The sequence below is a fragment of the Anser brachyrhynchus genome (genome assembly GCF_964034855.1).
Source record: "Anser brachyrhynchus genome assembly, chromosome: Z".
Taxonomy (NCBI): domain Eukaryota; kingdom Metazoa; phylum Chordata; class Aves; order Anseriformes; family Anatidae; genus Anser; species Anser brachyrhynchus.
Genome location: NC_137697.1, coordinates 34,827,282 through 35,074,781, shown reverse-complemented (window position 1 = coordinate 35,074,781; position 247,500 = coordinate 34,827,282). Strand labels below are relative to the sequence as shown.

At 37.0% G+C, this 247,500-nt stretch overlaps 1 protein-coding gene across 1 annotated transcript; it reads right to left on the bottom strand.

The window, feature by feature from the left end:
- Positions 1–37,784: 37,784 nt before the first annotated feature.
- Positions 37,785–225,804, bottom strand: LOC308185765 (transient receptor potential cation channel subfamily M member 3-like; the record flags this gene model as incomplete). The annotated part of the gene is made up of 8 exons (XM_080574311.1): positions 224,056–225,804; positions 217,702–218,207; positions 79,792–79,871; positions 78,869–79,073; positions 69,427–69,640; positions 66,307–66,431; positions 57,590–57,761; positions 37,785–37,963 (listed from the first exon to the last, which is right to left on the bottom strand). The coding sequence occupies exons 2-8, from the start codon at positions 217,978–217,980 to the stop codon at positions 37,785–37,787; spliced, it is 1,254 nt and encodes a 417-aa protein (XP_080430437.1). The 5' UTR covers positions 217,981–218,207; positions 224,056–225,804.
- Positions 225,805–247,500: the final 21,696 nt, after the last annotated feature.

The following is a 247,500-nucleotide window of genomic DNA, read 5'->3' as shown; positions in this document are numbered from 1 at the left end:
CATCTCTATGCACGTGTAGTCAGTGATCTATACAATACATAAGCTTTGAGGTGGTGAGGTTACATATACAATTCATAAAGAATAAGAATGAATATTGTGGGGCTGTTCTTTCAAGGCAGTTTAACTCTTGGTTGAGACAACACTGAAACATATAGAAGTGTAAATCCCCTTGCTCTTTTTGTTACTGTGGCAATAGATGCTCTTGGAACTCTGTTTCTTGAAAGGCAACCAACACTGCAGTCTTTTTTTTTTTCTTTTAACCCTGTGTTAACATTTTTGTCTGAATAAATTGCAACTGTTTTTTTTTTTTTCCTTTTGCCACTACTGACTGCCCCCATAAAATTTGAAATAAGCGATAAATTTAATTAACAATTTTGTAAACATATTTTACACTCATATTCAGGAGCACACATAGTCCCTAAAGTCCTACTTGTACAGCACCACTGAATTACAGCAGCATCTGGAACAGAAGTCAGCAAACATCAGTGTTCAGAATACAGTACAAGGAGATGGGAAAAGGAAATATATAAAGTGGTTAAGTCTAACCTTCAGTGTACCAGCTGAAATAGCCCTACAGGTTATATCCCAAGAAATTCGCTGCAGACCTCCTGTAGCACCTATTCTAACTTAACATGACCCTGGGAGCACTAGGGAGTTCAAACAGATGTTAGAGATTTTGCCCCATAGTGCAACATTATAGACACTGAGAAGGCAAACTGGATTAAGCCATATGGAAACTGGTTTAGCTTACTTAATCAACTGAGTTAAATTCTGCCTAACACAACGCGAAGAAGTATTTACATTAGCATTACATTAGGTGTCTTCCCCAGTTTAACTAGATAGTTCTCAAATTAGACTTGGTTTGACCCTTGAAGGTGTTCCTGATACAAACCATGAATACTACAAATGATACTTTAATGATTTATTTTCCTCCCTCATCCAGAGTCTACAGATGTTTCTGGCAAGCCACTTGATGTCTATCTTCATATCACAACCTTTTTTTTTTAATCTCTACAGCAACTGTCAAGTAAGTTTTCCCTGCAGTGCAGTCAGTCTGGTTCTTTGACCTGTGGAGCATAGCTACTATGGACACAAACATATTTATATCTAAGTATCATCTCAGAACACAATAAAAACATAAGTTGATGGGATCAGGTCTTCTCCTGTTTAAGTGCATGATGAACTATGCCACAGAGGTTAGTAGACAGGTTGAGGGAGGAAGGGAAGGGTGGATCAGAAAGCAGAGGAGAGAGAAAATCTTTCTCCCTTACCAAGAAGGAAAGAGGAACAACTTCCCTCTTGTGAGTAGGTCTGCAGCTGATGAAAAATTGCAAGTGAATACAGTGTTCCCACATTTGTTTGAGCATGATATCCTTGTAAAGATTTGCATTTTCCTGCATTATTTTTGAATCAAGAGGCACTTCCTTAACACAAAATGGATGCGTGTCTGCCTGGCAAGCACCTCAGATGGTTCTGGAAATGTGCTGTTTGCAGCTCTGGACTTGGTGGTACCAACACATGGCAAAATGCCCTTCTTGTTCTTTAAGGCCAGGTAAAGCAATCAGCTCATGGGAGCCTGAAAATACTCAACTAAGGTAGTTCAGAATCTACAGTGGAAGAATGAAGAACATCTTAAGCCAAAATTTTGCTCAGTGAACTCCCAGCTTAATTAAAACGTGTCACATAAATTGCAAACACTGAACAGCTTATCATCACAGGAAAACTAAGTGAAGAACTTTGCATGTATTGGACCACATATAACCTTAAATTCCAACTTCTCTTTCCTGCCTTTTCACTTCATCCTTTTCTCCCTCAGAAAAATCAACCCATTCCAACAGAATAAATTGCTACTGTATAAAAAATAAAGTAGAAATATAAAATTTAGTTGCATCTGAATAAAAAGGTTACCTTTAGATGGTAACTGTTAGTTTATTATAATGTGCAAGAGGTCAAGCCATAACCCAAGCACTAAAATAAAGAAAAAGAAGATAACCAAATTAGAGACAGGAATAGAAAAATCATTTGGACTCAAAACAGATTTACAATCATCTGGGGGCTCATACCCAAGACTGAACTAGAATTTTAGACAGACCAAGGCAAAATCTCATGGTTATCCCTTTCAAAATGCTACAAAGTTGGTAGCTCAAAGATTTGCCTGTGGACTTTTACCTGTTCTGAATGCACAATTTATTTATTTATTTATTTATTTATTTATTTATTTTTATTTTTTTAAGGACAGAAAACAGGCATGCTCATCGTGGTTTAGGCTAACTCTGACTGTCCATAGATGCTCTCTTTATGGTTACAGGTCATGAAGAAGATTTTGGACAACATGCAGCACCTTAGCACTCTTATTCATGAACCTTTTTTTAGGAGAAACTTCTCACAGCTAGTTATCCTTTGAACTGATTTTTCACACAATTCTGTAGATGAAATTTTAGTCCTGACCTGCAGCATTTTTCAACCATAGTCTTGTTCCCCTTGTATCTTTGCCAGAAATATTGGTTATTTCCACTACTGGACATCTTCAGAGATGATAGAATCATAGAACATCCGAGTTGGAAGGGACCCATAAGGATCATCTAGTCCAACTCCTGGGTCCCCAAAGGACCACCTCAAAAAAAAAAAAAAAAAAAAAATCAGATCATGTGTCTGAGAGCATTGTCCAAATGATTCTTGAACTCCAGCAGGCTCAGTGCCATGACAACATCCCTTGGGAGCCTGTTCCAGGGCCCAACCACCCTCATGGTGAAAAATATTTTCTTGATACCCAGCCTCCTGAACCTCCCCTGTCGCAGCTTCAAGCTGTTCCCTCAGGTCCTATTGCTGGTCATCAGAGAGAAGAGATCAGTGCCTGTCTCTGCTCCCCATTGTGAGGAAGTTGTAGACCACGATGAGGTCTCTCCTCAGTCTCCTCTTCTCCAGGCTGAACAAACCAAGTGACTTCAGCTGCTCCTCATATGTCTTTCCCTCTAGGCCCTTCACCGTCTTTGTAGACCTCCTTTGGATACTGTCAAATAGTTTTATATCTTTCTCATACTGTGGTGCCCCAAACTACACACAATACTGAAGGTGAGGCTGCACCAGCACAGAATACAGTGGGACAATCACTTCTCTTGACTGGCTAGCAATGCCATGCTTGATGCACCCCAGGATATTGTTGGCTCTGCTGGATGCCAAGGCAAACTGCTGGCTCATGTTCAGCTTACGGTCAATCAAAATGCCCAGATCCCTTTCTGAGGGGCTGATCTCCAGCATCTTATCCCCCAGTCAGCACTTATAACCAAAGTTTCCCAGGTGCAGAATCTGGTACTTGCTCTTGTTAAACTTCATATTGTTGGTGATAGCCAAGCTCTATAATTTGTCCAGATCTCTCTGCAAGGACTCACCACCTTTAAAGGTGTCAACAGATCCACCCAGTCTTAGGGTTGTCCATGAACTTGATCAAAAAACCTTCAAGTCCTGCATCCGAATCTTTTATGAAAACATTGAAGAGGACTGGTCCTCAAATGCAGCCCTGGGGAATCCCACTAGTGACAGATCACCAGCCTGATATAACCCCATCTATAAGAACCCTCTGGGCCAGATCCATAAGACAGTTGTTCACCCATCTTATTATGCTTTTATATAACTATATTCTGGTCATTTTGTCCAGTAGGATACTGTGAGAGACAGTATCAAAAGCTTTACTGAAATCCAGAAAGATTACATTGCGTGGCTTCCTTTGGTCAACTAGCTGGGTGATCTTGTCATGAAGGAAATTAAGTTTGTTAGACATGACATTCCTCTAGTGAACCCATGTTGGCTGTAACCAATGACTGTATTGTCCTTAAGGTGTTTTCCAATAACTCCCAAAATAATCTTCTCCATAATTTTACCAGTCACTGAAATGAGACTGACAGGCCAGTAATTTTAAGGATCTTCTTTCTTGCCCTTCTTGAAAATTGGGACCACATTTACCAGCTTCCAGTCAACTGGGACCCCTCTGGACTCCCAAGACCATTGAAAACAATTGAGAGAGGTCCTGTGAGGACATCAGGACATCAGAAAGACATCGAGGCCCTGAAGCGTGTCCAGAGAAGGGCTACAAAGCTGGTGAAAGGGATGGTACACAAGTCTTATGAAGAGTGGCTCAGGGTACTGGCGTTGTTTAGTCTGGAGAAGAGGAGGCTCAGGGGAGACCTTATTGCTCTCTATAACTACCCGAAAGGAAGTTGTGGGAGCTGGGGGTCAGCCTCTTCTCGCAGATAACTAGTGAGAGGACTAGAAGGAATGGCCTCAAGTTGTGCCAGGTGAGGTTTAGGTTAGAAATCAGGAGACCTTTCTTCTCACAAAGAGCAGTCAGGCATTGGAATGGGTTGTCCAGGGAGGTGGTGGCATCACCTTCCCTGGGGTGTTTAAGGAGAGGTTGGACTTGGTGCTTAAGGACATGGTTTACTGGGTGACATTGTTAGTAGGGTGATGGTTGGACCAGAAGATCTTGGAGGTCTTTTCCAACCTTAATGCTTCTATGATTCTATGATCAGCCAGCTCTCTTGAGTATTCTGGGATCAATCTGATTGGTCCTCATTGACATATGCATCCAGGAGGAGAAGCAAATCCCACGCAAGTTTGGGGTTAACTGGGAGTTTATCATTCCCATAGTAATGGTCCTCCAACTCAGGGCAGCTGGGGTCCTATAGCCCATCACTGGTGTTGAAGACAGAGGCAAAAAATGCATTAAATGCCTCTGCTTTGTCTGTGTCCCTGTTTCTTAGGTGACTGTCCTCATCAAGTATCAGAACAATGTTTGCTCTCATCCTCCTTTTCCTGTTAACAAAGTTAGAAAAGCCTTTTTATGCTGCTGGCCAGCTTCAGCTCTAATTAAGCCTTGGCCACACAAATTCTCTCCCTACAAAGGTGAGCAGTATCTCTGCAATCCTCCCAGGTAACCTGACCTTACTTCCACTGGCCACACCCTTCCATTTTCCGCCTTAGCTCTTGAAGAAGATTTGTGCCAGACCAAAAGACTGTGAGGAATCATCAGCATCTTGAACAGACCTGGAATGTTACTCCAGTTGCAGCTTTACATCAGGGTTCCATAATCATGCTTGAATACTTCATTAATGAAGAGGGTTGCATATGCCCCCTGTCTATTCTCACAATTTCTATTAGAAATGCAGACACAGGTGTTGCCCCTTTGTCTTTTTCTCTGTCACTTTAAAACATGAATAACCAGAGAAAATAAACAAGCTTCATAAAACATTGAGAGAAACAGAAAATTGTTACACGGTTCATTGTTGGATCAGATTGTATAGCCTTATGCTAGACACTCTTCTGACATAAAGAAAGCACTAATTTTATTTCTGAATTTTATAACTACAAGTATAAGGAGACAAATATTTTTCCAAAAATACAGATTAATTTCTCTGCTTATGTACTCTTTGTAGTTTTTTAGCATTCTTTAATTCATGTAGTTGGAGGACTAAGGACACGTGGACATATGTTATAGTATTTATGCAGACTTTAGACTCAGAAATGTTCAATATCTCTGTGTCTCAAAATAAACAAACAAACAAACAAACAAACAAACAAACAAATAAATCTGTCCATTTTGCTGGAGGTCTACCCATCTGATGATTTCTTTTCCTTTAAATAACGAGTAAGAATTTTGTGTTTGTAATTTACTCATCTAGTTTCAAGAATCATAAATGTATTTGACATCTTACCGGGTGCTATTTCCCAGTATGTTGGTAGATAAATCGTTGTAGACAACTGATAAACAACACATTGATGTTGTTAAAGCAGGACATTGACCAGAGCCTTGTTAAAATGGCTTACAGATGCTACTGCACCAACATACATAAAACTTCAGTGCTAGAGGAAAACATCTGGGTCAGTAAACTCTGTTCCCAGCTACCTTTTACTGGATGAACATCTGCCTCTGAGAAGTGAAAACAGCTACTAACAAAAACTTAGAAACCCACTTGATAACCGACACGCAAAAAAAGAAAGCTTTACTTCTTTAAAGAAAAAGAAGTGACATAGTTCCTCAGAGCCATTCATCTTGAAAAAGACCAGCCTCCTGATTAAACCTAGTGTAGTCCTGCTTAAACCTTCTATACAGCTGTAGCCTCTGTACAGCCTCAGTGAAAAACTAAAAGGAGAAATAAGTTAATAAGGCATTGAGATCCAGACCATTTAATTATATACATAATATATACATATATAAAATTATATATATATAACAACACAAAAGCAAACAAACAAAAAACAAAACAAGCAAACAAACAAAATAACAAAAGCAAGCAAGCAAAAAAAATATCAAGCAAACAAAAAAACAAAGTTAAAATAGTAATGCATACTTAAGACTTGTTTGCCCTGGAAAAATAAAAGTAGTGGCAAGAGTTGCAGTAGCAGTCAGACTAACCCGAGGCATTCTTTGGAACTGCTGTGAAAGAGATTAGCTTAAACTGAGAAATTTTCTTTATGCTGATCTGATTCAAACTATATCTATAAAATAGTTTACTATATTTTCATAATAACCTTATATTACAAAGAAAACTACCATTTAACTTACTCAGCTATTTTTTTTTGGAACAAACAAAAAAAAACAATTTATGTTCAGAGAAGAAAAAAAAAGTACTCCTTTTTGCCCAGATGTTTTGGGCCATGTTATTACGTCCATGTAGCCAGTAGTTTCAACTGTTGATGTTAACCTCAATTACTTTAAAAGAACTCTTTTTTTTTTTTTTTTTTCTTTTCTGTTCCTCACCGACTACCTTGGGTATTTTGGGATTGGTCTTTTTTTTTGATTTCCTCTTTTCCTTCCTCAGTGTTCACCCAATTTATTGGCTTGAAATGGTTCTTTTGGGTAATTGCCTGAGGCATCTCAGTGTACAAGTGTGAATTCGAACAACAGCACAAGTTTTTTTCTTTTTAATCTATTTTTCTTCTCTTTACAAATATATAAAAGCTGATGTTAACACTCCTTACAAATACAAAAATGTATTGCATTGCACTGAAGGAGTTAAATCTTCAGATGAAAACACAATTGAAACAGACATGCAAGAATAGCTCTAAGACACCAATAAAAGCTGCACCAACGAGCTGCATGGGCATTCTGATTCTTTTCTTACTAAATGTAGCTATAAATTTTGACTTCTTTTTGATATGCCCACAGTGATCTACATGTAAAGTACAGTAGATAACAGCTCAGGTTGTTCACTTTTAAATGTTTTTGTGTTTGTGAGAGGCTGAATTTAATATTTACAGGTGAAACAGGGGACCTTCCTAGTCCCTTGATAAGCTTGTTGTAGGAGGAAGATGAAGAGCGGGGAGGAAGAGGGGACAGAGTAGAGATCACCATCTCTGCTGGGCTCCTCACAGGAGGAGGAGATTGAGAGACACCTGGAAAAATGCTGTCTTAGTTTTATAGTGAAAGGAAAGAATGAGGGTACCACAGCACAGAAGACTACTTCTCATTTACATCTACAAATTCTGCCTGAGTGAAATGGATGAGGTTTGTTCTTAAAAGCAGGAAAAGAAAAACAGCACAAAACAAAACAAAACAAAACGAAGCTGGAGTGGTCTTCTCTCTATCTCACTGTAGATTTTCTTGAAACATCTTAACCTGAACAGCAGTAACTTCCAGGAAAAATAAAAATGAAAACAACAACAACAACAACAAAACCCTAGCTGTGTCCTATCTCTTACTAGGAAAATGCGCTAGGAAATCACTGAGCCAAAACAAACCTCTGCAAGCACAATGATTGCAGCACATTGTGGTCCTTGCCAGCAATAATTACAGTCCAGCAGGGTAGAAAACTACTTTTCAGGCAAGGCATGTAGAAAGCAAGTGAAAAACAAAGGGATGAAGAAGAAAAATTAGCAGGATAGAAATAAATCTGGAGGGTGGGGTAGTTGCAGAGCTGAGCAAGAGGAAGAGATTATCTGACCTTAGACTCTTTATTAAAAGCAGTTATATTAAAACAGCTCTTTGTTGTTGTTGTTATTGTTTGTTAGTTTGTTTGTGTGTTTTGTTTAGCACCAGCTTCATTCTTGTTTGTCAGATTTCATTTTATTTCAGTTTTCCTTTGCCTCTTCTGGCTCAGTAGGGTCAGTTTAACCTGATATGATGAATCCGGTTATTCATTTATCTTCATGCTGGTACTGCATTGCACTTCTATAGGCACAGTCAAGCAATACTGTTTTACCTGAGAGCAATAAATATGAGCCATACTTTCAGAACTAAGTGACATACTGGCACACACAGCTATTACATTGGCATTTAGGATTTCCCAAGTTTTGTGTGCATATAAATTAGAAATACAGATTAGAGCTGTGAGTATGCAGATGAGTATAAGTAGTTTCCTTAATGGGAGCTGCCAAATCAAAGGACCAACTAGGAAGAAAATACATAAAATAGATGCTGAAGAGGGAAGATGTGGTCAAACAGAAGGCAGACGAAGTCATAGGTGATTCAACCCCTGAAGTTGCACGGGCATTGAGACACTTCAAAGCACATAAGTATTATAGATTCCAGTATTCTAATCACAAAACTTCTGAATTATTAGTACTGGTTCCCCTGCCCAGTTCCTTTACAATGGTTCGTATTTATGTCCCTTACTAATCTGGGTGAAGCAGGGGTATTGGAGAAGGCAGGAGAGGGTGCAGCAGACAGACACAATTCAAGTTATTTGATCAGCAAGTCATACACACCCATGGGAAAATCCTTGGCACAAAAATTGTTTTGCTTTATCGATTCCTCTTTAAAGGAAGTATAAAGCAAGAGACAGAATAGGTCTGTCAGTGTTTTCTGTTTTCAGGCCTCGTTGGATATATGAATGATAAACTTTCCTTAGAATGGACTGCGGCATGGTGAACAGGTTAATATTCTAAATGGATGAAGCTGATTGTACCACTAGAAGGAGAAGCAAGAGCAATAGGTAGAGATATCAGCCATTGCCAGCACTAACTGCAGATTCTCCAGGTCATGCTATGGGAATTCATTTCATACAAATATTTTGCAATAGTTCAAAATAACATTTGGTGAAATTAATCACAGGATGAAAAGGTTATTTCCAACTATCAGAATATTTGGTTCTTCTGATGCCTTTTCTAACCAAAAGTAAATCCTTCCTTCCTTCATTCCCAACACTTTTTTTTTTTTTTTCAGTGAGCTTAATGTCAGCCCCTTCAGAGTAAGAAAAAAAGCTGAAATATATTCAGATTTTTAGCTGGTATTTGTTTGAAGAAAGAGGATACAACATCATATCAGCAGGAAGAATGTACAACTGCACTGAAAAGCATTTTACCCACTGTCATGGAGGCAAGAGAAAAAAAAGAAATATCATTCTCTATACCTCAGATTGACAGTGCCTGCTGACTACATAATGGATAACTGTAGAGAGAGAAAAAAGCAGGGTAGAAATGATGGCAGCAGAGAAAGCAACCAACAGTACTCTCTTACTCTCTTTACATACTGTATTCTTAGCGTCTTAAGAATGCTCCAAATTATTCATGCTTTTAGAGATGGGATTGTTTTTCACTGCCATTTCACTGTCACATCAGGAGAAAACACAGTGATTTCAAATTACTCTAAAAGATTTTTTTTTTTGCTATCTCCATACAATCTTTTGAATGTCCTTAAATCTCACCTATGGCAAATTCACTAGTTGATGTTTGTTTGCGTCTTGGTCAGAAAAACAACACACCTCCTTTTCTACAAAAAAAAAAAAAGAAAAAAGAAAACACACACACACACACAAAAAAACACAGATACAATTATGAATAGAGCCTGAAACTCACCTGTTTGAGAGGACAGGTTCAGAAACATAGGCAGTTCCTTTTAGAGTGCATGTTAACATTTATAATTTAGCTAGGCCTACCTGAATATTTCAGAGGAAAATTCCTCTGAAAAGAAAAAGGAGACTTTAATAAAACAAGGAGGTCTGTTATGCAAAGTCTCAAAATGGCTCAGATAATAGGGAAAAGCATTTTCTTTTTTCCTTGCAATAAATAATCCTGTTTAGCTCAGAGGAAAAGCTGCTTATTGTGGAGGCATAACAAAGATCAAAGTGAGCAGGTAAGTAGATGGATAATACTGCAGAAGAAAGAGGGTGGCCAAATAAGAGGAAATTCAGGAACAGAAAGTTTAGAGAGAATTATGTTTAGGGAAAGAAAACCTAAATTAAGTGGTGTGCTATTCTGAGGAATAAAAAAGGGAATTCCAAATGAGGAAACAAGAGGGGGCATACACATGAGGGGAGAAGTTTGAATGTTGGTTGCAAAGTTTCAAAATTAGTTACATTTTCTTTTGCTTTGTGGCAGCACTGCAACACACAATTGCTTGATCCAACAATTTGTCACAGACTCATTTTCTGGTAACAAGCAGAGAACAAACAAAAAAATCAGTGCTTACAAGAAAGGCAGCAATTCTGCAAATGAGGAGCCATCTAGATGCACAGAAAATCATGTTACAGAAATTACTGTCAGTGTTTGGTTTCTCCAGTAATTGGTAGCTTTTGTTTGAGACTGAGACAGCTGTGTCAACCTCTTAATGACTGGTGAGAGAATGCTATGGAAATGTCACAGCTCTGTCCCATGTAAAAAACTTACAGTGTACACATACTTTTTAAGCCTTACAGCACTGCCAACAGTTTGAAATGTAATAAGGTTGCATGTGGTGCTTAGGGACACGGTTTAGCGGGTGATATTGGTGGTGGGGGGATGGTTGGACCAGATGATCTTGGAGATCTGTTCCAACCCTTGTGATTCTATGATTCTATACATATTTGCAGTAGAATAAATGACCCCAAATAAGTTTTGGAGGTAAAAACATTGAAAACAATCCTTTTCCCTTGTGTTTTCATACTGTTACATTAGGCAATTTATCACTCTATACAGGCAGTGTACCAGCTCTTGATTTTAATGTTGAGGAAACAGGAATAAATATAAATTGTAACTCACAAAAAATATAAGCAGAGAAACAGAATTTAGATATTGTTCTTTAATTTACTGTGCATCAGCATATTCTGATGCTAAACACAGATGTGTTTCCACACACATATGTACTGCCTCTGACAAATGAATACAGAGAACAGGTAACAACAGATGAGGAGAAGGTAGAGGTACTTAACAACTTATTTGTCTCAGTCTTCACTGGGGTCAGGCTTCCCACACCTCTTGAGTCCTCAAACATCTAGGCAGGGGCTGGGGGAGCAGAGTCCCTCCCACTGTAAGTAAAGAGCAAATTTGTGACCTCCTGACACAACTACAAGTCTATATGATGATGACATGCATCCCAGGGTCCTGAGGGAATTGGCTGATGTAGTTGCCAAGCCACTCTCCGTCGTATTTGAAAAATCATGGCTGCCAGGTGAAGTATCCAGTGACAGGAAAAAGAGAACATCACACCCAGTTTTAAAAAGGGTAGAATGTAAGACCTTGGGAAATACAGACCAGTGAGACTCACCTCTGTGCCTGGCAAGATCATGGAACAGATCTCCCTTGGCAATGTTAAAGCACATGCAAGACAAAGATGTGAGCCAGCATGGCTTCGCCAAGGGCAAATTGTGCTTGACCAATCTGCTGGACTTCATCACTCGACAAGAGAAGACCAATCGATTTCATCTACTTGGACTTCTGTAAGGCTTTTGACATGGTCAAACACAACATCCTAATCATTAATTTGGAAAATCTCAATGGATTTGAAGAGTGGACCATCTGGAAGATAAGGAATTGTCTGGATGGTCGTACCCAGAGAGGTGTGATCAATGGTTCTGTGTCCAGGTGGAGGCTGGTGATGAGCTGTGTCCCTTAGGGGTCTGTCTTGGGACTGCTGCTTTTCAATATCTTCATCAGTGACATAGACTATGGGACTGAGTGCACCCTCAGCAAGTTTGCAAATGACACCAAGCTGAGTGGTACAGCTGCCAGCAAAAGAAGAGGTGCCATTCAAAGGTCCCTGGACAGGCTGGAAAAGTGGGCCCATGTGAACCTAATGAGGTTCAACAAGTCAAAGTGCAAGGTACTGCACCTGGGTTGGGGCAATCCTGGACATGAGGACAGACTAGGAGAAGAACCCACAGAACGCAGCCCTGCAGAGAGTGACTTCTGGTGGATGAAAGTCTTGACATGAGCTGGCAGTGTGTGCCTACAGCCTGGAAGGCCAACAGTGTCCTGGGCTGTATCAAAAGAGGAGTGGCCAGCAGGCTGAGAGAGGTGACTGTCCCCTTCTGCTCTGCCTTTGTGAGGCCCCACCTAGAGTACTACACTCAGGTTTTGGTCTCCCAGCACAATGAAGATATGGACCTGTTAAAGTGGGTCCAGAGGATGGCCACAAAGTTGATCAGAGGGCTGGAGCACCTCTCCTATGAAGAAAGGCTGAGAAAAGTGGGGCTGTTCAGCCTAAAGAAGAGAAGGCTCTGGGGAGACTTCATTGCGGCCTTTCAATACTTAAAGGAGTCTTATAAAAAGGATGGGGAGGAACTCTTTGCTTGGGTAGATAATGATTGAACAAAAGGGAATGGTCTTAAACTAAAAGAGAATAGATTTAAATTAGACATTAGGAAGAAATTCTTCACTGTAAGGGTAGTGAGGCACTGGAAAGAGGTTCCCCAAAGAACTTGTAGATGTCCCATCCCTGGAGGAGTTCAAGTCCAAGCTGGATGGGACCTTGGCCAACCTGATTTAGTGGCAGGGTGGTTGGAGTTAGATGATCTTTATAGTCCCTTCTAACCCAAGCCATTCTATGATTCTACGATTCTGTAATTCCATGAAGGCTTGCAGTACAGGAGCTGGTTGAGAACAACTAGGAAGAGAAATGGCTTGGGGTAACAAGATGATAGGCATCAGCCATTTAGCTATTTAACCCCATCAAACTAGTGTTTACTCCAGAATGTACTCTTCTGACAAACAAACAGGCACCCATGCCATGGACCGAGGAGGTCAGAGTTAACTGAGGAGGTCATAGTTAACAGAGTTAACTGCCTGCGTGTGTCTGGCCTGCTGAGAGACACCCATGTGCATGCCATTTGAACTTTACTTTACATTTACAGTCTCATGCATCTCAGGTCATCTTATAAGTGTGTGTCCCCGTACAAGTCCCTTTAAATCATTCTGGGAAATTAGGAACTGGCAGCAACTCACAGCCTTAGCCAGTGTTACAGTTGAATAAATACATCCCTTTTGGCACTTGTCCTTGTACCTGCAGTGTCTTTGCTCTCCTGCTAAGCTAACAATCTTGGTAGAGTACTATTTCTGTAAAAACCAGCCAAGAAAGCTAATGTTATTCTAGGGTTTTATTTAGATAATTTAACCCATAACCTTTATCTTGCTCAAGGATACTAACCACTGAAAAACTAAATAATGTTTCAAAGCAAATTTTAATAAAAAAGAGATTAATGATGTAAAAAGCTCACCACTGAGATGGATAAACCTAATATTCTCTTATTTTAAGAGACCAAAAGTCCAATTTGTTCATTCTCACTGCTGTATATACTGAAAAATTATGTCTTGCAAACTACTGCCTTAAACAATGCTGTCTGTAGGACTTACATGCTCAGATACATCTTCAAATGTTGGTTTTAGAGGGAAGTGTGGTGAGCTGATTGGATAACAACAATATTAAGACTGGGGACTCTTGCTCTATTTTAAACCCAAATTTCACCCTTTTTTTTTTTTTTTTCTGTGCAACATCTGTACAAATAGTCTGACAGAATATGGGTGCCCAGGTTGCTTTGTTATAGATGATACAGGTGTGTGTCTATTCTGGATTTAGGTTGTCAATAATGTTGTGATGAAGCACAGAAAACAAGCAGCAAAATTAGTCACGAACCTTTAGTGTCATAACTGTCTTGGTACTGATATTAAGCAGGTAATACTTGGAAAAAGAAGCTCAGTTGATCTACATGAGCTTCTCTAAATATTTCTACAGGATGGCAAATTGGCAGATGCTGCTGTATCTATCTCATGTAGTGAGCTCCTCATCAATGAATAATATATTATAGTATTAATGAATGGGTCTACATGACTCACCTGAAGCCATGGAAAGAGAAATTATATTTTCTAAGAATGGCAAAAAAAAAAATTACAACTTGTCATACATGACTGGGATGGGTAGTGAGAAAGGTTTTTTACACTCCATTATGTGGAGTGTACACGCTGCATTGAATCCTTCCAACTTCCTGACTGGAAATATTGGTTTGTATTATATTGTGTATTATATTGTTGCCTGTATTATCTTGCTGGCCACATGCTACAGTTCTGCCTTAACTTTCATTACTGAGACAATTGACAGAGCTGTATAATGGCTTGGTGTGCATTTTGCATAATTACTTGTTGGGGTGGTTTAACACTGGTGAGCAGTGTCAGTACCACACAGCTGCTCTCTTACTCCCCTTCCTCAACTGGATGAGGATGTAAAGGGGTAGGTAGGGGGAGAAAATGAAAAATGAAATGGAGGAAAAATGAAAAAAGGCTTGCACTTTTGATATAGGAACAGTTTAAGGAAAGGAAAAAAAGAAGGTCATACAGAAGCAAAAGGAGAAAAAATATTTTCTACTTCCTATCCTCAAGTGATGTTCAACCACTTCCTGGAAAGCAGGACCTGTATGTATACACAGTAGTTGCTTGGGAAGACCAGTGTTTTCATGAGAGTACCCCCTTCTTCTTCTTCCCATTCCAGAGGTTTTATTGGTGTGTGTGACACCACGTGACACGCAATATTGCTTTGGTTTGTTTAGGTCAGCTGCCCTGGCTGTGTTCCCTCCCCATCTCTTGCCACTCTCAGCCCAGTGGCTTTATGGAGTGTTGGAGTGATGGCCTTGGTGCTGTGCCAGCTCTGCTCAGCAATAGACAAGGCATTACTGCAAAATAAATTCTGTTCTAGCTAAAAGTGCAGAGCACAGCACTGTGTGGGCTGCTGTGGGGAACGCGAACTCCATCCCAGCCAGACCAAGTACACTTGTTAATAGTGTAAATGGTTTAATGGAAGTTCCTACCAACATATTTTTAAAGGAAAAGAAACAATCTAAATCTAAATCTGCAAAAAAGATGCAAATTTAATCATGCAATACATAGAAAAATGAGAGATTTGTAGTAATTATCTAATAGGTGACTACACCTGTGATAATTGTGGATGCAGAATGCATCAAATAAACCTAAAACTGTCCACTTAGTGACTGTAAATAACATACCAGATATTTGCTATAGCCCTCTAGGTGGCTGGTGTCACAAAAGAATAGCACCAGACTTGTGCTGAACATGGCATCACAGTGGTTTAAGACGAACCAAATAACTGACTAAATCACAGAATCACAGAATCATTTAAGTTGAAAGAGACCTCCAAGATCACCTAGTCCAACCTCTGACCTAACACTAACAAGTCCTCCACTAAACCATATCACTAAGCTGTACATCTAAATGTCTTTTAAAGACCTCCAGGGATGGTGATTCAACCACTTCCCTGGGCAGCCCATTCCAATGCCTAACAACCCTTTCAGTAAAGAAGTTTTTCCTAATATCCAACCTAAACCTCCCCTGCTGCAACTTTAGCTCATTCCCCCTAATCCTGTCACCAGGTATGTGGGAGAATAGACCGACACCCACCTCGCTACAGCTTCCTTTAAGGTACCTGTAGAGTGTGATAAGGCCACCCCTGAGCCTCCTCTTCTCCAGGCTGTACAACCCCAGCTCCCTCAGCTGCTCCTTTTAAGACTTTTTCTCCAGAATTCTCATCACAAGTTGCACACTTTTGCTTTGACATTTGATTTCACATTTTTGGGCTTTTTGTCAGCAGAAGCCCTACTTCATTTGCCAGCAGTTGAAAAGCAGCTGCTAGGATCAAAAGCTGTTCAAGGCTTTGGTGTAATACAACTTTTTTTTTTTTTCTTTTTGTTAAGTAACTGTTTGGCTTGTTGAACTTGTTCACTGGATTTCTGAAATAATAATAATAGTAAACAAACAAACACAAAAAAAAACAAAACAAAACAAAAACAAAACAAGAGCAACAAGAAAAAAGCAGACTTGTCCTTGCACAGACTTTGTTCTCTGTGGTGTCAATGGCAAAGCCCAGTTGACTTCTTGGTGGAAGAAGAAAAAAAACATGATATTGTCTTCTTAGCAAAAAGGAATCAAATAAAGCTTATAGAATGCAGAACTACTGGGTAGAACCCTAAGACTTACTTACAGAAGTAGGGCCTACATACTAGACTAAAGCTTTTGATCTGCATTGACTGCAAAGGAGACTTAACCATCATCAAAATTAGGAGATTTGCTACAGTCACTACTGAAGGTGACTGGCCCCTCCATTTGGACACAGAGGACTAATTAACGTCAGTACGCTTTATGCTGGAAATCTCATGGAATGTTTCCATGGGCGAGAGGAGAATTCCAGCAACCAGCAGACCATTAGCGACATGATGTTCCTTTGCTACAGATCTTTACTGCCAAGTTACATGGTGTTCACAGCAACTATACTCCTGCAGGAACCACAATTTTTACTGTTTGAGAAGTCACCACTCCCTCTTCTGCCTCTATGAAAAATACTCCACTAGCATTACAAAATCTTAGCTGAAATGATTTGTTTATGAAGCCCAATTTATTTAAAAAAATTGGATTAGAATGAAATTTCTAGCCTTTGGGAAGGGCCAAAGAAATAAATAATAATTAATTAATAGAAAATTTGAAAATTCATTGGAAAATTCTTAAAAGTCCATTTGATTTAGCTAATATTTAATTCAAACATGTCTATATGTACATTAATAAACACATCCAGATGATGGGTAATTAGCATATTAATTCTCTGAACCTCTACATCCAGCTTAAAAACACACTGTGTTTTCTGTGTTTTGAAGCTAGTATATAGAATCATAGAATCATCTAGGCTGGAAAACACCTTCAAGATAATCAAACCCAACCATTATTATAGTAGTTTTTTTTTTTTTTTTTCGCTCCCCTTGTAATCCATTATTTTCAAAATACTTAGCAAAGAAATTAAACATACTACCCATTTTTTACAATTACAATGTTTGATATATAAGCTTTTTTCAGAACTGTTCCAGAAATGTGGACAGGCTCGCTCCAGCCTTTTCAGTCAGATGGATTAGAAACCACCGGAGATGAATAAGTCTTACTGGTAGTCCAGATAGGATAGAAACTGCTAGATCACTCAGCAGCTTCTCAGTACTTTGGGCAAATAACCAATATAACGAGTAAAAGCTGGGGTAGTACTGGGGTAAAATGTTAGCCTTACAATACAGGTTGCTTATAAACTGCATCTTTGCGTTTCTGGACAATTTGGATCTGCCTCTGAAGGAAAAAGGCAATAAATATTAAGCATCTTCACTATACAGGCTCTCCAGGTCTCTTCCCAATGCAGCCAGCTACCTCAGAGTGACACCTGAATTGTTTAATTGGACAGTACCTGAGTTGCAAGTTAACCATGAAGACAACTGGAATGACCAGTTATATGTTCAGGAAAAACAAACAAACAAACCAGAAACAAAACCAAAACAGCTATAAGGTCACACTTGTCCTCAGGTAGCCATTATGTTCATCACAATGACCATGCACCAAGCCACAGGAATAGCTGAGAATAGGAGAGGCAAGGAAAAATATCTGTTTTTTGCTGACATGAAATAGCAATGGGATTTTCTTGTTTCTCTTGTAGCAAGAAACAAATTAAATTTTATCTGTGGCATCTATGTGGAAATGAGCTCCAGGCACATACAAACCTATGCCCACTACCAATAATCTCTTTTCCACAAACCCTTCTTGTACAATAAGAAAACAAGCAATAAGAAAACAAATTTAACCATCAGGCAGTACAGAGTTAATGTACTATTTTTTAATTACTAAGGTACCAAGACTGGACCTATCCTGTTTCATGGCAAAAGCCTCTTCTATGAAATGGATATAAGATTATGTCTGTTAACTCTCAAATGACTATTTGGGAAACATCATTTTATGACAAACCTACCTAGTTGCACTATTTTTTTTTTTTTCCAGGACATGTACTTCTCTGGCTTGCCAGAGTGGCCTTTCCCAGACCCTGCCCAAACAAGTTTCCTTTTGCTTCTGTCTGCTCCACTGATTTAGGAACAAATCACTCCAGCAATATGCCAGTCTAAGCTTCAAAATTATTCAGTACTCCTAAAAAAGTAGACCAGCCTGTTTTTGTCAGATAACTCAAACACCAGAATTATTGTTCTAAGGACAAATAATAAGTACTGACACACAGATACAAGAAACAAGAATTCTGAACTATAACCCAACACAACGTATTTCTAGAGTCTATCTGAAGTGAATTATCTGCTATCCAGTTATTTGAGGGAATCCCTTTGCAGCTGCTAGGGCAGAACTGGGCCACTACCAGGCCTTGACAGGCTGAGTCCTCAGGCAGTGAATTGCAATGACCTGCTCTTTGAATTCTGAGAAGAAATTCCACAAAATAATAATAGTAATAATAATAATAATAATAATAATAATAATAATAATAATAACAACAATAACAACAACAACAATAACAATAACAATAATTAATTATTATAACAATTATTGTGCTAATTTCTGGAATTCCAGTTCCATTTTATTGTGCCTTTGGACTAATCAATATGGGTGCAAATATTCTAAGTGGAAAAATTCTACTTTCAGTTCTTAAAAACCTCCTAAAACCTCCTTCTTTCTCCTCCCCCCCCCCCCCCCCTTTATTTTTTGGTTTGTTTTTGTTTTTGTTTTTCAGTGTCAGGCAAGATATAAAATGGGCTCTTTTAGCTTCTCATGAGCTTCATGTATGAGATGGGAAAATATATTCACAGTACTTTTTAAAAAAGAGGTTTTTTTGGACTTTACAATACTGCTTCTTCTACAGTTAGTTTTTGGTGAGCCTTCATGCCATTATTCGAGGAAATTTTTAGGGTAAATATTTTTTTAAGAATTCTAAGAGTAACAGCAGAGAATCTCCATAAATTACATTAGAAAAACATTCTATGCCCTTGTAACCTACAGTCATACATTCATAGTCTTCTTAATTTTGAATAGAATTTTATGCTCTATACTTTATTAATCACCTTGGTCCAAATAAGTTTCTGAATGTAAGTGCAGACGCATGCAACAGTATCATAACTAAGTTTACAATTGAATCAAACCTACTCATTAAATAGACAAGTAAAATTTGTTCTGTGCTGCAAACCTTACAGACTTAGTTCTCTCATCTGCAATGGCCTCACCTTATTATCTAGCTCATGTACTCAGATTGAATTCATCTAATAAACTTACAGTTCAGCAAACAAATGGAATATTACACATCTAATAATGACAATCCCTGTGCACAAAATTCATTCTTTAAGAGTGAAGCTCGAAATGTCAGAACTCGAAAAGTCTGATATCTTATCATTTTTTTTCCCTTCGATCACCACATTCAAATCAGTTTTATAAAAGAGGCGACAGTCTTTTTATACATTCTAAGTAGGCAGAGTAGGAAAACTTGCTTTCCAAGACAGCTTTTTGTTCCTTTCCAAAGATTAAATTGTGTTCTATTTTCTCTTTTCACATTTCCTTTTCACATTTGTGACTCATCTGTATTTACCATTTTCCTACCTATATGTGTTTGCACTTATCTGTTTAGGATGCATACTGTAATACTGCCAGTCTCTCTTCCACTGTCGTCTTTGCTTTCTATGAGTTCAGCAGTACCAAAGTTAGGCAGTCAGGTACACTGTACCCATGAACTTAACGAAAATAGTCACGATCAGTTTGGCTGATGCTGAGTTCTCATAAGAGACAATTATCTACATCTTCCTTTTGCTAAGGGAAAAAAGTGTTTTCCCTTATTTTGTTTGTTTCTTTTGAGAGAGAGATCAGGGTGATGATGAAGTCTGTTCACCAAGCAGTATTTTGTATTATTTACAAACCAAATTAGAAGGTCAAAGCTGAGGAAGGACAAGAGCTGGGACAGATGTGGAAATATGAAACATCGGGCTATGTAGAACCAGTGAAGTCTCCACTCACTCCTGGGAATACTTCACATCTCTAAGGCCATCCATCTACTCTGGCAATGATTACAAAATGATTACTTCATCATTATGAAAATGGGCATCACAGTACAAAAAGTTTGTGAAACTGTTGGAGAGTGTACAGAGGAGGGATACGAAGATGGTGAAAGGCCTAGAGGGATATGAGGAGCAGCTGAGGTCACTTGGCCTGTTCAGCCTGGAATGAGGAGGCTGAGGGGAGACCTCATTGCGGTCTACAGCTTCCTCACGAGGGGGAGTGGAGGGGCAGGTGCCGACCTATTCTCTTTAGTCACCAGTGGTAGGACCCACGGGAATGGTGTCAAGCTGAGGCAGGGGAGGTTTAGGCTAGACATCAGGAAGAGGTTCTTCACTGAGAGGGTGGTTGCACACTGGAACAGGCTCCCCAGGGTAGTAGTCACTGCACCAAGCCTGTTGGAGTTTAAGAAGTGTTTGGACTGTGCACTTAGTCACATGGTTTAAAATTTTGGGTAGACCTGTGTGGTGCCAGGAGTTGGACTTGATGATCCTTATGGGTCACTTCCAACTTGGGGTATTCTATGATTCTATGAAAATCATCATTCTTCTACATTCATATAAAACAGTATGAGTCTTAAAGGAACCATTAGGCCAGCAACCATACCTCAGACATAAAATCTTTCTGTCATACCGGTGTTAAAAATATCAGTGAGTACAACTAAGATACCAGAGAGAAACACTTGTGTTCGTGCGTACGCTTTACATTTGGTTGGGTAAGTGTTATAAATTCAGGTTCAGAACACCTAATTATGGGCCAATCATCTCCTGGCTGATGGCTCTTCACAAGACACATAGGTAAAGAATGTAAGTGGTGACAGGTTACATGGCTGTAAAGAAACTTGTAACAAAGGTACAGTCTTGCACAGAATAAAAATCCTGATGTGAACTCTGTGGACAAAAACTTCACAGTTAACTTTACAGGAGTAAAGGTTGTTCAAAGCCTGACAACATATTCTGTTTTAGATGTCTGGAACAATCCAGAATTGCATTCTTCCCATCCAGTTAATTCCATCTCTCTCTGTTACATTCTCTCCTTCCTGCTTTCCTGCCGCCCTTGTTCTTTCTCTTTTACATTCCCTCCCTTATTCCTTTCTGCCATCTTCTAAATAGGATTTATATATGTGCATGCAGAACACTGCTTCTGCATATACATATGCATTTTATTATTATTTTCGTTCTTTATTAGTATTATTAAGATGTTGACAGAAATGTCTAACAAGTAATATAGAGTGAAGATTTTATTTATTATATGTATCTACTGATGGCACCTCATTTGATACAGTAGCTACATTACTGCATAAAGAAATATTTTCAAAAGCTTAGACTTGCATGAAAACAGTGTGTTCAGAACTACTAAGGTGTCTAGGCCTTGCAGCGAGACTAAATGTCTAGGCCATTCAGTGAGAGTACCTCAGGAGTGGAGCCTATCTCCAGCACCTTCTTCCTTCACATTTCTCCTGTGGACAATATTATATGCATGTCCAAATTTTTAAGAATGTCTTTCACTGTGGGTATCTGGTGTTTGGAGACAGACTGCATGTGTGGGCATAAAAAAAATGGTTAATTTCCTGTGCCTTCTGCAGTAAGGCAGCCTTTTCAGAAAAGAGCTACGTTTGGTTTTTACTCTTTTATGTGGTAGCCATATCTGCTGTGATGAAAAGAAAGTAAGAGCAACTCAACATTAAAAAGGTCTGGCTTGGATTTGGAGAGTAATTTATTAAGGAATTCTCTTTATTCACTCAGTTTATAAAGCTCTTCTACTCTCTGCATATAGCTACTACAAAAATCATTGCATGTGAAGCAGACTTGAGTGCCATGGAGGTCACGGTATATCTTGACAGTAACAATTGGACAAGAAAAGAATTTCTGTAGCATGATCACATTTTTTTTTTCCTGAGAGTTTTAATGTAAAGAGAATGTTGCTAGAATAATACAAAAAGAAAAATAACTCTATTTTTATGGAGTTCATCTGTGAAAGGGATGACCAGTCTATAGCTCATGGGCTGCACAGACTGCTTGTGAATAATTTAGAGTCTGTTATACAGTATGAATTCTGACAGTATGAGTAAGAACCCAGCAGAGGTTGCTGATGGTCATGTGCCCAGCTCACCTTCACCAACCATCTACCTTGCAATGGCACAGAAGAACTGCATGCTGCTCTCAGCTCTTCCCAGCAATGTTGTCTTTGGAATTCTCTCCTACCATTGCCTAGGTTACATGTTCTGGTGATTGTGATACATGTAAACGGTTAATTATGCATGAGGAAGACCGACCACTTCTTGACGGATGCATGAACTGCTTGTTTGTGAAAACTTGGTGAGGTAAACCATATAAAGAATAACTTCTATTCTGAAAACTCTGACTAGAAGGGAGATTTTTACTAACACTTCCTAATCATCATTTCCCATCAAGTTTCCGTGGTATTATTCATTATATGCCATATTTTCAACTGAAGTTAAAAGGCATTGCAGAGGATGAAGTCACAGAAAACTCCAATAGTTTCAGGAAACAAAAAATCTGTAAAACATCTGAGTCAATATTTCTTCTTGGTTTTTACCCTACACAAAATGCTACAGCATGCCTTCAGTCTGGAATTTCAGGAAGCTGCAATATGAACTAAAAACAAAGCTAAGAAGGATTATATTACAAAATGGAAGGATGTCTGCTCAGTCAGTTTTTAAGAAATAAAAGTAAAAATAAAAATAAAAGACTCAGTTTAGTCCCAAGTGCTTTAAAGTGTGATTTTGCTTCTGCAAAAGTACTTTCATAGAGCTCCTAGAAATTATTGAAAGATCTTATGATATGTATGAAAGAATAAGTATGAGTAAAGGGTGACAGATAAACATTTTTTTTTTGTATTTGAAAGGAGTAGAATTTTAATCACAATATACCTGAGGATGACTGAAAACTAATGATATACATATACTATTAGCTATATTTTGACATGTAAAAGCAAATGCAGAGGAACTTACAAAAGTTGGAATAAATCATTTCAAATAAGAAAACAGATCAAAACAAACAAAAGTCACCATAATATAGAATAATATCCTTTTAGAATGTAGATCACAGTCAACAGCTTTGTGAAATACTTCAACAGGTGCCTGAAAAGCTCAATCAAAACAATGCATTGAGCTTTGTCTTTGTCCCTAAGGAATGTGTAAACATACCAGCTCCTTCTTCTTCATGCACTCCATGAGAATAATGAAGAGGTGTTGTGCCTGGGTTCGAGTGTATGTGAAAGTCTTCTGGATGGTAACTAGCAGCTGGTCCCTCAAAGACTCATTGATAAGTCTGAAATTCAAAAAGGAAAAAAAAATAGAGAAAAAGTAAATTTCTGTTACTGAGACATAAGGGAATATGGTAACTTCAGGCAAGGGTCAAAGAAATAAAAGTTAGATAATAAAGCAGGGCCGTCTGTTCTGGACTGGCTTGAAGGAAAGGAATTGAAGGAAGGAAAGAAAAGGAATTCTGAGAGCATCAGAACAAAATTGGAAAACACTGTTCTAGAAAAACATATTGATCATGCTGGGGTCCCTCATCTCCAAAGTTTTTCTTTCAGTTCACATGTACTGCATGACAGAAGGTCAGCTCTGTGCGATTTCCTAACAAAAACAGGTGCCAGACTGACAGTCTGGATTTGAGGAAGACCAACATGTGAATTGAGGACCTCTTTCTATCAATGAGTTAGCAGAATTCAACTCACAGTTCATTTTGTGAAATTGGGAACATTTCTGCTGTCAGTGTCTTTGATTTTAGCTTGAGTATCTCAACAGCTTCAACCAAATAAGGAAGGCATAAAAAACTTACTCTGATCCTGAATCCACTCAAAGAAGCCATTTTGATTTACTGATCTTCCAGAATTTTAAACCATTTTTATGTTCCTCCTAGTTACTAATGTTATTGCTTGCAAAAAATGGCTCAAGAGCAGAAAGAAAAGATATAAGATGGAATATTACTACTTGAACCACAGTCCTTTATATCAGAAAGTCTATTCCTCAAGTCTGTTTTGGGTGAAACACTGAAGTCCTCAATGTCTTACAAATTAGTGGGCTCTAATTTAGAATATTTTCCTTTTATGTACAAAAGTTCTACGCTATAGCAGTTTTCTCACTAAAAAAAAAAAAAGAAACTTTAAAATTAGCAGAGGCAAAATGTTTAAGAATCACGTCACAAGTCAATGTTGATCGCAGAGTCACAAGTCACTGTTGATCATCTGGGGCAATGAAAATCAAAGAATCTTCATGACTCACATTTTATGATAGAAGATAAACAAAGATATAGTTCTGCAGCAACCAAAAAGAATTATCAGAAGCAGCACAATATGTCAGTGTTGGCTTATGCCAACTGTTCCGGGAGAACAAAGACCAAACCTTCTTTCATTTCACGCTGTTGGTAAATGTTACCTGTACTCTGGACTGCAGGAAATTCACTATACAATTGAATTTCAAAAGGGATTTAAATATCTAGTCTTCCTGTCTACAGCAAACATGTTCTTAGAGGGGACAAATGGGAATTGTGAATGGCAATGAGACCTAGCAGCACAGGATTTTCTGTGTGGAGTTATAGGAAAAAACAACCTGAAAAAACAACTCCTGTATAGAAGAAGATATATTACAAGCAAGTGGGGACATGAAATTAGATGTCTGAGCACAGGCAAAAATATATGTTCACTTCATGTTAAAGAGAATCAACTGGGAAAGGCTGACACCCTGAAGAGTACACTTTAATTACAGTAAGTTAGGTCTCCTTAGTCTAGTGTATTTCAAGTTGCAGATTAGTAGGTCACATGCAAAATAAATTTTGAAGCCCTCTTTTTAGGGCTCTTTAAAAAATTTGGAAAGTTGTTTTTGTTAAGAATTCTGATCTTAAAGAGATAGTGGAGGTAAAAGTTATCATTCTAAGTATAAATTGTTAGACATGTTAAATGTTCCACATTTCAAACTAGGAAAGAAATAACGGATTAACCAGAAGAACAAATTTCCTGAAAACATGAAGTGGAGACTAAACAGAAATTTAAATAAAGCTCTAATTTCCATTGGAAATGATGTGAAATGTATGAAAAAAAACCCCACACATTAGGAAACATCTGAAATCAGAGACCTGAAACAGGAAAGAATTTCACAAAACATTTCTGAAGATTCAGTGATGAAAGATATCCTATTTTCTCATGGATTTTTTTTTTTTTTTTAAATATGGAACCTCAAGTTTGGAATTCTCTTGGGATAAAGTAAGGGAAATTTTCTTTCATAAACACTGAGTAAAAGCACAATCTTTTTCTTTTTCTTTTTCTTTTTCTTTTTCTTTTTCTTTTTCTTTTTCTTTTTCTTTTTCTTTTTCTTTTTCTTTTTCTTTTTCTTTTTCTTTTTCTTTTTCTTTTTCTTTTTCTTTTTCTTTTTCTTTTTCTTTTTCTTTTTCTTTTTCTTTTTCTTTTTCTTTTTTTCTTTTTCTTTTTCTTTTTCTTTTTCTTTTTCTTTTTCTTTTTCTTTTTTTTTCTTTTTCTTTTTCTTTTTCTTTTTTTTTTCTTTTTCTTTCTTTTTCTTTTTCTTTTTCTTTTTCTTTTTCTTTTTCTTTTTCTTTTTCTTTTTCTTTTTCTTTTTCTTTTTCTTTTTCTTTTTCTTTTTCTTTTTCTTTTTCTTTTTCTTTTTCTTTTTCTTTTTCTTCTTTTTCTTTTTCTTCTTTTTCTTTTTCTTTTTCTTTTTCTTTTTCTTTTTCTTTTTCTTTTTCTTTTTCTTTTTCTTTTTCTTTTTCTTTTTCTTTTTCTTTTTCTTTTTCTTTTTCTTTTTCTTTTTCTTTCTTTTTTTTCTTTTTCTTTTTCTTTTTATTCCTTTTATTCCTTTTTCTTTTTCTCTTCCTTTTATTTTCTTTTTCTATTTCTCTTTTTCTTTCTTTCTTCTCCTTCTTCTTCTTCTTCTTCTTCTTCTTCTTCTTCTTCTTCTTCTTCTTCTTCTTCTTCTTCTTTCTTCTTCTTCTTCTTCTCCTTTCTTTTTCTTTTTCTCTTATACACCTACATTTAGTTACAGGAAAAATAAATAATTCTTCTCATAAAGTTTCCTAAGAGTGTTTTTTTTTTTTTTTTTTCACTTTTCCTAAGGAATATCTAATTAATATTAGTTTTGGTGCAAAGTTGATCTTTATGATCTTACCATGAAAAAAAGGGAGAAAGATGTTTTGGATCCATTAAAAATGTTGAAGTAGCAAATTGAATAAGGTGACATTCTAGTTTTGTTCAAGATATGCTGGAAGATTAAACAGCAAAGCAGAACTTTCTTCATTGCTTTGGCTGATCCTGTAGAGATAGATGATAGCATTCTGGCATCTTCCCTCTTCATAAATAATTTTTTTTGATGTCTTGCCTAATATGTGAGGAGATAATACACACTCCCCTCAATAACATCACAGTCTTTCAGCCTCATGGCACATGATTTTGTAGTGAACACTGAGAGGATTTGAAAGATCTGGTCCATAGCCAGCTTCTTAAATTATTTAGTCACTTTTCTCCAGAGCTTTTTAGTATTTAAGTTGTACAACGTACTAGAGATTGATAATGATTATGGTATAACCCAATTTCAAAATGTAAGTTCATTATAGATTTTTTAACTTACAGTTATCAAAATGCTTTGAAATTCTCTAAATGATACACTTCCATTCAATGAACTGCACATAATCTATTTCTAACTTTTCCTTCATGAATTCTTTCTTTCTTTCTTTTTTTTTTTTTTTTTAAATTATTATTATACTTTTATTTGAGATAAAATATATCCATAAAATATCAGTGTGATGTGAAAACAATTCCCTACCATCCTTAATGGGAAGCTTAAGGGATTTTCTGTTTTAATTATGGTTTTCACTGTAGACAATCGCACCATATGTCAGAAATATGACGAGGGTCTCTGTTGACTTTTTTTTTTTTTTTTCCATTAGAATTGCAAATAAGACACAGTGGTGCAACTCCATGGGACTGAATGAATTTCTACTACCTTTGAGTCCACATATTTTACACAACATTTTAATGAGAAGAGACAGAAAATAAATGTAATTATTCCTTCATTCTATTCAAATAATGATAATTTCTCTGTGCTTCATAGAAGGAATCCTAGAAAGGATTGGAAGTGAGCTTAAAGATCATCTAATTCCCACCCCCTCCCACCCATTTTTTTTTTTTTTTTAATTGAAACCTTTACTCCTTATCCTATCACTACATCATGCCCTGGCAAAAAGTCTCTCTCCTGTATGTCCCCTTTAGGTACTGGAAGGCTGCTCTAAGGTCTCCCTAGAGCCTTCTCTTCTCCAGGCTGAACAATCCCATCCATACGCAGTACAGTACACCTGCAGTACCAGATGATCTTGAAGGTCTCTTCCAATCTTAATGATTCCATGATTCTATGTTTCTATGATTCTATAACTCCAGGTGAGGTTTCATTAGAGCCGAGTAGAGGGGAAGAATCACCTCTCTTGACCTGCGTACCATGCTGGTTTTGATACAGGTCAGATATGTTTGGCTTTCTGAGCTGCAAATACACATTGCTGGCTCATGTTGAGCTTATCATCAACAAGCAGCATGACGTCCTTCTCATCAGGGCTGTTCTCAATCCATTCTCTGCTCAGACTGTATCTGTACTTGGAATTGCTCTGACCCTGATGCAGGACCTTGCACTTGGCGTTGTTGAACCTAATGAGGTTTGCACAGGCCCGTATTTCAAGCCTGTCAAGGTCTCTCTGGATGGCATCCCTTCCCTCCAGCATGTCAACAGCACCACACAGCTTGGTGTTGGAAAACTTGCTGAGGGTGCACTAGATCCCACCTTCCATGTCATTGACAAAGGTGTTAAATAGTGCCAGTCCCAATACCAATCTCTGAGATATACCACTCGTTACTGAACGCCACCTGGACATTGAGTGGTTGACTGCAGCTCTTTTAGTGAGACCATCCAGCCAATTCCTTACCCACCAACTGGTCCATCCATCAAATCCATGTCTCTTCAATTTAGAGACAAGGGTGTCATGGGATACAGTGTCAAATGCTTTGCACAGGTCTAGATAGATGATGGCAGTTGCTCTTCCCCTTTTCAATAATGCTGTAACCCTATCGTAGAAGGCCACCAGATTTGTCAGGCATGACTTGGCCTCAGTGAAGTTGTGTTGGCTGTCACCAATCACCTCCTTATTATGTATGTGCCTTATAGCATTGTTTCCAGGAGGATCTGCTCAAAGATCTTGCTGGGCACAGAGGTGAAACTGACTGGCCTGTAGCTCCCTGAGTCCTCCTTTTTTCTCTTTTTAAAAATGGGGGTTATGTTTCCCCTCTTCCCATCAGTGGGAACTTCACTGGACTGCCACGAGCTCTCAAATATGATGGACAGTGGCTTAACAACTACATCTGCCAGTTCCCTCATGTCCTGCAGGTGTATTTCATCAAGTCCCATGGACTCACACACCTTTATGATCCTTAGATAGTCTTGAACATGATCTCCTACAGTGGGTTGTTCATCATTCTCCCAGTCACTACCTTTGCTTGCTGGAGCTTGCACTATGTGCCTGGAGATCTTGCTGGTGAAGACTGAGGCAAAAAACTCGAGTACCTCAGGCTTCTCCATATCCTGGGTGGCCTGGTCTCCTGTTTCCTTCAGAAGAGGGCCCACAATTTCCCTAGTCTTCTTTTTATCATTGATGCACCTTTCTTGTGGATCTTAATGCCCCTGGCCAAATTTAATTCTAAACAGGCTTTAGGTTTCTTAACCTGATCCCTGGCTGTTCGGACAATTTCTCTGTATTCCTCCCAGGCTACCCGACCTTCCTTCCACCCTCTGTAGGCCTCCTTTTTCTGTTCAAGTTTGGCCAGGAACTTCTTGTTTATCTGTGCAGGCCTCCTGGTGTTTTTGCCCAACTTCCTCTTTGTTGGGAGGTGTCATTCCTGAGTTTGGAGGAGGTGATCCTTGAATATTAGCCAGCTTCCTTGGGCCCCTTTTCCCGCCAGGACTTTGTCCCATGGTACTCTACCAAGCAGGTCCCTGAAGTCTGCTCTCCCAAAGACAAGGGTAGTGAGATTGCTGTGTTCCCTCCTTGATGCCCTCTGAATGCAAAACTCCACCATTTCATGGTCACTGCAGACAAGGCTGCCTCTGAGTTTCCCCTTCCCCACCAGTCCCTCCTTGCTGATGAGAATGAGGTCCAGCATTGCACCTCTCCTCATTGGCTCCTCTGTCACTTAGAGAAGGAAGTGTATCAATGCATTCCAGGAGCCATCCCACCACAACTCAATAAAGCTGATGAGATCATTGCCCTGCAGGCATGAATACATCTCTAACTTCTCAAGTCTATTCCCCATGCTACGTGTGTTAGCATAAGGACAATTGATATGGGCTCCTGATGAAGCTGACTCACTGGTTGCAGTGGCTGGAGTTTCATTGTCCTACTCTTCCGGTGCTCTCCTATTGACCCATGACACTTCTCCAGGCTCTGGGCACCTGTTGACCCATGACACCTCTCCAGGCTCTGGGCACCTGTCACTGACACTGGCGTCAAACTGGGAGGAGCAGGATGGATTGAGGTTCTCTTCCTCTGGCAACTCTAGTTTCATGAGAGTTGCCAAGCTGGTGCCCCTCTTCACCGGCTTGGCAAGCCTGTGACTGAAGATACTCTTCCCTTTCTCTGACAGATGGACCCCATCAGCCCATAGCAGAACAGGTTTCTCAAAGTGAGTCCCATAGTCTAAGTAGCCAAACCCCTGTCTGTGGCACCAGTCCTGTAACCATCTGTTGATTTGCCAGACTTGACTTGCCCTTTCAATCCCCTTCCCTTTGACAGGGACTGATAAAAAAAAACAAACCAAACCAAACAAAAAAAACAAATTGGATTCCTGAGTCCCTTACTGCTGCTCCCAGGGATCAGTATTACTTGCAGCTCTTCACTGGTGGTTGTTCTTCTACACTATTTTTCCCTGATTATGTTTATTGAATGGCTGTCCCTTGGTGAAAGAGGTGGTTGCGCTTTAACATAGAAATGAGCTGCTTCTATCCAGCTTTTGGTCTGCAGAGTGCTTTGGTGCAAGAGAACAGTAATGATATAAAGGTATACAATGTGAAAGCAATCTTGCAATCTTGCATAAGATGCAAAAGAAACACCACAGGGGTCAGAGAAGAGCCAAACTGCACGCACATTATCATCCTTTTTGCTCAAAGCAAAATATCCCAATATTTTCCCTATTAGAAACAAAGATACTTAAGTCTCATACATAGCCTAAAAGCTCTGCCACAGTGGATGCAGAGACAAATCAATCCAAAGGCAATCTTTAACAATTCTCATGTGAGGCTGCTCAGTTAAAGAAGAAAGAATGTTTTATATGTTTCCTTATGAACGTTAGGCAAGAAATACGTTTTTATGGCATTGAACTGAATTCCTTAAGGGTTTCATACTTGCAGGAGTAGATCTGATGGAGTAGTTAATACACTATAAACTCAGCTGGGAGACTGTAGTTGAATATTGCAAGTCCGTTTCCATTAAGTAAGGAAATATTTGCCTAAGAAGTGACATAGTTTTAACTTAGTATTTCATTTTTCTCTTAAATTCAACATTTAATTAAAAAATTCTCTGAGGATTAAAAACTACTATTGAATGATTCTATAAATAGTTGCACTTTGCAGTTGTACTTCCAGTTTGTGCAAGAAAGTGAAATGAGAAGACATCCTTGATAATACAGTCAAACATATTTTGGCCTTATGTGGAGAAGAGTTATTAACTACTACAATATTCACTTCAATAGTTTGGGGACTACATAGAGGATAACTTTGGGTGCTTATGATTAATCCTATTTTTTCACCTCTCAAAGCACTTCAACACATTTGCAGCTTTTGAGAAAACGAGAAATTAAGTGTTTCAGAGACTTAGATATTTAAATCAGGGAAAATAGCAATAAGCAGCTAAAAAAATCTTCAAAGTCAGAACACAGGGAAGCCTATATTTCAGCCTGCTTCTCATTTAGGTTATCTCCAGTACATAGCTTGTTTGTCATTAAGATGTCAAAGCTATTAGGAGCTCAGTGGGTTTACAACTAAGACTTATTTGTTTGTAGTGAAATGTAGCCACCTTGTACATTCTTAAATGTTGCATTCAACATTTTTCAGACTGAAGCGATATGTAGTCCTTGAAACTATAGCTATGGTAAGCTTTAAAAAAAACAAAAAACCAAAACCAAACAAAACAGAAAAACAAACAGTAACACTGCATTAATACTGTATATCTGATATTCATAATGCTCAAGCCTCAGCTCTGTGGAAACTGTCTATCTGCGTTGCCTTTCCCCTGAAATTTCAATGGACTTTTTGAGACGTGGTAATGAGGCCTCAAAACTAATTTACACCCAAAGACACCTTTACTTTATGGTGTGCATCACAGTTCTTTCTGACCTGTTGTTAGCACATCATGCCATTGTAGAAACACCTCCTGCAAGGCAGGATGTACACAGCATTCTGTGCTCACAGTCTTGTTCCACTGCAGTACAATAAAGTCTGCTTGTAGTTAGAATTTGCACTGAAAGTCAGACTTAGGTTAGTGACATGTCCAATTTTTCATGAGGTAAGACTATCACTAGGCTTTAAAACAAGGCAGATCCACCTTCCTACCTTTTGTCTGCTCAAGGATGTGCAAATATTGACATTGCAAAAGGTTATTGCAACATGATTTATATATATATATTATATATATATATATAATCTGTTTCTGCTATGTGAAATCAATTAGAAATGATAAACAATGAGGATAGAAGGCAGGCACACCACAATTTTTTGAAGCCCAATACAAAAGGACCTTTGGGGCAGATGAGCAATTGCCCAACATGTAAGGACCTCTCTGAGATGATGGATTGGTGCCACACTAATTAAAACTCAAGAAAACAGAACAATATTTTGTCCTCCTTCACCTCCAGACATAGTTCTGTGACCCCTGGAAACAAGCTTTCAAATAAACTTGAAAACTTACAGCTATGCTAAGTACACACATACACACATTCTTATTCTACTCATAGAGATTGAATCCATTCCTTGTCTTCAGTGAGTGGGATTTTAAAATACCGGAGAAAAAGAAGTGTGATAATACCAGCATTCAAGTGCTGAGTCTGTTTTTCCCATGAATTAGGTGTTTTTTGAAAGATTTAGATCAGACACCCAGTGGAAAGCAGTGAGAAGATATGTTTTGTCTTGAAGAAGTCCATAATTAATTAAAATAGACTTTTGACTTTATAGTTTGATTGCAGGGCGGACTGCACAATTAAATTTTGGTCACACTTTGGATATTCTACATTGATTTAGTGTCTAACAGACACAGTTCTGTGTAACCTACTTAGATTCCATCTGAAAGAAAAAGCTATTAGTAATACACAATTAATGTCCCAATTATTCAGTATTCTCCTCATATTGCTAATCATTATTCAAAACTAGGTTAATGTAATCAGAGGGGAGGGAGTACCCAATTTACATATGAACTGCAGTATATTTGGGTAAAATTTTTAAGCATATATATATAATATTGGTGTTTCACTTTGAGTATTCTTAAGAATGTAATTGCATGTTAGACTGATTTTTCAGACATGAGGCAATCACGTAGAAATTGTCACTAGACAGCTTTACAGATTTCTTAGTTTCCTGTGGTTTATTTAGTGCAGGGTGAACAGAAACAAACACTACCACAGAAAGAAGACTTATTGTAAAAAAACCACTTTCATGAAGAAAGAATTGAGCATCTCAGTTGCTCAGCTGAGCAATTCTCTAGCAACTAGTGTTTCATTCACCTGCTTTTCTTAAAAGTAAGAGTTTGTGATGATGACATAAATTGCATTCATTCTGTTCTTGCTATATTATTTGTCATGATATCAGAATGCAAACAAGATAGATGGAAACTGTATAGGTACATAGCATACGAAGGAATAAGAGATGTTTGAATAGGGTTATGGTAAATATATTAACAATTAGACTACTGAGAACAGAGAACTTTTCACAGTTTACGAGGAAACCTGACACAGTCAAATCTATCTCAGATGCAGCACTGGATTATGTGAACCTGAATATAAATCTGATTCTAGTATTTGTGGAAAACTATCTCACTCTCATTAGGAGCTCTAAGATGAAGAAGTTCATGATGACATTTATTTTTAAACAATACAGTACTGTTTGGTCTAGAGTTCAGTGTTTATTTATTCATGTTTTATTATTTGCATAACTACTGTGGGTGTGAATACATACCTTTAAATATTCTAAAGTACCCCTTCCCACTAAATCCTGATCAGATTACTGCAGCTAATCAGAGAAAAAGTATGAAATAATTCTTAGTAATTAGAATCTGAGGGGGCCTTGATGCCCCTTTCATGCTTTGATCTAAAATTCTAAATGATCTAAATCATCCTTTATTTGCTCTTTCTTACTGTAAAAAGCAATCTCTGTGTTCTGCTTTGGGGACTTCTGGGTACAAGGTTCATGCTCTTAGGTGACTGCCTGGAAACCCTCTGAGGGTGTCTACTGTTATCAGGTAAAGACCAGGTAGTGGGATCTACAAGGGTGTGGGCCTGAGGAAGCTCTAGAAGCTTCTAACCAGTGTGATCAGCTGCCTTTGACCCAAGGTGCCTGAAGCTTTTGTTGCAGCTACCTCCTATTTAGGGAGGGTCTAACACCCTTTTGGCTAGTGCCCTGCAGAAGCCTATATTACAGCAAGGACAAAAGCACAGATCCAAGAATACTACCAACAGACGCAGCAGTGTGTACAGCAGGATGCAAATAAGGGACCTTAGCTGAATTTGTACCAGCACAGTCTCTGGTATGGTGGTGACAAACCACAGGGCAGCTTCCCCAGCAGGTGTTGAAGCAACTGTCCCTGTTAAGGTAGAGGCTTTGATGCAGATAGAGCTTAAGACAGTTGTTGCAGCCTTCTTCATATTGGTGATATGGTTTTGGGTTCTAGGACCGTAGGACCCTGTTTGCAGGTCAATGTCTACCTGGGGAAGATGGCTTAAAGGTAACTTGCCAAAGTGGCTGACCTGTTAATGAGGGCTTTAAAGTACAAATGATGGGAGCAGAAGAGAGTAACCTGCAGGCAGGTGAGGCAGTGATGGATGACATTGATGGACAAAGGGCCTGGAGTCATTTGACCGGAAAGGATCATAAAGTTAGCAAAACAATGTTTAAACAGGGTCATCTCTAGCAGTTCTATTTAAGCAATGAAGTTCCTTCAGGGCACCAATGAAGAAATCCCCAAAGTATTTATTGGGAAATCAGCATGCTAGGATGCCTCTCTGAAGTGCCTGTACACTAATGCATGTTGCACATGAAATAAACACAATGAGCTAGATCTGTGTGCAGTTGCAAGCCTATGATGTTGGGATCACGGAGAAGTGATAGGATGGCTCCCATGACTGGAATGCTGCAGTGAGGGGATACAATCTCTTTAGGGAAGACAGGCTGGGAAGATGAGCAGGTGAATTTGCCATTTCTGTGAGAGAGCAGCTGGAACACATAGAACTTTACCTGGAAGTGGATGATGAGCCAGATGAGAGCTAATGTGTAAGGACTGAAGAGAACACAGGTAAGGGTGGCATTGTAGTAGGTATCCACTACAGGCTGTGTGACCTGGAAAAACAAGCAGATGAGGCCGTCTACAGACGACTAGGAGCAGACTCACATTTGCAGACCCTGGACCTCATGGAGATCTTCAACCACCCTGATATCTGCTGGGGGGACGACACAGAAGGGCATAAGTAATCCAGGGGGTTCCTGGAGAGAATTGACAACAAATTTCTGAGAGCAGAACCAATGAGAACAGGTGCTCTGACAGACCTCATGCTCACCAGCAAGGTGGTACTCATTGAGAAGGTGAAGGCCAAAGGCAGCCTTAGCTCTAGTGACTACGACATGGTGAAATTCAGGACTCTGAGAAGACAGAGCAAGGCAAAAACAAGATCAAAACCCTGACTTAAGGCTAGCTGATTCTCTTCAGTAATCTGCCTAAATGAGTCCCACAGGATAAAGCCTGGAGGGAAGAGAAAGCTGGTTAATACTCAAAGATCATCTCCTCCAAGCTCAAGAGTGGTCCATCTTATGATCAGGATGTCAGGGAAAGATGCTAGGAGACCTGCATGGATAACAAGGATCTACTCGAAAAATTCAAACATGAAAAGAAGTATAAAGAAGGTAGAAGTAGACAGAAATGCAGAAACACTCCCAAAGTGTACATAGATGCAGTTAGCAAAGCCAAAGCCCAGCTGAAATTGAATGTGGCAAGGGGTGTCAAAGTCAACAAGAAGGGTTCTGCAACTACCCTGCTGACAGAAAGAAGTCTAGAAAAATGTGGGCTCATTGTTGAATTGGTAGGGGGGCCCTGGTGACACAGGATCTGGAAAAGTCTGAGGTACTGTTTGTCTTCTCTGCTTCAATTTTTATTAGCAAAACTAGTCTTGAAGAATCCCAGGGACAACAGGCCAGTGGGTAAAAACCTGGATCAAGGAAGATATATTCTTGGTGGGATACTTAAGCAAATTGAGTAAGTCCACGGACACTAATGGAGTGTACCCATGAGTACTGTAGGAGTTGGCTGATGTCATTATGAGGACACTCTTAATAATCTCTGGATGATTATGGTGACTAAGAAAAGTGCCTGAGTGCTGGAGGAAGGCAAATGTCACTCCTATCTCCAAACAATACAAGAAGAAGGACCCAGGGACCTATAGCCCTGTCAGCCTCACTTCAGCCCCTGAGGAGGTTATAGAGCAGCTCATCTTGGAAACAATTTCCAGGCACATGAAGGACAAGAAAGTCCTCAGGAATAGTCATCATGGATTCAGTAAGGGGAAGTCATGTTTGATCAACTTGATAAGCTTCTACAGATAAATGAACAGCCTGATGAATGAGAGAAAGAAGATGATATTGTCTACCTAGATTTCAGCAACACCTTTGAAGCTGTTTCCCTGAAGGTTCTCATGGACCAGTTGAAGTATGGACTGGGTAATCATTCAGTGAGGCGGATTGAAAACTGAATGGCCAGGCTCAGTGGGTATGAACAGTGTCTCAAAGTCCATCGAGAGTCCAGTAACTAGTGGTGTACCCCAGGGGTCAGTACTGGGTCTGGTCCTGTTTAATGTCTTAATTAATGATCTGGATGATGAGGCTCAGCAAGTTCGCTTATGACACAATACTGAGAGAAGTAGCTGATATGCCATGCAGTTGTGCTGCCATCCTGAGGGACCTGGACGGGCTGGAGAAATTGGCTGATAGGAACCCCTCTCTGCAAGAGTAAGTGAAAGGTCCTGTAGATGGAGAGAAACAGCCCCAGGTACATGTTAAGGGTCCCCCAGCTGGAAAGCAGTCCGGCAGAAAATGTTCTGGGAGTTCTGGTTGTCACCAAGCTGATCATGAGCCAGAAATGTGTCTTTGCAGCAAATAAGATCAATGCTATTCCCAGCTGCATTAGGAAGAATACTTCCAGCATGTCAAGGGAAGTGATCCTTCCCTCTACTCCGCACTGGTGAGACCACACCCAGAGTACTGTGTCCATCTCTGGGCTCCCCAGAACAGATAAGATATGGATGTACTAGAGAGAGTCCAGGAAAGGACCACGAAGAGGATGAAGGGACTGGAGTATCTCTCCTATGAGAAAAGGCTAAGAGAGCTGGGACTGCTTAGCCTAGAGAAGAGAAGGCAGCTTGAGGGGGATCTAATGAATGTATATAAATATGTGAAAAGAGGGTGCAAAGAATATGGAGCTAGGCTCTTTCAAATGGTACCCAGTGACAGGAGAAGAGGCAATGGACATAAATACTGGAGGCTCCACCTGAATATCACAGAAAAGCTTTGAGGGTGGTGGAACACTGACACATATTGCTCAGACAATTGTGGAGCCATCATCCTTGGAGATGCTCTAAGGCTGTCTGGACATGGTCATTGGCAGCATGCTGTAGCCAACTGCCTGAGCAGGGCAGTTGGACCAGATGACCTCCAAAGATTGCTTCCAACCTCAATCATTCCATGATTCTATGGTTGCATACATATTTTTGTGGTAGAGGGAAAAAAACCACACACAACCAACCAACCAAACAAAAAACATGGTTTAGGCATGCAGTATTAACATGTACTTTAGAAATTGGAAAGAATACTTACAGCCTGATTCAACAAAAACACACTTGAATTTTCTATAATATAAGCTAAATATTAACCTTGCTGCACCTTGAGTCTGCAAAGAAAGGTGGGACAGCACAAATGCAGATCAGTGCACAAGCAGTTGTGTAAATATAGGCAGGTGTGCAGAGTCATGCCCAAAGTGCAAGGCAAATACAACCGAGATTGTGAACATTTGGGATTCATGTGATGGTTTATGTAGGAATGAAACCAGAGGATGGCAGTACACTGTTACAATGACATAACTTGTCTGAGACAGTTTTGAATACAATGAAAATAATTTTGCATATCTTTTGAGTGAATCCCTTGAGTTGTGACTTCAAGGACCATGTGCTTTACCTGTCCACATGCTGCATTTCACAGCACTATAATATTCTAACTACATGATAGAGTCTCTAAATCTCTGATTGTTTTATTCTGTAGATTTTCCTTAGTGGTACTTTAGCTTTTTTTGGACTGGGTACATTCAATACTTTACTCACGTCAATGACAGAAAAAGCCATGTGAGGACCGGATTAGTTTCAGAACTATATTTCTAATAGTTTTTTTGGCTCTATGTTATCACCAAATCGGTAGAAAATAGCTCTCATGAGGAAATGACTCACCCTCCTTCTTCAGAATATTTGTGACCAAAGGCAAGGATGTCAGATGCCCGACCGCTGCCATCACATATCACAACAGGAACAGGAGGTGTGTCTCGCAGGTACTCCAGAACGATAGAGATAACATTGGGACCTCCTTCCACAATGAGGGCCACCACTGGAACCCCCTGACCAATTCCTGGAGTAAAAGAAAGAAAGAAAAAAAACCAACCAACCAAACAAAAGAAACAACAAGAAGAACCAATAAAAACAACAACAAACAACAACAACAACAAACAAAGCCAGCAAAGCAAACAAAACGTAACAGAAGACAGAAAAAAAAATCAAACTTAAATTAGATTGCGACTCTACAGTGTCATGTTAGAGAAAAAGAGAAAATGCCATTCATAAAATCATAGCTTTTAAGGACAGGAGAGACCAGTGTAGTCACCTGGTCAGTTTCATCACATAAATAAATAAAAAAAGAAAAAAAAGAAAAAAAAAGAAAAGGATTTTATAGATTTATTTTCTGTTTTAAGTGCCATATTCATGGCTGAAAGAGACCACAATTTTATTTACTTATTTATTTTTTAAAAGATCATATCTTGTTTTGAAAGAATAGAGAAGCTACCGCAACTATTTCTAACATGTTCTGATTCAGAACAGAGCAGTTTTCTTGTAATCTAGATTTTGCATGGTGTCATTTTTCAATCATTGGTTCTTCCAGTAGCTTTGCTTGGAGCTTCAAAATCATCTCTACCATGGTATTTTTGTTTCCTTACTGCATATTTTAAGGGTGCAGCTGGATGGTCCTATAACCTTCTCCTTGACAAAATGATAATACATGTTACAAGCCAATGCAACACTTGTTTTCTAATTCTAGTTGGTCTCACAGTCGTTCTCCAAAATCACTTCAAATTTTCCGGCATATTACTTGTGCTGCAGACCCCACACTGAACAGTGCTACTGAGAGAGCTGAACTTGTGCTGAACCAGAGGAGCAAAATTTTATTTTTATTTTTTTGTTCCCCCCAAATTTGTTATATAGTTAGATGGGAGAGCTCTACAAAATTGATAGTACAGACTTTGACATGAAAGCCTTGTGAATTTAGAGAAAAACAGTTTGATACCAGGCTTGTGTTTATATGACTGAGAAAACTTTTATGCTTGTCACTTCTTGACCAGCTGAGACAGGGGAATCCAAAGGACTCAATCAGGAGAACAAGTTGACTGTTTTCTATTAACTTTTCTTGAAAACACAAAGGCTCAAAGTCTTTTTTTTTTTTTAAATTTAAATTTAAATTTAAATTTTAGGCTAGATTTTCTTAAGTAAAACTATATGTATATACTATATGTATCATGCACAGAAATGTGATGCTTCATTGAAAAATAGAAAGATTCACCCAACCTGTTAATAGTTAGGTTGGGAAATGTTGCAAGAAGCCAAGCAACCATGGGTCTGACTGTCTGCAGTTTCCATTTAGAGAGAGTTCTAGTTCGTAAGAACAAAGATAAGACTATGGGAGTGGAACACTAAGTCTCGTTAGACCCTGTGGAAACATTAACAAATCAAGCCTTTTTTTTAGCCACCAAATTTTTTCAGGATTTGAGTCACTGTCAAAAGACGAAGTGAAATGTTCTTTAAAATAGAAACCAAACAATTCTCATACAAAAGTGCAAAATATTGTAAGCACATTCTGAAACACTTTACAAACTGATACTGTTCCCTGGAGAGATTATCGGTGACTTCATTATGGCTGTATCTACTGTCTGCTTGTTCTTTTTTTTTTTTCTTTTTTTCTTTTTATTTTTTTTATAAGTTAAGTGGTGTGTTTTTACAGTATGAAAACTGTAATCAGAGTTATAAAATCCCAGCTAATAAAAGAGAAGTAAAAGGGTAGAACATAACAAGGCATTTAGCAGAGTGATTACCACAGAACTCACTGTTATTATTTTATTTTTTTTTATTTTTATCAATATTAGGACTTGCCATGATTGCTGCTCTACCTAATCATTTATAGGTTGTTGAATTATTTTCAAAGGCATTAGTGAAGAAGCAGCTTATAAGAGTGGAATTAAATGAGAAATGGAAATTAGAAATGTTGATTAAAAGGAGTAAATTATAAGCGTGAGGGGTTAGACTAACCTTGTGTACTTCCTTTAACTTTGAAGTATTTAAGTTAAGGATGATTTTAGATGGGCAAATTTGGGTTACTTATTTATTTGACTTACTCATAAATTTTTATCATTTATAAAATCACACCTCTTAAGAGAGCATTCTAAATATTAAAAATAATAAAAAATCCTAAGAATCTTACAGATATTATGATTTTATTCCACATCATATCAATACAATTAATATAATACATCTGTTTGCACTGGAGTTTTCATCAGAGAACCTCAATTCACAAATCTGCCTAGGTTTTCCTTTGCCACTAGATGATAAAAGAAATGCTGTTTATATTTATATCTAGTGCAAGAAAACTTTGTAGTATGGCAATTGCTAACAGATGATGAGTGAAAATTAAATTAACTGACTTAAATACTTTTATTTAAGAAATATCCCAGTGTAATCACATAGTGGCTGATGAGACACTCTTCAGTTAAGATTTTAATGTAAGATAAGGAGTTGTTTTATTTCTGGTCGTCTGGCTAGAATGTCAAAGTCACCAAATTTTATGAATTTTCTATCAATACTTACGAAACTTTTCTTTATATACATTATATCATATAGCTGATGCTTTTAGTATTTTTTCTTCTGTTGATTATAATAATTATTATTTTTTAAGATACACATTTGTGGTACTAGAATAAATATCTCCCTTCACTGTTCTTGGTTCATCCCTCCTTTCTCTAAAGACTGATCTACTGTGAGATCTGTCTAGTATGCACAGAATTCACTGAAATTTTACATCAACATTCTCTTCAGAAGTGTAGTATTTTCCTTTGGAATATAACTAGAACGACCCATTTTATTTCATTACGGATAAATAAAAAAAAGTTTTTTTTTTTTTAGAAGCCTAACTCTAACAAAGGTTGCATTTTGTAAAGTATTTGCTATTATGTCTCTCTCTCTATATATATATAAACAAACTGAATAAAAATGGAAAAAATGTGAAAGTATATAATTTACTAAGGAGTAGCATTGTATGAGAAAGTCTAGCACCAACAGTTTCATAAAGAATTTGCACTCATCCTCTCATCATTATTAATGACTTTAGAACAGGAGGTAGAAGTGATTTGGCAGCCTCTGATAAGGTAAAATTAAGAAGTAATCTTTGTAAAGAAGGTGGCTGAATGACATAATGGATTGAGTGATAGAAATGTAGGAAGTTCATAGTGCAAGATGCAAAGTACCTATTATCTGGGGATTAATAAAATCTACTGTAAACTGGGAAGTCATTAGGAGGGAATACTGGAAAAGAGAAAGGTGTGATAAAGCTGACCACAGGAGATCTATCATTGGTGTTGCATGTCTTTGAAGAAGGTAGCTTAGGTCCTGAAATACAGAAATACAGAAGGAAATTTGGGTACATCATTGCCAACATGTAAGCCACTGTACTGGGTCTGTCTGGGATGTTAACTTTCCCTGCAGCAGCCCATACAGTGCTGTGCTCTGCATGTGTAGATAGAACAGCAGTGGTACCACACCTGTGTTGAGTCTGCTGCTGAGCAGTGCTGGCACAGCATCAGGACTCTCTCTAACCCTCAGTGGCTGAAATATCACTCTGTCTGGATGAGGAGAGATATGCTTGTTCTACGAGGTCATGAAGCCTTTGGGACAGTTTCTCCACAGCCAAGACACAGGCCCATAGCAGGGGTGGGCAAAAAGTGAGAAAGGAACATCACCAGGGCAGCTGACCTAAACCAACCAAAAGGATATTCCATACCATATGATGTCACACTCAGCAATAAAAGGTGGAAAAAGGAAGAAGAGGGGAGGGGTGGGCTCTCGTTGCGAAAACGTCTGTCCTCCCGAACAAAGGCTACATACATTGAGGCCCTGCTTCAAGGACGTAGTCAAGCATCACTCATTTGTGGGAAGTAGAGGGTAAATTCTTTCCTCTGCACTTCCACACAGCCTTTACTTGTTTTGATTTTTTTTTCCCCTTTTCCCCTCCCTTTTCCTCTTTACCTTTTTTTTTCCATTTAGTTAAATTGTTTAATTAGTAATAATCTTTCTTTAATAATTATTTTTCCCTTTAATTAAATTACCCTTATCACAACCCATGAGTTGTTCTTTCCTTTACTTCTTCCCCTCCTCTTCTGAGGAGGGGGAGTGAGAGAGTGGTTGTGGTGGAGTTCAGCTGCCTAGCACGGTTCATGCAGAATTATGTGTGTAGCTAAGATCCATTCATCTTAAGACAACTTTATAAGTGAGCTTGGTTCATTTTCTTTAGTGCGCTGAAGAGTGAATGAATATGTATGAATATCACCATGACATCAAGCTCATTAGTAAAGATAAGAAATATTAAAAAAAAAATTATGCACAAGAATAGACAGATATTGACCATTAATTGTTTTAGACTGAGTTCAGAATGAGATTTCTGGCTGTCAAAGAAGTGAAGTCTAACAGGCCTAAAAGGTAAAAACTTTGAAATGAAGTTTGGAATGATGCTCAGTAATCATTATAGATACAGTCACATTAGCTACGTCAAACTTTCCTAAACCAGGTCCTTTCAGATTACTAGAAATTTGTTCACTCTTGGTGGTATCTGCTGGATATTTACCAGTTAGGTAATTCTAATGATGTAAATGATGACAGCTACCTTTTACAGATGGGATAATTTTGTCTTTTTTTTTTTTTTCTTGTCTAAAGAATGGGAAGTTTGAAAGCATTTCTAAAACTACTCTTCCTTTTTTTTCTTCTATTTTATTTTTATTTTTTATTTTTATTTCTTTTTATTTTTTTTGTAAATTATTTTTAACCTCTGTAGTCACAGCATTTCTATTGTAGTCCACTGAAACACTTCTGTGCAAGTGCTACAGTTGTGTTTCACTGTTGTAAATCAGATGGTATTATTTCTGTTTCCTGATCCTGTAGAAACACACCTAACATGAAGACAATCTTTTAATTTGAGGCTAATAACACAACAGAATCATAGAATCATAGAATGGTTTGAGTTGGGAGGGAGCTTACAAATCATCTAATTCCATCCCCCCCTGCCATGGGTAGGGACACCTCCCACTAGACCAGGTTGCTCAAAGCCCCATCCAGCCTGGCCCTGAACACTTGCAAGGATGGAGCATCCGCAGTTTCTCTGGGCAACCTGTTCCTGTGCTTCACCACCATCATAGTAAAGATTTTTTTTCCCCTCATATCTGATCTAAACCTACCCTTTTTAGGTTTAAAGTCATTCCTCCTTGTCCTATCACTACAATCCCTGACAAAGTCCCTCCACAGCTTTCCTGTAGGCCCCCTTTAGGTACTGCAAAGCTGCAATGAGGTCTCCCCAGAGCCTTCTCTTCTTCAAGCTGAATGACTTCCTTAGTCTGTCTTTGTAGGAGAGGTGCTCCAGCCCTCTTATCATCTTCATGGCCTTCCTCTGGATTCATACTAATAAGGCCATGTCCTGTCCTTCTTGTGCTGGGGGCTCTGGAGCTAAACACAGTATTCCAGGTGGGGTTTCACGATAGTGGGGTAAAGTGGGAGAATCACCTCCCTTGACCTGCTGGCCACGCTGCTTTTGATGCAGCCCAGGGTATGGTTGGCTTTCTGGGCTGCAAGCACACATGGATGGCTCATGTCAAACTTCTTATCAATCTACACCACCAGGTCCTTGTCATCAGGGCTGTTATCAATCCATTCTCTGCCCAGCTTGTATTTGTGCTTGGGATTGCCCCAAGCCAGATGCAGGACCTTGCACTTGGCGTTGTTGAACCTCATGAGGTTCTCACAGGCCCACCTCTCCTCTCAAGCCTGTCGAGGTCCCTCTGAATGGCAACTTCTCTCCAAATCCACTTTTCAGTGAAACTCTAGCTTTGAGTTTAAAGAAATAAAAGTTAAACAATTTACTCTGTGTGATTACATTTCAGATTGAAATACAACTCTTTCAATTATTACTGCGGATTTCTTTGTGAATCAGAAAAGATTTAAACATGAAATTGATTTCTATATCTTATTTTTTAATTCCTTTTGGAAATTCTCCCTTGGTTTTAGTGAATAGATTTTTTTTTCCTTTGTAATTTTCACCATTCTTCACTAATCATTTGGGTTTGGAAAAATAAAAATATATCTTTTCTTTAGTAAGGAGACAAAATTAGAAAGTACATATTAGGAGTTTGGAAACAAATTTAGAGGGTCTACAGAAAGCATTTCAATGTGTAGGAAGAGATCGACTGACTATTACTAATTACTAATATTAGTGCCATGTTTGTTAACAATTTTGTATTAATGTAATTGTGAACTGATCATGTTTTACCTTACTATAACACTGGACCAATTTGAAAAATGTTGGAATATGATGCTAGATAAGGCAGAACATCTGATATTGGGATAAAGGTAGCTGATGAAGACTTCTCTTTAATTGATGCTTGGAAATTTTTTTTTGTTTTATTTCTCTATATCTCTCTAAAAAACACGTAAGTTAGAAATTCTCTGCAAATAACTATTTCAGCTTATTCTCTAACACATGCACAATATACGGTAGCTCACAAAGGATTGGTGGGAAGTGCCTGATATATTCACAAGAAGCCTCTTGTTTCAGCCACACCAACCATTAAGGGAATTACTGAGATTTGAGATGCTAAATCTGATGGTAATACATTCTTTTTAAAGCAAAGAATATCATGATTATAGATAGAGTTTCTTGCTTGAGTAGAGATTGTCAGAAAGGAGTCAATGCAGAGATAAAGCCAAGCTGAGGAAAAGCTGGACTAAAATACTAAAGTTGCTTTTTCCTAGCACACAATCAGAAAGTAGCAACTTTGTGCCCAGTGTTAAAACGGACAGTCTAATATATCAACAAGCAATAAGTTTTTCTTTCTTTCTTTCTTTCTTTTTTTTTTTTAAATGGAATTTACCTATTGGTTTGGGCAAAACTAAGGATAACACTCGTCTTAGAATTATAGAATCATTCAGGTTGGAAAAGCCCCTTAAGATCATCAAGTCCAGCCATCACCTAACACTACCAAGTCTATCACTAAACCATGTTCCTAAGTGCCACATCCACACATCTTTTAAATACCTCCAGGGATGCAGCCTCAACCAATTCCCTGGGCAGCCTGTTTCAACGTTACACAACTCTTTCCATGAAGAAATTCCTCCTGACTTCTAGTCTAAAGCTCCTTTTGTGCAACTTGAGGCCGTTTCCTCATCTCCTATCCCTTGTCGCCTTAGAAAAGATGCTGATACCCTCACTACACTGAGACTGACCACCTCACTACAACCTCTTTTCAGGTAGTTGTAGAGTGATGAGGTCTCCCCTCAGCTTCCTTTTCTCCAGACTAAATAGCCTCCATTTCCTCCTCATATGTCTTGCATTCTAGTCCTTTCACCAGCGTTATTGCTCTTCTCTGAACGTGTTCCATCTTTATCAATATCTTGTGGGGCTATCTCTGATATCATTGCTGTTTTCAGTAGGCAATTGAAAATTATGTACTGTTAGAAATTTTGTTCCACATTTTGATAACTGGAAACATGTACATACCATGGAGGTATGTACACACATGTCTCTGGGCAATCTGGTCTGTGTCCCTGCTTGTGCAGGGTGATTGGATTTGATGACCTCCAAAGTTCCCTTCCAAAATCAATTTTGTGATTCTGTTATTTTATAATTTTGTGGTTCTGTCAAATATAATAGCAATGATATCCTCCATTGAAATATTGTGCATTCTGAAATCACAGATTACCCTTCTCTGGAAAGGATAACATGCTATAACTGTCACCAATGACTTGACCACTGGCATTGGACCAATTAAGTTTCAAAGATCTATATGTTTCTCTATTTCTTAGAAAGCAATAAAGAAGATACTACTGAGCTTTTTTTTTTTTGCTTTTTTTTTTCTTTTAATATATATCCTTTGTAGAAAAAGCCTCATCTTCTTTTAAATGTTCTAAATGTCTTCTTTTAAATGTCTTTTAAAATGTTATGGTATTTTCCAGTCATCTGGTAGTTACATGGAGAATTTGTTTTTAAGTTTTTATATTTATTATTTTTTATTCAGCATTTCTTGGATGAGCTTTGGTTTCAGCAAATTCTTTGCCCTGGTCTATTGAAATATAGAAAAACTTTCTTGTCTAGCAAGGTATCTACAGACTTGAGAATGATGACTATTGTATAATCACTGCAAGGTTTATTGCTAGGTTAACACACTTGTTTCAAGACAACAAAGACCTGACGAATATCAAAGATTTGCCTACTCAAGAACAGCCTCACTTTTCTTTTTGTATGTTATTGAAAATAGCCTGAGAGCCAGAAAGGAGATTTTTCTCAAACTTTCAAAGGAAATATTCAACATGTATTCAAGTGTGAAACATCTTGCACAAACTTGCATATTAATATTTCTCATTTACTAAGGTCTTCATGTCACATACTGAAGTCCTAGCTTCCCTGCTCTAAATACAAAAAAGAAAGGTAGTTTCTCATGACCTAACTAACAGAAAACAGACAAAACACTATTTTAATTTCCATTTTGTGTAGCCATTCATCTAAAAAGAAGAAATAGAACAGAAGACCTGTGAGTACTCTGAGGCTCATCCCTGTCTTAATTTCTAAAATAATAACTTTTATTTAGTGCACTTAAGTCTGTAAGCATAGCTTTTTGTAGGGTAGACAAGACTGGTAAGTTTCACAGAGTCAGTTATTGTGGATATGGTTGGTGTAATATTGTAAAGCAGACTGCAATATAATGCAGAATTTTTATACAATCAACCTGAAGCTTTATTACTGTGTTATTACTTTTGTGGCCAGCAACACAGCCATTGAGAGACTTTCTGGCAACTGTGATTCCACACAGGTATGTACATACCAGAACGTTCATTCTGATATGCACAAGTGGCAACTTGTAGGACTTAATGTTATTATATAGAAAAATAATCCCATTTTCCCTTTGACAGAGAGGTACTGCATAAATATCTAAGTTAAAACAATAACCTAGGAGAAATGAATGAATATAGAAATGGAAGCAAAGAAATACTTTGCTTAACACTCAGTGCAGTGTGAAAAGAGATTTAAAAAAAACTATCATGTTTTGCAGAAGCCTTACTTTGTTTTCCATTTCTCAGAAAAACATTAATATTTTAGAATATGAGCATATTTATAAATAATCTATAGCAGCCCTATAAATTATTACTAATTCTTTTAATGAAGAGCTAAACATGGGTTATCCATTGCTTTGTAGACCAACAAATGAATAAAATGACTTATTTACTACTAAATAAATTTACTACTCATGTATGTGTGTTTAAAAATAACTGGAATATACCAGTAAGTTATATATAACTTCTAAGTTCACCCCTGAGATCAGTGAAAAAAAACACACACAAAAACAACACAAAATCAGCAGCACCACAACCACCAACAAAAAAAACCACCCAACAACATCCTGAGATGTTCAATATCCCTGACAGAAATGTGTCTAATTTCTGCTTATTAACACTGGGTAGTGGCAGATATAGTGCTAATTTCATTTAGGTCACCCTTGCTCCACTATTAGGCAAGAAATGCTGGTCTAGGTTTCCCATAGACCTACTTGCTGTTTCTACTTGTAAATTTTAGCTGGAGAATTTAGTAATTATTTGGATTTGCCTGGGGTGTTGTGGCCTATGACTATTCTACTGGTGTAGATGATCATTAAGATCCCTTCCAACCCAAGCCATTCTATGATTCAATTATTCTATAGTGTATTAGTCTCTCTCTCTCCAGTCATTTTCTGGATGCCTACAGCTACAGTGTCTCGGTTGCTAAAGAGCAACCTCAAGATCAGACTGACAGCTGAATGGAAATATTAAAGGTTTGCCTACTGATAACTCTTCCCAATACAGTTACACACAAGTAAGCAAAACTCATTTTGTAGATGCACCTACCCCAAAATGAAGAATTTTTTTCTGGGGACAAGTATTTGCAGAAAATATGTTATTCTATGTTCTCCAGCTTTTTGTGCAACCAATCTGGATTTCAGAAAACTATAGGATAATACACCCGTAGGTCTCCTCCTCTTAATTTTCAGAGTTCACAAATTGTGGGAAACACGTTCTTCATGCCATATTAGACATTAGGGAGTGGTAAACAACCTGGTGTGGAGCAAAACTGGTGGTCACTGACATCAGTACACCTACCAGATGTGGCATTGACAGACAAGTTTGTGGATCCAACACCTGGACCATATCTTTATTTAATATGGACTTGATCTTAAAAACTGGCAACAAGAAAAAATGATGGAAAAATGTATGAAACCCTCTTTCACTTTTCATTCCTGTCATTGGAAAAGGACAGAAAACTTAGATAGTCCTCAAAAGAGGCAAGACTCTAAAAAAACACCTAAATCTTGGAAACTAAAAAACTAAATCTGAAGCTAAACCTTGGGATTTCTGAGTCTCACAACCCAGTAATAACCCATTTGATTACTTCCTGCAGGATGGCAATATTTAGTTCAAAACTTGAACTATATTCAAAGTAGAAGAACCTTAACAGATTTCAGTTAAAACATACCCTATGTTTTCAAATTCCACTTATTTATTTTGCCAGTACCACAGAACTTGTTTTGCTTTTCTCAGAGTTCACCAGCTGTAGTTAATGACCTAAGAGACTCAAGAACAATTACAGTTTAGGAATTTTCACAGTCTTCTCTTCCTTCACACCTTCTCTGGTTCCTTTGGGTATGAGCACCACCACATATCACAGTAATCACTTTATAAAAGTTATTACAGTAACATAACCAAATTTTACACTGCCTCAGATTACATATTGGGGAGTTTTTCCTTGTTATATTTTGCGTATTTGTCAACATATTGGATGCTATGTCTAAAAATTATCTCTCCTTTCACACCTGTTCTGGAAAATGAAGAGCAGAAGAACTTCTACAGAGTATTCACCCCAAATAATTTCCATTTCTTAGATTTATGTCTTCATTCTGATTTTTGCAGTGAATTCAGTAAATCTAAAATTTCTGACAATAGACTTAAAATGACCAATTTATTTTTGCCTGTATATCAGTCATATGAGAACAAATAAGTTTTCAACAAACACATCTGATGAAAATCAGGTTTATTAGAGGAATATATAGATCCTTTTGTACTCTATCAATTACTTATTTATCTGTTCCTCAGGAACAATTTTTAACCTGTATGTGCTTTCTCAGAACTTTCTGAGATATTTATAACTCCAGTGCCTGATCCACCAGCATCACAAAGCTTCCAATGAAAAAGGCTTATGTTTCTGATCTCTAACAAACCCTGACACCAGTCAAGCTTCAAACAGTTCTGAGGTTTCCTCAGGTTTCACTGAAGTCCAATTTACAACAGATTCCTACCCCTAGAAGGAAATCTGTACCCACATCTCCCTAGCTATGTAGTTATGAAAATGCACCTAGGGGTGCACAGAATATGAAGGAAAAATCTGAAGCAAATGAGAATTCCAATGCATTTGATGATGGTGCAATGGTCAGAGAAGATGCCAGTGATGACAGTTGAACGTCCCTTTGCCTTCCCAGCCCCCTTCATATATTCTCAGGCATAGGATGACAAAGGGAAGTCCACGGGTCACATGAACAGACATTGTCGACATATTACCTGTCCAAATTGCCTCATTTATCCAATCAAATCACCCAACTTTTCCATCTATTCTTTACTCAGGAATAAATTCTTTTCACAGGCCTACCAGAACTCATCTACGTTCACCAACATTATAAAGAATGGCAGACCAAATACAAGGACACAGATACCAATGCCTGTCTGTTTTCGAAAAGTATACTCTAAAGGCAGGCCAGATCTTCAACACTCAACAGCATGTTTAAAATGAGAACAATTGCAGGTTGATAACGAGTAGTAATATTCAACATGAAGCCTTATATGGTCTAGGAGACAATTCTTCCAGAAACATACCAATTAAAAGAATAATAACATCACAAGGTGGACCTACATAACCTAAGGATTTTTTTTTTTTGTGGTAATCTTTCCAAAAAATGCAAAGTGCATTGAATGCTTCAGTGCCTGGAATTGATTCAGAAGTGCAGAATGGTTCTAGGTCAAACTGCACAGAGGTTTGTGCTTATTTTCATTGAGGGAAATGAAACCAAAACACTGAGAACTTTAGTGTTTGTGGGAAAGACACCAGACCTAAAACAAATGCAGTAAAGAATGTATATATTTTTTTCTGTTATTTTTACATGGTTCAGAGAAGATGAAGCATAATGAAGGTAACACTTAAGGTGTTAATGTTACAACATAAGAGTAGGATATGAAAAGTAGTATTGAAGATCACTATATATATATTTATTGTGGCAATTTTAATGTGGACATTTGGCTTTAACAAAAATATACATCTTGTTCTTCAAAATCTTCTGTTACAGTTCACCTCTTCCAGAACGCTGGTACACAGATAAAATTCTTCTGATCTATAAACCACTATGGTTTTGAAGACTATACACCAGTATGTCCACTTTCTGTTTGTGAACGCTTCATACATGTTAAAAGAGTGTTCTGATTAAAGGAGTTTATGAAAGATATAGAATAAACTAGTCTACTTAAAATATTCTGACTTTAGAAGGAGTCTGCTTACAATTAAACACACTTCACCTTTATTCCACTGGCTTAACATTCTTGTTTCAAATGTACCTTTGGCATACATTTTAATATTTACCATACTTTGGAGTCTCACGGAAAAGAGAACTCCTCCCCACCCACCCCCAAATCTTCCTTAAGAAGAAGCTAGAAGGTCACTAATTTTAAGAAGAATAAAGAATTTCCATAGTGGAAAATGCCACCTTCTCTACCACTCCCCTCCTCCCCCAACTAAAGGCTAGTCTAAACTATACTATCTATCCTTGTTATCTTAATTCCTCATAATGGTAAAGTCTTTTTGCCTTTTCACTTCTCTGCCCTTCCCAAGGTTGTGTTTTATGCAATAAAATGTCATAAATCTAAATAGTCCAGCCTGACAAGTAAATGAGCCTCTTTAATATTATTAGAGGAATCATTAAATCTTTTTACTTTTTAATCTCTGCGGGTAACTGTTAACCCTAATTTGAACATAGTTGAGTCAGCAATGTGTCCTTGTGGCCAAGAAGGCCAATGGTATCCTGGGTGCATTCAGAAGTGTTGCCAGAAGGTCAAGGGAGGTGATCACCCCCCTCTACTCAGTCCTGGTGAAGCCAGAGTTGGAGTATTGTGACCAGTTCTGGGCTCCCCAGTACAAGAGGGACATAGAGCTACTGTAGTAAGTTCAGAGGAGGGCTACTGAGATGATGAGGGGACTGGAGCACCTGTTGTATGAAGACAGGCTGAGAGAACTGGGCCTGTTTTTAGGGTGGTGATTGGCAGCACAGAGTCTGGCTGGAGACCTGTGACTAGCGGTGTTCCCCAGGGGTCGGTGCTGGGTCTGGTCTTGTTCAACATCTTCATCGACGACCTTGATGAGGGAATAGTGTCTGCCCTCAACAAGTAAGCTGATGACACAAAGCTGGGAGGAGAGGCTGATATGCCAGAAGGCTGTGCTGCCATTCAGTGAGACCTGGACCGGCTGGAGAGATGGGCAGGAAGAAACCAAATGAGGTTTAATAAGAGCAAGTGTAGAGTCCTACACCTGGGAAGGAACAACCGGATGTATCAGTACAGGCTGGGGGATGACCTGTTGGAGAGGAGCTCTGAGGAGAAGGACCTGGGGGTCCTGGTGCACGACAGGTTGACCATGAGCCAGCAGTGTGCCCTGGTGGCCAAGAGGGCCAGTGGGATCCTGGCGTGCATTAAAAGGAGCGTGGCCAGCAGGTCAAGGGAGGTGATCCTCCCCCTCTACTCTGCCCTGGTCAGGCCTCACCTGGAGTGCAGTGTCCAGTTCTGGGCTCCCTTGTACAAAAAAGACAGGGATCTCCTGGAAAGAGTCCAGCGGAGGGCAACAAAGATGATACAGGACCTGGAGCATCTTCCCTACGAAGAAAGGCTGAGAGACCTGGGTCTGTTCAGCCTGGAGAAAAGAAAACTGAGAGGGGATCTCATCAATGTGTATAAATACCTGAGGTGGGGGAGACAGAGGGATTTGGCCAACCTCTTTTCAATGGTTTGTGGGGACAGGACAAGGGGTAATGGCCACAAGATGGAGCACAGGAAGTTCCACACCAACATGAGAAAGAACTTCTTCACGGTGAGGGTGATGGAGCACTGGAACAGGCTGCCCAGGGAGGTTGTGGAATCTCCTTCTCTGGAGATATTCAAGGCCCGTCTGGACGCCTACCTGGGCAGCCTGCTCTAAGGAACCCTCTTTGGCAGGGGGGTTGGACCCAATGATCTTTCGAGGTCCCTTCCAACCCCTACAATTCTGTGATTCTGTGTGATTCTGTGATTCTGTTCAGCCTGGAAAAGAGAAGACCGAGGGGAGACCACATCATTGTATATAAATATCTGAGGGGAGGGTGTCTAGATGATGGAGCTGGTCTCTTTTCAATTGTTCCAAGCAACAGAACAAGAGGCAATGGGCACAGGAGGTTCCGGCTGAATATGAGGGGGCACTTCTTTACTGTGAGGGTGACAGAGCACTGGAACATGTTGCCCAGAGAGGTTATAGAGTCTCCTTCTCTGGAGATATTCAAAACCCGCCTGGATGCCATCCTGGACAATGTGCTCTAGGTGATCCTGCTTGACAGGGGGGTTAGACTAGACAATCTTCAGAGGTCCCTTCCAACCTTGGCCATTCAATGATTCTGTGATTGCTTCACTGGTTGGACTTCAAGAATTTCCAAAATAAATTTAAAAAATGTAAAATCTCTGTTGCATAAATACAGAAAACAGAAAATTCTGGCCAAGATTTAAATCTTTTGATAGATGAAGTTTGCAACATAAGAAAGATATTTGGATATAAAAGAAAAATGTCACTAATACTTGATGAATATACATTCAAGACTGTTTGTCAGATCTGCAGACATCACACAAACCTCTTATTCTGCCCTCTGAATCACTACTCTGAGCACATTACTGCTTCATAACACATGCCAAACACAAATTTTATTATTGGTGTGTAGGTACTGATATGTCCTAGACAAAGATTCTTATTCTGCTGAAAGACATATATTCTTCTTAAGAAAGACTGAAAACATTCTTAATTAATTTACATTCTTTTTCATTCAATTTCTTTTATTTATTTATTTATTTATTTTTTGGCATAGACTATGTGTGATCATTTTTTTTCTTTTTTTTCTTTTTTTTTCTTTTTTTTTCCTTTTTTTTTAAAATATATATGTATTTTTTAATAAATCACTTGTGTCCTTGCCTTTCTCTACAGCTCCAAAAAGTTCACTCACATGAAGGAAAGTAGTGTGTTCATGTTAGAAGTGCTTGGTAACCATGCTGAAAGCACTTCAAAAATTTGAGAATATTTCAGTTAGTAGTAACTGACTGAGTATTCAGTTAATAGTAGAAATTATACCACAAGAACTGAAGGTCTTAATGCAAACAACAGGAATGAATGGTGAATATGCAAACTTTAATATTTTTCAATGAATGGAAATGTGCAAACACGAATGCAAAGCCAAAAGAGTGAAACTTTTGGTAGGATTTTGGAAGAAAGAATCTGTAAGCATTGGTAAAGGATCTTCTTATGTAATATGAAGTATTTCTAGATCCCACTTGATAAGGAAAAAACATTATTCTACATATTTACAAAATATACAAAAAACATGTCACATCAACCTACTGTAGTGACTTTTTGCCTGAAAAAAAAATATATATATATTTCCTAATCAGATAACTAAATCCTTATGAAAGAAACCTGGGGTTACAGCAGATGGCAATCTGAAAGTGATCCAACTGCATGCTCTCAGTTCATACAATACAAACTATGCACTGTGCTATATTAGAGAATTCAGTCAAGTGTAAGAGATTTTAACCTTCTTATCATGTTCACTGTTAGGTCTGTATTTGGAAAACAGGATTTAAATTTGGGCCATCTACTTCAAGAGGCATGAGACACTGCAAAGTATCCAGAGAAAAAGTGTTAAACTATATAGTGGCCTAGAAAATATATCTGGCAGAGAGAATTTAAGAAAGCAAGGACTGTTTAAATTTTTGAAAATGTTTTTGAAAAGGTATCCATTATCTGCCTACAATTACCTGAAGGGGTATTAAAAAAGTGGTAGCACCAGACTCAGATCACTTTCAATATTTACTTTTGAACTTGAAACAGTGTTAGACAAGTTCATCTCACTTTTAACATTTTTTAATGCAAAATGACTCATTTCAAAACTTTGTAATTTTGAGAAAACTAGAGGCTCACCTCAGGGAACTGTTACTGAACTGTGGTAAAATCCTTTTTACTTGTGACAGCATGAAGGACCTGTCCTGAGCACTGAAGTGTCAAACTGACTTTTTTTTTTTTTTTTTAATACTTGTTTTGGACAAAACAATGGCTAGGGAAGTGGTAAAAGTTGAAAAAGGTGCAAGGGAAACAGTATTCAATAAAATCTTTATTTTTCTCTAGTTATATTCTATAAATTCATATGTGTTTAAGGCAAGCTTTTTATTATTATTATTATTCTATAACAGTGACATTCATTCAGGAAATTAGATATTGTTGTATGACTTGGAGTGATGTCATATTAGGAAGAAAAAGGGTTTTAGAACTATCTGGCATACTTACTGGCCTGCTTTAATCTTAGGTTTTATAAGAAGAGAGACTGCTACTTTCTTAATGTATTTGAGAGGAATACAGTTTTCTGTGTCTTTAATAGGTGAGCAGAAGCTTGAAGTTTCTCTTTGTGAATAGCATATGATCCCAAACATCTAGAAGAGCTATCACTGCTCTGAAAAAAGATACAGTTAAAGCAAAGTAAAGAAAATAAGAAGAAGTGACAAGGCTGGTTTGTAAAAGTCAGATAGGCTTAAAAATAAGAATAAAATCTGCTTTCAGTACTATTGTCCAGGGACAGGCTGTGAAATAAGAAGTTACAATCTGTCTATTTGTTCCCGTACCTGTCCCGGTTTTCAGTGCCCTATTTTTTTTGTTGTTATTTGTTTTGTTTCGTTTTGTTTTTCTGTGATTAACTAAAAACTGTATTTTCACAGCTCTTCAGTGAACAGAATTTTAACTCTGCCATATTTTTTTCCCCCAATCCACGTTTACTACTGGAAAATGGTAAACAAGGACACTCATGCACAACCCCATTCCTGTTCAGATAAAGATCCCTTTGCAGCAGTTCCCCTGCGCACAGAGGGCCAAAGACCTTCACTACTCTGCTAGGACTGAGGCATCAAAAAAAGGGCATCAAAAAGTGGCCATCTGTTTGGCTGACCCAGTAGGGCAGGTGGTCCTTCTCTCATCCATATGGTCACCTTCCTATTAACTACAGGCATGGCAGGACTAAGTCACCTTCTTTTAAAGCAGAAGAAAGCAAAACAAGTCTTAAAAAAAAAAATCCAGATCCTTACAGTGTTAGGTATTTTGTTTGCTGAAGTTATAGTGTTACTCAGATCTGGAAACCATGGAAATTCTGGATGTCACTGGACGTAGGTGTAGAAATCTCACCAGCAACCTTCCCTCTCAGCAGTTCTATCACATTTCTGTCTTTGAAAGTGTTGTGAGAACCAAGTATTTTTGTATTTGTCAAGGACACTGATTTGGGAGAAAGAAGTTAAATGATAGAGTGATTCTGTCACATGAGAAAAGGGGAAAGAAAATGATGATACATACTCCTGGGCACAGAAAGGCTGCAGAGAGAAACCAGAAAAGAGAAAAAATATATATATATATATATTTTTTTGGTAGGTTTTTGATGAGGTCAGGCAAGCATATGACTTGAACTGCCAAAGTTCAAAGTTTCTTCCATCAGTCACATTTCAGCAGATAAAAGCTTTATATAAATCTGAATTAAGTAAAAACTCCAAAGAGATTTATTTTTTTTAATGTAAGGTTTTTCCTAAAACAAAATTTTGCTGTAAACTGCACATGCTGACATTTTTCTTTCGAGCATCCTCAAAATAATTACTATTTATGGCACAGTTTTCTATGGCTTTATCATATCATATATGCTATTTCATATATGATAGTCCATTTTCAAATATGACTTTGTGCTGGTCAGCCTAGGCTTAGAACACACTATCTACATCTGCTAAGGATACACATGAACACACCACTTAGAAGGCATACACACTTGTGTGTACAATACACACTATCTGAGAAAAAAACAATGTATACACTGATATCATAAAACATAAAAGCCTGGATTGCTCTCGTTTTGAGAGTAACTTGCAATCAACTGATTCACACACTGGTGTTGAAAGATCTAAGTATCAAAATATTTCAGTTTAAGCACAGACTATACTCACGATACAGAAAGATACAGATCATCTGATGCCTGAGTGAGTAGATGTATTTCCTAATCTCATCCCAATTTCAAGTGCCCAAATCACAAAAATATCAACCTTTCTGGTCTCAAAATTACATGCTTACAGAGCATCAGAAAGACTGTCTATGATTACTTTGTAAAATAAGTTCTGTTTTTATTCTTAAAGGTAGCTTATGGAGGTACAACGCTGAGGTTTTCTCAGTCGGGTTGGTGGTTGGACTTGATCTTGAAGGTCTTTACCAAACCAAATGGTTCCATGATTCTAAGACTGAAAAAACTCCTACCTGGCAACTTCCCAGTGGCAGATTTTTTCCCCCGAGTAGGTCTTAGGCTCAGTTTACAGAACAGATCTTTTTCTCTTTTGATAGCACTAAGTTTCTAAAAACTAAATGATTGTAAATAGAAGCAAATACTACTAATAAAAAAAAATATATTCAAAATATCAAAAAAGGTAATAAACTCCCCACCTAGGTTAATCATCTGTAATAGTACAGAAATAATAATACCAATATTGAAATTTAATCTTTTATGCAAATGATATATTTTTTCTCATTTTATGTAGAAAAGTGGGATATGCTTATAAAAGAAAAGATACAACTGTGAGAGAAGACATGAGGCTTCAGTCTGATCATGATATGGAATGTGGTATCTCAAATTGGTCATAAAAGAAGAAACCAAAGGACCACCTGGCCTTATATTCTGTTTCTGAATGTGGTTAATGACAGCTGCCTAGGACTAAGAAACATAGTGCAAACACAGAGTAATGTTTATGTGGAAACACTCTCTGCCTCTAAATATTGCTGGCTCTGGGACTGTTTGAGTTGTGCAGTCATTTCTCCTGCAACTTTTCAATGTCGTACACATTTGTCATTTCATATACCTCTGTACATCCACAAATATTAGAACTTGCAAAGGCCTTGTCATGAAAAGCTCTCCGTTACTTTTGGTCACCCTTTTCTCTGCCCTTATTGATTCTACTGTCTTCATAATGAAATGAAGGGGACTGGAACTATATATAGCTTTAAGGAGATGGGGTACCAAAGATCTAAGTTGAACCACAAGAGCCTTGACAAAAATATAATTTGAAACTTGCCAGAAGAAAGTTCATATATCTTTTCATGCTTCATTCTCACCCACAGTACTCTGAAATCAAATTTTATTCACTTTGTTCACTATTATTTGCTTCTATTATCTCATGCTCATCACTTTAGATAGTAGAATTACTCCCCAGAATATACAGACCTTATTGCCTATTTAAAATTAGTTACTTTGATAGAATTGTAATTATAAAATAAAACGAGAAAAAAGAAAGAAAGAAAAAAGAAAATGTTACTCACTTGTATTTATCTTCTGAAGTGAAATGTGCTTTTCCAGCTGCCTACGGAGTTTCACTTCTGCTCCATATTTGCCAGTAGTGCCATTGTCAGCCAAAATGAAATGAGAATGCATACTGTTGAGCACTGTCAACTTACTCATGGGATTGGACATCGTCTGGTATGGTCGGACCACCTGCATTTTAGAGACAGAAGAAAAAATAGTACTAAACAGAAAAGACCATCTGAACTAAATCAGTTAAAGATAACATTTGACAATACAATAAAAATAGTCTGTAAATGACTATTGAAATATTGCATTTGAGCACTGCTTGCTTCCTTGTGCAAAATAAAAAATAACCTTAGCACTTAAACCAGTGTGGCGACCTTTTACAAACACTGACTCTTTAAATGCAGACATTGCTTGAAGATTCTTCCAGAGTTACATCAATGGCCATTGTTTCAATGACAAGTCCAGCTAATAATCTCCAAAGGTCTATGACACTACACACATGCAGTCTGTCTGTTGCTGTCTTTCAATAGTTTTGTCCTAACCCCTGTTCTCTTCTGATTTAACTCTTTGATTCTTCTTTGATAGCCTCCACAAGGACCAGGCCCCTGTTTTATCTCATTGAGAGCCACCAGCTCAGGAGGACCCCTATAGACACCCCAGCACAGGTGAATGCCACTCTTGGAGAGGTATAAACATGGTATAACACCACATTTGCAATTTTCATGGAAAAAAAACTATTGGGTTATTCTTATTGCAGTACGAAGACAGTTACTTACATTGACAATAGCTTCAGAAAGTTTCCATTCACTGAAGAACTTGCTACACTCCTTTTGATTTGTTTTCATCAAGAGAAACTCTTTTGTAGACAAGCAGATTAAATTGCTGCAGAGCTGTTCCACTCATAGCCTCCACTCAGACCAAGCAAAGCACTGTGTCATATCTGGCTGTCAGCTACTTCAGTGGGTCTACATAAATAAGGCTGCACTGATGTGACAAAGGAATTGGTGTTGTGTTGGGGGATTCTGGCTGATAGTTCAAATACATATGATAGAAATATAGTTCCCTGCAGTGTTTACATATACATTTTCTTTTTGGAAAGACAAAACTGACAGTTTGTAAGATGAAGTCCTGGCTGAAGAAATGCTGAAGTGACTTGTTACAAAACAGCTGTGTTATGCTTCCTCTGCAAGAAATTTCCTTCACAGCTCTGGCATTGTACTTTTTGGAAATCTAACAAAAACTTGTCCTTTTTAATGCACAAAAATGTTTACTCTTACATTTTGGCAGGACTGCTTGCACACAGAAATATGGTTACTAATTTGTTTCTAAAATTCTGTCCCTTTCTGTTATTCAAAAGAGTTCTTTAATTGATAAACATTATTTTTAATAAAAAAATAAATATATTTATAAATATTATGTGTTAGAATTTTTTTGGCCAGAGATCCCTATCTATTTATTTCACTTATGAATTCTTGCAGCACTTTGGTCAACCCATCAATGGCAAGGAGAAACCCATGGACATCTGCTGCTGTTCTAAACTGTCCCACAAAGGGTACTCTGCAAGCTCTCTGTCCTGGAAAAGCGAGGAAATAGCTCTGAGAATGTGAGAGGGCAGATGGCCAACAGCAAGGCCATGCATTACACTGCAGGAACAGGTGATAGCTTTGGCTCATGTTTCTTTTTATACTATTTCTTTTCGAGTCCCATTCATAAAACATTTATTCTACAAGAGTATAGCTTAAAAGCTATCAGCATGCTGCTGGAACATGCTCATTAACTAGCTTCTACAGACACAGAACCATGTCTCTCTTGCTACCATCAGAAGGAGGTTCTTTCTCACACAATAAAATTCAAGCTAAAACAGTTACAATCTTGGCAACTGATACCTGTCTTCTCAGTATGGAAGGCACAGGACAGCAAGATCTGCAAGAAGAGGAATGACTTGAGTTGCCCATTCATTGTTCAATTACAAGAAAGAAAATCTGTTGCTGTGAATGTAGTTTTACAGAAGGGATGTGGTTTATCCCCAAGAGCCATATCTCAGGATTTTCTAAGGGTGACAGGTTGACCTACATTTCTAATAAGATGCAACACAAAAGACTCCACATATTGACATAGTAATTGGCATAGTAATGCTGCTTAAGAGCAGATTAGAAGGCTATGCTTTGGTTCCATGTCTGATGATTAACTACAAGGTGAACTATATTAATAAAATTTATAGACGTAAAAACAAGGATACAATTATTTTCCATCAAACTGCTCACAGCATGCACAGTTCAACAACAGAAAATCTTTTTTTCTTTTTTGTAATAAAGTTCACAAACTCCTATTGTGTATAAAAGATAAAAAAAATCTTCAGGAAGGCAACAAAATCTTAGGTTTTGAGGCTATTTCCTTGAGGCATATTGCTTTACAACATCGCTCAGCAGATTTCAGGTTCTCACTCTTGCAGTTCCCATTCCTTTGTTCTTTTTAATCCTTTACATTTTAAAGGCAATTTAAAAGGTTGGAAAAAGTTTGACTTTAATTTCTTCTCATCCTCTTTCTGCACTGAGAAGAGCGAATAATTTTGACCCACTTTCTGAATTGAGAGAAGGAAATAATGTTCCCGACAGCTTCCTTTACAGAGTCGAAATGAAGTATTTATGCACAATATAGCCCTTCTAAATAGGGGTTAATGAATGTGAAAGCAGAATGCTGTAGGGCAATATACATGCTGCACAGGGTGAGGGCTGGGTCCCTTGGGCTGTCAACAGGTGAGGAACTAGGCCAACTGCAATGGTTGCCCTTGAATTAAAAACACTGTTATGCTTGGTTTTCATTCCCCATTGTCGCATGAGATTCAGGATAGGGACAATACCTGAAAAATCACTTGGGATATCTCAACATGGACAATAAGCAAAATTTAACGAGATAGGTGACAGAAGGAAGAACAGGTGCTGGATGCCCCGGGACAGGGGCATATCATCCATTGGCATTGACTGTCAAACTGATGCAGTGAGAGAGAGCCCAGATTGGGTGCTGTCCAGTACCACACCAACTAGCACATGCCTCCATCTCTCCCTATGTATGCTATCCAACACAAATCTGTGCAGTCTAGAAGGCAAGGTATTTACAACTAACAACTAACTCAGTGCGTTCACTGCTACAGTGCAAAGAGAAAGAAAGATGTGTGCTTTTCTTCACAAAGACCTAGCTGCTGTTGTTCAAATTATACCTTATCTGAAGCCTCACTGTTCTGGGCAACACCAGGGAATAGATTAGTTCTTGGTTTAATTTAAAGGATCCTGGAAGCATCACGGTCTAACGCCTCTATAACATGCCTGTGCCCAGCTTTGCCTCAGGCATGGTTCTCAGATTGTAGTTTACAATGAGAGCTGAATTTCTCTTCCTTACAATTTTTCTCAGAGTAATTATTTCCTGGCCCAGACTAGGCATGGAAAAGGGGCTCCATTGCTTTGACACTGGAAAAAAATCATACTGAAATGAACTTGTGAATCATTTATGGCTATCTGTAATCTTCTTTTTCAGCAATTCAATTTAACTTCAAGCCATAATATATTTCTTTAAAGATAATTGCAAAATGTCTATCAAACGTAATTCAAAACTTGTAACAGCAAATCCTATGGCATAATGAATAATTAGTTGCCTGAGATTTGTAACTTCTCTTGCCATTCTGAAACTTTCAGAAAGCAGTTAAAGGAAAACATAATCTCTCACAATGTTAAACAAAGACATATGAAGGAGAAAAGGAAGTTGTCTCATGCTCTAAGCTAACATTATTATTCAGATGAACTAAGAAACAATGAAAAGAAAATATGGAGCCGATTTTGACAGTCTGAGGTATGTGTTGTTTGGTATGCACATACAACCAGGCAATATGAATGCTATACTTATACTAAGACTCACTGGTATGTATTTTAAAGAGTGTGGTTTAAAATGGTGAGCTCTGGCTACATGTCTATTATGCTTGACAGCTGTGTGATTTTTTTTTTCATATATGTAAGGAAATAAAAATTCTTAAGGAGACAGCAATTCTTAAATTAACACTTTTAACACTTTTTTTTTTTTCTGGTTTAGATAACCTTTGATGATCTCAAGGATGTTGGTGGTATTCTGAAAACAAAGGGCAGTTAGTTCTGACAGAGTGGTACTCAGATGAAGTTATTTATAATGAAGGGTTTACAGATAAGATCAGTGAGAAAGGAATAGAACTTGCTGTGTTGGTGAAAAAAAGCCTCCGTCAATCTGACTGTAATAAATAGTAAACAATCCCAGGGCTGTAAGCTTTTCTCATTAGACATGTTTTCTACACCTCCAGTTTACTTGTTCTATAACTAGAGATGTATCTGACCCATGCCCAATGTTATAGAAATAAATTACTCTCTATGTTGTATATCAGGCCTGACACCAAATTTCAGCATAATGTTCATCTTACTGAAAAAGTATTGTTTCATAAAGTAATCAAGTTGTTAATTATTAAAAAAAATAAATTGTACTACAATATGGAAGGACCCAACCTTCCCTGAATAAGTTGGCTAGTCAGTTATTGTGCCAGTGATTTTGAGAGGTTCATACTAGTGCTTGTTCCATGAAAGTCTGACTTAAAACAACTTCACTTGTGACCCTGACACCCCAGGCGCATACAACCTTCCAGTGTCTAAATATCCTCCCTCTTCCACTATACAAATCAATACTGAAAAAATGGAAGATATAACTAAGAAAATAGAACAGGTCTGCAGTGTTCTGCTCTGAGTACTATTTGAACATCCTAGACAAAACTTTGGTGATGACATACTTTAACATCCAACTACAGTTATGAAATCCAGCAACTGCACCGAGATAAAAAAATGGTTACTCTGAAACTGCAGTTTCTAATAAATCAAAAGTATTTTTCTAGACACAGACTACGAAAACCAGCTTTTTGTTGTTGTTGTTTTCAACAAAACAAATATTTAAATTTTTATTCAACTTTTGTTTAATCTAATGTAAATCTAGGGTTTATATTAAAAGAAACAACTTTTTCTCCTCATTTTTGTGATTTTAGCTCTATGGGAGAGTAGGTTTCAAGTAGCAGTATACTCACCTCTTAAATATTATTATTATTATTTTTTTCTTCTTCTGAATGTTCTGAACAGTACAAAAGAGAAAGAGAAAAAGAGCAGGCATCTGTTCTTGAACATTAGTGAAGTCCGTAAAGAACATTTACAATTGGAAATGGTTTTGTCTCAAGTATTTGAACGCTAAAGCGTAAAAAAGATAATTCTGGGACACAGAGTACATGCAAAGGGTTAGTGTATACTATATACACACACAGTAGTAATTATTAGGTTGATATATATATATATATAGGTTGATATATAGGTTGATATATATATATATGTAGCAGTATTTTTCTTTCTGATAGTACTTTTTGCTTACGTACTTTTTGCTTACATGCAGTACGTCTGTTTAGTTATGTTACAAGTCTGCAGAGAAGACTTTTATTTTCTATGTGTGTTCTGCTGTACTAAGTGATTTAAGCTGACCTCTGTTGCTTCCCCTTCACTGGTTAGAGCTTTTGATAAAATAGAAAGTATTCCACTTTCTCCAAAATTTCAGTTGAGCTTCATTTTTTCTATACGCTAGCTGCTGAATGTAAGTCAGAGATTAATGAAGTAATATGGGGAAACAGTGTAACCCATGACTGTAATCGTACTCTAAGTAAGACAAATAAAAAACAAGAAATTATTAGAGAATTTAGGAATTTCTTCTTACGTCAATCTGCTGGATCCACATGTTATTTTTATAGTGGGCATGGAAAAGTGTGCGACATATTTTGCAGTGCACAGGATTTTTGGAGTGGAACAACACAGGAGGTCACTTTTAGTTTCAATGAATTTAATAAGAAAAAGTGTTTTGGCTATTGTTTTTAAAACTTTACTAAACCAATGCTTTCTACTTAAGTTAGTAGGTCACATAATACAGCATTACTACTGATCAGTGACACACCATGCTGAAGATGTCCATTTCTTCATTATGTCACACAATAAAAGGATATTTTGATTTAACTCTAAAACACCCACTTCTGTGGACTGAAAATGAGATATCTTTTGGTGATTTCACTGAGCATAGGCAAAGCACTAAAATCAGTGCTCTACTTCTAATCCAGACACTGTTTCTCTGTGTATAAGGAGAAACATGGCTGTGATATAAATATTCTACAAGACTGAGCAAGCCACCTTTCTCAGTTTTTCTAACAGAAAACTGGAAATAAGACAACTGACTACCTTTCCCTCATGTGCTTTGGTTTTAAATTAAAATTTAAGTTTGTTAAGATCAGCACTATTTTCTACTGTATTGCTTTTACCATACTGGAGTAAGACTAGTCTCCTCAGGGACCTTTAACCATCACAACAACAAACAGCCGAACAACAGTAATATGTTGCTTAATTTACTTGGACACTTCTGTTCAAGGGTCTGAGGAAAGCCCTTGGGCTTCCCAAGCTGATTTGATTGGTAGATGTAATAAAACTTCTCAGCTATGACTTCAAAGATGACAAGAGCTGGAATGCTAGCAGAGGTATAGCTCTGCTGAGCAAGCCCAGTATGCCATGAAGCGAAAAGAGGAAGCATGCACTGGGTGATGTGAAAAGGCTATAATAATGTCCTCCCCGCCCCCACAAATATTCCATGACTAAGAAAACTTTCTATATCTGATGCTGCTCTAAGCTGTGAGGGGATGTTTTGACAACTCTTCAGTTTTGATTATAATTTAACTAGACATAGTGCATAGAAACATAAAACCATGTTGATGCTGGATTTCAACAGGCCTTTTACTATTGGTTGACATTTCTTTCCCTACATAATCCTTTGTGCCTTGTGTTTCTTGCTTAATGGCAGTTCATTTTACATTCATATGGTTTTATTTATATTTCCTCTTCTTGGTTCATTTCACAGCATTCACCTCTAATGAGCCAGTCAATATAGTGCACTTAGATGTTCACAGAATCATAGAATCATTCAGGTTGGAAAAGACCTCTAAGATCATCTAGTTCAACCTTTAACATAACACTAAACTCTACCACTAAACCATCTACCAAGTTCTAATTTAGTTAGGCTGCCCTCGGCAGCCAATTCCAATGCCACACAACTCTTTCCGTAAAGAAATTTCTCCTAATATCCAACATAATATTTCAGAAACCTTCCTCACCAAATGTTTCAAAAGAAACTGCATGCACTGGACAAAAGGGAAAGTCCTTTTATGGTAAGAAGGTTATTTTTTTACAACAATCAGAGTACTGTTCCATTTGGCTGGAACAGCTGGGAAGTCAACTTCTTTCTTCAACTTTTTCATAAAAGAAGGCTACAGAACACCCTTAAAAGTGGTTACTTTTGGGAACTGAGGTATGTAGCTTCCCAAAAGTGGAAATATCTAATGGAGGAATAAAAATGTCCTAGAATTCAGGACCAATCTGATGTTCTTATTTGACTAATTCCTTCTTGCAATGCTTCCAGAAGAACTCCATTCATAGTCAGTAAATTGCTTACTTGAAATCGATGTGTACATTAACCTTATATTTCTTTAACAAGATGCAGCTTATCTTTTTGATTAACAATTTCTGCCTTTTGCATTATACCTCAGAAGAATTTATAAGTGACTCTATATTACTTCTGCAGAACCCTATTCTGCTTGCATTTGTATATATTGATAGCCTTATTATACAAGCACTGGTGGTACTGGAGAATATAAACCTATGTTAATAAAAATTCCCCTTAATAACCGTGCTTTGATAGTGAACTGCAATGAAACCCAACTGGATCAATTTCTTCACATTCATTGTAGTTCCTTTGGACGTAACCAGTAATTGAATCTTCTTCCCCTCCCCAACTTGTTAATGGACAAATATACCAAGAAGAATGAGTTATATTGATTTAGAAAAGAAAATTATCATTATGAAGAACATTGTGAAGAATATGTGCATGCACTGTATTACTTCTTCACTCATACTTATTTCCAGGTACAAAGTTTTAGAGTGAACCAGAGGTGAGGCAGAAAGAAACTCAGAAAATCTTCAACTAGCCAGTGTAAAACAAATAAAAAAAAAATAAAAAATATAAAATCATCTATTTCAAATCAAGTGGGTTAAAGTTTCTGAGTGAGAGTATGGATTTAAAAGAGAAGGATGATGTGAAGGACTGTAAGAAATACCAGCTCTGCCTATTAGAAGATGACTGGCATAATGACTCTGTGAGGTCTGATCTCATGGCCTATATTTATAAGTCTTTTCCCAGTTGCACTAATAAGAAGGAATAGGATGGAATATGCTATACAGGGAACTGTCTATAATTATGAATTTAATCAATCCATCATAGTGTTGTTGCAAAGTGTATCAGAATTCAAGCTTTCCAATCAGATTTTGCTTAGGCAATCTTCAGAGTGCATAATGATGTAAGGATGGCGCTTTAGTATATTTGTTAGAATAACATTTAATGAAATTATATATATTTTTTAGAATATATATATATATTCTAGAAGGTAATGCAAATTCCCATTTCTTGACTTGCTTCTGTTCTTGTTGCTATATCAAAACTGTTATCAACTATAATGGCAACTCTATGTATGCATTGATTTTTTGCTGCAGACAATAATTCTGCAAGGAATTGTTAAGTGCAGGATGAAGAGAAAAAGAAAATAACTGGAATATTTATATACATTGGAGGTAATCTATGTCCATATAGGGCTTACATCTTTGCCAATCAGGTCCTCCTGATTTTCAACAATCCCCCAGGGAGCTATGCCAATGGTGCATATCTTCCCTCGAGATTTTGAGGCATGATCTTTCAGTGCATCTCCAACGTGGCGAATGACCCCTGAAAAAAAAAAAAAAAAAAAAGAAGCATAAAATACACATTTAAAATTACCTTACCTTTTATTGTTATTGTTATTATTATTATTACTATTATTATTATTACTATTATTATTATTATTATGGTATGGATGCAATATAGATTCCCTTTTTTAGGGAACTCCTATACAATTAATGCAAGCAACTTAACACTTGCAATTAAGTAAAGATATGAATATTTTCCTGATCTACAAAATTATTAAATGAAGTAGCAGGAAAACAAACAAACAAAAAAAAACCAACACAGGCCATAATAATAATAATAATCAAATAAATATTGATAGCTTACTGCAACATCAATCACACAACAATCTGTGCTTGTGTTCACACATGCACACAAGTAGACATATGGTATATGTATCCTTCCTAAGCATAGGAACAAGTACAGGAAAGAGAAAAATAAGTTTCTTTGTATCTGAATGAAGGATGGAAATATGAAAAAAATAATTTCACTACTCTGTGCTGAACTATTCAGTCATTCTTTCCAACCAAACTGCCACCTGAGGATCAGCATGAAAATAGAAATTAGTATAGAGAGAATGAGTGCTTCCCAGCTCTCTTCCCTGTACTTTCTGGTATTGCTGCTTATATGCTTTAGACCAGTTTTGTCAGTGTTTCAGAGGTGCAGAGGACGTGTCATTCCTCTTTCTTTTCAGAAAATAATTTTTGATCTGGGCATCAATAATATATATTTCTTTATGTGACTGCACTGAAGCAGACCTGTGGATTTGCTGTGGATGTTTTCTGTTATTTGGTTTCTCTGTTTGCCTCTTGTTCTGATTCCACAAATTTCAAAATGACTGGATAGGCATTGTAACAGTCACATAACAGGTACAATTTTAGCCATATATTACCCTCACTTTAAATCAGCCATGTAAGAATGAAAGAAAGCTTTTAAGTTCTTGTGTCTAATTTCCTTCCTGTGGCACAAAAGGAAAAATAAACACCCTATACCCATGTAAAAATCAGGTATTATTTTTTAAATTGTAACCAATCAATCCACATGATTTGGAAAAGAAAATTTAGCTAGACTACAAAAAAAAAAAAATCCAGATAATTAGGATAATCAACTTTCAGTATAGCTTAAATATTCAGAAAAAAACTTGTTTATTCAACTGTTATGCTTATAATTAAGTATGTACCATGCCTGTCACATCACTGCTTCACAATTCCACAGAAGCATTTCAGGATTTTTCAATTATACATTTTTTTAAGAGAAATATTATGTAAAAATTCATCATGAACAGAACTAACTAGACACAGAAATTCTAAGTTTTTACAAGTTCACATAGAGATTAAACACTGAATTTTCACCTAAACAATTTGAAAACCTAGCTTTGAGGCAACGAGATGTTTTGTTACACAATTCAAAAGGAGCAATGAAAGGTAGCTGATAATGCAGAACAGCTTCTGAAGTTACACGTGTTTATAATAACACACAGCAACATGAATTCAATTGTTTAGACTAGGTCACTTTTGATTACAGGAAAAAAAAATCCTTTTCAACAATAATTATATTCATTTTTCTGCTTTGTTCATTCTGTTTTGGCATTCACAACTATGATGTTTTGAAAAATCGTATGATGTAGTCATCCATTTGCCAAATGCAAATATTATATTTGGTTGTCATCTACAAAATGTCTGTAGTCTGATTTCCAGAGCCTTTGTGGTGTTTACACTGTAGCGAGTGTACAACATCTACAGTTTTCTAATATGTTTTTATCTTAATTTTTATTTGTCTTTACCTTTGTCATTACAACAGTATCTGCCAACAAGTCCAATTATTATCACCACAGAACAGAGGTCAATATTTAACCTAATTTTCTTCCTTATTCATGGGGAACATGATACATGTGTGTATCTACTTATTTATCTAACAGTCCAGAATTTATGTCTCTTCTTTGCTATTTATATTGCTTCTGTGAATATTGTTTTAAATTTGATATGTCCTGGAAACTAAAAAGCCCAAGACTCCTGTTAAGCATTCATATTTAAATACATACGAGTTGATCCACAGCACACTAAAGTTAATGTATGACAGAGTGATTATAATATTTTCCACAGACAGTAAGAGGATGCACTCTTTGAAATTATTAAAGCAATAAGTTATAGTGTTGTTACTGCCATAAATGGGAATGACAAGAATTGACAAGTATGTGTCCTGTCTCAAAACTTTTTACATTTATCTTTAGCAGAACTCTTTGATTTTCCCTTGACTCTTTCCTTCTTTCTGCCTCCTTCAGCGAAGGTAATTGGGAAGCTTATTCCCATTTTTTTTTTTCATCTAGGGAATTACATTTTATAGTTTATTCCCAAAACCTACATGCTGTCTCCCAGCAGAGCAGGGCCAGCTGCTGTATTGGGTTCATAGACGGCCCAGATGGTATGTTACAGATGTTCTTAACTTTGAATACAAATGGCAATATTATCTCTCTTGCTCCAGGGGTAATAGGAAAAAGTAGGTCAAGCTGTCTGCCAGAAAGGAAAAAGTGATACTTATTCACCATAATGTTTTCTATCACATCCATAAAACAGAACTTTTTTCCTTTCACACTTCAGATGGTCTTATAAGAGAAAATAAAAGGTCTTTTCTGAATGAAAGTGTTTTCCATTTTATGCAATAAGTGCTTGGCTTCTTGGGTTTCTGGTTAGTAGTCCTTCCCTGTAGCTGACTGTTGATTTTATAAAGTCTTCACTGGCAATGTACTAATATAATTGCCTCACAGGAGGCCTTATTTTCAGCTTCCCAGTGTACTTTTCATGCTTTAGTGAACCTTTTATTCCCTGGTAGCTGCCAGAGTGGTATGAACTTGCCATTTTCTTGTTTACACTTAGTACAGCTAGCAGTAATAAAATAAAACATGCAATATTTTCCTGATCTGATCAGGCCTAAATTTTTTCTGTCAAAATGATGAAATCTCCTAGTCACCACTGTGCTTTCATTTCAATGTTGCTGTTACCTGTGTTTACTCCTCCAGTGAATATCCATGCTCCGGTTGTCATAGCAGCCTTAATGAGGCCTTTCCCAAAGACTTGCTTGAGTTTTGGCTGAAGTTCAAAATTCTGAAGGCCCCCATGCACAGAGATGAGAAGTTTAGGGAGCTCAAGCTGCCACTCTTTGGTCATCAGGTGCAGAAGAAGGTCAGGCTTTGTGTCAAAAGACACACGTACATACTGCAGAAATAGGGGCAACAGTAAAGAAAAAAGGATTGGTTATACTCAGAGATGTCTAATGCATATCACCTACGCCCAACAGATTACAGAAAAAAGGCAACTTTCATAACAAAAACATTAATTAACTGGTAAGTTGGTGATTTCTAAAAATGTAGAAAACTAGGCAACTATGTTTAGTGGAACACTTGCAGTTTAGAGACTGGATGATTTTCCTGCATAAATACAAAATTAAGAAATTAAGTCATTGTTTCAATATTCACAGCAATGTTTGATAGGTATTTTTCTTTAATTTAAGGATGCAGAATCTTGAGTAAAAGTTTAAAGGGTCCACCAAAAACAACCCAGGTAGTCAGAGTCACAATTGTGCATTTGCTTGTCTTATATTAAAATTAACAAAACCAAACACTCCAAAGGTAGTTAAGAACAGAAACATGTTTAGTTCTTCAAACACGCATGTGTTTAAACCGAGCAAGACTACTAAAGAGGTACTTTTCAAATGAAAGAATGAATGAATTAGACTTACAGACTAATTTGTACAGAATCATGAATTTGCATAATAAAGTGCAGGCACCTAAAATGATTTTGAAACACATTGATACGTTTCCAGTTCTCAGCTCTTCTCTGGTATGTCTGCAGCATTTTGTCTCAGGGGAGAACCTGTCCACCTGTGTGCATTCTCCAAGGTAGGAACTGCCTTCAAATTTTCTACAGCCCCACTATATCACACACATGCCTGTCTCTTCCTGATAAGCCATTCTGTATGGACCTTTTCTCAGTCTTTCTATTGATGGTATTTGAATTGTTTCACAGTACCAGTGCCAGGGCAGATGCTTTTTTTTTGAATTCCAGCTGCACAGTATAAAAGGGTCAAAAAGAGGATAAAAATCCTCTCTATAGCTTGTCAAATATGGAAGGACCACCGTAATCAAATAAAATGGGTTATTGAAAGCTACCCATCTACCAAATTTATGACTGAACCAATGCATATAGTGTTATTTTAAGTTGTCAGCATAGCCATCAGTTATATAACACTGGCACCTTTGCTTTCAGCTAGAAGAATGACCAGTTCTACCTTATTCATTGCAACATGACAGGTAATATAATATCCACATACATAATGTAATCATTTTGTCCCTTGTTAACGTCTAATCAGTATTTATCACCGTAAGATTGTTCTGCTTTAGTAAATAATATGACTGTTAGATGGACTCCTTTATAGTTGACTAAGAAATAAGGCATTGAGTTTTTCCAGAAAAAATTGCTAATAGCTAGGTTTCTTTGCAGGAATGAGTTGTCAAAAACAGGACAACCATTCTCAGCATTTCTGGAAATAGAAGACTATTCTGGCAACCCATCAGAGGAAAGCAAGATGAACATAGACAAATAGAGATGAGCAAGAACTTGTGAATCTTCCTTTGCTCCAGTACATCAGTATTGTTCCCTTTATCTGCCATGCAAATTCTTAACAACTAACGGATGAAGAGAATACAGTACTCATATGTGGCAATAGTGTACGGTACCTTTGAGCTTCTATACATAAACTATGTTATCAGCAGCTACCCATTCAATTACTTGCATGAGAGTTAAGAAAAACCTTTCTTGGTACCCGATTCCACTGACCAGATGGTGAAGTTAATAATTTTTATTAGGATTCAAGGGCTGTTGAATTTTTAACAGACCAGTGTTAGAAGAATAATTCTTATTCCCTTTGCTCTGGACCTAGGGAGAACTGAGGCTACAAAGTGCTACTGCTTGTTACACTTTGTTAATATAGAGACATCATCCTTTAGGGACCTACACAAATGCTATGCTGGTCTAAGTATGGAGATTATGTTTTAGTATCCTTGCCACCTTACACTGTTTGTAGCAAAGAGAGACTATGAGCTTTAAGCAGATTACAGAAAGTGAATTCATATCAGTAATGGCCATACAAATTTTTCTAAAGCAGGATACACAACATCATTCTGGCTTGTACTAAAATGAAGGCACGAATAGCTTCAGATATGTATTGTATAATCTTTAGTATCTTTTTATACACCAGAATATGTGACTCTGTTGTCCGTCTTTAGTCTATGTATTAATTGGTAAAAAAATCTCTTTCATTCCTTATGCACAAAGACCTCTGAGTTTCAATAAACATAAACCTATGTTGAATCATATATTAGAAATATTTTCTTGTATTTATTTGAAATTTAGACATATTTTATTACAAGTGACTGCTTGTTCTTTGTAATGCAGGTAAAACTCAATATTGGTGATAATAATTTATTTATTTATAAAGAGGAAATTTAAGCAAAAGTGAATCGGAACGTTTTTTCATGTAAATTTAAATTTACATCATCATTGATGAACTTTACTGTTTTAGAATCTTTTGAGAAGGGTGATGGCACCTAAAATGATGATTTTACATCTGTGCAGAGACCTTAGTTTTAGCTTTTACAGAGGGCATTTTCATTTTGGCATGATTTGGATTGATCTTTTGCTATTTACATAACATGTTAACTAGTAAGAACAAGAATTTTATTTATTTATTTATTTCTGCCATCATTTTCAAAGCATTGATTAAATTATTAATGAACATTTTTAAAGTAATTTTGTCCAAATTAAAAATTCGGTCTTGTAGCAGAATATTCAACTTTTGCAGTTTGTGTTTAGAAACTTAATAAGTATTTCTGCCATTCTTTAATTCTTTTGCTATAGCCTCCAGAGGCAGATTTAAAACTTAAATGTAAACATAAGCTGAGCCTGGTGTATCCATCTATCAGCTGTAGAAATGACCACTTCTAATGGCAAATAATTTAATCTCTCCTTTATGGGAATGGTGTATGGACAGGATGCAATAATTCAGTTGTAGCCAGCAAGACAGGAAAAAGAAGTACAGTTTTAAACCAGAAAACATGCTGGCAGATTTGACTGACTTCAGCATAAGACCGTAAGATGAAAGATCATCAAATTTATCATGCCCACTTGATCCCTAAACTAGTACAAAGGCTATCAGCAAGGGTGCCATTTGATGCCAATACTTATTTCAATGTTTTTATCAAATGTTTTCCTAAAACATAACTGTGTTTATCACCAGTCAAACAGCCAGATATTGCAGGCTGGACTCCCATGCCCTAGGGGAGAAGTCAAAGTTACTGAGTGGTAAAAATACTGCTCTGTTGGTCAAGCACAGCTATCTTACGAAAGATATGGTGTATGACAGCAGATGACAGCATAAATATATAAAGGAGAAAGATTCAGAATAGAGGTCCATTTTGTTGTATTTCTTCAAATAAAATCTCTTCGGATAATATTTTGTGATCTGGAAGACATTTTAACATTGCTCCTTCAGTTCTCTTTGATGCAAGCAAAGACTGGGTGAATATTTAACCTACCTCAAATAAGAATTCAGAGCTGCAGATAGTCCTTCAAGCTAAAGATTCGTCCCTCAAAGTGTGATCTTCATATAAAACAGGCTTGATCTAATTCCCACTATATTCAAGAGTAAAATTGTAACTTAGACTGAAACAAGACTGGTTCCTTAAAAGTTAATATTCTCAACAGCTGAAGGCTCCATCTAAGTTCTGCTTAAGCAGCCAGTGGAAAAGCTGTCATTGACTTACAGGTTCTTTAACTAGATGTCTTTCTGTGTTATTTTCCCTTTTTCTTCATGTAGGACACCATATTTGAGCCTTGTAAAAATCCTTTGAATATTAATTTATTATAACAAAAACAATGCTTGCTGCCATTTCCATGATTTATGTGAGTTAAAGTATTACCTCTACATTTTCTCTCTCAGAAACACTAATGGATTTTAAAAAGTTTTTAACACAGTTTTGACAGAAATGAATAAATTTTAAAAGCAAAAATATACATTTGTGTGCTTGACTTCAATATCATGAGTAATTATAATATTTAAAAAAAACAAATATTGGGAAGTCTATGTAAGAAACAGTATATGTACTTTGGAATTCTATTGATGTGTTTTTATGATTCCATGCCACAGAAGAAACATTAAGCCAAAAATACTGTAATAAATGTTATTTCTCCTACATCTTCCTAAAGATATGTTAGCTTCTTATTGTGCACATTAAATGTATTGTTAGAATGTATTTGATTAGGAAGAAGTTATTAAAAAATAGAACAAAAGTGTTTAATTCATTAAAGTTCCTAAAAAAGCCTGGCTAACCTTGAAAAACCATGATCAAAGTATATTTCAGTTCAGTGAAAAGTAGTCCTTAAAAAGAGACTGATAGGGAATCTAAACACACCAATTAATGAAATAACATTATGTCATTTATTTTATTTTATATTTTATTTTATATATTATTTTATTTTATTTTATATTTTATTTTATTTTTACTACCATCTGTTATGGAGAAGCAGATGTTAAATTTTAAAAATTGGTTTAGTTTGGTCATAAATTTGGTGCAAAATACATCACAGCAAGATTGCCTTAAGCAGTGTACTAATCCCTCTGTTTTGAAATCATTCAGATTATTGCTTGTAATTAGAATGGAATCCGTCACATTAGTTTAGTAATTGCTCTCAGAGTCAGGGTAATAAATTCCCAGTATATAGTTAGATGAATTCATGCATATCATTTCTTCAATACTAAACATGAAATGATATAAGTAGATTGTTTTATTAATCCTTTTTTTTTTTTTAATTCACTGATTGATTGCAAAAACTATTGAAGAAGTTTCTGTATCTTCACATCTTTCTCTGTTCTCAGCTGTAAATAAAGAGAATTTCTTTCAGATGCCAAAACTGACAATCTATCATAAAAACAAACAAACAAACAAAAACAAAACAAAAATGCAATGTAAACATGAATAGCAAACTTGTTAAATGTGTTTCTTACACATGAGATGACACAATAGGATGAGCCACTTGTAAAGAAAATATGAGATTGATAGAGATCTAAAAAAACACAAAGTTGTTGCAGGATCAACTGTGGTTTCACAAAGACTGAAAGAAAGAGCTCTTTAGTAACTGACGTCATTTACAAATCTAATCTCTGCTATATGTTTCTGCATAATCTGTTGTACAATCTGATCAAATTATTAAGTACCTTAGAGTAGTCTCACTGAAGAAAATTTAACAACTCAATTGTATTGGCAAAATTCATACCACTTGAGAACTGTTATTCTATTTGACTGCAGAATTCAAATTAATGGCACAGATAATTCTACTGGCAATATATATACCTAAATGTTCTTTACTTTACTGTTTTGTTCCAATCCCCGTTTACTGTTAAATTTCTTTCTCTCCCCTTCTCCCCCTCCCCCCTCCCCCCACCCCCCCCCCTTCCCCCCAACTAAACCATTTTTAATATTCTGGTGGCAACAGATGTAATATTATATCACTGCATTTGTAACTTGCAAGTAATGCAAGGTATATGTATATTTACCATCAAATTAATATATGTATTAATAAAATCCAGTTCTGTTACTATCAGTGGACAAAATCATTATCTGTCAGTCTTATACATACTAATCTGTTCCATGATTTTACAGGTACTAGTTTCCCCATTATAAATCTGAGGTTTAAGTTGTTTCTGTTAATAAATATCATCTCTTGACACGCAAATTCATGAAGCATTCCATATTATTTTGAGCAGCCCTGCCGAGAGGAGTTTTGGTTGATAGCAGGCTGAATATGAGCCTGTAGTGTGCCCTGGCAGCCAGGAGGGCCAACTGTATTCAATTGGGTTCATCAAGCACGGCATTGCTAATTGGTTGAGGGAAGTGATTGTCCCACTCTACTCTGTGCTGGTGTGGCCTCACCTCAACTACTGTGTGCAATTCTGGGCACCACAGTACAAAAAGGATGTGAAACTGTTGGAGAGTGTCCAAAGGACGGCTACGAAGATGGTGAAGGGCCTAGAGGGGAAGACGTATGAGGAGCGGCTGAGGTCACTGGGCGTGTTCAGCCTGGAGAAGAGGAGGCTGAGGGGCGACGTCTACAGCTTCCTAATGAGAAGGAGTGGAGGGAATCAGTCACATATCTTAATAATTGCTCTCAGAGTCAGGGTAATCTGACAGAGTCAGAGAGGGGCAGGCACTGATCTATTCTCTTTATTGACCAGCGATAGAAATGTGTCAGGTTGTGATAGGGGAGGTTCAGGCTGGATATCAGGAAGAAATTCTTCACCAAGAGGGTTGTCATGCACTGGAACAGACTCCCCAGGGATGTCATCATGGCATCAAGCCTGTTGGAGTTTAAGAAGCATTTGGACTCTGCTCTTAGTTATATGGTCTGAATTTTTGGGTAAACCTGTGTGGAGCCAGGAGCTGGACTCAATGATCCTTATGGGTCCCTTCCAACTCAGGATATTCTATGATTCTCATTCCTTGTAGCCTTGATTCAGATTACTAAATTTGCTGTTTACATATAACAAGATAATGCTTTTGTGTTTACCATGCTTAAAAAATTTCAAGTACAGGCATCCATTTCAGGAAACAGAGTAAAGTATAGGTGATAAATTTTATACCAAATTCTTCCCCCAAGTCTTTGTTTGATTTCTGTTATCTCGCCAAATTTTACACATTTATAAGATTATTCTTTTAGGCAATAGGAATAACATTAATTTACCATAAGTGTCAGGAAAAAGTCAGGTTGTATGCTATAGTTGTATTTGATATCTAGTAGTTAGAAAATAAATATGTAGTTCATTTTTAGAAAAGAACAAACATCTACAGTATTGCCCCCTGCAGTCCATTTTTATGTTCCAGTTTCACTTCTTTTGGTTTTGAAAATGTGGTATCCAGGTATTACTTGAATAAGACTGTTTTCCATGGTTTTTATGCACTTATTCCTTTTTCTGAGCCTTATTTTTCAATATACTATAACTGTTTTTTATTCCCCTTCTCTCCTGGCAAAATTGGTTCATTGTTTTCAGTGAGCAAAGGCTAAGTTTTCACATAAAATTTTTGATTTGGTAAAGTTAGTTGGTTATTATGAGAAAGACCTTGTATCCAGTAAATTCAGAGACAGGAGTTTCAGTTTTTTTTTTTTTTTTTAATAAAACTGCAATGACTATTTAGTCCCCTAACCTCCTTGACTATAATAATGTTTGGTACTGGAAATAAGACCATTAAGACACCTTCACACTCTTTTCAGTGACAAACACATAACAGTATAGCAAATTTCTTTATTATTATTACTATTTTCATTAAAATTTTGTCATTAAGGTTTTGCAAACCTCCTTATTTGTGCCTTGATCATATGGAAGGTGTTTTTCCTCACTGATGGTAACCAAGTGGAACACCCTTTCAGAGATTTTTAGTGAACAGTTTATTTTGAAACACTTTTCTCACTAGCAGGATGATTGAATTTCTGAAGGTTTTATGGACATATCTAATTCATGAAGACTTTTTTTGTTTGCATGTTTCAGCTGAGATTTAATGAATATGACTAGATGACAGATGCAGCTATCTTCCTGTTTCTAGTATTGTCAAAATAAATCCAGAGATTTTCTAGAAATGTTTCATCTATATTTGACTTGTCACTTATTTATATATTTGAGATTCTTAACCCTTTCTTGTCTTCTCTTTTTTAAATTCTTCAGGGCTTAGTTTTGTTTGTTTCAAGTCCTGACTGTGCTCTGTGACAAGATTTTTCTTTTAATGTTGACTTTGACTTTTATCTCTACAGTTTCACTTCTATATTACTTTGAACACATAGCATATACTTTGGAACATCTCCTATTCTCTTATGGCATTGTTCCCAAGACACCAGAATCCCAACAGAGGCCAGAAATCCTGTAGCACAATTAATATCATCTGCTTCTTTAAACTCTTAAACAGTTCAGAACTCTCCAAGATGACTTTTGCCTGGGCAGGGCAGTTTATTGCATTAAAGAACTCTTCAAGGACGTCACTCAAAATATTTAAAGCAAAGTAACCATATATAGGTAATAGCATGATGGTTACTACATCTCTGAATCTTTCTCTGTTTTGGTGAAAATCAATCTGTTTTGTTCTCACCCCTTGTGAAGTTATCAACAGCATGGTTTACTTCATTTGTGTTCTGAGGGAGGTGTCAATTTATTCACACTAAACAAACTTTATTTACTGAATCAGATTCTCTCACTAGCAATGGCCTTGCAGATTTTTAGGTGATTGGTTATTAACTGAACATAAGGCATCTGTTATGTTTGGAGAGAAATGACCTATTTTGAATGACACTGTTTCTGGGGGCAATGGTGTCTTCTAGTTTCTACCATCAGAATCCATCTATCTGGGTGAACAGTACCAACCACTCAAGTAATATTTCCATCTCCACCCCCCCAACATATGCATCTGAGGAAAATATCTGGCTCTTGGTAGAGCAGTATTGAGCTCTTCATCATCGCTAATCCATCTAGTGCTGCAATACCTCTGAGAATCCTGCAGGGAAGTATTCAGGCAAAAGAAGATTGCACTGGGTTGCTGGGCAGGTTATTCTGCAGAGCATCTGGGGGTTCTGTGTCTGCCCTCACTCACAGCTGCCCAGAGCAGTCTCTTGGCCACAGTATACTAGGTATATATTCATCTTTCATTTTCCTACTGCCAGGTTCTGCAGTTTAGATATAGCCAGAGATTCTTCCCTTCCTACAATGCTGTGTAGAAATATACCCATGGGTTAGTGTAGGCACTGGAAATCTCTGAGTTAGTGGAGAAATGCATTCAGATTAATATACTTTGGTATCTCTCCATAACATTGCATTATGACTAAGTGACTTGCTCAAGGAAATCTGTGGCAGAACAGGGATTTCCCAGTTCTTAACTTAGTGTGGCACACTTAGTGTGCCTCTTATTTCAGTGAAAGATAAACAAGTAAGTCTAACTGGTCTATCCTCCAACATATATCTAGAGGAATATTAAAAAAAAAAAATAAAAATTGAAAAGTCTATCTCAAATTTGTCAGCCTTACAGACACACGCCAGCAATGGGAAACCATAGCTGAATTCTGAAGTTATTCAGAAAAAGATAGATGGATTATCATTGGTAGAAAATCAAGATAGTGGTACATTGGCATATTTTTGGTCATAAAGGTCGCCCCTTTCATGTTCTCTAGCTTTTACAGTTCCTTCTCTTCACCAGTTCATTGGCACGTAATACATAAAAACAGATAGCGTGGTTTTATGCTAAATAATACATAAAAATGATATTAAGAACTCTATTATTTGTGTTTTTTGTTTGTTTGTTTGTTTGTTTTTAAGCTAGCAGCATTATTTATCTAAGAGAAAAACATGGTTACCATGGCTTTATTGGAGTGGCCTCCTCCTTGGAACTCAATAGTTCCAAAAGCGTCCGTCGGGCTGAGCTGTGTGTGCTTGCTGATGGACCACTTCTCTGACTGGATGTCATTGCGAGTAAGCCTGCTTTCATTTTTCTCATTCTGGATAACGGAGATACTTGGAGTCAGTCCAACATGTTGACCTATTAGACGCCCACAGCAACACCTATGACATTAAACAAGCAGAAAAATTGTGTAACATTCATTTACAAAACAAATAGAAAAACAAGCTATAATAAACAGCCTACAAGTCTTCCCCATTCCCTTCCCCCCTCCCCTCACTGCCAAAACCTTTCAATTCTGCTGAGGATGTTTCTGCTAACCAAAGCCTTTATTTTTGGAAGAAACATAGTATAGCTATTACCTTTCCTTTCTATGATTTTGTTTTCTTTGGGCTATATTTTAATAAAATCAATGCTTTGCTTTAAATATGTACAACATGAAATTAAAAATAATTTTTTACGTTTTCAGATAACATCAGATCAATAGTCAGCTATTGAATTGACCATAAGACATTCTAAATTGGTAGTTTACTGCTATTGTTTTCTTGTTTTTTGTTTGGTAGGTTTTGGTTTTGAGAGTATTGTGTAGCATGCATCTAATTAATTTAGGCAAATATTTGAAAATCCAAAACTTTCACTAAGATGAGAAAATTAAAGATAGACACTATGGACCTTTAATGCCACTTTTTTAATGGAATACGTTTTCAAATGTAAATAAACGGTGCTCATGGGAAGCCAGCTCTCCATATGCAATTCAACCACCTCCTGATTAAACGTACAGCTTTACAAATTATTTTGGTCTCTATACATACATATAAACACACATATATAAGATATTTACTTGTAATTGACTTCATTTTCATACAAGTTACATGCAGTTACCTATGGGGGTCTTTGGTGCTGGGTATGATATGAACACATTCCCTCTTGTAAAAAGCTCTTTCTATCCATGATTTCTGTGCCTAAAAAAAAGAGAGAGGAAATACCTTAAGCTCTGTTTTCTTATTAAACACAACTTACAGTACATCTGAAGGCAAACTTCAAACACAAAAGAAAACTTCACTGACTCTGCAGCTATGCAGTGCCCATGCTGCATAAAGTAAACATTTTCCAAAGGAACTGAGGTTCTCTTCTAGGGCTAAGCATCCAAGAGAAGGTCTTAAAATTGTTTTCATATTCACTAGTCAGTTGACTTTGATGCTGTGAACTATGTTCTCATAACAGCACATTGGAGAAAAATTATTTCAAACTTTAAATTACCATAGTTCTTTTACACAGTAGAGGAAAAACTCACTTGTTAAAAATACTTTAAAAAAGTAACAGTGATACAATTTAATCATTTCAAATTAAAAAATGAAATGAAATCATTTCAAATTAAAAAACAAAACAAAAAACTCAAAAACTAGAAAAATATAGAAGGAAAATTCATAACACCGTGATTCCTCTGCAGTTTTTAGTATAGACACTGATAATTATGTTTAACATGGAGCTAGAAAATACACTTTCGTACAAGAACAACCTAATAAAAAAAAAAATCTTTGTTACATTAAGACCAGTCGATGTAAACTCTGAATTTGAGTTCAATGAAATTATGCCAATGATTATCACTTGTCATGATCTTGTCCCAGATATTCTCAGGAAATCATGTAATTTCTCAGTTTTCCCTCGGCACAGTCTACATTATTGGGCAGAAAATAGATTTTTTCTTTTGTTTTTTCTTTTATTTTTTTTCTTTTATTTTTAATGTGGGTTGGGAAAAAACAAACTTACAAAAAACAAACTAAACCAGCCAAAAAACAACAACCACAAAAATCCACAAAAAAAAACCCAAACACCAGACAAAAAAGAAACACCCACAAAACAACAACAACTACAACAACAACAGAGAAAACTTCAGAATCCAGAAAAATTTAAAATAATATTTAAAATAATCTAGACAGTGCTCACTCCATGCAATATGAATACTGGGAAAGTATCTAAAACACTCCCCCAGATAGAATTAAATTGTTCCATTTACTAAGGAGTTGAAATTTTCCTTTAAAAATGTAGTACAAACAGATAAAATAAAAAAATATATATCTGTTTGATTGCACACCATAAATAGAAGTATAAGAACTATTAAAAGCTACTTAACTGTTAAGTAGTGTGAAATGGACTTTAGGTAATTTAAGTGAAATCTGAGCACCTTGCATCTACAGAAAGATAAAACAGGAAATTACCTTTGTATAATTCCCTATCTACTATCTAATGTCAACTTTTGTCAGCTAAATCAACATCCTACTATTATTTTCAAAGACAGAAGCATGTGTTTTGGGACTTTTGGAAATCATTGTGAACTTTGAAAAGTTATTGAGTCAACGTCACTAGAATAAAGTACCAAAATAACAATTTCCAACTACATTTCTTACACCTTACTCACAAAGCGTAAAAAGTTGATCTTTCACCTTTTTTCACAGAACATAATTCCTTATGGGAATTAGTGGTCAGTCATGTTGCATAACAATATTTTCTCTTTGCTCTACTTGCATTTTTATTTGTAAAAGCCTGGTAGAGTTCATATTCTGCAGACACCCTGACAAGACTTTTACAGTCAGAGAAACAAGCCTATTAAAAATATTAAATAGATCTGTATTTGACAGTTGTTCCTTACTATATAGCAAATAGAAAGTTAATCTATTACAGAATGTGGGACATTTATTTTATTTTATTATTTATTTTATTATTTATTTTATTTTATTTTATTATTTATTTTATTTTATTATTTATTTTATTTTATTTTCATGTTTAAGCTAAGGAAATTTATATAGGGATTCTGAAAAAGCTAAATAAGGTGTAATATGCATAGAGGAGATTACATTGAACTTCTAACTTTTTAATGTTTAAAGCCTTGTATGCAGGCATTAATAATCATAACCATCATCACAGCATTACATAATAAAGAATGAAATCAGCTTAAAATCCAGTGTACCATTGAGTAATTTCTCAATTTGTCAAAGAAAGCCTTTTTAAAATCTATCTAGATTTCTCAGGGCATTCTGAGTGGGCATTATGAACTTCACTTGACCCTCTTACTGCAGACATTAGAAGCAAAAATATGTGGGAAAATTAGGGCTTTCCTTCTTGTGGAGCATTGTAGAGAAAGAAAAGGAGTTACAGTTATTATTCAAGTACTGCAATACTAACATTTGAAATTACATACTTTACTGTATAGATTAACAGATAGAATAGAACAAATTACAATAGAATCTTCACCATACCCCTCCAAATGCAAAAATGAAAAGTAATAACCTGTTTTAAAAAGCTTTTTATTCAAATTGGGGAAAAAAAAAAAAGAAAAATATTTTCTGGATTTTAGGTCTTAAGCAATACACCATCCTACCTGACCCATATATAGCACCAATGATTTATAGCACTATGATTTGGTCATTTCATAGTTCATACAGAGTAAAAAGAAAGCATCTGTTTTCTGCCTCATGCTAGTTATAGAGATCATTTGCAATAAAATACAAGGTTCAGAGGTAAAGTAATTATAATTACAATTACGTTACTTGCAGTAGCGTCTTCATAGCAGAATTAGAATAACTTGTAGAAATTATCACTATTAAACTCTTGTTTATCACATGAATTTATAAAGCAGTAAATAGTTTGGAAAAATATTTTCAAAAATAGCAGAGCAAGAAGGTTGTTTTCTCTTTTAGTTGTCTCACAAATTCTCCTTCAATGTTAATTCATAAAACAATTTAACATCCATAGTGACCTCCTAAAGTACATTCTATTATTGATGCTTGAATTTAGTTTACTTTAGATTGGATCTCAGTTAAATACCTCTGTTAGCTGCATGCAAAATCCCGCCAGGACCATTTTTGCCCCCTCTTCTTTACCTGAGCATTAAACTTGGTGTTTAAGTCTATCCTGGAGCAAACTCTGCTGTCCACATTACGCTGCTGCCGGTCATTGCTAACAACACATTTGTGACCACTCCCTGAAAAAGGCGTTCAGCCCGTCTGCAGTGCAGGGATAGGAGCATGAGCAGAGTCCTTGTGCCCATGAGTTGCTTGGAATGTGCTGCCACAGGATTAGCCTCATTAAGGGTCCAGTGGACATGCTTCCATAGCCCCTGAATGCCCCTTGATTTGAGCATCTGATCTGACACCAAAAGAAAAACAAATCCCCTGAGAGCTTGGTTTTGACTGACACAAGCAGTGACAGGCTTTTTTCCCCCTCTTCATTCCCCCTCAGAAAGCAAGCTTGCGAAAGTGTGATAAGGTGCTCCGAGTCCTTAAAGTTCAATCCATGAAAACAAATCCTTCAAAAGAAACAGTGTATTAAGCTAGAAAGAACCTAAGCACACTAGAGAGATTGTTAATCTCCAAAGAATGAAACCAGTGTGTTTATTGGATAACTGTGAGAAATCTATACACAGCTGAAATATATTGCAATTAATCAACAATGGCATTTTTCCAGAGAGGCTGGGGTTTGTCACTGTTTCTCACCACAGTTGCTGAATTGTAATGAATGTAAGTTTTCAAAAAATTATAAGCATAACTTTTTGTCTTTCTGAGAAAAGTAACTGCATTATTTTCAGCTTAATTAAAAGTTAGTAATTTGAAATACACCTAGAATGTTTACAAAGTCAGAGATTAATTCTTTAGTGTACACATCTGATATCAACTCCAAGGATCATTTTCATATGAACAACAACTAGTTTTTTAGTACATACCGATTATATCTTTTGAATCAATGACTTATTTCAGGCTTCAAACAAAAGTTAATATTTTTTACTCTCTTTTCCCCCCTAAGTTTGGATTAATTCCTCTCAAATCCTACATATGCATACTCCTTTTCTTTTCAATGAGGTTGCCATCTAACAGCTGAAAAATATGCTGTCTGCCTATTGCATTGATAGACACAAGCATTAAACAATCCCACATGTCCAGATCTGCTGGACACAGGATCTACCAGAATGAGCACATGCATCAAATTCTAAACTTCTTATATTGTCAGGCATGTTGAGAAGCTTCTACAAGCCTGAATAATCTTTGAGATTTTTGGATATATATACATAGATGTATATACACATGCTGTTCCAACAAAACTATCATCTGTGAGATCTGTTAACCACACAGTTTAAACCAACAGAGAATGAAATGTTTCCAAGCACATCCTGGAAGATTAGCACAGATTCAGATGGTATGTGCAGGATGCAAAGAGACAAAGTTGCAGTGTCAAGAAGAGAGCTAGTAAGCAGCTCAGCAAGGTAAAGAATGCATCTGGGAATTCAGCAGAAAAAGACCGCTTGCTTTTTAACACAAGAGAGTTTGGGTTGATTGGGACAGTAGACAAAACATTAGGGGAGGAAAGAAAAAGGGTAAAATTGAGTAAAAACAAAAATCTGACTTTGAAGTGAAATATCCATACTTGGACTTGACAAGATTCTGGAAGTCATTTCGGGATTTAGGTTTCAGCTTGCAATGTAGCTGGGGCAAAAGCCACATCTTTATTCCTTTTTAGAAATTAACACAAGCAACAATGGCTATACTCACTTGCATATATCACACAGTGGCACTCTTAGCACTCTTAGAGTTATGTTTTTGGGACTTAGTATAAACAATTGAAGCCATGGGAAACTACAGCTGTCTTCATTGTAGTATATTCAAAGGTGCTTTAAATTTATAATCCTCTTTGGTGATGAAAATATCAATAGCATAGATAAACCTGTATTTTGTTGAGTAGTAAGGATACAAACAATAAGCAAAGATTTTTTTTTTGTTAAGCAAAAATATATTCTTTTTTTTCCCCTCTACAGCATAATCTGCAAGTGCTTTTAGAGAGGTGGTTGCTGCACATTTGATCCTACAAACTTACACTTTATTAACATTTTCAACCCAGATCACTATTAATGAAACAAACTCTGAAGCAGTAGTTAGCAATGAAATCAGTACTGATACAGGAGAAGAACAAATATTAAAAATGAATCAAGAAAAAAAAATCAGGAAAATAAATTCTGGTAGATTTTAACATGTAATATAGCTGAAGTGCTTAACAGCTGACCTCAGAATTAAAGACATTTTAAAAAAGAGCACCAAGAATGACAATTTTAGAATCCTTCAATTTTTGTGGTAGGCCAGAGATGGAGCAAGTTCTAATCCTCTGATTCCCAAGTTTCTTAAACTCCAACAAGTGACCAGATTATAAAACAGGTTCATCACAAGAGAGGTGTTACAAGCTTTTCTCTACCTTTCAGTGGCGCAGAGCAGCTGGTCAGGCAATGGAATATTACTGAAGAAAATTACAGATAGGATTTGCAGGAACATCTGGTGACTGAATAACATCAGTGCTACTGCAATTTGAGTGGATTAGTTTACTTCAATCAAATGGGCACTTTTGGAAATCCAACTGCCTCTGAGTAAGGACCTTGTATTAGTAAACTTTTATAGTTAAGTTAGTACAAAGGATAGCAATGCTTCAACATAATGTTGTTACTAGTTGTGCTTGAGGAAAATTTCTATCCCCCATTTCAGTGTTGTCCAGTTATAAGCATTATAAGAAGTTTTACGCCTAGCTTGAAGAATTAGGATTTTACCTTTTTGGGTATTAAGCTACATGGATCATGAGACCAGCCAAAAATGTTTCAGTTTCTAAAAGATTTTTATTACCAGTGGCAGCTTAGAGGCTGGCCATCAGGCTTTTACCCACTATAGCTTCATTTCTGTACATTTTTTCTTCTGATTCCATAAACGTTTTATCACCAGAATTGTTTTAAGAACATTGTTGAATAGTCTTGAAAATCAAGCTGTCTCAAGGACAGACTAGGAGGTCATAGAATACAGTCATTCATTAATACAAGACTTTATAGAATTTCTCTATTGTCATTATTTACCAGATGTAAATCCTAATACTGTACTTAGATGAAACAGAGTAATTTTAAAACAATCAGGAACTATTTTTTTTCTCAATAATATATAATTTTAAGCATTCCATCTGACATTCTTATTTAAATAAATTAATGGAAAAGAAAATTGTACATCTCTGCTAGTGCCACATGCAAATATTTATTTGTGCTTTATATATTTTCAAAATATTTTATACACTGAGCATATGTAGCCACCACTACTATCATGGTATTGCTAAATACCATGATACCAATACCAATACTGGAAAGATTAATAGATGTTTCAAAAAGAATCAGAGAGAAGGATTAGGTCCAAGAATTGGTGTAAACATAAAGGCTCCCACAGACTTCCTCAAAATCAGTAGCAATTCAAGGAGGAGATTTTAGAGAAAAGCTGATTAAAATGAAAGGTATGTTGTAAAGAGTACTTTTTAAAAGTTCCTTTATTTCCGTCTTATGGGTACTGGCACATGGGCAGAAGAATTAAGCCTAATGACTTCATTTATGATGTTTCTTTGGTGAACTATTGCTGTGGTTTAACCCAGCCGGCAGCTCAGCAACGCACAGCTGTTCGCTTACCCTCCCCCCTCCCTCTCTGGGATGGGGGAGAGAATCAGAAAAATGAGGCCTGTGGGTTGAAATAGAGACAGTTTATTAGGACAGAAAAGAAAAGAAAAAAATAATTATAATACTACTACTACTAACAATGTGTACAAACCAGTGATGCACAATGCAATTGCTCACCACCCGCTGACCGATGACCAGCCTATCCCTGAGCAGACGGACCCCCCATCCTGGCTAGCCACCCCTATATATTGTTTAGCATGACGTCAGATGGTATGGAACACTCCTTTGGCCAGTTTGGGTCAGCTGTCCTGGGTCTGATCCCTCCCAGCTCCTGCTGCACCCCCAGCCTGCCCACTTGCAGGAGAACGTGAGAAGCTGAAAAGTCCTTGGCTTAGTGTAAGCACTGCTCTGCAGCAATTAAAACATCAGTGTGTTATCAACATTATTTTCATCCTAAATCCCAAACACAGCACCCTACCAGCTACTAGGAGGAAAATTAACTCTATCCTAGTTGAAACCAGGACAACTATTTAAGTTTTTACTAAATTTATCATCAGGCTATAATTATTTAAAGAAGAAAATGCTTTTTTTTTTGAGCATTAACAACCCTACTTGATCAAATGATGGGTTCATCTATTGTGTCACTTGTGAGTGCCATAAACAAGTACTAGGGAAAAGGAAAATGAGGCAAATGTACATGATACATTTGTTTTTGTAATAATCTTTCAGCTTGCAACTATTTTTTTTTTTTTTTGCTTATGGACTTCCTGCATTGTTGTGATTTCTGTGTTCTGTGTTGCTTTGTGGGCTTTTTTCCACAAAATTATCTTCTGATTTCATGTAGATTTTCAACATCCATAACATCCTTCTCCCTGCTGCAGGTGGAACTATTTCCTTCATTTTGCTTTGAATGTGACTCACACTTTCTCATGGTGTTCCTGTATTGAGAGAGGTATTGCAGAGTCAATGTCCATCCAGCCTGATGATGGAGTTCAGGATCTTACAAGAAGTAAGCAAGGCAAAAAATACGATCACAATCCGGTACTTCAGGAGAGCAAATTTTGGCCTCTTCTTTGACCTACTTGGAGTAATCTCATGGGTTAAGGTTCTAGAAAGAAGAGGGGTCAGGGAGAGCTGGTCAATATTCAAGCATCACTTCCTCCTAGCTCAAGATCAGAGTAATCCCCACGAGCAAGAAGGCAAGCAAAAGAGGAAGGACACTTGCATGGATGAGCAAAGAGTTCCTGGCAAAACTCAAACAGAGTAAGGAGGTATACAGAATGTGGAAAAAAGGATGGGCCACTTGGGAGGAATAGAGGGACATTAACAGAGTATTCAGAGATGTGACAAGGGAGATCAAAGGCCATTTGGAATTAAATCTGTGAAGGGATGTCAAGGACAAGAAGAAGGTCGTCTTCAAATATAACAATGCTAAAAGCAAGACAAGGGGAAATTTGGGCCCGCTGCTGAATGGGGTGAGTGCCCTGGTAACAAAGGATACAGAGAAGGCAACATTACTGAATGCCTTCTTTGCGTCAGTCTTCACCGCTAAGGCCAGTCCTCAGGAATCTCAGACCCTAGAGACAACAGAGGATGTCTGGAGAAAGAAGGACTTTTCTTCGGTCGAAGAGGACCAGGTTAGAGATCATTTAGGCAAACCTGACACCCACAAATCATAGAATCATAGAATCATTAAGGTTGGAAAAGACCTTCAAGATCATCTGGTCCAACCATACCCCTACCACCAATATCACCCACTAGACAATGTCCTTAAGCATCTTATCCAACCTTTCCTTAAACACCCCCAGGGACGGTGATGCCACCACTTCTCTAGGCAACTCATTCCAATGCCTGACTACTCCCTTTGAGAAGAAATGTCTTCTAATTTCTAACCTAAACCTCCCCTAGTTCAACTTGAGATCGTTCCCTCTGGTCCTATCAATGGTTATCTGCAAGAAGAGGCTGATGCCCAGCTCCCCACAACTTCCTTTCAGGTATCTGTAGAGAGCAATAAGGTCTCCCCTGAGCCTTCTCTTCTCCAGACTAAACAACCCCAGTTACCTCAGCTGCTCCTCATAAGACTTGTGTTCCAAGCCTTTCACCAGCTTTGTAGATAGGATGCACCTATGAGTACTGAGGGACCTGGTGAATTATTATTGCGAGGCCACTCTCCACCATCTTTGAAAGGTCATGGAGAACAGAAGAGGTGCCTGAGGACTGGAAGAAAGCCAATATTGTGCCAGTCCTCAAAAAGGGCAAGAAGGAGGACCCAGGCAACTACAGACCAGTCGGCCTCACCTCCATCCCTGGAAAGGTGATGGAACAGCTCATCCTGGAGGTCACCTCCAAGTACGCGGAGGATAAGAAGGTGATCAGGAGTAGTCAGCATGGATTCACCAAGGGGAAAACATATTTAAGAAATCTTATAGCCTTCTATGATGAAATGACTGGCTAGGTAGATGAGGGGAGAGCTGAGTGGATCAGTGAATGTTGTCTACCTTGACTTCAGCAAGGCTTCTACATTCATAGTCTCCCATAACATCCTCACAGGCAAGCTCACGAAGTATGGGGTAGATGAGCGGACAGCGGTGTCGACTTAAAACTGGATGGATGGCAGAGCTCAGACGGTTGTGTTCAGTGGCACTGTCTAGTTGGAGGCCTCTAACTAGAGGTGTCCCCCAAGGGTCAGTACTGCGTCGAGTCTTGTTCAACTTATTCATCAATGACCTGGAGGATGGAATACAGTGCACCCTCAGCAAGTTTGCTGATGACAAAACTAGGATGAGTGGCCACAGGACTGTTGTCATTCAGAGGGACCTGGACAGGCTGGAGAGTTGGGCGGTGAAGAGCTGCATGAAATTCAACAAAGGCAAATGCAGACTCCTGCACCTAGGGAGGAATAACCCCAAGCACAAGCAGAGGCTTGGGGCTGACCTGCTGGAAAGCACCTTTGTGGAGAAGGACCTGTGAGTCCTGGTGGCCAACAGGTTAACCATAAGTCAGCAATGTGCCCTTGTGGGCAATGAAAAACACCAATGGTATCCTGGGTTGCATTTGGAAGAATGTTGCCAGCAGATTGAGGGAGGCGATACTCCCCCTCTACTCAGTCCTGGTGAGACCACACATGAAGTGCTGCGTCCAGTTCTGGGCTCCCCAGTACAAGAAGGACATGGAGATACTGGAGTAAGTCTAGCAGAGGTCTTTGAAGATGATGGTGGGACTGGAGCATCTGTCATATGATGAGAGGCTGAGAGAGCCAGGCCTGTTAAGCTTGAAGAAGAGAAGGCTGAGAGAGGATCTTATAAATGTCTATAAAATCTGAAGGGAGGGTGTCAAGAGGATTGGGCCAGACTCTTTTCAGTGGTGCCCAGTAATAAGACATGAGGCAATGGGCACAAACTGAAATACAGGAAGCTCCATCTGAATATGAAGAAACACTTCTTTGCCATGAGGGTGACAGAGCTGGAAAAAAATGCCCAGAGAGGCTGTGAAGTCTCCTTCTCTGGAAATATTCAAAACCCACCTGGATGCAATCCTGTGAAATGTGCTGTAAGTGTCCCTGATTGGCAAGGGGTCTGGAACAAATTATCTCCAGCGGTCCCTCCCAAGCTCAACCATTCTGTGATTCTGTGATCTTCACGTCTACATGCCAGTCATGGTTTTCAAGATACCTTATTATTATTATTATTATTATTATTATTATTATTATTATTATTATTATTATTATTATTATTATTATTATTATTATTATTAATTTTCCCCAGATTAAGTATTTGCCAAATTCTCCTTTCACTGAAACTATTTGTTTCAGCCCCTTTTGTTTATTGTCCTTGCTGCCATTTTCCAACCCTTTTACTCTTCACTTTATTCTTCTGAGAGGAACCTTCAGGAACCTTGTGCAATGTTGAACTACAGACTGGTAATGTGGCATTCACTGTTTTGTTATCCACTTTTTTCCAAATAATTTAAATAAGTCCTATTAAAAAATATATGTTTTTCTTGACCACTACTGTAAGCACTGAGTTAACTCTTTCACAAAAGTACCTAGCATAACCCCAGTATTTCACTCCAGTGCACAAAGCATTTATAATACTAATTATAAAGAACTACTATAAAAATCAAGTAATTTTAATCAAAATCCAACAGAACAGAAGTATACCTATATGCAACTCTAATTTATGTCAAACACAGCCTAAAAAATCATAATGGAACGTGGTATCACAGAAATGTGTAGGTGTACATACGTAACTGGAAAGTGAACAGAAAATACAGAAAATATTTTTCTGCCATTCAACACTGCCAGACTATTTATCTCTTAAATCACTAAGCTTGATTTTATCTTCTAAAAAAAGTGTAACACTATTCCTTCTCAAATTAAGGAAAGAAACTAAATACATTAAGACAAATCTCATTGCTTTCTAATGAAAAATCAAATTAAAATGTACATGTAAGTATTTTGTGCTGAATCTAATTTTCATCTGAACTACTTGATTTCTGAACTGCTCATTCTACATCACAAATGCCTGAAAGCTATAACATTGTTTGTTCTTTCAGATTTAAAGATTGTTATGGTTTTGGTAGCCACTGTGTGGGTGCTGACATAAAGAAGCAATTAAAATTAAATTACACATAATTGTATAAAACGACCTGACAGAATGGGGATTGCAGATGTTCTACAAGCCTAAATATTTAAATGGACCAAATATATGCTACTGTTCACAATTCATCTAATTTTCCTTCCCTACAACTATTTGAAATCCCTCCTGAGCTCCTGCATAATGTGGCCCTACAGGAACCCTTTGCTAAGAGTGTCTTGGTGCAGTTACTGGTTTCACCATACTCCAGCCTTCCTTCAGACACCATTTTGGAGAAATGGAACAGGAGAAGAGCAAATTATGTAAGACAAGAGATGAGACAAATTGCTGATTAGCTTTTCTGTCTGTCTCTTGCTCTGCTGGGTGGAACTCCTAATCTTCTCAGATGTTAACAAGGGGAAGCTCCCTTTAGTTCAAGAGGTGAAAAATTCAGTCTGAAACACCCAGAAGGCAAAACATCCAGAAAGTAAAACACCCTTCTAGGCCAGGCAACATCCTTTTCTCCCTCTATGGCTTTTTGTGCCTCCTCACCGGCCTCCCTTCTCTTCTGGAGACTGCATACAGGTATCCCCTACAGCTCATCATTTTTGAAAACACCTTCATTCACCAAACCAAGGGCAAATGTGTTACTGCCTCCCCTGTTTATTAACTTTCCTTGGCACATCATGAATGGATAGAGAGAATCCCCATGTAGAAAGACCTGGGACTACTGGTGAATGAAAAGCTCAACATGAGTCAGCAACGTGCACTTGCAGCCCAGAAAGCCAACTATATCCTGGGCAATGTTAAAAAAAGTGTGGCCTGCAGGTTGAGGGAGGTGATTGTCCCCCTCTACTCTGTTCTTGTGAGAGAGCAACCTGGTCTAGAAGAAGGTGTCCCTGTCCGTGACAGGGGGGTTGGAATTAGATGATGTTTAAATTCCCTTCTAACCCAAAACATTCAATGATTCTATGATGTTGGACTAAGAAGTAGGATCCTGGCAGGAGGAACAGACACCTTTCCCAAGTTCTGTCAGAAAAAAAAAGAGGACACAGATGAAAAGTTCAAGTAGTGACTCTCACCCTGGCAACACAGACTAATGTAGCAGTGATGTTTCTTAATCTTTCTGAGTAATGTGTGGTAGTTCTTAATTCTATTTTTAATTGGCATTTTGGATCTGTGTGAAACTTCAGGCTAATTTTTAATTATATATGCATTTACTATTCAGATATGATAATGTCAATGGTCTGATATAGAATAAACTATATTGTGCTTTCTTCTCCTGACAATCATACAGCCCAAGCTGCAATTACTGGAATGAAACACTTTATGATTTCTGATTATCACTAGGCAAATGGAGTAAAGCAGAATTTATATTATTAGCTTAGAAAAAATTGAACCAGTTTTAAATCATATAGGAAGATTTAACAACACGGTCTAAATCCTATTATCTCTTTGTACTAATGTGGACTTTAACTAAGAGAGATGTGGAAGCAGGCATTCTTTCTGTTGAATTCACACCAGCAGCTCTTCACAGACACAGAGAAAAATGCAAAGTCACATACTCTTTGTATGTAGCACAATCTGATATATGAACATCTCATATGAAGGTGGGATAAAATATTACTGAAATATTTCTGCTTGATACTTTTGGATTTTTTTTTTCAGTTTCCAATGGAAACTTAATTATATGATCTTCATTTTTAAAGAAAAATCAAGCCTAGACCTGTAAGTTTGCTCTGAGACCTACTAGACTAGTGTGTCACTTTCTGAGCTATTCTAGCTTCTTATAGGACTGTCTGCCTAGGGACTTTTGCATATTTTTTGTACATCTACACACAGTGGTGGACTTTCACTATAGATGTAGCAGGACAGATTTCTGCAAGAAAAGAAATTACAAAAGTTACATTTCAGAAAATGCAGGGTCAGATCAAGTGGATGAATATTTAACATATTAAGAAATAATTAGAAATTGCTGAAATACAAAATTACATTAGAATTCCAAAGCATAAAATGAAAGAAACATGCTCATAGTAAATTACTCCCACAAGCAAGCATGTTTTTTATCTTTCCTTTTAGTTTTTGCTTACAATGAAAGACCCATGCTTATTTTTCCAAACGTCTTCATTAACAGCTTTATAAAGAGACCATTTATGAAGGTTTTATTAATTCACTATGTAAAATTTCAAAGTGCTGTTGAATTGAATGAATGTTATTGAGAAAGAGGGGAGCAGAATTACGTGGGAGAAATAATTATAGATGACTGGTTTACAAAATAGGGTATAGTAACTCTCCAATGATAGCACAGAGCCTTGCATCAATCACCTACACTATGGGAGGAAAAAGGGCCAAAATTTTCATAAGTTAAAAGGCTAATTAATGTGTCTTATTTTTTATGGGAAATCTGGTAAGATGAACTTGCCAAGGTGAAAACAATATTATTCCTTGTTTACCATTGATTTCCAGTCCTTATTAAAAAAACAAAAAAAAGTCTCCAGGAATATGAACTGATATCAGAACTGGGCAACTGGGCATGGGAAAGAGACTGGGAAGGCGATGCTTGAATCACCTTCAGGTTCCAAAATGCTGGGGCACAGCAGACAACCCCAGAGGCCATAAATGACTACAAAGCTCAGCACAGATTTTCAGCAAGGCCCTTATTGTGGGACAGCTGTCACCAACAATTGTGGTTTATTCTGATTCACTGAACTTTGGTGCCAACTTAATCTTGTCTGGAGAACAACATGGCAGAACCTATGGAGTTTATCTTCACAAATATGAAGATGGTCCTCCATTGTGATGAGGTTGTAATGCATTATGAATCGTGGTCATTCACTTCCTAAATTTTCCTGTATATCAAATCAGATATTATACAGACAGAGAATGATCACTGTATCCTGTATGCATGGTAATCCACAATCAGCACTGATATTAGAAACCATTTAGAGCACCAACTACAGCAAATTTCGGCAATAACAGTAATAGGTTGGGAACTAAAACATGGATTCCAAGCCATAAACGCAGCATGGCAGATGGAGAATTTGGTCCCCAGAGTTTGTTAAAACTTCAGCCAGGGTCTCTAAGCTATACTTGTAACTATCTTTGTGTCAGATTCACCAGTGCATACACAGACAGGGTGCTGCTCCAAGTTAGGGTCTGTTCCCCAACCTCTCTTTTTTTGACCTTGCAAAATTTATTACACAGATCATGGAGATTAAAGAGTACAGATCTTAGATGTATATAGCTATTTAATTTAGTGTTTTATAGTCTTCATTTCTCACTCCTGTTTTCCCAGCACTTCAAGCACCAAACTTTCCTGGTTTCTGCCCTAAGAAACATCAAAGAAAAGAGAGATACATTGTAGGCATGTGTCAACCTAATGCATCATTTAGAATCTAATAACAAAATAATGGCATTGACAACAAAAATGAAAGCCAATTTTCTGCATTAGCTCGCTTACTTATGTTCTTGTGAAGACATATTCTTGTGGACATATTCTGAATGAAGTTACCACAATATCACTCTCTCTAATTTGCTATTCAATTTGCTATTCAAACGAGAGTATACACAACAGATTCTGTTGTAACTTTTATTTCAGTGATACGTTGAACTGAAATCAAATATATTACCTTAGCTAACAGTTAAATAAAAGGAAAAGTTTAATAATTGATGCCAGTCATGTACCTCTTTAAATCAAACTGACTGAAATTCTAGAAAGTTTTGAATCTGATGTCAAACAGAGCTAACAAAAATATGTCTCAGCAGGTCAAAATGGATATTTAGACTGGAGATCACAGCTGACTTTCACCAAACATGTACGTTGATGGGGAAACTAGACACCTGAAACTTCTTTACTTCAGGTGTGAGAGTTTACATCTAAGTCACAGAAGTTACTCTGAGGCTTGTACTAAGTGGGAAGGAGAAAGAATTCAGACACATAATGTATTACAGAAGTGAATAATATATATATATATATATATTTTTTTTTTCTGTTTGTACCTGCCCATGTCTGACTAGAACAAAGGGAGAAGATGCACTTCCATGGAGAAGTTAGAAGCACCACTCACCCTGATGTTGCAGTTACTACTGCAGCCACAAGGCAATTCTTTCCTCCCAAGCCCTGTTTTGGAGGGTTTGGATCATTCCAGACTACTGCACAAATAGCTATTTCTCTCTTCCCCATGCAGATCCTTCTTCTCTGCCTCATCTGAGATAGTGCAGTAGAAAATATCTGAGAAAGTCCTGTGCTGCAAGACAGATCTTCATCCATGCAACTCTTAGATACATTTTTTTTTTTTGAGGGGGGGAGTTAATAACAAAAATAAACTTTTATTTATCAAAAATATCCTTTAGCAGACATCTAACAAATATCTATTTCTAAAATGTCTGTTTACAAGTTTGTTTCTGAAAATGAAAACTTATTCTCTGAAGTATCAGTTACTTTTCTTTTAAAAACATTTCTGAGAAAATTTGGTATTACAATATTTAATTTCCTAAGGATGTAGGCATTATAATATTTTGGCATTGTTAGAATCTAGGAGTACATGTCTTAAGAGTATAGACAGCAGATTTTATTTATTTATTTTTTTCCATCAAGAGCCTAGAGATTTTTGACAACTGTTTTTTTTTTTTCCTGAAAAATAGTATCCACATTTCAGATGTCAACCTAGTGTAGTATTTCATACCAGAATTAAGAAAGAAATGATGTAAGAAAGAAAAAAAATGCAGACAAAGTATAATTTAATAATTAAATTCCTGAATTCCTCAGGAATGTTCTAATATCTTATAGGTACATTTTCCTTATAAAAATACCTATAGAGTATTCGCATAACTGTGAATGAAATATTTGAAACTATTCTGAGAATGTAAGCATTTATGTACACATGAGTGAATCATGAATTTGAAACATTGTCAGATAAACTCTGATTCTGAGAGCAGTACAAGAAACTGTGCTTTTGTGCACTTTCCCTATGCTTTGAACACATAATGTTGTCATGGGTGAAGCATGTGTAATGCTTTAATGTAGGCAGCATATTTAAAATCTCACAGTTCAGCAAATCTGAAACAGTTAGATGGTCCCTCATAGAGCTACAATTAATTTTGCTTCTGTTTTTAGATATATTTCTACTCCAGATGTTTATAGCATTATGTAATTCAAATTGTTTTTTCCAGAAAATATTCAGATCAGATATTTTGCAAACTATGTTGCTTCATTAGTGCAGAAATAAGTCATGCAAGTATCCATGGCATATTTATAGTTTCTGACATTATTTAGACCATAAGATTTCCATGCCATAAACATACGCGTAAAGGTCAACAGACAAGCCACTATTATTTTTATGCCAAAGAATTTTCATTATTTTTCTAATACTTTTGAGTCAGAATCATAACTACACATGGTTTAGTGGGTGATATTAGAAGGGTGATGGTCAGACCAGATGATCTTGAAGGTCTTTCCCAACCTTAATGATTCTATGATTCTATACACTTCAGAACTCAAAGTTTGTTGTTGTGCTATAATATTTTTCATCTGGGTTGTATGCTCCAATTGATGCTCACTGCTCATTTACTTCTTCTGCAATGAAGTATTATTATTTTTTTTTTCTGTTAACAGTTTATACTAACTTAGATTCAATTAAAAAATAAAAATGATTGTGACTAGCGCTATCAGCTCTTCCTTCCTTTCAGATGAAGGGAATCATCCTACCTGAACCAAGAACACTGCAGTGTTCCAAAAAAGGGAAAATTTCACACAAATAAAATTTACAAGTGGATAACTCTGTCACTTTTAAATCTTGAACCCCGTTGTATATAAATACACGATGCAGGACATCTTTTTTTTTTTTTTTTAAATCATACAGTTCTATGAATACCACAAGTACCTGTCTGTCCTTGTGACACGTAAAATTTCACATTGTAACTCAACATGCATTTTCTTAATAGGCAAAAGAAGTAAAATGTATTCAATCATATCTAGATGTAAATGCAATCATTATCCCTTCTGTTCTGTGACTCAAGTATGACTCTAAAAACACACACCTTTTCTTTTCAAAGAGGCGTGTGTAATAAAGATCTTAGCACCTTTTTTTTAATTTTATTTCATTTTTTTATTTTTCTCCTTTTGGTGGACAGGATTCAATTACTCCTTTTTCTTCCTGAAGTTTGGTCCTGAATATGCATTTATAGTAAACACATAATATTCTCTAATAACAAAAACCAACCACCAAATATGAAGTTATAAGTAAAATTTCATGATATTCAGGGTCAAACCAGAAAGCAAATGATACCTTTGAGAAACAATTTCTTATTAAAACACAGAGAAGAAAAAGAAAATCACAGAAAATATAATTTAAGTAGGTGCTTTCATGGTTTCCTGTTTGATCTGAACAGAGTGTCTTACTTTAATGGTTTGTTGAAGAAAAGACATGATAATATAAAAACTTGGGCAGGATTTTATTTTTAGTTTCTTGTGTAATAAACAACTTTAAATATGATCTATATCAGAATTTAATTGTACTAACCATGATGTGTATTAACACACAGTTATTACCTACAGTATATAAAACAGCAAATATTTCACCAGCTTTTCCTGTTTTAATTTATGTTTAAATTATGTTTATGTTTAATTTATTTAATCCTGTTTTAATTTATGGATTTAGCTTCGCTTAATGTTTGAAAGCTTAACTGAAAGGTGTTCTTTCAGCTTATTCTGACTTTGACTTAAAAAGACTATTAAGCCAGTTCTACAATTCCATTTCTAATCCTTGGATTAATATCAGGCTTGCTATTTTAAAGTGAACATGGGTGGGCCTCATTAAATCCCAAATCCTTGCAAATTTCTCTATCTGGGCAACCCACTGTGCTATGACTTTGGAAAATCTGAAGGACTGGAGCCTAACACTGAGGAAAACAAGCCCCATGCTTTCACATGGTTACCATAATTGAGTGCTTCCTTATACACCATAATCCTTGCAAAGGTGTATATACAAAACAAAAATATGGTGGGGGGTCTGCTTTACATCAATCTAGGAGTAAACTGCAAAGATGAATAAACTAAGTAAAACATTGGGAAGAAACTCTGTCCCCTGGGCAAAGTGTTGGAAACCTTCATTGCACTATAAGCCCACCACCTGGGATTGAACCTGCTCTCTTTCTCCCCACAAATTTGAAAACAGTTGCGGTAAAGGCAGCTGACAGATGAGCCATTTGAAGAAGTCTGAGAAATATTTTAGTAAGCTTACAATTATTGCACCATTACAAGAAGTGGCCTGGCACAGTGCTGTGCAGGCATTTGAACATGAAAACAAGAACAGAGAGATCTCTACATTTTTTTTTTCCTCCCCTGCAGTATCAAGTAAAATATCTTATGTGAACAGAAACACACATTCTGGGGAACAACTTTCTATGAAGTGTTGAAACTGTTTCTAATGGTTAGTCAGTCCTTCCTTCTCCCTCTGAAAGCCTGGATGACTTCCTCAAGGTGGACCTAACGTCAGCTGTAAGCTACTGGCTCAAGGAAATAAGTGTTGCTGTGGCCTGTTTTATGCAGCTGTTCAGACTGGGTATTCAGAGCTGAATCTTTTTACTTGAAAAGATATATGAGAGAAAGCAGAGCTGTGATGTAGGATATAGTTTAGACTATGTAGTATACCACATTAATACTGCTGGTATGGGAATTACTATTTCAGCCTTATCAAAGGCTAAGGTAGAGCTCAGTGTCATTGAAGGATAAAACAGTATTGGTAAAATAGACAATTTTTTTATCCGCTGATTGAAGTTCAACTTTGAGTCTATAGACACAGTGATACGGACTTTCCTAGTAAGTAGTTTACTGTGTTTTATTCTTAACTTTAGTCTGTTATAAGACCTATGCAAAGGTCTGGAATGACAGAAATCAGATCATATCCGTGTATGAAGTTCCTTATATTTCATGCTGAAAGTACTTGAGAAAACAAGGCGGCATGGGCCATTTATTAAATATAAACAAACCAAATATCATCTGTTAAATGACAACATAGTGCTAATATTAATCATTCTGAACTTCACAAGGTTCTACATACAGTCAAATATACATATAGGATATGTACTTAGGGTAAAAAATACTACCACGCTCCAGCACTGTAAGTTGAGTACAGCTTGTGGTGTTACAGACGGTTCTGGAAAGAATTAAAAAATACAAATTGAAGCTAATTAGAGATCCTTAATTTAGTGAATACTCATAGTACAGAGACAGAAAACACCCAGTCCAGGAGCTTAGTCTTACTTTCTGCAAAGATCTATAATGAAGGTCAGTCACAGAGAGGGCAAATAAGTAGAAGTAAGTAGTTTTAAATTACTTTCTTGTTTTGACTTAGTAATAAGAGTTTTAATGCTTTTGTTTTGTTATGTTTTTTAGAATATTCAGTTCTGAATATGCTGGATATTAAAATCTAGTGATGGAAAAAATCCACAACTTAAAAACATAGTCTATTTCCTTCTTTCTCTCTCTCTTTTTATTTTTATTTTTATTTTTTTTTTTTTGCTAAGGTGTAAATCTCCTGAATCTCCTGGAATTTGATTACACAGCACATTCCAGCTACCTGTCCTAGCAGGCCCCCCAGTCAGGACTTGCTGATTACTACTTACTCTTTGTTTCAGTTTGAGCCCTTGAAGGACTTAATTTAATACAGATTAGTACCTTTATTAAACTGTGGCTAATTGAAACCTCTAAGCTCTGCTAACTATTGTTCAGTGAAGTGGATTAATTATTTTAATTTGTTGCTCTCTCCCTCTCTCCCTTCAAAACCAAAATAAACAAATAATAAATAAATAAAAACAAAACAGCAAAAACAACAAAAGCCCGCCTAAAACACTGAATGAAATAATTATCTATTCACACTGGGCTACTGTGACAGTATGACAGGGCTTGTAGTTTAAATATTTTTAGAGAAGTAATTTTCTTATATACAGAGAAGCCTATGGTTCAACAAACTATGTCAGTCTCTTGAACTGATTTAATTTTAAAACAGAATAAATTAATGCCAGCATCAAAAATGTCTTACCAAATGTCTAGATAAAATCCATCACTGCTTCCTTTGATCCTACCCCCCGAAGAAAAAAAAAGATACATGCTGCAACATTTTAAGTTGTTATTTTATGTGCATTTATTTTCCCAAGAGTTTCTGTTTTTTTTTTTTTAATTTATTATTATTATTATTATTATTATTTTATTTATTTATTTTTATCTGACAACTACTCTGTTGAAACACAATATTGGGAAAGATTATGAAAACTTAGGGAATAATCTTGTAAATCTTGTACTCACTACAGTCAGTGACTCATTAAATAGTAATTTATTAAAAGTTTATTTTAAAAAGTTTTAGTTTCTAAAATAAGATATCATTCTTGTTACTTTTGAATGTTGACTTGTTAGGAAATGATAATTCAAGATTTAACGGAAAATAATAGATCATGTAAATGCTAATATACTGTATGTTCTAGTATGCCATCTGTTTTAGGAAAAAAAATCATTCTTAGCAAATCTTGGATATGAAGGTTTAAGGGAAGAAAATAACTGACCGAAAGCAACCGTCTAAATCACCTTGAAAAATCTCTCTGCTTCTATGATAGAGAAGATGTGACAACAAAATGGCTCTTGATTTTAGCCAGAAGTTCTGGTTAAACTAGGGGAAGTGTGAAGAAAGGCACAGTGCAGAGTCATACAGAGATAGCTCCAATTACTCATTTAATGCATGACTCTGGCTATGTTTGCAGACTGGTAACTGTGGAAAAAGGTTGCTCTAGTAGCTGCACACAACAGGTATGGTCTATATAACTATGTTTGCACTAGTTCTGCATTATTGTAGAGTGAAACCTGTTTATTACTGGCTTGGTGAAAGAATGAATAAGTACACTTTATTCGCTGCTATTACTGTTGATAAACTTTGCTACCTTTCCTATAAACAAAATTATTCATAATAGCTTGCCTTATTATAGAAAGGTAAGTTTACCAGCACAAAGGTTTGTTACTTATGCTAGGAACAACTTAGTCTACATTCTATAAATAAGATATGTCACACCAAATATAATAAAAATAATTAAAAATATGTATTAGAAATTCCTGATATTTTCTGCTATTTTTAGGTAGACAGTAGAATAGAAAAAAATATTTTAGTAGAGGTGAATTTCAGAGATAAAATAAGGAGAGTATCCAAAATTTACTTTCATCTTCTGAAACAACATAAGGTGAGGACTATATTTGGCCAAACCTTTCTCTTAGTTTCTGACAGGTAAAGCCACTAAAATTAGTGGTGTGCATCAGTGACACAGAGGTTAATTCCACCCTGAATATGTCTGTTTTTATTTCAGTGCTGGAAATACTTGTATGTATCAGGCTTCAGTGATTGAATTTAGTGATCTTTAATGGAGTTTCCTAAGTTCTCTTCAGGTAACAAGAATCTGCAATAAAGTGAAGCTAAGAGTGTTAATATTTCCCCTACTTCATCTCCAGGGAGAAGAGACGCAATAGGACATATTACAACTAGAAATGAGTGAACTGGTTCATCTTATGCAATCCAGTGAAAATCAGAGATCACAGCATGAATGAAGGTCAAGTCTGCAACATCTGCTTGAAAAGTCTGCAGGCAGGAATGACAGCTCAAGGTAGAGTGGCTGCTGCTATGTAGGGAAGTCTGATTTCTTGGCAACCCAAAGTAGTGCACTGTAACACAACTGGGAATACTCCTCTCTTCCTTTTCCCTTTTATGTTTTCCCAGTAATTTTACACCTTAAAATAAAATAAAATAAAATAATAAAATAAATAAAATAAAAATAAAATAATAAAATAAAATAAAATAAAATAAAATAAAATAAAATAAAATAAAATAAAAGAAGAAAATGGATAAGAAAAAGATAAAGAAACACTCAATCTCTGAGGTTTTAAAGTGCTCTTGGCACTTCTTAATCATGCATGGAGAAAACACAAGTACTCCTTTAGAGTGCAGGAAGGTCACTGCTCCAAAAGCATGGACTTTTGCACTAGACTGGTACCTCAGCAGCCCTAAAGGAACACTGATAGTAAAGGAAAAGAGATGTGAGGGAGGAGGATAATTGCATCTGCTTTTCTCTACTCCTATGGTGTTGGAGATGTTGGAAGCTGGCCACAGAGACAATGCTAATTACAGCAGCCCATGCTTCTCCGGCAGACTTGCCCCCAAGCTATTACCTGGGTGCAGGTGAAGTATTTTTTTTTTAAGTGAACATTTCAAATTAATCTCTGAAAGTTAGATTCTTCATCAAAAGGAAGAAGTCTAAATGCTTCCTTCACAAGGGTTCTTCACTGATTGCCACAAGTACCAGTATTTTATCAGTCCATGCCTGCAAGAGTCTCAGCTGAGAATCAGAAAATTACATCTATGAAAATTAGACTCTAAACCTCAGAAGCTTAAACCTGTTTATGAAAAATGCTTGTGTCTGGATTACCCTCTTGTGAAGTCACTTCACAAGACTGTGGAATTTTATGTGCCTCTTTTCACTAAATTGCAATTTTAAAGAATCTGAATACAGGTATAATTTGCTTGTCAAAGTGAAGAGTATGTAAAACAGCAACAATGATGCTCTGAAAAAAATAGTTCTCAATATTCTTCATTTTAGACTTTCTGCATAGATAGATGGATTCTATGATATAAACTTGGACTTCTCAACTGTACATTATAGAAACTAAAATGTTAAGATACCTCTAAGAACTTGATATCCATAGGACTTCTGTAAGTTTAAAACCCATAAACTACAGGCTCAGAGCAGAGATGTTCTTTGCTTTAAATGTGTTTATTCTCAGAATAATGTGAGTATGACGACATTCTGCATTGCAGTGTACACATATCTATGACTATAAAATTACCTCTTTCAGTTACAATGTCATGATCTGAAAAACAGTCAAATCTATAAAAGCTCAAAGTGATCTTCCAGGGACAAAATCATTTGGTTCAAAGCACAAAACCAGAGCATTCCTCAGAATTTGTTTCTGCTGATATGGAATGGAGCTCATCTTTGGAGGAAAAAGCAAATAAATCCTGTATTTGCCTTTAAACATTTCTTTTCATCAGAAAATCCTGGCTCACCATTTCCCATCCACTCCATAGCTGCTGTTTCAGTAGGAATTGTGTACTTCAGGGGACAATGAACATCACAACCCTGAAACCTCATTCCATCTTCTCTTTGGCAGCTTGCTTTGGAAATCATTGTCTAAATGACACCTTTACTTCTCACAGTTGCAACTGGAGAGTTACAAAAAGCTGACTACTTCTTGCCACTCTTGTGAGCTTTCCAAAGTGAGTCACGGAAGTAATCTAGAAGCTCATTTATGGTTTTGTTACACATTTTCACTGTGTCAATATTGTAGAAAAAGAAGATAAGCTAAGAGTTTTAATAACAAACCTTGTGTCCCATGGTACACTTTTAAACAACATTTATACAGATTTTTCTCTCATTATTATCCATATATTCTACCTGTCTCTTACTGCAACAATACAAAAAGAAAAATTCCCACAGTGGTGTGATGAAGTTTTATGTAATCTGAGTTTTTCAAAGGCAAGAAATTTTTAAATGTACGTGCCCACACTCCATAAGTACAAATACCAAGTCAGCTATTCATTTAAAATTTATCACTTCTAAGTTTTATCTGTAGTTACACTGTACTTAAAATCAGTAACTAGCAGATTTTAAAGTACTTAGTTTCATACCTTAACCCATCTCTATACAAAACATAAACTTACTAGAGTTCAATACTAGCCTTAGATACCAGGATGCTTGAGTCTTAAAATGAAGCAGTTCATCTACCTGATTTTCCTTAATAGAAATGAACACAAAAAACATACCATTAGTAGCAACTATCACAGATTTGGAGAAGAAAGTCACTACCTATACTTGTTTAGCTTTGTCAGGACTGAACGGCATGATGTTGTTATTTTGACACAGGGATATTTATTCTCTTAGGAAAGAAAAATCTTGTTATTAAAAGAAAAGGGGGGGGTTGGAGGGAGGGAGGATATTAGAAGAAAAGTCAACTGTTGTCAAAAGATCTTGAATCTGATGTAAATTTGAAAATCTCTGTTGTGACTAGCTGAGCTTGCTAATAGGAATTATGTTTCACCCTGAAATATTTTGTAATATTCAAAATCAGAACACACATTTGTATAAATCTTTAAGGGCTGTGGCCATTTAATAAAATCCTAAAACCACTTTTATGCAATTGATTGTCACCAAAGAGAATAGATATTGAATTGAACAGGCTGAGAACCTGTAGGTTTTTTTTTTTTTTTTTTTTTTTGGTGTTTAGGGCACGTAGAAGAGGAAGATCAAGGCTGTGACTGCTGTCTGAAGGTGCTGACACACATATACCTATACATTACAGAGTAGAGTTGTCAGAAAAAAAAAGGTAGCTATCTGTTCCCTAGCTATTACGTATATTTATAGCCAATAATGTTGCCTTATATTACTGCCCTTGGAGAAGCTCAATGGGAGCTAGCCATAAATCAACATATAAGTTAACCAATTTTATATCTAAAATGCATTTATTAATATTTCTCATTTTAGACCAGTATGGTGTCTCCACAATTTTTTGAGACACTTTTTTGTAATCCACAGCTTTATGAGCACTACTTTAAGTAAACTACTACTGTCCTGAAATTGTGAAGGATTTTAAAATGTTACAAGCAACAGTACAGGTTTGAGTGGCAAGGAAGGATCTCCTAGAACAAAATAATTGCCATAGCATTATCTATATGGCAGCATGAAGTATACTTGCACACAAGTCATGAAGGTTTTTGGGCTTTGCATATTTATTTAAACCCAGGTGGCTTAAGTCTGGATTTCCAAAACAATAATGCAAAAGGAAGGCGGGATTTTACTATCTCTCAATTGCAAACATATTTCCATTTCTTTAAGCTTGAAACTAAAATTGAAATTTATATTTTACTAAATAATTCAGCATCAGGCTATCACTTCACCTATATTAATGAGTTACCCATTTCACTGCATTTTAAACATTTTTCATAGAGTGACTTGAATCTAAGCCATGTAAGAAAAAACACACACACAAAAAAACCTTAGATATCAATACAGTGGTAATTAGAAAACATGGAGGGGCTGGATATTGCTAACTCATTTCCAAAATGAATGCAATTTTGAAATTGGAATCACTCAAAAGACTGAAAAAACTATCCTCTACCTTTAAATATAGTTTTTTCTTTGTGACTAAATGTATAAATGACTGACATTTAAATTTAAACATAGTGAGTAAAATTCAGTTTCAATCTCTGTTGACTGAAGTGAGAAGTGTGTGCTTACACTCGAGGAGAATTTGATCCAAAATACACAGGAGACAACTGGTTTCCCAGGCAGGTTTAATGTCTTGCAAAATTTAATTTGATTTTCATTGTAAGCAAATCTACAATTTTCTTCTTGCTATATTAAACCTCTTGGGCCATGGCTACAACATGAATGCTTTAGGCAGACTTTATTCAGGGCTTTTCAGGCAATCAGCTTGGAAAAAAAAAAAGTCGTACTTGTTTATTTTAACTGCAGTCAGTAATTAATGATCTTGTGTTCATGGCAAGGGAGAAAAATGAAGGTTATTTTTGAAACTTTTACTGTTTACTTAACAATGGAGTAGATTTCTCTTTCCCCATGGACTCTACTTGTGTCAAGGCTGTCCCTATTTTCCAGAATTACTGGGATCTCACTTCCATAATGTGCAATAAACACATTAGCACCCTTTCACAAAGTGTTTCGTGGTGCTTCTTTGCCACAAAATCTAAAGGGAATAGCAGAAAACCCTGCAAGAGAGCAACTTGAACACCATATGTCTGTAACATTTTTGGAACAGACTTTGATTTTTTTGATTTAGGATGACGAAAAATAAAAGTGAATCCTCAACTGAACCTGGTTAAATGTTTCAAGCAGCCAAATATTTGGGATGTTTTAGCTCTGAAGTTTTAGTAAGCTTATTTTATATATGTGTGTGTGTGTAGGTGTGGGTATACATACATACATACATACACACACACGTTTCTGCTCCAATTCTGAAACCTAAATCTAATTCCAAGGAGTTTTCTGGAAATCACATCACTTAGATTAGCTTCCTTTCAGTTAATATTTTAAAAGCAACATATTAAAATGCACCCAACAAAAATAAAAGCTATTCAATGCCTTTCTTACATAGTGGTCCTTCAAAAAGTCACAGACTTCAGGTAGAAAATCATGTGGAATTAGTGGAGAACCAGGATGTTGCAGCAGGGATTCTGCAGCCATTATAACTAATTCAATGTGCTGCTAGGATTAAAGGAGAGGAAAGAAGAGGATTTTTTTCAGTTATGCAGGGTGTTTTGCATCCTGTTTCTCACTTCTAAATTCTGTCCAACATGTAGGAGCACGTCAGACCTGTGCACTCCTGAGCTATTGTGCTGTGCTCAGCAGGGAACACAGGAGGCTTGGAGTCCTCCCATCCCCCAGGACACCAAGTGAGGAGGAGCGAAAGCTGAGCATTTTGCTCTATCACCTCCCCTGCCCCAACTCCCCCTCCAAAACAAAACAAAGCAAACAAACAAACAAACAATAACAACAACAACAACAAAAAAACACCACAGGTGAGCAGGGTTAGATGCTGAACTCTTACTTTTGACAGGCTGAAGTGCTACCTCATGAAGGGAGGATGTCTTATGTCTTGTGAAAACAGAGTACTATATTCCGACCTCATAGAGTATACCTCTGTCTAGCAGATATAGTGAAAACATTATGTTTTGACCATAACTGAAATTTCTGCTCAGAGATACATATTTAGACAAATGGGTTCAGTTGTCTTATTCTGTGCATTAAGATTAATTCAATAGAATGTAAGACTTTAATAGATACCAAGTCCTTTCCGCTTCCTTCCATTTCCCTCACCAGTGTCCTCCATCCTACAATAATGTACCATATATGCCACAGCCCACATCAATTTCTTTTACTGCAAATGAACTGTACTGCAAATCATTTTTTTTCCTGAAAACACTAATGCAGTAACAGTGACATGATCTGTTACTTTAAGGTCTCATGTGAAATCATAACAAAAACCTCTCTTACAGGAAAAGTCTTCTTAGTGATGTTTTTAGAGTTATGTACAAACAAACAAACAAAAAAACAAACTAATGCATTGTAATTAACTCATCTCTGTTTTAATCATCAGTTCCTCATGGACTCACTGCAGGTTGTAGAACGCAGTCCTGCTATTTATCTTATTTTAGCAATCTCACAAAACTACAAGAAAGTTGTATGGCTCTTCTCAGATCACTCTACTTATAGTTGAAATTGCTTGAAAGCTTGAAAACTTATTATAGATGGGAACACAATCTTTTTGAGGAAAGGAAGTGAGTTAGAATATAAGCTGAGAAATAATATTAGCAATTTTGCTTAAAATTCATTGGCAGTAGGATGCTATATGTGATGTATTTAGTCCCAACTTCAGTCCTGTGAAATGGCCAAGAGAGCAAAACCTCATGTTTGCTGTTTTTCTGGCTTGAGTGAAGATGTGGATTACAATTTACCATTACCAAACCTGTGAACATAAGCCTCCAGTTTGAACTGCATCGGAAATAAAAGCACTAGGTAACTTTGGCAAATAGTGGAGATCATGCTGTAACCACTTCTGTCTGTCACAGTTCTCTCCCTATATCACAAGATTATTTTAAATTAACTCTGCCATAAATTAAGCAAATTATGGTGAGGCATAGAAATTATGTTAGAGTTCAAGAAAAATTAAGAGAAAGTGAAGAGATCAGATAGCAACTGAAAGAGTCTAGTGCAGATATGAGATTTTCTTTCTGAAAGCTGCAAAATATAAGAAACAGTGGATGGTACAGAGCAGAGTGTATTTTAGAAAACCTAAATGGATTATGAAAGATATGGTGTCAACAGATGTATTAACTAGTCTGTAAGTACTGGATTGCTCAGCTTTGGAAAGATAGCATTGTTACTGGACATGCAGATATAAGATGCCAGAAGCTTTAATTTTTTAAACCAAAACTATGATAGCTAAAATAAGCATGCGGAAGTTCTGAGCATGGGTCTATTTTAAATGTTTAAATATCTTAGCAGACCATCAAGATGCCTTAAAACTTTCAGCTAAGAGAAGGAAAAGCCCTTAATCAGCAAAATGCAAATCAACAGTCATTCCAGAAGATTTTAGACATCTAAGTAACGCTCATTAAGGTAAACTGAAATCAAGACCACTAGAAACCAGTAATTTTGTTTTTATTGCTGATCTCTTTTCCACCAGCTGCAAATTTTCCCTTAACTTGATTGCACTAAGCAGAATGTTGCAATTATTATTATTATTATTTTTTAAATAGTTGGTCAAAAACCATCCCTTAGCTTATGCTTCTCACTCTGAAGTCAGCTTCTGTTTTCAGAGGCTTTTTCCTTGTGAAACACAGATATTAAAATATTCACATGACATTATAGGTCTTCCACAAAGATACTGTAAGGGGAGAAGTGATGATAACAATGGTGCAATCATGGGTTACAAAATGTGAATACCTCAATTGGTCTTCTGGAGCAGAAAGATGAGCCTGTTTTAAGTAATGTCACTTCTAATATTTTATGGAAGTGAAGAACAACTGAACAGCTTATTTCCCACAGGTATTTTCAAAGCTTTAGACACTGCCATTTGAACCATTCTTTAATTATTCCCGGCACAGACTTCAGAAAGCTCTGTGCAATCAAAAGTGAGAATTCTAGCTGAATTTTGACTTAGTCCTATAGTAGTAAATATAATGCTCATAAAATGCAAGGGTCAACTTTATGCCATATGTAATGAATATGCAGATACTAAATATTACTAGAGTTCACTGCTTTTGCCATTGTGAAGATCCTGCACAGTGAAGTGCTGAATGATCTCTCTTCTCATTGAAATAGATGGGTGTTGTAGCTGCTCCATGCCTTGTGAAATCAGGATTTCAGCTCTGGCTTGGTCTGGTATGACAGAGCTAGGCCAGCCCACAAATGTTGGGTTGGGGTCTCTCTTTCGAGACAAGTTTTTATCTCCAGTGAAAATCTAGAGAACATGTATGGGGGCTGCTATTCCACATATAAGATGTGCGAATTAGTTTTTCATCTCATCTTTTGCAGAGCACAAAGGCTTGCAGTTTTTCCTTTGAAGAGTAAAGAAACATTTCTGGTGAATAAAAGACAATTCTCAATATGCATTTCTTAGGTTTTGAGTTGGCAGAGCATTTATACATACAAAAGTCACATCTTTAATATAAACCTCAATGATTTAATGAATTTAATGTAAATACTTTTCTAAATACAGATGTTTTCTTGAATTAATATCTCAATTGGCCAAAGTAATTAAACAATACTGTAAATACGGTCTTGGATTCTGGAAATTCTTTCAGCTTTTACAATGCACTAACTAATTACAACAACAGATATATGTATCATTTTAAAGGAGGGAAATTAGTGTTTTTTCTAAACAGCAGAATAATGTAATATAATAGAAAAAATTCTTTTATTTCTGTTGAACAAATAAACCATAATAAAAAGTAAAATGTAAGTCACATAAGGAAACAAACAAACATCTTTACTCGACCTAATCCTTACGTTTTCTAGAACAGCTCTGGCAAAGCATTGCTACAGAATCTAAACCTGACCCCAAATCAACTTGCCTGGCAACAAGCTTGAAAAACATCAGTGATATGGGAAATCACTGGAGGAGCTGTAGTGGGATGCTTCTTAATAATAACGTAACATTCTCAAGTTAGCCTTCTCTTTAATGCATTTCTTGTTGACATTTTTCCTTCCTCCTGGTTTTCATTCATTCCCTTCCTTATAATAGGAAGATCATGCTTCATCTCTACATGGAAAATTTTCAGCATCTCTCTCAAATCCCCTTTATTTGCCTTTGTTAGGTTGTACTACCTATATCCTCCATTGACCCTTGTCTCACTGCACCCGTTCTGCCCTTTTCTAATGTGCTCCGTCAGCCTCTAAGTTGACAGCACAGGTAGCCCTCAACTTCCTGAGCACTGCCTCCAGCCAGTGGTCCCTAGTCATAATTTGCATCAGCTGCTGGCAGATTAGGAGGCTTCACTGTACAACTAATGAGCCAGAAAATGAGGCTTTAGCTAAAGCTAAGTCCAGCATTCTTAGCTGGCACTAAGAATAGCAGTATGGTGTGACCAGTGAGAAAGACTACTGCTTGGTCAGTAAGGAAACTATACCTCATCCCTAAAGCACAAGGATTACATTGTCTCCAAGCTTCCTGTCAGGATTCTCAATTTTCATATCAACCTCTTTGCTCTTCCACATTGAAATTATCAGGCCAAAGATATTTATACAGGCTGTGATTCTGTCATGCATGAAGGGCTGTGGAGAATGAATATCATGTGCCAAAAATGTTGCCTTAACTGTCAACAGCTTCCAGTGCATCCCATGGAAAACAAGCATAAACAGAAACACCGCTGTGCTGGCCTGGGTTGGAAGCCCATAATAATGTCAGACCAGTACTGGCAATACAAAATGAAAGGACAGACAAACTGGAAGAAAGAACAGTGTTCATATATGACAGTAATAGAATTTTACTCTGGAAAGCAGTGTAGACACCTATAACTCTATCTGTCTCCCTACATATATTTGCATGGAGAAGACACCTTCCTTAAAACAGACTGGTGATGGTGTGATGTTAGTAACTAACTTGTTAGTAACTACTAGTTTTTAGTAACATATATTTATTCTATGAATTGATAAAATTTAGTCTTTGGTAGTTTTAAGCCCAGCCTAACACAGGCAAAACTCTTACTAGAGACTGTGGGAATGTGTAACTAAAACACAAACCAGGATTTCAGGATAAGCAAACAAAATAAATCATATGACACATATGCAAACTGTCTCTTGTAACAGGTATATGAAAATGAGTAAGTACATTACCTTAAGTAAGTACATTAAGTAAGTACCTTAAGTAAGTACATTAATTCAGCATTACCAGTGCTGAATCATCTGCCTTAAACAACAGTCTAATTGCCTTTCTTGGCCTCTGATGGCCACATGACAGCTTTTTTCTTTGCACACAGGAAAATGAATAGCACAACAAAGGTCTGTTTTCCTCAGGAAAAAGCTAAAGGACTAAACATAGCTTGTGCTCTAGTTTGCATTGTTTCTCTTTTACATTCTGTTGGTGAGAGATTTGTATGTCAAATTAATTTAAAATCCGTGGCTGGAGTAGCTTGGTGCATGAGAGCTTTTGCTTAGTGTTTCAGTCAGAAGCCAAGATTCATGAACAATCTTTAAAGGCTCCCATTAGGTCAGTCTAGTTCTCCTGTGTGAAAGGACCATCTCTTCAGGCAAGGGCATTTCTAAATAGGATAAAGCATTCTCTGAAGAATGTGTCTGTGCTTTTTATGATTAAATTTTCAGCTATTTTAAAAACTATTTTCTATCTTTAAACAGAAAAGGGACATCTTTAAAGGTACCCTTAAAGAAAATTTATGTTCAACTGATATTTTCCATCAGTGTTTTATATAACATTTGTCCTGTCACTTTCCTTTTTTTGTTCTATAAAATTTAAAATAAATCAGACTGTGCTGTCTGTTCCATTACAGTATATAAGCAATATATTCAGAATTGCATATTAGATATTTGCACTGGATATTTACATTTAACCTTTGTTATACCCCATAATTTTTATGCATTTTAGTAATATTGGATGTGCTGATTATTTCCTCTGAGACTGTTTCAGGCTCCCTGGTTATTTGGAAAGGATACAAGCTGAAAACTATTTTGATAGATTTATTTGATGCAATCATCTACTACAACTTATTCATCTTGGTTTGTCTTTAATTGCTGCCAGGTTTATAATCTGACAAACAGTAGGTTTGTTCTGCTTCTGCTGACAAGTTAACCTTTTTCTTCTGCAGTATTTGACTGTTCCATTGTGCAGATAGAACCTGAATAGTATATTTCCATGGCAAAACTACTGTGATCATTGGTGTACTTTTTTTTTTTTTTTTTTTACCAGGGATGGTGTTTCAGTTAGAGTAGGGGGGGGTTAATTTTATTGATCCATTTTAGGAAAAAATAAAAAAAAGTATTTTCTTTTGATTATTACAATTTTTAATAACAAACAATAATTGGATCTAAACTCAGTACTCATATAAGTCTTACAGTGATCCAGAATTATGCAAGTGAACTGAATTCATCCCTCAAAGCATACATATCACCCACACAAACAAAACACCACAGGTACTGGTCCTACACTTGAGGATAGAAACCAACCATTCGGTTTCCAACCCAAGCAAATGATCAGCATGTAAAATGAATAGCTCCAAACAAACTGAGGATTGTAAGCATGAAAATGAGCAGAAATGAGGGATTAAATGAAATTTTTACAGAACACCAATCCAAATGGATTATCATAGCTCTATGGCTCTACTTCATGAATTGCAATATGTTCTCCTACCAAGTGAACGTGGTAGGTACACTTTCCTGGCAGCACACTGTTAATGAGAACAACGCTGTTGCTCCTTCTAACTCATGTTTGTAAAGAGAACAACTAATGGTCTTTCTGATATGCAGAGGAGAGTGAGGAATCCACTCCTGATGTTTTCTCTCCAGCTTATCTACAATGGTGCAGCTGTGTTCAGAATCTTACATGGCCACCTAACTTCACAGGACAGGCAAACACTGTTTTGTTCTGTATGCAGGATGGTTTCTATTGCAATGCAGAAGTATATTACTGCATTAAAAAAGATCACCAATTAAAAAAAAAAAGTCTTCATATAAAAAGTAACTGTCCCTTGTTTGTGACACAGATAAGCAGTCCTTTGTGCATGTCTCTTAAGGGGCATGCACAAAGATAACTATCACATTTAATGTAATCCAGCAAATATACCACACCATGAAGTAGGTATACTGCATAAATGAAGATGGAATGGGACTGTAAAGGCATCTTACTTTTGAGAATATCTTGTAGAATTCATCATTTGAAGAATAAAACTGTAATACAACAGGCTAACTTTCAAGTAGTTTGGAAACGTTTTGTAAAGACAAATTGTGGCACCACCTGTATTGTGCTGTGCTGAGTTCTTAACATATGCTGTGATTATTAGACTGCATCCATCACTCAAACTTTAGAATTTCCTCCTTAGTTCCAGTCTATTTATAGTATTGATGCAATTAGTCTGATATCCAGCTGCGCCTTAGGCAGGTTAGTTCCATCTGAGAAATTAGATGATGAAAATAACCCCCAGGCAGCTCTGCTCCCACGGCTACTATTTCTTATCTGGGAAGTCTAACTTCCCTGCTCAGCTCAGCACAACACCAGCTCCCTTTCCTGCTTGGGCAGGTGCCTCAGAGCTGCTGGTCTCAATGGCTGTTTACCTGTTTCACTGAGGCAGGGACTGTCTTGCCCCAGTCTCCAGACTTGGTCAGTACTGGTCTGTCAGAACTGCAGCCAGAAGCTTCACAAGGAAAGTTTGGTCCCCTGTCTAGACTGACTGAAGACTGATCTGTCCTCATCACTTTATGTTTTGTAGTAGGTTCTTGATCTAAAGAATGTAAAAGATGCTGCATGCTCTTTCAATAGCAAAAAGTGATTTCTTAGTTATTAAGAACCACTTGAGAAATTTTCATCCTTTGTAGCAACAGGAATCCTTATATGTTCAGCAATCTGATTATTTAAATGGCTAAAATTTTGATTTTTCTGGAAGTTCTTTGGCTTGATGCCTCAAACCCTGTAATTTCTAACTCCCTGTTAGCTTGAAACACGTTTTAACAGTAGCAAATACAAAGACAAACACTGAATAGTGTTGTTTTTATCCTATTGGTAAGTCCTACTCTACATATGTGCTTAACAGTAGCTTGGATTTCTTTCCTTACCATGACCTAGTTCTTACCCACAGATAAGTACACACAACTAGAACAATATAAATGTCACTTTTTACAGATAATAAGATCAATTATTGTCAACCCTTTCTCCAATTTCAACTAATTTCTGGAAGGTATCAAAAGCTATCTGGAGGATATATTTGACATAAGGTGATGATGGCAGTTTAGTGGACTATCTTCAAACAAAAGCTTTCTCTCTGGATTTCTGTAAGCGAAGAGAAAAAGAACCAAGAACCCAGGATATTCAAAAAAGAATCAAGAATTATTTGTAGGATGTATTAAATAAAAATGCTAAGAAAGTCCAGTAGCTTTCTACAAGAATTTTCATGTCTGTTCAGTGACAATTTCACTACCTACCTCACAGGTATTTTACTTTACAACATTAATGTGTCATTAGCTCTTCTGCAAAGCATTCCTGATCTGACAGTTCACAAATGTTGTCAGGTCTGTAAATACTTTCACCCTTACAACTAGCCTCTCTTAATTCATCATCAGCAAAGTGTCCTCCTTTGAACTTCTGATTCAGACGTATCACAGTGAATTGAAGAGAGTGGAAACTGAATGACTTCTATCAACAAAAAGTAATTAAACCAAGAGAAGGAATAGGAAACCAAATAAATGTTCCCTCCTCCCCCCCATGATCCTTAAGTTTTCTGTACGATTTTGGTGCAATGGCAGGAATCTCTCTCAAGACCAATATTTTCTTATAACTGAAAAAATAAAATGATGAACACCCTCATTTAATCTGCAGATGGCTAAAATATCATCAAGACTTAAGCTGTAAATTGTTCTTATGAGCCTCTTACTACCTGCTGACAGATTGTGTAGCACAAACACATAGCCCATCTTCTTCTCTGTGTATATTTTATATGTATATATGTATATGTATATATGTATATGTATATTATTTATATATATTTTTATAAATCTTTTATTGTGGAAAAAAATGTTAATTTGAAATATCTTTCATTTCTTTATTATGCTTATTGACCAAAATCTATCATTAGTTTCTATTGAAGCACTGCTGCTCGTGTTGAATACATCCATAATTTTTTGCTTTTGAATTGGAAAATTGTGAGTAATTCCTGCCTCAATAATTTACAGCATTCTGAAGACCGTAGTCATGACACTGGAAAAATATAAGATCCCACTCTTCTCACTGTATGTAAAATAGCACTGCCTTTGCTGACTGGTCAACAACCACAACAATAACAGAAAAAAAAAACACTGAAAATTTAATAGGAAAATTTCATATATACTTGATCCTTACTCCTCTTCTGCCCTTCCAGTGGCCTTAGTGAGCCATGAGAATGCTTCAGTTTTCTTCCTTTGCATTTTGCATTTGCAAATTCTATTCATACACAGATCTATAGATGACAGCAAAACTTATATGCAGCATAAATCTTTTAAAAAAAAATCTAGTAAAAATTAGTGGTTAGAAAATATTCATTGTCTTGCCTACTTGGTCTTTACAATTATTAAAAGCCAAACAGACATGACAGTTTGCAAATAACATTTGGAACATGGGTTGATAAAAATAACAACAATATCTTGTAGCATTCATAACTTTTCTTTAGTTCTGAAACTGATGAAGAAAATATAGGAGATTCTGGAAGAGAAACATCCTAAGACCTGTTCTATTTCCCTGTATTTCTGTCCCTCACATTATTTATTTATGTATTTTTTAAAACTGCAAACTTTTTCTTTTAGAAGGATACTTTAAATTATATAACACTCTAGTCAACATCATTATTGCAATACAGTAGAGAAAGTGGAATACAGTTTATGATAATATATTCTATGATACTCAGACCTACTCCCGTCTGAATGTAATGACTGATTTAAGAATCAAAAAAGTAGAAGAGTAGAAAAAAAACATGAGAAGAAACTTTTCTAACTCTTTTTACTCTATATCAAAATTGAAGCAGAATTGTCAAGGAAAGAACATATAAAAAGCAGTACCTTCTGAAAAACACATCTGTGCCACTTGCCACTCTCATAATTGTGTAGGGAACCAGTTTCCCTGACTGATTTCATATGCTTCAGTGAGCAAACCAGCTGGTCTCTCTGCTTCCTTTTGTTTCTCCATAAGCTAGGGATACTATTACTTGAAAGCCTTATAGACAGGAAGTGTAATGTTTAAAGTGTATGAATTGAGTTATACAATATTAATAGAATTATTAATAATTTATACCACACTCCTCAGACCACCATCTGAAATCAGAATCTAGTTGTTCCTGCTACTTCACATAGAAATAAAGGGAGTCAGAGTTCAGAGTCTAAAGAGCCTAGACAATTTGTAAGCAGAAACGCAAACAGGAAAAGGTGGACAGTGGGAAAACAATATTGTATTTACAGCACCAAAACAAATATTAGAACTGCATTTCAATCTATCTTTACTGATATTCTATTAAAAATATCTTGTCATTTGATTTCTTGGCTAACAGCCAACACCTGTTTTGAGCCACAAACCTGTCCCCCAAAGTCTCTCTTGGATTTATCTTGGGTCCCTAAATTTCTTTTGATTGCACCTTGCTTTCGTCTTGCCAGTCCCTGTATATCTGACAGCTGTTTGTTGTTACAGCCATTCACCCCCTTAACAGTCACACAATTTAATTGTAACTAGCGCTCATTTATCCTGTGGCTTGGCTGTGGATATTAGCTCAGATTTCTTACACCAAGAAAGATTTTAAGTTAGTTAGAGTCCTGGGGTTAGAGTCAATTTATATGACTTCTAATATGATCCATATACTTCTTTAACATTTATGCCCTAGGCACACATAAACATTGCTAACATACTCTTTTTCATTTGCTGCTTTATTAGAGCTCTGAAAAGCAAGAGCTCAATATGAAATGGGAATCCCACTGGTAGTAGCAAATCTTTCATATAGATACTTCAGGCACTCCAGAGTCCCACATTATGGGATACACTTTATGGAATATGTCCACATGAAATACAAGAAATATTCACTAATATGTATGGCTTTTCAGTAATTTAATTTATTATTATTATTATTATTATTTTATTTATTTTTAATTCTTGAATGCTAAGTAACTTGCTCATACATAAACATCTTCTTAGACCTTGCATAACCCACAACAGCTCCTGTGAGGGAGGAAAACCTGCCTTGAAATGGCAAGAATTGAATGGATGGATCCCATATGACATGCTAGCATAAAGTAGAGCTTAGTGTGGGTCAGAGGAATAGGCACTGTACATGGCTCGCTGATTCTTTAAGCATCAGTGATCTCAGACAGAAGCAATCTGTTTTTTCACCTGTTAGTTACTACCTCCTGATTAGTAGGACTCAGGTGCTTAAAAAAATTCATGCTGCAGCAGATTGTCACCGAAAATTGGAGCCTGCAAAATTTTAGCTAACCATATATGCCAATTCTGTGTTCTCTTTAATCTTCTTTCTTACAAGCATGAGTACAGGATATATTGAATATTTTCCTTCAGTGGTCAGAAATTTATCTCCATGCACATACCATCTACATATACTAATACACCTGAAGCCCCAGTATTGCCAGACTTTGTTTACAAACACTGTACAAGTAACTTAACTGATATAAGCAGGGACTTCACACTAAACTAAAGAGTTCACACTCGAACTCTTTCTGGCTAGTATGTGTGGTTTTGCCCCATAGTCATTTCCTTTCCCTATTTGGTAGAAAGGGAATAAAGTTTCTTAGTTTTAAGTCAGCTGAATTGTGCCTCAATTGCCTAATGTAAAATAACACTCATTGCTCTTCATATGGTGACTCTTTCACAGAATCACAGAATCACAGAATTGTAGGGGTTGGAAGAGGCCTCAAGAGATCATCAAATCCAACCCCCCTGCCAAAGGAGGTTCCCTAGAGCAGATTGCCCAGGTAGGTGTCCAGATGGACCTTGAATATCTCCAGAGAAGGAGACTCCACAGGTTCCCTGGGCAGCCTGTTCCAGTGCTCCGTCACCCTCACAGTGAAGTTCTTTCTCATGTTGGTGCGGAACTTCCTGTGATCTATTTTTTGGACATTGCTCCTTGTCCTATGCCCACAAACCATTCAAAAGAGTTTGGCCAAATCCCTTTGTCTCCCACACTTAAGATACTTGCAAACATTAATAAGATCCCCTCTCAGTCTTCTCTTCTCAAGGCTGAACAGACCCAGGTCTCTCAGTCTTTCCTTATAGGGAAGATGCTCCAGGCCCTCTATCACCTTTGTTGCCCTCCGCTGGACTCTTTCCAGGAGACCCCTGTCTTGTTTGTACCAGAGAGCCCAGAACTGGACACTGCACTCCAGGGTCTGACTCCAGGTCTGACCAGGGCAGAGTAGAGGGGGAGGATCACCTCCCTTGACCTGCTAGCCAAGCTCCTTTTTATGCATGCCAGGTAGCATCAATCTATAAAAAACCTAGGTAGTTTTTAGGTAGCATCAATCTATACCCAACATCTGAAATGCAATAGAAGGACTGTAAATGGGCAAAAAGGAGGGGAATGGGTCAGTTCTTTTCTTCAGAGAAAGTGAAAAGCAAATGTTTAATGGTCATGGCCTTCACCTTATACATGATCTTTAATAACTAGTGAGTTCTATAACTATTTTAGTGAGGCATCTATGGGTAATGCTATAAAATATGAACCAAAATTTCAGCAGCTTCAGAAAGAGCAGATCCAAAAATAACCCACAAAGTTTTAGAATCCAAGAATGACATGCAGACTTTTTTAAAGGATGAATGATAATCTTTCAACAAATCTTGTCTGTGAAAAAATTGTTACTGATTAAACAACTGAAAATCTTAATGGAGCTCACCACTTAATAGAAACTTGAAGTTAACAAGAAAGGAAGAAGGGGAACTGACTTAAAGTTCAGTTGAGTAAATACTGCCACCAATACTGTTTAATATCTTAATTAATCTATTAATACTAATATTGATATTAAGAGATTAGTTAATATCTTAATTAATCTTCTGGATGTTTGAACACCCTCAGCAACTTTGTTGACAACAGGAAATTAAGAGGAATGGTTGATATATCAAATGGGTGTACTGCCATTGAGAGGGACCTCAGTAGACTGGAGAAATGGGCAGACAGAAAGTTCAGCAAAGGGAATTGTGAAGTCCTGCACTGGGGGAAGCACAACGCCTGACACTAAACATTCTGGGGGCTACCCAGCAGCAGAGCAGCATGCCAGGAAAGGCCCTGGAGGTCTAGAGGGACATCAAGCTGATGTTGAGCCAGCAATGACCTTTTGCAGCAAAAAAGGCCAAAAGCATCTTGGGCTGCTGCAGGAGGAAAGCGGACAGCAGGTCAAGGGAAGTGATCCTTCCCTCAGCTCAGCACTGGTGAGGCCATATCTGGGGTGCTGGGTCCAGTTGTGAGCTCCCCACTACAAAAAGAGATGGAACTACTGGGGAAACCACTGAAGAGACATGAAGATAATTGAGAGACTAGAGCACCTCTCCTATGAGGAAACATTGAGGCTGGGACAGTTCAGCCTGGAGAAGAGAAGGCTTAGGGAGGATTTTATCAATGTATATAGATACCTGAAAGGCATACATGAGAAGAAACTTGTCTCTTACCCAGTGTTGCTTAGTGACAGGACAAGAGGCAGAATCCATTGAGATACAGGATATTTTATTTAAAATTAGGAAAAAAACTTTGGCTTATATGTGGAACATGTTGCCTAAAGAAGTTGTGGATCCTCCATCCCCAGAAGTATTCAAAACCTAACTACATATGGACCCAAGAAACCTGCTACGGCTCACCCTGATTGAGCAGAAGAGTTGGACTAGCTGATTTTCAGATTCCTTATGACTTAGCTATTATGTAAAAAGCAAAAAGTTTTCCTGTATTTCTAATTGTAGGCGCTTACTCTGTGAAATATCTCCATTTCATCAACCTGATTGGGTTGCAGAGGGTGTGGAGAACATTCAGGTTTTGTAGCAGCTGCCACAGATCTGCATAGATGTAAATCGTGTTGTGATAAAGGTGTGAGTGTGATAAGAACTCTTCTGTGCCATTGCAGTGAATGTTTTCTGTAGTAAACCACAGGGATCATCTGTTGTTGATGTGAAAACTGTCTAGCACAGTAAGAGCAGTTTCAACACATCATTTGAAGACATCAGAAAAACTTCAGGCCATGTAGCTTCCTCCCCTTCCCCTTTTTCTTTCCCATCTTTGAGTCCATGTTAACTTTGGGAACATGCTGAGTATGCAAAATTTAGCTTGCTGTATCCTTTTCCAGAGCTCATTGATTGTATGTCATCATCTCACTGGATAAAGAAACAAAACATCCTGAAATGATGGAGAAAGCTCTGCAAGACAAAATGTCTTGGAATAAAGAGCAGCCCATAATGCTGTGGAACAACCTCAGAGGTTTACCCATGGCGAATTTTTGCAATGAAGAAATTTCTCTGGTAGGCCATGGTGGAAAGACCAGTGCAGGACCAATGCTTTGACTGAGGTACAGGCAGTGGATGTCAAAAGTGTAGGGTTGCTTCACAATGAATTAGTCTGGTGGCTTGTTGCTACCACTGCAAAATGCTTGACTGTAGATATAGGTACAAAACAAAATTCATGTTTGCAAACTCAGGTATTAAGTGTCACAAAATCACTAAAACCAAATCAAGATGTGAACTGCAAAATCCATCCTGAATGCACATTGGCACATTATGACATATTAACCTCTGTAATGGTTTGACTTCAGGACTCATATTAGCTGAAAGCTAGCTTGGATGCATCAGCATGAGTTGAATCAGCTTTTCATTACGGCATGAAATGTTTAGCAGGAATAATGGCTAGCTGTAAGTCTTTGAAACAGGAAAATGGATGGCATCACAAAAGAAAACTAAAAAATGCCCACGTGCTGCACTGTAGTATATTCTTTCAGCTTGCCATTCCCAAACTGTTCCTTAATAGTTGATTATGCTTAAAGAAAATTAAAAACAAACAAAAAAATATTTTGCTGGAGATCCTTTAAAGGAAGCAAAACATAGGTGTCACGCTACTTGTGAAAAGCTCTATGCCATTACTCCCTTGCATTCCCTGTACTGAAACTCCTGACATTTCAAGTCTGTCTGTTAGTACCAGAGTTCTAGTTTCTAGGTCACTGAACCTGGACAATGAGGAGGACTTGGATATAGTCTTCATTGTAGAAGGGCTTTGCATTTGAAACAATTATCAGAGGTTTTTTGTTTTGTTTTGTTTTGTTTTTATTTTGTTTTGTTTCTCAGAAGAGTTCCTGCTTTTCACCAGACCTTTTAAAATCTCAACACGTTATTGTGGTAGAGAATGACTGACAAGTTTGGTTGTGGGGATTACAGCCATTATATGTACATGACAAATCAAACCCACTTAACTAACTAACTAAATAAACAAATCCAAGAGTCTAAATGAAAGCTGGGTTCTAGTTACCATTCTCTTCTGCAATAGTCTCTCCCTTTTCTCTCAATTTAAAGGATCTCATCTCACCCTCAGGTATTTAAAATAATAAGTCTGAACTTTCATAAGGGAGCCATGAGTGGAACTGTTGTATTTATTTTTCCAAAGTGTAAGGACAATTTAGAGACAACATCAGGCAGAAATTAAAATAATAATAATAAAAAAAATCAATAGTTCTGCAGAAAGCTTAAAGGAGTTAAGTTGTGGATTTTATGTTACTTACACTTATAAGTTTTTCTCTTACTGCCAAAGAGATGTTAGGAATTTATATCGCTCAGTTTTGAAAAAAATTAAAGTAATTATTAATCATGTACTTTTAAGCAAACAAGAAAAAAATCTGGTGAAGCAGGATTTTAGTTCTGCTTTTCTGCTTTTTCTTTTTTTTTTTTTTTTATTTTTATTTTCACCAAGAACCTTTTATACCACAAAATGGTGGTATTATTATTCATATAAAAATAAGTTATGATTGTGGGATGCAGACCCACTATGATAAGTACTGCACGTTTTCACATATTTACTCTGATGAATTTAAGTGTGGGTCAGTTCAGAGCCATAGCATCTCTGTTGTTCTTTTGTCTGAGTATTAAAAATGGAGCATCACTCAGGGCCTAAAAGAGGGGAAATGCAATTTCTTCTTCACAATAGCTCTCTTCTTCTTCACTAAGACTGCAAAACACAGACTCTTTCTGGAGGTGAAAAGCAATATACAAATTTTAAATAACATGATTTCAGTGTATCACCAATGGATGAAAACAATATCGGGTCTTTCAGTTTATAAGCAAGAAAACTAGACTGTGACAGCTGCAAAAATACCTTTCCTCCCATGATATTAGTAATATAAAAAGAGCTTTTGAGGTTTCATGATACCAATGGAACAGCAACCTCAAAATTTAATTTGAAATCCTACCAAAGTCACATTTTATTGTCACTTTCATTAACAAACAGAAAGCCTCTAGATTGAGTTAGTGTGGCGAAGGGCTGTAAAACATCATCTGATTATTAAATTTAAAAACACATTTCTGATTTTTCTAGAAATGTGCATTGCTCAAGGTTAGTTTTATAAACAAAACCCCAATAAAACTTTCCCTTCTTATCTAAAGTCATGAATCAAATACAAAAGCCAGCTAAATATCCTTATTTTTAGGCATATACTTTGACAACTTTTGACAACAAACATTTAGACTGGTAGTGAGCTTCTAGTAAATCTCCATATTATTTCACTCACTAGACTGGTTCATGAACCAGTCTCGGAGTGTATGAGCTAGACTCCTTTTGGAAAACATTAAATAGGAAGACCTTTTCCCTGTGGTTTCCAAATGAGTTCCAATCCCAAAAAGGGATGCAGGGCTGATGACCTGCATGAAGTCCTCCAGGACATAATATACAATGCATGTGCCAACAGAAGGCCTTTACACCTTCCACAGACAGCACAAATATCTGGAAGTGCTTTGTATATGTACAAGCCAAGCTATAGCAATATATATCCAAAGGTTCCTTTGGCTTTTAGCCAAAAGGCTCCTTTTTCTGATCAATAGCAAAACAGCTGCAGGAGCAAAGGCTTCCAGATATTGTCCAAGTTTTCTTTCTCTCACAAAAGGATGCCCCTGTGTGATAAGGTCTATTTATTCAGTGTGTGCTCCTGGAACTTTTGCCATACTTGCAAGTTAAGATCCAGCATACCTCACCCCCCTTTTTCTGAGCATTCTTCTTTGGCTGCTTGAGTGAGAAGGAAGTTCAAGCCACAGGCACTATGGTGGCACTTGGAGGTAAGAAGGGAGAATCAGAAATAATGGGAGAAAATAAGCAGGAACAAAAATAAGTGATATTACCATGTTGCAGTGACATGCTGCCATCATCATCTGCAGGAGAAGAAAAGGTGGAGTGATGTTTCTTGGACCTCTTAGGGTTTACAGTCAGGAGAGCAACATTTCTTTGGACAGTTTCAACCATATTCACGACAGATATATTTGATCCATGGGACTGGTGTAAAGTCTGACTGAACTAAAATGTCTGAACTGATGCGCACGTCATATAAATCCACAACCTTAGCAACAATTGCTTTTGCAAACGGTTCAAAATTAATACACACCTTTTTTTTTTTTTTTTTTTTTTTTTAATGTAAACATAGCCCTAGAGGAGACAGATCTCAGGACATTATCTCTGCTCTGTAGCACCATGATTATTATGAAGCATTTTCTTTAGTTATTTTAAATTGCCTATTTGTGCAGGCAGAAAAGACAGAAGCTAAATACAAAAATAACTTTGAAAAGTTACACATTTTTTTTCATTGTCCCAAATATAATTGTATATGGTGTTTTAAACAATAATGGTGTGTTAAACAATATGTATAGTATGTATGCTCATTTGCATGTGTAAATTGTTTCCATCTTAAAAAGCTTAAGTCAATTCTAATTTTAATACTCACAAATTAATTTTTTTTTGAATACCGGGTGGAAAAACAACAATCAGTAAATTAATAAAATTTCATAATTAGCAATGCATTAATTCTTAATTTATCGGAGCTATTTTTATTCATTTTGGATAGCTAGATCTCAACTGTTACCACAGTTAAGATGCGAAGCACGTAAATTTTATTTCTAGTTCCAGCAAAATTATTTACACAGACCAAACCACTTCTCCTTCACAACAGACTTCTCGAGTTACCTATATTCCCACTGAGGACTAAATTATTTCCTTCAGTACAAGTACATAAGGTTTCTATAGACCCAATTACAACTGTGTATGACCATGAAGAATCATATGTTTTTAGAAGAAAATCAATCCAAACACTTCTTTAAACACAACCATCACAACCATAAAGGCAAGCATCTCTGTCCTTTATCTCTGTCCCTTTTTTTTTTTTTTTTTTTTTTTTTTTTTTTAAACTGGGTTTCTTTGTAGAGTCTTGTTTGATGCTTGTTTGATGCTGTTTTGGATCTGTGACCAATCTAGTTGTGATAACACACCAAAGTTTAATGTTTTAGTTGTTGCAGAGCAGTGCTTGCCCAGAGTCAAGGACTTTTCTGCTTCTCATGCTGTCCTGTCAGGGTGCACAAGCTGTTGGGAAGGGACACAGCTGGGACAGCTGGCTCTGACCGACCAAAGAGATATCCCATAGCATACAACATCATGATCCACAACAAAAGATGATGTAAAGAAGGAGAAAGGGGGATATTAAGAGTAATGTTGGTCGTCTCAAGAAACTGTTATGCATGATGAGCCCCGCATGATAAGGAATTGGCTGAACACCTGCCTGCCTATGGGAACCAGTGAATGAGTTCCTTGTTTTAGTTTGCTTGTGTACACAGCTTTTGCATCTTTAACTCAACCCATGAGTTCTCACACTTTTACCTTTCCAATTCCCTCCCCCATTCCACCCGGAGGGAATGAGTGAGCAGCTGTGTGGGACTGAGATTCCTGCTGGAGCTAAACTACAGAAATATCAAACATAAAAAAAAATATATTTTTTTTCTCAAACATATTCAGGTATTTTGCTCCTGAATTATATTCTCCAGAAGAAAATCTTTGGGTCATCTTGTAAACAAAATAATTTATCAAACGTAATTTAAATTTATTTATTTATTTATTATTATGTATTATGCTGCACAGTTCCCTGTGCTCATGTCAGGAAGCAGAGGTCTCTTACTGACTGTGTAGTGGAATATGGATTTTAAAGCCAGGAATTTATGCACCTGAAAGTAAAACCAGAGAAGGATGGCTACTGAAATATAGAGACAGAACACATCTGAAGATATCTTTCTTCTGGAAGGCAGTCACATCCTTTATCAATCATTAGAAAGCATCTTTTTCATTAAGAACATATAATTGTAAAAAATGTTAACTGAATGCTCAGAAAATGGACTCAATAATTTTATTTACATAATATATGCATCTGTATATAAAGTAAGCAAGGATGAAATATTATTAACTACAAAGGTTTCTAAATATATTTTACCAAAAATCAAGTAACATCTCAATATGAAGCATTTGATTGGCAAAGTCACTTATATCCTTTTCAGCAGCTGTTAAAAGTAGTTTTTGATTAGTTGAATGGCTTTTTGTATCAATTTCAATTGAATGTGATATGCAACATATCAAGTAAGTATTTATTTTTACTTTTTTTTTTTTTTTTTACTGTTTTTCTGCTTGTTTCTTTATTAAGTTGCTGGAAATAAAGTTACTAAACTGGGCCTACCATTTTGCCTAAGAAGGTTTAGTTAGAAAAAAAAAAAACAAAACACTTTGGAGTTTAGTTAAGAAAATTACTGATGTGATAAATTCTTTCTGACAATCCATTTTTATGGATATATGAGCAGCAAAATGGAGTGTTAGTCCAACTCATGAAATTGAATAGCAGGCGGGCCATTTTAAGTAGCATCACAAAAATACTAAGCTCTGAAATCAAAACAAATGACAGTGACCATCTGCTGACATAGCCATTAAAATTAGCCTTTTCATTCCAACAAAATGTTTTGTGGCAATGCTATAATGGTTCATTGATATATTTCAGTAACTTCTTTTGGCAAAGTTTGAGAATAAATTTCTAGTTCTGCAGGTGATGGTAGGAAAAGGTGACCTGGATTCTGATGCAAATTCCGCAATGTACATGAAAGGGGCAGGTCCAGATCTTTCACTGCCATCATTTCCCTCTGTCTCTCAAATAAAAGAGGGAAAGAATGTGAATGTTCTTTGCCTACCACAGGAACCAACACCCTTGTGACTAGGGTTTGTGAAAGCACGCACTCACTACATCTAAGGAAATAAAATATTCACATATTTTTTTCTGTTCCAAAACAGATTAAAACCAAGTTCTGGAACTTCCGAATGACCATGAGATCACAATACAACTCTCCAGTCACACTGAGCAGTAAAGGCACCTTTGAGTCTGTTTCACATGGAATGTTTGCTTCCATAATACATCAGCATGTACAGAGAGTACCCGAAAGGACCCATCTGCACCAGAGTTGTTGATCCATCTTTATAAATACTTACTGTTATTTGTGACGTTTGGTACCACTGTGCCTCTAGTGTACATTCACACTTAGAAGACACTATCACATGCTATCAATGATCCTGCTCTTTTCCCCATGCACTGAAGGAGAATCTCTAACTTCAAAACAGTATTACAATTACAGCAAAATAGATTGTGCATTGTTTCCTGGTTCTAGAATAAGAGTATTTGACCATCAGACATATAATCTCTACTTTCCTTTTGGATGTTTTTTATATTGTATTGTTTTCTATACTAATGGTCTTACTATGACACACCCTCTGCTTTGACACTATAACAATTAATCACAAAAGTTCACAGATATAAACGTCTGGAAAATCTCTTGGTTTAAATTTTGTTATTGAAAAGCTGAAGTTGTAAAGCTATTTTTCGCAGCAAAGTGAAACTTCTATCCTTACGTTCCTCTTTGACCATAACATCCAGAACTGTTTTCCTTATGTATATATTCATCTAAAGTGATACATACAAAAACAAGTCATTACAACTAACAAATGATTGTGTCAAATAACGCACGGTCGTTTCAAATTTGTAAGACATTCCTTTCCTTCATTAGGTCTTAAATATATCATCCAGCATTTGGTTATAAACATATCTCTCCACTATTGTTCTTTGCAGTCATTAGCAACGTTGTTCACAAACATAAAGCCCACTTTCAACACTTTTCTAACTACTGATAATGAAAAAAGAAATAGTTTGTTGAAAGAAATATCATGACAGATATCATGATGAGTGAGAACAATGTGTAGGAATCCCCTTGCTAAAAGAACTTTCCAAGACGTATCCAAGTAAATGAATTCCAGAAGAATACCACAAGACTGAAGCTATCATTACCTTCAGGTTTTGGAAATCCACCAAAAATCCGCCCTTTGCACCTTTAGCGTTGTGCCACCCAACATCCCCTGGGAACAGTTATTGTCACCTTTCTGACAAAGAGGCAATTCAAAAGGAATAGCCTCTGCTCTGTCAGAAGGGCAGTGCCCACACACAGACTTGCTTTACCATTCATGATGTTGCACTCCGTGCTCTCCTTTCAGGGTAGAAAGACCTGAGCACAAAGGTTATGGAAAACCTGTACACAGACTACTTATTTGAGGTAGAATAGTGCTTTAATCTAACCTTGACAAAAACAAACAAGCAAACAAAACCCATAAAATAAAAACAAAAACAAATCAAACATACCAAACCATGACAGAAACCACAACAGTAGCAGACAACTAACCCAGGCATCCTGAACACAGAGACCACTTTTTCATTTACATTGTCCATATCCTTCTAAATCTATGTGTGGAATCTCAGAGCAAAATGAAATTACAAACAAACAAACAAAACAACAACAACAACATCAAAAAACTTTTCCAGACGATTAATACAAAATACTGTTAGTCTGTCTAAACTTTAATGCTTATTATATGTTTTTGCTACATAAAGGCCACTGAAGTGACAACACTACAACAGAAGCGTTTTTGTGATTGATTACCCTAATGAGATTCAGTATAAAAAGAAAAGAAAAATAAAAAGACAAAATGGTAGCAATAAATGTATACAGTCAGTAAATTATATGGGAAGTCAGAATTTGTGATTCAGGATAGAAAGGGGCATTTGGAAAACTCTGGCCACATACCAGTGGGTCATCACTACTTTTCAGCAGATGGCAGTACAGTGCTAGTTCTGGACTTCATCATAAAACTGTGTACAAAGCATTTGGACTTCCAGAATAGGATTTCCTCCTTGTTTATGCACCCTGCTTCACAAAGGGATTTCACACTTCACAATTGTTGGAGAAACAATAGCTCAAGGTTGCCAGACAGAAATTCCCCTGTGAATGCAGATAGTTCTTAAATTGTAGAAGTCAGCAGATATTTACTGTCATAAACAAATTACCAAATATTCTGAAAATGTAATCTGACTATGCTATATTTAAGAAATACATTGTGAAAACAATAGTGTCAGATTTCCCTAGGCATTTATTAGAACACTGTGAGCTGTCAAATACTAAAAAAACATTGCAGAAAGACTAAAATCATTTTGGCATATACACCTGTCTAGACAAAAAGCAAATGCAAATTGCATAGATTCTATCAGGATCTCACAGTAAAGATACCATTTTAAAAAAATAACACAGACTCACTGAACACTAAGAAAGTGCAAAGAAACATTTTTTCTTGCTGAGAACGATAGGAATTATAATGGAAGGAGATTCCCCACTAGCTAAGGCAAGGAATTGTTATGGCTTTTTACAATGAGGGCAGGAAATCTCAAACAATTCCTGTCGATTGCAAGCAAGTTCTCCTAGCAAACTATACATATATTTCATCTTAAAAAAACAAGATCATCAACAAAACCACCAAAACCAAAACACCATCAACAAAAAATGACAACAAAACAAAACAAAAAAATCTTCCTGAGGTAAACAAAACAGATTAAAGAAAATCTGAGAGATTGAGATCTGGGATTGAGATCCCAGTCTTCAAAAACAGCTCCAGGGTTTTTAGTACAGCTGAAAGAAAAAGCTCTGAATTCTAATTGCCCAAGAGCATTTGACATTATAAAAAATATGTGCTCTGTGATTCACAGTAGGCCATTCTCCTCACTTCCTGACTAGCCATTTGAGGTTACACTGGATATATGTATGTATTCAGTTTTATCAAAATTGACAACTGGAAGACACAAAATCCTATCTGAATTTGGTCCCAGAAAGTTAGGAGGTGTCAATTTTAGAAACCATGTCTGCTTCAATTTTTCTATATTTCACATGAATTTTAAATCATACTTTTGACACTCTTTCCCTCCTGAGACTCGCCTGTTTTTCCTGCTTCTTTGGAGACTATAGGCTCTCCAAATAAAGTATTGAAGCTTTTATGGAATGCAAATTCCAAATTTTCCCCAGCTCCAGTGATGAATTTATAATTTATGTAGAGCAATTTACCTCAGATGAGGAAACAAAAATTGCTAGAGGAAAGTTCAAAACAAACAAACAAACAAACAAAAAAAACAGTGGCACACTAGGGTGGCTTCCGAAATGCTGCAGATGATCAAAGAAAATGTATTATGACTATGTATGTCAGAATCCATTGAAAGTCCTAATAATAGCAGCATGTAATATGCCCTACATCTAAGCTTGTTATTGCAGATGCTGACTAACTTGACTGAAACACTGCAGATGCTTTTCAAAGATGCATAATAACCAAGTTAGACTCAAGGCAGAGGTGCTATGATATTATTCCTCAGAAAAGAATCCTTCCTATCATTCTTTTAAAAGCTCTATTAAAAGCACAGCAAGAAGATGATATATTCTTTAAAATAATCTCATCATGTGGAAAATGATGGAAATAAATAAAGAAGAAACCTTTTAAATAAAACTCTAATTACAGAGCCTTGTGATAAAAGGGTGCTCAAGTTAAATTAAAGTTTATTTATTACAAATTTTAATTAATTCTGTAGCTTCTGAAAAAGCATAAGCACAGTGCTCTTTACAGTGCTACCCTGGAATGTGGATGGCTAACTCAGAAAAAGACACCATGGACAGGGGAGGAAAAGATGCCAGTCTGGTGAACCCCTGTGTAAGCAATATTGTGTCTCAAACTGCCTGAAGAAAATGTTGACACTACAAAGCTCCTTTACAACAAACAGTATAGTTTTACATCTTAAGTTTCCACAATGCAGAATTATTGCCTGTTCCTACTACTGCTTCAGTTTGTGCCCATTGTGTCTTGTCCTGTCAGTGGGCACCACTGACAAGAGCCTAGCTCTGTTCTTTGTGCACTTTCCCTTCAGTATTTGTTGGCACTGGTGAGATCCTCCTGAGCCTCCTCTTCTCCAGGCTGAACAGTCCCAGCTCCTTCAGCTTTTTCTCATAGGAGAGATGCTCCAGCCCCTTTATCACCCCTGTGGCCCAGCTTTGGACTCTGTCCAGTGTATCCATGTATCTCTTGTATCGGGGGTCACAGATCTGAATACAGAACTCCAGCTGTGGCCTCACCAGCACTGAATAAAAGGGAAAGATCACCTCCCTCAGCATCCTGGTAGCACTCCTCTTAATGCAGCCCAGGATATTGCTGGCCTTAGCTGCAATGTCACATTGCTGGCTTATCTTCAACATGGTGTCCATGAGGACTTTTTCTGCAAAGCTGTTTCCCAGCACATACTGGTGCCTGGGCTTGTTCCTACTCAGTTGTGGGACTTTGCACTTCCCCTTGCTGAACTGCAGAGGTTCCTGTCAGCACATTCCCCCAGCCTGTCCAGGTTCCTCTGGATGGCAGGACAACCCTATGGTGAATCAGACACTCCTCCGTCCTAGTTTTGTCTCATCAGCAGACTTGGTAAGGGTAAACTATACCCCATCATTCAGAACATTATTGAAGATGTGAAACAGGACTGGACTCAGTATTATCCCCTGGAGTACAGTAATAGTTACTGGCCTCTAAATGGACTTCAAGCCACTGATCATTACACCATGGCCCAGCCATTCAGACAGCTTTCAATGTACCTCATTGTCTGCTCACTCAGCCCATACTTCAACAGCTTTTCTATAAGGATCTTATAGGAGAAAATGATGAAAGACTTACTGAAGTCCAGATAGACAATATCCACCACTTTCCCCTTATCTACCAAATCAGTCATTTCATCACACAAGTTTATCAAATTGGTCAAACTGACCCTGGTGAATCCATGTTGACTAATTTACTTCACTTTCATATTTTTTGGAGCCACTTTCAGCTTGAAAATAGGTATTTTTGTTTACCCTATGTAGAAAGCAGAACAAATATACCTCCTATATTCATTTAATTTGTAAATAGTTTTACTGATTTCACCAAGCAGTTATTATAAGGTCACAGTTTACCCGTATGAGCTATTAGACAGTAATATTATTTAAATACTTCTTTACGCTCTCAGCGTGTTCTTTACAATATTTCACAGTCCAGCATCCTCTGTTACATTATATTAAGTCCAGCCCTATTGTTAAAACTTCTCCATCATCACAGCAAGAGTTCTAAGGATGGTTTTCTATGGAGAGACAGCTCAAAATCCAGGCTAATTGCTGTTTTCTATAATCCAGGCTAAGTGCATATTTTTCTATATGTACCAGACCATCAGAACAGCAGAGGAAAGAATTAAAGCAACTGAAGCAAATGTAATTCTTCTTAGTATTTCACAAGTCTTCCGAGACTTCACAAAAAGTTTGAGGTGGAGAACCAGTTTGAGCTCTTTAAAATATTTCCAAAAACATTTCCTTTGCTCAGACGAACTGTTGCTTGTCACAGAGCAAATATGTATGGTAGACAGTACTTCTTAAGCTTCAGTTTGGACACTGCTTTTGCTCACCGAAGTAGCACAGCAGAAGATAAGGTCAGATAAAAGAATTATCTTCTCTTCTATACAGAGCCACCTTTCTTGGATTACTTCAAAATTGCATCTTGTTTCCTTTAAATATGGTCATCCAGTTTTGACTGGCTTCCAACTCACAGCTAGATCAAAAAAATTTCTATTAACTCAGTTTTAGCTAACAGGAAAGTTGAGACCCATTCAGTGGTGTAATTTGCCTGGTGAGATGTCATTCTGAAACGTGTATTTTATATTATGTTCTATATTTAATTCCTATCCATTCTCAAACAATAACATTTTTTTTCCCCTATTTTTAAATGTTTAGTGATTTTCTGCCTGTTATTCTGTAAAGTCAGAAAGTAACAGCATTTACTCATTTATATCTGTTTACATCACAGCTCAGACGTTACACATGGCCTGAGAAAACACTCTTAGCTCTTTATTAACTGAATCACTACCTACATTGCATATTGTGCAATGAATGGATTCAATCCTTTAAGGCACATAGTGTATAAAATTCTTACCTCAGTGATGTATACTGAGCTGAAAGATTATGCCCAGAAACTGTAGCTTTTTGATGTGATAATATATATATATATGCATTACTATATACATATTTATTTATTTATTTATTTATATAGTAGTGCATTTTCTTTGGGGACCTTCTGATAAACATATTCCAGTTTTAGGGCCTATTTTACCTGAAAAGAAATTCACTTCTGCCTTAGCAAAACACAGCAGTTACAAAAAGTATTCTCAGACATCACTTTCAGATGCTAACAATAGAAAGGGGACTTTCTACAAATCAGTAGAAAGAGAGAAATATTGGGTCACAAGTCAATGTCTTTCAAATAACTGTTCAACCATCTGCAAACAAAATAAAGTCTTCTGGGTTACATAAGCTCTGCCATATCTATTTTGTGAGGTACCTGGACAATTATGTAACTTGTAAACTTTCTTCTGCATCTGCCTTGTTCTCAGTACATTTTCCTAAATAATCAAAAGTCTGCTTCCAGTTAAATCAAACTGTCAGTACTGATTTCAATGGCAACAGAGATTTCAGCACAAAAAAAGGAATATGGCCAAAACTCGAATACCTCATTGAAGGTATTCACTGATCAACATATTAACCTTCTAGTATTTACCACTAAAGTATCTGTAGGTTGGTGTTATGAATGGGGTATAAGGCATGTTAATATTATTTTCCAGCAAAAATGTTTATTTGCAAAAGAAAATGGATGGCAGAATGGGAAATGCCATTGAAACTGTATGGCACATTCAAAGGCCATTCAAAGGCTTCTTTATACATTCACGTTCATATATTTATTGTAATTTTCTGGTAATTACAGAAGCTAGTACACCAGAAAACATGAGGTTTTAAGCAGTGAAATCAAGCAACGTGTTTGATAAGTAGAAATGAGCTTATGAGCTTACTACTCAGAGTTACTTCTGGATTAGGAGCTGTGGCTTGTCCTTGCTACACATAGCTGTGGTCAAATACAAACTCTGTTGGACAGCTTACTCTAATTAAAGGATAAACTGTAATTGATATGCACTTCTGTGTACTCGCAGCAGGAAGAATTTCTCTTGCTTAAAAAAACAGTCAAAGCTAAACACAGGCAAAATTTCTGGGAAGAGCAGACAAAATACAGTAACCATTCTGCAATTCTTTGCACCCAAAAGAATATTTCACCAAGCCATGTGTGAGAAACACCCAAGAGCATTTGCCCAGTACTTATTGTTTCCTCGTGCTCTCTCCCATGATGCTCTATGACAGACAACACACTGGATTTTTCTCAAAAAGTATCAAAACTACTGTGCTCTGAGGGTATGATAGTGAGTCAAAACATTGTTTTACTACTGAAGGATGTTGCATGACCCTGTTTATAGTAGCTATACTTGACTCTTGCAACTTAATGAAGCATACTAAGCTTATTTCTAGGGTAATTCTATCCTCCAAGTTGGTGATTTTTTTAATTTTTATTTTTTTATGATGTATCACTTTCAACATATGTGCCTTGTAATCTCAGATTTAACGTCTTTCAAAGCTGATATGTCCTGGAGATGGGGGGAAGGATGACACTGCATACAAATAATTAGACAATACAACAACTGAAGTAGAGATAATACAACGACTAAAATCTAGAGAAAAAAATCATTTTTCCTTTTTTTTTTTTATTATTTACTCTTAATTTACACTGAAATTCTTTGTACTCTATTTCTAAAACTCATTTTCCAAACATTTCCCATCTTGCTTTTAAACCATGTTCTTTGTTCTTTTGTCCCCTATTGAAGTTTTCTTCTGTGTCTACCTCTTGACAACTGATGTAGCTCTTCCTTTTCTTTTCTTTCAGTGTTTTCCCCTTGCAATCTAACTAATCTAATAGAAAATTTAGCTATTTTTTCTTCACCCCTTTTTATACATCGACACTCAGCTACCTAAGACCTGTTTCTTTGTTGAAATATTTGATTTAATATTCTTCTACAGAATATGATTTCTACAAGAACTGCAGTGAAATATGACAAAGGTTTTCATGCTTCACATTGAGGCCTGATTTTGAGCTTTCCTATACTGACTATATACAGAGAAGTTCCAACTACATCCAAGAAGCAAATTCCTAAGGAAGATGCAGTACCAAAACTTGATATGACAGTTCTGAGTTACATACTTTCAATTTTACTTCAGTAAGATCAACAAACTATATCAGGGGTAAACATAAACTAAGCACCCTGCTAGGGACCAATATTTGAATTATACTTGAGAAATTCACTAATGCATTTTTGAAAACCAAGTAATTCAGCAGTATGCTTGTAACACTGACATATATATATATATATATATATATATTTACTGGAAAAGTTTTTCAGAACTTACTTAAAGTCTTATGGAATTGTAATAGATATTAGGATATGAATAAAAATAAGTATATGAAAATAGGAAGGAAGATTCCTTCTGACGAAGCAGAAATTCTTTGCCAAGACACCCTCCATGCAACCAACCACTTAAGAATGAGAGGTGCTCCACCATATTAATTCCAGATCTTTGCTTTGGAATTTCAGGGAACTCAAGCTTTTCATCATTAGATCAGTTAAAAATTATTTTTACTATTAGTAGGGAATAATGAAAGAAGCTTCCACTGAAAGGGTAATAAAACAGTTGTTCCACTGTACTTGCCACATTACAGTTACCATTACTTGTACTGCAGATGGAGTCGTACAGAAATAGAAAAATACATGTAAAACCTCCCAGTGAGAAAGTGAGCATACATGAGAAGCTTGTATCATGGAAGCTCCTCCACATGGAGGTAAAAACTGGAAAAAATATTTGATTAATATTTCTGTGAAAGAAGCACAGATTGTTATAGTAGTGAGATGTCAGAAAGTATGTAGTGTGAATGTGTGAGAACACTTCAACAAAATTGTAAGGAAATATTTTTTTCTGTACTAATAAGATTAAAGAAGTAAAATTTTCTATAGAATGCCCTTTAGTAACTAACTTATCCAAAAAAAAAAAAAAAACATGAAAAATTAACTTCTTAGTTTTCTAAATACAAAGTGGGGACTGTTCCTACAAAACAGAATTATCTTATCAAATAACATTTTTTCAAAAAAAAAATTATATGTGAATCAACACTACATGACCAACACAATGTGAACCAACACTACCCTTGCAAATCTTTAAAATGACGTGCAATATATCATATCATCGCTACTGTGGCTGGACAACTTAAATATAGAATTTAGAATCTAAAACACTGCTATACTGCTACTGATTTTGATGAGAATTGCAACACAAATTGCAGTAGACAAGTTCTTTGCTTTATAAATTACAAGATATAAAGTATTTACGTTTAAAATATAATATCTGAAGAACAATAAATTCATGTTTATAAATTCCTTTTTCTTTGAATCTTCACTGAAGTGAATTCTAAGTAACTGAGTAAATAGAATACATTCTGGTAAAAGTAAAATCTGCTTAGTATTTTACATGTAAATAAACCTCACAGAGCAGTATTTTGTACCGATTCTCTAATTATCTGTGATCTTCATTGTTAGTTAATAATTAATGATTTAGATAATTCCTTGGATAATTTAGGGCTACAATAATTTTGAATTAGTATATTATAAACTATTTCTGTAATTCTGAAAAATTTCAGTTCACTGTGTATTTCCCTGTCTAATTTTTTTATATGTCAAGAAAAATTAAAATATATGTCAAAAAAATGGTAAAATTAAAAAAAAAAAAAGGTCATTAAATATTTAGTATGATGAACTTCATAGAACTAAGGGGTAATACACTGAGAAGAAACTGAATGAAGGCAAATGAAGAAAAAGTAAAAACTGGTGGTAGAGTTAACAAGAAGAATATATATTGAGGAGTTATAAACACTGTTCTACAGCATTGCTATGAAAGTTTTTCTGTTTGTTTGTTTGATTTTTTTCCAGTAATCTGTAAGCCTGATCATGATATTTATTCCAAAAATAAACATAGGCTACAGGTAAATTTGGTGAATCACATTTCCAGCCTTCCATAGAAGGAATGTTAATCACCAGAGTGTTTAGGAGAAGGGTTTTCCCATTCTGTCCAGCTGACACTATTTGTCTCTGCATATGCAAACTGTCATTGTCATAAAGGATGGAAATCCAGTGCTGCTTGGTTTCCAGCAGCTGCTTTCACCAGGATTTTTCCTCTTGCTCTCACTATTTCGTACCTTGTTAGTCATAGATGTAGAGTGGGACTTAAAACAAGTTCTGAAAAAATGTCCCTTACCTCTACCCCTCAAATAAAAAGTGTTGAAAAGCAAATGTTAAAATACATGTAAAACTTCCCAGTGAGAAAGTGAGTATACATGAGAAGCTTGTATGATTTTGTCTGATTTAAAATTTAACCTGCTGAAGCAGATAATAGAATCAGAATCTCTCTCTTTGGTCAGTAATCAAGGGGCATAATAACAGAACACCAGAATTACACTTCCAACTCCAAGCACTTAGTTATTTAGAAAACTAAAACAACATTGACTTTTGTTTCCTATGTATTCCTATGAATCTAAGCTGCACACAGGCAAAAAGGTGGTCTCAACTGTCATTTTGCAAATCTAGCCTTTAATTTGCTTTACATTTTAATTGTCAGCACTAACATATTTCATATCAAGTCTAATCGAATAATTTCCTTGACACAAAGACAATTCTTTTCTCATGTTCAGAAAAATGGGGAAGAGGAAAAAAAAAAAAAGTGATGTTCAGTGGAAACATTTCAGAGTGTTTTTTTTTTTTTTGTGAAATTGATACTTTTATTTTTGAGTCAATTATTTCTCCTCAGTTCATGCAATATATGAAGCATAACTGCAATATTAAAACAAAATTAAATGCAGTATACTTTTAAATATTTCTTTTTTGATATTTGTTTATTCGGAACCAAATGGTAATTTTGGAGGTAAATTACTGCATTTGCTAAAACTTTTCTTTGCATTGATCTGTTTGATTTATTTTTATTTTTCTACAGAAAAAAAAAAAGGTTCGTAGCTTTCCTATTTTCCTAAAAGGCAGCCTATTTTTAAATCATGTCACTTCATTTTTTCTTAAAAGTGTATTTATCACCATGAAAGCTAAATCCCTAATGTTCATTTTTCTTTAATATTATACATACAACATCCTTTGCATAGTGTTTGTGGATGTGATAAAATGTGTTTAATTTCTACGCATGAAAGACTTTATTTAGAATTAAATATTAAATACACTTAATCACAGCCTTCCTCAAATGCTTGGTATAATAGTCATTTGAAATAAAATTAAGGCCTTGCAGCAAAAGCACTAACAATTTCTTACCTTCATTGTAGATATTATTTATTCTATTTGTTTCTAAGTGTATCCCACTTACATTTCTATTATATCAATAAATACCTGCGATAACAGTTGTCTTTTAAAACTCCATTGCATTGATTTTTCCTAGGTTTATTTTCAATAGAATTGTTACATATGTTCAACAAATAATGCCAAAAATGCTAAACAATTAATATATACTAAATATTTGTCATATAAATCAACATACTTGTTGGTTCTTTGGAGGCTCTGATGATCTCCATCTCTAACAATTTATAGTCCACAAACTGATCAAAATCAATAATCGAAAATATTTTATTTTATTATATATATTTTATATTATATATATATATTATATATATGTATATATATATATTATATATATATATTATTTTATTTTATATATATTACAAATGTTCCATAGTGCTATCCTACAGTAGCTATTCTGGTAAATTTCATTTTAAGTCCATACTTAGATCCCTATTTATAAATTTATATTATCTGTGATAGTTTCTTTTTGTAAAAAATTCAGATCTCTGCTTCTTTTGGTACCAACATTGTTTAAGACAATATACTGCAGTTTTGCCTGTTAATATTTCTGTAGTTTCAATGAGTGAAGTTAATGGAAAGCAAATTAGAGACACATTATGTTCTATAAAGCACGCTTAGAAAGACAAAAGGTTAGATGCAGTATAATATGTTAACTTGAGGGGACATGGGGGAAGACCCAAGGATGTCAAACTGCATGAAATAAGGAACCAGAGAACTGTGTGTATGGTATGCATATGTCCATCTCTCACTGGGCGACAAGAAGAACCTGCCAATACAGTCATAGTGATCTAAAAATACTACAAGCAATGCAAACTCTGCTGAAGAACTGGAATACTATTTCCTGTTCTCTTTCCCAGACCAACTTCTAGGTTTTGGCTTGTCTGCTGTTTTCCTCTTTGAACCACCTTAAGACTTTATGGATTCTTATTCATATACACAAGTATCTAGGGTGCTTATTTTAAATTGGATGAACACCATTAATTATATGCTATAGAAGGTTATATTTCCAACAGGGGTTCCTATTCTTTCACATTCTTTTGCAATTTATTCAGCCTGCCTGCTCTCTTCTTGTTCTTTTTCAAATAACTTTTCAGATGTCACAGTAGAGAAAAAACACAAAACCTTTGTTTGTTTATATTATTTAGGCCCAGTAGTTAGCATCCCAAAGACTTAGTATAAGTCAGGTTTCACATCATATCAAGATGCTATTGAGAGGTTCATTACCCTAATGAATTATAGTTGTTCATTCGTCTGGAATTGTAAGTGCAGAGGAATGCAAGAGAAATTCAGCAAAAAGAATTCAAAATAATGTTTAACGGGAACAGAGAAACATTACCAAGTAACTCAAGAACAGAAACCAAAATAATACATGAACTCTGCGTATTTTATCTAAAAAATTCTGTGAGCAAATGATGATGATTATGATAATAATAATAATGATAATAATAAAGGCAAAAAGCAGAAATGTCTACATAAGGCTTTATGTCACTTAGGGCTGGTAAGAAAAACAACCCTTGTAAAATTTGGAAATTTTGTGATTCTAGACAAAAATACATTGGGAAATAGTTAACAGATATATGTCTGGTCTTGCACATAATGATTTCTCATCTTATATAATCAATACTGGCTTGATTTTTCATCAGAACCTCAGTGCAGCTGCCAGTAGAAGAGGTAGGGGACCACTCTGCTCTCTCTGGTATACACCTGCTCTCTACAGCCTCTGACTTCTGATTTCAGCTCTGATGTGATCCAGAAATGTTCTGGCAATACCTACCTGTTAACAATGTGGCCACCCAGAAGAAAGAAGGAGCCATCACAGCAGTTACTTCCTATTTAAAGATTTGCTTATATAACATTAGCTTCAGCTAATTTCCTTTGGGTATGGGCCAGCTGCCTGTAGATACAAGAGCTCCCAAGCTCACAAAGGACAATTTGTACAGCACGGCTCTTGTGCAGGCTCTGTGCATATGTTTCTTCCTGTAGGCTCCCTGTGAATATATAGAGATGCCAAGAACCAGCTGATTTTCAAAACATTCTTCAACTTTTCTGCAATCTAGAAATTCCCTGCAAACTTCATGTGCAGATCTCCAATGTCATCTTGACTTCCAAGAAGTTGATGACCAGTTAGGACTTATGCTTCAGCAGAGCTGAGATGTTAATCAGGTGTTACAAGGTGTCTTTGAGCAATGCAGCTCACCCTACATTTAGCCATGAACTTGTACAATATAAAGTGGTTGGGAAGCAGAATGTATACTGTATGCTGTAAGCTGAGATACTTGAATATTTTTCCATGTTTAGTGTAGATTGCTTAAAAATAATGAAAGGAATTTACCTTATCTCACTACATTATTTTCCAAAAATAAAAAACGTTGCTCTTTCATGTGTTAACAGAACACAGATGAATGTGTTTGATTAAAAATAGAACCATTTGAACAAACAAAGAATTTGTGAAAAATAAACCGCAAAAGACTTTGGTCAAAATTTAATATGATGAAATGTGATGAACTCTTCAAACTACATCAAACTGCAGTTTTACCAGCTCTATCATAGGTAGCACAATTGAAACAACAACAACAACAACAAACAACAACAAAAAACTGCATAAATGTTTTATATCTTTCCTATCAGGTATTCAACTGTATCTAACTAATTATCATTATTCCCACAGAAATTTTAGAAACAGAGGGTGAAACAGAATCTGACCAGTTAATGTATTCTGTGAAAAATTATTCAACAAAATTAAAGTTTTGGATATTAGATTCGACGCAATGAAAATTTGGCCTTTGAAACAATTCAAAATGTAATATTTCTTCCTACTTCTGATAAAAGAATTACCAGAAAGCAATGAATTGCTATATTATATGACACTAAAAAGTAGCCAATTTTGCAATATTCAAATAAATATATTAACATACTCATCTAACAAGACAGCAACATATTTATTTCTTGAAATCTATTTTATTGGGGTGAACTGCCATCAAAATGATTTATTTATTTATTTATTTGTTTGATTATCTTAAGAATACTCCATTCTTAAAGGCTGTATTTGGACTAGATGTGCATATCTGTATTTTACTTTGGAAAGGGTATGGCTGTAAGTGAAGAAAAAGAAGAGCTAGACCATGCAATCCGTATTGTACTGCAATGTGTGTGTAGGTCATCATTGTCTACAGATGTGATAAATTCTTTTTTTTTTTTTTCCTTCTGCAAAAGCTACATTTTGATTTGTACACCATCTCTCTCCTGTTTCAGAGTTCTCCCTATGACAGCTGTACTTATACATTATTAGTGCAACTAAATTATTCATCTGCTTTTAATGGAAGATCAATCTACCTTCAGCAGTAAAACAGGATACCAGTGAGACCTACGGTTAAAGAGACTGCAAAAGAATTTTCTTGAACATTGGTGAAGAGTATTGTACCAGTAAAAAAACAAAGCACAAAAGTGTGTGTGCTTTAGAAAGGGGATCATTTGAGTGCATGAGACAGACCTTTTGTAAGATATGTTAGATTTCAAATAACAATGTTTATGTTAGGAGGAGCAAGTGTGCATCATAAAAAGACACTCAAATGGGGACGTGATTTGGGGAGCATATTGCATGATCATAAATGAAGTATTTTAATAAAAATCACTAGAAGGAATATGATGAAGTTTGACAATGAACTTGCTCTGAGTATTATATGTCTTTCACTGAAAAACAGGGGAACTAGAGGAATCGAAAGCATCTGAATTTGCAGAAAATGATTTTTGTTTCTATATGTTAGTACTATGCTGGTTCACATAGCACCAGCAAAATGCAAGGAGTCTTATAAATAGTTACAAAGAAGAGATTTTCTGCTCTAAGAATGTAGTTTAAATAGCCCATGCCTACACAGAACAAGCAGAGGAGGACAGGAATGAGGAATAACAACACCAGCAAGGTTAGACATAGTCATGCACACTTATTAATGTCACATTTATATTTCCAACTGTTTGTTTTGTTGCCATTTTCTAAAGGAAGAACGGTGAAAAACCTTTAGAAAAACAAAAAACAAACAAAAAAAAACAAAGACAAGAAAGATTATTTCTATAGGCTGTGAGAGACTGGAGGATCTGTTATTTTAGTATATCTTCAAAAATAGCATCAGAAAGAATAAATGAAAGGTTAATGCTTAAAAACAAAGGTCTTTTATTAAATCTGTGCAGGTGTTGTGATTATTTTTTTTCTCAGTCCAGAGTATTACAATGAAAGAAGTCTTTCTTTGAAAGAAGTCTACAACATAAGATTTTGATACATATGGATGGAAAACTGTATTCTTACTCTTTTCTGTCCAGATTTCTGTGTTTTGCATGAGAAATACTTACATTTTAAAGGAAGGGAAAAAACAAACAAACAAACAAGAACAGTTTATGGAGTACTGTCTTCATGGCTACAGATGCCTCACTCCCTAAGACTGAGATTTAATTAATCAGAATGCTTTAGTTTCTGTAGCTAAGTTGATGACCTGTCATGCACACATACAAATGAACTACAAATCTGCAAGAGAAATGCCAAGCAAAACACAAACAGACAAAAAAAATACAGGAATGAGGGGAGGTAGATGTGTGGTGGATGCAAGAAGGAGAATTAACATAATATGAATGTAAAAGCACATCATTGAGTAATAAGGACTCTCAGCTACAGCATGGAAAGAGCTGCAGGCATCTTAAATCCAATTAAACAAAATTATTCCCAAGGGTTTGCAGAGCACTGGTCCAAAGTCACTCAAGACAATCTATTTAAGAAGCCTGAATTCTCACCATTTCCACACAAATACAGTGATCATAAGGTAAAAACAAATAAGCAACTAAGCAAAATTCACTCACCTATCCCCCTTCCCTATCCTCCCCCGTCCTCCCCCTCCCCCCCCCCCCAAAAAAAGGTAAAAAAGTAACAATAACTTATTTGACTACCTCAGAAAATAACATTTTAGAACACTGATGTCTGGCTTTGCAGATGAGATGGTGATTGAAGAAGGTGCAGCCTAAGGGATTTGAAGGGAGTCCCTTCAAATCTGCATATCTGCTCTGCACTGATTTTCACTATGATTAAGGCTTGGATAAGTCTCAGCATCCAGCTTTAAACAAGCTTATCAGTAGCATGTGGCAATCTTTTACTGGCCATTTGAGCATAAACATGTGAATATCTCAAGTAACACTGTGATGCATCTGTGTTTTTGACACATCAAGGAACAGGATGCAGCGTTCAGTTGTGTGTGGGTCACACTCCCATTCACAGACACTGTACCACACTGTGTAAAGGGATGGATCCTGAGAGGAGCATAGTCTTTCATACCTACTATACTCATTGTAAGTTTATGTCTCAATAATACTGCAGGGAACTTTTTTCCCCCAATGTACATTCATTAACGGCCTGTTGTTTGTTTGTTTTTGTTTGTTTGGTATTTTTTTTCTCTATAAATATATATATTTTCTCTATAAATATAATATTTTTTCTCTATATAAATGCACATAAATGTTGCAAGACGAATGAGTACTTTCACTCCCTTGTTATTCATTTAACTATATTTACAAATACTTTCCCTAGCATTTGTTTTTTAAGGTAAAGAAAGCAGACAATTCATGCCTCTACTTTTAAAATATTTTCTAGTCACTCACAGATCACCAACACTCTTCTGTGTGACTTCCAAATTTAGTGATACCACCTGCTGAGCCACTTCATAAAAACAAAACAAAAATATAAAACACCACCACCACCACCAACAACAAAACCACAAAACAACAACAAAATAAACACCCCACAACCAAGTATCTTAATTGTCCTTCCCTAGAGGTTACTATCCTGCATTTGTTCTGCATTTGTTGTTGTTGTTGTTATTATTAATTGATGGGATCCAGTCCTGGCATCTCTCCCACTAACACTGTGGTATAAAATTATTTTGAGATAGAAGCCAATAAACAACCCCAAATATTATCAGGGAGAAAAAACTTCACCTTCTTATAAATAGAAATATATTTAAAAGAGACTGGAGTTTTGTCCCTCCAAATATGCCCCTCTATCCCTTTAATATCATATTCTATATAAAGAATAATGAAGTATGTATTGATTAAAAGAATCTTCAGATGTTGAAGGCAAAAAAATGAAAGTTTTACCTATCAAGGTTCACTAAAAGGTTGCTTATACTAATCTCAAGGTTTTTGCACTCTGGGACATTCTGATCTCTCACTTAATCGCCCCTGACTCATCACCAGAAAAACAGAAGCTAAAAAAGCCATTAAATTCTCTTTTTTATTGTGTTCTCTCTGTTCAATTATTTCTTTGCTGATGCACAAAAAGCTTATGAAGACCTGCTACTTAATAGGAGATTTAGCTACACATTTAAACACATGTGAAATGTGAAGGGGGATTGGAGAGTAAAGGTCAATGACAGCTTAAGATAGAATAAATAAATAAACAGACAGGATATAAAAGAATTAGGGGTATTTCAAAACATGAACTGTTTGAGTGACAGAGCTAGTTCTACCCTCTCATCTAAAGCAGGAAAAAACAAGATAATCCATCACAGAGAAAGTAGGGCATAATACCAGTTTGTTGCAAAGATTGTGGTGGTGTTTTGTTGCTGTTGTTGTTTTTTGTTTGTTTGTTTTTCCCGTTAGTGCTTCTTGGGACTTAAAATACACAATATGCTAATGACATCAGCAGCACAGAAGTGAGGATCAATGAATCTAGCAGGCCACTCATGCTGGGTGTTGCAGAAATGGAAGCTTCTTTCACATACTTCCTCTAAAAGCACATCTCACAACTGGAATACTTATAGATATTACCAGAGCATAACAGAAAAAAATAAATAGAGTAACTCTCAAATGTAAAAAAGACCTAAAGATGTTTCAACAGTTTGTAAAGTGATAAAGCAAACAGACCTCAAAAAACAGCCTTTAGTTTAGATCAAGTACGCAGTGCATCATAAAATTTAGCAGACATGCAGGAAGTCCATAATGCTCTGAGATACTTAGGCTGCAATAGTGCCCAGAGAGCTATCTACTGTGATCTTTATGAAATTGTGAAAGAGGCAGTTCTGAGTCCAGTCTACCTGAGAAAGCAAATTCACATAACTGAGATTTCAGCGAGTTAGTTCAGTCCTTCTAATCTAGAACATGAACAATATAGAGCAATGCAGAATTCTCTCTCTTTTTCCTAAAAAGCGCAGGAGGAGATGCCACCACAGTAAAAAAAGGTACCTCAACCACAGTCATGTACGGAAAAGGACAACTAAAGAAGCAAGCAGCAGCCCATATCGGCACTGAAAATACTCAAGTAAACATCTGAAAATCTGAAATTACTGGTTTACTGTTATTTACTCACTATTTTTTTGCAGAAAAGTCTGTCATCAGCCAGTCCTTCTAAGAGTCTTTTCTGGGCAATTTGATCTAGTGGGTGGCATCCCTTCCCATGGAAGGTGTTGGAACTAGATGATCTTTAGGCTCCCTTCCAAGCCATTTTATGATTCTACGATATACAGCCAGGAGTACATAAAGTCAGACTTCATTTCATGCCATCTGAGCTCTTTAGTAGTAGTTACAGCTGTCCACATCACTCTTTGAATGTAAACACTTTTTCCTGGCAGAGCTTGAAATCTACAATCTGCCTGAGACTTTGATGATGATGCTGTTTTCCTTTTTCATTCTGGGAGTGTGCATTTCTTTTCAAGATACTGGCCTGCCACAGAAACCAATGTTTAACATAACCACTTATTGTTCAGAGCCAACAATATGCATGTTCACAGCACTGCAACCTCCATGAAAATGACACTGGCTCATCTCAGGCAAGATGGTGGAAAAGGGCAAGCCGCAGAAACAGCAGTTTAAGTCCTACTAGAATTCCGGTGCAGCACAAAGGGCAAGTTTTAGTCTCATTTCACTGTATCTTTACATTTGATACTTCATTGGAAACAAAATTCAAATATGATAAATACAATATACATGTGAAAGAAAGGAAGCAGAACAAGAGATGATAGTTTCACAGGTGAAAACAAACAAACATTAGTCAGTTAAAACTAAGGTATTATTTATACCTATGAGTTCATAAAAGCCCTACTTATCCTCTTGCAAACTGATGGGAAACAAATAAACAAACAACAAAACAACAACAACAACAAAAACATACACCTAAGCCTATCAAAATACATTTCTCTAACACCTGCTTTCTGCAGCTTCTATCACAGTGAAACACTCTCTTCTCCCTTTAGAAGGCCACCCCCCGTAGAGTGAGTCCAAAAGAACTATGACTTTCACAGGCCAGAAGTGTTTGCTAATAACTGAGCCTTGAAAAGTAGGACATGGAAAGAGTCAGTAAAGAGGGTGCAAAATATTCATTCTAACTTTACAAGTAAATGGGGATCACCTGTCAGGGTGAGTGAATCTAAGACCTGGTCTAAATAGCATGCAGTCTTCTGATACAACTGCACATTATAGGTACCCCTGCAAAGAGGTTTCTGATAGGCAAGGAGTGGCTCTCCAGAACTGTGACAGGACACAGTGAATTACATTAATACAAGTTGCTTCAGTAAAACCTACTTGTTAAACCATCTAGAATGACTCCCGTCTTTCTGTAAAAGATTTCCTAAGCAATTATGACCAGATCCCTGAACTGAGGGAAGCATGTGATCCCAGCACATTTAATTAAATTAAAGATAAAAACCTTCTGCTGCCAGACCTCTCTGATTATTAAACAAATTGAGCAAAACCACTGTGAGAATTATAGACTTCTTACCAAAGCATAATTTGTCATTTAAAGAACATTTACTAATACTATTTTATCCCTTGGGGTAGAGCCTTCTGATATCGTGTTTTCCTCATAAACTCAGTATACATTCCTGCCCACACACCACAGTGAGTTTCTTTTCAGATCAGTTCCTGATATGATCGAGCCCTTTTTTCATGCTTCGGGCTAGCATATCAAATAATAAAATAGTTTACAGTGCTAATAGTGACATGGAAGAGAAAAACACTGGGACTGCATGAAAACAATTAGAAGGCCAGAGATAAATGAAATATCTGTAATCTCAAAATAAACCTATGACCTACAATAAGATGACTGATGAGCAGACCATCACTTAAAATAAGTAGACCATGACATGCAAAAATATTGATGGAGAGCATCATATCCACCCCTTCAGAAAACCAACAGCCATTATATCTGAGAGAAATAGAAATGGCAGAATAGATGATCTAACATGTCCTCCTGATGTTACAACGCTGTGCAATAGTCTTTCACACATGAAATCTTTAAGCTCAAATCCATACTAAAATCACTTTCTCTTCTCTTGGATATCTATATGTAATGTACCATAATATAGGAATTGATAGTAACCAGTTATCCATTTTTTAATATATACACCCAATAATAATTTACTTTTGAGTGTTAGTGCATTCTGCAAGAACAGGTAAAAATATATTAATTGCTATCCATGTATTTCAATTGAAAGAAACCCTATTATCTCAGGAAGTTGGTGTTCATTTTAATTCTGAGTCAGTATTCATAATACAGAGAGTCTAATTGTGTTTTAGACACATTTGAGTTACTCCTGATAGTCTCCATATACAGAAATGTAGAATAGGAACAGGGAAATGGAAATAACAGTTTAAAATTGGCAGATACATTCTGAAAGGAATATAGAGACATTGACCAAACATACAAGGATGCTAGCTTTCTTGGGCTCCTCTTCCCCTCAGGGCTTTGTCCAATGGTACACTATCAAGCAGGTCCCTGAAGGGGGAAAAGTCTGCTCACCCAAGTCCAGGATAGTGAGGTAGAGTCTCAGCCTTCTGAATGCAAAACACCATTTCATGACCACTGCAACCAAGGCTGCCCTTATGTTTCACCTTCTCTGCCACCCCTCCTTGCTAGTGAGAATGTAGCCCAGCATAGCACCTTTCCTTGTTGACTCCTCTATCACTTGGAGAAGGAAGTTGTCATCAATGCATTCCAGGAACCTCCTGGATTGCCTATGCCCTGCTGTGCTGTTCCTCCAACAGATATTGAGGTCTTTGAAGTCCCCCATGAGAACTAGGGCTTGGAAATGTGAGGCTGTTTATGTCTATAGAGGGCCTCATCTGCTTGATCTTCTTGATTGGGTGGCCTGTAGCACACTCCCACTCTAATGTCCCCTGTCTCTGGCTTGCCTTTAAACCTGACCCCTAAGCTCTCTGTCAGCTCCTCACCCAGCCCCAGGCAGAGCTCCATGCACTCCATCTGCTTGTTGATATAGAGGTTGACACCCCCATGTTGTTTCCCCTGCCTGTCCTTCCTAATCAGTCGGTTTCATAGACTCAGAGACTCAATCATAGAATCATATAATCATAGAATCATAGAATGGCTCAGGTTGGAAGGCATCTTGAAGATCATCTAGTTCCAAATCCCCCACCACAGGCAGGGATGCCACCTCCCACTAGACCAGGTTGCTCAGGGTCCCATCCAACCTGGTTTTGAACACTCCAAATCACTCATCTTTTAGTTTAAAACAATTACCCCTTGTCCTGTCATTATCTTCCTGAATAAAATGTTTCCCTCCATCTTTTTTATGAGCCTTCTTTAAGTACTGAAAATCTGCAGTAAGGTCACCTTGGAGCCTTCTCTTATTTGGGCTGAACAGCCCCAGCTTTCTCAGCCTTTCTTCATAGGAAAGATGTTCTAGCCCTCTGATTAAATTTATGGCCCTCCTCTGGACCTGCTCTAACAGACCCACATCTTTCTTGTGCTGGGGACCCCAGATCTGGATGCAGCACTCCAAATGGGGCCCCACAAAGGCAGAGTAGTGGGGGAAAATCACCTCACTCAACCTGCTGGCCACTCCTCTGTTGATGCAGCCCAGGATACAGTTGGCCTTCTGGGCTGCAAGTGTGCACTGCTGGCTCATGTCAAGCCTTTTGTCCACCAGAACCCCCAAGTCCTTCTCTGCAGGGCTGCTCTTAGTGAGTTCTTATCTCAGTCTATCCTCCTGTCTGGGGTTGCCTCAACCCAGGTGCAGAACCTGGAACTTGGACTTGATGAACCTCTGTAATTTCACATAGGCCCAATTCTCAAGCTTGTCCAGGTCCCTTTAGATGGCATCTCTTCCTTCTGTTGTATCAACTGTACTGCTCAGCTTAGTGTCATCTGCAAGCTTTCTGAGGGCACACTCTATCCCACTGTCTATGTCAATGATAAAGATATTAAACAGCACCAGTCCCAGGACAGACCCCTGAGGTATATCACTCATCACCAGCCTCCACCTGGACATAGAAACATTGACCACTACTCTCTGGGTGTGAGCTTCAAGCCAACTCCTTATCCATTGAATGGTCCACCTATCAAGTCCATATCTCTCCAATCTGGAGATCAGGATGTCATGTGGGACTGTGTCAAAGGCCTTACAGAAGTCCAGGTAGATGTCATCGATAGGTCTTCCTTTATGAATAGATGCAGTCAGTCCATCGTAGAAAGCCACCAGATTGGTCAGGCACAGTTTACCCTTGGTAAAGCCATGCTGGCTGTCTTGGATCATCTCTTTGTCTTGCACGTGCCTTGACATTGCCTCCAGGAGGATCTTTTCCATGATCTTGCCAGACACAGAGGTGAGGCTCAACAGTCTGTATTTCCCTGGGTCCTCCTTTCAAACCTTTTTAAAAATGGGAGTGATGTTTCCCTCTTTTTAGCCACCGGGGGCTCTGCCTGACTGCCAGGACTTTTCAAATGTGATGGTGAGCTCCTTCCCTCAGGACCCTGGGATGCATGTCATCAAGCCCCATAGACTTGTACCAGTTCAGTTTCATCAGGTGGTCTCGAACCTGCTCTTCACTTACAGTTGGTGGGACTTTGCTGCCCCACCCTCCATCTACAGTTTCAGGGAAATGAAAGACTTGGGAAGCCTGACTGGCAGTGAAGACTGAGGCAAAGAAGTTGTTGAGTACCTCAGACTTCTCCATGTCTGTCATTAATAGTTCACCCATCTCATCCATCAGAGGGAGGATTTTGCACCAGGGGAGGTTTAGGTTGGATATTAGGAAAAACTTCTTTACTGAAAGGGTTAGGCATTGGAATGGGCTGCCCAGGGAAGCCGTTGAGTCACCAACCCTGGAGGTCTTTAAAAGACATTTAGATGTAGAGCTTAGTGACATGGTTTAGTGGAGGACTTGTTAGTGTTAGGTCAGAGGTTTGACTAGGTGATCTTGGAGGTCTTTTCCAACCTAGATGATTCTGTGATTATGTGATTCTGAGGGGGGTCACTCTCCTTGGCCTTTCTTTTCTGAGCAGTGTACCTGTAGAATCCCTTGCCAAGCTCAGTTCCATCTCTGTCTTGGCTTTCCTGATCCCATCCCTGCACATCCGAACATCATCCCTGTACTCTTCCCAGGATACATATCCCTGTTTCCACTGCCTGTGCATTTCATGACCACTGCAACCAAGTGGTCAACCTGTGCACTTCCTTCAAGTTTGACCAACAGGTCTATTCCAGTTTTCTGCCCTCCCCGCCTGCTCTCTTACATAGGGGGATGGAGAGTTCTTGTGCTCTAAGGAAAATGTCCTTAAAGAGTTGCCAGCTTTGTTCAGCTCTTTTGTGCCTAAGGACAGTGTTCCAGGGGTTCTCTTGTACTAGGTTTTTATATAGCTTGAAGCTTGCTCTTCGGAAGTTCAGGGTCCTGACTTTGCTCTTCATCAGGCCCATATTCCTCAAGATCACAAACTCAACCAGAGCATGGTCACTGCAACCCAATCTGTCTCCAGTCTTCACCTCTTTAATGAGTTCATCTGCATTGGTGAGCACCAGGTCAAGTAACGCTTCTCCTCTAGTTGGTTGGTCTAATACCTTGACCAGGAATTTATCCTCGATGCGCTCTAGGAATCTTCTGGATTGCTTACAGCCTACTGTGTAGCTTTTCCAGAAGACATCCAGGTGGTTGAAGTCCCCCAACAGGATGAGAGCATGTGAGCACAATGCTTCTTGTAGTTGAAGCAAGAAGGCCTCATCGACAGGCTGTCTTTGATCAGGCGGCCTGCAGTAGATCTCGACCACAAGGTGTCCTTTATTGGTGTGGTCCTTAACTCTCACCTACAAGCCCTCAACCTCTTCATGGCTGTTTTTCATAGGCATCTCTTTGTGATCAATCCCTTCCCTAATGTAGAGGGCAAAATCCCCTCTGCTCCCTCCCTGCCTATCTCTTCTGAAATCTCGTAGCCATCTATTCCAGTGTTGTAGCTGTGTGATCCATCCCACCACATTCCTGTGATAGCAATCAGGTGATATTTGTCTAGTTGCACCATGTTTCCAACTCCTCTTGCTTATTTCCCATGCTGTTTGCTTCTGTCTAGAGGCACTTCAGCTGGGCTATCAGTCACATCACTTTTCCAGAGGAACCCTTCCTGATTGCATTAGGCCAGTTAACCTCTGTTTCCCTGTTGTTTCTTAGAGTGACAATGCTTTCAGGTTTGCTTCCTTCACTCAGAGGTACATCCTTTTCCCCCACCACATCTAGTTTAAAGCCCTCCTGATAAGCCCAGCCAACTTACTGCCCAGAACACTCTTGCCCCATCTGGTCTGCTGTGCCCCATTCAGTGTCAGCATGCCCAATTTCTCAAAAGTGCGTCTAAGATTGTAAAACCCAAAACCTTGAGCATGGCAACAGCATCATAGCTAAACATTTATGAAGCTAACATTTTCATAAATGATTTGCATGTAGGACTAAAAGGTGTTTTGAGCAAATTTGCTGATGATACTAAACTTGGGGGAGTTGTTGACTCTGCTGAGGGTGGAAAGGCCTTGCAGAGAGATCTTGACAGACTGAAGAACTGGGCAATCACCAACTGCATGAAGTTTAACAAGAGCAAGTGCCGGGTCCTGCACCTGGGAAGCAGCAACACTCGCTATAGGCTATACGTACACACTGCGGGACAAGACACTGGAGAGCAGCCCTGCAGAGAGGGATCTGGGGGTTGTGGTTGATAGCAAATTGACTATGAGCCAGCAGTGTGCCCTGGCAGCCAGGAGGGCCAACTGCATCCTGGGGTACATCAAACACGGCATTGCTAGTCAGTCAAGCAAAGTGATTGTCCCGCTCTGCTCTGTGTGGGTGTGGCCTTACGTCGACTACTGTGTATCAGTTCTGGGCACCACAGTACAAAATGGATGTGAAACTTCTGGAGAGTGGCTACAAACATGGTGAAGGGCCTAGAGGGGAAGATGTACAAGGAGCAGATGAGGTCACTTGGTCTGTTCAGCCTGGAAAAGAGGAGGCTGAAGGAAGACCTCATCATGGTCTACAGCTTCCTCATGAGGGGGAGTGGAGGGGCAGGTGCCTATCTATTCTCTTTAGTGACCAATGATAGAACCTGAGGGAAAGATGTCAAGCTGTGACAGGGGAGGTTCAGGCTGCATATCAGGAATAGGTTCTTCACTGGGAGGGTGGTCGCTCACTGGAACAGATTCCCCAGGGACATATTCACAGCACCAAGCCTGTCGGAGTTTAAGAAGCATTTGGATTGTGCTCTTAGTCATATGGCCTGAATTTATTGGGTAGACCTGTATGATGCCAGGAGTTGGACTTGGTGATCCATATGGGTCTCTTCCAACTTGGGATATCACAAATGCAGGCCACAGGCAGGCAGCAAACCTCTCTGAAGAGGTTATCTGGATGACAAATGTGTGCTTCAGTGCCTCTCAGAGAGAAGTCTCCAATGACTAACACCCTTTGTGCTTTTTGTGTGGCACTAGTTCTGATGCAGGTGGGAGACTGAGCCAGCTTTGTATGGTTAGCTTGTCTGAGGTCCTTACTCTTACTCTTGGAATCTCCTTCCTCCTGCCCTAGAACATCGAATCTGTTGTGCAGGGTCACTTCAGGGACATGGGGGAGACTCCTCTTCCAGCTCTGATCAGAGACAAGGGTCCACTCTCCCTTGTCCTGCGAATCTTTCAAATGTGTTCATTCAGGGCTGGAAGTTTGTTTACCATCCCCTTCTCAGGATTTAAGGCAGGGCTGTTGCTGGGCCTGTGTTAGCGCATGATACTATTTGTCAATCTCCTGCTAGGATTCCTGGATGCTATGTCATCTGATGAGCTCCTCTTGTAACAGAACCACTTGTTAGAAAAGTTCATCCAGCTGGGCACACTTGCACCCATGATACCTACCTCTCCCTTCTGCTTATGAGAACTTCCAGAAATTGGAATTCTCTAGAACTGTGGGTCTGGGCTACTCTTTTGATCCTCAGGAGGTCTGTTTGGGTGTAGGTATCACCCCCGGAAGACTGCGACCCCTTTGTCTGGGTTTCAGCCTCAGACTGTCAGGCTCAGTAGGGGGACACCATTTGTGTTGCAGTGGAAGGCCCTTCCTCTGTTCCTCCCAGAATACAAAGTGACTGACCTTGCACCCTCCCTGCTTGCCCTGCCTACCTGCACTGCCGCACCACTCCCTGACTGTCTGCCCAGTTTGCTGAGTTCCTGGGCACTTGCACTCCCCTAGGGGTTGCCTTTGTACAAAGGGAAGAGGGGGGTAAGGGAGAGAACACTACTGGCTCTGCCCAAGCCTCCTCAGCAGCTCCCATGAGGGCTGCTGGCTCCTGGAGGCTCCCTCAGCTGCCTCAATGCATGAAACTGCAGGCCGTGATCTCCCTCTCTACTGCAGAATGCATCTGCCCTGGAGCTAATTGCTTCGGTGAGTGACTTGAGTATCGTTCTATTCCAGCACTCCAGTCATGGGATCCATCTGACCCACCATGTCTCCATAATGCCAATGAGGTCATAGCCCTGTAGGTGTGCATATATCTCTAACTCTTCTTGTTTATTCCAGCTATTACTTGTGTTAACATAGAGACATTTAATTTAGGCCCCTGATGAAGCTGACTCACTGGCTAGAGTGGCTGGAATTCCCTTGTGCTGATCTTCAGGTGCTCTCCTGCTGACCCGTGACTCCTCTCCAGGCTCAGGACATCTGCCACTGACTCTGGCATCAATCTGGGAGGAGCAGGTTGGGTTGAGGTTCGTCTCCTCTGGCAACTTAAGAATACTTAAGCAAATTGGACATAAGATGGGATGCAACCACAAGTGCTGAGGGAACTAGCAGACATCATTGTGAGAACACTTGATAATGGTGACTGAAAGAAGTGCCTGAGGACAGGAGGAAAGCAAATATCACTCCTATCTGCAAGCAAGGCAAGAAGGAGAACCAGTGGAAATGCAGGGCAGTCAATTTCCCAACTGAGATACACCCTGAGAAGGTGATGGAACTAATAATCCTTGGAGGCATTTCAAGGAATATGAAGGACAAGAAAGTCAGCAAGATTAGTCAGCAAGGATTCACCAGTGCAAAGACATGTTGGACCAGCCTGATAAGCTTCTACAATGAAAAGACTGGCATGGTAGAGAAGAGCAGTGCACGCTTAGAGATTTCCTAGAGACTTCAGGAGGACTTTCAATGTTGTCTCTCATAAGGTCCTTGCAGAGAAGCTGTTCAAGTATGAGCTGAATGAACAGACAGGGAGGTGGACTGAAAACTTTCTGAATAGCCAGGCCCATGGTGTGGTGATCAGTGACTTGGAGTTAGTGCTAGTAACTAGCATTGTACCCAAGGCGTAAATCCTGGGTCCAATCACATTTAACATCTATGTTAATGATCTGGATAATGGGGCAGAGTTTATCCTCAGAAAGTTTGCTGATGACACAATACAGGGAGGAGCAACTGATATGCCAGAGAGTCATGCTGCCATGCAGTGACCTGAATGACAGCCTGGCTGTTGAGAGACTGGAGAAATTGGCTGACAGGAACTTCATGCAATTCATCAAGAAGTGCAGAGTCCTATAGATAAGGAGTAATAAGAAAAGAAAAAAGAAAAGAAAAAAGAAAAAAGAAAAGAAAAAAGAAAAGAAAAGAAAAAAGAAAAGAAAAGAAAAAAGAAAAGAAAAGAAAAAAGAAAAGAAAAGAAAAAAGAAAAGAAAAGAAAAAAGAAAAGAAAAGAAAAAAAGAAAAGAAAAGAAAAGAGAAAAGAAAAGAAAAAAGAAAAGAAAAGAAAAGAGAAAAGAAAAGAAAAGAGAAAAGAAAAGAAAAGAGAAAAGAAAAGAAAAGAGAAAAGAAAAGAAAAGAGAAAAGAAAAGAAAAGAGAAAAGAAAAGAAAAGAGAAAAGAAAAGAAAAGAGAAAAGAAAAGAAAAGAGAAAAGAAAAGAAAAGAGAAAAGAAAAGAAAAGAGAAAAGAAAAGAAAAGAGAAAAGAAAAGAAAAGAGAAAGAAAGAAAGAAAAGAGAAAAGAAAAGAAAAGAGAAAAGAAAAGAAAAGAGAAAAGAAAAGAAAAGAGAAAAGAAAAGAAAAGAGAAAAGAAAAGAAAAGAGAAAAGAAAAGAAAAGAGAAAAGAAAAGAAAAGAGAAAAGAAAAGAAAAGAGAAAAGAAAAGAAAAGAAAAAAGAAAAGAAAAGAAAAAAGAAAAGAAAAGAAAAAAGAAAAGAAAAGAAAAAAGAAAAGAAAAGAAAAAAGAAAAGAAAAGAAAAAAGAAAAGAAAAGAAAAAAGAAAAGAAAAGAAAAAAGAAAAGAAAAGAAAAAAGAAAAGAAAAGAAAAAAGAAAAGAAAAGAAAAAAGAAAAGAAAAGAAAAAAGAAAAGAAAAGAGAAAAGAAAAGAAAAGAAAAGAAAAGAAAAGAAAAGAAAAGAAAAGAAAAGAAAAGAAAAGAAAAGAAAAGAAAAGAAAAGAAAAGAAAAGAAAAGAAAAGAAAAGAAAAGAAAAGAAAAGAAAAGAAAAGAAAAGAAAAGAAAAGAAAAGAAAAGAAAAGAAAAGAAAAGAAAAGAAAAGAAAAGAAAAGAAAAGAAAAGAGAAAAGAGAAAAGAGAAAAGAGAAAAGAGAAAAGAGAAAAGAAAAAAGCTGGCTTCTGCTATTTCCTTAAGCATCCATCTGCAGTTACAATTTCTCTAGAAATTTTATTTAAATGAGTTCATAAAAGTTGACCTGAAGGAAACAATTGTCCTTCTCATTACAGAGTTCTCTGTGGTGTATAAAGTGTTGTAATTAACAGGTACACTACTGACAGAACAGACTTGGTTTGATTTTCACCAACACTGGTTTACACCATTAATTTCATCAGAAACATTTAATTTACTAATTTACTTCAGGGAACCAACTCTGAATATTACCGAAGTTTCTAGGCAATTATCATAATTTCATAGTAAATATGTGAAACAAACCCAGTGCAGTCCTTCCCAAATTATTTCTTGAAAATAATTCACCAGATACATTAGTATACCAAATGAATAGTAAAAGTCTACAAATGGAGTAGGGAAAAGTAAGTGCCAGGAAGGTATTAACCCATTTTATGACTGTGAATTTTGCTTTTTAAGCACAGATAAACTGAAATTTTTTGCATGTAAGGACCATAAGTAAAATGTTAATCTAATCAAGCAACAATTAAAACCTCTTTTCATAAGTATGTAAGCAGAACTGACAGATTCAATTTCATTCCTTCTGCAAGAGATTACTGTGCTGAGAATGTCTCCAGGGTGTTCCCAGAGCAATTGCTAAAGCAGTGCATACAGTTTCTATTCTCATTATACTCGATTCAGCACAATGAACATCCAGCTGCTGCTCTGTAGGCAATGACCCTTGGGAGCGTGCATGGAGTTAGAAAGAAAAATGGGATTTTTTGCTCCTTTGCTCTGTTTTATCAAAGTCTACATGGAGTCTTTACTTGAAACTGGAGAGAAGGAGATGACAGATGTCAAAGGAAGCAGTTGATTCAGCTGGAAATGATGAATTGCAGGAAGACAAGATAATTTTTAAGGCCTTTTCTAAAGTGAATATATAGATCTGGAATCACACTATATTAAAAATTAAAAATATACAAACAAGTAACCATGTGAAAACAATATCTTTTTCCTCTTGTCTTTATAATAATTCCTCATGTCTCATAATTTCTTTTGTATTTGTACATGATTCTATGCAATATTTTTTCTTGAACTATGCCAACTTGTTTAATCATCTTAATTAATACAAGAAAAGTAGGCAATTGCTAAGAGAAAATGTATTATGATTGTCACTGGTTTCCTGCTTGATTGTTTCTACCTTCACTTACAAACCAAAAGTTTTCCATAAAACAAACAAACAAACACTTGTAAGATCTTCTTTTCTGCAGTTTTTCTTACTTATGTCACTTTTTAATACCTCTCCATAGCATTCCCCTTCATCAGATTATTTCTTTCATCTAGCTTTTTCTTTTAGTATTCCCTTTTCTCAGTTGTCTCATTTCCTTCCTGTTCCAACCTTTTCCATTCCATTTGCCTTTCTGAACTTAGGATATTTGGAGATGGAAATATAAAGCAACCAATTCTATGGGTCTTTGATTTGCAGATCGACTTTGTAGATCTATGCATCTACACAAATGTTCAGCGTCTGATGATGAAGTTCATCACAAACTGTCTTTCATGCTCTGATATTTTTTCAAATTACCTGAAAATAGGATGGAGCTCAACCCCCAGGAAGAAGCATCCTCATTAAGACAACTTTATTTCCAAATCAAAACTGCACGTATGTTTTCAAGAAGGGTAGTCATTTTTTCCAGGTAATGAAAGAACTGAAATATGTTATGCATTAATATCCAATCTTACAGTATGGCAAATAATTTAGTCATAAATATCAAACAGCAACAATGTCAATAAAATGCTAGCTATTCCCAAACAATTAAGAAATTCATCAAATGCTATCAGATGTAAAAAATATCCACAAAGAACTATGGTGGCAAAGACACTTCTCTAAATGAACAAGCCATCCCCAATTCCCTCTTCAACCTAAGAAGATTTCAATCTAAATTTGTTATTGATTAATCCTCGGATAATATTGGGTCAGGGATTCTAGGCTCTTATAAACCTTATATTCTCAAAAACAGATGTTCGCTGTAGTTAGGCACTCATCTCCTGGGTGAATACATTCTAACCACTGAATCTTGTCTGTCTTGCTCACTGTCTAGAATGTACATATAAGAACAGTTGCAAACAGGATAAACTGCTGATAGAGATACTGGAGAAAGCAAAGAGTACCCCTGTATGTCTTACTGTCACCTGAGCAAGACATTCAGACTGAAGGTGGTAGGGAAACCTCATTCAAATCTATCACCAATGACCAAACATGATTCAATGTCTTTCATCCTTCTTCTACCTTGCAGACACCAATTTCTCTTTTACAGGAGCCTGACAGATACATTAAGTACTGGAGTTTATTCTGAGAGTTTAGTTTCTCAGCTGCTAGTATGTTGCCTGAACTTGTCACATTCATGCAGAACACCAGCATTAATGACATCCCATTTCCACAGGCTTAGAGAATGTGTCTTAATTTTCAATTTTATTTTTACATGACCTCAAGACACATATTTAGCTATGTATCAGCTTGTTTGAGGCAATGTTTTCATTTGACTACGTGGCAACTTTTTAATCTAATTTTGTTACAAGAACCCTCGGTCCCAGAATCTGACATCACTGCGAATTTCCCCCTTCTTTATCTATTTCTTATTAGGTCCTCAGATCCTGTTGATTCTGAAATCAGTTTCAAAGATCAGCGTAAGACAGTGTTAAGTATAATAAACTTCGTAAAACTCAAAAGCAGAACATGTGAAGTCAATAATGATTAATTGCACAATGGTCTCCAGTCTGGGTATGAAGCCAAAGCAAATTTTGCTTAAATCTGGTCATAGTCTCAGATATATGTGTTTCCACAGTTCTGTCAGAACAGTATTTCCTACCATCTTTTTTTGTCTGCAGGAGCTCTGACACGAGAAAATATGCTGAATTTTCTAGTGGAAAGGTAGAAGAAAGCACCCTGACAAAGCTGGAACTGGTATGTGAATTTTTGTGGGATGGGTTTTGTTAAAAACTCACAAACTTTCACATCATAAAATTTACAGGATTTTCAGACCTAGGCCTGCCAGAGATTGGCAAGGAAGTCAAGTCAGGAAAGAGTTCTTCCTATTTTTATCTTACCTTCTCAGACTCATGCAGTCATGTTTTCCATCCCCTACCTCTAAGAGTTGATTGCAATGAATGAGTTTATCCAAACTGGCCAGGATAAAAGAGGTCATAGAGAAGAAGGGTCTTGAAAGAGACTGCAGAGAAGGAAGGGACCCATAGGTGTTGGCAACAGCAGGAGATCTGGAGAAGCAGCACACACATTACCTGACACAATGGGTCTATGTGGAAGAAAAAGGACAATGAGGTGAATGTCCTCAAAACAGGAAATGTTTGAATTACATTTTGCCTCATTGAAAACACTCAACTCAGTCATGAAAGACAAATATGGGAAACTAGTTTTAATGCTTGCAGAGACACTTGTTTAAATGATACTCTTCCAATAACAGAACAAAAGTCCACAGGGATAGGAAACATGAGAAAAGTTAAAGAAAATGGGGCTATCTCAAAATACAGATATCACTGTCTCACAACAAATCAGTTATCTAATAACAGAACATTTTTAAGCACTCTCTAGACTTACATTTGCACAGAATAGAGAATATTCTGAAAATGCTACAATTTTGTGTCAAAATAGTTTGAACCTTCATTACGTATACAATGCCGTTTTCCTTCTATCAAACTGACAGCTCTTTTAACACAAGTACACCATTCCCCTCCCTGAAGAAATTATAGTGTGGTGGGAAGTGCTCCAGAGGAGATCCTGAAAAGCTTCCAAGTATTAGAGATTTGAAAATCAGTCATGGAGAAGGAAAATGATCCGTTTACTTTTTAGCACTAGTAGCTATCTTCACATTGTCATTCTCTTTTCAATCTCATGTCTCTAGTGCCAGAGTTAAGTGGATAAAGCTAAAAATAGACTGACGCCAACAAAGACTGACTACAACAAAGAATGGAAGAAGGGAGACAGAACTTGAATAAGGTTTTTTTTTTTTTTTTCATGGAAAAAACTAGCTTGACAACTTTGAAGAGTGATCTCTAACCCCAGCTGTCAGCAGTGTAATAAAGACAATACAAACATAAGTATATATACTGTCTTGCTGGGGCCTGGAGGGTGATTTATCAACCCCCTTGTTAGTCTTGGCTTCTGCCAAAATATAGGATAGTGTGGTGGGATTTTTGCCATCAGATGTACACTTATTATCTGATTTTTCAGAAGTGGCATGCACCAGTACATTCCATGGAAGCTGACTGCAGAGTGTGCTGGGATTCATCTTAAAAAAGAAAGAAAATCACTTCTGCAACTATTAGAATATGGCAACATCACTAGTTTTATACTAGCTGGGTCAAGACATTCAAACTTTAATGACTTGCAATTACAATTAGCTGGGCTTGTTTTGATGTTGTGACAGAGCTGACAATTGCCTTTTCTTCCTGATAACTCAGTGTATCCAGAACACTACATTGCTTTCATGTATGGACCAAAAGTGAAAATATTCTGTATCCCAGAAGAATTTACAGAGAGCTGTGAGTGAGCAGACCCAGAGAGAAGAAAAGAATCGAATGGGCCTTTTTAAAAAAGCATATATGAAGAAAGCTATTTGTTTTAGTATGAGTTTTATGATTTAGAATGGTTGAGTCACCATCCCTGGAGGTATTTAAAAGATGCGTACGTGTTTTTTGGGGACATGGTTTAGAGGCAGACTTGGTAATACTAGGTTAATGGTTGAACTTGATGATCTTAAAAGTCTTTCCCAACCTAAATGATTCTATCATTCTATGATTTCTTGTGGTATTATGTTTGTTTAAGAGATGTTATTAAGGATATTCTTTTATTAATATTTATTTTATTACTATTAATATTTTTATTTATATTATTTTCTAAGTAGCTCATTTTAGTATGAGTGTTGAAATTCAGGCTGTTCATAAATCTAGGCAATATTTAAAATAACAAGCAGTATTAGCCTGTAGTGGAAGGTAAAGTGAAAAAGCTGGTGCGGGGAGTCTGACATCCGCAATGTTTGCTCTTATGAGGGTTTTACTTTGGAATTTCCTACTCTGCTGCCAAGGAGTGAATGTGCATTAGAAGGTAAAGTGCAACATGTGTGCTCCTGACATACACTTTCCTGTTCAGTTTCATCTGAAAGAAATTCTGATGGTGTGCACTAAGATCCCTCCAGGATGGAAACACCTGTGGTAAATCGGGATCAACAGGAGGTTCTCTTCAAATGTTTCAGGTCTACTTCTGGAGACACATCACTAGGGATCACTAAAGAAATTCAGGCCATTTTGACAATCTTTTTGTTTTCTTAAGAAATATGCAAAACAAAGATTTAACTGTAACTATAAAAAGTTTTTAGGAGCACTTCCCCAGTGTTACTTCCAGCTTCCAGCAAGGAAAAGTGACAACAAACATACGTAAAAGAACATTTACCTTAAATCTTGGAATCACCAGCCAGCAGTCACCCCTAAGAAATCCATTTTTGTTTCCCCCCTTTTTCAAAAAAGCCTCATTCTTTGGATAAAAGCATCTGCGTCATCTTCCAGAATAAGTCCTGAAGAAACACAGCAACCATCTCCCAACTTTTCCCACAGCCAGAGCAGAGATTAAATGAGCACTGAAAGTTATCTGATTAACTCCAACAGGTTTTCCTGGTTATCTCCAAATCTCTTATTTCAAATAGGTGTTCATTAATACAACTTGACCTATTCAATTTACAATGACCTTCTGTGAGCTTGAACCCTGCACGCATTTTCTACATCAAAAGCTTCAAAGCATTTTTGACACATGAACAGATTTAAAAAACAGCATCAGTAAATTTATTTAACTGTTTTGATTTCTTTTGTGAAAAACACGATTTCTTCTCATATGAATGTTGGTTGTTACATTCCCCTACTTCTCATGTTCCCAAGTTGTTTTCAGAGTATTTTTGTATATGTAGCATGAAAAGACAGATACTGTTTACTTTCTGAATATACAAATATTATATTTCTTTCTAGGTGGCCAACATGGTAGCCATTTGGTTCCTAGATATGTTTCTATCCTCTCCAGGTAAAATGTGCTTAATCCTCAATAAGCAAACAAACGTGATAAATAAAATATATTCTAAAATGGTTTATCATTAATGAAGTACATTTTTTTTTTTTAATCACAGAAGTCAAACATCAGATTTTAATTGTGAAGAGTTATATTGGCATATCTGGTATCAGAAAAGCCAAAGAAAGTGAAAATCTGTCACGATCACAGTTTGCAGTGAGTCAGAGCACACACATACCAACACACTGAAGCAAACTCAGAATGCAAGGCTTTTTTGGCTATTCATAATAAGATCAAACTTAGCAAGAAAATGTCAGATTTTCAGAGAATTTCCTAAAATACACAAGGAAACAGAAGTAACAGTGGTCACTGGTGACATTTAGATTCACATTAGGACAAAGTCTGCTCTAGGTATAGAGGGAGGATTAGCTGAGCAGTGACAGGAAAAGATTTCTGTGGATCTAAGTTCCCCAGTTATCAGAGAATTTGCACAAATATTAATTGTATTCATACTTATTAGTATAGGCATTATTTTATAAGAAAATCTCTCATTATTCTAGTCTTAGAATTTTTCCTTTTAAATACCTAGAGCTTACAGAACATCAGCTCTATCATGGATAGAGAAGAGTTATTCGTAGAGTTACAAAATCATAGAATGTTCCAAGTTGGAAAGGACACACAGGGATCATTAAACCAACTCCTGGCTCCACACAGGAACGCCTAAAAATCAGACCATGTCTGAGAACATTGTCTGAACTCTTCTTGAACTCCGGCAGGCTCGGTGCTGTGACTCCCTCCCTGGGGAGCCTGTTCCAGTGCCTGACCACCCTCTCGGTAAAGAATTTTTCCTAGCATCTAGCCTGAACCTCCCCATCATAGCTCCATGACATTCCCTTGAGTCCTTTTGCTGGTCATCAAAGAGGTCAGTGCCTGCCTCTCTATCCCCTTTATTACGAAGCTGTAGGAAACCTTGAGACCTCCCCTCAGTCTCCTTTTCTCTGGGCTGAACAAACCAAGTCACCTCAGCCACTCCTCATACGTTTTCCCCTGTACCCTTCACCATCTCTGTAGCCCTCCTTTGGACATTTTCTAATGATTTTATGTCCTTCCCACATTGTGGTGCCCAAAACTGCACACAGCACTCAAGATGAGGCTGACCCAGCGCAGAGCAGAGTGGGACAATCCCTTCCCTCGACCAACTAGTGTTTGATGCACCCCAGGGTACCGCTGGCCCTTTTGGCCACCAGGGAACGCTGCTGGCTTATGTTCAACTAGCTGTCAGTGAGAACCCCCAGATCTGTTTCTTCAAGGCTGCTCTCCAGCCTCTGCTCCCCTAGTCTGCACATAGAGCCAGGGTTGCCCTGTACCAGATGCAGAGTCTTTATATGGACTCTATACAAGTATCATATAGACTTGCAACTTCTAGTAGTTCATTATGACTATCTTGCAGACATTCTTATCCAAAAAAAAAGAAGAAAAAAAAAAAGAGTAAGTTCTAGAATACAACACCTCTGTTTGTAAGATAACCAATGTACCTAAAAACTGGGTCTGCAAAGGACCTTTTTTCGTCACTGCTGCTAGGCAGAAAAGTTATAAATATTGAAAGAAACCTGACTTTTCAATTTGTCAGTCCTACTCTGTGTGGATAGAGCACCATCAAAATCTGTCTCTTAAATGGCAGGTCATACAAGACCAGCAAGCTGACTGGCTCTACCTACAATGTGTGAAATTAGTTTGGAGGTGTGAGTTTAGTTGTCAGACATGTTTTACGGTGGAAGAAACTGAGACTGATGCTGGAGTTTACTCCAAATTGACAAAAATATAATCTTTTGAAAGGATAGAAAAAAATGGACAAAATCTTCATCCAACTATTGTTTTCAAAGCACCTTAACAGATAGCAAGCATCATAATAACAAATACACTTAAAAAAAACCACTTATATTCTCATAGATAAGGCATTTAAACCTTAATCTAGAAAGAGACCTCAATGGGTATCAGTACCTATAAGTAGTAGGAATATAAAACTTCTGCAGTCCTTCTGGAAAACTCTTATCTTCTTGTCTCTGTCAAATTCAGATACAAAACTTGAAATTCTGTCCTACCAACCACCTTTGAAAATGAATGTGCCAGATAGACACTCTCAGATTAAAACTGGAAGAGCAGTTAGCCAGAATTTCTGGCAAACAAAATGACATGAATCTCATCGGCTCAGTAGCTGTCTTCACAGGACAGAATCATTTATTTTTTGATTGAAACTTGACATTTATCATACTGTTTTGACAGATCCTGGTGACAATTACGAAAGACATTTGCTGGGCTTTCTGTCAGTATTTCATGTTAGCATAGAAGACCCCATTAACACAGAACCAGAAAAACCATCCACTGAATGTGAAAGAGAGACAAAATAAGTTCTTTTTAATTAACTCTGTCAATTTCTCAAAATGTTTCTAAGTCAAAGCACGAGACATGAAAGTCTAAAGCAAGGGTGAATATGTTTACCAATGCTGACTTTAGAAGAAACTTGAACAAGTCAGCTCATTTTATGCAGCAGCAGTTACAAGCCATTGCATACACTCAAAAAATAAAAACAAAAACAAACAAACAAAAAACTTTAATCTACTTCTGGTTTCTTTGATTTTTAATTTCATTCCAACAACAGGAACAAAACAGAAGTGAAACACAGTTAACATAGGGCCAATGCTTGCATAAATTGTCTTCACGCAAGCAGAATATGACTGCTGTAAGAAGAAATCAGCAAAAGTACTAAATTTGTTAGAAAGAACAGAATGCAACAGACATCTAGTAGCAACATTTGGGTTTTTCCTCCACAGCCAAAGTATTTTGGATGAAAAATACTATGTTTACATTACTGAGTGTAATGTCTGAAAATCACTCATATCATCAGGATAGTTCAAATTCCAGTACATCTTATAATAGAATTCAACATTTAAATATTTGACTGTAAAGTTATCAATGTCTGCCCAACTACTTGTCATAGCTGTTTCAATTCTAGCTAGCAAGTAGGTGACATCCAATATTCAAATAAACCTCAGGATATTTAGTGAGCTCGAATACAAATGTTGAGAAAGTAAGTAAAAAATCTCATGCTGTATGAAATTTTAGGGTGTAACTATTTTAAGATTATATCTTTTTTGGGAGTCAGTAATTTTCACTACTCAAGGAAGGATTTGCTTAGATAAAGTGTGAATGTCTTCCAGATATTTGAAGGAGATAAATTCTTTTTACTTTGAAAGCACTGTCAGAAATGTTACCTTAAATCGTACAGCATTACGACACTCTTTTCCTATACAGGAACATGTATTCCTACAGGATTCATGTCATATATGCATTCACATGAGTGATTACATATGTAGGTGTCATACTTTGAAGAACCATAGTATATCAAGACATATATATTTTCTGATTCTTTTTGTGTAATTACACATTGTCAGAACACCCACAATACCATTTACATTAAAAAAAAAAAGATTTAGCATGATGTGAGGAGTAGATGTTACAGTCCTTGTTCACATCATTAGATTTTAATGGAATTTCTGAAATACAAGAAGGGTACAACACTAAATTTTGATGGTATAAATCTATAAAGATTTAAGCCTTTAGAAAATGTAAGGAAAAGAGGTTCTCTGCTTTACCAGAAAGTAATATTCTGCATACTCTGATTATGTCTTTTACATAATATTCTTCGTATTTCTACCTGTATGCATTTCATTTAATTAAAAAACAAACAACAACAACAACAAAAAATCTACCTTTTTGAACTTTATTTTTATCTTCTTTGAAGATATATTTAAGATGCATTGATCTTGAGAATATTGTTATCAGATTAACATTTGGTTATTTTTACTCTCTGTTAATTCCCAGTGAAATACTGAAGCAGTGTCTCTGTGTCTTTAGACAGACCTTTATATTTGACTCTCTCCTCTTCCATCAGTAATTGAAGCAACTGAAGAATTGCTTTCAAACTATCAAAGAACATATAAAGAAAAGCAGTTCTTCCTATTTTACAGGTCTACAAAGTTCTTCCCAGGGTTTGGCTATAATACTTAATTGCTTTTTAAAGCCCCATGGCTTTTATTTTTTTTTATATATATTTTTTTTTCTAAAAATATTTCATTTTTCTAAAACATTTTCTAAAATATTTCATCCATGTTTCCTGGAATCTTCTGATCTCGCCTATGCACAGCATACTGATTTCACAGCAAGAAATTTTAGTTTAATGTTTGCTTCTCTTCCAATAAGAGCTTCTTGTCAAAGATCAAAACAAAGGAGTGTGATGATATTTTCTGAAGCTAATATCCGCACAGTGGATACTTTTAAGTATTCTAAATTAGGCCAGTGAATCCATATACATTATCAAAGTTCAAGATATGATTAACATACTTACAGCTCAAAACACGATCTTATTTGGAGCACAGACATGAGAACACCCCAACTATGTGCTGTAGCAGGGAATTCTGGGAGTTCATGCCTATTTTTTGCTTTGTTTTGTTTTTACCACCAATTCATTTGTTGACAACAGATTCAATACTGTCTCTGGCAACATACTTAATCTGTGCAATTCATTTGTGATCAGGCTGATAATTAGCAATGTCAATTTGCTACTGCCATTTTCTTTTACAAATGACTTCAAAATAATTATTAAAAATATATTATTAATTATGGAGAAATGATCAGCAGTACTATTACAGCTGTACTGTGAAAAGCTTGTCACAGCTAGAGATAAAACAATAAAAACTCATGCACTTTCACAATAAATTAAATGTGATGATTAAGTAACATTATCCTCTATCAGCAGAAAGAAATGTAAATCAACTTGTGTGTATACAAACTGTGTTTCATTTCAGCCACCAAAGACTAAAGAGAATCAAAGAGATGAACAATTCTGTATCAGACCTGAATTTCAAATCTTTCAATGTAGGACTGGAGAAAAACAAAACATTAATTGCAAAATTAAGATAGTCAAGACTAGGTAAAAATGCACGCAGATCAACAGGCTTCATAAAATTTAGTTTGAACAATTAAATTTATACTATTTGGTATAGCTTTAAATTTCACATTTTGCAATATTTTTCATAAATCTTCTAGTACATATTCCGTAATTTTATTTGGATGAAATCTAAAATTTACTTGTGGTCTGTGAGAGAACTCATTGCTCAGAAAAGTGAGAGGAAAAAATGTCACCATAAGTGGTGCAGGTGGGTGCTATGTAAGTTTACAAAGGAATGCTGTGAGTTCATATTAATTGCAACTTCTGGTAACAATCATAAACTTTTGTTTGGGCAAATATTTATAGAACTTCAGATTTTTTTACCTTTTTCTACTTTGTGACTTGAATGGGTTTTGAAAAGACAATCTTCCATCACAGTGCTCTCAACTCGTGTGAGAAAGCTTATTATGCTATGAGCACATACATATGTTTAATCACCTCTTGAAACACCCTTGAAATACTATGTAGCACTCAAATCTTGCAACTGACTTAAGATAGTGAGAGCACTTCCTAAATTCATTTTCTTCCGTGTCTGAACAAGTAGCTTTAATCTTCTCAGATTAAATGATGATGTGCTAACATGTTGTGTCACTATATGCTGTACTCCTATTAAAAATTTATTCACCAAAAGGTAAGGTGCTGTTATTACTTCCATCCTGAAAAATATCTTCAGAGTTGTTAGCTCAATATGTTTTGCTGAGAAAGGTTGTGTGAACAGTAGGGTTGAAATACTTGCAATCTGGATGTTAATAAACCGTTCTGAAATACCCAAATGAATTTCCTTTACATAACCAGTCATTTACATACTTCAAGGGAAAGATGTGCATCTCAATAGCCTGGAAGATTTGAAGACTCCTACCAAGCTGGAAGCATGTTGGTGGATCAGAAGAGAAAGATTGAATGGAAACTACTCTCCACTGCTGGAAAGGGTTGCCTCATATAGCTCAAAGGGAAGACTCAAATGGTTGAATGTATGTATGTATGTAGGGTTGGGGTCAGCAAGACAGATTGCTGTGTTTACAAAAGAAAGAGAGAATAAGAAACGAGTACATGAAACAGAGCAGAGAGCAAAGACACGGTAGTGAGAAAAATGTGTCATGATAGATAAAGATTCTTAGTGGTGCTTGGAGGATGGGGGAAGAGAAGGAAAAACAAAGTCAAAAAAAAAAAAAAAGGAAATAGGACACAAGATTCAAGAACTGTATTAATGTTTTGTATCTTGTAATTCTGAGGGGAGTAGAATGGCTATTTTCAGGCTTTAATATTATACAAGAAAGTTAGATTCTTCTCAAGTTAAAGAAAGACCAAATCAAAGTTTAAAACTTGGAATCACAAAGTTAGGTTTTTAAAAACTTCTCTAAATTTTGAAGAGTCGATCAGTAGGTGTTGCAAGCATGTATTTATACAGAAAATCAAAGTTTTTTCACTTAGGAACAGACTTGACTGCAGGTCATAAATAAAAAAGATAAAAACAAACAAGCAAAAAAATCCCATTCACATTGTTTTGCTATCCTAGAGCACAAAGTCAAAATTTAGCAAATACTCACCCACCAGCTACAGAGAATCTTCCCATGGACACTGACAAAACACATTATCTAAGTTTTTGGCCCAGCTGACCCTACAGAGAGTGCTTAGTTAGACATTATACCTAACATAGCTGTGTTGTTATTGAGCAGTGTTGTTGATTGAGCTAAGAAGAGAATAAAATGGTTAATTAGTCACCAGATGGAACTGAACCACCTCAAATACTACTTGCAACACTATTAGAAAGAGGACAACTCTACCTGAAGTGCCTTGACAACTGAACTCCCCTGAAAGCAGTGTAAGCTCAGATATCTTGAAGGCACTGACCCTTTATTCTTTTCTTTCCAATGAAAATTGGAGATTGCTTAGTCCCTACGCTGCCTGAATTTGAATTGGTGCCACAGGAACAGAAAGTTTTTTTTCCTAGGGCCCTGGACACAAAAACGGTCGGGTCTTTCTACATTTATTGTTACAAAATTTAGAAAGTAGTGCAGAAACAGAAGCAAAATCATAGTACAATTGCCCCATAAACTGTAGAAAACAGTTTTACACGTCTTAAATTTTGGATTCATATAGCAACAGAATTCATGTAAATTAAACTATATTGGGTGACTCTTGAGAAGTATGCAAGAGGAAAACAGCATCCAAAGAAAGGAGTACTATATTTAGAGTTAGATATAAGAACATGGTCTCTTAAAAATCATTATAGAAACATAAAACAAACTGCTACAGGATAAACCTGAGGTCTGAAAGCTGGGAAAGCATCTGATGAAATAAATAAATAAATAAACAACAGATACATAATTGGTTTCTGTTTTTAAGAACTAATGCTATTCTAGACTTGTGTAAAACTCTATTTTCTATGTAGAAATCTATGCAGATTTTGCAAGAAGAAGACATAATAGGATTTACTTCCAAAGAACAGGACAACCATTTAACAGCCCTCTCATAGGATATTCTCCCTTTTGCTCTGTATAAATCCTCCTATTACTTCAAAGAAAATCAGTCTCCAAAATTAGTTGTCAGGAATCATGTAGACAACTCAAAATCCCATATTAATGATTTAAATTGAGAGGTGCTGCAGTATATTTTGTAAATGTTGACTGCAGATATTTACAAAGTTAATAAACATACTCTAGGAAAAGTCCTTGCACAGAAGATTATAGATTAGTGAAGCATTTATTTATTTATTTGTTTATTTATTTGTTTCCAGAATCTATCCCACACAATCTCAAGGAACAAAATTATCAAGTTTTGCCTAAAATCAGAGATGGTGTCTTGCAGTTTCAGGACCTGGCTTTGTTCCTGCTAGAATTAACTGAAGCAGATGCAGCCACTCACTTTGTATATTTTCTACTAGTAAGTGCCAAAATACACAAATGTAGTCAAATGCCATGAAAATAAAATGTTATTAAATGTATCTATAAAAAGAAATGTGTTCAAGAACTTTTCTGTCTGTAAATAATGTCTGCAGTACCTACAGCTGAAAAATCAGTTTACAGTAAGAATTTGACATACTGTAAGTGATATTATCAAAAACCTAGGACTGCAAAGCTATTTAAATAAGAATAACTAAATCTCTGCAAAGCCTTTGCAAACTTAGCTTTGTTAAGGTAATATTTGAAGGCTATGCTACATAACTTTCATGCTGCTTCTTCCTTCATTAGCAAGTTGCATTCTAACCTTCTGGGGATGTTCCTATTTTTATGTTATATTCTGTCTGTTCGTAAGACAAATGTTTCAATACAAAGTATTACTGATATTAAAATAAGAGGAAACATTCTTTTTTTTTTTTTTTTGTCAAACAACCATGTGACAGTTTGAGAAGCAGGTGCAGGGTGTGTGGTGTTGGCTACAGTGGCATTTGGCATAAAAATAAATCATGAAACTGAAATGACAGCTAAGACAGCCAAAGGAAACAAATCATCAAGCATTAATCCACTGAAACAAGTATTTCACACATATCATATTTGAACGCATTTCTGAAATGTTATTAGTTAGTACCTTCAGCCACTCTGACATAGCTGCAACTGAGTGAAATCCTACCTCAGTAAAGACAGCAAAGTTTTAACAACAAAACAGGATGCTCATTTTTTAAATAATATCTGGAAATGATATGAAGTCACAGACTGATGTATTGGTGATCTATAACAAAGCAACTGGTTGAAGTTTAATGATGAAATACAAGTGGAAGGTTAAAAAAATGATATTGGAGAGAAATCTATATAGCTTTGTAGAAAAAATGTCTCAAAAATATGTTTCACAAGTTTCATGACAGATTCAATGAGCAGGTGGGTGAGCTGATAGTGTCTAGGAGTATTGTGGGAAGTTATAACAAGCCTGTTGCAAAGCCTCCTAAAGATACAAAGTCATCATGGGATCAGAGGGAGTCTCTCTATTAACCAGCATTGAGACATAAAGCACACATCACAATGTTGAAAAGATTGCAGGCACTGCGAACAGTTTAGCTTACTGGTAAATGACCTGAAAAGGGGAACACTACACAACAGAGCATTATTCAGAACATGTAATGATAAAGCCAACTTTAGGAAATGCAGACATCTCATAACACTGAATAATTTGGCAATAAAATGGTAAATGCAATTAAAAAAAGGAAAAAAGTACACAGTAACACCAAGGGGAAAAGCACATGTGTGGCTTCTGACTTAGCAATTCCCTTTTGGAAAACATCTTGAAATTGCCATCATCTCTGCAGCAGGTGTTGTTATCAGAACATCAAGCAGAACCTTAAAAAATATTGGGAAAAGATTTGAGAACAAAACATAAAGAACTATACAGTTCTACTTAGTTTATTTTAAGAAAGATGCAGTTTAGTTAGAATGAAACAGAGAATGACAACAATGATTACAGGTATGAAATACTTTTATAGTATTATATAGTGTAAGAGACAAAGCATTTCCACCTGAGATAAAAAAAGTGAGGGCAGGAGGGAAAAATAAAATAGAAATCTTAAAGCATTATAAATGCCACTGAGAGGGACTGGAGAATGGTTTTTCTCTCTCATAACAGCAGGTAGAGTCTAAGAATTTTTCTGCAGGGGTAAACACAAAAAAACCTCTTTCAGCTACAGTAGAAACTGTGGAACACAATGATATTCTGTGCTAACAGAATTAATTAAGATGGATGACTTCAAAGATGAGTAAAAAAGACAATTTAATGAAAGAGATCATCAGTGTTTTTAAGCAAAGTATCTCAAACAATGATCTGAATGATTCTGAAGTATTGCAGCTTTTCACTACTTCAAGGGGGCTTACAAAAAAGATGGAGAGCAACTTTCTCTGCTCAGACAGATAATGACCTCTGAGATAATGACTCAGAGGGTGGTGAGGCACTGGAACAGGTTGCCCAGGGAGGTTGTCTTCAGGTGTCCGAGACCTGATCTAGTGGGTGGCATCCCTGCCCATGTCAGTGGGGTTGGAAGTAGATTATCTCTAAGATGCCTTCCAATCCAAGCCATTCTGTGATTCTATGATTCTCACTACCAATCATTAAACTATTGTCTACTATAAGCTTGAGGGGTATAAAAAGGAAAATTGTTTTATAGTTACCTTACTTCTGAAATATTTTCTTTTGCATTTACTGCTGATTATCATTCTCACATAGAACATGAATGAATTTGAATGTCTTAAAGACATTCAAAGGTTTTACAGCTCTGCCAATTATAATAAACAAGTAGAAATCAAGAGATCTTTATGATCTTTCCATCTCTGCCCACAACTTCTCTGCACAAAGATCTTGTTTTCTTCAACACATTTAGACTGATGGACTGTGAAGTGCAAACATTGTTTTTTAGATCTAACATATTTTTGCATACTACTTGTTCCCCAGATTTTTTTTCTGTAATTCATCTGAAGAAGTTAGTACAATTCAGTGTAAACCATGGAACATTGCCTGTTTTGTTGTTGTTGTTGTTTGTTTTTAAATTGTGAGTACCATTGTGATGTCATTAGGTGGAAGAATCTACTCAAGCCAAGAGAGGTTTGGACTTAAACTACTCATAAAAACCTTTTCATCTGGTAGTAATCAGGTCCATGGTCCAAAAAAGATAGGAATATGTAAGAAACAGATATAGGTGTTGTATAAAAAGGTTCAAACAATTCTAATGGATCTTTTTTTTGGATAAAAGAGGACATCAGAAAACTGTAAGGGGCAGAAAATACATAGATATACCACAGAGGGAAGCAGTGTGAAGTGGGTAAATACCTTCACGTTCTCTTTTTCATTTGTTTCTGGAAGTGCAACTTGCTGTCTAGCATTGTACCTTTTCAAGAAGACCTTAATTTGACAACATGGTGTGTGCTAAGCAGACTGCAGTATCAGGATGAAGATATCTTCAGAGTACATCGCACAATTTTTCCAGTCAGGATTAAGTTTCCTTCACATCTCACAAACTAATAAAAATGATAATTCATATTCTTCTAAAGATCCAGCAACACACACACATTCAATCTACTTCTGTAATACAGAAATGTTCTGGAAAGAAAAAACAAACACGGGAAAGAGTGCTCTTCTTCAGCTAAGATCCTTCCTGTTGATTTCCGTGCAGGCACTCTAACAGTCTCTTCAGTGACAATGTTTTTTCTCATCTTAAAGTAACAAACTATTCATTTACATGCTATAGACATTTCAGATAATGTATCCTTTGAGATAAGATCAGAATCTGCAACAGTACCTTTCTAAATCTTCTAACTTGGTTCTTGGTTCAAACTTTCTCATTGGTCAAACATAAAAAGAAAAAAGGCCATTCTTCTGTTAATTCCTTGAAACCTTTGAAGATCTGTTATTTCTGTCTTACACCAAAGACCAGAAGTAGACATTCAAATGACCTCTTCAGACAGACATATCAATTAAAAGAATTCAATCTGGTCTAAAACAGTGCTATTGGAAAATATTTTGTTATGGCTGAAGGAGCCAATACATTACAGAATATGTTGTCATATGTTGTGCTGGAGCATGTCCAAAGAAGGGCAACAAAGCTTCTGAAGGTATAGAAAACAAGTCTCATGAAGAATGGCTGGGGGAACTGGGTTTGTTTAGCCTGCAAGAAAAGGAGGCTCAGGGAAGACCTTATTGCTATAGGGATGTGGGTCTTGGTGTCTTCTTCCAAGCACCAAGTGATAAGACAGGGGGAAATCTCAAGTTGAAAGGTGCATCAATTTACACCAGGGGAGGTTTAGCTTGCTTATTAGGAAAAAATTATTTACTGAAAGAGTATTGAGACCTTTGAACAGGCTGCCCAGGGAAGTGGTTGAGTCACCATCCCTGGAGGTCTTCAAGAAACACGTAGATTTAGAATTTAGTAACATGGTTTAGTGGTGGACTTGTCAGTACTAGGTTAAAGGTTGGACTTAGAAGTCTTTAAAGGTTGGTCTTAGAAGTCTTTTCCAACCCAAATGATTCTATGATTCTATGATTCTATGTGATTCTTTTAGATTTTACACTGTAGATTAGTGTACACCTTTCAATAAATACCAGTTGCCTCCCTAAAACTCCAGTTGTGCCTTTCTTTTTGTATAAGCCAGAGAGTTTTTCTAATGATTTAGTGCAAGGATGATACAACATCGATACCTGTCACTCCTACCTAAAGGTTACATGTTACTGAACTCACATCATTCAACTCAAGTGAGGCAGTGAGGCAACATTCTTTACAACTTAGAGGACAAATCTCTTCCTCCAGTTTGAAAGCCAGGAGGGCTGTGATGATCTTTGACCCTCACTGCCACTGCTGCCAGCCGCCTCTGTTCAGCTGGTGCTGGTGGTCACTCATAGACTGGGAGGAGAACTTCCTCTAACTGTAGGTGATCTCATAATTTATTTTAAGGGGATTCAGAGTAAGAATCAAATATCTTATCAAGATATCACTTTCAATGTTTAAAAAGACTGAAAATGTGCTGGCCTTTACTTCAGATTTCTATAAAAAGATTTCTACATGTAAAACTAAGCAACTATATAGATCAACAACTAAAAACATTTTTTCCACATAATTCTAAAATAATATTTTGTATAAAATGAACAACAGCACATTATGTATTGTTAAATGTCATATTTTCACAAACTCAGCAAAATACTTAATTAACTGATAAGTTAAATGAGACAGTGAGATCAGAAACCATTATTTTTAGTTAAAGAGAATTACTCAGTTTCAAATGTCAGGAATGGTTAATTTTCAAAAGGTGACAAGTAAAATAAATGTTAATTAGTTAACTATTTAAATCACAAATGTTGAGGCAGTAGAGGTGGCATTACTTTCATAGCACCTTTTATGAAGCTGTCAAAGCAATTAACAAGCATTATTGGTTTCACAACAGCCTGATGAGACACTTAAGTTACAATATTGTTTTAACGGAAAGACTTCAAAGTACAGCAACTAGTGAAATATGCAAATTTTTGTATTGCATAAAAATCGTATTTTTACAGGTAGCCTACTTTCAGTCTCCTCTTTTTCACTGCCAGTCTCCCCCCCCACACACACTTCTTTTTTTGAATAAAGAATCAACTACAGAGAGTTCATGTACTTCTGCATTGAGTTCTTACAGCTAACCCTAAGCCATACAAATGGCTATAAATCAAAGACTACAGAATATATTGAATCAAATACTGCATGAAGTAGCAAACCCTATAATTCCCCTGGAACACGGCAGGTGATAAATGTCACATTCCAGTGGAATTAGCACCTCTCCCTCCTTCCTGCTCAATCACAGCAAAAAGGCACAGGGGGGTCATCTGAGGTTACAGGAAAGGTATGCAATCAAGAAACCCAGCACCAGCAGAGGATTCCTTTGGTTCTGGAATATAAAGGGAACTTGAGCCATAATAAATGTTAATTAGTTAACTATTTAAATCACAAATGTTGAGGCAGTAGAGGTGGCAGGTCATATAAATATTTTCCATGCTCACATTAAAATTTCCAACATGTTACTCAAAATTGCAATGTAGATGTCTTAACAATTATTTTGAAAGAGAAAGGCAAAAAACTGGTATGGTATATACTTTTCGGTGCCTGAACTTCATTGAGCATTCTCTACTTTTGCCTTTAGTAATTGATTTTTTTTTTCTCCTGTCTTAATGAGCATCTCAGTACTCATTTGCATCTAGTTTCAGTAACTGGGCATTTGTACATTGATGGGTCACAAATCTGGAAGAGATATCAAAGAGACCTTGTGCTTGCATGAAAGGATGATATCATCTGACCACAATGGTAGGGAGGGTAAAACACTAGTTGACAATTCTGAAATCATGATGCGGCATACTTTCCTAGCTTTGATATTGAGATTTCAGAGGGTTCACCAGGTTACGGGACTTTGGGAGACTCTCCCTACTGCTTGTAACAAAACCCTAAATTGCCATCATAAAACAGATTCTTTGAACAGTAAAGTAGGGTCAGATCAAGTTCATGAGAGTCACACCAATTTATATTAACTGGTAAGTTGGACTACAGAAGTCCAGAGAAAAATTTTTCCATGGTAATATCCTGTATTTACCCCAGAACTGAAATAAAATGTGTAAATTATAGGAGTGGCAATGAAGTCAGTGTAATATCACCAAATCAGATAACATACTATTATTTCAGTTACAACTATGATGATTAGGCAAAAAAAAAAAAAAAAAAGAGAGAGAGATTTTCATTTATCTGTTTAGAAAATACACTTCAAATATCTGTAATATCAACATACTAATCTTCTTTTCAATATAAATCACGTCTCTTGATTTCCATTTTGGCTAAGTACTGATTACCCTCTTGATGATACTCAGAGATTTACAGTAAGAATAATGTTTATGAAAGGAAGCCATTTAACAACAGAACAGTCCTTTGATAACTCTAATCACAGTTTCCTGGGATTTGATACATATACATTTTCTTTTTGAACAGTAGCTCTTCATTCTCCACATTAAGTCCTTTTAGATAGGAGATGCTTTTGTAGCAAGTCTTTTTTAATTCATTGTGTATATCAATTTAACAAGAATAGAATAAAGCTATTCACTACCTCTAATCAGTTTTTTAGTTCACGATATCTACAAACTTTGATTATGTTTCTTCTCTGCCTTTATTTTTAATGTATCTACATAAAATAATAATAAAACTGAGGGCTCCTTGTAACAAATATTTGTGTATCAGAGGGATAAGGCAACTAAGAAACCTCAAGATCATACCTGACATTCTGAAAGCTATTAACCATTATTAACTATATAAGAATGTCTTAATTTATTTAATAACTAATTAAACTCTTAATATTTGGTTCACATTTATTAGTTTGCTGGAGCTAAATAGAAAATACACTACCTTGTTTTGTCTTGTCTAATTATAGGACACAAGCTCAGACTTCAAAAATCAGCTTTTGCTTTGGAGAAGATCATGCATTTACCCAAGGCCTTCAGCAACATTACACCGTTATCTTTTTCTAGATTCTAAGTGTTTCATTATACAGCCACTCCTAAGAGTTGGATGATTATTTTATTTCTTCCTAAATCCCTACTGTAACATGTCCAAATCCTTCTGGTATTTAAGGGGGCCTGCAGGAAAGGCAGGGAGAATCTTTAACAGGGAGTGTAGTCACAGGACAAGGAGTAACAGTTTTAAACTGAAAAATGGTAGGTTTAGATTAGATATAAGGAGGAAATTCTTTACTATGAGGGTGGTGAAGCACTGAAACAGGTTGCCAAGGGAAGCTGTGGATCTCCATCCCTGGAAATATTTAAGGCCAGGTTGGATGGGGCTTTGAGGAACCTGGTCTCTAAGGAGGTGTACCTCCCCATAGCAGGGGTGTTGGAACTATGTGATCTTTAAGGTCCCTTCCAACCCAAACCATTCTGTGATTTTATGTGCAATGCATGCAAAGGTGAATGTGTAATGCAGAGTCCTGGTCACCTCTCAGCGCTTTGAAAGATCTGTATGCCATGAGATCTGTATATGTATATACTTTATAGAAGAGGCTACAGGTTGCAAACTGGCCCTAATTAATCTTCCCAGTATTCAGTCATTTCTTTCCTCACTCCTCCACATTTATATAAGCTCATGACTTTACTGATTTACTGATGCCTTAAGAAACCAGCAACTGTCCACCAGTGAGAGCTGTTCCTCCCACAAACACAACCCAAAGCACCTTTGTGTATATAACAAAGAAAATAAAGTAACTTATCTTTGCTACCCCTTTTAAGTCACTTTTTTATGAGTAGGGCTTGGGAGAGCAGGAAGGAGACCAGAATTTCAGTGGAGAAGTAAATTAAATGTAAAGTTAGATTTTACTCAAAATGTATTAGAGAAGACAGTTGCGTGAAGACTCCAGACAGATAAACATGGAACTAGTGAGAGATTGAATAAGGTAATTGTGAGGGGAACTTAAAAAAGGACTTTTAGGAGCAGTGAAGTAAACATTGCACATCCACATAGGTACACTTTGCCATATATCATTGATTTTGCACACAGGAAGTAGCCTTAAATTTTAAGTTTTGCCTGGATTACTGTTTGTGGCACTGAAAATGAGAACAACTTGTTCACCGAGGAGGTATTTATCTGTTCTTCAGTCTGAATTTTTAAGCTCTACGATCAATGGTGAATGACAATGTCAACTCTAGAAAGGAGGGCTTTAAATATATGCGAGTGATTTTCAATGCATTACATTCAGTCAATGGAATATTTAGTTCACGTTGTTACATAATCAGTTGTTTTATTCATGTGAATCAAGGTGAGATTTGTAGTCTCACCAGACAAAAAAAGTTTCACTTGAAATCCTACATCGGCTTATCCCAAATACTAAAAATTTCTATTATGTATTTCCTGTCTATGAGGAAGAATTTATTTTGCAATTGTAAGTCAAATATCATCACATTCTTCCTCTCTTTGCAGCTGCATTGCAACATGCCATGCAAGGTAACTTTTTGCCATCATCCTCAGTGATAGGGGCCTATATGTTTACCATGTTTTCGTGAATTGGTGGTTGATATGTGCTAGTAATGACAAATTGTGTGTATCTCCCTCTCTCAGTGATGAATATAGCCTTAGTACGTACCTTATTTGTGAAATGCATTGACATTTTGGGGGATAAAATGTTCTCTGTGAATACAGAATGTTGCATGCCACTCTACATTTCTGTCATGACAATTATTAGACTTACGTTATTACTACCTTACATGAAACATGAATATTTGAAAGGCTGTGGATGTGGTCTACTTTGACTTCAGTAAGGCTTTTGACACACTGTTTCCCACAGCATTCTTCTGAAGAAACTGGCTGCTCTTGGCTTGGACTGGTATACGCTTTTTTGGATTAAAAATTGGCTGGGGAGCCAGGCCGAAAGAGTCATGGTGAATGGAGCTAAATCCAGTCGGAGGCTGGTCACTAGTGGTGTCCCCCAGGGCTCACTATTAGGGCCAGTTCTCTTCAATATCTTCATCAATGATCTGGATGAGAGGATTGAGTGCACCCTCAGTAAGTTTGCAGATGACAGCAAGTTAGGTGCATGTGTTGATCTGCTAGAGGGTAGGAGGGCTCTGCAGGAGGATCTGGATAGGCTGGACCGATGGGCTGAGGTCAACTGTATGAGGTTCAGCAAGGCCAAGTGCTGGGTCCTGCACTTGGGGCAAAACAACCCCAGTGCTACAGGCTGGGAGATGAGTGGTTAGAAAGCTGCCTGGCAGAGAAGGACCTAGGAGTATTGGTTGATGGTTGGCTGAATATGAGCCAACAGTGTGCTCAGGTGGCCAAGAAGACCAACAGCATCCTGGTTTGTATCAGAAACAGTGTGGCCAGCAGGGCTAGGGAAGTGATTGTCCCCCTTTACTTGGCTCTGGTGAGGCCGCACCTCGAGTACTGTGTTCAGTTTTGGGCCCCTCGCTACAAGAAGGACATCGAGGTGCTTGAGCTTGTCCAGAGAAGGGCTATGAAGTTGGTGAGGAGTCTGGAGAACAAGTTTTACAAGGAGCGGCTGAGGGAGCTGGGGTTGTTCAGCCTGGAGAAGAGGAGGCTCAGGGGTGACCTTATCACTCTATGCAGGTATCTTAAAGGAGGCTGTAGCGAGGTGGGGATTGGTCTATTCTTCCATGTGCCCAGTGACAGGACGAGGGGGAATGGGCTAAAGTTGCGCCAGAGGAGGTTTAGATTGGATATTAGGAAGAACTTCTTTACTGAAAGGGTTGTTAGACATTGGAATGGGCTGTCCAGGGAAGTGGTTGAGTCACCATCCCTGGAGGTCTTTAAAAGATGTTTAGATGTAGAGCTTAGTGATATGGTTTAGTGGAGGACTTGTTGGTGTTAGGTCAGAGGTTGGACTAGATGATCTTGGAGGTGTCTTCCAACCTAGATGATTCTGTGATTCTGTGATTTTGTTACAAATGCAATGAGCAAAAAATTTATTATTGAAGACTAGCCAGAAATAGTCAGTGATTGCTGTTAGATGTTTTTAATTTTCTTTATATCAAAACCAGCAGAATATATATATATACTTATTTGTACCTCCCTGAGCACATCAGTCCCCTCCAAACTTAAACATACATGTAAAAATAGCTAGTAAAAAATAACTAGTGATGTATGCCTAGAAAAATGGATCAAATATTTTAGTGCACATATACATGGGGTTGTAACTATTAACACCACTACATACCAAGAGAAACCAGTAACAAATAAATAAATAAAAACAATAGATAAACAAATACAAAATGCAAAATGAATTTATCCTAGTGACTATTCACCTCTTTAAATAGGAAATTCATCCAAATCAAGAAAAGCAAAGCCACCTTCCAACTGTTCTAAAATCAACAAAAATAAACTCTTCTGAATAGCATAGGAATAAATTCTTAATATACATGGCAAAATATCCCAAAACTACAAAGAAAAAAAAAAAAGCTACACATGGGCATACACAACCATCTCATTACGAAAGCTTTCAGGATCTCTGAGATATCCAGTAAGAGGATCTTAGCACTCTGGGACTTTAATCATTAGTACAAAAAAGTAATCTGTAAAATATGATCAGCAGAGACATAAAGCAATAAACACAGTCAAATATTTTAGAAGCAGTATGTATTTCTGGCATAAGAAAAAAATATGGAGGTTCCGTTGGCTATGTATCCAAGAGGCAAGAGAGCTGGACCTTCAGAGAAATGTCTGGAGGTTGAAGCTGTTGCTATGTCGGCCAATTCCTGAATAATCTTAAATTATTCCTGGACTTTGACTCAGTTAACCAGCCTGCAAAAGGCATTAAAAAGAAACCACTATTTTTATCAATAGGAGATGGTGAGAACTAATAAAAAGGAAGATCTGGAGTTGAGAGGCACCATGAAACTATTGTGACCAACACATACATAATCAAATAAATATAACTTTTATAATATTATACTGTATCACATTATACTACACTATGTTACAAATAACATTCAGATTTGGTCAGAAGAGATTTTTAGTTTTAGGAAGTATGAATATTTTCAATTACAAGTAAAATATTTCATGGAACTATGCTTTTTCTTCGTATCTGATAGAAAAGACTACTGAAAATTAAAAAAAACACATCCTAGTAAACTATCTGACTTCATTTCAACATTTGATATTGGATTACATTGGAACATAACGTTCAGAAAATCAGTACAGACTGTTTTGATATTTACCAAGGCCTGCTTATGAAATATTGGAGAATTTCTACTCAGAGAAATTTTCCATAGTTACTTCCCATAGTAACATGAGTTGAGATGTTCTGAAATCAGAGTTTCCCATTGTCTTCTTTCACAGTTTGCTGTCATTGAGGATGGGGAGAAGTTGCCTTGTTACACTACATAGGATGTAAGAATAACACTGTCCTCTCAACAATAATAACAAAATGAACCAGACATGATCAAGATGTGATTCTCAGTTTTCTGTAAGTCTTTTTACTAAACCAATGGTGAAATTGCAGTTCAAAGCAACAACCCCAACCCTGCACAAATGAGAGGTGAAGAAGAATCCCCCTGTTTCAGGAGGACCAGGAATTGCTAACCATCAGTAGGTGGTCCCTAAGCAGGTGCTCGCCCCCTTCTGCCTTCAGTGTCAAGAACTGCATACCCTCTTCCCTTCTGCTATTTCAAGCCTTAGTTCCTACAACATTTTTAAAGCACTTTTCCTGCTACTAGTTGACTGTTTATCTGGGTGTTGCATGGAATTGATTTTTTTTTTCTAAAAAAAATCCCAATTTCCAGCATGCAAATGGCAATTGCAAAGGCAGCCTTTCTCCTTGTTTTTGTGCTACATGATTAGAGATTGGTCTTTGCGAAAAAAAAGTGATAACAATGTGAAAATACAAGTCTCTGATAGCTGTTCTTGGTGTTAAAAGCTCCTCATTCATTTAGGAACTTTAACAAATATACCAGATATGTGGATTAAACACTAATGCTTGTAGTATCTTGCATCCCAAAGAGTCAGTACTGACCTTGGATACTTGGTATCTTCCTTATCCTACTATATTTTTATAGCAAGTATATGGAACAATGTGCAATTAACAGTAGCAATGATGTAAAAATAATAAGATCAAGCCTTTCACTTCTCCTCTTTATTCACTTTCTCCTTCCCCAAAGAACAGAAATCCTATTACATTTCTGATTGCTTATTGAGCATTTCCTACGCAACGTTAGTCTACTGACTGACATGATCTTATACAGTACCTTCATTGCACTTGATATATGCAAATAAAGATCTTACCTATAAAATATACATACACGAAAGCACCAAAATGGTTGAATGGTCTGTTTAATACTACCAGTTTGACCAGCCTGTTTTTCCTAATACCAGCCAGAGGACCGATTTTCTTTTCCATTGAACAGCAGATATTTCCTTTATGGTATGTTTCCATCGAGAGCACATGTAAATGCTGACAGTGAGATTCAGACTCCTGGGCAATTAAATTTTCTCACTAAATCAGCATAGAAGCAACAGTAACAAAACCAACCAACTAACCAACCAACCAACCAAAACAAAACAACAATAACAAAAACAAACAGAACAAAAAAAATGTCAAACCAAAATAAAACAGGATGAAATCCTTATAACTTGTAAAGGAAGAAACTGTAGAGGTTGCAGGGTGCTGCCATGCAGGTGGTGCATTTTCTGCCTTCTTCTGTGTTTCATAGCTCCTACAGGATCTTAACAAGTGGAAAACACCAAAAAAGGTGGAAAAAAAAAAGAAAAAAAAAAAAAAGGACAAACAAGTCACACACAGAAGTAAACTACCTCCATCTGACTGCTTTTTGAACACAGAAGGAGTAAACCCAAAAGGAGAACAGAAAGGGAAAACCAAGTTAGCTTGAAAAAAATATTTGTCTTTTCTGATTGCTGGCAGAACAACCAAGTTTGCTGGCTAACCTGATTTACAGTGTGATTCTGAGGGTCAGAGCTTTAGCCCAGTGACAAGTTACTTGCCTCTAGCTCTAATTTCCAGAGCCACTGCCAACTGTCAAATCAAGCAACCTAAACATGCATGTTTACCTCTCCTACACTGCAGCACTATGTACTTTGACGCGGTTATATAGAAAACATTTGGATTACTCCAAATGGCTGTAAAACTTTTGGGTTTCCACTGGTGCTGCAGTGTCACACAAATTATTTAGACATGGGGGTGAGTTTGAAAAGCAGTAACCACAAACTTTATGTGGGGTTATGTGATACACCACAGCTTTCTCAACTTCTCCATTCGTGTATCAGCTCTGAAGACACCATATCTGTTTGATGTAAATACATTACTTAACTGAAAATAAAATAAAAGAATCTGAGTGCTAAATACTCCCCATGCCCTTCTAACTGAAAACAAAGTTTGTATTTCATAAATGTCTATCATAAATAAAAATATCTGCATTTATGTTATTTTCTATTTACTAGTGTTATTCATTATAACTCCTGTCTTTTCCTAACTGAGCAGAAGCTAGAATTTGCCATATGTTATGTCTCAGAAATTTAATGATTGTGGTTGGCACCATGAAATTTCATTTTAAATAAGTATTCACACCAAGTGAAGAAATGAAAAAGTCATAAACAGATCATCAGAAAGCTTCTCAGTGTGTTAAAATGAAAGCAATAAAAGGAGATGTGACATGAACAAAACTGCTAAGCAGGATTCAGAAGTGATTGTAACGGCTATTGAGGAGATTTAAAATACATTCACTGGTTCTACACATCAGTACACTTGTATTTATTGTATTATATATTTTTCACTGATACCTTCTAAATGGGCAATATTGATTTTATGTTTGTGATTATTTATTTGATTCTAAGTAGGCATGGGACTAGAATTGGAAAAGAAGCCAGACCAGAGGAGGTACAAAAAATTTGATCAAAAGTGCTGGCTTTCCTATTAATGCCACATTAGTTCAGCCCTTAAAATAAAATCAATTAAAAAATATTGTTTACAGGTTATTTTATAAATTATATCTATCAGAAATGTAATAAAGAATACCTTTATATGAAGTTAAGTACTTTTAACTCACTTCAGCTAAACTGCCCAATATTTAAGCAATTGGTTAGGCAAAAAGTTCTTATTCTGAAAGTTTTTTTTGTTTGTTTGTTTGTTTGTTTTTCCCCTGAAGGTTAATTTGCAGTACCTCTTGCTTTCAGGAAGGAAAAAATATATATATTTTTTCTTTAGACTGCATTAAATTTCTCTTTATATTCTTTAGGTACACTTTTACCTCAAAGGATATTAATTAATTAAAAATATCAAGATATCTGTCAAGAGCAAATTTTGTTCAGAGAAAAAAATGATTATTGTAGTTATATTCATCATCAAAAAAGGTACAAAAAGAATAAAATACACATAATTAGCATGTTAAACATTCATCCTTTCCCCAGTTAAAAAAGCAAGGATTTTGTCATGGCCCTAGAAGACTACATTTCAACCATTAGAATGGAAGATATTTGCTTGCTTGTCCTGCAGGTGAACTCTTGTATTCCATTATAAAACCCAGTGATCAACACTGGATCCATCAAGTTTAATGCAGTCAGGAGAAGCTTTGCCACAGCCCTGCCAGCCACCACTTGCTGCTGGTTTTTTGTTTCTTTTAGCACATATTTCTCTTGCTCCTAGTCCTTACTGTTCCAGAAGTTTCAAGAGAAAAAGACTGAAGAAGCTTTTTTATTGGTAACAGAGGACAATATTTTCAATACACCAGTAGAAAAATGAAACAAATGATTTATCATCAAGAGATTGTGATGGAATTTTTAAAATAATCCTTAGTAAATGTCAACCACAGGATTTTGTCTTCTTTTCACACAAATATCTTTTGAGTTGTATGCACAGAATGTTTACAAAAAACAGCAGATATCCACTTTCTCCTCTTCATAAGTTTATAAATGGACAAATGGGCTATGCTAATGCTGTTTTGTGGAACTTCACTTTTGCATTTATCTTTACTTTTATGGGAGCTTCACAGACAATTTTCACAAGACCTGTTAAATTGGTGATTATATTACTTTTACGGGTAGATTCATGCCAACATACATTCTAATTTTGGGCTCCCAAATGAGAAAATGCTATGGTGTTTTCTGTTGTTGCTGTTTGGTTGTTTGCTTGGTTGGTGGTTTTTCTTTGGAGTACTTCACAGCACAATTTTACTGTTTAAAGCATTCTTTTCCTTTTACTGTGGCTGTAAGTGCTCTGCACTTCTAGCTGACAGAGCTTAAATTTTCAAGGCAGGTTGAGAGCTGCCATTCACTGCCCACAGAAAATACAGATCAACTCTTTTTTTTTTTTTTTTTTTTTTTTTTTGGATCTGTACCCCAAATATCTGTACTCATAAGAAGCCATCAGGCAGCCCCCTTGACTTTGAGTATTCAACAGTTAGTCATATGCAGTACAGATATGTAACAGAAAAGTACTAACAAGACAGCACCACTGAAATTTTTAGTAGCTCACATTCAATACTAACTGCTGTTTCCAGTAGGAATACCATTCCCTCGTCATCTTACACTTTGATTAAAGCAAATAAGTTTGAGGAAGTAGTTCATTCATTAACTCACTGATCCGCTTGATGCCGCATCTGCATTTCATCCGCAGATGAAATTACATTAACAACTTCTCATATCAATGTTTTCATATAGCTTAGTAAATGGACCCTCATATCAATGACTACTCAGTCGAGACCTTTTTAGCTGGGCCCAGAAAGAGTGAATAAATTATATTAATTACAAATTTGAATAAAAATGCCAATTATATACTACTGTGGACTCTGGCATATTTTGCCTACTTAACATCTGTGCTGTTAGATTAAAATGTACTTTAAGGCACAGACTGCTTTTATGCCTTATGTAACACTGAGTGCAATGTTCATGCTTAGCAAATAAGCAATGTATGTCCTCCTGATTCCTCACTGCAAATTAGTTATCTATTACAGAGATTTTTTTCATTCTCCAGTTTTATATAGCATTATAGAAGGAAGTAAGATTCAGCTGTTAATGGTTACTAGGAGAACTGGAACTTTTAAATAATTTTTAAAATTTTGATACTTCCATCTCATTTGTAAAAGTTTGCTTAGGACACAAAAATGGGTTGTTTTCAAACGCATTAAGTCTGTTAAGCTAGATCAATTCAACTGAAAAGTTTATAAGACCTCAGCTTAGACACTGTTCAACACTTAATGCTCTTTATTTATTTCACTTTTTTATTTTATTTATTTTATTTTATTTTATTTTATTTTATTTTATTTTATTTTATTTTATTTTATTTTATTTTATTTATTTATTTTTCCATAAGAGTATCTTTATTCAGAATTAAAAAATCAGGCAAATATCACATGGTCAGATAATGAGATAATTTTTTTTTTTTCTCCAACTTTTTGTAAGCTCAAGAAAGAAAAGCATCTCTGCTAGGCATAGACTAGTAACAGAGTTTCTGCTGTCATATATTTTGTATAAACAGCTAAGTCATACTGGAGAACTGAGCCTTGTGGGAGAAAGTTTCAAACTCTGAAAGCTTACTCTTTTTTGTTGTTGTTGTTTGTTTGTTTTCTTTATGGGTGGAATAATGAATCCAGCAGTTTCTGTTGGGAATATAGTTACGACCAACAGTTAGGATCAGCAAATCAACAAATTCACACACGTGTGAGAGAGGGAGAGACTGACTGTAGCTTGGGAACGAAAGTGTTTTGTTCAATCCTACTTTATAACAAATAAGACAAACAGGCAAAGCATGGTGACTTGCCTTATATATCTAGTCCTAAGTGACCTCTCCATCTTTGTAGGTCATTGGAGGTAAAGGAAAGATAAAGACAGCAAGAGAAATTGTTACTTTGCTATGTTCTATATCCAGCCACTAATGCAGTTACTTGCTGCAATGTTTTTATGTATATACATATATATAATGTACAGAAATACCATATTTTGTATTGCACAGAAGTCACATACACCCACCCTTCATTCAAAGGCTATTGATATTGTTTAAAACTGTAAATATAATGAGAGAGAAAAGTAAGAAAGAGTTGGGCAGAACATGGCTGTTGAGAAAGTATGTTCCAAAATGAATTTGAGACAGAAGCTGCAGCTCCTGGTAATTCTGCTTTTGTTCTTGTCACTGCTATGTGTTACAGTGTAGCAACAAAATGCCTTACTAGTGGCTGCCTTACATGAGTGTCTATGAGCAGGGAAAACAATGTAATCCACCACCCTTCCTTCCAGATGTTCTGCAAACTGATAAAAAGATCATAATTCAGGGTACTACTTACACCTGTATCATAAAGAACAGTTGTCTGTTCCTGATCTGATTTCCTATATTCAAATTCAAAGTAAATTAACTGAAGTTAGATAGAAGATCTTTTGTAGATCTCTGTATGGACTGCTCCATATAAGTGCCTAATTAATTGGATCATTATGAAGACTGTAAAGAATACAGTGAACTAATGGTAGTAGTACCAATTAACTGATTCAGAAAGCTCTGCCATTACCAGAACTCATGTACTCGAGAGAGACAGCATTAGGGGACAGTCGTCCACAGAAACCATTCAAGTCTTCTGTCTCAGCCAACTGTTTTACGTAACATGAGTATTATAGGCAGAAAAGGGTAGAATTGTATGGTCACAAAGCTGGGTGGCCAGAGACAACAAGTATATATAGGCATAACAACGAGGAAGCAAACTGAAAATTCTGTGAAGAAAATGAAGAAAACAAAAAGGTCATTTAAAAAAAAAATCTGAGTTATCGGTAGCCATGTAAAGGATGTTTTCTTATGACAGTTTTGCTTTTGCTAGCTAAAACAGTAGTAACAAGGGATCCTGATATGTAACATTCACATTAATGTACTTCTCCTCTGAGGTAATTTTAGTCTAAAGAAAAACATGGAAAAAAATCTTGGTGCATATGACATATGAGAAACTGATAAAGGAATTGCTTTTTTCAGCCTAGGAAAGGTTAAAGGTGGAGATACCTTCTGAATACCACTACATAAAGGGACTTGTAGAAATGACAGTGTCAAGCTTTGTTCAGAAGCACAGTGAAAGGACAAGAAGCAGTGATCACAAGTTGCAATAAGCACAATTGCAAATGGATATAGTCTAAAAAAAATTCCATCCGGGTAGTCAACACTGGGACTGGTTGCCCAGAAAGGTTATGGTATCCATCTTGTAAGATTTTATTATTATTATTATTATTATTATTAATTAATTTATTTTTACAACTCAACTGATCAATTTGGCCTAGCTTTGAAATTTGTTGTGTTTATTAAAAGGCTGGACTAGAAGGTTTCTGGATGTCCCATACAATCTACATTAAAAAAAATATTTTCTTTAAGAGAGGAGAATCATAGAATCATTAAGGTTGGAAAAGACCTCTGAGATCATCTGCTCCATCCCACCCCCTACCACCAATATCACCCAGTAAACCGTGTCCCTAAGCAACATGTCCAACCTTTCCTTAAACATTCCCAGGGACAATGACTCCACCACCTCCCTGGGCAACCTGTACCAATGCCTGACTACTCTTTCTGAGAAGAAATGTCTCCTAATTTTCAACCTAAACCTCCCCTGGTGCAACTTGAAGCCATTCCCTCTAGTCCTATCACTAGTTATCTACGAGAAGAGGCCAACCCCCTCACCTTCCTTTCAGGTAGTTCTAGAGAGCAATAAGGTCACCCCTGAGCCTCCTCTTCTCCAGACTAAACAACCCCAGTTCCCTCAGCCACTCACCAGCTTCATAGCCCTTCTCTGGACAAGCTCCAGGGCCTTGATGTCCTTCCTGTAGTGAGAGGCCCAGAACTGAACACAGTACTTGAGGTGCGGCCTCACCAGAGCAGAGTATAAGAATGTCACCATTTTCAATTCAGGTGAGTAACAAAGACTTGCTTTCTCACTATGTTCAAGGCAGAGATAACCTTCTTCACACACAGGTATCCAGATGAAAAAGAGAAAAAAAGTCTGTAGCCTTAGAAGAAGGTGGCAATTGGAATATTGGGCTTTCTCAGAAGAGCACTGAGATTGATGAGTGGAGAAGACCTGCTACATGTCTGACTTTAGGGGTTTTTGTCACTATCCAGTTTGAAATCCATGCATGCCCAGTTCACAGAAGCTTTTTGAGGGAGGCATGTTTGCTCTCCAGCTCATTCAAAGCAGCGGTAGAGAAAACACATCACTCCTGTGGACTTAGCTGTAGCCAGGATGCTTACAGAAACACCAGCAAGGTTGGAGGGGCATGGTTAGTGTTGCATGGGTCTGACTCAGTCTTTGAGTGGTTATGGGGTAACACTAACCATAGGGAAATCACATTTTTCCCTCCTGGAAAAAAATGAAATTCTGGAAAGACAAAACCTGTAGAGAAGAGTGATACCATTAGCTAAACCGGCATACACAAATGAAAAAAGTAGACACTTTCATGCAAAAAGTACCTCAAGCTTTGTGGTGGTAATTTGCTTGGTAATTTGTTTGATATTTTGCCCATTTTAAAAGGAAACGGTTGAAAAATATCTGCCATAGGATGTTACACATTTTAGAATAAACATTGCCTATAATAACAAAACTAACTTGTTTTCTATATGTTACAAATATAAATTTGGTTTAAATTGTATTACAGTTTGGCTTAAACTATATTCCCCAATTAAATTTAATTGCATTTTTAAAGAAGAAAAACTGTATTTACCTGGTTGTTTGTTTTCTTTTACATTATTTCTAAAGACTAACATTTAAGTTCCTTGTTTTGCTGCAAGAACATTTCAGCTTTGTAAAGAAGCAGGAGGTAGCCAAGAAAAATCTAGCAGTCTTCTTAAAGAGGAAAGAGCATGCTCCAAATCAATTGCAAGGGAAATCACAAACAGAATCAGACTCTCTTTTTGAGTTTCCCATGACAGCAAAATTCCACTACATTTAAACATAAACAAATACACTGTAGGTGTTTTTGTTAGTTGTCTCTTAAAAACAAACAAAAAAACAAACTGAAGTGGGTAGACAAAGGGTAGTTATTTTTTCTCCTCTGTATCTTTAATCTGAGGATTAAAGAATAATATGAAGTCAGCATCATCTTTCCAATCTGTAGGCTACTACTTAAGATAATTCAGGTGCTGAAAATGTATAAAAAGATTTCAGATAAATTACAGGGACAGATGGTTAGTTAGTAAGACTGGAGAATCTGGACAGTTTTTTAGAAGAATCATCAGCTTTGATTTTCTTTCTTCTTCAGGGTAATTCCACAGAAGTCATTGAAGGAGAGCAATGTTTTGGAAGAGCAGTTTTGGAAGGGACTATAGCAGCAAATTTTAAAAGAAGCACAGCTCCTCCAAATTCATTATCTCCATTTCTGACGTCATAGAAACTACTGATCCAAGGAGACAGAAGATCTGCTCTCTCTCCTGATCTAAAAACAGCTGTGTTGTACAGATGTGAAACAAGATGTTAAATATGTACTTTACCTACATGAAAAACTACCACAGGCAGCAAACAAACAAACAAAACCAAATTATAGGCAAAACATTATATATATATTTTTTTTATAGTGATCATTACTGAGAAAAAAAAAAGCATTAAAATATAATTGAGAACTACTTAAGTTTTGTAAGCCTTTGTAATCATTTCAATTGCATATTGTTCTTCACTTAGAAATAAAAACCCTTTAATTTATTTCAGGAGAAAAATGCAAATTAGTTTTTACTTTCCACTTAACGTTATCTATTACTAATTGCAATCATTCTTTCCACTGCAAGAACATTAAAAAGATAAAAGAGAAACACTTTCTAAAGCCTTAATGCTAGCTGCATTCTAGGCTATATAATGACATTAAAACTCTCTGATGTACTGTGCAAATGGGTAGAGATGTACTGTGCTTACTCTGTCTACCCAGGGAGAGCAAAAGCAATACAATATTGATGAGGTGGGATCTGGCAATGAAGAAAATTCCCTTTTTCTGAAGCAGCCAAGCGTTACAAACTAATTCCAAGAGCTAGCTCTCCTCTGAAAAGTCCCTTCAGTGTAGCTTCCCATGACGCAGAAAGTGACAGGCTGAAGAGCTGTGTCTCCAGCACCATCTCTGCTAACGTTCTCATGGGCTACCCTGGCTGAAAATAGACAAAACAGAAACAGCTACCAGGAAGAGGAGGTGTTTTCTGAACATCCAAGTCAAACAACTGTACCTACAAACTTCCACACACACAGTTGGAATTTTTCATTATTATTATTATTATTATTATTTTCTTTACAAGGGGAGGGATACAGCCTTGTGGAAAAACTGGGACCTGTTTAACAGTGTTGGCAAGACATGCATTCAGGAGTCGCAGCAGGAGCAGTAGTAAGTCTCCTAGGAACTGATGGCAGCTGCTATGCTAGAAGTTACCGCCTGCCCTTCCTCTGGCAGCAGACCAGGAGCCAGCAGTGGGGCCCCCACTCCTCCAAGGAGTCTCCACTGCCACTGCTACTTTTCTTTAGGAGAAGAAGATGTACAATGAGATGTAGTTGGAGCAGGTGCTGCTGGTACGGTCACCTCAAGGAAATCATCTAATTGTGGTTGCCCTGGCAGGTTCAGGAAGGAGAGAATGGTGAAATATTCATTTGTCCCCTGTGGTCCCAAGCCAGCAAGGATCTCCCCACTACTTCTGATGATGGCCTACATTAGAGAGAGAAAAGATGTGTCTCTACTTTACAAGGTAAATACTTTATACACAAATAATTTTATTCATGTAAGTGTATGAGCAGGAGGGAGAACTGATGTTCCACAAGGGGTTCCATCTCTTTTCACAACCCTGCTGCAAGAACTTTGCAGATCTGGCTCTAAAACCTCACCCATGAAAGCAACAGGGGTCAAAGAGATTACTTTCAAACACATTACTTATTCAAAAGAACATACTCATCAAGTCATCTATGATAACTTGAGTCCTAACTTCAGCTAAACAGTAGAAGAATTACTTAAATAAACCAAACAAACCTGGAGCAAACTTGAATCATATTTAAAGTACAACACAGTTATAAAAGGAAAATATACACGCACAACTAACTTTATAAGAAATCCTAGTTATTCAGATAAACATGCATGAAAAGACTAGTTAATTATATGAAGACAAATGTTTGTGTTGGCTGGATAAGAGTTTAAGTCTACATTTTCTACACAGGTGGTTTACTCAGTTTCATTTAGGGTTGTCACTGTATGCAAACAACAACAACAGCAAAAACATCGATATGGCTGTTGAACTAAGCATGGAATGGATATATTGTATACAAGAAAGACTGAACACTAGAACTATTTATTTTGAAGAAAAGATTAAGATAAATACTTACAAAGATTATGACTTTTAGGTAAGAACTCAAAAAACACAGGGATATTCAATGAAATCTAAATCCAAAACAGGAAAGTAATATGGGGAATAATTAACCTAGAGTTTTTTTTCTTTTTTCCCCACATAAAATCGAAAAGAACGAGCTAAATTAGGATTAGAAAATTAGAAATCCTTTAAAATATTTTCACTCACAGTTCCATTAGATAGGATTGATATATATGCAAATCCTTATTCTTATACAACTAAGCCAGTCACTTGCTGCTCTGTGTAAAGCTGAAACTTTTCGATAAATATTCTCTGTAGGATACTTTGAGCTTTTGTATAAAGCAGGAAGCACTAGTTGCTGTCAGAGATAGGACACTGTTCAGAACTTGCTTTTGTTCTACAACACTTTATTGTACATTAATACGGGACACCTTGAAGATCTATTTTTCTGTTTAGACTCAAATTTCAATTCTTCAGAACGTATTTTGCAAACACAAACTGTTCACAAGAAGAGAAGCTATACATTAGGTTTATCATAGGCATAGGATTAACATCGTTAATGTAAGAGATCTTGGAAACTTAAGGCTCTTTATGCCCAAGTCTATTTAGGACATCTGTACTGTACATTCCCTCCCTGTCCCAAAGTTTCAGCATGATCCACTTTGCAAACAACTGGGCCAAGTGTTTTAGGTACACAAAAGAAAGGAACACAAGGATGTTTATGAGGAAACCTCTGAGATATTAATATGTTGAGCATCATTCCCAGAAATGTGTATAGGAATTCTCATTAATAACAAGTACAGCTACCTGCATCACTTCCTTATATGTACTAATTATTCTCTGTGTTCTCCGTGCTGTGTTTGCTACGAGACTTTGTAATCCATTTGAGCTGGACTCTTGTGAATGTGTAGAAGGTGATAACGTGCACATTCCCCAAACCCCGTGCAAGCAACCACCACTGATAGAATAAATAATCTAAGTTATAACCAGTGCATCCAACAAAGCTGGTCTTGCAGATTTCAGTACTTCTTCAACAGTCAAGACAGATATGCTACACCAATGCATGTGCACTTGATATGAGGGGAAGAATAGTACTGGAGAGACCCAAGGACCACAGGTAGCAACAGGCTACTAAGCCATCTGATTCATCTCACACACACTTTTACATACAGAGCCTGAGGCCTTCAAATCACAGGCTGGCCTCAAAGTCCATAAATGTTTTGTACTACATTTTTTAAAATGGAAATTGATATTTCCAACAATATTTCACATGTCATTTCACATTTATGAGATCCTCTCTCTGTGAACGGCATTTGTAAGGAGCTGGAGGCCAATTCTGTTTTTTTTTTCTTTTTTTTCCAGTCAGTTGTTCTGTATACAAAGCATATATATTTTGGAACTCAAAACATTAAATGTCATGAAAAAAATGAAAATGAAACGTTGTAAAATATTTACACAACACAGCTTGTCTTCAGAAAAAAAAAAAAAAAAAGAAAAATATGGGTGAGATCAGCAGAAATGAGGTGGGCTGACTGAGGGATGTGTTCCAATATTGCTGACTGCTATTTGCATGTTATGAGAGATCATAAAAGACACATAGACTTGCATGAAGGTTGCTTTTGCAGAATGCAGTGCATTGTTCATTTCTAATTCTGTCTGTTTTTTATACATTAGTTCTAGATTTAATTTTCAGTCATGGAGCAAACATTTTGATGTCTTTCCTGATTCTAAGTATCTTTGAAATATTTATTTATCTATTTATTTATTTATTTATTTCAAATGGGGACAAAATTGTTCAGTTCTGCGATGTAATTTAATACCATACCTTTCTCTAGAATGCAATTATATCACTCACCACCTTTATTAATTTCTGTGAAAGATTAAGTCATCATCAAGTTTGGGGTGAAGGAGAGGGGGGAGGAAGAGGAAGCAAGAATTTCTGTAGTGAAGACCAAGGAAGAATAAAAAACAGAACTCAAAAGTAATTTTTAACCCAGTTTTCCTTGGCACTTCTTTTATATATAAAAGAATGTTAATGCTCAGTAGGTTCTCCCCACAATACTGTCTCATGAATCTTATTTTTCTTCCCTCTACCCATGATAGAGACCTAAAGGCTGCTCAGAACTTTCACTTGGATTCCAATTTCTTGTCTTTCCTGTAGTCCTCCCTTACTCCTCCTCTTAAAAATAATCACAAATAATCTTTGCCATTTCTTTCCTTACCATTTTCACACTGTCTTCTTTTGATTGTCCTAGATTTTATGTCCTCATTTATTTATTTATTTAAAAACATTAACCTTTTTCAGGTACATCCCCTTTAAGTCAGAAAGGGATGTCAGGATCTTTGTTTTGTCATCCTAACTTAAACACTGTTATCCTTTCACACTAATATATCACAGCAAATAAATATTTCTACAAACTGAAACTGTTCCAACAGGAAGTTAGAAAGTTTATGATTTTTAGACCTGTATTCTGGCTTTTGTCTCTGCTAAAACACTAGACCACCTGGATTTAGTACAGCTATTTACAATATAAAACATTGTGTTTGGTTGTGTTTGCAAAATCCTACCTTTACATCTTATTGTAAGTTGTGAACACACATTTGAGCAGGAAAGGAGTAGAAAGATGAGTTATTTCACAAATTAGGTTCTTAACATGGATAACACTGAGATAATGCTTTACAACTTTTTAATATCGCAGAAATATCATTATTCTGTCTGGTAGGCATTAGTTGGAATAATAGTAAGTGTTTTAATAGCTTCTGCTGTATTACATTCCACTGTAATGATGTCTAAGATTAATGAGCAGACAGATTTGTAGGAAAGGGTACAAGTCAATTAAATAAATATAGAGTTTTTTTTTTTTTTTTGGCAGGGTGAAATAGAATGATTTATGCATTCAGAAGAAATAATTCATGAACTATAAAGAGCAGAGTTTTCCTTTATTTTGCATTTATGTAGCTGCTTTCCTCAGCAATCAGTGTTCTTCACTACAGTAGTGGCAGTGGTTCGTACATGGGGAAAAAATAAAAGGATAGTTAAGGGAAGATGACCAATAGGGATGATGGGAATTTAAAATTTATGCAAACTTTCCATTCGCATGGCATACCTACTAAATTGCACTTAACTTTTATGGAAGCTGCTTGTCTTCCTCTCTCTTACTGTCTTTGTTCCTAACATATCTGTAAACATGTACAGCAGTAACTCACCTTTACATTTACAAGGTATTAGTCCTGGCTCAGTAAAGATTTTGTCTAAGCAATGTGGAAAAGATCCAAGAGAAATAATTAAGAGGGACCTTTGAATGAATAATCATGCAAGTAACATTTGCAGCCCTCAGCTAAGATAGTAGAACTTGACCTTGTCTTTCAATCCAGTTGGAAAAGAGACTGAATTGTCAACCTGATTTTCCAATGCCTGAATTGTTCAAATATTCCAACTTTTCTTGCTTTGCTCAAAAATGCTTTCCTGTTAAGATACTGAGTAACTGCACAAAAACATGATGTAGGTTTTACTTATCAATGACTCTCTTTCTCCTTTCCACCATGCAGTAATTAAAAATCAATCAGTCAGAAGGTTTGTGACCTTCTTAAGATTACAGTTCTCTTGCAGCAGAAAATGAGAAACGATACCTTTTATTCTGAAATCTAATTATACAATTTAACATTTTTGCTTGTTTGTTTGGCTTGTTTTTTACCTTTCTTCGTTTCCACAAAAATAGGTATTTTAACAAAAAGTCGGTTTTCATGTTCATACATTTAAATTGAAATTTCTCTTTTAAAACAAACATTGAATTTATAAAGTAGCTCAAAAGACAGCCATGTGAATCTCTTCCCTGAACACAAACAGTACACTTCATCTCTGGAATATCCAATGTCCAATGTTAGTAATACAGCTTCTATTCTTAGGAAGCCATTTTGCTCTGGCTTCAAGCCAAAGTACCACCAGAAGACTATCTTAGAAAACGCTATTAAAAAATAAATTCAATCTTGCTGGAAACCTTGTGCTGCTTAAAATGATAATTAAGGAGCATATATTAAAATTTCACTTCTTCAATAGACCTGTTAAGTATATGAAAAGTAAGATACTAAGCTGATTCCTAGATTAAAAATCATCCTTATTTTTGTAGGTTATTTGCCTCAAGTTACCTCAAATTCTTGCAATAGCACTACAGTTGTCAAACAATTAATGCATTATCATAATTAAGTTATAGGTATATGTCAATAAGATGTCATAACGTGTTACTTTTTAACAAGAACCAGATACTTTTTCTACTTTATAACTTTCAAGAAACTGGATATAATTTTGCTTAATTTTATACCATTAAACTAGAAAACAAGGACATCCTTTATGATAAAGAACAAGCTGAGGGAGTTGAGGTAGTTAAGCCTGGAGAAGACAAGTCTTTGGGGAGGCTTTTTTAGGGCTACAAAGATGATTAGAGGACTGGAGCACCTCTCATAAGAGGACAGGCTGAGAGAACTGGGCTTTTTTAGCCTGGAAAAGAGAAGACTGAGGAGAGACCTCCTCAATGTGCATAAACATCTGAAGAGAGAGTGTCAAGAAGATGCAGCCAGTCTCTTTTCCATGGTGACCAGCAACAGGACAAGAGGCAACGGACACAAAACGAAACACAGGAGGTTCTGGATGAATATGAGAGGGCACTTTACTGTGAGGGTGACAGAGCACTGCCACAGGCTGCCCAGAGAGGTTGTGGAGTCTTCTCTGGAAATATTCAAAACCTACCTGGATGCCATCCTGCATAATGTGCTGTAGGTGACCCTGCTTGGCAGGGGGGTTTGGACTAGATGATCTTCAGAGTTCCCTTCCAGCCTCAGCCATTCTGTGATTCTGTGATTTATAGCAGCCTTCTGGTACAGAAAATGGGCCTACAGAAAAGCTAGGGAGGGACTATTTGTCAGGAAGTGTAGTGATATGACAAGGGATAGTGGCTTTAAACTAAAAGAGGGTAAGTTTATATAAAAACCTATAAACCTATATTTATAAGGTTATAAGAAGGAAATTCTTTACTATGAGGGTGGTGAGGCACTGGAGCTGGTTGCCCAGAGAAGTTGTGTATGTCCCGTCCCTGGAAGTATTCAAGGCCGTGTTGGATGGGGCTTTGGACAACCTGATCTAGAGGAAGGTGTCGCTGCCCATAGCAGGGGTGTTGGAACTATGTGATCTTAATGGTCCTTTCCAACTCAAATCATTCTATGATTCTATGATTCTACAAATTCACAAGTGCTCTGAGATCTCATCTCTAGAGGAAGTCATAGTTTAATTCTAAAAATGACCCCAGGTTAAAAAAGTTGCCGTTTCACTAACCCCCCAGAGAGAGTTCTTGATATCTGCAACAGTGACAAAATCTCCACAAATCTGAATGGGAGTAAATAATAACAATAGAAATGCATATGTATAACCTAGATTTACCAGTCTGAGACTGTAATACTATTTTTTTTATTTATTTTATTTTTTTTTTTTTAGCTAGAGCAATTATAATGGACAGAAAGACCCAAGAAAGGTAAAGGTAAAGTTCTCTGAGTTTGCTTTACCTTGTTTCTTGTATTTGGTGAAGCAATATCAGCATTTCAACGGAGCAAAACAAAACCGTGGTTTCAGCCTGCCCTGGTGAATCTCTGTCACAGAGATTCCTAATGATTCTGACAACATTGATAATGCTTTTGGGGGATGATGGTGATGACCAGCAGGCCAAGAAAGATAAATGTTTCCCTCTATTCTGTCTTTGTGAGGCCCCAGTTGAAGTTCTGCATCCTGGTCTGGGGCCCCCAGTGCAAGAAAGATGTGGATCTCTTAGAGTGGGTCCAGAGAAGGGCTATGAAGTTGATCAGAGGGCTGGAGCATTGATCCTGTGAAGACAGGCTGAGAGAGCTGGGGTTGTTTAGCTTAGGGAAGAGAAGGCTCCAGGGAGATCTCACTATGGCCTTTCAGTACTTAAGAAGACTTAGCAAAGGATGGAAAGTAACTTTTTGCACAGGCAGATAGTGATAGGACAAGGGGAAATAGTTTTATACTAAAAGAGGAGAGATTTAGATTAGTGGTTAGAAGGAAGATCTTTACTCAGCGGGTGGTGAGGCACTGGAACTGGTTGCCCGGAGAAGCTGGAGCAGGGAGCGGAAAGGGAGATGAGAACTGGATAAATCACTCTATGATTCTATGACTATATTATTTTGAGGGCTTTGCTGATTTTTATGTTTGAATTTGACATGGGTAGATTATGACTATTTTATAGTCTTTTATACTGTTTTGATGTATTGCATATAAGTGATTGCATATAAAATCATCTTTGATTTGTTACAAACACACATGAAATCTGAGCAACTCAACAGATACTAAAATGCATTGTCAAATTTGGAGGGGGAAGGTTTTTTTGCTTAAGGGGTACTAGCTACAGACTTTATGCTGCACCAGAAAGAGACTGGTGACCTTTTAAAAGACATGTCACTTTTCTTACTATGGATATTTTGCATAATTTTCTAAATAGCTGAAAACTGTTCTGGGATATATTTGATCTCAAAAAAACAATTATTGAAAATATAGTTATTCACTACCTATTCAACCAAACAAAAATTCATAATTTGGGTACACTTCTCTCAGAATTCATTTAAGATGTATTTAAATCTTTTTCTACTTATTCTTCACACATAAAACAAGAGATCATCAAATCTTGGTTTTTAATTTTATGATAAGCTGATACCCAAATATTCAAAACTGGTGGGCTTTTGTCATCAAGTAACAGAATGATACTCAGTGATAACACCCGTATTCTCTATCATTGTATTTACATTTTAAAGCCAGTGCTACATATTCATAAAGCTTTGAACTGAACAGATTAAATATCAAATCATTTTTTTCTCCTCAAAAAACAAAAACAAAAACAACAACAACAAAAAAAAGCAGGCATTTTTCTATCTTCCACTAGGTTCAACACACTACTACAATGTACTACTACAATGCACTACTGCTACACTTACTTCCAGAATACAGCCTCCATGAGTCATGGGACTTTCTTCTGCTATCTAGAACTTCTGTAACACACTTGTCCACTTACAAGAAAGGGTAGGTAGTTGTGAAACCTGAAACATCAAACTCCCTTAGATTTTGACATTATAGAAAGCCTTAACCAGGAAAGCCTGAAGGAGTGGAGACCCAATAAATTAAAATAACACACAGTTCTGTGAACATTTGTCATTTTTCCATAGGCTATAGATGCATCATAGTTAGAATAGAGGTTACTTCAGGAAAAAACAAAAACAAACACAAAACTATATCCTGAATAAAAGCCAAGTAACTTGGCAGAGAGTCTGAAATTATTATTATCCTATGGAAAAGGAAATCTCTTAGAAGATAACTCAGGATAATTTCACTTCAAGGATTTACAAAGAATATATTCCTCACTGGATTTAAAACTTATACAGAGAATATATCTGGACAAAATAGATACTATATATATATATATTAATAAGTGTTTTAATAACATGCAGTAGTGCAGTAACAGTAACAGCTGTTACAGCTAGGTCAATATTACTACTGTGAGTGTGAAAAGGTAGTTTAAACACTGTATTATGTTAAAATTAACATACTATGTGCTCATTGTGTGACAAGCCCTTTTCTAAGTACTTTTAAGTGAACCAGTTCAGACAGCCCGAAGCTTCATAGAAAAAAAACCACAGCTCCCCCAGAGCCAGAAATCACTAACTCCTTAAATAAGAAAGGGAAGTAACAGAGTTTCAGCTTGCTGCTCTGTGACACAGTTTGAAACACGAGTTATACAAACATCAAATTCCTGTATTGATTTTTTTTATTTCTTGAAGATTTTCCCTGTAATAATTTTAGATTGACTCATATATGACATGTTTCTATAATGTCCATCACAACAACATCATGCTGAGTTGTAGTCTTAATGCATTATTACAACACTGGTGTTTAAGAAAACTAGTGATCACACAGAACTCCATTTGATGGTCTACTTGCAAACCACTGCCTTCAAAACTTACAGAATTCATTGCAAACCATATGGAAATGAAGTTATTACTGCAGATACACCTGTCTTACTATTTCTTCTCTCCCTTTGAACCACTTATTTCTGCCCAGGGTCTTTTAAGAAAGTGATGTCTTTGTATTGATTGCTCTAACAAAGTCATGGTAACATCTGTCATATGCTTACTCATCTATACCAGCACTGCTGTTGATCCTCCTGCAGGTCACAATTTAAGATGATTTAGAGAGAGAGAGAAGCATCTGTTTTCCTTTGCTTATCCAGTCTTAGTCTTCTTTGTAATAGCATTTTCACTACTGATAAAAGGCACAAAGAATAAATTATATGTATATATGGAACCTATATATAGGTAAACTGCACAGTGTATATGTACAAGTGTGCACCTACCTCTTAATGCTCAATAAATAAATGCAGAATAAGGAAGAAAGGTCAAGAGAAATCCTATGTAAAAGTTGATGTTATTTTGAAATTGATTTGATTAGATGTATTTGCCATGAAGCTGCACTATATCCAAATACCAATATCAAGTGTTTTTGACTTGCTAGCTATGTAAGACTGACTGCTGCTGGTAAAGAAGAAAGCTAGAAATGCAGACATTTTCAGGCGTGGATCATCAGTTAGCTTCTTAGACAATTACACATATGGTCCATGGAATATTAGATATTAGACATAAGAAAAATGCATTTTGATGGAAATTATTGCATGCTACTAGTGGTAGTTTAAGTCACACACACCCAAAGAACTCAGCCATCAAGAAAGTGTAATAATTAATTGGAAATGCAACACCCAAAGTATCTCAGGGCTAATATGAATATAGGGGTAAAGTAAGAAGGATTTTGAAAGCTAGAATATAGTTTTATATAGAACATATAGAAGGATGGCATTGCCCATGAAAGACATGGAACATCAACCATGTCTCTAGGAAACATATTTCAATGTTTGATCACCCTCAAACTTAAGAAATGTTTCCTAATGTTGATTCTGAACCTCCCTTTGTGCAGCTTTGTGCTATTCGCATGTGTCCTGTCACCAGTTCCCAGGGAGCACCTCCATCTCCACTTCTTCAGAAGCTGCAGAGAGCAATGAGGTTGCCTCTCAGACTTCTCCAGATCAGACAAACACAGTGTCCTTGGCCTCTGGAAGGTCTCTGGACATGCCTTCCAGCCCTTTTACCAGCTTTGTTGCCCTCCTCTGGAGGCTAAGTACCTTAACATTCTTTTTATATTGTGGATCCCAGAACTATACAAAAATTAATAAATGAGAATTTCATTTTTAGAATTTTTTAACAGTCATCTTGAAGGAAAGTAGTTCTTGAAATGTAAGTTTATCTCACATGGGGAAAAAAAAAGCATTTGAAGTATTTAAAATTTTATGTTATTTTTGTAGCTGTTTAATCTGCTCAGTGAGTTATATAAGAATCTTATATTTTTTTTAAATAAAAAGAAACTTTTGTCCTCAAAGTTCATCATGTTTTAATCATAATAAGGAATAATTCATTTGATTAAATAACAGGCAATCTACTTAAACTCTACCTGGATAATCTTCAGGAATTTATCATTAGTTATTTATTGGAACACACAATAAAGAAAGATGATATAATATTCACTAGAGAAGATTCCGAACTGAGGTTTCCTATACATGTCAGGAGTGACCAAAATAAAAAATAACAAAATGACAATGTCTTTTTGTTTGTTTGTTTGTTTGTTTGTTTTGTTTTGTTTTGTTTTTCCCTTAGGGGAGGAAAAAATGTATGCAATTTCATTGCTTCTGGCAAGATAAGAAAAAATTTTCTTGTTCAGGCCTACTGAGGACTGCAACAATAAAATGTTGACTGCTAGAAAAATATCAAAAGAAAAAAGAAAAAAATGCCAGAAAATATAAGCAGAACACATGCTCCATGTGCAGAAGAAGGAGCCAAATATTTTATACTCAGATACAGCTCATCATAACTAACATATGTCCACTAAGCAACCCAATATGGGTTTAGTAGATTAATATTAATATTTGGAAATAGAAGCCAAAAGAGGCTAGTCTTACAGACAAAATGATGATTTGAAGAAACAACTCTATTTCTAACACAGCTAAACTATGATGTCATGTCAAGTACAAAAATGTGCCTTATAGATCTATTGTTACATCGCAGACAATTGGGAATGTTTCATTTACAGGCCTTATAGAAAAAAAAATGCAAACTGTGGATGTGCAACAAAGTGCATGTAACCTGAAAAGACAAGTCATCCAGTTGGAAAAGATGCTCTATAAAAGTAAACCATTCCACACAAAAGAAAATGTCCAATATAATAGAAATTTGTGCTTTTGTAGAGATTTGCATCTTATAGTGAAGACAGCAGCCAACTGATGCTACAAATCCCCGCATTGTGGGGTTTTATGTAAGACAATCAAAAATGAATTTCTTTAAGGGATACCTCATCATGGTCTGTAAGGTGATAATAAAAAAGCCACCTGTATCTTTATAAGCTACATGCAACCCAATGAACTGGAATCATTGCCAGCCTCCAGTACAGTGTTCAATCAGTACAGCTGGAGCTGCTAACTGATTTGAGCAGAAACACATCTTAAAGATGAAGTGCATGGTTAAAAAAAGACCTACGCACCTAACCAGTTGAGATGAGCAGCACTCTACCTGGACCAGACTTATTCAAAAAAAAAAAAATTAAAAAAAATAAATGAAAAAACATGCATCATTCACAAAAAAAAAAAAAAAAAAAATTCGCATCATTAAGGATGGAGGAGTGGCTGGTACACCAGACAGCTGTGCAGCCATTCAGAGGGACCTGGCCAGACTGGAGTGCTGGGCGGTGAGGAACCTCATGAAGTTCAACAAAGGCAAGTGCAGGGTCCTGCACCTGGGCAGGAATAACTCCAAGCACCAGTACAGGCTGGGGGCTGACCTGCTGGAAAGCAGCCCTGCAGAGAAGGACTTGGGAGTCCTAGTGGACAGCAGGTTAACCATGGGTCAGCAATGTGCCCTTGTGGCCAAGAAGGCCAATGGTATCCTGGGGTGCATTTGGAAGAGTGTTGCTAGCAGGTCAAGGGAGGTGATCCTGCCCTTCTACTCAGTCCTGGTGAGGCCAAATCTGGAGTATTGTGTCCAGTTCTGGGCTCCCCAGTACAAGAAGGACATAGAGATACTGCAGTGAGTCCAGCAGAGGGCTGCTAAGGTGATCAGGGGACTGGAGCACCACTTGTATGAGGAGAGGCTGAGAGAGCTGGGCCTGGAGAAGAGGAGGCTCAGGGATGACCTTATTGCACTCTATAGATACTTTGAAGGAGGCTGTAGCAAGGTAGGGGTTGGTCTATTCTCCCACATGCCTGGTGACAGGATGAGGGGGAATGGGCTAAAGTTGCACCAGGGGAGGTTTAGACTGGATATTAGGAAGAATATCTTTACTGAAAATGTTGTTAGACATTGGAATCGGTTGCCCAGGGAAGTGGCTGAGTCACCATCCCTGGAGGTCTTTAAAAGACGTTTAGATATAGAGCTTAGTGATATGGTTTAGTGGAGGACTTGTCAGCGTTAGGTCAGAGGTTGGACTAGGTGATCTTGGAGTTGTCTTCCAACCTAGATGATTCTGTGATTCTGTTTAGCTTGGAGAAGAGAGAATTCTCCTCTGCAGCCTTTTTCCCAGCTCCTCAGGATTTGTCTCCCTTTACCCAAGATCAGCTGTAACAGAGGCAGGTCACAGCTCTGTAGGTTTTTGTAACATTGCCTGCCCCCACAGTAACCCCTGTCTCAAAATCTTCATGCACAATCCTCTCAGGACTGTGACCTTGTGTTTGTTCACACTCTGAAGTATGAAGTTGTCTGTGAAAACTGGGTGGGGAACAGTGACCCTGCAACAGTTCAGACCTGATTGAGGCCATTTCAGTTGAGATGAACAGGGCTAACCTGGAAGATCTGGCTCTGAGAGTTTTGTGGCCACTGAATTTGCCTAGAAGGTGCCCTGTGCCATGCCCCAGATCAAAAGATGACTCTGCAACAGATAGGAGGATGACTGAAGGGAGATCCATAACACATGGGAGACCCCAGACACTTTGTTCTTCCCTGCCCTGTACACATTTTCCTATCACCCTTGCTGGCATGGCTGCAGCAGCACAACCTCACAGTTAACACTATGACAATCGGGATCCTTGTGCTACTCTCTGGGAAGGATAACCAGAGTCTGAAGACAAAACCCTGCATGGGGGGCCTTCAGGGTGCTTTCTTCTCCAGATCTGCCAGTGGTGCCTAGCTCTCTCTATAATGATCTATCAAAACCAGTTCTGTCAAAGAAATGACTGAAAGACTCACTGTGCATAACTGTGCATGAACAAGTAAATTTTCAATTTGAAATAACGAGGTCACAGATAGCAAAGATCATAACAGCAAATAGGTGATATAAATTGCTAGCTAAACTGCTAGCATGCTGAAATCACAGACAGTATCTGTCTGAATTTTCTGAAAACTGCCTGTTGCTGTAAGTCAGTTTTTACAATCACGACACAATCAGCCATCCAAACAAATTTATGACACTCTGCTGAAAAGCCGCTGCAGCAAAAATAACTTCAGAATATAATTGCAATATAATGTCTACCTAGGAACTATTCTGTTCCACATTCACAGAATACAAAGCTTGTAACCTTTCACCCTTGATTTATCTACTGCCACCAAGCCCTAGGAGTAACTTCAAAAGACTCATTCTACGGTTCCTGAATTTCAGACATTCCTGTGATAACAGACTAGCAGTTGCAGTGTCGTTCTGCATTGCTTAAGAAAGTGTTTAAAAATACATCTCTGCCCACATTTAAAACATTAGAGATGCCTGCAAAGCCAAGGACATTTACTTTGAAGATTAAACCTCTTTACTTGATTTTACTAAATGTATCAAATCAGGAAAGCACAATTCACAAGTCAGCTCCAGTTACATTATGTTGCTTAGGCCCCATCTTCTTGGTCTTTGAGTGTCTCCAAGGACAGAGAGCCTACGGTCTCTCCAGTAAACCTGTACCAGTGCTTAAACATCCTTAGACACCTTTACCTTTGTGAACGTTACCTCTTCTCCTGACTTTCTGCATCTCCTCTATAAACTGCTTTTACATATAGAAAGCTAAAAATAATATTTCTCCTCCATCTTCTCTCCTTATGGTTGAACAAATTCAGCTTTCAGCTTTCTCTTACATGTTATGTACAACAGTTCCCCAGTCAGACTCTGCCACACTCACTCCAACATGCCCATGTACTTTTGTTCTGGGGAGCCCATAGCTGGACACAGTGGCAGATGTGGTCTCAGAAATAGACTACTTCCCTTGAACCCCAGTGGCTACATTCCTAATGCAGCACAGGATGCAGCTGCCGCTCCTTGCTGCAAGAGCACACTGCTGAGGTTCCATTCAACATTGCTGTTTACAATGACCTTCAGTTGACACCATTATTTCTAGTATTGACAGAAAAATATCAAATGGGAAGGCAAGCATGCATTGACAAGCTAATTTTAGCTAAAATGTGGGACTAGTAATCTGCTATCTCCAGAATCAGATCAGGAAGGTAGACAGCAAACAACAGCTAGTGAAAATATTAGCCTGATTAGATAAACTTTCTGTAACAAACTGATAATAGTAACATGACATTCTAAACTGTGTTTGTATTTTTTTCTTGTGCATGTGGTTCATAGCCAGTATTAACATTTTCCATTTTCTATTTTTAATCTGCTTTATTTTACTTATAACACAATTTGAATTTTCATGTTTTCAATATTTCTTGCAAAATTACTTCAGATTTTTATGTTTAAATAGCTAATTTCTATGAATGGAATTCGAAAAAAAATCCAGAATCAGCAGAGACCTACTAATATGTAAGTAATCCAAACAAGTGGGATATAATAATAATTGCTGCTTTAAGCATTATGTGTTTTAGCATTTATGTATTCACCAAGTACTCAGATCGCATATCAACTACCTGAATTAATTACAGGTATCTCACTCCTTACTGAATATTTCTTTTTTTTGCACTGAACCAAGTGTGTTATGTTACACTGTCTGTGGCTTCCCAGTGAGCTTGAAAACCCACAGCAGGAAGCAAGTGTTTCAAAAACAGCTAATTTGAGTATCTAAGGAAGACCTCAGATTTGAGATTTAGAGTCATAGCTTATTGCACATCATGGAAGCATACAACAGGAAATACAGGAAAAAAAAAAACCCTAAAATTTAAATGTAGCAGCTTTGAAATTTTAGGACCCTCATTTTAGAAATTTTGGGTTCCAACCTTTAGGAAACAAGCTAACAGGATTTGACAGAGACTGTTATTTCCAGAGAACTTTGCCACAGCAGTTTCTGAAAGGTTAATCTATAGTCAAGGGATATTAATTTTGAGCACACAAAAATAAAAGATTAAAAAGCAACTTTGACAATGTTAATGTTAGTTGTACTCACTATGATACATAATAGCTATTTCCAAACCGAGATTTTTAATCTGTAAAAGACCTTTTTCTAGACTACACATATACATGTACATTTAATAGGGTTTTTGCATGAGGATGAAATGCTATGAGAGAAGGGACATATGCCAGCCTAGTTCAGATGCTGTTGCAGTAGTAACTTTGCTTTTGCTAAAGCCAAGTTAAAGAGTATATACCAGAACTGGATGGAGTCCAAATGCCACATCAGTCAAGCTTGAACCACAGTTCTGGAGAAATTCTTCCTGACATGAAATGACCTCTGCCTTTCAGGCAATAACTCTACCACTTTCTTAGCACTAAAAAGTGCAAGAGTAGAACTGGGGTCTAGATGACCATCACAACGAATCTAGTTACCAAAGGTGTGAAGTGGTGCCATATTAAGTGATCACATGGATATTGAAATATATTCCACAAAACAAGCTTAAAGTGGAATACTTCCTTTGCAGTTCCAAAGGACTAGGAGCATAAACTCCACCATGGTTTAGCTGTAACACAATATTTTGTGATTACATCAGTGCAAACAAGGGCTAGAACTACCATAAGTAATGAGCACATCCACATTCCTCAAAGGAAATGAAAAGGCTAATCAGTGTATTTGATTTTTTTTTCTTTAGCTACTTCTATTTATTTAATAATCTTAAGTAGCTTTTCATCCTCCCCATTCACTTTATGGTGAGAATGGACTTGAAAATTTGATATAAAAAAAATTGCAGAATTAGTTATGCACACAACTATTTGCAGCAGAGATGTTTCAACACATGCCCAATTTTGAATGAAAACAACATAATGTACATTATACATATCCTGGACTATTACAGTATTTCTGCTTCAAGCTTCAGTCTCTGCTGTCTGACAAATAAGGGTCATACCTGTGAAATGTCTCCATTAATTCAGCTGTATTCTAGATGAGTCCTAAATAAATTGATGGAAACTGTGCTAAAACATTTCATGATGCTGAGATACTAAATCTGTCATACCGTTTGATGCACACAATTTGCTCAGTTTCAGTACTTACCTAAAGACTTCCTAGTGTTGTCATTTCCCTGGCAAACTGCAATATTGGGTGAATAAGCAGTTCTTCTCATTTGTTCTAACTCTACAGACATCCATTTTATGAAGGGATTTTTCAGTAATGCCCATCAATTTTTGAACATTAAACAAAACTGGCAATTTGCACTACTTAAGAAAAATAAAGTAACCAAAAGAAACAAACTCATCCTTAGATGCTAGCAATAACAGTCAGCAGTGTATAAGCAGAAGCAATCCTCTGAACAATTTAATATTCTCATCTTGAATAAACTAAAGCTCCCACAATTATCATTAATAAGAAACTGCATAGAATATTTTGGGCTTAATAGTTCAGATCTTTGTCTTTAAATTATTCTTAAATAATCACATACGCATACAATCAAGATAATATAACCTGATCACATTTAATTTCCCACTAGGATATCTGTGAAAACCTGCCGCCCAATTCCAAAATTGAGTTTGAAGCATCAAAATCACCTTTTTATTCCAAAGAAATGCACATTTTTCCTTATTTATGTGTAACAGAGGTAGCATGCATACTTGAAGTTCAGTGTCTTAACAAGGACTGTGTTACTGATTGTCCCCTACACTGAGTTTTAATATTTATTTGCTAATGAGACAATTTAGAAACACTGTAATTATTACTATGTAAAGAAAACAAACAAACAAACAAAAAGAATATTTATATTGTGCAAATAGAAAGGGATTGTGACACCCCAAAATTCTGCCTAAAGACTGATTGTTATTCACCTCTTGTTCATGTAAAATCAGTTAAATCTGAAAGGCTATGTAGGTAATTTAACAGAAATGTTATCTAGTCCCTTTAGGAGGCACAAATGTAAAAGGGCCATGATGTCTTTGGTTCTGATACCTTATGTTTCATCATCAACCCATTTCCAGTTTATAGATCTAAGACTAGCATGGAAGGTTGAGCAGGAGTCCCTCATGTTCCATCTGGCAGTTCTAGTAAGAAGCCTGGAGACAAAAGAAATAGAGGAAAAAGAAAGCAGCAAGGGAATTTCAGTTTAACTTCAATGGAGGAAAGGATGGAATAAATAATCTAAGAATCTGTACTGGAAGATGATGACAAAATGTGAAACTATTAAACTATCTGATTTCCAGACTGGACATAAGAAATTTTAAAAACAAAAGACTGCTACATCTGTCCTCTGTGTTTGTAGTGGGTAAAAATAAATAAATAAATAAATAAATAAATCACAGACTTTACATGCAGCAAGGAGGATCCACGTAGACACCACAGAAAAAAAATATTTCTGATCGCTATAAAATACAGCTTATGAGGGTGATGTCTTTAGGAACTTAAACACCTGTGAGAAACAATGCATATTGAATCATTGAAGCGGTTCTGCCAGTAACAAGATAGAACAGGAATCATTTTGGTGTCTCCTTTCATGATGTATTGCAATTTATCCTATTCTCCCAGAAGAATGTAAGCCTAAGACCTCAAAAACTTGGCACCATATTATTTTAAACACAATGTTAGATTTGAACAGGATATTAAAAATAATATTTTTTTTTCCAAGCAATATTACTTTGCAAGCAAATATTCAAAGTTACAACCATCACATCCAAAAGCAAAGGGATATCTTTAACTGCTGCTGTGCCCATCTCACTTGTATGGTGGACAATCTTGATGACTGTTCTACGAGCAAAGGAAGTTGACCTCTTCCATGGAAGACTCAGTCACCAGACTACATGTGGCAAATTATTTGTCCTCATTATTGCTATCATAACCTGTCGCTACTACTACGTTTTTGAGTACAGGTTAAGCAGCTCAATGTTGAAAAACTGCTGGGAGTGAGGTAGTTCAGAAAAAGAGCCAGGAGGGAGCTGGGCAGAGATGTAAATAAAATAAAATAAATAAATAAATAAATAAAAACAAGCAGTAATATTCTACCTTGGTTGTAAAAAATCTTCACTGTTTTTATGTGATAACACAGAATGTGAAACCAGAAAAAAAAAAAAAAAAAGAAGAGAAAATGGAAATGGAAACAGGGAAAGTCAATGGAAATAGAAAAAGGGGGAAGGGAGGAAAGGGGGGAAGGGGGGGAAGGAGGAGAAGGGGAAAATAAAAAGAAAAAAAACACAACAGCAACCTACCAACCACTATTAATCAAATACAGCCTCATTTCTAAGACATGACTATTTAGCTTGAAATAAAGGACCCAAAAGTTGAACGAGAGCATATTTGTAAGATGTCTTCTCTGATTTAGAAAACTTAGAAACTTCTATATAGAGTAATGGAAAAGTCAGTCTGAAAAGTTCTCAGAATATCCCTGAGTTCACGCAGTTGTAGATTTGGTCTCTTTTTCCAGCTGTATGCAAAGATGCACTTCAAGACATTGTATGGGAAAACTGAAGTATGATATTGCATTACAACACACCAGTGGCAACATGCTGTGATGATTTAGTAAAACACAGATGAGGTTCCAAAAATGGCATCCTTCTGTAACAAAATAATGTGGCACATCGTCCATAAATTCTTAACTTTGATGGATCTGTAAGTTACTACATCTGCCTTGTGTATCTACAAACAATAGCTGAAGAACAAGGGGTAACTGAAAGACAATGTTTTCACTCTATCACATCCTCATTAATGTAAAATTGGCCTTTTTTTTTTTTAAAGTATAATAATCTTGACATTGTCATCACTAAATTCCTTGACACTGTAAATGCACTTTGTCAGACTGCTTCATGTCATCATATTATTTGGGGGATGAAAGATATTTTTGATGAATTGATTTTATTCTATGCTTTATTATCGTCTTTGACACAAATTTCCAGTGAGACCCAAGGGCATTTCTTTTTACACGCTATAGCATAGTCTTATTAACAATTCAGGTGGAATAAAACCACTCAGCTTCCCTATGTGGTCGTGTGGCCTGAATTACTCACATGGCACCCCTTTAGACATACAGAACAGTACTGCAGAACAACGTTAAAATCTTACATTGTTAATACAGTATTCCACTAACACAGTAGTATTTGCAGCCTCTAGCTTGCATTTCTTCTGTACCTTGTAACATTTTACAGTTATTTTTAAAACAATATTGTCTGTTCTGAACCAGAATTTTTTTTCCTGTCTTGTTAATACATCAAAAATGCTACTTACTATTTTTTAATCTCTGGAAGCAAGACCACAAAGACATATCTCCTGCAGCCAGAAGTTAGGAAACTTGCATTTACTTTCTGATACCCAGGTCTGTTGCAGTGTTTCATACATTCTCAATTCTTGCAAAGGATAATAAGAGTTGTGGCCATTTGCCACATATAAGTATTCAAATTTGAAAAGACTGAGCCCCAGAGGAAGCAGATATCATTTTTGAGTCAAGTAATTTAGCAAGCAGGAAATGTGGACCTCCCTTTATTACTTCTCTGATGCCTCACCTTCTTCACTCTAGCCCGCTGGCCATGCAGCACAGCAGAAGGCAAAAATCAACTGTATTTTCTAAGATTAAAATAAAGATCTGGATTTACGGAAAACACAGTAAAACAATATTGATGTGCAAGAGGATGAAAACCTGTAACTGTTGCAGGATCCTTACTTTAATAAAGCCAGGTATATTTGTACCTTTTTCGCTGTATCAAGATAGCAAATTTAATATTACATTTTCTACCGTTTTGAAAAGGACTCACACAGTGAGTACCTGATTTAGAAGAGCAAACTTTGCATTCAAACTGCCATTTCCAACCTGGAAATTTAGACCACTCTTTCACTCTTTCCTCTACAATATCTTAAAAGAGTGCAGCTTCCTTCAAAACTGCAGCACTTTGTCTACATCTTCTACATGTGGACAATCCCATGACTTCCACTGTAAAGGGAGTAGGCTATTCTTTTTGCTTTGATCTTTTATTTATTTATTTATTTATTTATTCCCCCCCTAATTGGGATACTATTTATTTCTGGGGAAATTATTTTGTTGTTACATCACTTGCAAGGCTGTGGTTACCAACCTGAATCATGTTCATGGAACAGACTAGCTTTGTTTCATCTTAGATCATGTAAAAAAATAAATAAAATAAATAGTACTCTATACCAAAAAAAAAAGAACAATACAAAACTACTACTTTTTTTTTTATAAGAGAAGAGAAAGCGTTACCAAATTCAACATTTCCTTCCTTTCTAGAAGAAATGTTATCTGTCATTAACTCTTTACACATGAAAATGCCCAGCCACCAAGGGAGAAAATTTGGCTCATCTCACGTTTGTTGAGAAGCATGACTTCAAGAAATAAGCAGCTTTGGGGAATATGCAACCCCCAAAAGGCATATTGTCACTTCTTCAGTTCCAGTGGAAAAATGACTTCACTATACTGATATTACTTGTTTGGAAAAAAAGTGAAGTACTAGAGTCACAGCTAACAGCAGAGCAGCAGTAATGCAAGCATACCTCTTCAAAGGTGGCCTGAAGCCACACTGCAATACCCTATACTGCTTTGATTTGAAGTGCTAAATGAATTTCCTGATAACAAAGTAGAAGATTGCAAAGGCAGGGCAACATCTTAGTTCAGGACTCTCCTCTGCCATCCTTAACTGATGAAACTGATGGCACAGAAGCATAACACCCAAGAAAAAGCAGAATTTTTCTCTTTGCTGGTTACATGGGTTTGGGGTTTCTAGGACAAATAATGCACCCCAGGAAATCTGTGAATAAGACAAAAATGTAACATCTATTACAACTGCAATAGGTGTAACTACAATCTTTCTGTCAAGAAAAGAGAAGGTTCACAAATCATTCTTTTCTGAACAGAACTTCTGTGCACTCTCAAAACATCCATGTTTCATATTGTGTCCTGCATCTCATCATACAAAGAGGTACATCCAATATTTGATTTTGTTAATTTACAAGAAAATTGTAACATTGAATGATATTTTCTACATGCTTATGTTTTAAGCAGCCTGATCCTAAGAGTGGAACTGTCATTACCTCCCAGAATGCATCAAATCCACCTGAAAGAAGCATAGGTAGTGGCTCATTAGTTATTACAATTCAAGTCAGTAAGCAGCTGAGTGCAAGGCACAGGTAAATTACTACCCTCATTTTACTGCCAGTATGGTGCATATTACTTTCAGAAACACTTAATGTGCTAGCTCACTCATAATAACAGTATGCATTAGGATTTTTTCCAAGTACCTTGCTTTTTCAGTTCAGACTTTGTAAGCTTGCCCTCTCATTTTGTTGATGTTTGAAAAGTGTATATGGTAAATTAACTGAAATGATAACCAGAATCAATTCTTTAGCCGTGAAAAAATCAGAAACACCTACTGCCAACTAGACATCAGAGGACTGGCTAAGAGAAAAGCCAGCACTTCTATTTCTTAAGTGCATAGCACAACCTAGTACTACCATTTTGTTAATATAGCATACAAATCCACTTTAATTTTAGAACCTATTTGTCAAAAGTATCGTGCCTGAATTAATGGACTGTTCTGTCAGTCCAATAACATTTTTTCAAACCCACAAGGGGGAAAAATCAGATCAGTCCCTCAAAATATAACTTTCTCCTCTTTTACTGTCACATTTTCTTAAAGTAGAGGGTTCAGAAGTATAAATATTTACTGTTTTACACAGAATACATTTCATTCTTTCATCATGCAGGGGAAGCAAATAGTTCATTCAATTTATGCAACTAAAGTTTTCAAAAGTATTCTGAAATTAAATTATATTTGGTAATCAAATAGCAATGACATTTTAGCTGATTTAAACTGTTGAGCTGTGCAGTGTATCACCAAGTACCTACTATTGGTGGTATTTCACCTGTGTTCCTAGTCTTTATTTTTAAATATCTGCTTTACGGATACAGAGAAACTTGCCATAGCAGGAGAAATACTGGACATGCTTCTATCCCCCCATTTTCAGCCCAGCAAGAATTTCACATGCATATGTTACTACACTTAAAAAGAACAGTGTGTCTCATCCCAGTGAAGCATTTTTCAGCTTTTTAGTTTTACTTGGGTTACCTTATGAGTTCTTGCTAGGACAATCAAATAAAAAATAGTTGAAAAAAATAAGATCCAGCTTCTCATTTTTTAAGAAATTTGGTGCCTGATCTCTTCAAGTTTCCAGCAGTTCCTGGAGCTAGATTAGGCTGCTTCCCAGGTTGAGAAAGTGTTCTGTGTATTTATTGGATAGAGCTGAGCAAGCATTTTTACTGAGCCATATGCTGGCAAATGTTAACCAAAATATTTTCTCCACCATTTCTTCTGATTCATTTTGTTTCCTTTCCTCTGACCCTTCCAAAGCTAAACTCCTGTCTTCCAAGTCTACTTATTGACATGCAATTAAAATTCCTTATATATATATATAAAAAAAAGTAGTCTTACTAATAAAGATAGGTAGAATAATAGCTGAGTAATTTGCTGCTATCCAGATGTTTAATACAATTCTTCTAGACAGGCACATCTCTAAATCTGTGGTGTTAAGTTCATTCAACATTACACTCGTTTTATTTTCTGGTTGTCTGTTTAGTCTCAGTTTAGGGTTTTTTGTTTGTTTGTTTGTTTTAATGCATTACTCATTCCTTGGTTCAATGGCATGTATCATAAGTAAATCAGTCCCAAGCAGAGGTGCAACATCTGTAGCCTCTCCCATGGCACAGAGTCCTCTGAGTGAAATCTTCAATATGATATCATTTGTCAAGTTTTAAAGAGCATATAAACTTGCTCTTTAACCTAAAATATCCGAAATATTTGAATCCTTGTATTTCAACTAGGCTTCATTTCTTGTGAGACCACCTCTTCTTCTGGCATATGCTGAGTATTCTGACTCAAAAACTCTCATTCACCATAAAACAAACAGAAAAGTGACTACCAGAGCTTTTGGCAAATGTGATAGCTCTTGTGTCACACAATGGCACAAAGTGGAGTGGGGCTGCTTCCACTAGTATTAATTCTACACTAAGAAAAAATAAATAATAAGAAGAATCAAGTTAACAAGACCTTAGTCAAACACACAAAGAAACAAGTTTCAGAACTCAAATAGAAGAATGGAAGCTGCACAGTCACTGTTGGAAAGACCCTCCAGAAACTAACCTGACCATATAGAAAGAATTATGGTTCCTCTCTCTAGCACAAAATCATCCTCTCTGCACATGAGCTCCAGGCACTTCTTAGTCCTCTTCTTTCAGATGGGAAGGCATTAGGTGAGTTAGCATGTCTTTAAGCATCCTGAGACAACCACAAAATGTACCAGCATTGAATGTGCTACAGGAAATATTTATTAGGAGAGAAAATGGGACAAGTGAAGGATGAGCTGATGACGAAAGTCATAAAAATTCTCTCCAGTAATTTGTCTCAGTCTCACATCAAATCTTACTTCATATGTAATAACTTCTAGTATTCTGCATGCCTGTTAGAAATTTTAAAAATAAAGTAATAAAATTAAATTTTAAAATGAGAGGGAGAGGGAGAATAGGATTATAAAACCATTCCTAAACATGAGGGTATTAGTGAAGTGGGTTAGAAGAGAAACATATGCCTTAAAGAAAAGCATAGGCAGCAGAGTTGGACAGCTGCTGGGCTTGTCAGCATCTGCAATAGTTTATCTAAATCAAATCAGGCCACTAAGGCCAGAGACAAATCAACTGTCAGTTTGTGCAACTGAGCACTGCACACCAGTTCCACAAGATGGAATAGAATCATAGCCTGCCTGTTGAATAGCACATTTTATTAGTTATTTTAAATTGGTCTTTTTTAAGGCAATCCCATAGACTGTTAGTGAGCAATATGAAGTGAGAGCATCCACATAAGTCCAAGACACCAGTATTTGTCTAAATCCACCAGTTTGAAACTACAGATTTTACACTTAAAATTGTATCCACTTCAAACTTTTCTTTCAGAAGACATGAAATTAATTGAAAAGTTCTTGCTGTTTACTATCAAGGTCCAGAGCATGCCACAGTGATTTTTTCATGTGTAAAATAGGTAAAATTCTGCTATCTTTCATTCTTACAAATTCAGACAAAGCCATATTCTTAAATTCGATGATGTAATTTAGCTATTTTGTTCTGATAAGCAAAAGGCTAAACTAAAGCATAAGAAAGACAAAGATACAATGATATTTCATATTCTTTTACTCCAAGTTTAGTTTACGTGATGTAAATAGAGTTTGGCAACCATAAAAAAAAAAGATAATAAAAAAAAATAAGTTTCTGCAGAGTTATTCTATAACTGAAGGAACCCTAAGCAGAGAAAGGCTGTATTAAAAAGCATCTACTGAACATCTACTGAGATGCAATATTACATTACCCCTTAAGACCGCTTAATCCATTTGGAAAGTAAGGAATTAAAAATGGACTACATTGCATTTGCCATTCCAGTGACTGTGCATTCAAAGGAGCGTTTTCATTTAGGGATAAAAAAAAAAAAGTTTATGTATTTTTATTTTTATTTTTGGAGAAAGACGCAAAAGAGAGAAGAATACAGACATCTTCTGACGAATTTATATATTCAAAAAAATCAAATTCCTGGAGGAAAAACAGGAAAATATTTATACTGCTTATTTAGTAGTTTACTACTGCTGTTATCACTATCTTTGCTTACTAGCTTTTGTAACAGGAGAATTCACCCAGATTGGTTATCATATCTTTTGGGGAATTGGGACAACGGGGCCCTGTTCTTACATGAATCACTTGCTTTGAACACACTCCATAATAAAAGACAAAGGTGAAAAGTATATATCGGAATCACCATTTTAAGCTGATTGAGATGCTGTTATGCGCATTTCCCTCTCTAATCAACCAGCTCTGCTCCTCAGCTCAGGAACATGCCAGAGTCCTACCTCTTTTGCTGTGGTCTCCCACACCCCACATACCCCTCCATGCAGACACTGCCTATCTCTGGTTATTTGCCCCACTCTTTTTCACTCTGCAGAGTCCACTCCCTAACTGCCCCTAAAGGGTTATAGCAGTAGCTTCAGAAAATCATTTTCAGACAGCTCTTTTAATAATTAATCATGATGTTCACCCTTAAAACATGTGCAATGAAGAGAAACTATACACAGGGGGGCAACATTTTTCTGCCAAAAAATAAATGTTGCAGACTTTATGTTAATAAAATTCCCCATATATAAGTTCTCATTCCCCAGAAAAAAAAAAATAAAAATAATATATAAAAAAATAAATATATATGTATTCCTAAATGTATCTGACTTGTCAAGTATGGTTATTTTAATGTGTGCTTCTGGTGCAGGGTGGGGTGGGGAGGTGGGGGTGGTAAGCTGGAGGGAAGCATTTTAAAGGGAATCATACTGCTTTCTGATTTGTTCTGTGTTACACTTCGGTTGTATTTTGATTTTCCAGCAATCTAAGTTTTGTCATCTATTCTTTGGAGCTGCTCACAAAGTACCTCCAGGAAGCCATACACCTTTCTTGGAAACAGCAATATTTTTCTGTGCTAGTCCGTTCCTCTCATGATGTGATAAATACTTGTTATAAGACACAGCATGGTCACTTGTGCACTACATAACCATACGTTCAATAATACTTGCACTATCATATACGGCACTACTATGCAAATATATTGCATTAGTAAGGAGTGACCTAGTTTCAAATCTATCCATACAAAATCAAGTGGTTACATCAAATGTTACATTCCAATACACTACGAGAGTAGCCATGTTTTACCTGGCTGCATATTAATTCCAAAGCCAAACTATCAAGATGAAAGAAATTATTAGTGGTACAAATCCAGCGTTTTAAAATATATCTATATTACAGGTACAGAAGCCAAAAGAAACCTAAACCTATTGTTTAAATTTTCATTGTATAACTCAATTATTAAGAAGTTCCAAGAACAAAGAAGACACATCAGCTTAATGTTACCTTTATTTTCCTCAAAAAGTTGATTCATGATATTTTGTATTCTATTACAAATTCCTCTAGATTAAAGGATTTAGTGGGATGTGGAGTAGTAGTGATATTTCATGTGCCAAAATTAGGATCCCTACATTGTCTATAACCCCCCAAAAATTCTCAAACAATAACCTTTTAGGAAAGCACCTTCAAAACTGTGCCACTTGGCTTAAACAAACAAAATCATTGTCGGAAAGTTTCACTGAACGCTGTCTGCACTATCAATCTTTGGCGGACCCTACTCCTAAATACAGCTTTCTACACATCACGGTAGTCTTTGTCCACTCACATACAGTTCCATTTACAAATTGGTCTGAGCGGCAATGGCTATTTCTTGGGGAGCAAATAACCCCAAAGAACGGACTGCAGAAGACTGCTCACAAAGGAACACACCTTAAAAAGGGACTCCTTCCCCTTCCCTAGAAGTTCATGGCTTGATCTTTTTAAGACAAGGCAAACGGAAACATGGATGATATCCATCATTACTTACTCCCTTTTCATCCCTCTCCCAAACCTTTTTCAAGGGACAAACATGCTGCGCAGGAGTACAGAAACGCAATTTCGGGATATTCAGGTAGTCGCAAGGGGTTGTAAAGGTAGCAGGGGAAGTAATTAATAGGAAAGTTGGGACTATTTCTGCATTAACTTTCCAGCAGCGGCGACGGCGGTCTTCCGGGCAGATGCTGGGCGGCGGGCACCGATTTTCAAAGCGGGATGTCACCGTACCTTAAGAAGCCTGACGGACGGGAGGAAGGCGGCATGGCACAGCTTCCGGATGGTCCAGTTGAGCGGCCGGGGAGCGTCGGTCTGATTCATGACCCCCCGCGGACCCCGCCGGGAGATGAGCCGCAGAGCTGGCAGCGCCCGCCCGCTGCCCGGCTTGGGGGCATCCCCCGGGCAGGGCGCGCCGGGCGCGGGCAGAGGGCTGGGCTGGGCTGGGCGAGCCGCTCCTCCGAGCCTCCTTAAGAGAGCAGCGGGCTCCTGCGTGGGAACAGCAGTGCTCATGCATACCAAATGCGGAGGGATGGAGGCGATCGGCCCGCCGCTCGGGGCAGGCTGCGCTGGCTGAGCGGAAAGGGGCAGCCCGCATAAAAAAGGAGGCTGCAGTGCGAGCTGCTGCTGCTGCTGCCGCTCCCGCTCCCGCTCTCTCCCTCCTGCCCTCCTCAGAGAGCAGCCGGGTTAGGCTCTCCTGGGCAAGCTCAGCCATCCGCCTCGCTCCTCCGCTTGCTTCCCTGGGCGAAAAGCAGAGCAGAAAGGAGAAAATTTAAATAAAACGAGCGGAGGGGTGCTTGCACTTTCTTCCCCAAAGCATTGCCAGGAGAGGGAAACCGGCATGAGGGGAGGGGCCAGCTATCAGACGGCAAAGATTGAGAAGGGAAAAAAATAATTCACTCTTGATTTACCGATATAATGGACTTAGAAAGCATAGTTTCATTGATCTTGCACAGTATTGGTGCACTACTGGCAAGTGACAGCATTTAGAAGCTGTGCTATGAGAGTATGAGTGCTAGCATGTACAAAAAAAAAAAAAGAAACCTTCAGAATTCAGGTCATGTCAGCTTAATAACTAAATTGATGTGCAGAATATTTCTTTTTAAAGACATGGAAACACATGGGGTTGTAATACTGAGGCACTTCAAACACAGTAAAGCACACCTTTGTTTGGGTGGTAACTGGCTTTCCCAGCTAATGAAGATATTAATGCTAGCTTCATCATGCTGCTAGCCAAATGCTACCTAAAGGAGAAATACTCTTACCCCCTCCCCCCCCCTTTTTTTTTCTTGGTGTGGGGGGGGGGAAGGAGGGGGGAAAATTACATGAAGCAAGTATTACAACTTCCTACAAAGCATTGGAAGCACTGCCAATATTTTATTTTGCAAGTAATAACCAATCTTTACTCAGATTATGAAGGAAAAAAACACTTCTCAAGAGAGTTTTAAACCTCTCATACCTCAGGTTAGAAAACATGAATTTAGTTTACTTGGCTAGATTTCACTGACCTGTAATTTTCATATACTATATTACTCCCCATTGTACATGTATTGTGTACGCTATTTATAATTTATTCTTATTATGGTGACAATGTTCATCAAACTGGCTGACATGAAACAATAATTCTGGTTCAATTTTTAGAGTTTGTTTAAGGACAAACAACTCTGGGGAGAATAGGTAAGATCAGTACGTCTGTTAATACTATCAGATCCTCCAAGGTAAATGGAGGATCCTAAAAATATTGAAATTACCCCAGTAGAAGAGGGTAAGGATTGATGTTTACAACCCAGTCTTCTCCTCCAGAGGAAGTCTAGCCCTTGTCCACAGATCAGTATTCTCCAAACCCAAGGGTATTAGAGTCCATGCAGAAGGAGCCCACGTGCATTGAAGTGGAAGTGCAGTACGTTTATGCTTCTTTCAGCATACACATACCAGCCAGCTCCACCTCACTACACCCTCTCAAGAACTCTTTGAATGTTGCTGTTTGATCTCAGAGTCTTTTGCCCAGGAAAGAGCAGCCCAGAACACGGTGCAAGGCCGACTGTGTACCAGAGGAGATCTCTCACCCATTCCACCCCACTGTACTTCTCAAAACTACAAAACTTCAAATCTTGAGACATCCATGGAACAGAAAGGGTAGAACACCAGGAATCATTCCCTTCTGACAAAGCCTTTGCCAATGCAGATGTATTTCTGGTTATGACTGGACAGCTAGTTTAAGTTACACATATTTAAGTGCATTCTCACTTGAGTTCCCTGAATCTATTTGTTTTATAAAAGGAGGAAAAAACATGCCATTGATAGTGAAATTGAACATGATAAGGTACATTATTTTCTAAAACTATTCTTCTAAGGCTCTTTTGCCTCCACTAAGGAAGAAAAATTAAGGAGGTAGACAAGAATATTCCTGACCTTAAATAGCATGCCCCTTCAAATGTATGCAACATGACAACTTTTCTCTGTTTGAAAGGAATTAATATTCAATGATTAAGCTTTGGGGGTTCACAAATCAGAAACAAGTACTCCCAACACTCCCAAAACTATGCCTTCCTCCCCCTGCCTCTTTCTCCCCTTCCCCTCCCCTTTGCCTCCCCCCCGCCCCCTCCCCCCCAGCCATGCTGATAACTTTCCTTTACCCTTGAAGATCAGTAAAGAGTTTCTTGGTAAGGACGCCAGGCTGAACACTGCCTTGACCCTTTCACAACTGTTTTGCATTAGGTATCTGTCACAAACCAAAATGTTCGGTCTGTGCGCTAGGAAAAAAGAAGGTGAAGAAATCATAGCATGGCATTCTTTTCAGTGAGTACAGTAACAAATCTCTGAGGAGGCTAGAGAGTTGAAGACAATAAAGAAACATAACAGATAGCTTTAATAAACTAAAAATAGTGAGCCCGATGTATCTTAGCTTCCACAGAGATTCCTGTCTTTGAGATGGAGCTCTGCCATTGCCTTCTTATGCAAACAGTACCTTAGGGACAAGAGCTTTTATGCGCTGCAGTGCTTAATACACACCAACCTTCTTTCACAAGCCTATTTTCCATGGCCTTGTTGTGCTCTAATCATCTGTATTTGTAGAAAGCAAGTGAAAGAATGTTGACTTCTCTTGGTGACAGTTAGGAAGCACTGACAGACAGGACAGTAACTGACATGGGAGCTTCATTTCCACCACAAAGTCCCTGGGTGATTTGGATAGATCATTTAAGCCCTACTTGGCTTTAATTTCAATTCATTTTAACTTTAATGTACATGTCTTACCTACAAGGTATACTGCAGTCACTTTGAGGCTCTTAAGTGTAAATATGAAAAAAGCCAAGCAAGATTTCTTTGTCTTGGCAGCAGCCAACACAATTTTCAGTAAATGTTAGTGGTAAAGGGCTAGAAAGCAAAAGAAGAAAATTTTGAGCAGCTTATTTTAGGAGTTGTTGATGAAGTCTGGTTAAAAAGTATAGTGAAAGATGAGGGAGATGCTTTCCATTTGTTTTGTGGGGCTTTTTTATCACTTCAATGAAAAAGTTGGAGTTCGAAGCTCTTGTTCAAACTTGTTGGAGAAGTAAGTGCTCAGCTCAGCTCTTGTACAAGCTGAGGTCCATTTGGAGACAAAGGGATGCAGCAATCCCACTAGAGTCTGAATTTCTATTCGACTAGACCCAAAAGACAGAGCTGCCAGTTTCAGATTAAAACACTTCTTCCTTATAGCATGCTCACTGCACTATCAGTATTCACATCTAGTTCTTTGTGTCTTACAAGGGAGTGCCTTTGGTACCACAGAAAACAGAAGACAAATTCAATTGCTTTGTGCATTCGGAGGCATTTCTACTTAAAGTCATTGTTCATGGAAAGCATTTTAAGAGTGCCTCATTGTAGATTCCTATCAACTAACATAATAATACTGCTACAGTTAGAAAGCTCTGATACAGTAAACTTTAACACCTCTGGGAATGCTAGAGAATGAAAAATAGCTGAGGAGTATCCAAACCACTCTCGGCACACCAGTAGCATCCAACATTTTCAGCCTGAGAGCAAGCACTGGTAAAAAAGATGTTACGGACAACAAAATTTCTTAACCCAACCACTAGCCTACTTTTACGAGTCACTCAGCACAAGAAATGAAGCAGTCTTGCTTATGTACCTCAAGAGAAGCTGTTCTTGTTATTATCTGTACTTAAGAGTCCAGGAAAGTTTTTCTGTCCTGCTCAGTTAACAATTCCTTTACAAAATATGAGGTACAGCTTAGCTGGGGACAAACATCAGGTGTAGGCAGGTAAATTTTCCTGTGATACTACACATGATTTTCCTGTGTATACCAACAGACATAAGAAGAAAGATACTTCTTCATAGTGCAGTTATGCAGACACTTTGTTAAGGCTTCCTTGCTCTCAGAGCATCTTTCCTGTTTCCCTGAGGGCTTGCACAGCCCAGCAGAGTAGCAAATATGGAAGAAAATAGAGCTACGCTTGTGCCTTTTTGCTTGTAGCACTCATCATCGAAGTACTACAAAGGCAGTCTGGGGCAAAGGCGATAGTTCTTCATAACATACTTTGCTCAAGTGAGTTTATGTTTATGGAGGAAATGGCAGGATGGCAATAGAAGTATTTCAGAATCTTTGCAGGTCTGTAAATTAAACATTAATGAAGTGTACGACAATGAACAATAGTGTATATTTATAATATCAATAGTGCTTTTTTTTTGTTTTCCAACACATGCACATTTCAATTTATTTATTTTCATTGTGCATAATTTCTTGCAAAAATCATAGAATAGAAAAATGGATATATGTTAGAAAATTTGGATAAACTATACTTAATTTTATGCCCATCATTACATCTTAATGGGCACAGATGTTTTTGTACCTTAACTCAACCAATTAAGTAATTCATAAAATTTTCTCACTGCTTTCCATCTTTTCTATTCACAGCATGCCTGAGGTGATTTTTTTCTGCTGTTATCATTGCTGAGGCATTTCATACGTCTTCTGTCATATGCTTATATCCATTAGTCCTTCTCCTCCAGACACAGATAGTGTTAATGTAATGTTTATACACTTATTAAATGTTAATTAAATAATTTATCCTAGGTACAGGCAACTCTGTTTTGAGCACATCCATAAATGATACTGGATGTAGCTATAAATTACATCTTTAGGCAACTGGCTGAACAGCTAGAATAAAGGGTGTTCTTTCTGGTTTGTTATTCTTATACATGTGTGATGAAGCCAAAGATGATGAAACTGTTTATATGCCAATTCACTGATACATTAAGGTCACCTTTAACTGATCCACATGTGGCTTTTGCCTGGGAAAGTACCTGACTGAGCTACCACAAAAGATCTCAGGGACACTGTAGCACACATCCACTGCAGAGAAGCAGGGGAACTTGGGGCTATAAAACAGCAAGTAGTCTGAGCATTGCAGACATACCCAGTGCTCCTTACAGAGATGTTTATTTTCCCAGACACCCTGTTAGACTGCTTACAGCTCCAGAATGAGCAAGTGAAGGTGTAGATTCAGTCTCTGCAAGCAGAAATTGAAGTTTCAGCCAACACCACGCAAGCAGACTTTGCCATTCTCTGTGGTTTCACTTCTGTAGCTACTGGCAGAGAGTCTTGATGATTTGCACCATTTTAGCTTCAGTTGCTCTTTCAGTACTTAAAAATCTGCCTACCCTTTACTCTTGAATCTGTATCCAAGAACGGTATGTTTCACCACACATTCTTCTTTAATTGCAGCCTGCAGAGTTTATCTTTGAAAGGGATTAAAACACTTAGGCATGTAACACTCATTTTGGGACTAGAAATGTGCTTGGTTGATTTTTACTTAGAAACAAATGCTGTATTTTAAATTACAATATTTCTTATTTTAGATTGACTTTCAAGCGTAGGCAAGCTGTTAGTATTGCAACCTCTATAGCATACAACAGAAATTAGGCTGCTCAATTTACAGATTTCTGTTTATGCTAAAAGTTTCTCTCCATCTTAGCCATCATGTTCCAATCTGTACTGTTTAACTTTGTGTTATGGCTTTCCCAGATTTGACCTGTAACCTCATTTTCTCTATCATTTATAGCTCAGATACCAAGGTTGTTAAGCATATCAGTGAAATATTTCACTGTAGATAAATGGGAAACTTTTTCTAGTTTTGATTACCTTGTTAAATACAGAACAAATATGAAATTTCTTGGAAGGAAGCAATTTACCCTGCCCAATAAGCATTCCATCAAGAACCCAATATAGCAACCATCTTGCAATAAGACACTTCTCTTTGCTACAGACTGATACAGTATATGATGGGGCCTGTCTCACCTCTAAACTTAGTTCTTTAGAATGGTAAAATATGTTTGCATCCTTTCAACATGGTGGAGAATCACAAAAATTTCTAATACCTTCTGCTATGAAGCTATAAAGAACAAGAAAATCAAGCAATATTTTCCATGGGTATTGCATACCTGCAGGCACCCCACACACCAGCTTTACTTTTCTCCCAGAGGCAAAGACCTTACCCTACAGCAAATGCCATCTCTGGTGATAAAGCTTCCTGCAACTTCTTGGCTCATACTTGCAGGATTGAGCACATCTGATATTTCATTACTTGCCTGCTTTCTCGAAGATTCCTTTCCAACAAATCTTTATTGTCTTCAGTGTTCATCAATGAGGAGAGGTATTCCTCTACTGTCTTTAGCACTTCCTTCATCTGCTTAGCTAGCTGCCTAGCAGTATTCATATTGGTTTGCGGAGGTAATCTGGCCACCCAGTGCTTATGGCCAAGAGTGTCTGTGCATGGATGACTGAGTCACCAAAACTGAAAAGACCATACTTGAGCACCGACATGTCTGAGAGGAAACACTGCAGCAATAGAGGGCCCAGGACAGATGAACACAACAGACAGCACCACAGATGCATCTGCTGATCTGATTATCAAATAAATTGAACACAAACAGGTGTACTGCTATCAACTAATAGCAAACAGCTCTTGGTAAGCCCTAAAATAACTCTTATTACATAGAAGTTATTAAATAACTAACAGTATACTTGACATTTTATTAATTAGCAAATTAATCACAGAAATTCAGGGTCAATGGTCAGAAATGTCACTGTAAAATAAAGCTTGCTCAAGAGCTATAAGTATTTTTTTCCTCACACATTCTGAACAGCAATGTCTTCCATTAGGCTCAGGAAGATGACTGTCTTACAAGAGTTCTAATTCTCTACATACCCCGTGCAAACGGTGTATTTCATTAAAAACAAAACAAAACAAAACAACAATAAAAAAAAGGAGCAGTGTAAGATTTAGATCTTTATGAAATTAAACAAAACGGGAATGACTGAAGCTCATCTAAGATGTGGAACAACAATATTATTCAAAATCACTTTTTTTTTTTTTTTTTTTAAATAAATTGAAAAGACTCCTGTAGCCTGTTTTGAAATTGATGAAGGTCAATTTCAAAACTGACTTCCTTAATCAAATTTGTTTTTAGCATGGTATATGTTTGGTTTTGATTTATTCTTAAAGTCATATATGGATTCATATATTCTTTTTATACCCTGGGCTCACACATGTGGACAATTTTACACCTACATTTGCATTGAGACAATTGTAAGCACATGTGTAATTGGACAGCAGCAAATTCTATATGGTAAGATATGGGTGTTTACCACAATGTCTGTTGCATTTGTTATGTATTCAGTGGCACCCTTGGAAAAAAAGCAAAGACTTGGGCCTTCTAGACTGATGGCTGATCAAAGCTGTGGTAAGAATAGTTAATACCCTCCAAAGATGGTAATCTAGTTTTGTACCCAGGCACAACAGATGGGTGACACAGAAGGTGCCAGATGAGGGCAACAGTGAAAAGCACATCAGCTGTATCAAATAAGCTGTAGTCTTAGCTTCCACTTGCCTAACCAGAGCCTGGCCATGCAATGCCTGGTTTTGTAGGCATCAAGGCAGATGCCTGTAAAAATTAGAGAAATGGTATGCGCTGACTTACTTCCAGCCCTAACAGAAGATTCAGACTTATCAAGCACATATACTACCATTAAATGTGACAAATGTGTCTTAGTCAATTTTAGTGTGGTTTGATATTGCATATATATGATATATTTCTTGAAGTCTTGTGACTGCAGATACCTGGGAAACTACTGAAAACAAGACAAAACAATACAAAACAAAAAGCAAAGCAAAGCAAACCAAACCAAACCCACACTAATTAGGAGGAAATATTTTCCAGTAATTGCTTTTAGGAAAGACAGAAGAAAAGAAAGGAAACAACAACAACAAAAACTCTGCTTGTCTTTCTTAGAACCTCTTTTGAACATCCCTTCCCTTCCCTTCCCTTCCCTTCCCTTCCCTTCCCTTCCCTTCCCTTCCCTTCCCTTCCCTTCCCTTCCCTTCCCTTCCCTTCCCTTCCCTTCCCTTCCCTTCCCTTCCCTTCCCTTCCCTTCCCTTCCCTTCCCTTCCCTTCCCTTCCCTTCCCTTCCCTTCCCTTCCCTTCCCTTCCCTTCCCTTCCCTTCCCTTCCCTTCCCTTCCCTTCCCTTCCCTTCCCTTCCCTTCCCTTCCCTTCCCTTCCCTTCCCTTCCCTTCCCTTCCCTTCCTTTTTCAAAAAATGTTTCCTGCTCAGATATACACCATAATTTAGTTTCTTCCTCGAACAAAAAGCACAGAATCAGGAAACAATCAAGGAACTCAATTCAGCAACTAAATTCAGATTGATAATTTTTTCCAATATCTGAAGTCTGTTTCACAGTTTACAGCTTAATTAAATCAGTCCATTTGAAAAATCATCATTCTTGAGGCCATATCTGGAGTACTGTATCCAGCTTGTGTACAAGAGAGGCATGGAGATGCTGGAGAGTCCAAGAGAGATCCAGAAAGATGGTAAAGAGCCTGGAGCTTCTCTCCTATAATGTAAGGCTGAGAGAGTTGGAATTGCTCAGCCTGGGTAAAAGAAGGCTCAGGGGGAATCTTGTCACTGATTATAAATACCTGAAGAGAGGGTCCAATGAAGACAGAGTCATGCTCTTGTCAGTGGTGCCCAGTGATAGAACACGAGGCAATAGGCACAAAATGGAACACAAGAGTTTCTGACTAAGCATCAGGAAACATTGTGCGGGTGACTGAGCACTGGCACAGATTGCCCAGAGAAGCCCTGTAGTCTCCATCCTTGGACATCTTCAAAAGCCACCTGGTTTTTGTTCCGGGTGTCCATGCTTGAGGAGCGGAGTTGGACCAGGTGGCCTCCACAGGTCCCCTTACAAACTCAACCCTTCTGTGATTCTGTGATATTTCCAACATACCTTCCAAAACTATATAACCTCTTGGGGTGGTTTTTAAATATTTTTTGTGAACCCTTATACTACAACTCTTAAACCAGACAGCAGAACATAACTGGAATATAAAACTGCACTGCAGAATAAACTCTTACCTCCTTTGCAGAGCACAGCCACAGTACTATTCATGACAGACTAACTACTCTTTTATTTAAGCAGACAAGCTGCCCATGCTTTTCCACATCTATGAAGAGAATATACATAACTATTCAGACATTGCAACAGCAGAATCCACAGGAACAGGAAAATAGAGCAAAAGAAATGGGTAAAGGATAATTTTTTTTTTCTTGAAATTGCAACTGGACTCTGCAATAGCCTTTAAACATTCACTTTCTAACACTGCACTGTGCTTACGGACCCCCTATCACTGGAGCATAACTCAGCTTCTCAAGTCACTCATACCAACACCAGATTCCACTGGCAATATAGAAGTGCTGGAAGGCTTTTCTTGAAGAGCTTTTCTAGCATACCTAGTAAGTATTTGTCAGTTTTATGTCCTCATTACAGACCATCCTTTAACATCCAACAGACATAGCATACTAGTTATTTTCAAGGCAATCTGTAACTTGAATCACATGATATCTACAATTCTACTAAGACTCCTTAGTATGAATCCTTATGAATCCTTATTAATAAGACCTTCAAATTACAAGGAAAGACAGCATAAGTAAATTGTATTTTAGGCTCTTTATTTCCTTTCCAGTGGAACCTGAAATAAATTTGAGAGACAATAATTTCCTAATGTAGTGATCCCATGTTGTATTTTATCAAATAATGTTCATAGTGTAAATTATGTGGCAGACTCAAGAAATGACAGATTCTCTCCAAGGTTGTGATTTTAGCCTCTCCTTCACATTTTTAGCACTTTCTCTAGGTCAGAAATTTTGGCTTTATGATTTATGTCTTACTCCCAGAAGGCAAACAGATTCTTTCTACTTCACTGATATGAGAATTTATGTCTCTATTGTGTCATATATGAAATATCTGTTACATTCATGACATGTCATGCATTATATTTCCCAGGCCCACATTATTTTTTCCGACTCTTAAAAAAGACTTTTTGATTCTTAATGGAACAGAGCATCTACAAACATGATTTACGTATCATTTTGCTATAGAAGTTAAACTAATTCAGAGGGGAAAAATCAAATTTGACTTTTGAAGCTGGACAAACATAAGCAAGTTAGGAATACTTGTGTGAAAAGCTTTCTGGAAAATAACAAGGAACATTTGTACAAATGTGTGCATGAGCGTCTTCAATACCTATTTTTCAAAATATAATTTGATATAAACTTCAAATAAGTCAACTTTTGAGGGTATATTTCAAAATTAATTGTGTAATTTTTCATATTTTTTTTTAGGTGCCCTACTATTCCTGTAAAGAGTACTGCACAAATTCTACATACAGTCTGATTTTCCACCACAGTTCATGCAATAAGCAGGAGATTAATATTATACAGTCTTGGAAGAAACATGATTTTCTAAAGAGCTGCTAATAGTTTGTTCCATATTCTATGAAAATGTTACATTTTTTGTCTTTAAGCGAGTTGCTTTGTTTTACTTGATGTCAAAACACACACAGTGTGAAAGCTCTTAACTAGAGAGCTTCTAAATATCTCGTTTCCTCTCTTTGCTTAGTATTTTATTAGTATACTTTTATTTTATTTCTATTAGTTATTCTCAATTTTTTTTTTCATCACAAATTTGTCAGTTTTTATCAGACTTATAACTTCTTGGTTTATAATCAATCATCAGTAACAGAAAATCATATATTTTGCTACTTTCACTACAGATATAGCAGAGAACTAGGAGCAAATGTGATACCAGAAGGTATCTGCTGACTTGAAAGTCCCATGAATTATTTAGCTTATCCAGCTACATGTTATAATTACTATATCCAGTTTAATTACTGGGAGAGAAAAATGCCGGCTGAAGTATCTTCAGACATTTAAGCACTGATAGACCCTCTGCTAGATAAAAAATCTAAATGTTATATACAAATACCATTTCAGGCATATTTAGTACAGAGGGGTCAAACAGGTGAGAGAAAAGCCCTGGGCTGTCATCAACCATTTTGACACCACATAAACCTTACTACTTAAAAATATTTTGAGATGATGAACAGGAAGTAAAATAAATGGTATTTAACTGCAATCAGAGTAACCAATAATGACCCTAGTTATACACTGCATCTTTTTTTGGAAAAAATCTACTTCTATGTACTAAAAACAAATTGTCAGACTCATAACATATTTATAAAGAAAGCCTTCTCATGTGTGTATCCATGACAACCTAGATTTATATTTTGAGCTCCACAAAGTTGTTTCAGCACAGCTTACATAAATTACTTTATAGAATATAACAAGAAAAGATGTTTTGCTACCTGAGGTATTTTATTTGGCAAAATATGTAACATTTCAACTATATTGAAGCATGCAGGAAACAAAAGCATTGTGTGGTGTTTTGAAACCAGTCTTGCCATAAAGTAAATATATATTTTTAATATGAAGAGAATGTAGAAGATCTCTAAGACAAAACACATTGGAAATTAAAAAATCCCTGAAGAGTTGGTAATTGAATATTAGTATGCCATAGTTGGGAAAGCAAAGAAACATAACAAAATGTGAAACATACATAGCCTGCAATAAATAAAATTCCTCTCATTTACACTAGTGTGCTGCCTACTGGGATTCCATCTGGACTGCTTTGGGCACAGGTAACCTATTTTGTTTTCGCCTCCTACCTAAGGAAAAGACCTTTTATTCATTATATTGAACATTACTAAAATTGCACTTCTGTAATACTTTCTGTTTGCATTGACTTGAGAAGGCATAGCATATTGTTTATGTAATAGATCATGACAGTAGGAAATTTCCAAGTACAAAATGGCAAAAGTGAGATGATCCTTAATGAGATTTTCCTGAATGAATATCAGTGTCCTCCACAGCATTTTATTGTCAAATAAATGTATTATCCATCTTGGAAAGAGACTTTGATGAGAGAGGGATGCAATCATTTAAATAACTGTTTAATATGCTGCTAAGAATTCATGTGCTGTTAACAACAATAGTGTCTGTGAAAACTGTTCTGAACAGAACCTACTGCTTTAGACTGCAATCCAGGAAATCGAAAAAGCAGACAAGTTCATAAGAGTCTTCTCTTGGACTCTCTTTTGAGTGAAAACGTTCTTGACATCAACGACGCAATACTTGTACAGCACATTACCAATCAGTCTGGTGTTAGATGGATTAATTTCTAGACCCACACTAGAGGCTCAGGAACTCTATTCATGGGAGAGCCTCCACGGTGAGGTATTTTGTTGAGGGCTGCCCAACAAAATTCTAGTGAATTTCAATAACTCAAACACAGCAACACAAAGTTCTTCTGTAAGCACCATACAAAGGTCTGTGAGCCAGCCGTGAGCAACACTTTGAAAAATTCTCAGATGACCACAGAAAAATAACAGAGGCTATGTTGGTACTGGAATGACAAGAGCTTTGCAGCCCATGCTCCTGAGCACAACGAGCAAGTGAAAGGGAAGTTTATCCTTGCATGTGTTCACAGCTGGTCAGCCATGGCCTGTTGTCTCCTCCCCCATCTCCTGGGTGGGAAATAGCAACTCCGGGACTGCCCCTTCTTATCTAGAAAAATGACCTGAATATTCAGTATTAAAACTGAGAGATTCTTGGCAGCTTTTTTGCTCCTCTTTTGAGCTTTATTAGGGAAACCTGAGAATTATGTTTTTGTATAAGCCAAACATAGTTTTAGTCACTTACACAAATATCTGTGATCACAGTTCATGCACTTCAGGAGTACTAAGTACTGTAAGAGCCTTAACTAGGCAAAAATGCTACTATTGGGAAGGATTCTGTAGCAAAAGTAAAAAAAATAAGTGTATAAAACATTCACTGAATTTCTTTTTCTTGGCATATTACTATCTTAGTTTCTACAAGTTAGTACACTGTTTTATTTAATGAAATATCATATATTGTCATTACACAACTTTTAACTAGTTTAATACAAACTTAAGCCTTCATTCAGCTTCTTTCAGTTCTTCAAGGAAGAGCAGAAAATGTGCAGCAGAAATGAAATCCCTTAATTAAGAGCCACCAGCCTTAATAATCTCTCCTGAAATTTTGTGACAGTAATGTGCAAATTTATCATAGCTTCCATGCTGTGTAACAGAAAGAACTGGAGTTATTGGCTTACCAGAGAATGATATTGCATCTTAATTAAAAATTCTGAGACTGATATTATTTCATACATGTGCAATAACATAGTCTTGAGAGCCCAGTATCATCTCCTGCCACAACCTGACTGCACTAAAATGGAAAAAACCTAGAATAGATACCATGCCACACTATTGTGGTGTTAAATAAAATTATGTGCAATTTAAATGCATCAATTGAAACAATTAAGCAAGTTAATTTCATGAGTTTTCTCTGGTGCTACAAAGAGTGTCAAAGAAAACAGCACTTGTACATAGAAGAGTGGAAAGTCAACGTTACGTACCAATATTTAGATGCCATGAGGTTATTGTTATAACTTCTGTCTAGAGTTATCCTCTACACAGCAAATGAAGAACATTTCTTTTGTACTGTTTCAAAAATAAAATTAAAATAAAATAAAATAAAATAAATAAAATAAAATAAAATAAAATAAAATAATAAAATAAAATAAAATAAAATAAAATAAAATAAAATAAAATAAAATAAAATAAAATAAAATAAAATAAAATAAAATAAAATAAAATAAAATAAAATAAAATAAAATAAAATAAAACAAAACAAAACAAAACAAAATAAAATAAATAAAATAAAGAGTGCTTCAGTCTCTTAATCATCTTTGTGGCCCCCTCACTGCACTTGCTCCAGGTATTTCATATCACCATTCAAGTGGGGAGTCCAGAACTGGACACAGCACTGTGTTTCAACAGTGCTGAACAGATGGGAAGGATCACCACCTTTGATCTGCTGGAAACATTCTTCATGCAGCCCAGAATGCTGTTGGCCGGCTTTGCTGTGAGGTTGCATTGCTGGCTCATGGTCAACTTGGTATTCACCAGGATCCCCAGAGCCTTTTCCGTTAGGCTGCTTTCCAGTTTGGTAGTCCCCAGCATGTATTTGTACCTGGGGCTACTCCTCCCCAGGTGAAGAACTTTGCAATTCACTTTGCTGAACTTCATGAGGTTCCTGCCAGCATTACCCTATCCTGTCAAGGTCCCTCTCAATGGCAGCATATCCACACTGTCCTCCTGTATCCTGTCTGTCCTCCTGATTTTGTGCTGTCTGTGAACTTGCACTCGATCCCACCCTCCAGGTCACTCACGAAAGTGTTAAAAGCATTTGCCCCAGTATTGACCTCTGGGATACACAACTAATGACAAGACTCCAACTAGACTTCACGCCACTGATCACAAACCTCTAAGGTTATTCAGCCAGTTTTAGTCCACTCATCCAGTCCACAATTTGTCAGTTTGTCTATAAGAATATCATGAGAGACTGTGTCAAAAGCCCTGCTGAAGAAGTAAGCAACATCCACTTCTCCTCCCTTGTCTAGCACAGAAGCAATCTCATTTTAGAAGCTTATCAGGTTGGTCAGACATGATATTCCCTTTAAAAATCCATGCAGATGCTTCTCACTCACCTCTTGTCTTTCATATCTTTGGAAATGTTTTCATGACTTTCCCTGTTACTGTGCTGAAGCTGACCAGTCTGTAGTTCATGGATCCTTTTCGTCCTTCCTCAAAATAGGGGTGGCATTTGCTTTTTCAGTTCCTCAGAAACCTCTCCTGGTGACTAAGGAGAAGTTTCTGCCTTTCAAAGACAATTGAGGCCTTGCAATGGTATCAGCCAGCTCTCTCAGCACTTGTGGATGCTTCTCATCAGAGTCTATAGACTTATGAATGTCCAGTCTGTTTATGTGTTCCCTAACCTGATTTTTCTCCACAGACGTAAGTCTTCTAGTCTCTGGACTTTCACACTGGTCTCTGTGACCTGGAATTGCTGAGAGCAAGTCATATCAGTAAAGAATAAAGCAAAGAATCACAGAATCATAGAATCTTTTAGGTTGGAAAAGACCTCTAAGATCATCAAGTCCAACTGTTAACCTAGCTCTGCCAAGTCTGCCACTAACCCATGTCCCTAAGCACCACACCTACATATCTTTTTTAAATACCTCCATGGATGGTGACTCAACTACTTCCCTGGGCAGCCTTTTCCAATACTTCACAACCCTTTTAGTGAAGAATTTTTTCCTAATTTTTCCTGGCACAACTTGAGGCCATTTCATCTTGTCCTATTGCTTGTTCCTTGGGAGAAGAGATTGACTTCCACCCCGCTACAGCGTCTTTCAATGTAGTTGTAGAGACCAATAAGGTCTCTCCTGAGCCGCCTTTTCTCCAGGCTAAACAACCCCATTCCCTCAGCCATTCCTCATAAGACCTGTTCTATAGACCCAAAGAAAATGCATTACATTGTTTTTCCCATGTTCTGTGTCATCAGGTTCCTTGCCCCCTTTGGCACAGGCCCCACACTTTCCTTAGTCTTCCTTTTTTGCTGACATACCCATAGAAGCCTTTCTTTTTACCCTTCACTTCCTTCACCAATTTCACCTCCGGATGGACTTTGGCTTTCCTAACCCCATCCCTGCATGCTCAGACAGTTCCTCTGAATTCCTCCTGGGTCACCTGTCCTTGCTTCTACCTCTTATGTACTTTCTTCTTTCTTTTTTACGTCTGAGGTTTATCAGGAGAAACTTGTTTATCCATGCATGCTTCCTGCTTGACTTCAGGCTTGTCAGGAGTGAATATACTTGAGCTTGGAAGAGGATCACCCTGAAAATCAAACTTCCCTCCTGGATCCTTCTTTTCCCACAGGATTCTTCCATACAGGTCTCTGAACTGGACAAAGTCTATTCTCCTGAAGTCCAAGGTTATGATCCTGTTTCCCCCTCACTCCCTCCTCTCAAGATCCTGAACTGCTCCATCTCATGACCACTGCAGCCGTGGCTGACCCTGACCTTCACATCCCTTACAAGTCCATCCTTATTTGTAAGTATCAGATCCAGCAGAGCATCTCTTCATTTTGGGTCCTTGTTTACTTCTGCCATGCAGTATCATCACAGCACTGCGGAAACCTTCTGGATAGCTCATACTTTGCTGTGACGTCCCATCAGCAGATATCAGCATGATACAAGTACACCTTGAGGACAAAGGCCTGAAAATATGGGACTTCCCCTTTTTCCAAAGGAGGCTTCAGCTACTTCTTCCTGATTGTGGTTCTCACTGGATGGCCCAAGGATGCTACACAGTGAAGATGACATCCAACATCTTTATGGAGAATAAGAAAGGCCAACAACTTTCCTGACTGTTGGTTATTGATAGGTAAGATGAGCCCTTAATGGTATTGTACCTTGCCTACATGGCAAGTGACCCTTTCACTTTGCTTATTCTTAGATTGCTCTGGTTTAATTATACTAGTAGGTGGTGTGTGTGGTTATAGTAAAATCCATCAAATTTATTCTGTGCTTTGTTGCCATTTTGTCATCCAATGTCTAAAGAACCAAGTTGTCCTGTGATAGTGGTCTGTAGCAGAAAGAAGGTTGGCCACATACATGTGCTGTCTAATCTTCACACATCAGCTCTCAGCAGGCTCACTATCCTGATGACACTAAATGTGGAGGAGTTGTTGATTCTGTTCAGGGTGGAAAAGCCCTGCAGAGAGATCTGGACAGATTGGAGAGCTGGGCAATCACTAACCACATGATGTTTAACAAGAGCAAGTGCCAGGTCCTGCACCTGGGATGGGGCAACCCTGGCTATATGTACAGACTGGGGGAGGAGACTGGCTGCTGGAGAGCAGCCCCACAGAGAGGGATCTGGGAGTTGTGGTTGACAGCAAGTTGACTATGAGCAAGCTGTGTGCTGTGGCAGCCAGGAGGGCCAGCCGCATCCTGGGGTGCATCAAGCATGGCATTGTTAGTCAGTTGAGGGAAGTGATTGTCCCACTCTGCGCTGGTGCAGCCTCACCTCAAGTACTGCATGCAGTTCTGGGCACCACAGCACAAAAAAGACATGAAACTGTTGGAGAGTGTCCAGAGGAGGGCTACGAAGATGGTGAACGGCCTAGAGGGGAAGATGTACAAGGAGCAGATGAGGTCACTTGGCCTGTTCAGCCTGGAGAAGAGGAGGCTGAGGGGAGACCTCATTGCGGTCTACAGCTTCCTCGCGAGGGGGAGTGGAGGGGCAGGCACTGATCTATTCTCTTTAGTGACCAGCCATAAGACCCCAGGGAATGGGGTCAAGCTGTGACAGGGGAGGTTCAGGCTGGATATCAGGAAGAGGTTCTTCACTGAGAGGTTTGTCATACACTGGAACAGGCTCCCCGGGGAAATAGTCACAGCACCAAACCTGTTGGAGTTTAAGAAACGTTTGGACTGTGCACTTAGTCACATGGTCTGGATTTTTGGGTAGACCTGTGTGGTGCCAGGAGTTGGACTCTATGATCCTTACAGGTCCCTTCCAACTCAGGATATTCTATGATTCTATGATTCTATCCCCAGGCAAAGCTCCATGCTCCAGTCTTGAAGAATGACTCTATTCCTCTTTAGGAAGCTAACTTTTTTTTTACAGAGAAAAGCTGAGGCTTTTCACACCTTCCATGTCTGCAGATTAACATTTGGAGACAAGTAAACAATCCTTGGCTCACAGCAGTGATAACTGAGTCCCAAAGTGTTTTTTTCTCTTGCCATTGAAGGACCATGAAGTTCTAGGATGAGATACAGTCACTTATCATACCAGCAAAGTCCTGATTGTTCTTATTTTACTGACTAAAACTATATATTGTAATTGATGGTGACATAATGGACTTTATACAAACTCATGAATTAACTGTTTTATACATGAACATTTCTGGTTTTGTTTTAGTTTGGTTTACAGTCATTCTAGGTATGTAAACAGCCTCTTTAGAAAAAGAAGGGTAGAATTTTTAATTGACAATGGCATTTTCCTGAGTGTTAGGTTAGGTCCATACAACATTTTTATCCTGAAAGATAAAAGATTTCCTTTTTTAATAAATTAATTAATTAATTAATCATCTTACATTCCCATTCACAGAAATGTAGACATATCCAATGGATATGGATATGAACAACTGCTTAGCTTTGTACTACAACTGCATGCAACAGATAGAGAAAGGAAATAAATGCAGTAAATAAATCTTTTTTCATAACATATTAAAACTGGAAAGTAAACAGCGTGCACGTACTTGTCCAGGACACAAATGGTGAAGGTAGCCACACTTTTAAATGATTCCTATGAATTGTACAAATACCATTCTGTATAAACTACTCTTCTGGTAGACCTGGATTAAAAAAGGATCAATCCTTCCACACAGAAGGCTTTCAGAGTGTTCAATATCAGATTGTTGTAGTTTGTTAAATAGAAATCAGGTAATAAAGACTAGTGAGTGTTATATGCACTTAGACTATTCTGAGGTGAGGAATTAAGATAACAAATGTAAATTGGAGCCCAGACTTAAATTTAACATTGTAATTAAACACTAGTTTATTAAAAAATCATATAATGAAAAATAATATTGATAATTTTCTTCATGTCAGATCCCTGACTGACTGATTATCATTGTGAAACTTCTGTTTGTTATTACCAAAACCTCACTGAAGGTTTTATTTTTAATGGAAAAAAAAAAAAAAGAAAAAAAAAAGGTTTTGCCTTATATAAGGTGGTTTATATTTTCAAACAAGGAAAAGGCATTCATACTGCAATAGCTGCCTCAGAGCTAACTTGTGCTGGAATGGTCATCTTTCAGCTCCATCACTGCTTGAGAGTTATATATCTCTTCAGTTACGGGAACTGGAAATCGCATCAGCAAAACTCACTGTATTATTATAGCCCATGTCTGGTATAGATACCAGATCATGTACTCTCATGGACTCTTATGTGTAATACAGCTATTTGTGTTAGCAGTATGTGCCCACTCACAAGATGCCTTTACCTACTATAATCCTGCAAGTAAGATTCACACCTCTATTTTATCTCTCAGATGTATTCTACAGGCAAGAAATTAACAGCTGAGAAATTCATGGACAAGAAAAGGAGTACAATTCATATATTAACCAGAATTAATCATCATCAGCAGCACACAGGATCCTTATACGGTAAATCAGTGACAGTTGCTGAGCTAGTTTTGCTGTACTGCTGTCCACATGGATGGGAACACATGGAGCAAAGTCAGACTCCAGTGTGAACATGCTGTTCAGAAAAGAGGAAACAGAACGAGCAGAATGAGTGCTGTGGCCTGTCACCATTTTAATACAGAGACCTTTCCAAGTATATCTCTGTGTTCTCTATCTGTAACTTATATGACTGGCCGGTTATATATATTCAGTATTTAAGCTATTAACCAGTAAAAAAGATACCACTGAAGACACATTCAAATAGGAATACATTCTTCATGTTTCATAAATAGGAAAATAGGAAATGTGAGATCACTATGTCTGGGAGGTCAAGAAACAGGGTAACAATAGAAGACTGTGGCTACCTCCAATTAGATTCATTGTGTATAACACCAAGTCCTAACACTGAGGCAGAATTATACAGGGAACCTAGGGGAAAGTAATAATGCTAATAATAACAACAACAACAATAATAATAAACAACCTTCTGAGTAGCACACACATGACCTCACTAAATATGTTGCTAATGAAAAGCTTTCCAAAGGTGTCAACAGCATACTTTGAATCAGCCTCTTTGCACAAGCCACAAAAGCCAACAAATTCATTATGTCTGAATAGAAAAAATAAAGAACAGCTAAAAGACAAAAATGTTTGAAGACAGCACTGAAAGTGTTTATTAGCACTTTAGATCAAATGTGCAGCACCTGTCAAAAATTCTAGAAAGACTGAAAGAAAGTCAGCTGGCAGTAGAGGATAAGAGAGAAGTAAGAGGACATCTTTAAAGAGCCAAATTTGTGTTTAAAGAAGGATAATAAAGAGAATTGTAAACTCTGGCTGGTTAAAAACACAAGGCAGTAAAAAGAGGATTTGTGAAGCAGCTTACAAAAGGTATAAACATATATATACATATTTAAACACAGTAAGCAGCAGGAACTCTGCCTGAGAGTTTGTAAGGCCTGCAGGTGACTGACAGGACATAAAAGAACTCCCAGAGAAGATAAGGTTATAAAAGAAAGTAAATGATTTTTTTTTTTGTGGCTGTGTTCACCATGTAGAACACAAGGAGGTTTCTCATGTTGGAATAATTCTTGAGGAATATATCACTAGGGACATATTATACTCATATTCACATAGCTTAAATCTGCATGGCACCAGAAAAATGGAAGGTATCAAATGTGACGACAAAACTTATAAAGGATTCTGGAGAAGATTCAGGGAAGAAAAAGCCAGAAAGTCTCATACGTATTTGAGCCAAACTACTCCAGTAAAGAATCAGTGAAAATAGACACAGACACAGACACAGACACAGACACACACACACACACACACACACAAAGTGTTTTCTGATGGAAAGCCATTCCTCACAAACCTGAGATCTTTGGAATATTTGATAGACACATAGACAAAGAAGGTAATGTTAATACAACTTGAGTTATCAGAAGGAATTTGAGAGAGGTTTCATATTAAAAATCCTTCAAAAACTAAGACAGGAAAGCTTAAATGGAAAACCCTTGGTTAAAAACTACTGGAATTGAGAGCTCAACTGAAAGGCAAGTTTTTACTCTCGAGAAAGATCAGCTGTCACACCAAAATGGTTCTGGTCTTATGCTGTTCACTAGATTCATGAATATCCTAAAAAAGATCAAAAACAGTGAATGACAAAGTTTTCTTATGTTTGATATTAGGCAACAAAATTAAAGATGATGCCTTAACATGAAGAAAGGTAAAAAGACCTTTCAAGATTGACATTACTGACAAAAAGATAAATTTCATGCAGATGAATGCATTCAAATAAATCAAAATCCTAATTTTATATACCTAATATTAGTCTCTGAGGTGGCTTTTACCACTTGGAAATGAGATTTTTAGGACTATAATAGATAGTTCCATGAAAATGTTATCTCAGAGCTCAGCAGTGATTTTTTTTTTTTTAAATAACAATAATAAAAAGCAAATCAGATGCTAGAATTTATTAGGAAAGCCAAAAGCTCCACAGCATAATGGCATTTTCTACTATAGAAATCTATAGTACATTTCAGCTTAAACATGTGGTGCTTGGTCTTAATAGACTTAAAGTCTATTAAGACTTGGTCTTAATAGGCATATAGAATGGGAAAATTCTGAGGAAGGTGACACTGATAATTTTAAATATAAATGGTAATGATTAAACAGACAAGTAGTTGCTGTTGTACGAAACAGGAAACCATAAAATGACAAATGGAACAGCAAAAGTGAACAGGGAACAATTGGTCCTTTTTTTTTTTTTTTTCTTTATAAAAACTATGAGACATGAAACAAACAAACTAGCAGGTTCAAAATAAACAAAATTAAAAACTGCTCTTCTGCACAATCTAGCGAGGAACACTTTTTTCCCAAAACATTGCAGTTAGGTAGAAGTCACAAGGTTACCAGAAAAAATCAGTCAAATTAATGGCAGAAAGAAAAGGTCTATCTACATCTGTTAAATTCAGACCACATCTAGGTGTGAATGTCTCTGTGCCAAAAAATGGAGGCTGTAGAGTGTCCTTACGAAATATCACTCTATGGTTGTCCTGTTTTCAGTCTTCTTTCATGGCCTATGTCAGGTAGAGAAATGGTGTGGATGGACCTTGGGTCCAACCGAGTAGAAACTGTTCTTTGCTGTGATATGATAACCTTTGTAAATGAATATTTCACCATAAACAAGCTAGACTACTGTACAAACCTGCCCTTTAAAAGGTCTGGAAATTTCTAACTGTATCAATAGGGAAGTAAAACAAACAAACAAAAAAGCAAACCAACCAACCAACCAACCACCACCAACAACAACAAAAGAAAAACAAACAAACAAACAAAAATCACCAATATTCTGATTTAAAAGAATGAAAATGAAGGAAGCTTGAAAGCTTTTTGCCTACAGAGGAACTTAAATATTTTCCAGCTCCTTCTTTTTCACTATTTGTTGGAACTTTAGATTATAACTGTGTTGTGGTCCAAAAAGAAAGGGAAACTATGACACTCCTACTGGGAGACTAAACAACACTGTGAAGCAGTAAATGCATTTTGAACACCAATATTACAATAAAGTAACTGTGGCCAGTGGAATTAATTTTATTTGCAAGCTGCATAACAGAAAACTTCAGAAAATCCTTCCATTGGTGTGACACTACCCAATGCCACAGTCAGGAAACCTTAAGAAAATGGATACTTTTTAAGAAGTACAATTTTCATCCCCTACTCACAACACACATTTGTTATGTCATTTATGTGCTCTTCTCCAATAACTGCCTTCCTGTGATTAGTAACTTGTAAAAATAAATGTAAAAACAATTTACCACAAAGAAAGGATTTTATCTAACTGTAAGTTGACAGAAACCTAGTTAAATTTTTTGCCTAAAGATCTAAAGTGTTATTCAATAACTAGGTATGAGAAAAAGTATCAAAGTTCACCTTGATAGCCAAGTAAGATTTAAATATCAAAGAATAAGGTTGGAGGAAAGTAAAACAGTGTATGATTATCTGGGCACCAAGAAAAATGAAATACAATATATAAATGTACTGCAATAACTCTTACTAGCTTTTATGAAAATCACATAAAATCTGTAAAAAATATTTTTTTGCATTCTTTCCATTTGTATGCAGTACAAAAATTGTACATCAGTACAGTCCTGTGTTGTAACCTTCAGACAATTATATATAAAATAATTCAGAGAAATTTCACTCTTAGGTTTTTTTTTCTTCTCAGTTTTTCCTATATAGCTTACCTTCTTTTTCCCCATAACTCCACCTTGCTGTTACATATCAAAGACAAATTGTCCGATTAATTAATATGGCAATAAGGTTACTTAAAGTATTGAAATACTATGAATGTGCTAAACAATCAACTTGATTATGCATTCTCTTCCTATTCTATATTCTGAGCAGGCATCTTTAAATAATGTCAGTGTAAACAAGGGCTCTCCAAAACCTACAGCACTCAGATTACTGCAATACAGAACATGTCAAATGGTGAACAACTGAAAAGTGTATTTTTTCTACAAAATCACAATTTGGCATTACAGACTGCATGGAGCACATATCTGTCCAGAATACTTATGCAATCTCCATGATCTGGCTAATGGATCAGTTGTTGTAGAGATACCTTAATGATATTATTATGGAGTTTAATAACTTTTAATGAGTTACTTAGATAAAAACTGAGCTTAGCAAAAAATGGGGAAAAAATCCTATAAGGAAAAACAGAATGATCATGGATGGTCACACTCAGAGTTGTGGTCAATGGCTCAACGTCCAAGCAGAGACCAGTGACAAGTGGTTTCTCAGGGGTCAGTACTGAGACCATTTTAACGTATTTGTCAGTGACATGGACAGTTGGATCGAGTGCACCCTCAGCAAGTTTGCTGATGACACTGAGTGGTGTGGTACCATTGACACAGGAAGGAGGGGATGCCATCCAGAGGGACTCGGACAGGCTTGAGAGGTGGACCCATGAGAACCTCATGAAGTTCAAAAAGACCAAGTGCAAGGTCCTGTACATTGGTCAGGACAATCCCCAGCACAAATAAGGGCTGGGCAGAGCATGGATTGAGAGCAATCCTGAGAAGGACTTGGTTGTCTGATGAGAAACCCAACATGAGTCAGCAATGTGCGCTTGCAGTCCAGAAAGCCAACTGGGCTGCATCACAAGAAGCGTGGCCAGGAGGTTGAGGGAGGTGATTGTCCCTCTCTGCTCTGTTCTCATGAGACCCCATTTGCAGTACTGCTCTTAGCTCTGTGGCCCCAGCATAAGAAGGATATGGATTTGTTGGAGCAAGTCCAGAGGCGGGCCATGAGGACTGGAGCACCTTTCCTATGAAGACAGGCTGAGGGACTTGAGGTTGTTCCACCTGGAGAAGAGAAGGCTTTGGAGAAACCTCATTGAAGCCCCCCAGTAGCTAAAGAGGGTCTACAAGAAAGCAGGAGAGGGAGTCTTTATCAGGGAGTGTGGAGGTAGGAAAAAGAATAACGGTTTTAAACTAAAATTCCATGATTCCATGATTCTAAAAGCAGATATATATAGATTCGTCACTGAGAGGGTGGTGATGCATTGGAACAAGTTGCCCAGAGAAGGTGTGGATACCCCATCCCTGGAAGTGTTCAAGACCAGCTTGCATGGGGTTTTGGGCAATCTGTTGTAACAGGAGGTGTCCCTGTCCATGGCAGGGGGGTAGGAACTATGTGATCTTAAAGGTCCCTTTCTACTTAAACCATTTTATGATTCTATGATATACACAGATAAGTCTTTATATTAAACATCATGGAGCACATGTTTATTATGAGGGCGGGCCACTCAGGAAGACTGTAAGGATGTTGTGAGGCTGTGCAGGGACAAAATTAGAAAGGCCAAAGCTCATCTGGAGCTCAATCTGGCTACTGCAGTTAAAGATAGCAGAAAATATTTTTACAGATACATCAACACAAAAAGGAGGACTAAGGAGAATCTCCATCCTTTACTGGATGCGGGGAGAAACTTAGTGACAAGAGATGAGGAAAAGGATGAGGTGCTTAATGCCTTCTTTGCCTCAGTCTTTAGTGGCAAGACCAGTTGTTCTCTGGATACCCAGTACCCTGAGCTGGTGGAAGGGGATGGGGAGCAGGATGTGGCCCTCACTATCCACGAGGAAATGGTTGGCAACCTGCTACAGCACTTGGATGTACGCAAGTCGATGGGGCCGGATGGGATCCGTCCGCAGGTGCTGGGAGAACTGGCGGAAGAACTGGCCAAGCTGCTTTCCATCATTTATCGGCAGTCCTGGCTATCAGGGGAGGTCCCAGTCGACTGGCAGCTAGCAAACGTGATACCCATCTACAAGAAGGGCCGGAGGGTAGACCCGGGAAACTATAGGCCTCAGTGCCAGGGAAGCTCATGGAGCAGATTATCTTGAGTGTCATCATGCGGCACTTGCAGGGCAAGCAGGTGATCAGGCCCAGTCAGCATGGGTTTATGAAAGGCAGGTCCTACTTGACGAACCTGATCTCCTTCTATGACAAAGTGACGTGCTTGGTGGATGAGGGAAAGGCTGTGGATGTGGTCTACCTTGACTTCAGTAAGGCGTTTGACACACTGTTTCCCACAGTATTCTCCTGAAGAAACTGGCTGCTCTTGGCTTGGGCTGGCGTACGTTTCGTTGGGTTAAAAACTGGCTGGATAGCCAGGCCCAAAGAGTCGTGGTGAATGGAGTCAAATCCAATTGGAGGCTGGTCTCTAGTAGTGTCCCCCAGAGCTCAGTACTGGGGCCAGTTCTCTTTAATATCTTTCTTCATCGACGATCTGGATGAGGGGATCGAGTGCGCCCTCAGTAAGTTTGCAGATAACAGCAAGTTAGGTGCGTATGTTGATCTGCTCGGGGGTAGGAAGGCTCTGCAGGAGGATCTGGATAGGCTGGACTGATGGGCTGAGGCCAACTGTATGAGGTTCAACATGGCCAAGTGCCATGTCCTGCACCTGGGGCGCAACAACCCCAAGCAGCGCTACAGGCTGGGAGATGAGTGGTTGGAAAGCTGCCTGGCAGAGAAGGACCTAGGAGTACTGGTTGATAGCCGGCTGAATATGAGCCAGCAGTGTGCTCAGGTGGCCAAGAAGGCCAACAGCATCCTGGCTTGTATAAGAAGCAGTGTGGCCAGCAGGGCTAGGGAAGTGATTGTCCCCCTGTACTCAGCTCTTGTGAGGCCGCACCTCAAGTACTGTGTTCAGTTTTGGGCCCCTCGCTACAAGAAGGACATGGACGTGCTCGAGAGAGTCCAGAGAAGGGTAACGAAGCTGGTGAGGGGTCTGGAGAACAAGTCTTACGAGGAGTAGCTGAGGGAGCTGGGCTTGTTTAGCCTGGAGAAGAGGAGGCTCAGGGGCAACCTTATCACACTCTATAGGTACCTTAAAGGAGGCTGTAGCGAGGTGGAGGTTAGTCTATTCTCCCACGTGCCTGGTGACAGGACGAGGGGGAATGGGCTAAAGTTGCGGCAGAGGAGATTTGGGTTGGATATTAGGAAGAACTTCTTTACTGAAAGGGTTGTTAGGCATTGGAATGGGCTGTCCAGGGAAGTGGTTGAGTCACCATCCCTGGAGGTCTTTAAGAGATGTTTAGATGTTGAACTTAGTGATATGGTTTAGTGGAGTACTGGTTAGTGTTAGGTCAGAGGTTGGACTGGGTGACCTTGGAGGTCTCTTCCAACCTAGACGATTCTGTGATTCTGTGATTCTGATCTTGACTTTCAGAATCTCAAAAATGTGTAAATTTCAATTAAAAATGAAATTGAAATAAAACACTGCAAAAGTACACATCATTTGTTACTTTTGTTACTAATGATGATCTAGTGAAATGGAAGGTCTGTCAAAAAAAATGTGTTTTTTTTTTTTTTTTAATGCAATTAATAATAATTTACAGCAGCTTACCCTACATCCCACCGGTGGTTGTATGGTTTCAGAACACAACTGAAATGCAGATAACCAAAGGCCAAATCTACAGTTTTTTGAAGCTGGGGAAGTACTCCCTTTGATTTCAACAGGCATTAGAAAGGAATTACAAGGAGTAACACAGTTCAGAGCTCTATAATTATATTACCCTCCATATTCACAGTTTGGCAGGAAAACACATTTTCAGGTTGCCTAGGTCCCCTTCAGCAGTTTGTGAAATCCATCTTAATTTGATGAGTCAGTATCGTAATACTAAAACTTCTAATATTTTTGTGCTATTCTTTATTTCTTTTGGGAATTATAATTTAGAGATATCACGTTGCACAACATAAAACAATTTCTTATGCATAAAGGTTCACTCTCCTCAGCCAAATACCTAGACAGTTATCATAGCACTAACTTCTTAAAAATAAACATACTTTAAAATCTCTCATTATCAACTGAAGATAAATTAGAATTAGAATAAACTATGAGAGTCAAAAACAAAACAAAACAAAAAACACTAATATGTGAATATTCGCATTGAAACTTGATAGTAAAATTGCAGTTTTTGAAAGCCTCTTCAGATCAGAGGTGGCAATACAGACTGCACCTACTGAGGAGCTTAAAACAGTGCAGAATATGAGAATACTTCTTGCTGGCACTATGTGTCTGGATGACAGCATATGCCATCTCTGTTCTGTGATCTCCAGGATTCTCGTGCTGTTACATGGGTGGACTTTAAGACTGTGACCCGTAAAACCTAAAATAGCTTTATACTTCACTACTAAAGTGAATGTTGCCTTTTGCATGCCATATTGCCATAGATACCATTTGTAGAAACTTTTATATTTTTTTCCCACTTCAATAAAGAGAGCTGCTGGCAGGACGTGCTATGGAGAGAGGTCTTTGCCTTTACAATAAGAGCACATCACACAGAACCAGAAAGGACCTTTCAGGTCACTGTGTCTATTCCTCTGCTATCAGAAGTATGTAACTCTTTCTTTTAATGGAGTACTCTGCCTTCCTCAGCGTCTGAATCATTGGCCATCCAAAAGTACTGCACTTGCATTGATGCTATCAGATGGGTAGGGGAGCTGAAGATGGCCTGTGAGCCTGTGTTACAGAACTTTGAAGATTTTTAAGTCTCAAGGCTAGTGATTATCTTTCATGCAGTATGATGGAATAATCTCTGCTTTAGGAGGACAAACCTTGTTAGAATGTCACAGTATCTCATCCTATATTAAAGTTATTGGGTTTATAAATAATAGTGAACATAATTGGGGGTTAGAGTACATGTGTGTGTGTTTGTGCAAACAGCACAGTGACCCCAAAATGAGCATATTACAGAGCACTGAATAGGATGCCACAGAACAAGCCTAAGCTGGTGTTATAGCTTCTTCTCAGCTCCTTATTCCCAGCTCAGCATTGGTGGTGAGGAGAAACAGTGACACAGAATTTATTTGAGAGAATTAATGAGTATGCTTGAAACATAATTCTACACCTCGGACTGATATGTTCTCTCTTTCCATTGGTTTGGTAGTTATTACGTGGTTGATTTCATTGGAGTTGCACTAGCACAAAAGTTTTGTTTGTCTGTTTGCTTTCATACAAAGGTATGTATTTCATTGTTGTTGTTTGTTTGTTTTTTTCATGTAAATACAGTCCTGTAAGATTTCAGAGTGGAAGGAAGGAATTTACTGTGCAAGTGCTTTACATAGAAGCTGATAAAAAAGAACAAAACTTTACAAGATATATATGCATATATATGCTTTATAGCCACTAAAACAAGACAGAATTTCTCCTAGGATGTTTGACTTCTGGATACATACATTCATGCCAATCACTTTTCATTGATTCACGCTAGTTACTATCATGAACCACTGCAAGGACTACAGAAAAATTCAATTGCTTTAAATATTTCATATTACAGAGAAGACAATATTTTATCTAGCAAATTTTGCAACTAGTTATGTGAATAAAACTAATGAAAAATGATATCATTTGCATACATATATGCATATGATATCATAATGCATACTATGCATTAGTAGTCCTTTGAAAAGTGAACACTGCTGGTTGTGTAGACTGTTTTCTTCAAGGAGTGAAAAACTGTCTGACATTTAACATCACCATAAGAAGTCTACAGACCCTTAGCTGTCTTTGACCTTTGAATAATCAGTCGCACATTGAATGTTTGAGCTTGAAAAATCTGATTTTCCCCATTGCAATCCTCCCCTCCCAGAGTATGACTGACAGGATTTTCCAAATCACCAAAGATGTTGACATATATTGGACATAACTATAAAGTATTAATTACCGTTTGCATATACAAGAATGAGAAAAGCTTCACTGGATCAGATTGAAGAGCTTTTGTCTAGAATACATTATTGTTCTAAATTTCAATGCCAAGGTAAATACATTACAGCTAAGAGGGAAATTAAGCAGATAATAAACTGACATCTGAAGGTGTCTGATGTTGTATAATGAAAATGTACACAACAGAAATCATATTTCAGAAAACTGGATCACTTAGAATCTACCACTGAGAATCTACAGTATATTGAATCCATACAGTATCATTTCATATTTCACATCTAAATGCATAATTAACAGGATATATTCTGTCTCTCTTGTGCATTTATATTCTTGCTTTCAAGCAAGAGTTGTCAAAATAAGTGGATCAAAAGAATTTTTTAAAAAGAGAAAACAGCAGGTTGTAAGTAAGCCTCCCCACTCAATCATTTCCTTTGTGCTGGAAAATAGGAATGTTTTCTTATTCTTTGTTAAAAACCTACCCTACTTCTGGCACATTACACAAAAATGTAGAACAAAGATATGCTAGTAAGCTTAGTTCTTTTTCTATTTTCATTTGTGCTTAGTAACAGAAAACGAATTTACATCATAACTCAATAAAATCCTGTTTGGAGTCCACTTTTTATGTTCCTAAATATAAGAGAATAAATGACTCAGGAGCACTAATATGAAACTGAAATCTCAGTTCTTTTCTGAGTTCTGTTCTCTTTCTCTCCTGATCTCTGGGGTTCAGGCACCCTGCAGAACATCTAATAACACTAACAGAGAAATGTCTTAGTTCCTCAAACACAAATT